We start from the raw sequence: 288358 nt of genomic DNA, 5'->3' as shown, positions 1-288358 counted from the left end.
GGGGCGGTGTGTCGGGATTTCCTGCCGCTCGGCCCTTTGATCTGTTCAGGTTGGTCTGGGAGGGACTTCAGACGCCCAGCATGCGAGGCGCCCGCTCACCGGGGGCCTGGTGGCCGATCGAAACCCTGCTTGGGGAGGAGATCAGAGGAGTGACAGGGACGGTGTCTCCCGGTCTTGCTTGGGGGTTTCCCTCTCCCTCAGCCGGGCATGCGTGGTAGTGTCTTGGGTGTTGCTGGGGCCCCGGCCGGCCATCGGGTTTGTTGGGCCATGGTGGCCGGAAGTCTGTGATACCGGGGATCAGGTGTGGTTGCAGGGTTGCTTACTGGTCGGGAGGGTCCACGCCACAAGGCCGGTCTCACAGTGGATATGTGTGTGGTTGTGGTTGTGTGTGTGGTTGTGTGTGTGGTTGTGTATGTGTGTGTGTGTGGTTGTGTGTGTGGTTATGGTTGTGTGTGTGGTTGTGGTTGTGTGTGTGGTTGTGGTTGTGTGTGTGACAGTAATATTAAAAGCATCTCAAAATAAAGGAACACAAACATTGAGTTTGTGGAAAGAGAATGCACCTTGTAAGTCAAACGGGCGCAGCAAAGCTTTAACACAACAACAAAACAAACAAGATCACTTAGCAATGACTGAGTGCTGAAAATGGATACACACAGCCCATCATCTTAAGAGTTCGATTGCAGCCAATGTGCACTCAAACCTGCCCCCTCCTTGTGAGTTGCACCCGATATTTCATGAGTTGTAACTGCTGCACCCACCATAGCGCTTTGAGATCCAAAGCGCAACATTGGTCTAATCGATTAACCAGTCGCCACCATGCTGTGCTTTTAAAGAGAATGTGCCAAACGTTTCCAGCTTCCTCATCATGTCCTCATGAAAGCGCCAACGAAAGGACTCCCTGAATGGTGCAACAGACATGAAGCAGCCGCTGCGATCAGAAATAAACACTGTGAACGTTGTTCAGTTTCACAGTAACATTTCCTTAATGTTCTTTAAGTCACAAAACAGTAATTCTAAAAGCATCTCAAAATAAAGGAACACAAACATCAAGTTTGTGGAAAGAGAAAGCACATTGTAAGTCAAACGGGCGCAGCAAAGCATTAACACAACAACATGTTCTTTGATGTTCTTTGAACGAGAACATCAAAGGGGTGCCGCAAAAGTGATCGCGGGCGAAAGTGAAAGTGATTGCGGGCGCTTAATGAGCATGATGAGGTTTGCCATATGGTGCCTCTGCTCCTAAGCGCGTGCCCGCGCACATGCACTGTAGCTCTAGGCTGGCCATGGTAGCATTTTTTGAGCCCTCACTAAAAGTCTCACCAGTCTAGCGCATGTGCTGGGTCAGGCGAGACCTAAAAAAGTCCATTTATTGTGCAATTTCAACATTTTTACATGGGTGCATATTAATGTTTTCATTACTGTTAGAAGGGCTAGCCCCAGGGGAGGACAGAAAATGTGCTTGGCCACCCTGCGCCCACCCTTCCGGGAGAAATAGCTGAGCACCGGTCAGAGACCCCCTCAGGACTGGGTCTCACACCTAGGATCGTACACGCTGGTTCAGCACCAGGCAACACAGAGACACCACACCGTAGATTCTGGGATACGTAAGCTTTATCTAGCAATATCAGGATCTTTATGATCCGCAGGAGTATGTACAAGTAGAGCAAGGCCTCACAAAGTCTCGGTTGGGGTAGGGGTAGCGGGACAGTCTTAGGTTCGGGGTCAATGCGGGAGCGTATCCGGCGCACAGCTCTTAATCCTCGAGCCGGGGGATACGAGATGATCTTTGGGGTCCAGCCGTACCGGAATGTCTCTTGAGCGTGTGTCCACTCTGCAGGACTCGAGTCCGGGTGTCGGAGGTCGGACAATCTTCCGGGAGCCGCGAGTCACTCAGCAGGGCTCAGAGTCCTCTAGGGTGCAAGGTGAGCCGCGACCACGTCAGCAGGGCTCGGATGTCGTTAGGCAGAAGTCCGTCTCTGCCAGGTAGAGCCGCGACGCTGTCTGCAGGGCTCACCAAGGTTCCAAGAGTTCCGTAGGATGTTGTGGGGATGTTCTTCAGCCGCGACCACGTCAGCAGGGCTCGTTTGTTCCAGTATTAAACTGCCGAGGGTCCCAGGGCGCCCCTTGTTATAGGTCGACTCCTCTTTGATGTCCGGAGTCCTCACGGGCAGGGGTCTTAACGCCTGGGGGTCGTTTGTTGGGGGTTCCTGCCACGCGGCCCTTTGATCCTTTCAGGCGTGGAGCCAGCCCTCAGGGTGGCCGGAGGGCCGATCGAAACCATCTCTTGGAAGGAGGCCAGGTGTGAATGAAAACTACTCCTCCCTCTCCTGCTCACCAGGAGCTCTCTCTCCCCCCAGCCGGCATGGCGCGACTAGGCCGGGGTTGCGCTTGGGTCGAGGCGGCCATCAGGGGTGCTGGGCCGGGTACTGGAGGCCACGAGGCCGATGGAATGGGAAGGGTGCCTGGTGTCGGGAAGATGGAGGGGAGGACAGGGGTAACCCCGGGTTCTGGGTCGGGGAGCCTACGCTAGTCAGTGTAGTGTGGGGTGTAGGGGGTAGCCTGGTGTCGCTACGGGTCTGAATGGGCCACACCACGAGGCCGGGTCCAACAATTACAATAACATCGAATTTTAATTCTCATCTGGATTTGTGTGGTTCGAATAATATTGTCAATTCTTATATATTTGCTTACTCATTTGAATAATACTCTGCATTAATTTTATAACTGAAAAGGATTTCTTAATGTTAAACTCTCAGCGTGAATGATTACTTTGGATGTAATGTTTTTCTCTCCTCTGCAGGTGCAGGTGTGTAATCTTCTGAATAGAGAAAGGCACATTGTGTGAAGAAGATAGTGAGGTTTGGGAGGAGTACTTTTGGCAAGGATGGGATTCCTTAACTAGCGAAGGGAGAACTACGGTCCATGTGGAATAGGGAGACGGGAGGAATCCAAGGACCTTCTGATGTGTGGACCCAAGAAAAGAAGCCTTGAATGTAGTTGCCAAGTTTTGGTGTTTGAATGTGGAAAATAATAAGACTTGTGACAGGGGATTCTCAAAGGTTCTGTTGTAGGTGTAATTGAGGATCACTCTTTAGCTTTATTCAGAGTCCTTTTAGACTCTGAGAGGTACAAACCTCTTTGCAATATCTCTGTTGTGTGGCTTCATGCTATTCAATATTATTTCCCTTTAGAGAACTTCTACAGAGGTTCTGCTATGCTGACACTGTTGTCTGCTTCCATGACTTAAATAGGGCTTCTTGATCCCTAATTTAGAATAGGGTTCAGTAGATTTTCTTAGACAACCTCATGAATTGACAGGAGTAGCGAAACCTTCAATCTACTCACCAGACTTTGTTTCTCAATCGCTGTATTGCAGCTAAGGAATTCGTCATTTGCTTTCTGTTATTGAGGATAAATTTGGCAGAGGTTTTGGATATCTATTATTGATTCTGTATTTTTATACTATGTTACTGAGACTGATTAGCATCAGCTTAGTTTAAATTTTTTTTAAATCCATGCTTTATCCCATCTTCTAACTCAAAGTTTTACTGCGACCTAATGGGTTACACTGTAATTGTTCAATTGTAGTTGACCCTGACTCCTTTTATTACTCAGGCACCTATGAACTTCCATTGCAGCTGGCATTAGAAACTGACCTAGTTGGTGCCTTTTGTAATTTCCTTTTCACAGCCAGCATTGGCCCATGCTTCAAAAATGTGTCAGTGTTCCACTCCTTACAACAGTGGGCCTCATTTACATGTGCAGCGCGCCAGCGGAACATCACTTTTTATGATGTTCTGGCGGCACACTGAGTTTACCCATGTCTACGAGCCACATAAAGCGACCCTGTGTGCCTTTTTGTGGCCTCGTAAATATGGTGTGGGGCAGCGCAGTGCAAGTCTCTGTGTTGCCTCACACTGCGATGGGAAGGTGTTCCATGGCTGTTACAGTGGGTGTTCCCAACTAACACCCATGGCTTTTGACACATTCCCAGATTTCTAGCATGCTGTAAACCTGGGAATGCGTCAAAAGCCTTCCCCTCCCCAGGGGTGGTGTTAGGGTTGTTTTTATATGGGAAGGTGTCCCTTCACCCACAAAAACAACCTGTTTAAATGCAGAGACACTTGCAGAGTGATGCAAGGGTGCCTCCGTTGGCGCATGACAGCCATTTGTGCTCCAGCGCTGTGAAAGAGGACAGGAATGCTCCGTATCTCTGAGATACAGCACCTTCCTTCCCTTTTCTTTTGATATAGGGCATCGCAGCAGGAAGGCTTGGGACACTGCCCTACGCCAAAATATTGTAAATGAGGACCTGAGTGTGTGCTCTGGAAACTGATGCCTTTTCTTTAGCTTAACCATTGATTAATATATCATATTATAGAGTGGAAATTACACACAATCAAAATATTAGCCATTTCTATAGCCAGTTCAAAAATTACATTGTTTCTAGTGGATTTATTAATGATAGGGTTACCATTGCTCCAAGTCATTAGCACGTATCACATATCCATCAGAGGAGTGAAAAATGCTGAGTCTAGTAATCTAACTTCTGACATCATGTTCTACACAGGTTTCTACAGCCTGCATTTTCAGTGTTGATCTTATGTGCTTCTGGTTACAAAAGCGTAAAACTAGTACACCCAAAAGTCACAATGAGTTATTAAGTTGCGCACAAAAACCTGCTAATGCAACCCAATCAACTCACGAATGTATTCTTTGCAAATTAGATTTGCTCTAGCAGATTTCAAGAAAGGTATCACAAGTGTATTACTTTAAACAAACCTTCCTTCCTTTCAGTTGTTCAACTGAACAGTTTATTTACATACAAGTACACAGAGCCATAGCCTACAAAAGCTGCCCATTCTGACACATGACAATGAACGTTGAATTGATGTAGGTTCTAAATGTATTTATTGTATTACTAAGAATGGCACTTGTGTTTCAGCTTCTGCTAGTGCACTAAAGAAGTCTTGATTCATACCAACTTCTATCATGCCCTGTCTCTGTCTGAACATAGCAAAGAAAGGTGCCAGTGCTGCACTTAGCTTGAACAACAATTTTTTGACCATGAACTGAATAAAACACACATACAGAACAATACTTGTGACAATGAGTAATGTTACTCATTGTCACAAGTATTGTTCTGTATGTGTGATTGATAAGGATGTCTGTGTTGTCGTTTGATTGATTTCAGTATGCTAGTGGATGTGTTGCTATTATATGTTCATATAATGTAAATAGCAATGGTGTATTGTTTTTTACCTTTTGTAAATGTCACAATTGTTATAATGATATCATGCAAATTAATGAGTTAATACAGTATTCAAAATTATTTTGATTAAAATCAACGGAAAAAGTGGTTGAGAGTGAAACTGTTTTATTCAGTTCATGGTCAAAAAATTGTTGTTCAAGCTAAGTGCAGCACTGGCACCTTTCTTTGCTATGTTTATTTAATATGACTCAGCCTTGCTGCTATTGAGTCTAAACCCAAGGTCGCTCCTAGGCTGTCTCTGTCTGAGCACTGAGGAATGCCTAAAGGTTAAACATAAACTTCTACCCCTAGGTTTATCCGCATTCAGAGGCACGCCCTACAGCATGGTATATGCTCCTGCCCCTGCCCTGATTTGTGCGCCAAGGAACTCCTACGGGTTGAATATATGGTCCTAAGGATAGAACACATACACTGTGGAATGTCTTAGGGTTAAACATGTACTTCAGCCCCAAGGATGGACTGAACATTGAAGAATGTCCCTGGGGTGCTTGAATGTGGCACATGCCCTTCTTCTGGCCCAAGTTTATCATGCACAGTGTGGAGTGAGGGATGTCTACCGCACTGCCAGATCTCTCAATGCCCTCACAAGACTGTATAAAGTCCTGTCATTTCAATCCCTCACTCGATTTCTAGAGCACTGCTTGTCACCTGTGAGGGTATCCAGATGCTGGCGGGGTCCAAAGACCTTTGGTTTACGAGATACTGCTTTTCATTGTATTATCAGGTTGAATTAAAATGAGTAGGGGCAGACTGCTTTGAGGAGTGAAGTGAAAGTTAAGGACTAGTCAACATGCAATGCTCATTTTGAGCCAGGGGGTTCCGGTGCTCAGCAGGGGCACTTAGTCATCAACACCAGCAATTTTAATGATTACTAGTTAAGTACACATTAATGTATGGGGTGGTTAGGTGATTTGCATAGAATCACAGGACGTTGGGACGGCGCCGAGACTCAAGCCTGGTTCCCCAGCTCTGAAGTCGGCTGTTCAGGGCCGGTACAACACATCCTCTCTCCACTTTCATGGTTAGTAGTCGGTTCTGTTTTAGGCAGCACGAACAGGAGAAATGGGCTGGTACAAGCTGCCTCCTGACGGGAGTCCCAGCACTTAGGGGCTTATTTACAAGTCCCTTGTGCCACTTCTGCGTCACTTTTCCCATGTTAAAAATGACGCAAAAGTGGCGCAAGGGGCTTGTAAATCTGCCCCTTAGTTTTTACAAATCAACCACTTTAAACATGACGTGATGATGATCTGAGACAAGCCTGACAATATGTTCCTAATTCCACCTCAAGGTCTGCATGTAGTTTCAGAAATCTCTGTGATGAGATTACTAGATGACTCCATGCCATCAGGGCAGTGTGCTTTCAACCTTGGCTTTCATATTGTAGTTTGGTGATTGGGTTCCATTTATGACAATTAAGGCAGCAACTACAATCATGAATTAGATTGTCTATTAACCCCTTCGCTGCGGCGCGAATTCCGCCGCAGCGCTGGGGGGGTTTGCGGGGGTTGACGGCGCCGCTGTGCTCATGACGGAACCACGCCGTCATGAGTCACGGGTGAGCTGTGCTCATGACGGCGTGGTTCCGTCATGACTCCACCCACTGCGCAAATCGCCCGCACAGGCGGGGAATTAGCGCCACGTGGGAGGAGCGGCCGCCAACGGCCGCAGCATGACGGAACCACTCCGTCATGAGCACAGCGCACCCGTGGCTCATGACGGAGTGGTTCCGTCATGAGCGGGGAAGGGGTTAAAAGCCTGGACTGGAGTACTCCACCCTTGATGATGTGGAATCAGCTGGTAATCCTACTCTGAGGGTTGCGAGTGATCTGTGCAGGTGACACCCTGAGTGCACGTGAATAAACTACATCGCAAAATGACAGCATCCCCACGCCGGACCAGCCACCATTCCCCAATTGTGCTACGCAGCCCACCTCCCATTTCCTAACAGTATGTTTATCAAATTACAAAGCTCCAGTGCAAAATGTACTGAAAGTCCCCAAACCCTTCACTTACCATTCATAACCAGTCGACTGGAAATCACACGTCTGATTTTTAGAAACCCTTTACTATTCTGCTACTGCTTAATATTTCTGAGGGGGAATCACTCAGAAAACATAATGTGTAAATCTTCCCTTATTTTTGATATAGGATGCCAAATCACTTTCCATAAGCATGTTTGAACTCTTTGTTTAGCCACTAAATAAATCACATATATATTCTCACCTTAACAGACTTTATCATGTATTTAAAAATGAAGTAAACTGCAAGAACCTCAATCTTCATGGCCCTATTTTCCTTCCTAGTCCTCCATGGTAGCCGGGATAAGGACCGACTTACCTTCCTGAGATTTCAGAGACTGGCTCAGTCTGTAAGTGCGACAGATGCACTATCTGTGGTATGTCCTCTGGCTGGCATCTTGGCTCAGCGGGCATTGGCATGTCACATATCATGCCATTTCAGCTGCTATCGTGGGCACAGACAGAGACATTCATTGGGCATCCAGCTCCAGCCATCTGATCACAGGTAGGTGACTCTTTGCAGCTCACACTCCCACATGGTCCCAGACAGAGCTCCAGCCTAAAGCTGTAGACAGACTTCTTCCTGGGAAACATACAACATAGCAGGAGACCTCTCTCGAAACCGTCAGAGAGTCATAGCTGAGGTGCCAGGCTACTGGCTGCATGCTTCCTGCTTAAAATTTTGACCATTTCTTTTAAGTTCTATTCTGTGGCTGGAATGGAACTGGAAGCCAGGCCTCGATCCAAGCACAAGGATTCCATCGCCCCCATGTGGCAACGTTTTCTTATAGCAGTAAACAAATGAATCTTGCTAAACACCATTAACAGCCATGTGCTGATGCTTTCTGATGTATTTGTTCATCTTTCTTTCAACAAGAAGCTGGCCCTTTCCAAAATGCATTTTGAAGCTTTGGATAATAAACATCTCTGACCAGATCATTTTGAGCTCCTGGTGCTGCTCATGTCACTCAGCCAGGGGTGGGAAGAGCAGTCTCAGGGGAAGCAAAAATCATGGCTGCTACCCCTGGCCACCCATAATTGACATCCATGCTACACCTGGTATGTTTATTGATTAGTTCTTATTAACCTATCCCCATTCAATAAGACACATTTTATTTACCTGGGAAGAATGAAGGCATGGACAACCTGACCCTCAAGGCTAGCCAGGGTTTGCATCTGAAAAAGACTGCAACTGATTTTTTCTTTAGACATTTTGCTTCAGAACAATATACCGAAAACAAGCCTTTCTGGGTTTGTACAACTTTATCACTTGACAGACTTGGATATTAACTTCATTTGATTGTGTTAATTAAAAGGCAACTTAATTTAGGAGAATGAAGGCGGACCTGCTCTGGCACAGCAAGCATCGCCTGTCCTATAAATAGTTCACATCAGTGTATAAAGGTGTCATTTCCTAGACTGTAGTAGTCTTTTTGCGTCCGTTCAGCATCACGGGCAAAAATAACGTACAGTGCAGACAACAACAAAAGAACAATGGATTTAACCCAGATCTCCCAACTGGGACGAATGTTCGATTTGTTCCGCATTCCATCCATCATTTGTGTGTCTTTTACTTTCTCACCCTAAGTGCCCCATGTATGCCTAGACGTAGCTCTCTGTGCCACTGGATTCAAGCTAGCCTGGCTGATGAGGGCCGACGCCCCGAAACCAGTCCCAGGATGCTTGATTCTGGTCTAGGGAGGACCTGGCTTGGCAGTTGGGGCTGGACTGTTCCCATGAGGCACAGGGTCAAGACTGATTTGCATATGGCTGGGTCTGAACTGGTGTGGCGAAGTGAGCAAAAAAATGATGGATTTAACCCAGATCGCTTGACTGACAGTGAATGTCTGATTTGTTCCGCATTCCATCCATCATTTGTGTGTCTTTTACTTTCTCACCCTAAGTGCCTCATGTATGCCTAGACGTAGCTCTCTGTGCCACTGGATTCAAGCTAGCCTGGCTGATGAGGGCCGACGCCCCCGAAACCAGTCCCAGGATGCTTGATTCTGGTCTAGGGAGGACCTGGCTTGGCAGTTCCGGATGGACTGTTCTAATGAGGCACAGGGTCAAGACTGATTTGCATATGGCTGGGTCTGAACTGTTGTGGCGAAGTGAGCAAAAGAATGATGGATTTAACCCAGATCGCTTGACTGACAGTGAATGTCTGATTTGTTCTGCATTCCGCCCATCATCTGTGTGTCTTTTGACAGCTACACTAAGACACTGGCTCCGTGCACGTGCATCCCTTGCTGCCTCCGTATGCCTTGTTAGGGGGGTCCAGGAGTGTAGCCATCGCTTTATAAAAAAAAAACAAAAAAAAAAAAATACCAATCTCTGATATTTTGGTCATGATATTCAGGGCAGGAAGGAATGTATCTCTCGACACCTTCACTGGAATAAAAAAGATGCTTTTTTGCCTTCTTCCAGTTGTTTACTGCAGACTGTCAAGTTTCTGCAGTTAGATGACAGTTAACCCTTACTGAGCTCTTGGCTACATATCAGATTGTTAAATGGGTTCTGAGTGATGTCTTTGCGGTATATTAAAATATTACATGTGAAAATGTAGAGACCAGACGTCCTCTAACAATACCTCACAGTTAAAGAGTGTGCGAGTGGGGTCGGGGTGTGGGTGGGGCGATGACGTCATAATTTTCTCCTTAATGGTAGGAGTCAAGGATTGTTACCATTTTTTTTAATTTTAAGAAAACACGTCCACCCTATAAAAGATGACCCCCTACTTGCAATCGGAAAACTATAATGTTTTTAAGTGAGGTGTTTACGAAAAACGGACCCTAAATACGGATTTCCAAGCAGAGAATTTAAAAGAATGGTTTTCGAACTGCTATTTAGAATTTTGAGTTCCAACTTCTAAGAGCCCAGCCTAGGATTTGTCGTTGTGAGTAACCTACTGATTGTTAATTGAACCGTTTTCTTGCAATAGGCGGAGCGGGCGTTTCAACCGGAGAGGTGTCGCATCTTGAACTGTCAGTCTCGTTTCTTACTAGGAACGTATTGAAACTGCTGTCTTTCTCGTGTTAGCATACACAAATGCTGACTTTCGCTCAGAAATTAGTATGTAACAATATACTGCTGTGACTTTCCTTTCGCTGCATTTGCAGTTCATGCCCTCTAGATGGCAGGCTTATCTCATACAAGTTACTTAAATGTTCCAAAGGATACGATAGGGACACAATAATGCCGGTCTGCATGCCTCACAAGTACTTTTAACAAGCATTGGCATAGCCAATAGATCTCTCCTTTGGGACCTTATAAGTGTTTAGCCATGCAACAGTTAATGTTGTTGCACCAAGGATATTGTGCTGGATAACTAAACACTTACAAGGTCCCAAAGGCGAGACCTATTGGCTATGCCAATGCTTGTTTATTATAATTAGGGAGCAACAAAGGCCCTTTTCATTGGCTCAGGATATTTTCCCTTCTCAACAATTGTTTGGTGAACAGGTTCAACATTTGGCAGATTTTGGCCCCACCACCCCGGGCAGGCCTTCCAGGAACTATTACCTCCATCGCTCAGGGCCAACGGCGTTTGAGTTTTTGCAGGACAACAATTCTACTTATAAAGCAGAGCAGACTTTATGAACATAAAAGAGACACCGAGATAGCATTGTAAGAGAGACTTTAAACAAAGGACCAGTGAAATGATGTGACTCTTTTTGACAGTGGAAATATGGGATTTGCCAGTATTTTAGGGCCTCCAGGCCCATCGAGGCTATCACCTGTCTACTCTTCACAGTTCACACTTTGCTCATGGTCCCCAGCTTTGTTCTTGGTGTACCCGTGATAAACTGCAGGTTTCACACAGCTTAGAGATCTGTTCCCTTTGAGGATTTGCTTAAAGACAAGAGGGCCTTCATTACATCAAATTTACCACTGGTGGTAAATTGTAGATCTACCAAGATTACAGTTTGGTTAACAGTAATGCTCGCCAATATTAGGTATGTGGATTACCACGAGTAGTATGACATTGCTGCTTTAGGTAAACTCCGCTGTTAGAGATGACTTAGGCATTTGGCAGCTTTAATACTACTCAAGATAAAATATACCCAACAAAATGTATGTTGATTAGAATGGTAGCGTGTCATTGAAGCAAATAAACATTCTAAACAAATATTTAAAAATTCTAAAAAAAGATATACAACATGGTAAAATAAAGAAATCAATTGTCCTCCTACACGAACCATGCAGCAGGATGTTGTTTGTTGCACGACAAAGGGTTGGTCAGGAACTTGTGCTTCGTATTCCAAGTCCACGAGGCAAGAATGGTGCTACACTGCTATTAGTGGAGCCACAAGAAGCCACAAGAGGTCATGAAAGATTGCAACAAATGACCTGCACCATGGCCTTTGCTGCAATGGAAGTGGGAGCACCCAAATGGTAAAATGTAATTTGCCTGCAGCTCCCCAATCCATGCAAAAGTCCTGCCAAAATGCATTCACACCCTCAGATGGGCAGGTGCACGTAAACTATTTTACAACACTACTAATTCGACTAGTGAGGTAATGTAATGAGTTTGAGCACTTGCTGCTGGGATTGTCCCCCAGCCTTCAGGGCACAGGGCTGAATACTTTGTATTTAATTCAGACTTTCATGCTTTTAAAAATCAACAAAACGAGCACACTTGACTTCTGAAATAGTAACATCCTCTACTGGAGCATCACGAGTGTGTAGGCAAGTACTAGTCCAACATGTTTATTTTAATATAACCATGGTAATGTACCACACTTTTTTGAGGCACTAATAACAGCAATCTTGAAATCGAAAACGTAGGCCATTGTTTATAATGGAATTCTATATCTTGAGCAAAACCCTTATGTGGTGATTAGATCAGTGCTGTCAGGCTGCACCATATTACTGCACCCTTATCACATTTTTTCTATCACTCTAAATGGGGCTCCTTCTTGCTACCATAAAAAAAATTAGAAAATAAATCATCTTCCAACAAAAATATGCAATGTTTGTGGTAATTAATAGATTAATAGATTTGTTCAAAGTTCATGTAGTTCCATTTTGTGCAATTAAGTGAAATTTCAGAAAAATGTAGCAAAATTATGCAAACTTCGAATCTGGCATTTAACACAAAAAAGCACAAAAAACACGAATGCCGCAAATGACAGCTGCTCACGTTCTATATGTTCGCGTTGGCTCTGTGTTTTCATGATAGGATTTTTAACCAGACAGACTTCAGACTTAACATTACACGATGTGGCATAATATCAGGAGTTTTGCGTTAAACAGGAGAAATTGAACATTATTTTTCTTCTGTCAAACTAAGTCAAACGAAAGTAATGTGAAGGGCTGACTAGAAAATGTAAAGCATCCAACCACATTTAAAAGACAAGCATTGGCCACGCGGGAAAAGGAAAGTGATCGTGATCGCATGAAAAACATAAAAGCAGGGGTGCGCGCGGGGATGCCGGCAAACACGCGAGTGGTGCGTGCGCAGCACCGCCAAAAGTGAAAGCAATCAAGCCCGGGAGTCGTGTGCGCAGCACACGCCAAAAAAAAACCACACAAGTGGTGCACGCAAAAGGAGAGGCCTTTGCACGTTCATGCTCACAAGCACGCAGGCTTTAGGCCACTCTGGTAGCACTTTGAATACCCGCTTACTAAAGGTCTCGCCAGAGCTAGCGCATGCGCTAGTGTTCAGACGAGACCTAAAAAACAGAAAAAAATGATAGGTATATAAGATATAGGCCCTCTTGGTCAGTAGCAGTCCCAGCCCCAGGAAGGCCCATTTGTATGTATCTTTGGGACCTTGACTACCGCCTCCATAAAACATCCTGAATTACCCTGTAACCCCACTGTGTGGAAAACAAATCTCCATTTGTTGTTTGGCATGTGAGGCCATACACTGGATCTGAGATTGAACCCACCAACCAATCTTTGATGCCCAGCGGATGTGAGTTTTGACAGTAAGAGGCAACATTGCGACTGTCTGGCCTAAACCCATTGGGCAGATTTACAAGCCCCTTGCGCCACTTTTGCGGTACTTTTCCCATGTTAAAAGTCACTCAAAGTGGCGCAAGGGGCTTGTAAATCTGCCCCCATATTTGTAAGCCGACTAGCAGCACTTAACCAGTGTCGGTCTGGAAACCACTTCTGAACAACTAGCTGTGAGTAAGTCCCAAATCATTCAGTATCTGTTCAACTCATGGGACCGAATGCTTGGGGATGGCTCAGTGTAAGAGGAGGTTGTCAACATCAGGAGTGTAGCTGAAGGGAGGGTGTTTGGGGTGTTACACCCCCCATTACCCCCAATAAATGTATTTTCTGACAAATTGTTGGGTACCTGTGCTTTCAGTCGGGTATAGTGAAGTATCTTTTGGATTTCACGAAGAATTTATACATGCACACAGACAGAAACGTAAACACACCCTCTCCCTCTCTGTTTTGACATTCCTAAAAATTGTTGGTTGTTTTGGAAATTACTGAGTTTTCAAAACCTTTAGTACTCCCACCAGTCCACATTCCTCTCCATTTTCACTATCCCCTAGGCCACTCTCATTCTCATGCACCCTGCATGTTGTATATTGTATTAACATTATATGCCAGTGGGATTGTTGGAAAATCTAAAGCTCATCCCCCCTCAATCCTACAGACCAAGTTATGATCTTGAACAGCTTAGAGAAACACATTGAGGCTCTGGCGGTGCAGAGTGCAGACCCATATCTACAAGGGCACAAAAAGTCACTTTGTGAGGCTTTTCATGGCCTCTTAGATATGGTGTAAGGCTACATTGCCTTACACTGTGCCAGGGAGGCATTCTATGGGCATTTCGGTGGGTGTTCCCACGCAACACCCATGAGTTTTGATGCACTCCCAGATTTATAAGGATCTGTACACCTGGGAATGCATCAAAACTGTATGCCTCCCCAGGGCAGGTATAATGAGGAGAAATATGTTTACTACTTCTCGTTTTTTAGGTCGAGCCTAGCGCAGCGCGCAAGTGGTGCCCTAGGAGATGACCTTTTGGAATCGGTCTGCACTTTTCAAACACTCGGGCTTGTGACGGCATCCAACTTGCAGGAGCGAGCAGCGGCGCACAGGGGCCATCTGTTTCCAATTAGCGTGGCAGCGCGTCCTTGTTTACATTTGTCTGCTCGTGGTCGCTTTCACTTTCTTGCCGGCTGTCCATGTCTACGTGCTAATAAGCTGTGGACAAGACGCAATTGGAGATGAAGGCTTGAGGAAGGAATCGATCTGCTACACTTGCCTGTACTCCTATGAGAAGCGGCCGCGGCACCGTGCGCAGTACTGGCGCAATATTATAAATATTAAACAAGCTGCATATTGCCTAACCTGCATCAAGAACAGCTGCAGAGCTCACCGTCCGACATTGCAGCCTCCGCATAATCGAAGCAGTGATGCTATCCCCTTTTCTGGAGATTTGATTCTTCTAGATGTGTGATGATGAGTGCATTATCCCCATTCATGAATATAAGGCAATATTAGACTAGTGGTTTAAGCAGAAGTAGCAGATCTCTGCTGCATGTACCCCTTCTTCCTTTTACTATTGTGCATTTCCCAGCACGGCCGATGTTTTGGTTTTTCAGTTCTTCTTTGTGTTCTTTTATGGAGCCTGCACTAGAGTTCACCTGCATTGGCATTGATTGTTGAAGGTTCTGTACAGAAATGACCGCTTTTGACTAACGAAATGAATTGCCCGATGGGGCGTGTTTCGCCATGGTCTTCGCCTTGCCTGCCTACCCTGCGATACACTGACCTTGCAGTCCATGTCTGCTCTCCCGTTGTGTGCCAGGCTTGGGATTTAAACCTGGCTGGAGAAGGATGAGGTTGACTCACTCCGCCGCCTCAGGTTTTGTTTTCCAGCATATGACGTGCTATGCGCCGACATCCTCTTTTCAGGACCTAGTTTTCAATACAAGGTTCGGAATATGACTAAGAACTTGTAGCTGGTGATCCAGGCACTTCAGGTATTGATGCCAAATCGAGAGCTGAGACCACTTGAGTCCACGTTGCACTTTAGAATGCCTGCACGCTACTAGCAACAGTAGTTTGCTTACAAGCGTATTCTACATAAATTCTGTAACTGTAGATACAGTTCTTTGTTGATGTACAAAATAGTCCTTACGCTGAACATCTCTTTTGGTTCAGTATCTGGTCTTTTTTTAAGCCTTTGCTTGTTTTCTCAATATTCACCTTGAGTTCCACCTCATTGTCTTAATTCTTAATCACTGACGCCTATCGAGGAACCATCAGATAACTAATGTACTCAAGCATGCCTCGTTTTAAACTTATTCATGATTGATGATCATTGGATTAGAGTTTCAGATGTAACTTCCCTGCTCCTCGGTTTCTGAAAAAAGCCCAAAGGCTTCTACAGTGATTACAAGGTGACATCTCTCACTATATAGAACTACTAAATAAACATTTCACGCAGGATAAATGTGTTGCACCGACCCACTGGCTCAGTGCTTAATTTGCGCTGGTGGTGTCTGGTGTTCTGCACCAGCTCTTAATTGTCACCACCAGCACTTATGATAGTCGTCCACATGATGGCACTGTTTGTCTAGTTTAGGGATGAGCAGAATTGTTTGTTGATCCAATATACTTTGAAAGTAACTAATACCTGCCACCCAGGCCATTCTTATAGGTCAGGGAGCCTGTAATAGTCTAAATTGTCACTCTTGTAGGAGTGTGATGGTTAGGAGTTGTGTTGGTACTGACATTGGCAGCGCTGGCAGGGGCAATAGGTGGTGCAAGCTTCAGTGGTCTTCAGGCGAGGGCCCTGACACATATTTTTTATCTTTAAAAATTAAGCACTGCCTCACCCTCGAAGTCTGTGTATAAAACACGAGGGTCTGAGTCTGGGAAGACTGAACAGATATGAATGCTTGCCGACTTCCTCCACAGCTTTCTTTCACAACCTAAGTATATTTGAGGGGACAAGGATGGACATTGTGGGATGTTCCCCGGGGTCCCAACAGATTAGCTTGGGCTGATAGTCTAAGGAACTGGAGACACATGTGCACAAGGTCCCAAAGGCAAGACCTATTGGCTATGCCAATGCTTGTTTCCTCTTTCTATGTGTGCTGCATTTTTCAGCATACATGGAAAGAGGAAAACGCCTCCATGGATTATTTTGTGCAAGAAGAAGTGCTTTCTTACAGAAAAACAATCTTGCCAATAACGCAGATACCATTGCACCTTGTGCCAAGGGTGCCTGCGTTGGCGCCAGGCACCAACTTGTGCACCGGCTGAAAGAACAGTAATGCACTATATCTTGTAAATATGGTACATTCCTGACATTTTGATTTGACATATGGCAGAGTATCACAAAGACTTGCAGTGCTACCCTAGGCTAAATCATTGTAATTTAGGCCCTCTGTCTTTAACCCCTTTAAGCCCTGAAAACCTGGCAAATGAGTTACAGGTCTTTCTTGCCAGCAATAGAGCACCAAATAGGCACAATACATTTTGACAAGTTTACTCGTGTTGCACAAACCTGCATTGGCTGTGGTGACCTAAAACACGAATGACCATACCAAGGCGGTTCATCAAGGCCTTGGCCACGATCCTGACTTCAACGCTACTAAGAGATATAGACATATATGAGCCAAGGTTTCAGAATTGCACTAATAACAGACTTTCCTACGTCTTCTGGTAGTGAACCTGCCTTGTGCAAAATAAGAAACCTCACAGGTAGGTGTTGGGTTTGGTCCTCTCAAGAAGCTTAAAGAACTATGTCAGGAATCTAGTAGGCCACATGACCATCCCAGATTGCAGCTAGCCATGTGCCTCAGAAAGCGTGTCAACCATCACCCTTAGTCCATCAAATCAGCAGTGGGATGGTGGTGACATGTATGTGATGCCTCTGGAGGAGCATGAACATCCAGACCATACAATGTACAGTGATAAGTTGCAAATACGTGGGTTACTACTGCCAGCTTCCACTACCACTTAGTCTCCCTCAGCCCTTTAACTCCCTTCCTTATATGTCCCCTTTCATCCTCTCCTTGACTTAACACTGTAGAGTTTCCCTGTCTTATTTTCCTGCTCATACATCCACCTCTGGGAGGAAATCCTAATCCTTCTACCCACATATATGAGTAGCTGCAGGTGTTGGATCTTCACATTTCCTGCTTTAAACAGAAGATCCTCAAATGATACCCTCGGATTTGGGCTTCTCGGCTCAGGATGGTTGCTTTGCGGTGGTTAAGCCCATCAAGGTTCTCATGCTCGAGCTGGGACATGCATCCCGGAGCCCTGCTCTGCCACTACTGGCTTGAGGGCTTCCCATAATGGTATTGGTGACTCATCAGAGCCTGTATTCCTCTGGAAGTTATGCCCTGTTTCTTTCCTAGTCTTTGATGCCATTGAAACCCTGCTCCTGGACCCTCAACACCTGCGGTATTTCAAGAGAGACATGAGCAGACAGCCCAAGTGCATATACTCGAGTTCCACTTGCTTGTGAAGGGATTTATAGAGCGCACGGCTACTCAAGAGTGTCCCGGCACTATACGGTCTGTGAAAAGAAGCAGATACAGAAGGTAATTCCTGAGGGAAAAGCCAGGTCTTAAGCTTTTTCTTACAACTGGCTTTAGCCTTTGTTTGAAGCAGGTCAAAATGGAGCTTGTTCCACCATACAGATCCCAGGAAGGAAAAAGAGCGACCTCCCGCAGTGGACAAATGAACCATAGCGACATTGGATGGATGATTACCAAATGAGCGTAAAACTCTCGCTGGGCTACAGAAACCAATCCTAGCCAAAAGATAGTCCAGTCCAGAATGACCTTACACACACCAGGACTAGGGACAAAGAAGTGATAAATGAGGAGAAATGACTTATAAGTCTTAGAGAAGAACAGGAGATGTTCACATTGTATAGTAATGCCCTGATTACTAACAAGTAACCTTTATTCGTCCTCATCCTACTGTTTTTCATCACAGTCCTTACTTATGAGGATGCTTCACTGCAGGAACAAGAAACTCCTGTTTGGTAATAGTAAAAATGTAGGCTCCGCTTCCCCCACTGGGTGCCATAAATGGGTGTTCCAAGTATCCTCCTGAAATATGCATGTTACCACTGAAGGCTGAAGAGAACACGGTGGACCATGGTCTAGGGCGCGTAGGATTACGGATTGATGAAGATTACCAGTATGTAAAGCTATAATTGTATTTTGCACCTAAACAATGGCAGTTTACACAAATAATAAGAAGATTGTCCTATTTTAGGTAAATTCCTGATTGTAGTTTTCAGAATATTCAGTATGTATGATTGATGTACCATAGATTAATATGTGTATTGCGGCAATGACATCCATTTATGTGGGATGGAGGTTTTAAGGAAGATGTTGTATCTCAATAGTAATGTCTATCAATGTATTGTTTGTATTGCCTTATTGGCAAGATATCAAACTATTAAATAAACAAACAAACAATTAAAAGTATGTAATCAGGGCAGTACCTCCACATGGCTCTTCCTCATCCTAATTCTTACTTATGAGGCATACCAATGCATGACCCAGACCCACAGCAATTTCAAAGAGACCCCAACCCTGACACACCAAAGAAAAGCCATGGGAAAAGAAGGCACCCAGTAGGGCAGGGGGCCCTATACAAGGCGCCGTGCACAAGTAGACCCAAATGTCAGTAGAGCTGGGCCTGTAAACACAGCACATCTACATGCGGAAACCCCAATTCAGAAGGACAGTTATCAAAAGTGAGCAAGAACCATAACCACCACAAAGGAGGACACTAGCTAGAAACCACCCTACAGCTGCATACAAGTGAGGAGGAAGACCAGGCGGTACCCAAAGGGCAAACAAATTCAGACTGCCGAATGCAGGTGAGAAGCAATGCTACCTTAATGCATGGGCACGCTGGGCAGTTGCCCTGGGGTCCCGTGAGCATAGGCTCCCCATGCAGACCAGAATTTAACACTAATTTTCCATTAAACATTTTTATTTCTGTGAGTGGTTGTGTAGGCAGGGCCCAGTGCACTGCTTTGCCCAGGGTCCTATAATGCTGTTAAGAGCCCTGGCCAGAAGTATACTGACACCCCTTGGCAGCCATCCATCAGAGGCTTTATGGGGGGGGGGGCCCAGAGCAGGGGAAGAGGCATCGGGAATGTAGAGGAGTAGAGGCTTATGGAAGGAAGACTGACAGGTCAGCAGGAGAAGTGTCACTTGTACAGAAGAGCCCCTACACAGACAGGAAGAGGAAAGACACAACGAAAGGCAGCGATGAAAAAATAGAGGAGAAAGGCAGCCTGAAGAAGGCCACATCCAGCATGACAGGGTCCATGTACCAGCACAAGGCCCTTTAATGAATGCCACGGAGAGCAAGACCGCACAGCCCTATGATGAACACTCCCAACAGTGTGGAAACAGGAACTGCCACAGATCGAATGAATGAATTTGTGTACACCGCAAAACTACAACCTTAGCAGTAGAGTGGCATAGCAGAATGAAGTCTGCACAGCAGAGGGGAAGCCAAAGGAGACAGACGGGTTGCAGCCATTTCTGGCAGCGCAACAGAAAAGCACGTGATTAAAGGTAAGCCAAAGCTCAAGAACAAATTAATACAAATGTTATGTTCCCAAAAAATAGAATGCTCTTCCATCCAAGCATGTTATCTTAACGTTCATCACATAAAAAGATCAGAGGAGGCAGAGCGCAGAGTTCTGATGGAGCATAATAAATATTAAAACAATTTGACACTAGAGGGCGCTCGTACCAAAAAAAGGCTTGGTAGAACAAACATAGGCATTTTAAGATTGATTGTTTGGTTACCGGGAGCTAGTGCAAAGACCTAAAACATGAGTAGGCTGAACATTGCTTAATTTGTGCCGGTCCACATTGCAGACGGAGCCATGCTAGTGTCTGTGGCGCTTTCTGTAATGTGAAAGTGCCACGAAGTTGCAAAAATTCAAGCTTTACGGAGTTTTCAACCAGCAACTCCCCTGTGCAAATGCAGATTTTGTTTTTTGTTTTTTTTTCGATCGGAAATATATTTGTTCCATGTAGACAAACCCGTTCCCGACACCCCACCAAATCTAGGAGTGATTCGTTCCCCTTTTCAGTTGTATCACACGTTGGCTGGAGTAAGTTTCCGACCTTTTCCATGATGAAAAGAGGACACATGGGCATGTATGTGGGCATTCACAAACTTTCAAGGACAACTACTCCTTAGAATGCCCATTTCCCACTGCTTGAGGGCAATTTATGGCTGCAGAGAACTTTGCACTCGTGACAGAGACCATCACACACATAAATGGGCTTAAATGCTAGTTGTTCCTTGGTGAATTCCTAGCAGACGTAAGTTAAGCTAATTTGATTGTAAACATAAATTGACAACTGAATTTACCTTTGTGAACAGTTTCCACTGTGTCTATCAGGCCATGCAAACTCATGGGCTTAGCACTGCCTACTGTTCTTAAGTGGGCTCATGTGCTGGGGATCACAGGATACAGAGGTGAGTGACTCACACGGCAGAGTTCCAGGCAATGTTTATTCTGGCTGCAGGGAGCCGATCACCCTTGCGGGTTGTTGTAATTTATAAATTATGGTGTGTACCCACTCGCTCTCTGTCTGTTTTTACCCCCCCCCCCCCCCTTTATCCTTCCTATTGTTAAGCTCTGCGTTCTATGGAACATTTTTAACACAGGTCTTTGTTTCGGGTGAGTCACTTGTCCCAATCAGTGTCGTAGCTAGACTAGACCTTTTGCCGCCCATAATAAATAAATCTGTATTTGTAAAGCGCGAACCAATCACCCTTACGGGTCTCAAGGCGCTGGGGGCCGTCGTGGAAATTAAGTGAGCTATTGCCCAGAGTCACATGCTGATGAGCTGAGCTGCCACCGGAGCCGGGGATCGAACCGTGAACCCTGTGCTCCAAAGTCAGCTGCCCTGGCCGCTGCACCACACCTCTCCAGGTAGTCCCTGCATTTGTGGTGCTGTGACGGCTGCAGGTAAGATTGAAGAGCGGGGGGAGAAGGGAGAGACAGACTACGAGCAGGGTAAAAGTGTCCTCGCCCCCAAGACTTGTGCCACCCGGGGTGGACCTCCCACCTTGCTACGCAACTGGTCCCGCTGATGACTTCCGGCTTGTCCATTCCAAGAGCTGCTCTTCTATGCAGCTTGCAGTCTCAGCTGAACCTCAGCTAAACCTTGGATCATTGTCCTCAGTTGACTGTAGCTTCCATTGGTTCTGGGCTCTGTAGGCCCATCAGGCCTAATGGTGGTCTCACGGTGGAGATAGAGTCTCAGGCAGTGCTTAATTTGAGCAGGTGGTTTCCAGTGATGACACCTGCTCTTAATTGTCAACACCAGCTCTTATGACAGTCTGCCACACGGTGGCGCTGTTTGTTGAATTTAGAGATGAGCATAACCATGGTTGGTAATAAATTCTATGTATATTTGAAATGACTAATATCGGCCACCTAAACCATTGTTATAGCTTTGGAGGCTGAAATAGTCTGAACTGTCAAACATTTAGGAATTTGATGGTTAGTAGCTGTTTTGCTACTGTCATAGGTAGCAATTTCAAAGTCAATGGCTTGTAAGAGCTGCAATGGTCTCCTGGCAAGGACCCTGGCACTTTCTTTTTAAAAAAAAATACGCACTGGTCCCAGGGCTGGCAAGTCTTCTCTCAGCTGGGCAGGAAAGAGTTCTGGTGAAGGCTAAACAGCATAAACGCCGGGTTTGCAGGGCCTGCAGTTATCTGTATTGAAAGCAATTACAAGAAGCTAAGGCTCCAATTTATGTTGAATATGTACTCTCCAGCCAACCAGAGCATAAAGACATTTTCCATACTTTCGCTAGACGGGTCTGCACCAGATGCAGAGCCGGCTTTAGTGCTGGTGGTGCCTAGTGCGACAATCATTTTTGGTGCCCCACACCCCATGACCGCCTCCTTGGATTCCCTCACTACCACCGGGTAAAGTGCCCCTCATCTCTCCAATCATAGGTTATTGCGGGGAACAACCTTTACAACGCAACTTTTACAACGCACTACCATTACAACGAAACTGTTACAACGCGAGTGCATTGACATCGCAGGACATTACAACGCAAGTCTTTACATCGACATGCACTAGATGGCGTGCTAACATTAAAAATAGTGTAGTTTACTATCCCAACACCTTCCCTAATGTTACGTGGACTGGAGTTTGAATAGTAAATTACACTTTTTTAATGTTAGCACGCCATCTAGTGCAAGTTGATGTAAAGGCTTGCGTTGTAATGTCCTGCGTTGTCAATGCACTCGCGTTGTAAAACTTTCGTTGTAACAGCATACGTTGTAACAGCATGCGCTGTAACGTCATACATCCGTTATTGCTAAACACCCAGCCTTAGAGGTCAGCGCCCCTCCTCAAGTCAGCACCCAGTGCGGCCCCACCGGTCGTACTGCCCTACAGCAGGCCCTGACCAGAGGTATAAAGGAACAATTTGGAACAAGAAAAGGATCTATGTTAAGCATCTCACCCCAGACATCTTCAAAGTAGGGAGTTGGAGTCTTTATTGACTGTAGATTCCAGTTAAGCTTCAGCCAGGTGGACAGTCCAATCGGGAATCGAGACTCAGACCCCAGAACCAGCAGCGTGGCAGGCATACTAGGAAACCGCCATCATGTGAGGCTATTACTGTGTCATTCAAAGGGCACCACTGGGGCTGATTATATTCCTCTGGTGCAGTTCACATGTTTCACAGAAGATTTTCACAGCAAATGCATTTGCGCAGGCGCATTCTCCAGCAAAAGGTAGGTTTTGTCCGATTTTGTTTCTCCTGAGGAAAGTACATTTTGCAGAATTTTCACATGCTTTCTTTTATTCGCTCAACTTTGAGTAATTCGTATCGTTGGTGTTCTTTTGCGGTGGATGGAAGAGAAGTTGCTCCATTTGTTGCACACTTAGGTATAATTTACAAAACTCATACATGTAAAACTTGTAACACAAATAATACGGTCCACAATCTGGGGTGTGGAGGGCCTCAGTTTTGGGAAAAAATCAGGGGCATATTTACAAAGAAGTGATGGAGCGCGGCGTTAGCCTTCTTGGCTCGACACCACACTCCACCACTTCTTAAACGCAGGGCTGCACCGTATTTACAACAATACAATGTAGACCTGCATTTCCCCCTGCGCTGGTGCTAAATTTAGCTGCCTAGCCCCAACGCAGTCACCATTTTACCATAGTGCAAGGGTACCTGCATTGTGGGGAATGATGGTTTATGTGCAGGAAGGTGACCCTTCCTGCACATAAACAATCTTAAATGGCGATTTGTAACTTCTATGTGTGGTGATTTGTGCAGCACACATAGAAGTTACAACTCGTCATTTTTAAAATGATTGTTTATGTGGAAATTTAGCGTGCAAACTGAACATTATCTGCGCCATCTTGCCTCTCCCCAGCGCCACGCATAGCGAATGCACGGCCGCCATTTTAGGCACCCCACTCTCTGCTAGCTCATTGTGAATCACCAGCACGTTCCCCTTGGCGCTGCGAGCATCCCCCGCGCGCTGGCCACCCCCGCTCTCTCATACAGGCCATAAACCCTCTCCTTCTGCGCGACCCTGCTACGGAACCACATCCGACCGACATCCCATACATGGTCATGCCTCTCCTTTGATAACCCCCTTCCTCTGCGCCCCATTGTCTGAACTGGTCCCAGGCCATCACCTAGCCCTGCGGATGCAGTTTATTGCCCCTACTGTAAGGGAAACACCCCACATCAAAGGGATTACAGTAGATCAAAGCCCCTACTCCCTGAGACCCGACCGGTCACACACACCCCCCAGGAATTGGCGGAATACCCTGCTGCGCAATAGCCATCTCCTACTGTGGGTGGGGTGGGAACTTCTACTGTATCTATGTGTGGGATCGGATCTGAACCGGGGCTTCAGGGGATATTCCCCCATACATCAAGGGAATCTCAAGAATGTACTATGTGTAATAAAGCAATAAACCTGTGTATAAGAGACCAGGTCTCAGAGATGCAGTTAGAGCACCTCGTGACGATACCTTGCTGTCTGATCTGATGTGTTCTGCTCCGACGGAATAAAACTTTGTTTCCTGCCTTCCAGTCTCCGGCGCCTGCCTCTTTCATTGGTAAATTATCGAGTGGTATGAGAGGCGATTACCGCCGGGCAAATACTTGAAAGGTTATCGACTGAAACTGCCGCTACCATTTAACAATTGGCGTCCCAAACGTGGGGCCCATCAGCGACACGTGGATCCAGTGGGAGAGGTCCCGACGACAGAGTGAACGACTGCAACGATCGGGAGAGCTCCTGCCCAATAGACCCTCGTCTGGCAGCCGATCATCTGAACTTCACTGGTTCCGAGCAGACCTCTCTCGAGTGATCTACGGTCCTGACTGGGAACCATCAGGAGTGCCGCGGCAAATACGGAGAGTAGAGGACGATCGGGCGCTGGAGGCGGAAGACGAGAAACTGTCCACGCGGTCCGGGTAAGGTCGTGATACACGACAAAATGCGAAATAATTGATTGATTGTTTAAAGCTTTGGAAATACTAGTATTGCTCATTGATTGTGCTCATTGATTGTTCTCTTTGAGATATTCGCTGTCTACAAACGGGGAGGAGTAGAAATACTCTCTCTCTCTCTCCCTTTGCAGATAGTGAAGGGTAGGTAACGCAGACTTTTGTCCCCGTTGAAACCCGTCGTGCCTATCTTTATCTCCCCATTGATTGATTGTCCGAACATTGATTGTTTTGGAGAATAGTGCTTTTTGAGATATTCTCTGTTTGCAAATAACGTAGAATAGGAATATTCTGTCTAGTCTTTGCAAATAGTGAAGGGTAGGTAATGCTGACTTTTGTCCCCGTTGAAGCCCGTCATGCCTATCTTTATCTCCCATTGATTGATTGATTGATTGTCTGAACACTAGTTGTTCGATATTGGTTCTTTGGAGGTATTCTCTGCTTACAAATAACGAGGAATAGAGATATTCTGTCTAGTCTTTGCAAGCAGTGAAAAGATAGGTAGTGCTGACTTTTGTTCCCGTTGAAACCCGTCATGCCTATATTCTCCCTACTGATTGGTAGTTGGTTCTGCCCGGACCGCTTATTAGAGGTGAACCATCCGGCTCCACTGGAGGGCACCCCTAATAAGGACATGTTCACTAAATATGGACTAGTCGCCGTAGCTTATACCAAGCTATGGCATAAATATACAAAGAAGGACCCCGAGAGTCAGTGGCCACTGATGGGATCCTTCGACGACCATAAGATAGAAGCGCTAGAAGTAGCTCTGCGTAGCAATAAGATGACGCCTACTATGCTTGACAGTATCGGCATGTGGCGCAAAGAAGCAACGCAACGGAAAAAGAGGGAAGAAGTAAAAGCAGAAAAGGAATTACGAAAGGCAGCTCACCTTGCCGCTAGAAGGTTAGAAGAAGACATAAAGGAGAGAAGGGAAACTAAACTAAGACAGGAGCCCGAAACCTCAGGCCAGTATGCTGTTAGGACCCCTTCTTTGCTCTACCCTGAGTTGTCCTCCAAGCAGCGAACGAATGATGAATTACTGTTAGGTCCCCCGATCATTTACATGCCCCCTCCATATGCACCCTCCCAGTCAGTAGTGCAACACCCACAACCCCCGAACACGAGCGAAAGCAGTACAGGGGCCTCGGTCCTCACGGCCTCCGCGCCGGCCGAGCCTCCTGTGCTGAACACAACGTCGGCTATAACGTTAGACGACCCAGAGATGAGAAAGAAAGAGTCCACCAGAATGAATCGGCTAGCGAAGGATGAACGAACAGGAATCGACAAGATAGTAAAGGCACTGGTAGGATCCTTTTTGACCTTACAAAAACTAAAGTAACGCTAGGAGTTAGCCCTTTGTGGGACATATGAAACCAAGGGAAGGAGTCAAGCTCACGGTCGAGACAACCACGAGGTAGCCCGACTCCATTACTCTCGCTACCCAAACATGTCTGCCCTACTGCCCACCCCGCCCAATAAGCATGACAAAATCCCGCACAAACGGAAGCCTGCTGACACCCACCATCAACGTCACCAAACTAGGGCTAGATCGCACATAATTGGGCTATGTTATTTTTCCGATTGCACAGTAACCTCCTTGTGCTCGTCATCAGATTGCAAATATGTACAAACACTCCAACGACGTAGTATAGTTATAACATTTTAATAACTTATAAGATATAACAAACACACCAACAGGGTAAACAGGTTAAAACACGTTTTAAAACAACTATTTACATGACAGTCTGCTGCAACCTCCATCCCAAAGCCTTAACGTCCACGTGACACCGTCCTCGCCTCTCCTTCCTCGAAATTGCAACATTGGCCTGTTTTGGGCGGTTCTTTTAGTCGGCTTCGGGCTATAAAAGCCATGCAAAAATCCATTGACCTCAGTGGCGGACGAATGTGCGAATAGGCCGGAGGCTATACGAAGCGCCGAAGTTCTGGCAACCCCAAGGCGGAGCCCGCCACGCTGTGCGGGCCTTTCCGTTTTCTCTTCTTCTTTCTTTAATGAGGGCTGATGCCCTGGCGGGGGGAGGCGACGCAGACGGGCCTCCCCAACCTCCCCAGGTGGAGGCTCACCAGCAGATGAGGACGCCCCAACCGTCTTTTTCATCGGTCTGCTGGATCGCACCCTGCCACGTCGTGTGGATCCTCCCATTCTTTTCTTCTTCCTTCAATAACGGAGGGGTGCCCTGGCCGGGGGAAGCGACGCGGACGGGCCTCCCCACCTCCCCAGGTGGAGGCTCGCCAGCAGATGAGGGCACCCCAACCGTCTTTGACTCGCCGGCCAGCTAAGCTGCACCCAACAGTCTTTGACTCACCGGCCAGCTGAGCTGCACCCTGCCGCTGCACGCGACCACCGGACAACAGCCCAAGCACGGGTTCACCAGGATCGCCACTAGCTCCCGACGCGGGGAGTGGGCCCCCGCAGCAAGGTAATCGGGGACCCACCCCGGTGGTGATACCATCCAAACTGCTGTCGTCACTGCTACTGGAATCACCCCGGTGGCAGTACCATCCGAACTGCCGCTGTTACTGCTGCTGGCTCCTCTCCGGTGACTGTACCGAAGAGCTGCTGCTACTGCTGCCCTTGAACTCCGGCGGTCGACTCCTCCGGATCCAGGCCTAAAGCCCACCGTGAGACAATTCTGGACTCGAAAGCTTGTCTGCTTGGGCATGGGCCCCACCCTTGACAAGATGCTCCCCTCAGCCTTGCAGAATCGGCTGGAGTCATTTGACACTCGACTCCCGCGGACTTCCGGTAAGGACAAACCACCGCCATTGCTCTTTGCCCCGGACGGCAGTCACCTTGCCTCCGCTTGGTGCAGTGAGAAAGACTGGTTCGAAGCGTCGGCGGAAGAACCCGCCTCCTGCCCCGCCCCAAGAACGAACCATGGCATTTCTACGGGGTCGCAGTGACGCCATGCTGACGCAAAATTGACGCTAACGAAAGTTCTCGAACTACTGAAAGGGATTCTGGTCCAACAGCTAATTCATGGAAAGACTTAGACTGTACTCTGGCCTGACCTCGCCCCAAGATGGCGCCGATGTAGGAGAGGCCTACACACCCTTGTGGCGTCCCAGTCACGTGACATTTGTGTTAAACAGATATATATATATATATATATGCGATGCTTCCACACATGATGGTCGGGGAGGGGCGGCAAGGGAACGGATTTTATGCCGTAGTAGCGTTGCTTATGACACTCGACGCCTCCCCACCACGTGGCTGGCCTGAACGGTTGTAGGCCCGTATCTTGTATGCTGACATTGTTTTAAATAAAGGGTCTCTTGAAAGAATTACGGAATCAGTGCCATGACTAATCACATAGGTTGAAAGAGATTACTTCATTTGAATAAATGATTGTTACCCCCAAACAATAGAAAACAGATAATGCAGTCCCCATTTGCCTGAATCTTTTTGATTAACGGAATTTGTACCCATCACACCTATCTTTTTCCAAGAGTTGTTAAACCATGGTCAACCATAGCTCAGGGTATATGCCGAACGCAAGGTATGGTATCTTGCACCCTAATACACGACCGATTGAGAAATGCATATATGACATGGAACCCGAATTTAGGAAATGAAATAAATTAGAGCATCTTTGTCTCGGACAAAGAGAATAATAGGTCTGTGGTATCACCCATTCCTGCGACTAGCCTGGTACGTGGTAAGTAGAACTTTTTCGTGTCTGCGCGCGCTGGGGTACTTTGAATACTGCACGTCCCCTCCCCTCTTTTTCCCCTCTATAGGTCACAACGAAGCTCCGACTGAAGAATGAAGTGGACATGGACTGCACCGAGTTCAATATCAGGGAAAATTTAGACAAACGTTGTGAGATAGTGCGTGAAGTGCAGACCACCATTGAGAACATAAGAAACTGTATGCCATGATTGTGCGTGTGTGCTATGATTACACGGTATAAATGTGTGTGCATCTCATGCTTAGGTCACTTGGAGAGAGCGTCACTGTATGATTGAAATGCTCACCATCGATCAAAGGGAGGAGAATACAGGGTCCGACACCCCCTAGGATAAACTACAAAATACTGAAAGTACGCAGCATGCATAGGAAAGGAGGACAGGAAAGGAGAGGTCCCGATGCTCAACGTAGCCCTGAGCCTCCATCTTAAGTTTCTGCACTTGATGCATGTACTGTCACACCCTATCCGGCATTTGTGTGTACGTGATCACCGAATTTATGTCTTTTCCCCGCTTGTGTTTTCTTACATGGAACAGACCCATGCTACTCCATGTTGTGTGTGCACCAAGTGGCCTATTTTCTTACCCATTTCTCTCTCGTTTTGTGTCGTATGTATGCCAAATAGCCTACTTGATGCACACCTCTCTCTCTCTCTCTCTCTCTCTCTCTCTCTCTCTCTCTCTCTCTCTCTCTCTCTCTCTCCCACTCCCTCCCTCACTAAAAAGCCTTCTTACCCTCTTTTCTGTTTGAATAAATTAACGACACATACCTCCTCGGTAAGTGTATAATTGGCCTGGAGCACGGTGGTGTTCGAACAAATTGACTGAAACAAAACGACCGTACTCTGCCACGTTACTACCTCTCCTTTCTACAAATATTGAGCTTAATTGGCTGAGAAAAGAAAGGACAGGTAAGACGACTGATGTCTCCCAATTTGGCCCTCATCACGGGGACTATATGTCAGTGGTTTCCGTTTTTCAGAGCTTTAACAACCCCATCTCCACCGCCCAGAATTACCCCCGCCCAATTACCCCGAAATAGAACGTCTAAAGCACCCCGTCCTCCGAAGATAACCCCAGCCCTATACTAGCCGCCTCACTAATAATACATCGCCTAAACTGTTAAAGGGTTACCTATTGTCGCCAGCAAAAATAATGCTTAGCTTATGTTCCTCCCCGAAATGGATACTCGTGAACCCGTGACAGTAGCACCTCGCACTATCTTTTCATAAACTTAGCAGTCCCCGAAATGAATATATATTAACAAAACTTGTGTTGAGACGAACGAGCCTCTGCCGGAGAAGCCGGTTTCGAATTTTTAATAGACTAGAAGGTTGACAGATGTCAGGCTTCCTGCAACCAGTATCGGGCGCAGGAATCGGCACCTAGGGGGCCAGACGATGGACAGGGACACCCACAGAAACTTGCACCACAGCAATGATTAATAGATTAGTAACGCACACACTAACATCAGAGTTAAAAGACACCAATCATGCAGCAACCGATAAAAACATGTCCGCAACTACTCGGTGGTTGGGAGAGAGGATGAAGTATGTAAATGTCTTCCCTGCCAACTCTCTAAGACTTTTGTTTCTTGTACCCATTTAAAGATAACGTGCTGCCATCGAAAGGGAGGGGTCGGACGTGATGCACAGCCTGGCTGCAGACCTTGGAACATCTATGACATCGACCAAGGGGGAGGCTACGAAGCAAAAAGGGCGTGGGACGAGACACCATTTTCAGGATGATAAGCGCGAGGGGCTACCTCGAGGCCCCCTGCCCACCGACCAGCGTGCCTGAAGTCTCAACCCGTCGGGCTCGATTGATGGGCCCAGTGCTGGAAGATTCTGCTCCCCTTGGTCCACATTTTTGATCTGATCCCACTCCACCCCCTCTTCCCTCGGCGTCCCGAAGCACGTCACACCCTTCTCTCTCTTACCATCTTTTATATGGATTATGAATCTGACCTACCCACAGAAGAACAAAAGGCAGGTACCCTGTCTCAAAGTACCTATGGTGAACTGTGTTAAGGAACAGGGCTGTGATCGGAGAACAATGAAAGATCACACCCTGCAACGTGAGAAATTGGATTTGAGCTGGACCTTAGCTCCACCGCCGGTGCTCAACAGTGCCAACGAAAGAAGAACAACAATGAGAGCTTACCAGTGATAGCTCTTTATAAAAAGGACACTGGAAAGAAGAACCCATGTCAAAGTCGAAAATCCTCTCCCAACCACCTTTTTATACTAACTATCTTCTTATCAAGTTTTTATGGTGTTGCATCAATCACTTCCGACTGTACACTGAGAAGTTAAGGAAATGTAACTTTGTATAGTAACATCCATACAACACCAGCCATGTACACGACTACACTGTAACTCTGTATGTACTACCTCCTCGCCTACTTTATCACCTGTAAATAACTATAAGCAAATGTGTCAGATTACTCCTGCATGCCCTAAAAACTCTGTACCTTTAAGGAATGTACGAAAGACATTAACGATATTATAGCTGAAGGTTAACGAAGAATAAATGACGGCCAGGCAAGCTGGCGAGATATGTTAAAAGGGAGGACTGTGGAAATTTAGCGTGCAAACTGAACATTATCTGCGCCATCTTGCCTCTCCCCAGCGCCACGCATAGCGAATGCACGGCCGCCATTTTAGGCACCCCACTCTCTCCCCGCTCATTGTCAATCGCCAGCACGTTCCCCTTGGCGCTGCGAGCATCCCCCGCGCGCTGGCCACCCCCGCTCTCTCATACAGGCCATAAACCCTCTCCTTCTGCGCGACCCTGCTACGGAACCACATCCGACCGACATCCCATACATGGTCATGCCTCTCCTTTGATAACCCCCTTCCTCTGCGCCCCATTGTCTGAACTGGTCCCAGGCCATCACCTAGCCCTGCGGATGCAGTTTATTGCCCCTACTGTAAGGGAAACACCCCACATCAAAGGGATTACAGTAGATCAAAGCCCCTACTCCCTGAGACCCGACCGGTCACACACACCCCCCAGGAATTGGCGGAATACCCTGCTGCGCAATAGCCATCTCCTACTGTGGGTGGGGTGGGAACTTCTACTGTATCTATGTGTGGGATCGGATCTGAACCGGGGCTTCAGGGGATATTCCCCCATACATCAAGGGAATCTCAAGAATGTACTATGTGTAATAAAGCAATAAACCTGTGTATAAGAGACCAGGTCTCAGAGATGCAGTTAGAGCACCTCGTGACGATACCTTGCTGTCTGATCTGATGTGTTCTGCTCCGACGGAATAAAACTTTGTTTCCTGCCTTCCAGTCTCCGGCGCCTGCCTCTTTCATTGGTAAATTATCGAGTGGTATGAGAGGCGATTACCGCCGGGCAAATACTTGAAAGGTTATCGACTGAAACTGCTGCTACCATTTAACAGTTTATGTGCAGGAAGGAATACCTTACTGCACATAAACAATCATGCATGGCATTTTGCTGTTTTTATGTGTGCTGCACAAAGCAGCACACATAAAAACGGCAAAAACGAGGAGAACTAAAGGATTTCTCCTCATTGCTCCCTGTTAGGACGAGGTTTTCCCTGGTTTTAATTTTGGCGGCTCCCCATATTTATGCCACTCTTATAAATATAGGGCAGCATCAAAATCAATGGGTGTTGCTGCGGAACGCCCACCACAACACCAATTGCCTACCCCTTTCATGCTAAGTATAGCGTGAAAGGGTGCATAATTTACAAGAAGGCTTTAAGCCACGTTAAGTGGCTTAACACTGCTTTCTAAATAAGGCAAAGCCTGCATCGCCACCACAACATCAAAAAAGTGACGCTCCGGTGGCGATAGGGGTTTGTAAATATGCCCTGCAGTTTTGGACAGAAATCTTGTAGTCTACACTCCCAACAGTGCAGGGAGAATGCCTTTGCATCTAGAGTGCAAATGGCCGCCACCGAATCTGGCCTTCCATATGAGCTGCTGTTACTGGGAGCCTTGTTCGAGTAGGGGTGGAAGCACTTTGAGGGGGTCTCCCTCTTCAACCAGCTGCATCTATTACTGTGCGGAAGAGCAACTGAAATGCCAAGCAACCTGTGGCTACAGGATGTGAGACCCTGGGATAAAATGCACACAAAAATAGAGCCCGCAAAGGGTTTACCCTACAATTGACGCCACAATGATGGGACACTTGTAGCTACAGTATACACTGTGCAATTTGCAAAAATAAAATAGTAAATAAACAAAGAGGTGATTTGGACCAAAGCTTTTCCTAGGAGCCCTCCGCCAGCTTTGCCGAATGCCGGGGTTGCTCAGTTTCAAGGCAGCCTGTCGCGATTCCACCTCATGCCTCCCGCTTCCTCTGCCCTACACTTTCTCTTTTTTTATCTCACTGTTGCAGTTTGTTTTTCGTCCCTGCTTTCTGCCTTTGTCAGAGTGTTTCTATCTTTTTCCATTTTCTGTTTTTCCCTTAATTATCAATATCTGGTCAAAATGTCCCGCCTCCCAATAAATGAATGCCAGTACCCATCACCTGCAGTGGCCATCACAAATTAAGTGCTGGAGGACTCTGAAAGAAGAAAAGTGCTGTACCACTGTTTTGGGTGAAATCCAGTTGCCAGATGAGAGCAGCACGCTCTGAAAGGATTGGCAACTCTGTTTTTCTATGTTGCAGGAAAGGCAGACATCAGAACAGCACCATATTTTGTAAGAGACGGTGCTGCATCTTCCTCCCCCCCCCCCCCCCCCCATGTTGGTGCACTTTCGGCTGCCTTGCGCCATGCGTCCACCTTTTCCCCACAGTGCAGGGGTGTCACTGTGATGTCTAGCATAGGTTTTGTACTGGAAGATTTTTACATAGTTTACATTTCCAAGTTTGTATGTGTATTGCACAGGACAGCACATGCAAAGTTGGAACAGTTTGTGTGAGGAAATGGGGTGTATTATGCGGTGAGGTTGCATGACCTCACAGTGTAATACACTTACCAACCCCTTTGGGACGCATATGTTTTGTTTGTCAAACCTTTAGCTCAACCTATGGTAGCTGTGGCTCTGAGCAGAAAGACTTACACAAAGGAACAAGTGTCAAGCATTTAAACAGCACCAAAGCAATTGAAAAAGGAATCGACAAGACACCAAGAAAATCAGAAGCTAATTTATAAAAATATACTGTATTTATATGTATTTTTAGACGCCACAATGGAAAAAGATCCACTGGAGGGTTTCTGGAGATATATAATTTATAAGGTATAGTAAATCAAAGTATTTCACATAGCTGCAAACAAGCACTGGCAAATTCAACAGATTTGACACTTTGAAGCGCTGGCAATAAATACTTGGGCTAATTGTAATGCGTTCACTTAAAGCCACTTTAGGTGACCAATTCCAGTAAGTAGCAAGTCAGATTGGCAAGCAAGGTCCTTAATAACAGGTATCTCAAAGGGAAGAGCAATCCTCAGTCAGTTCCAAGCACTTTTATTCACTGCAGTGGTTTCATATGGAAGTGGTCATGATGCAAGGGATAAAGGATGCTCAAGATACTCAAGAATGCTGTGGATGCAATGTTATTGACAGGGATCTTCCTGCAGCTACTCCTCGGTCTACGAAAGAGGTGTGGCGGTTCTGGTCACAAGGTCGACATCCCTCAGAGTCTTCTCGATGCTGGTAGAAGTCCAGTCACCACTGGGCTACCAGTCACTGGATATCGTGGTCACAGCTAAATCCTCCCCTGGGCGATAGCTCTGCTTCTGGTTGACAAGCTGCACTCTGTTGACTCTCCTGGGTTCAGTGAACTTGGGTCCTGGTCTCTGGGGCTGCTCGGAAGAGTTTGGTAGCTTTCTGATGATTCTGGGCCACCAACTTGCTCCAGTTCTATGATCAGGAGGTAGACAACTGACCCTTGGAGTGTCTTGGCTCTGAACATGACTTCTCCACTAACAGGACACAGCAGGCGCAATACCTCTCCTTTGCTAGCCACTAGGTTCAGCAGGTATGGTCCACGCCGGTACAGCCTTTCTATGCCAGTACCATGGTGCAGCAGGGTAGCCCTTCTTCTGTCCTTCTAGTCCGGATGAGATCTGAGTTCATGTAGTGAGGGTTGGCCTATTTATGTCCAGGAATTGCCTCAGGGTAGACATCTTCAATAGCCAATGAGAAACTAGGTTCCCTCCCTCCTCATGACCACTTCCCAGGGAGAGTAGCAATTGGCTATCCTAATATGCACCATTTTGCCAACTCACAACATGGCGGAACCCTTCTCTTGGCTTCCGGGGCTACCTAGCCCAACCCAGAGATGTAGCTATCAAGGGGGGGAGGGCTATACACCCCTGGAAAACCGTTCTCAGCTATTTCCCCTTAACTGTCTCTAGTGCTAGCCTGTCTCCCAACCCAACAGAGCTGCGCCTCTTCAAAGTGTTTCCCATTTGCCCTTCAAAGGCAGCTTCAGTTTTGAAGGCCGCCTTTTGGGCCAACACCCATGTGGCTTCCTGCACGAGGGAAGCAATACCTCTCTCCCAATCAGGCCACTATTGTGTCCTGTCCTGGGAGTCATTAGCGCATCTCCCTAGGGGGGCAGAAAGCTGTTTGCTGGATATAACCCCCATATACAAAAGTAAATGGGCACTGGAAATTTTGGACAACTTATAAAGTTGCACTTTGCCCACAAGTGACATTAAATTTGATTTAACCACTAAATCAGATTTAGTGCAGATTCTTTTGATCTCTTAAAGTACCATCATTAGTATCCCCATTCAGACGTTAGCAGGGCTGAGATGTCAGCCTGGAACCCTGTACTTGCTAATGGTGCTGCTAGCCTTTCCACATTAAAAATGACAATTTAGGCTTTTTACTGCTGGAACATGTAAAAGTACACGTTCCACTCTAATATGCAGCACACTGTCGCCTTAGGACTAGATAGGCCTAGCTTAGGGGTCACATATATATATTAAAAAAGGAGTTCTGGGCCTTGAGGTTTACTATAAATGGCAAAGTTGGGTAAGCAGTTGTAAACTACCCTTCCAGTTTGCAGTGAGAGACTGGGAGCCATGTTTTACCTTGTCATACTTGTAGTGGCACAACTAGTGCTGCAGTCCACAAGAGTCACATCAACCTGCATGCCATAGGTATCCCTGGTACCATATTCTAGGGACTTACAAGGAAAGCTGGGCTATCCCAGTTGGGGACAAGACAATTAAATATGCCTCACTTTAATGGCCAGAACACATGTGCTGAGTCCTGTTTAGAAGGAATTAGGGCATTTCAGAGCAATTACACCAGTACCTAGTAGTCAAAAGGTGGGCAAAAAGTGGGGGTGAACCTGCAAAAAGCCTATTTCCTTTTTTAATTTTTTTAAAAAAAAATTTATTTAAGCATTGCCGGAATATAGAGATAATAAGACATTAAGTAATACAAGACAGTAAGTTCAAAAATGCATTAATACAATAAAAAGTAATAACAAGTATAAAGCTTACAAAAAAAAACTAAAAATCAAAAGCCAAGTTGAGCGATAATCTTAGAAAATGTACAGACAGTTCAAATCATCTGAAGATTATCCCAGTTAGCATTGAGCCATAAAATAGCTTATTATTATTATCCAATTATAATCGATTTACATTATTAGTCCAGGCGGCGATAGGTGACCAGATCTTATGACCGCGGATTCTTGACTGTCTGCCCCTTGTGGAGTATATAGCTTTTTCCTGATTATAAATTCCCAGAAACCTGGAGAGCCACATCTGGAAGGTCAGGGGATCCATGTCCTTCCATTTGGCTGCTAGCAAAATTCTATAAACTGCAGTCCCTATAAAAAGACATAATTCCTCCTCCAATTTTAGCCCCAGCGTCCCGTCGTAGCCAAGAATCTGCAATGTAGGTGATTCAGCTATCCTATGCCCAAATACTTCTTCCCAAAACCTTGAAAGCTCATTTTTAAGTGGAGTTAACTTATTAGTCATAGAACATATGAGTCAAGGTAGCCGGTCCTAGTCCACATCTGGGACAAGAGTCATCTATCCTTTTCCCCCATGAAAACAGCTTAGCAGGGGTAAAGTATAAGTTAAAAATAGTTTTATATACTTGGGCTTTCAAATTTGGGGATAGAAGTACCTTCGATGTTAAAGAAAGACTCATGACAATGTCGACATTGGGGTTGATGAGCTTCAATGCCCATGATGATTCGATTTGTTCTAGATCATCAGGAGTTCTATCAAGTAGCATGTTATATAACATAGCAATTTTTATCGATTTTTTTCGCTATAACATCTAGGAGTGGAATCCTTTCCAATGTATTCTTAGGGGTCTTTAATCTAAGAATGTTTTGGATCTGAATAAATTTAAAATAATGGCTGGTAGGAATTCCAAAAGCATTCTGTAGCATCGGAAACTGGAAATCTAATGTTCCCCCAGAAAAATCACCAATTGTTCTTTTCCCCAAGCTTTCCCATTTTTTGGCCATATCATCGTTAACCTGCATCGAGAACAGTGACGAGTGCCACAAGCGAGTGTATTTGTTAAACTTCGGGATTTTCATAAGCCTCGAAACCTTCTTCCATATTCTCCATGCAGTGATAATCACCTTAAATTTAACCTTTTTATAATAACTTGGTTCTATTTGTTTCAGCAGAAGTCCTTGAGCTTTTTTTCCAATAGAGAGTTCAAAAATGGTGGGTATTTCTATATCTGAACTAGTTCAATTTACAGCCTCCAAATTAAGCAAAGGGGCAATTTGATGAAGAAGGGCCGCCAGTAGTACAATGTGATATTAGGAATTGTGATGCCACCCCTATTATGTGGTAGAGCTAGATACTTCAAAGATCTCCGAATTTTCCCATAATGCCAAATAAAGTTTGAAAAGAGTGATTCTATTGTTTTCAAAATATTATCCTCTACCGCCAGTGGTATAGCCCGAAATAAGTACAGTACTTTCAGGAGCACATTCATTTTAAAGAAATTGCCCCTACCAATAATAGATAGATGTAAGCTATTAACCCTCCTTAGGTCTTTCCCAATGTTTTTAATCAGGGGTTCATAGTTATATTTAATGATATCCTCTGTTTTGTTAGACAAGTGAACCCCCAAATGAGTAGCTTTGTCTGTTTTCCTGGGAACAATATATTCAATGCCATTAGTACATAAGATAACAGTTTTTGCTTTATTAAGTGAATAGCCTGAATACTGGCCAAACTGTTCGGTGATTATATCTATTTCCAAAATTGCATCTGCTGGATTTGGTGTTACTATTGCCACATCATCGGCATAAGCGAGAACTTTGGTCTCATAAGGCCCAGTAACATTTGGCTTAATTTTCGGGCTCTGTAGCAATTGAATAATCAAGGGGTTAATGTAAAGGGCAAATAAAATCGGAGAGCAAGGACATCCCTATCTTGTGCCCCTGGATATATTAATAATATGCGATTCTCTACCTATTAGTTGCAATCGAGCTTTCGGATGTACATACATAGTTCTGATTGATTTAATGAGCTGGGATCCCAAATTATTTATCTCAAGTATCCCCCATAAAAACTCCCAGGATACCCGATCAAAAGCTTTCTCGGCGTCAAGGAGGATCATAGACATCTGGTCACCCGTCTCGGACATGATGTCAAAAAGCGAGATAAATCTGCGAGTATGGTCTGTAGTGCCCTTGCCCGGGATAAAACCATGTTGCCAAGGGGAGACCAGATGCTCGATGACCCTCCCGAGCCGATTAGCCAAGATCTTCGCATATAATTTAGAATCTGAATTGATCAGGGAGATTGGTCGGTATGAGGATGGATTCTCAATAGGTTTGCCTTTTTTAGGAAATATAATAATATCAGGCTCCCTCCAGGATTATGGGGGAATTCCGCTTGATTGTACTCCGTTAAACAGATCCAATAGAAAAGGTACTATAACATTTCCTAAAATGTTATACATTTCTATGGGGATTTTATCAGGACCTGCAGCTTTACCTGAGGCCAAGTCAAAAAAAACGAATTGGACTTCAATAATATTAAATTCCCTTTCTAGTTCATCTCTAGTTGGGTCATCTAATCCGTTTTCCAGTTTAAGGTTTGTAGCCAATTTTTTAACTGCATCCCGGACTTCCGCAATGTTTTCCGGGGTATCTTCTTGATATAGCTTTTGATAGTAGCGTTGGAATCCCTCAATGATATCGCCCGGAGTGGTATATTCATGCCCATCCATTTTGATAGAGGATATTACATTATAGGAAATCTTTTGACGGGTGCGTAGGGCCAATAGCTTACCTATCCTTTCTCCATTTTCATAAGAGCTATTCAGATGCGACTGAAAAATTTCAGCAGATCTCTGAGTTAACCAGCTATTTAAATCTGTTTTTAAAACCAATATACGATGAAGAATATGGACCCCATCATCACCCTGCATTATTGATGAAACATATTCCTCCTCAGTTCTAGCCAAATCACGTAACAGTTGTTGATTTTTGCATTCCTGTTGTTTTTTTGCTCTAGCTGTGTAACTAATAGTTTCTCCTCTAAGAGTGGCCTTAAAACAGTCCCAGACAACCCCTCTAGCAGCACTGTATCGATTCATATCAAAATATCTCTGTGCCCATTCCCTAATAAATTTTATATAATCTTCGTTAACAAGGAGCTTTCTGTCAAATGTCCACTTAGTACGGTGTCTGACAAAGCTAGTTAAATCTATAGCTAAACTTAAGGGGTTATGGTCTGAAATTATTTTGGGCAATTTCATAATTTTCGCTTGGGGTACCAGGTCTCCTGTTGTAAAGAAATAGTCAATCCTAACATATTTTTTATGTGGCTATGAAAAATATGTATATCCAGGGTCGGACTGATTTGTTAGATCCCAAAGATCCGACAAGCCATGACTATTCTTAAGTTGGGTTAAGGCGCGGTATACTCTAGGTTTTCGACCTACATATCTAGCCTGGTTTTGTCTCCCAGGTTCGGGATATAGAGAGATATTTAGGTCTCCACAAAAAATTATGGATTTTGGCCAGGAGGCAATCTCGATTTCGAGAGTCTCAAATATATGCGGGTCATCTTGATTTGATCCATAAATCGAGCAAATAGTAATACCTGATATAAGTTCTATAATAGCCCACCTCCCCAATGTATCCGCTACCTTCCTTTTTGCAAGACCCAACGATATTTTAGCTAGGATAGCTACCCCCCGAGTACTAGAAGTTTGACTTGTACAAGCTAGAATATTATACCCCCAAACTTTCAGTAGTTCTCTTTTTTCCCAGGGTATATGTGTCTCCTGTTTGCAGAGTATATCCATAGAATTTACTTAATGATCTCAGCAAAGCGGACCCTTTTAGTCCTATCATTCAGGCCCGCTACATTCCAGGAATAAATTGTTATCTTCCCCATTAAAGTCTCCTAGATAGCTCTAGACACCTCTTTATCAATAACCAGAAGCCCTTGTCAATCTTCCACATGTATCTTAATTCTTTTATTGCTTGTGTTTTAATTATCATTATTAACTGTTGCACTGTATCAATAATATTCATGGCAATGCTCTTTTTACTTTTTTTTATGTGCCACCCCTCCCCTCTTCCCACCATCTCCCCCTTCCCCTTCCCTCCCATCCCAAAAACCCACCCTTCACCCTTTCTGAGGCATACAGACTCCAGCTAGAGTCTGTTGATGATGAACGTGCTACGAATGACCGTTTGCTATTCGAGTGCTGAGCTCTAAATTTCGACAAGATGCTCTTCTTTTTTCTTTTTCCCTTTTTCTTCTTTCCTTCCTTTCGTTCCCTTCTTTAACATATATATGTTTTTTTGTTTCCCCTTTTCCTTCCCCTCTCTCTGTTTCTCCTCCCCTCCCCCCCTCCTTCTGTCCTTCCTCTCCTCTTTTCTTTTCTTTTCCTCTCCCCTCGGAAAAAGCAACAAAAAAAAAGGCTAGAGTCTGGACATATAGTTCCCTTTAAGCCATTGAAAGAGGACACATTAGATACCGTAATAGCAAAGTTTAAGAGGGGGTAATTCCAATCTAGCCAGATAACCCATCTAGATACTCTTTAGCTTTTATCTCTGAGAGAAAACATTTGGTTTGTCCCCCCAGATCACTTTAAGCCGAGCAGGGTTATTGAGAAAGGCCTGGGCTTTCTTATCCTGGAATGCCTTGATTAATTGGCGTAATCTCCACCGTCTCTCGACGGTGGAGTGGCAAAAATCTAGTCATACAAAATCAGAAATCTCATTCCTAGTTCTCTTCGATTCCGGTCTAGCCTTTTCAAAGACCGCCTGGCGGAGTCGAAAATTACCAAAATACACCAGGATAGCGCGAGGGAAACCCCCTACTTTTGCCGGATGTTTTACATTAAAGGGAACGCGGTGAGCGCGTTGGATTTCTAAGGCCCAGTTCCACCCAGTTAATTCTGGCATAGAGTCTCAGAAAAGTTCCACCACATAGGAGCGTATATCTTCTCCCTCCGCCCCTTCGGGAACCCCAAGTACTCGTAGATTGTTTCTTCTCTGGCGGTTCTCAAATTCCTCTAGCTTCCATTTGACATCCGCCAGCTGTGCCTCATGAGAGTCTACTCGTATTTGATTTGATGCCAATTCTGACTCAGTAGAAACAATTCTAGATTCTATATCAGTGAGCCGATCCCCAAATGCACTGCATGTTTTAGTTAGTTTACGAACCACACCTTGCACCTTACGCATGGCAGCTTGGGCCAGCTTGGGCCTTACGTCCATCTTGACATGTCTCTTCGCGGTGCATTGAAATGGCTTGAAGTATGGTATCTAAGGTTGGGGGAGTTGAGGTTAGCTGTTCCGGGTGTTCCGGGTTTTCTGTTTGTATTGAGTTTAGTGTTTTCCGATGATCGGTAAATTGGGTTGTAGGGGTATAATCGCAGGCCAAGTCTTTTGCTCCATGTCTCTTTTTTTTCTGAGTGGTTTTTGTTTTGGAGCTAGGGTCATCTTCCTGATCACTATAACTCTCATCTGCAGTAGATAAAATATCTTCAGACCATTCACCCCTATCTGAGAAAGAAAAGAAGTCATTAGGATCTTTCTCTTGTTCATAAATCTCATTTGCTCTAGCTTGTGAGGCCTGTTGTATTTGGGAGATCTGCGATGGCGGCGAAATGGATGTAATGTTAGCCCTTGCTGCTCTGCCAGTCAAGCCCGGGGGTCCCAACTGAGTTATAATCATCATCCCGAGGGGCAGTTTCTATTTGTAAAGTGCCCATCGAGTTAAGCAAGGTCTCATTAACATCAGCCTCCGCATCAGTCCCTGTAACAGCTCCAACCAAAGGGGAGATTAAACTATGCCTACCTTCAGTCGCCGTCACCATTGATCCGATTGTTACACCCTGCTCTAACGCTGGCGGCACTGGTAGCAGGTTATGGGCATCTTCGATTCCTTCCTCAACCCCCTCCTTATTCCATGCCGCTGGGGCGACCAATGTTTCTAGAACAGTTCCCGCGGAGCCGAGATCAGCATGCTCGGTCTCCTTATTGGAGTCGAAGCCAGTCGTCGTAGTTTTGGCAGCCCTCTCAGTCTCCGAGGGTCCGATACCCTGGAACTGCTCTCGCGGCTGCCCCCCCAGCAGCAAGTCAGCAACTGTGGGACCGGCCGGATGTTTTCCCTGAGCAGTTCCGCATCTAGTCTGGGAAAGCGGTTGAGCAGAAGAGCCGGGCGCCTCCATTGCAGCGTCTCCAGGCCCAGAACCAGCCGATTCGGGGTCCCCGCGCAGCGCCAATCTCGCTGCTCTCGCCTTAGCAGCAGCAGCGGTCACCTTCGGAGCCATCGGAGCCAATACAGGGAGTACACCAGGTCCACCGCAGCCAGCGCCAGCCTCCGACGGTAAACACTGTTGATTCCGCTTTGCTTCCACCGCAAGGTAAGCACTCCCCAGATACCTTAAAATGGCAAGCCCAATTACAGTCCCTAAGGTATATAATTGTTTCCTGATAGGCTTTATCTCCTCGCCACAAGACTCCGGGAGCATTTCTTTAAGGATTTAAGTATCTTTAGCTCAGCATAATTGACATATCTTCTTTTCTAAGGAGCTCTGGTCATTCTTGTACGCACTGCAGTTTCACACGACCGCCATCTTGCCTCCACCGCTTGTTGAATAACAGTTTGGTGAAAAGAAACAATTTGTAAAACTTTATGCCTGCATCAAGGAATCATACATTTTTGGCTAAACCTATCTACCTTATTTAGTAGATAGGGCTTAGCATTAAAAACCCTGGGTGGTTGCATAGGAATACCCAGGTAACACCCTTGGTATCACCCACTTGGCACAAAGAAGAGCATTGTGGCACATATCATGACTTTCATTACTTTAGTGCTACTTTTCAGAGCAATGCAAGTTTTGTGACAGAGTAAATCCCACTTCAAACTTTATGCTGCTTTGTGTCACCTTCGTGATGCAAACCTGCCACAATGTTTTAGAAAATTTGAGTCTTGGTGTTTTTGACCTCATCTAGGAAAGTAATGCTGGCTGTTTATATCGAGATATAGGCTCTTGTTGTTTAAGAAAATCCCTGCTTTCCTGTAACATGACTAGCATCATGTTATAAGAAAGCAGTGGCTTTACATCCTTAAATCTAAAGTCAGCCATCCCAGGATTTTGAAAAGTATCCTGTTCATCTCCCTTTATTAAAGAAATTGATATTGTTCAAACAACTATTCATAGGTGTATCCTAGAAGGATCAAAATCGCATAGATAATCAGATAACTATTTTAGTTGTACCATCATATGACTCCCTTCTTATTCCAGCTTTTAGGAGGGAACTTGTAGGAACCTGGGAGTATTAGTTGTGGGAGGTGAGAAACCTCCTCAAATATTAATCACAATCCTTGTCAAGGTGAACCATAAAAGTCACTAAATATCCTATGCCTAACCCTCCGGTATCCCAGCACAAAGTAGTCATGTCTAATTTAGAGGCAATGTGTAAAGTATTTATGCAGCACTCAAACAGCAAGAAAGTGAAAACACAAAACAAGAAAAATCCCAGATCAATTTAGAAAACTTGACAATATTTTAATAAATAAAATAACTCCTTAGCATCAACAATCTAAATAGTACAACTAGATTTATGAATTTGAAAAGTGTTGAGTTCAAAATAGTATATAAAAGTATAAAGTGCAAGATGCAGTCAAATGATTGCACTTCACCGGGACAAAGTCAAAAGTTAAGGCCGACCATGATGGAGTGGGGGTTGTATACAGGGACCAGGTTCATCCTAGTGAAATCTATTACCTTTGGACTTAGTTTCTGGAATTGAAGTAAAATTTACTTAGCTGGGTAAGGCAGCATGTTGTGGCCGAAGAAGGCTCCATGTTGTCAGATAGATTCTAGATGAGGTTACTGTGAAGTTTTTGGTGGGAAAGTTCGAGCAGGAGAAATTTGAATTCAGTGCTCAGAGAACGTCTCCCATTAGCCAGATACTTTTTGCGCATTTACCCAGTCAAGATTTCTACCTTTAGACTTACTCACTTTTTTGGAGCTTGGATTCTTCCAGCAGGTCAAGGATGTAGCTGAAGAAGGTTCCATGAGGCAGAGCATGTTCTCCGCGAATCCTGCCAATTCAGATTTGCTGTTTTAGAGAAGAACGCAACGGGAGCAACTTAAATTGTCCAGTGGTGATGCACCTTCAGCAGATTAGTCCCGGTACCCTGTTAGTTTTAAAAGTAAACAGTTGGGAAAATGTTTTTAAGTCCCAGGTTACACAAAGCATTAGAAGGAGCTCATTTTGACATGAGCCAAGGGTCTAGGACCTTGTAGACAGCACTTGGGGTCCAGGGCAGGTCCAGTTTGAACTACTCAACCGGGCAATTGCATGAAAGATCTCTGGAAGCTTGTTGTACCTATGCAGTTCAAACAGGACGTCAGTCAATATGTCCGTTGGAGGCACATCTAGGTTCCTGGGATCAAGGCTAGGCCTGGGTGAAGTTTGCAGATTTCTACTTCGCATAACTCCGCGAAGAGCCAAAAAACTCAGCCGCGCTCCGCGGAGTTCTGCTGAGCAGGTCTAGCACCCATTTTTTTCTCATGGGCACTCGCCAACTTAATGTTGGCGAGCCGCTCGAGAGAAGAAACTCAGCTCCGCATCACTTCTCTGAGTTTTATGGAACTCCACACAGAGTGGGCAAAACTCTGTGAACTCCACTAGCGGAGCAGAATTCTTCAACCATCCCTATTCAAGGCAAGCTGGTCCAGTTTTCCTTCAGGATTCAGACAGCAGGGTAGTCTTTCTTCTGATCTTTACAGGTCCTGGAGTGTTCCTAGAGGGGTACTGGGAATGACACTTTCTGTGGGTAGGGAAAAAAACTCCTGCCCATCCCTAATCAATGGAGTAAAAATGTCCATGGTGTGACACGTCCCTCTTTTGAAGCTCTTTTTGAGTTTTTTACTATAAGCTGTCCCACAGTGTCCTTCTCAACCTAAATCGAACATTACAGACCTACCTGTGCTTACCCAGAGGTATGGCCTTCATAATGGGAAACCCTTAATTGTGGTCACTTGAAACCAGTTCTTGGGCAGCTCCACTCTCCCACTGGGTTTGGATCCAAGCTGGCTAGGAAAACAAAAAGAGGCAGACCTAGGTATGAGATGCTTCTGTCAGCTACAGGGTAGGCAACCTCTGAAGCCCAGGAAGGGGCTGGGCACAGTCCTCCAGGCCATCCTGCTCAAGGAAGAAAAGCACCTCTTCACACACAAACTTTTTGTCCAAAATCTGGGAGCAATCCACATCTCACCACAGTGGAACCATTCACCACTCATCTCTCACTGATGCATTTGGCTTAGGCAGGAACATTAAAGCTTTCTAAAAGTGTCATTTTCAAAATAGCAATCTAAAATACAACTTCAGTTTATATTACTGTTAAAGTAAGATCTTCAATCCTTTTTACTAGCTGCTCTCTAACCAAAATTAAGCATTATAAATTGTTCCGAAATTAAGCATTCTAAGGTGATATAATGTACTCCAATGTTTCCCTACGGGAGAGACAGCCTTGCTACAGTGAAAAATTACTCTGGAGGTTTTTCAATGCCAAGGCATGTAAAACTTTAAATATACATGTCCTACTTTTCAATACCATGCACCGTACCAAAAAAATAGACGTTGTTCCTCAAGCCTTTCACAATCAATGCTATCAGTTCGCCATTGGAAGAGTTGTTATCGTGGCGGGAAAGATGGTGACAGGCTGTTGATTGTTTCTCTGTTGCCTGGCCTCTGAGAACACCCCCGCTCAGCCTGCGAGTCAGCTGCATACCTTAACGGGATGAGGCTTTCTTGTCAACATGCAGAGTCCCCACCGGACCCCACATGTTTATACTGTCCTCAAATTGTGATGTGTGATGCTGTTCCTGGTGGTAGCAGTGCGTACTGGTGAGCTATTGGTTCAATCCCGGGTTGCTGGTGGTCCTTTCCGTGCTAAAAGTCATCTGATGCCATCTGCATGGGTTGGCGGCTAGCGAGGAGGTCACACTGCAGGCGTTTGGGCTAATGGAGTCAGGGGTCAGATTCCTGCAATAGCAGATTGCCTGTTGAGTCCTCAGAAACAACGCAGCCCATGGAGCCCAAGCCAAAGAAGCCCAAGGAGCCCAAGTTGCCAGTGATGGATATGGAGCCTGAAGAGCCCAAAAAGCTAAAAGAGCCCTCGGTATTAAAACTGTCTGCATCACTTGAGTTTCAGAGCCAGTCAGTGCTCGGAATCCCAGTCGCCATAGTGAAGGATTTGGTGAAAGACTGCTGCTGGTGACGAACAGGATGGGGCAGAGAGCATAGGCAGGTCAAGCAGGTCAGTTGAAAGTGTCATGACTGGTAATGTTGTGAGAGCAGGGGATGTTGACAGTGCAGGGAGCATTAAAGTGGGGACTTTGTAGGACTGCAGCCATGCATCTCATATGCACCATAAAATAGCTGGGGGTCTAGAGGGCGGCATTCCTTTGCGTGACTGAGCTCCATCTTGTTCACCGGTCCTCAGATCCTCTGCGTCCGAACCACCTGATAGGGGGGCCTTATCGATACATTTAATGCACCTATAGGTGGGTTTAGACGGGCAGAGGCCTCCCAAGTTCCGAAAGTGAAACATTGTACCTCTAGGGGGACCTTGGCATTCCAGAAGGTCAGGAGGGGGATGATGCCAGAGGGTATATAGTTCATACTTTCAGATAGGCGCTCCCACAATAAACTATTGGGACACTGACAGCCAAGTGGAACAGGCACACTGTTTCCCTTTCTGAAAGCCAAACAATGGGTGTGCTACACCATATCCCAGAGCTATTCTGATTTATGTGGGCAACTATTTTTTCCGGGAAATGATTTATCAACTCGCCCATTCCCAGATCCTTGTTAAGCCCTGTGAAGTGAAGTTCTTTGTCTGTTCTGATTTGCGCCATGAGACGGTGGGATGTAGGTGGAAGCTCGGAGAATTTAAACCAGCTTTCATCAGGTTGGGAGCCTCTGCCTCTCTTTAGGAACCTGCCATATTGAATGAAACTCTCGTATCAGGAGCAAGTTCATTTTTCTCTGGATCCATTAAAAGCTCAGGACCTTTGAATGGACCTTGGAGACTGACAAGGACGAATTAATTGTTGAGCCTCAGTATCAGGCGTTGGATGTCTTTTGACTCTTTTGCATTAGTTGCTCTTCTGCTGCTTTTTCTTTTTCTTGTCTTATAGGGATGGCTCTAGTTATTCAGGGTTTCTTCTTCCCTCATTTCTCTTTCTCTTGGTTGGGGGCTCTTCTTTTTTTCTGTCTCTTTTATAATCTGTTTCTCTTTTTCTGTTTGAAGGAGGGGCGGGAGCTTCGTGGGTCAGGGCGAAGGGTGGTGGATCAGTATTCTGCTATTTATTAGCATGTTGGGTGGGTGGGTGGTGAAGTATGGGGGGTCGGATCGGAATTATGATAGGTTTGGATTTCAGGGAAGGTCTGAGGGGGGATGAAGGGGTGAGGTGGCAAAGTGGAGATGGAGCTTGGAGTTTGGGTTTCGTTGTTTTTGTTATATTGAGAACTGGACTTACCAGGGAATTGCAAATGGTTCAAAATGTGAAGGCTCAAAATTTTCGGCGTAGGCTGCTAGGTATGTTGTCATTCGCAGAGATCTAACTTTTTCCAATGATTGTGAATGGTGGTCGAGGTTGCCAGGGTATTCATATCCTCAGCTGGAATATAAATGGCTTGAGAGCAGCTGCCAAACTCCAATGTGTTAAGGAAGAGCTTGGCCTCCTTAAGCCTCAGTGGGTTTGGTAACAGAGACCCATTTGCACTTACGGGAGGTTGAGAAGGTAAAGGATTTAGGTTTTAAGATGTTGGCGGCTGCTGGGTGGAAGCGGCCCACAAAGGGGGCCATATTACTCGCTAATAATGGGGAGTGGTCAGCCACTAAGAACATGGTTGATAAGAGGGCCTGCTGGCTGATCGCTCAGGAAAGGAAAGCTACCTTCCAGCGTACAATTTTCGGCCTGTATGCTTCCAATATGGATGATCCCTCTATCTTTTTATTTTTGTTTCTGGAGCTGAGTCAGTGAGAAGAGCAAATTATACTATGTGGGGACTTCAATTTAGCCATGAACCTTGCTTAGATTCGACCTCTAGGAGTTAGGTGGTGATTCGATGGATATAGCGTTTGCAGTTCGCCCTTTGGCAGATCATGGAATGGCATTCCCTTCAGGACATGTGGTGGGTGTGCCACGGTCTTGAGTCTGGCTTTACTTATCTTCGACCCCACATGATATGTTTTTGTGAATTGATCTGATCTTGGCAAGGCGTAGTATTATCTAGAACCTTAGGATCAAGAGACACCCGCAAATTCTTTTGAATCACAGTGCTCTCTTGGTGCTCATTAGTCATAATAACGATATGGAGTGGGCCGCCCCCACATGGTGGGTTTTAGATTGCAAATTGTTTAGGGATATGGTTTATTTTAAGGTCATCGACTCCCCTTTAACATATTTCTTTGTCTTCAATAAGGAGACAGCTTCACCCATTATTGTCTGGGATGCAATGAAGGCTATGATTAGAGGACAGACACTCCGTTTCTCGATTGAGAGAGATCTTAAGGTGAGAGAGAGTTGGAACTTCAACTACATACTGCGCTCCTAAAATTTTAAAGAGAGTGTTCTTATTGCAGGACAGGCTGCTCATTATACTATGCTGACCATATTTTTGAGCAACTAACCATGATACAGATATTGATTCAGCAGCAGATCCGGGATAAGGCTTATCAAAAATGGGGGGACAGCCTAGCATCTTGTTTCAAGAACAGTGAAGAAATGGGGCGCATTCTTGCCTTTCAGCTTCGTGAAGACAGTCTAAGAATGTTATATCTAGTATTCGGACATCTGCGGGTCATGTGGTCTCTAGCACTGATGTTTTCCTGGTCAATTTTCAAATGTACTACTCAACTTTATATGAGGAAGATGCACACATTCCCTTGGCAGGGATAATGGAGTATGTTGGGGAACTTACCAACTTTGACTGACACTCAGCGGACTGTTTTGGCAGCTCCTATAACAATTGCGGAAATCAGGAAAGCCCTATCCCATTCAACTTCAGGCAAAGCGCGAGGCCCTGACTCTATTCTGATTGATTTCTACAAGACCTTCTCGGATTTAGTGGTGCCACATTTTGCTGAGTTAGTTAGCTCTTCTGCTTTTTCTGTGTCAGTGCCAGGATCCTGGGGGGAGGCACATATTGTGATGTTTCTTAAAAAAAGAGAAAGATGCCCCCAACTGTGGCTTGTATCGACCTATCTCATTGATGAAATCTGACACTAAGCTATATGCAAGAATTCTGCCTAGTCGGCTATTGTTCACTTCTTTCCTGGTAGACTATATTCATTATGGGTTTATTTCCGGTCAGGACACCTAGGCACATATTAATGTTGTTATTGCCCCTTTGGAGGTAGAAGAACTCCACGAACCTGCAGCGCTGAACTTGCTGGATGCAGAAAAAGCCTTTGACTGGTCTTCTGCAATTGTTTACTGCCTGTTCTAGATCAAATGGGCCTGGGAAAAAGGTTTGTTTCAGCTAGTCGATCTCTGTACTCCTCACTTACAGCCTGAATTGTTTTGACAGGACGGGTGTCAGACAAGGTCAATATTCAAAGCGGCACCAGACAGGAATGCCCTTTGTCTCCTCTGTTATTCTCTCTATATTTCAAACCTTATATTCAAAAGCTTAATGCCGCCGAGTGTATTCCTTCACTACGGCTTAACAAGTTTTGTGCCAAGGTCTTAGCCTATATGGACAATATTGCCATTCTGACCTCCTCCGTTTTCAAGGCCCTTCCAAAGATCAAAAACATTTCCAAGGAGTTTGAGATGGTTTCTGGATATAAACTTAATACCGATAAAACCCAGATCATTAAAAGCCTTAAACCAAAATCCCCAGACTCTCATATGTAAAAGCAGTCACTTATTTAGTGGTTCAGATAACTTCTGCTACCAGTGAAACTCTGAAACTTTGTGTCAGGAATCCTCAGGAGTCTTTAGGAAATCAAATCATCTGCACAGGGATTATTGGCAGATGTAATTTAATTAAAATGGTTATTTTACCATGTTTTTTATATCGGTTTTGTGCAATTCCGTTACTTTTTTCAGAAAGCTTTTTTTAAAAAGGTGGAAGCTAGCAGGCAACATCTGCACCATCCTCTGGATATGGGTGGTATCGATTTATTGTCTCTTTGGCTCTATCTCATTTCTTCTTTCTCGTCGCTCATATCAACCCTATTGCGTTTACGGCATTGGTAGCTGGCAGGGCTTTGTCCAGATTATTCATGTTCTCAGTCTGCTCATATGTCTTCACTAGGGATTATTGATATCATATATTTTAAACATGCTAGGTTTCAGACACTTGCTGTCTTCAATAAAGTTTGGTCACATATTTGTCTCCTGATTTAACCGCATTACGGCCTTAGGCGCCAACCCTAATCTTCAATTTTTCATTACTAAAGGCTATGTTCAGTTTTGGCGATCTTTCGTCACTGAACGGCTTGAGGAACTTCAGAGGATTAGTGTGGTGCCAAACAGGCCTTCTTTCATAACATACAGGTCCAGGAGTTTCTCTGTAATTTACCAGGTCAGCAGATCTCGATGGATCAAGATTCTTCTTAGTGCACTCTCCGGAGTGGGTTTAAGCGAGGGGGTATCAGCATCTTTTATAAGATTCTGATGAATAATCGGCCACAGATTCACTATTTTGGTCAAATGGCTGATAAATGGTCAAATAAACTGACTTTCCATGTTTCTCTAGTAGACATTAGGTATTCTAATTCTTTGGCTTTACAATCTCTTAACGTTTCTTGTTTGAGAATCCATTCATTCAAAATCTTATATGATTTGCATTATAGGCCCTACCGATTGTTTGAAATGGGATGTCAGCCAAATTCCAATTGTTTTAGATGCCATGGCCTGGACAGAGACACTCAGCATGTCTTTTCCATCTACCCCTCACTGTTCCCTTTCTGGTCTAGGGTTTTCATTAAGTTAAATAACCGGATGAATGTAGATGTTCAATGGGATCCTAAGCTGATTTTTTGGGGGCAGGCATTCTCCTAATATTCTGGTTAATCTCAGCAGTATTAACTTTTTTGCAATCGTGGTCGCCAGGCTGGGTACTGCCAGATGTTTGGCTTCAAAAGGAACCACCTGCTTGGTGGCAAGATTTCATTTTTAAATATGGTTTGGAGCTCACCATTATCAAGACACTGCCTAATAGGAAAAAATGTGGGAGATTTGGCTTCCGGTCAGGGGAAGGCTGGCCTTCCGGACACCTGCATAGCTCCATGAGATTGTATAATATATATTTTTTAGATCTCTGCAGTGTGTTTATTCTCTTAGAGGTAAATCTTGTATCGATTTGTGATTGATTCCACTGCATGGAATACACTGTGGGTGATTTATTTCTGCTATTTATCATTTCGATTTTTTTTATGTATTTTGAATGCAGACTTGTAAAGCTTTGTTTATGTGTCTATTATACTTATACTTTGATACTTCCCAATGATAAAAAGAAACACAATTCACCATTGAAATATTTTCATTGTGTTCTATCCCAATCTCTAGAGTTATTCCCTTCCTTTCCAAACATTCCTCACAATCCTCTCTGGCTACCACTTTTTCTCCATCCCATTATCAGGCATTCTTTCATTATATCACAGATACACTTACTATAAGACCCTTTTCCAGAACAGACAAATAATTGCATATTTTCTCTATACCACATTATTTTACACTTTTGCTATTTTGAAGCACTTTAAATAACGGGCACTAGTAAAACCCAAATTACCAACCTCAGATGGAAGCAAGGCTAGGCGGGCTTCGCAAGGATTCAGACTTGTGACTTACAAATCACAGCAGATGTCTTTAGTGAGCAATGGCTCACTGAGCCATCTTGCTGGCACTACTGTTTGCCTACATAGAGAACTGCTTGACCTAGCCTATTTGTGAAACTACTTGACGGTACCGCCAACTAAGTATTTGGAAATACCAATATGCCACTGACATGGTACTATTTGCTCTACGAATTATATAACGTAATTATGTATAACAATCTTAGACAATTCTCCGCGCATGTCCTGATGCAGCCATAACGTTTTCTCATGACAATGTATGTGTATAAAATCTTTCCAAATTGTAGACATTAAAACTAATTATAACTAGTACACCTAGGTTTTAAAAAATTACACAGGCACTCAGCAAGATTCTTGGCTTTTAATCCTATACAGTTTAAAAGTTCTGCTTTATGACAAACTGTACACTGTGTGAACAGATCTATGCATCATACATCATCACTTGGCTGAGCAGCAACTGGATTCTGCGATGCAGATATGGAATGGAATACTCTTCTCCTCTCCATCCCGCCTCATGCGAACGCAACAACTAAGCTCTGGAAGCAACCGTGGTGGACTTCCAATGAGTTTGGCAAATTCCAGGTACTATTTCTGTAGAGTTTATAGCCCGCTTCAAAAAATTGTAGGTTCAGTATGCATTGTCCAATTGTAGTCTTGCATAGCGAGTGCAAGGATATTGTGGCACACTAATATATGGAGGGAGAAAATATTGTAAGGTAAGTGCAAACAAGGATATCTACCATAACCATTATAAGTTGGTTACTGAGTACTGGGTACTGAATGATAGAGCTGCAAGACTCTACTATTAAGTAGGACGGATCTGAGTGTTAAAATTGCAAAGCTTTTTTTAATGAGTATCCTTGTCTTCCTCCTAGAAATCTGCAAGAAAGACAACTACTACTCAAGGAGAAGTTCTATGAATTAGACCCTAAAGGACTAAGCGGATTGGGTTGTACAAGATCTGCCAATCGTGGGAGTTAGCTGGGTGGAGACTTACTAAAAAGTGCTGAAAATGTGCAGTTGTATAACATAAAATAAAATGGCAACCGTGCATTACAAATCTGTGTAACTTAGTAAGCATACTATACTTTTAGTGTTCTGTAAACAGGTATAAAAATCATAAAGCAATTAAGTAATGAAATGTAACAGTACACTTTAAGACATACATGGGCATTAGCATTTTTGTAATACATGTAATGGTATTGAGTCAGAGATATAAGTATATCTGTTTTCTCCACTCTGAAAGTCCCAACGTCAACATTTCACATCAATTGCAAGATTTTCTGATACTACCTTTGGAACTTGTGAGCACCCACATTCAATGTGGTTAGATGCACGTGCAGTGGGATCCTAATACATAATCTTGATTTTAGATGTATTGAGATGCATTGCAGGGAGTTACCAATAAATAAACATTTTTCTTTTTTTTTAATGAAACACTTTTTATTCATTTTGGCTCTACTTCATTATCTCCCCAAAAGTGGTGTGGCACTACATGGGTGCAGCTCTCAAGTTACAAAACACACAATCAAGAAGGAGAGAGGTGATGAAGACAGCACTTCAAACTTACAAAAAGCTCCTCTTAAACCTACCATGGACCACCATTGACTCATGTATCCAAGTATGGGGAGGAGTAGAGCCTGTGATGAATCATGTCATATCATGTATGTGAGGGTTTGCTATCATTTTAACTCAACATGCTGAGTAGTTTCTGGCTGGCAGTGGATGTGCAAGGAGCGTATAGGACTATTTAGACAAGAAGCTTATTTAAATATCCTAGGGACATCAGTAGCTATTAGTTTTGATTGACAATTGTAAAGGTGCTCTGAATTGCCACTTTTGATTTCCTGGTCCTATGATGTTTTTTACAATTGTGTCTTACTTATCAGTGCTACTGAATTGTTGAAACACTATTGTTGCTGTATAACTAATTGTGTCACTGTTACAAATGCATTAATTGGTAGTTGTATTTCACAATAGTGTGGTCAAGATTTGTCCTGCACAAATATAGCAGCCATAAAACCCACTACCAAAATGTTGTTAATATAAGTGTAGATTGACTATTAATAATTCTATTGTGACAATATATTAAGGAGTCTGTGTTATTGACAAGAAATATCTGCAGATTGATAATCCAACCGCAATATTTTCTGGTACAACACATCCGTTAATCGTGGTGAGCCTCAGGAAATCAACACCAAGTGGAAAATACATGAGTACCTCATGCAGTTAATGTGCCACTTCCTAAGATGTGGAAATATGGATTTTTATGGTCAGTTATGTCCCCTATCTTGGACCCCAACGGTTTCATGTATAAACCATAAGTACATGTATGTTTCCTCCAGTTCCAGTTATGAAGACGCAAACACATGTGCGTCCACCGTCAACATGTCCTCTTTCAGATCCGCCATGAATGGGCCGGATATTCTATTCCTAAGTATGAAAGGCCACCGGCTTTATATGGTTCACTTATCCCATTTTACAGTTCAGACGAGTAGGCCCTGATTCTGCCATCAAGTTTTTTCTGCCTTCTGCCTCTGAAAGCTCCAGTCTGAGCTCGCATCTGTACCCATGAACTTTGTCCTACTCCCTGCGCGGCTAACGGTGCCTGACTCCAGCCTGTTGCCTGCCAAAAACTGTATTTCACCTTCAAGATTATCTGCTTTGCTCCGCTCCCTATCCAATACATTCCTGTCTAGTAGTTTAAGTAAACATTCTCCCAGCTACCGAGCAAAGGGCCCGGCTTCTCTGTCTTCATGCAAGTAATTAATAGCCCTATTACTATGGAAGATTTCTGCCCTCGCATCTAGTGTAGACACTTAGACGCTTGTACACGCACTAACGGACAGTATAGTCAGTATAGAATAAGATTCTATCCTAAGAGACCTTTCTTTCTGGATAACACAGTTCTTTAAACATAGAATATTAGATATGATTTGGGATTAGGTTGACATAACCCCAGACTTCTGTCTCCACATGTAGAGCTAAATGTCAAGTCCCCTTCATCCCCTAGTTGCACGTCAATCACACGTCATGCTGCTGCGCGCGCATCTCTGCCAAGTATTTCTGCTGACATTGCGAAATTCTTTCATGGAACCACCCATTTATGACATCATACCTGATGACGTTCTTTAGTTACACCCACTTTAGTTACGCATGTATGTTCTTATCTTTGTTATCAACTGTTACGCCTCCGGCATCTGTTTCACTGTAATGCCTATTGTATAAAAATGATTACTTGTCAATAAAGTAGGGTCCTTCACTTCCTGAACCTTCGTGGTGATGGAATATGGAGTCCTCAATTCGAATTGATTTTGGAATAAAGCCCGTTCCGAACCTCTAATACCACGGATTCTGCCTCTTATTTTACTGAGCTATTATTATAGATTTTCCGCATCAAATTAAGTCCCAGTAATTAAATTATTTACCACATATATGGCGCCCGAACAGGGACACTTTCTCATCTCACGCACCGGAGGTGCGTTGCAGGCCCGGTCTCCTGTCACAGCTGGACGGACAACAACGCGTACCCACAGGATTTCCTGTATCTCCCTCCTGCCGAGCGGGGGTAACTGAGGCTGCGATCAACACCCAGACGAGGCGGTGAGAAGTGCGAAGTATCCCGACCAGAGCCTAGCTGAGAGAGCAAGATCCGAGGTATACAGAGGCCCACCAGTTCCGAAGTTCCGAAGTTCCGAAGTATCGAGTCGAGTCCAGTCCGGTCCGAGTCCAGTTCAGTTCAGTTCCGAGGCCTTCCGTTCCGAGCTACCCGGTGAGTACCATTGTCGGGGAGGCGTTCTGACGTGCACATAGGTTGTGCCGGTCAAGACGGGTTTGGGTACACAAATCCGGTCTGCACTGTTTCAGCAGTGTATCTGTACTGTTTAGCAGTATATCAAGTATGTCTAGTATATGAAGTCAGAATTATCTAGTTAGTATCGAGTATTATGCTTAGTGAACGGCCATCATTGTTGTTCATTAAATGTTAAATGTTAAATGTTTTAAATACGTTCTGCATATTGTGGTGTGAATGACTGTTCATTATTGTGTTTTGTTGTATTAAACGTGTTCAAAATTAGGTATCAGATCAGATCAGTTCTCAAAATGCCGCTCTTTTCGAAATTAAGACAGATCAAAACTAGAAAAGGGGTACTCGAAGAAGCTGTTCCCATTCCTCCTAGGGACACTCCAGGGTACTTTATGTATCATAAACATGGCCTAGACGCCATATTATTTCTTGATTTATGGGTAGACTACACCAAGGAATTACCAGAAAGTCAGAGGTGGCCCGCAGCTGGGACCTGGGATGCAGATTGCATCGTGAAAGTAGAGGAAGAATTATGGAAAAAGAAAGCTAGACAATCACAGAAAGACGCCATTGAATTATGGCGTAAAGAATCGTATAGACGTACAGAAAAAGCACGTAGACAGGAAGAGAAGAGTAAGGAGAATTTAAATAAAGTTCGAGAAAATATATTAATTGAAGAAGGTACTCGAGTAAAATCAGAACAAGTAGACAGACAACGAAATGCCCTTATGAATGGTATGTATCCTCTCCTGGCCGAAGGATTACCTAAGGCTACTCCGGAGATACCAAAAGACTTGCCACCCCCATTGTTTCCGATAAAAGTACATCCCAAAGGGCATCCCAGAACCGCAGAAGATGTTTTTCTTTCCTCTTATTTGGACGACGCAGCTCCCGAGTATGCTAATGCTGCGCCACATAGACCGCCTGCAGAGGGGGTTCAACGCCAAGACCCTCTTCCGTCTGTACCTCCGCAACAGCAAACTCCGACACAAGTTCAGGCAAGCACATCTGCTTCGACATCTGTATCCACACCTATAGTTGCTATATCACGTTCGACGAATCCTTTCACATCCAGCACCCCAGGTGGGGCTACCGGAGGTACATCAAACATTTTTTCCACGCCACCCAGAGTAAATAAACTTTCCTTTCAAGAATTAGCCCACCAACGTACGCCCAAACTAGTAACTCCCAACACGCTCAAGGAACTTCTAATAGATTGTAGATATGACCCTGTGCCCGGAAAAGGGGACGAAATGATGCTAGCATCATTACGTATCCGACGAGCTGCTATATATTTAGGGAAGCTACCAGGAATGACTACACACTTAGAAAATATATATCACTTTGTTCAGTCAGGGCGAGATTCTGAGAGTATTAACAGAGCCATGGAGTACCAAAAAGTGGAAATACAGGGGGAACTGTTACGTTTCCTCATAAATTGTGTGATCAGAAATCAAGACCAACCAGGGGTAAATCCGAAAGAAATGCAAATTCTTACCACATGGAGTCAGAATATATCAGAGGGGAGACATGATAAACGATCATGTATAGTAGCTATGTGCCGAAAGATCCGCAAAGAAATAGAACGAATACACGAAGAAAGATTAGCAGTAGACGAACCTGAACAAACCGAAGACGAGGAAGAATTAGAACTACCCACAGGACAGTTAGAAACCATGGCCTATGTAGGTAGAGGAAGATCTTGCAATAATACTAGATGCTTCACTGATCCGATACGTCCGGTACGTCCAGATAATAGCAGAAATTTCCAAACTCCTATAATAAATATAAGGTCCCCCGAACATTCGTTCCAAGCCGCTGACAACATACTCCGAGAACGAAGGGGTTATCATATACTCGATTCTATGGACGAACAAGAATTAGCCAGGTCAGCCGTTCATTGGGTTGATAGTCCCGGAAAATATAGTGATGATACATTAGCACACACGTTTTTGAACCTCGCCCCAGATGAACAGCGTTTAGCTGGTATCTATATGATTCAACAACTCCTTATATTATATAAAAGCCAACACTCCGACCCTGGTCCCTTACCTGATATATTGACTAAATTACTCACGAATAAATGGAGAGGTTCAGGTACTGAGCTAATTAGAGAAATACTAGAATCCAGAAAGCAGTACATTCTTTTTGTATGTCCCGAACATGTTTCACTGCCCATCAAGGAAAGAACGACGTACTATATGGATAGACAGAATCCCTTACGCGAAGTGCACCCGATAAAAGGTGAGGACAATCAGTTTAAACATGTGTTTGTATACACACCCATATCTAAAATAGAACTATTGGAAATGAAGAAGGTGGTACCCAGTCATGACAAAGACCCAGCGGGTTTCCACCGAGAAATTAAAGACATGTTACTCATGGGAGAATATACCTACCCCGACATTATGACAATATTGAAGGTATTAATGCCTGCGGGCATTTATGAAAAACTCAAGGAAAAGGATTGGGAGGTGGGAGACCAAAAGATAGATTGGACAGCATTAGAAAACGAAGAAAAAGCTCGAGGTCCAGGTGCAGGGCTTGGGGAGAAGACCAAAACACTACCAGGTTTACTAGTACAGGTACTGCCACGTTTATTAACTACGAAAAAGGAAGACTGGGGTGCAATCTCAGCCTGTAAACAAAAACCAGACGAGGACACTAGTGATTTCTACGCCCGATTCGAAAAATGTTTTGGTATAAATAGTGGAATAAAAGCAAGTAGCGAATCGTATCCACATCTGTTTGTGACAAAGTTAGTTGAAAATTCTTTGCCCCAAGTTAAGAATAGAGTATTGAAATTCGAGAGTACCTGGCAAGGTAACACTCCGTCACAAATGTTACAAATGCTACAGTACCATCACAATAGAATTAGAGAGGAACAAGAACATGAACAAAGACGCATGAAAGACACGAAAATGAAAATGCTAGTTTCCCAGACAGTTCCAGCTGACGGTCATAAAAAGGGTATGACACAGTCCAGTGTTTCAACAGGTCCTGTAAAAGGGACATGCAACTATTGTAAACAGCCAGGTCATTATGTACACGATTGTCCAGTTTTAAAACATAATATCGCCATAGGTAATACAAAAGAAAGACCACGGCCACCTAGACAGGATCAGAACCAACAAGGAGCCCCGCAGCATGCACAGTCCATGCCAGCTCCGCAACAGTCTCTGCCGGCTCCACCATCGCAGCCTATTGCTGCCACACAAACAACGACACGACAGATGTACCAGACCGCACAGTATGACTATCCTGATTATCAACGATACTCATGAAACAGCCTAGAGAGGGAAGTTGGCTTACCCCTTATTGAGGTCCCTGTAGATCAAGAAGGACCTTATGTACACAGTGAACTATTAGGCCAAGATAGAAAATTTGTACTTGATACAGGGGCAAGCCGAACAACAATAAAACGTAGTGAAGTTCCAGGGGCACCCCTCTCAGGCTCACAGAATATTTCCCTTGGCTTTTCAGGAAAACCTATCGTTAACGAAGTATCACAGCCTCTTCCCCTTACGATTGGTCCTTTGACACGAACTACAGATTTATTGCTTACTAAATCATGCCCAGAAAACTTGTTAGGTATAAAAACTTTGAAAGCTCTAGGAGCTATAATATGTTGTTCTCCGGAAGGAGTAAGATTGTTTTTACGTGATTTCAAAGGGCACTATGTGTCCCGAGACATGGATCACCGACTGCAGACTTTACCCACACATTTATGGGCACAAGGCCCTACAGATGTTGGTTGCATGAACATTACACCATATCGAGTCACACTAAAGGCAGGAGTGGTACTACCACGAATGCGACAATACAAGTTACCACCAGATGCTGTAGTGGCTTTACTGCAAATCATTGACGAACTTATTACCCAAGGAGTGGTTGTGGAAACAGACTCCAATGTATGTAATTCACCGATAATTCCGATTCTTAAACGAACTGATCCAAAGGCCCCGCCAGTATATCGATTGGTCATTGATCTGCGCGAATTAAATAAATGTATTGTACCACAATACCCCGTAGTTCCAGACATTTCTTCATTACTGACAGCTATTGATTCCGAAGCAACATTCTTTACTGTAATTGATCTCAAGAATGCCTTTTTCAGCGTCCCAATAGATCCGGAAAGCCAATACTTGTTCGGATTTAGTTTAAATGGACGAAGCTTTAAATTCACACGCGCACCCCAAGGATTCACAGAAAGCCCCAGCATCTATAGCCAAGCACTGAAACGAGAACTTGACAGTATACACATGCCAGTCAACACTGCCCTGCTTCAATATGTCGATGATCTGCTGATCACCGCTAGAAGCGAACCTGAATGTGAAAAAGCCTCACTGACGGTCTTACATTTTGTGGCCGAAAAGGGGCACAAGGTGTCCCCTTCTAAGCTGCAATTCTGTGTCCAGCGAGTTGTTTACCTTGGTCACTCGCTGTCCAAGGAGGGAAGGCAGCTTACACCAGATCGCATCCAGTTAATTGCTAACATGCCAATACCCAAGACACAAAAGGAGGTGCGGGCTTTTATAGGCCTCACTTCATATTGTAGGCAGTGGATCCCTCAGTATGCATTTCTAGCAAAACCACTCATTCAGTTGACAACACAGGAGGCAGCCACATCGACTGTCCTCCCTTGGACACAGGAACATACACAAGCTTTTGAAAGCCTAAAGAAAGCTTTATGTCAAGCACCCGTTTTAGCAACACCATGTTACTATAAACATTTTACACTCTTTGTTACAGAACGCGAAGGTACTGCTTTATCAGTACTCACACAGGAACAAGCAGGATCACACAAACCGTGTGCTTATTTTTCTAGTACATTAGATCCCGTAGCTCAGGCTCTCCCTGCGTGCCTGAAATCAGTGGCAGCAACAGCTTTAGCAATCAGACAAAGCGATGCCATAGTGTTAGGACACCAATTGACAGTACAAGTACCACATGCAGTAGAGGTTCTCTTGAACCGCACACAGACACAACACTTGACTATAGCACGACTCACTGGTTACGAATTAACATTGTTTCAGCCACATATAGAAATCAGACGTTGTAGTACATTGAATCCTGCCACACTGTTACCAGTAAACGGAACAGACCCACTTGCACATGATTGTATTGAAGTTATCACTATCACGACGAAACCTAGACAAGACTTGACAGACGTCCCATTGTCAGATCCAGACCTGACGTTGTATGTAGATGGGTCATGTATGAGAACAAGTACAGGAGAGTTAGTGGCCGCGTATGCAGTCACAACAGATACTGAAGTTATTGAAACAAATCGCATAAATACCTTGTCCGCTCAAGTAGCAGAGCTCGTCGCTCTGACACAAGCCTGTATTCAAGCTACGAATAAAAAAGTCAACATATATACTGATTCACGTTATGCATTCGGAGTTGTACATGACTTCGGCGTGCTGTGGCGAGAGAGAGGTTATTTAACTTCTCACGGTACCCACATTCAGCACGGACCCCTTATTCATGCCTTACTAGATGCAATACATCTACCCACTGCAATATCAATTATGAAATGTAAAGCTCATACGAAAGTTACTGATATCATTTCCCAAGGCAATGATTTAGCTGACAGAACAGCTAAACAGACTGCTCAAACCCACACGTCTGACATGACAAAGACAATAGTTCCGACACCAACACATTGCATGACGGTTAAGGATCCCGCTCTTGACGTAATTGACATACAGACACATGCTACACCAGATGAAATAAAGAAATGGACTGAATTAGGAGGGACCCAAACGGATCAAGGATGGATGACGAAGGAAAAATCTGTGTGGTTCCTTCCTGATTCAATGGTCCAAGTTATCATTAACACTGTACATAGTCCAGCGCACCTAGGAGAAAAATCTATGCTAGACAGCATTCAACACATTTGGTTCAACAAACATTTACGAGCAGCAGCTAAACAAAAAGTCCGTACCTGTATGATCTGTTGTCAGTTTAACCCAGGTAAAAGCATTCCCGTAGAACAGGGTGGATTTCAGCCTCCTGATCACTCTTTTGAAGTCCTCCAGATGGATTATATCCAGATGGAACGATGTCGAGGATTCAAATATGTTCTCGTAGTTGTCTGTGCTCTTTCCCGTTGGACAGAGGCATACCCGGTTTCAGATTACACTGCCCCGACTACTGCCAAACAGTTGGTTCGAGAATTCTTCCCACGATACGGTTTACCACGTGTTGTCTACTCAGATAACGGCCAGCCGTTCTCCTCCGAACTAATGAAACACGTTTCACTTTTGTTAGGCTATCAGTGGAGATTTCACTGTGTCCGACACCCCGAGGCAGCAGGTCTCGTGGAACGACATAATCAAACTCTGAAAATTAGATTGTTCAAAATATGTAGAGAGAAAGGTGTCGACTGGGTAGTAGCCTTACCAGTTGCACTCTTTTACATGAGAATGGTAGCGCACTCTCGAACAGGGCTATCCCCTTATGAGGTGGTCTTTGGTAGACCACCAAATATGTGGGGGACGCCTATACCACGAAAAATAACTGATGTTGACTGTAACATGCTGACAGATTACTTGGCTTCCTTGATGTCTGCACTACAATCTTGTCGTTCACAGGTAGCTGCAGCCTTTCCCGACAACACCGAGGTGAAACCCCATGACGTAATTCCAGGGGATTTGGTGTTAGTGAGGAATTTTGACCGGAAGTCCCAGCTGGATCCTAGGTGGAGATCGCCTCAACTCGTACTGTTAACAACGAGGACAGCCGTGAAGATCGAAGGTCGAAAAGGCTGGATACATTCAAGTCATATCAAGAAATTTCATGGACTACCGTCCGATGTAAATGACACACCTTGCGTGTCTTCACCGATTGACTCAAAGCTTCCTTTGGTTGAACTGAATGACAAAGAACAATACAGACTAAAATTAAGGTCTACCAAGTCAGACAATTTGATTGTTTAAGTCCTCTCCAAGGTGAATCGGTCGAATTTGTCCCTGACATGAATCCCCTAGACCTGAATAGAGAAAGACACCGAAGGAAGCGAATGAAACAACATGCGTACTATAAATCACTGCGTAGTCATTGCACAGTGACGTTATTAATTTTGTTTTTCTTATGTCTTTTAATAATAGCTGCAAGTATATTGTTGCACATATATTATCCTATTTCTAAACATGTTCATAATGTTACTGCTGAACATTCTTTTAGTGAACTTCCCCCGCATGAGTTGTCATATAGATTTGCGCTGCGCAACAACACTTTTATTAGTATGTTACATCATTCCCATCAGGTTAGCAATGCTACAAATTGTTGGATATGTGGCCGACTCCCTCCCTATCAGAACTATAAAGGAATTCTGCCTCTCTTCCCATACCCGTTCACACACAATGGCTCCTGTGGAGCATGGTTTAGTCTAATTAATTCCCAAGATTCGAATTCCGCAGTTTATCAAGACAACTGGGTATGGGGAAACCTGCACTTAGTTTTACTTAAAGTCTGCTACCCTGACAAGAAGGGACTTCCCAAAAGAACAGGAACTGATCTAGAAAATGAAGTATATGGATTAGGTAATTTCACGCTTAATCTCATGATCCTGAATGTCGAATCCGAAGCTGCACCAATTTTGCCCGCTATGTCAGTATTTCCAGTTAAAGGTGAATTATGTATAAGAAAGAATGGCTCTATACACATGGGCCACAGTAAATGCACCACTGTAATAGAATTCAGTGATCAAGGCAAGTCTACATTTAGAGCTTCTCGCCATTCCTACTTTGTATGTGGTCAGACTGCATATATACGTTTGCCTCTAGATTGGGATGGTACCTGCTACATTGGATTCCTTTTGCCACCTGTTTTCCTAGCTCCTCCTGATTATCATAGAAATACTCATTTAGTACACAATAGAGAACGGAGAGATCTCCCAATAGTCGATTACACTGAGACAGCATGGGAAAAATACACAGATTTCAATAAAGGTCTCTTTCCCTATATAGGTACAGTTACCAATAGTAAGCTGATACGTAGATTAACCAGAACCCTTGAAGCAGTAGTGAACGAAACTATTTCCGCCTTAGGCAATTTAACAGAAGAGCAGTCTGCTATGCGGATTGTTGTGCTTCAAAATCGTCTTGTCCTTGACGTCATCCTGGCCGATAGGGGCGGAGCTTGTAGGGTCATCGGATCAAGCTGTTGCATTTTCATACCAGAAAATTCGCCATCTGTATATAAAGCCATAACTCGCCTTCATAAGATTGTAAGCCAGATACACCAGAATCCAGGCACCTGGACTTGGTCCAGTTGGTTTTGGAGTGTATTATCTACCTTTGGATGGAGGGTCCTATCCTTCCTAGGTATTGGCTTTCTCATACTATTCAGTTGCTGTTTATGCCTACAATGTGGACCAGCGATTTGTGGTCTGTGTGCCACCTCGTGTATCCCACATCCAAGTTTTCATTCAAGATTCCGGAAAAAGAAAGAAGAACAAATGATGCTATATGAACAGATCAACGGATTGATGAAGATTGATATCTCTTAAGGGCAAGTAGGGGACAAGGAGGGAATGTGGAAATATGGATTTTTATGGTCAGTTATGTCCCCTATCTTGGACCCCAACGGTTTCATGTATAAACCATAAGTACATGTATGTTTCCTCCAGTTCCAGTTATGAAGACGCAAACACATGTGCGTCCACCGTCAACATGTCCTCTTTCAGATCCGCCATGAATGGGCCGGATATTCTATTCCTAAGTATGAAAGGCCACCGGCTTTATATGGTTCACTTATCCCATTTTACAGTTCAGACGAGTAGGCCCTGATTCTGCCATCAAGTTTTTTCTGCCTTCTGCCTCTGAAAGCTCCAGTCTGAGCTCGCATCTGTACCCATGAACTTTGTCCTACTCCCTGCGCGGCTAACGGTGCCTGACTCCAGCCTGTTGCCTGCCAAAAACTGTATTTCACCTTCAAGATTATCTGCTTTGCTCCGCTCCCTATCCAATACATTCCTGTCTAGTAGTTTAAGTAAACATTCTCCCAGCTACCGAGCAAAGGGCCCGGCTTCTCTGTCTTCATGCAAGTAATTAATAGCCCTATTACTATGGAAGATTTCTGCCCTCGCATCTAGTGTAGACACTTAGACGCTTGTACACGCACTAACGGACAGTATAGTCAGTATAGAATAAGATTCTATCCTAAGAGACCTTTCTTTCTGGATAACACAGTTCTTTAAACATAGAATATTAGATATGATTTGGGATTAGGTTGACATAACCCCAGACTTCTGTCTCCACATGTAGAGCTAAATGTCAAGTCCCCTTCATCCCCTAGTTGCACGTCAATCACACGTCATGCTGCTGCGCGCGCATCTCTGCCAAGTATTTCTGCTGACATTGCGAAATTCTTTCATGGAACCACCCATTTATGACATCATACCTGATGACGTTCTTTAGTTACACCCACTTTAGTTACGCATGTATGTTCTTATCTTTGTTATCAACTGTTACGCCTCCGGCATCTGTTTCACTGTAATGCCTATTGTATAAAAATGATTACTTGTCAATAAAGTAGGGTCCTTCACTTCCTGAACCTTCGTGGTGATGGAATATGGAGTCCTCAATTCGAATTGATTTTGGAATAAAGCCCGTTCCGAACCTCTAATACCACGGATTCTGCCTCTTATTTTACTGAGCTATTATTATAGATTTTCCGCATCAAATTAAGTCCCGGTAATTAAATTATTTACCACAAAGAGGTCATACAAGGACATGAGTCTCAGCTAGTTTAGTTTGACAAGTCACCCTTACAAATAGTACTACAGTGTCAGCACCAAACAAGTAAATGAGTCCATAACAAAATGTGAATGTGATGATGCTGTAATCTAAACTTCTGGATGTGAAGGTGGGTTACCTTTGCATAAGTAACTTATTCCCATAAGCCATCATTAGGTCTTACCAAACTGTACTGGGATGAAGAGGCCTCTCTCTGCAGAAGGCCACATGTACTGTACCTCCCTTCCATCATTTGAAGGAATCACCAGAAGAAACTTTCCATTTTGCATATGCATTTGGATTCTGGCCACAACAAGCAATCCAAAACTTGTTATTGGTGTCTTACTAGGAAATTAAAATGATTTGGAAATATGAAGTCATCTGCAAAACATAAACATGGACTTTTCTGAAGTACCACACTGTACATGCATCGAACCACATTCAGTGCGAGTGCCCACAAGTTCCAGAGGCAGTGTAAGAAAATCCTGCACTTGGTGTGAAAAGTTGATGGAGGGACTTTGTGACATGAGAAACTAGATTTACTTATATCTGTGCCTTAATACCATTACATGTGTTGCAAAAATTCTAATGGCCAAGCGTGCCTTAATATGTACTGTTACATTTTATTACTGAATTGCTATATCATTTTTTAGCTGTTTACAGAACACTAAAAGCATATTATGCTTGCTAAGTTACATGCATTTCTCATGCACTGCAGCCATTTTATATTGGGTTGTACCATTACACATTTTTCTGTAGTAAGCATAGCCTTGTTCTGAGAATTAGCACCATGAAGCAGGAATATTAGAAAATAGTGTATTCAGCATCTGCCTGAGCCTTCATTAAAAGTTCTTCAAGGCTTTCCCACATGCTTTCTTGTAAGAAGTTTTTGGTATATGCTCATTAGCATGTACAGTTAGGTGCATTGGTAGTCATGTGTTCCCACTTCCAGACACTTGTTGTACTGAGATAAAACTGTAAACAAATGACATGCTAATGTATGGATTTTAACATTATGTGCTCCAAATGGTTTAGGGTGGGAAGTCTGGTCTCTTTAAATGGCAGTTGACTTGCATTTGTTTGTTTCCATTTTGGCTATTTTAGCCTTAGAGTCCTCTGTACCAGGCTCTACCAGCCATTAAAGGCCCGCTCCAGCGTTAAAGGCCCGAGCTGAAGGCATTTAACAAGGGAGCGGGCCTTTAATAGTTGGTAGAGCCCGCTACAGAGGGTTCTAAGGCTATTAGAACATTCCATTCCTAGAGGGCAGAATGTTCTTATTTGTAAAACAAGGGCCTCATCGAGGCCGAGGTGGCTGAAATCCCCTCAGCCTCCTTGATGCCTATATTCACAGCAACAGCTGTGAACAAACATTGGAAGTTGATGATCCGGGCTTACCCAACCAATAGAAGCCCAGAGCACTCCATTGTCTTCAATGCAGTAGCGGTCCGTAGAGGGAGTTCCGTGGGGCGGTGAGACGGGGCGGGGGAGGGGCAGGGTGGGGAAATATAAACACCGGAATATGGATGAATATGCATTAATCATGTTAGACTTTATGTGCTATCCTGAGGGTTGTGTTTTTCTTTTACAGTGACATACAGTGAATGTACCATGCAGTGAATGAAACAACATTTCTCTGAAGGTCAGCCCAGCTTTTTATTTGTTCTAAGGTAAAAAAGAGAAATGGCTCAAAGGGAAACAAGGTGTTAGAACTTTTTCTAAAAATTCTTCAACGTCTGAATTATGAGCAGAAGGAGCAGTAAATATTGGTACTGTTAGCAACTTACAGGGGACAAGATGGATTTGCAAGATATCAAACCCTTTATTTTTCATCTGCAAAATGATATCTTTTGATCACAGACTGTTGTCTTATCAGAACATCATATGTTCAAATCAACCACACACACTGCTCCCTGTGAATTAGGGAACTGTGCTTGTTGCACAGAAGGATGTATGGACAATCAACTGCAAGACCTTCACATGGAACTGCTGGTCTGGACATCAAGACTTTGTACCTATATGTCAATACTCATGCTCCGAATTTATGAAATGTGTTTCAGCTTTCAGCCCACCGTGCACTGCTTCGGGGGAGGAGCCTTCTTCTCGATGGCTCAGTCCATTAGCAGTCAGAGAACAAAAGATACAAAACTGGACCAAACTTTAGACAGTTGATTCTTGACTGAGAAAGCTTGGTGACAACACTGATTGCCACACAAAAATAAATATGTGTTTGAGCACCAAATTCCATTTGACAAAAAATATATATATTTCAGATGACCGAGAATGTGTTTGTGCAATTTACTACTGTGTTGGGCTATTCTACTTTAGTCAATTTAGGTCGTAAATCAACTTTACTAACGCAGTGCAGGAAAATGCTTTTGTCAAGTGGTCACATCGCATTATGTTACATAGCATTATAGCCAACTGCCTGTGGCTATGGTAGTGTTGATTCCTTTTTTCCTAAGTTACGGGCCCACGCAAAAACTTATAACAAGCGAGGGTATTTAACGACTAGGAGGCTTATTTATAAGCCTCTTGTGCCGCTGGTGCGTCACTTTTTGTGACGCTCCGGTGGCGCAGGAGCCTGCTCCATATTTACCAGGCAGCACTAAACCACTTTTTTTGGCTTAATGCTGCCTTGTAAATATAGTTCCCTTTAACACATTTTCTGCATTAAAGGGGCGTGCAATGGATGTTGCCGGGGGTGTTCCCAGCAACATACATGACTATTTGACACTGTCCTAGATTTACGAGAAATTGTAACTCTGAGGCAGCGCCTAAAATGTACACCTCCCAGGGGAGGCATAAGGGAGGAATAATGAAGAGAAATATCTTTATTTTCCCTAGTTTTCCCTTTTTCTATGTGCACTGCAACCTGCAGCACACATAGAAAGGGGAAAAAGCCCCTTTTGATTGTCTTAGGGCAGAAAAGTTTCCCTTCCAGCACAAAAATAATCATCCCAGCAACACAGGCACCCTTGCACCATGGTGCAAAGGTGCCTGCTTTGGTGCACTGCAGCTCATTGCGCACCAGTGCAGGTAAAAAAGACAGGAATGTGCCAGATCAGATAGATACGGCGCATTCCTGTCCTTTTCTTTTGCCATAGGGAAACACAGCAGGAAGGCCTGCAGTGCTGCCCTATGCCAAAACTCATAAATGAGGCCCTAGATTTTGCCCACGGCAGAGGGGCATGGCCAGCTCCTTTGCTTTGTTCAAGACCCGCTGACTGACAGTTCTTGCTCTATATGTCTAACATGGTTATAGATGAACGTGACCTACCATATTTGTCATCACTTAAGTAACTCCCATTACATTTGTGAATACTTTGTCCTTTTAAACGTACTATATAAGGTTTCTTAAACAGATTTCTCCAGTATGTTATGCATTCTGGCACACTTGCCTTGGATCAGGACAACTCTATACAAAAATCCAATAAATAATAAATACAGATATATAAAAAGAATGCTTTTACAACATTCCACCAATTGATGGCAGAATGTTCACAATGAAACAAGGAGGAACAGAAATAACAACATTGGAATGTTGACCCAGGAGGCCTCTGTCACGCCAGTCTTTAATGGTGCTCTCAACATTCCAGTGTTCTAATTTAGTGTAAGCCATCTGATGTGATTGAGCTTCAAGTGATGGTCTATGGCAGTGCATGTTCTGTAGATCAAAGAATGTACTTAATATTTTCAGCGAACGACTTCCAGTTGTGTTGGTCAATAGATTGGAGTGAATGTCCTGGAGAAAATTCACCTTTTTGTAGCATTTAGTGTTGTTTTTCTCCATCTACAGTTCCAGAATGAGGGTCATAATGTCTTGGGGGTGAATATTGCTCACCTCATTCCCCATCCCTTTTCTTCCAACCACAAAAGTCACATTTTGGCTTCGAGCATCTCCAGGAACAGTTTGTGCATGGGTACCCTCCCCTCAATCCGGATTTGGCAAAATCCACGGACAGCCTCTTCGGCGGTCTGGCGCAGAAGCGGAAGTGTCATAAGGAGCCTGCCTCCTCGGTGGGCATCCTCCAGGTGATGTTCCTGCTCGTAGTCCAGGAGGGCCTCGTGAAGATGGTCCTGCAGGCTGAGCACTGCTTCCATATTTTCGATCGACGTTGAATCTACATGGAATAGGAGAAAGATGGTGACAAGTCATTGTGTTGGTCTAACGTTGTCCCTGTGGCTGCATTATGCATTTCTGAGCATCAAATACATACGTTTCTATGTGCTTCCCATCTACCTCATAGTGACTCAGGGCCAAACAGCTGCCACTGCAAGCCAAGGGAAAGTGAAATGGTTCTGCAACCCTTGGGAATGAGGGGCCAGATGTACAACACTTTTTAGCATGCACAAATGGGTCTTAGACCCATTTGTTCAGGCTAAAAAGCATGGGCCCAGGTACAAACAGTATTTTGCGACTCGCAAATAAATTACGACTCGCAAAGTACTGTTTTTCAACTCGCTATTAGGAAGGGGGCTTTACCTGACTTCCCCAGCACAACCAGCAGTTCATGGCTTACAGCCAGTGGTGGCTCCTACGTAATGGCGGAGAAGCATCGCCCCATTCTTCAGAGTCAGTCACCGAAAAATAAAATGGTAGTAAACAATATAATTTTATTTTTTCTGGTGAAAGCGCTGCATAGCATGCAGGAGTACCCGCACGTGGAACACATGTGTACACTATCCTGCCAAGGACTTCAGTTACCAAGTCCATTGCCCCTCGAAGGGGCGGCCGTGGCTGAAGCGCTACATAGAACAGGAATGTCCTGCATGTGGGACACATTCGGAGACTATCGTGCACAGGACTTCAGTTACCAAGGACCTCTGTCCCTGGGAGAGGGCGGGTCAGTGGTGTAAGCCTAACATAGCGTGCAGGAGTTTCCCGCACAGGGGACACATTTGGACAATATACTTCCCAGGACTACCGTTACCAAGATCCCTTGCCCCTGAGAGAGGGTGGGCCACAGGGAAAGCTCTACATAGCGCACAGAAGTTTCCTGCATGCGCAACTCATTTGGACACTATCTTGGCCAGGACTTCAGTTACTAAGATTCCCTGTCCCTGGGAGAAGGTGGGGTCGCAGGGGAAGCTTAATATTGCACACCGGAGTTCCCAACATGTAGGACATATTTGGATCCTATCTTGCCCAAGACTTCAGTTACCAAGATTCCTGCCCCTGAAAGAATGTTGGGCCGCGGGTGAAGCGCTACATAGCGCACAGTAGTTCCCAGCACACGGGACACAATTGGAAACTATCTTCTCCAGGACTTTAGTTACCAAGATCCCCTGTCCCGGGGAAAAGGTGGGGCTGTGGGGGAAGTGCTGCATAGCGTGCAGAAGTTCCTCGCATGCGGGGTGCATGCGGGACATGAAGACCAGGCCAAGAGCGGGCCCGTCTTAGCCCATATGTGTCAGGAAGATGCAGTGCAGGGCCACCTCCCTGATAAGTATTTTCTAATGTTGTGCTTCTACATGCCGTATAGTAAGTATACCTCTCTGAATAGTAATGATAATCATTCTCTATTTTCTTGCAGTTGACTGGTAAATTGATCTGAAGATAATGGAAAAGAGGAAGAAGGCCTGGGAGAACCCACAGGGGTGGCCAAATGAAAGCAAAATGGGTTGTCATGCTTCCGAGAATTACACCCCATAAAGGAAATAGTCAATCTTATAGAGGAAGTACAATCTATCTTAAGCAAAGGGAAAACAACTGATCTTCTTTTCTCAGGCCAAAAAGTTGCTGATATCGTTAAGAAGTGACACAAGTCAGCAACCTTACATAAAGTACCTCTTTCACCCCCTAGTGAATAAGGTCGGCAAGAAAGGCACAAAGTTCCACAGAATGTAACAAATGGAAGGAGGAGGCCCAGTATACCACTACAGCACCTGTGGAGAAACACAGTCTTGCGGGTACTAACAATAGAGAAGGAATCAATTGTAATATTATCCCTAATGTTGCCTGTACGATTCGGTTTAGCCCTCTCGTCTCATCTGAAACTGTCAGTGGTCCATTTAATAGGATGGACCTAGAAGGCCCAGCGGTGCATGATAAGGGCATGGCTTGTAACTGTATCTTTGACATTATAACACTCCAAGAAACCAATGCTCAATTGAAAGGAGTAATAGGTCAATTATGCAACCAGGTTACTTTATTGTCGACGAAAATGTATTGTTTAGGGTTATTCCAACTAGAGAAGGGGAGAGGGACCCAAGGGCAGAGACTGCTCTAACTTGACCTCTAGAAGTGGGGGGAGAGCACTACACCCTGTATAATCAATGCAGGCAAATGCCATATTTATCTACCCAACTTCCAACAACGAGCCATAGTTTTCTGGACAGAGCTCACCAGCAAAAGGAAACAATTACTTAACTCCCTCCTGCAACCTGCAAAATATAACTAGAAGACCAGAGAATCCCAGTGGTGGAGACATCAATTCAATTCTTCAATACTTTTGTTTCCGATGCATCAAAATAACGGGGGAGGAGGGCTCCAAGAAGGGCAAGAGGCCAAAGCGACATGTTCAAACTACCCCATTACACCCATCTGAGACACCGACCACAGTCATTATGTAAGACAGGGTTGCCACTTGGAGTATATGCAACCCAAAAAGTCACAGGAAGAGAATTGTACATGATTAATCTTCCCAAGCTTTTAGAGGGAACCAGGGAAACAAATGACCCCCTAAATAATAAAGTAATACATTGGATAAGGTACCACCGACATTGTTAGTCATTGGTCAGATCTGATCTTCTTGACGTGAACCTATGTTCAATGAATGACCGGTATGACGACATAAAGATTGTTTTTTGCCCAAGGAGGAATTTGTCAATGGATTAGTGAATTTAGACCAGCGGACTTCATCCCTTAAGGGCTCCCAAATTCAATTCGAACCTAAATCCCCAATAAAATATGTACGTCAAGAGAAAGGAAAGATCCTCATGACATCCATAAAAAAGTAAAATCCCATAAAACTGAGTTCCAATCAGCTGGAGATTGCAAGGAGTCTGACTGACAAGAGGCAGGCCACCTATTTTTGACATCAAACAGGGCTACCACCTTTGTCATGATCAGTTCCTCTACCACCTCTATGGAGAACTTAGAAATGCAAACAGGTGCTAATGGCGGTAGACAAGGGATGAAGATAAGGTCCTCCCCTCCTAACCCACTGCTTATGGATGGTACCCTAGCGATCAAGGTGCTATCTTGGAATATTGCAGGCTTAAAATTCAAAACGAATGATCTGGATTGGGGAGAATTATTAGATAAATATGATATCTGTGTGTTTCAAGAAACCTGGGCTTGCAGCCAGTACATAGATTAGGCCATGGAAATTACACCATTGAAGCAACTGCATCACCGGCTGGACGCCCATCAAGTGGACTAGCAATATAGATAAAGACCTAGCTAGCCTACGGCAGAATCATAAATATATTGACCTGTTGGGGCTAGACATTAATTTGACAGATGGCATATTTGCAATTAGATTAATAAACATATATATATATAGCACGTTTGTGGCCCAAACTGTGAGTCACTGACCTTGTTGGCTAATGATGAGCTTCCAGAAGAATTTGACAGTGACAACCCTCTCATCTTGGCCTGGCGATTTTAAAGTGACCTTTGGACCCACAGAAGTAATACAAAGTCCTATAAAGGCGGAAGATGTGGAAAGGAGCATTCCTAGTCTGACAATTCCTCCCCTAAAAAAAGGTCAAAGGTAGCTTTGCAGGTTGTATCCTTAACAATGTTACATTGCTTATGCGAGTGCAATGCTCGCAAGCTGTACGACCCGGGGGATAACTATACTTTCAAGAGGGCATCTACTAGCAGTAGGATTGATTACATCCTACACGATCTTAGTCTATGGCCCAATTTACAAGGCATGAATCTTATGGAATGACAGGACAGTGATCATAATGCTTCATTGTTAGAACTGAGAAATCTTCCCCTACAGAACAGTAGTCATAATACATGGTCAAACGACATCCCAATCTTTTACTCTAAAAACAAGAGGCTGGTGAAATGGCGTGTCATTCATTCAGATGAGAATACACTGGCCCATATATAAGGCAGTTACCTCTGCACTAGGCTCATGCAATAAAAAGGCTTGCGACAATCATCTACTCATGTCTACTTTTACTGAATTAAAAAAACTGATCAGTGTTCACTTTTATAAAGATATGAAGGTTAATGCGGTCAAAGTCCGAGATACTCTATGGTAAAACACTCATTGCAGAAAGGATAACCAGAAACTGATGCTCGCATTAGAAAGTTGTAATACAGCCAACATTGCAGAAGGGAGGAAACACTAAGGGAGGAAACAAGCCGGGTCTGGTGGCTCAGTGGACTAATGTGTCTGCTGCAGGGGCCTGTGTTCGACCTCATGGTCACAGGTTCAAATCCCGGCAGGTCCACTCAGCCTTTCATCCATCTGAGGTCGATAAAATGAGTACCATTGAGTTGGGTAACAATAAACATCTGTTATTCAGCGCCAAGATACCCGTAGTGGTGAACGTGTGCTTTACAAATACACGTGTTATATTTACTACAAAAACGTGGAGACGAGGGCCAAGGAGGGATGGGAGGAATAGCTTTGGAGTAACTTGGCCAAAGCTGCCTCATTGAAAGATGGTAGGATTTATCTGGACTTATTGGTTAACGGCACAAAATCTCTTTGAAAAAGATGAATATTTTTAAATTCATCCTCAGAGGTACAACACTTCAGTCAACTGTACTCAAACCAGAGCAAAGAAGTCTGCTTTGCTGGTGCTGAAGATTAATCAGTTGCAACCCAGGATAGGGAAGATGCTCCCCCAATTATATTTACATTGGAAGAGACATTAACGGCTCTATACAGTACCAAGAAAGGAAAAGCACCCGGCTTTGATAAGATACCTGGTGACCTTTATTGTTCTGAATCAATTGTTTGGGGGTAAGTATTAATGTTGATATCCACTTCTATATCCAGAGGGGCCAAGATACCAGAAGTCTGGAGGGGTGATAACATTATTACAATTTTCAAAAAAATTACAAAGACAACTCAGCTAATTACAGGCCTATTAGCCTAATTGACAATGCACACAAAATATTTAGTAGGCAGATTCTGGAAAAGATCCAAATTTGGATGGAGGAGAACTACATTTTGTCATAGGTTTCAGGCCACAAACAAGCACCAGAGACCAAGTGTTCCATTGTATTCTAATTCTTTAGAAAACTGTTGTACTGAATAAGGGGCACGTACATGTAGCACTTGTTGACCTATGAGCAGCATTTGCACTGATTCCATGAGAGAAATTTTGGGCTGCATTAAAAAGTAAGGGGGTGCCAGTAAATTTATTACATATAATAATATATCTATACAGTAATAATTATGTCCACGTAAAGATGGCTTGGAAAGGAAGAAATAGCTGAGCATATATATATATATATATATATATATATATATATATTAATAGATGCATCCCACAGGAAGGCGTCCTAGCTCTGACCCTATTTACACTATATATCAATGGGCTCATTGACGCACTATATGATTGCAATGGTGACCCCCTCGAAACTGACAAACCAAACAATTCCTGCCCTACTGTTCGCAGATGACACGTTATTAATTTAAAAAGCTCCAATGGATCTGCAGAACCTTATGAACCAGTTTTCAATCTTGTTGAGTACGGCTCAGAAATGAATGCCTTCAAAGCCAAATTTAGGGCTTTTTGTCCTCATAGATCATTTAGAGGGAAAAGGAAGCTAGACACCTCCCTCCTAGAGCAGGTCAAGGATTTCGAATATTTGGGAGTAAGAATTGCCAGCTCACTATCTTGGGGTTCACAAATAGTGAAAAGCAAATTGACTCTACAACATGCTGGGTCAACCATTGGCAAGAAATTAAATCAATCTAACTTCCAACCTCTTAAACCTGCGCCAGAAATTTACTGTGCGAGAGGGCTTGGTGCGACTCTGCATGGAGCAGAACTTTGGGTGTGGAACAACCTAGGGAATTAGAGAAAACGGAGATTAGATTTATGCGAGCTGCACTTAGGTTGCCACACAGTACTCCACTTCTCCCTCTGCGTTTTGGTTTGGGATTTTAAAATGCATCACATGTAGCAGCCCTTAAACCACTGATTTACTGGATAAGGGTATGGACAAGCAAATCCCCGATTCCCCTACGACAGTGGTCAAAAACCAGAACAAGTCTGGTTCATTAACTTGGTACAGAGATATCAAGTAATGGATGTATTAGCTAGGGCTACATCCAGCTTAGGACAATCCCTAGGGGACCAACAAGGAAATGTCAGCCCAACTGAAGTCAAGATACTACATGTACATTGATGAGAGTTGGCAGACCAAGTCGGACATTGACTCCCAAATTGATTTCTATTTTTCAAATGTAACACGGTTCTCGAGCTCTTTTAGATCAAACTAAACCACCTCAAGCGAGATTCATCTTTTTGAAATTCAGATATGGTACTTTGCCCCTGAAAAATCTCAAAAGTAGATGGCGAGTGTTTCTTCCATCTGTCCTGTCTGTAACGCAAGCACCAAAAGGGATGAGCACATCCTGTTTTTTTGTCCTACTTGCCATAAACTGAGAAAGACTTGGATCATTCCAGTATGTCGTATTCTGCCTATAAACCATTTAGTGGACGCAATTCGGATGTTAAGATCAGAAACTACAGAATGCGTTCTGTGTCCAGATATTCATTGTTTACGTGGCGCAGTGGATGCAAAATATTACAAATATGATTTCCTTCCTGTTGCTGCCTTCCTCTTAACTCCTTCCGTGCTCATGACGGAACCACGCCGTCATGAGCCACGGTTACCGTGTGCTCATGACGGAGTGGTTCCGTCATGCTGCGGCCGTTGGCGGCCGCGCCGCCCACGCGGCGCTAATTCCCCGCCTGTGCGGGCGATTAGCGCTGTGGGCGGAGTCATGACGGAACCACTCCGTCATGAGCACAGCCCAACCGTGGCTCATGACGGCGTGGCTCCGTCATGAGCACCGGGCCGCCGCGCTGCCCCCCCGCACCCCCCAGCGCTGCGGCGGAATTTCCGCCGCAGTGAAGGGGTTAAACTGCACTAGAGAGCCAGAGAGTGCATTTAAACCCCTCCCACCAGCGAACGACACTACATTTCTCAGCAGCCTTGAAGGCGGGCCAGCTGATCTTTGGTTTTTCATGCCTCCTAAAGCCAAATAAAGCTCTCCTGCAGCTTCTGCATCGCTGGAAGCTGATTCTTCCCTTCCCTCCAGGAGGTGCTTTCCCCTCCTGTTGCTGCCTTCCTACTACACCATACCAGAGAGTGCATCGGACCCCCTCCCACCACCGGACCAGACTACATTACATTTTCCAGTAGCCCCAGAGGCGGAGCCAGCTGGTCTTTGGATTTTTGCACCTCCTAGTCGTAAATAAAGCTCCCGTGCAGCTTCTGCATTGTGGGGCATGCCCGAGCATAGCCCAGTCTAAGGGCAGGTCAGCCTGCGGGGCTGGCCCACCCCTCTTTCGCCTGACCCCCAACTGAAGGTACTATGCCCGCAGTCCCTGCACCTGCTCTGCATGGTGTCCCTGCCCCTGTGCTGCCTGCTGTCCTTGCCCCTGCACTGCCTGCTGTCCCTGCTCCTTCGGTGTCCATCCCAGGTCCTTGCCTGGCACCCAGGATCACTAAGACACCTACCAGGACCACAAATGGAGGCCGACACATGGCCACACAGTGGACACGTGCAACAGTTGTGCCATCAATGCACCACTGGTGGACAGCACCCAGTGCCAGGTCCCCCTGGCCCTCCCGCCACCCAATGGCACACCACCAAGGAACTCCTGACCTGGACACTGAAACAATAGCTGCGTCTCTTCCTCCCCACGATCCACCACAGGACCCTTCATTTGCCAACACTGCACCTTCTCCTGCAACACAACCTACAAAAGATCCCGCACCACTCCTTCCCATTAGACCAACGACAACCCGCAACTGCTCCAATTGCATGCTGGTCAATGACCACTAACTCTGCAAACATGCCATGGAAATCTGGGACACCATCACCACCATCTCAACAAATGTTGCCTTCATCACTGCTATGTGGCGCAACCCCTCCTAGAACCCTGACATCACCACCACCACTCCCGAAAGCTACAAGATGAATCACAAGACCATGTAAACAAACAAGGCGGAGGCATCAACATCATCTTCAAGGAAGCCATCAGATACACCATCACCAACGATGACCCCACACCTCTCATGGAACACCACAGTAAGAGGCACCCTTGCCTACAGACCCCCGGGACCCCAAGCAACATTCTACGATGCCATCTCCAACCTCATCGCCAATTCTGGATTACTAAATAGGCAAAGTAGGCACCATCCTATCGGCCCCACTCCTTTTAGGGGACCTGTGACAATGGATCAAAATTGGTTAAATTAAAAAAGTATGAGGAGTTAATTTGCGAGGGGGGGCAAAATTTCCTCCTAGCAATTGGCTCTCACCACTACATCCTACTCGGCGATCTTAACTTCCATATAGATGACCCCAACAATGCTATCTCCATCGCCCTCCTGGAGAACCTAAAAAACATCGGCCCCACTCAACTGGTCACTGAACCTACGCACAAAGCTGGATAGACACTCAACCCCATTTTCACCTCCAGTGGCAGAATCAAATTCAGCCACACCACATAACTCACCTGAATTGACTACAGCACTGTACACTTCACAAAACAATCTTCAAAAGGAAGGTGCACCATGAAAGAAGTTTAACTTTGCATGATTAAGTCCATCATCTTCTTTTATTATTCCTTAGTATTGTACAAAAATTTTTTTTTAAATTCAGCCAACGCGTTTCGTTCCTTGATACATGGGAACTTCATCAGGGCTTGAGGTGTAATGTGTTGTGTTCCCAATAGTTGGAAATATTAGTAGATTTACCACCCTTGGTCAACCATCACATTAAGGCGTTTAAGTTGATCCCGTCTGCAGATGGTATTCAGGGACCATGTCTTGCCCCAAACCGAGACCAGAGTTTAATCAGCAGCACTAATAAATTGTGATCTGTGTTGTACACTTCACTATCACAGACACCCAGCACCTGATCACCAGGCATCATATCTCCTCCCTCCGCAGCTGGAGCAAGGTCACCCAAACTCAGTGGTCACAGGCAGTCACCACCTCTCAACCCAAGGCCTCAACAGGGCGTCCAGGAATGTGCTGCTTGGATCACCAACAGCCTAGATAGAGTCGCCCAACTAAAACCTACAAAATCCACAAGACCTCTAGACAGGCCAGCTGGTACACTACAGAACTCAGGACCACCAAGAGCGACTGCTACCAATTGGAGAAACAATGGTGCACCACCAAGAACCCCACTGACAGAACAGCTCACAAAACAGTCCTGAGCAACTATCACCGGCACATCAAAGGAGCAAAGAAAGCAGACATCACCATACACATCAACTCCGTGGCTAACCACACAAAGGAATTCTTCCAAATAGTCAAATAATTCTCCAACCCAACAGCCATAGAGATCAGCATCTATCCCTCCCAAGAACTCTGCGACACCATCTCAGACTACTTCTACAGCAAGATCACCAACATGTACGACAATTTCAACCTCCAACCCACCACCCTTAACCCCAGTGACCTCAATCAATCAGCTAACATCAGCTAAACCATTACCATCTGGTCTCTGCTCACCCCCCTTACCACCTCAGCCATAATGTCTTCAATCCACTCTTGAGTGCCCACCCACCTCTGCTCCCACCATCTCTACAACCTCGCAGCGAACCCTATTAGCACACAACTCACCAGCATCCTCAAAACCTCCCTCTCCACAGGAACAATCCTGGACAAACAGAAACATGCAGATGTTAGACCCCTCCTAACGGAAGCTTCTGACGACCCCAGAGATCTCAAAAATTATTATCCGATCTTTCTGCTCCCCTAACCAGCCAAAGAACTTAAGAAAGCCAGCAACCAGCAGCCTATTGAATTCCTGAAACAAAACCACCTATGGCACACCTCACAATCAGGATTCTGTGCCAAGCACAGCACTGAGACCACGCTGATTGCTGCCAGAGACGATTTCAGAACACTCCTCGACCGATGAAAACCATGGCCCTGATCCTCCTCGACCTCTCCACGGTATTCAACACCGTCATCAAAATACTCTATAACATAGGCATACAGCAAGACGCCCTAAAGTGGACTGCCTCCTTCTTTACAGGATGCACACAGAGCAGTCAACTGCCGCCCCTCACCTCTGCACCCAAAGACATCCAGAGAGATGCCATCAGGGGACGCACTGACGGGTCGCAATCTTTTAGGTGATGCACTTTATTGCGCCTCCTGACAGATTCTTTGCACCCGCGTTTATAATATGGAACGGGTTCACAATCAAAGAAATTCCCTCATTAGCATGGGGCCACACCACAAGCACATGAGGGAATGCACTCCGATGATAACGCTGGCAGTATATCTGTATTGCAGAAGGGGCTGCACAAGAGTCTGTTGCACTATCGGGGAGATTTGTATAATATGGCCCTTGGAAAGTAATTTGAGAGGACTATAGGATGATTTAGAGGGCTAAAAGTATTTGACTTGGTACTGGGAGGTTTCATGATGAAAGGATTTGAGAAAATCAGATGAATTAGCGAGAGGGAATTTTAGTTGGAATGGATGTTGCCAAGGGTTTGTAAATAAAGTTCTTTGCTCTTAAAATTTACTTTTTCACTTGACATCACTGGTCTGTGGTTATTTGGTGCCATTCCACCAGAAGGGAATTGTATCCCTCACTGCACTACCATAAACAAAACTATTCTGGAAGAGCAGGACTTAGGTCAGAGACAGACTCTTCCACAGATGCCATGAGTGATGTTCAGACTCTTCCTCAGTCAGACTGGCCTTAAAATGCAGGTACTAATTTACACTTGATTCTCCCGCATGTCACACATTTATTTCAGAAATGGATATGAGCTGTGTGATTTCCTTATGTCTTTCTTTGTCAACCTCTGCAGTCTGGTTGAACACCTGTCTTTTCTTTGTCCCTTCTTCTACCTCACCCTACACACCAGGAATAGCAGTGTTTAATTTGAGGCGTCGGTAGCAGGTGGGGCCCACTGGCCCTCGTTTTTTAGACTGGCACATATTTTTACTCTGCAGACTTTCAGAAAGACAGAAAAACAGTGACAAAGGGAGAAAGCAGAGATAATAAAAGAATCTGCAAAGTGTGAAAAAGTGACTTAGAATGTATGGTGGTGGGTGGAGGAGGGATGAGATGGAATCAAAACTAGACTCCCTCGGTATTCAGCAGACCTGATATTCACAGCGCCCGTTGCAGCTTTTGAGCAAAATGTTATGTTCTGCACATATTGCTTTACAAATTAAGCGCCAGCAAAGAGGAATTGTGCTCCCTTTACATCACAAAGCTTCTTTCTGATTAAGAGAAAAGACTGTGAGGAGTGAAACCTGCCATATCCCTTAAAGCAACACAGGTTGAATCCAACATATTTACTGGCAGAGTCTGTAGCAACCAGGCAGGCTTCTTCAAATAAAAGGACAGTGGAAACCAGGACTAAGGAAAACATCCCCTAAATCTGACAGGATACCATTTTGTCACCCCATTTGAAATTGTCCGATTTCCCGTTTGACCCATTCAAGCCTAAAGTTAAAGGAGATTGCGTAGCCCCACCACTCGTCAGCAGCGGCGGCAGGGTCCTAAGAAAAAGAAAATGTGAGTCCTTGTCCCAATTTTTTTTTTCCTTTTTGCAACATAACACTGCAGAAAGCTATATGATAGTAATATGTGAGACAAGAAGAGAAGCGACACGCCAGACCACATCAGGTGATTTTTTGATGGGACACGTGCAGGTGGCATCAACTTATAGTCTGAATTTGCGTGAACTGACACATATTCCCTGGGCCCTTTGTGATAGAAGGATGTCTGAAACTCATCAAATGTAGCATTTCCTCAGTGCACCAACTCTTTGAAAAAAAGCAGTTGGCTGAGAGGAGGTCCGCAAGAGCAAAAATTGCTCAGCAGTTCTCCAAAACTGTGCAGATTTTGTGACAAAGCTCAACATCTCAAAAGGGATTGTAGGGATTTTGAAATTCTTTGAGCCGCTGAGTAACAAGAGCATCTTTGGCCGGCTGTGGTGGAAGAGCGTCTTCGACAAGTGTAGAATATAGATTTCGTCTCTCGTTTTCAACAGTGCTCCTCTCGTCTTTATAGGTTTCTATTACTACATCGCTGAGAAGTTATGTTTCGAAGAGCCATAAACCTACCCGAGAGACCGGTCCAAATGCTGCATTAAGGTTTCTAGATGACTCCATGTTCTCGGGCACCCATGGTTTATTTCTGGGCTTGCATTTAACAGTCCAGTGTGTTCTGGACTTGTAGTCCTGCTTTACTTCAACTGAACCAAATGGACCATAGTTCTAGCTTATAATAGATTGGCGAGTGGAGGGCTGGACTGCACTGGTGTCATCTGGTAAAGTTATGCTAAAGTTTGTCAACTTAATAACATCAAGAAGTTACAGTGGAGGCATTATCCACTGGTACCAAAAACATGCTGGCCAGTTTATGCGAGAGGGAGGAATAGTTTCAAAGTCGCAACAATATATTACAATTTTACATCACTGCCAAATGCTGTCATCACTAACAGGACCATGTGACAGGAAAACAAAAAGAAACAGACAAGGTCCACATTAATGGTCTATCTTGGGAAATCTTGATCTTGAGCCACAGAGAAGTTTTTGGCTTGTAAAAGCAAGCGGTCGTTTCCCACAGACACCCATATATTTGCTATACATTCTTCTGCCCTACCGATAAGAGAATGGACAACAACCATCCTTATTATATATGTATCTCCATGTCCAATAAAGATGTGGTTATATGCAGTATTTAGATGAATAAACATGCTAATGCCTCCCTATGTCACGAGCATTCATGGCGGTGTGTGCCCTGAGACCCCCTACAGAGATATCCTAGAAACCCATAATAGCATATTCTAAATTTCCCAGGCAGACCTTTGCCTCCAGCCAAGCTGCTGCTAAGAAAAAGACTTTAGTGAGCTTAGAACTTAAAGGTGATTGTACAAGTTCAACTTTCCCTGGAATGACCTCTCTCCGCCCTGCCATGTGCTGAAGAGTAATTAAAGATGCTATCTCATTAGAAAGAAGCCTATCTATCCATCAACAAGATTGATCACCTTATAATGAAAAAATCAATCTTTTAATTGCGGCTGTCGCTCCCACTTTCTGTCTTATCGCCGGAAAAATGATCCTGGCGCTTAAGCAGATGCACAATTGCAAAACAGCTGTGACACAAAGTTATTTCCTAAAACAATCAGGAAAAAGAATCAATTATTGTTTTGTCAAAGAAACAGAAGGAGACTTAGAAGCAACTAAAGGAATGGAACAACTCGATCCGGGCCACAGGGAAAAGGCTTGTTGCGTGTGACTTACAAGTCAATATGTCTGACGCGTGCAGCGGTGAAGCCATGAAAAGGATGTGTGGTCTCAAGAGACCAATCTGTTAACGAACCACAAGGGCATACCTGTGAGTTCACTGGACCATACAGCAATAAAGGAAGCCGATTGCCAGTGGCGGCTCCTCCGCTATGGCGGAGGAGCATCGCCCCACTGCTTTCAAGCAGTGCGAGAAGCAAAAACATAAAATGATAATAACTTTCCGTTATTATCATTTTAAGTTTTTGCTGCTTTGCACGCGGGGCTGTTCTGCTCTCGGAACAGGGCAGTGGAGGTGTAATTTGCCCACTCCTAAGTGCGCAAAGACTGCTTGGTCAAAACAGTCATGCGCACTTTCCCCATTCTCCATGCAGGCTGCATTACAGCCTGCATAGAGAACATGCCCGCCCCTCCAGCCCCTGGCTGAGTGCCATGTCACGACATTGCAGCATTGTGATTGGCTTAGGGGAGGGAGCCTGGCTGCCTGCTTCCTTTTCCTGAAGTCAGAGGCAGGTGAGCAGGAGCAGAGATGCGGGACCCCGCGGCAAGGTAAGTTATTCTTTTATTTTGTTCACTCCCTCCCTCCTGCAATCGTGACCCCCGCGTCAGCTCCCCACCCACAAGCCATGCCAGCTGCCACCGCAGATTACTGCTCAAAGGTGGTGGTGGGTTGAAATGGAAAACGGACATTAGCACTTCAAGGATGTTAAGAATAGATCGGGAAAGCTCAGTCATTAATGTGGCGCTCCTTGTTTTTAAAGGACCAGACTGCATTATTGTCCATTTGAACAACTCTCTATTTATACTATAGCCTCAAAGCTGGTTATGGTGGCGTGCGCCATGGAAAGCTTTCCAGATGTCTGGTCTTCAATCGTCAGACGGACGAGTAGCAAAAAAGTAAAGGAGTCAGTCATCACTATCCCGGGATGTCTACATATGCCTTCATCCTATAAAAGAATAACAGATGAAAAACTAGCACGGGTGAGGAAACCACCAGACAATGGTTCCGTATGTTCTTCAAATGTTGACAAGAAAGATAAAAGAAGGATTTGCAGAGGACATCACATGATCCAGGTGTGTTTCTTGTCCTTGCCATGATGTCTTAGCAGGCGAATCCTAGTTTCGGGATTCCTTCGATGCACTCTTAAAACATTTACCGAAGTCACTTGGCCGAGAATTGTAATGTGTAACCTGTAATACGCTTGAAACTCCACATTGCTGTGGTGTTGTCGAAGATGTATATGAAAAAAAGGTAATAAAAAGATTTAAAGAAACATTAACTAGCTTGCGTGCTTCAAGAAGCCACTGAACCTTGGATGTTCAGAGATGTCTTCACAACCAACCTTTAAATGTATTACATTTTCTCTAAAACTGCCTTTTTCATCATTGTGTGAAGTTGGATGCAACTGACCACCACTATGCAATGGGTTTGTATGACTGGACAAGCTAGGGAGCTTGACCTACACCATTGACTGTTCTGGTGACTTTCCCATTTCTCCCTTGGCCTGAGGTGAACACGTCCTTCTGGACTGTATGGTGGTACTAAGGTCACATTCAAGACCAGCTTTCTATAGTACAGAGCTTCTTCCAAATGTAATTCTGCAGACCCAAGAAATGTCCTGCTAACTTGGCAAGTTATCACGTCATACATGCTTGTACACTGGTAAAATCTTGTTATGGGTTCGACGTCTGCACTGGCCACCAAGCCACTATAGAATCAAGTTGGGTGTATTTTTATTAGGCCAGTGCCAAATGCTTATTATGCATGCATCATTTTGCATAATTCACACAATTTATTGTTATGGAAATTACACAAAATGTTGAAAATTAGGAATCTGACACATTTTTGCTGCACGGGAATGGTTTGAGAAAGAAATGTCTAGTAGGAGATACATTTCAATAGAAAATGTCAAGTTCAAGAAGAAAACGTGTAGCGAGAAACATTTTTTTACTAGATCCAGTGCCCATGCTGGTATCTCAAGAGACTTTTGAATGCAAAGTATGCCTTTCAATCTTCACACGATATACCCCAGAGCATAGTTTGCTTAATTCTGAAATATCTGAAATTTCGCATAATTTCAGGGGAATAATGCATTTTCGCCCACACCTAATTTTGATTCTCAGAACATTTTCCCGATTCTGTCCACACATACTTTCTTCATTCTCTGATTCATATGCCTCAGACTATAAGTTCTCTATAGGTGTGCGGAAGAAAAGACATTCTCGGTGGTTTTCTTAATTCCTGGGCACACCAACACTGGAATTGAATCTTCAATGTTCTCCGAAGGCCCATATTGCTTCAGATGTCAGAAGGGCCATCATAGCCACCCCAACATGGATGTCAGAATAGCTCACATACCCACGTCATTATAAACCTTTAGGTAACTCAATTGAAATGATAACCTTGCTTTAATGAGTCTCTTATATTTGACCTGATCCCATTTTAGAATTTTGTAACTGATAAAGTTGGGATTACAGTCTAAATGTAAACGTTTGATTGACATGATGAATTGATGCTGTTTTATCAAGAAACAAGTGTTGGCTAGGCCAAGCCAGGTCATCCCTGAAACGGAACACAAGCAAACCAGACGTGGTTCCCATGCACACTGTGTCATTGGAACCAAGCTGTAGCTGACTGATGAGGCCATAACTAGGGCAAAACCTCTCCTGGGTTACTTGTGTTCTGGCTAAAGGAGAACCTGGCTTGGCAGTTCATGCTGGACTGTTTGGACTGGAGCAGGATCAAGACTGATTTGCATACAGGTGGGTCTAAACTGGTATGACATGGTGTGCAAAATAACAGTGGATTGGGATGTAGCCAGAATAATTACCAGTGACTGAACTTAATTCAAGCATTCCATCCATCACTTTTTTGTGTACTTTAGTGTGTTGCCCTAAGTGAGATGGGTATGCCCAGATGTGGGTCCCGTGCACACTGTGTAATAGAAACCAGCTGCACCTGGCTGATGAGCTAATAACTACGGGTAAACCGGTCCTGGGTAGCTTGGGTTCCAGTTCGGGGAGAACCTGGCCTGAGAGTTCAAGGTGGATTGAGATGTGACCCTAGTAATTACCAGTGTCTGAGATTAATTCAAGCCTTCCATCCATCACTTTTTTGTATATTCCTCTCTATGGCACTCCACTCTGTGCCACTAACATCAACGCTATACACCCCTATGCCACTCCAGGCAACTCCACTGTATGCTATTACACTGTACGCCACTACAGTCAACCCCACTACACTCTACCCCTATCCACTCTACAACACTCCACTCTATGGTATGCCACTCTACACTCCTCCCCTCTACATCACTCCACTGTAAGCCACTCCATTGTATGATAATCCACACTTTGCCACTCCACTATAAGACACTCCAATCTATTCTACTCCAGTCTTCGCTATTCCACTGTATGCCACTATACTCTTCCCCCTTCCACTCTATGCCACTCCACGCTACTCTATTCCACTCTATGCCACTCCACCCCATGTCACACCACTCTATCCCACTCCAATATATGCTATGCCACTGTACAGCACTTCACAATACACCACTACACAGTACCACACTCCACTCTACACCACTCCATGCCACTCTTCTGTACACTGTTTCACTCAATGTCATGCCATTGTACACCACTCCACTCCACTCTAGCACACTCCCCTCTACATCACTGCGCTCTACACCACTCCACTGTTCGTTGTTCCACTGTACGCCACTCCATTATACACCGTTTCTGTCTACGCCACTTCAATGTATGCCAGTCCACTTTGTGCCACTCCACTCCACTCTTTTATTCCACTGTATGCAACTCCACTGTATGCACTGCCACTCTATGCTATTCCATTCTAGGCTACTCCACTCTGTCACTCCAGTCTACCCTACTCCACTGTATGCTATTTCACTGTACGCCACTGTACTCTAACCACTCTGCTCTATGCTATCCACTCTGCACTATTCCATTTTATCCCATGTCACTTTACGCCACTCCGGTCGACGCTGCTCCACTGCATGCCACTCACTGTGTGTCACTCCACTGTATGCTATTTCACTATACGCTACTCTACTGGCTGCAACTCCACTCTATGCCACTCCACTCAATGCCACCCCAGTGTACGCCACTGCACTCTATGCTACTCCACTCTATGCTATTTGTGTGTATCTAATGTACTCTATTCCACTGTATGTCACTCAACTCTATGCCACTCCCCTGTACACCACTCCACTGTATGCCATTCCACTGTACGTCACTCCACTCTACATGACTCCACTTTACACAACTGCATTGTACGCTACACCACTCTACACCCCTCTATTCTAAGTCACTCCAGTCAACACCACTCCACTCTACACCATTTCACTGTACACCACTCCACTGTAATCTGTTCCACTGTATGGTACTCCACTCTACTCCAATCTACTGTATGCTACTCCACTCTATGCCGCTCCATTCTACGCTATTTCAGTGTACACCACTCTACTGTATCCAACTCTACTCAACTCCACTGTACTATGCTCTAAAACACTGTACTCCACTCATCGAAAGTGTACGCCCTTCCACTGTAGCAAACTGTACTCCACTCTATAGCACTCCCCTGCACAACAATGTACCCCTGTCAATGTGAGTTTAGAGCACTCTACTGTAGTATATGCCACTGTACTGCACTGTTCTCCACTCTACAACACTTCCCCCCGTTGTGCTGCACACTGCAACACTCCACTCTATGCTGTTCCACCCTGTGACAGTCTACTCTACTGTATAAGACTCCACTTTACTATGCTCTATGCCACTACATGACACTCAACTACTCCATGCCCCTATACTCTATTATGCAACACACTACCCCACTCTATGACTGTTTGACATTCAGAGTATGCGACTCTACGACACTCTACTCTAGAACACACTACACAACTCCTTCTATGCCGCTACATCCCACTTTACTCCATTGTACTCTATGAGACACTACTCCACTGTATGCCACTATTCCACTGTACGTCTCTCCACGCTACTCCAATCAGTAACACTGAACGCACCTCCACTGCACAACACAATACTCCACTCTATAGCACTCTACTGCACAATAGTGTACTCTAGTCCATGCAAGTATATGGAATTCTAGTTTACTGAATGCTACTGTACGACACTCTACTCCACTGTACAACATTCTATGCAACTCCCTCTATGGCACTGCAACCCACTTTAGGGAACTAGGTTCTATGACACACTACTCCACTCTACGCTACTCCACTCTACCACCTGTACCAAATTGTAGTCTACTCCACACCACTCCACTGTTGAACACTCTAATCCACTCTGTGGCACTCCGTTCTACTTTACTACTTCACTCTATGACATGCCAGACCACTCCACACTATCACACTTTACTCCACTGTATGCTATTCCAGACTACTCTACTCTTCTCCACGCTACTCTACTCTACAACATAGCTTTCCACTATATGACACTTTACTCCACTCTATCCGCCGCAACTCAGATTCACTCTACTCCAGTATATGATACTTAGCCCCATTCTACACCACTGTTCCACTCTACACCTCTCCACTGTATGACACTCCTGCACTCCACGTAACTCAACTCTCAAAAACTATACTACACTCTATGCCACTCTGTTTGACTCTCTCTACGCTACCCCTGTACACTCCACTATATAACTCTCTACTCCACTCTATATCGCAACACTCCAAAGTAGAACACTCTATGGCACTCTAAGACACTCCATTGTATGACACTCTCCTCCACTGTACTGTATGACACTCCACATATCCAAATTGCATTCAATGCCACTGAACTATGTTATCTAAAACAGATTATTTTTGTTTTTTAAATTGAAATTCAAATAAAAAACACAAGGTAACAGCTTAATTATAGTTAGGAAAAATGCATGTATTCTTTCTATACAAACCATATTTAAACTACACAAACATTAGAAATTCTAAAGTTATAGTTGTACCTTACATTTATAATCATACACTACCTCTAAATTACTTTAATTGTATTTATTATTTCTAAACAAAACAAACTTAAACTACACAAACATTACCACCTGTAATGTTACAGTACCTTACATTTTTATGCACAGCCTTCACATTATTACTATCACTCCTTCATACACACTGTTTTCAGCTTGCTAAACATAGAATAATATTCAATATTATTGAATTTTTTGTCAAACGCCCATCAGCTGCCATTTGCGGCCTGGCCACTCTGTTTAAAAAAAAAAAAAAAAAAGTAACAATATTGAAAATAATATTTTATTTTAAGAATTATATGGTTGGGGAACCATAGGGAAGCAAGTGGGGGAGTGGGTGGCAGCAAGAAATAACAAAAATAAAATCCAGAGTGTGGAAAGTAATTGACAGGGAGATGGTGGCCAGAGGATGGAGCAACAATGAGCACATTGAGGTTGGGATGGGTATTTGAGGGAAGATGCAGATCACGGGGACAGAGAAAGAAAACACATGCATCTCAAACGAAAAATGCAGATCCTGAATGAGAGCAGTAGTAGGATACAAGCCATCAAATCAAAAGGATGATAAAGAAGGAAAGCAATTGAATAAGTTCCAAGTAAATGAGAGTGACAAGAAAGCCACCCAATGGGAAGCAATGCACTGCCTCTAAGCTCATTGTAAGTGTTTGGCAGGGTCTACAAGAGGTCTTTAACAAATAGAGAGGTAAAACCTGTCTGTCGGGGAGACCTAAAAATGATAGTGAGCGAAAAACTACATGAGAGGGAACCTAACACAGCCGCTTCGTAGGGTTCTGTGGAAGCTGTAAAAAAGGGCCACCGGGAGCTGTAAGAGGTGCAAATATAGAAACTATTAAGTCAACAGTGGAGTGCAACACTAGAAGAGGATCACATTTTCATTGGTTTTGCTTCCTCTTTTCTGGTACAAAAAGTCAGAGGACTTTTGTTTTTCGATATCTAAAGTGCTGTACTTGGAGTAGACCAGAGCTCTAGGGCCTGGATTAGGTACCAGATCTTGCCATTCAGGTGGAAGAGACTGCAGTGTATCAAGAGGCCTACGGCGAGCCACTGGGTCAACATTTGCCTTTTTGATAGAGTGAATGGCAGAGGCACATAATTTTACTTCCAGCAAGTGAAGGATCACTTGAGTCCATGTGGCCAAGATACAACCACTGGTTTCAGTTGTATAAAAAGGGCGTGATTATGAGTTTCACACTAGTGGCAGGTGCAAACCCCACACATGTATTTGCTATTACTGAGCAGTAACACCCCACCAGTGCAATGCAAATAGGAGTTAACCCCCTGAGAATGGGGAACAACGGTGCGGGCACAGAATGACTGTGCAATATTCCACAAAGTATTCATTTTCCAAAGGCTTAACATACATATTTAGCATCTGCTCTGAGCAGTTGGCAAATGTGTGTGGGGACTTCTGTGTGAGTTGGGGTGAAAGGGGTTTATGGAAGGTAACATGGGGTGGAGCGTGGGATATTCTCTGGATTCTGCTGCAGCCAAAGTCTTTTGCAAATTTACTGCCCGAATTACCTGCCGGCAAAATCAGGTCCAGTTTTCCTGTATCCGGGAAAACCGAATGTGGGAACACCAAGCTACGTGTGAGTATGCACGACATATCACACCCAGGGTCAGCGCACTGCCTAACTTGTAATCACGCCCAGGTTGCTCAATCGGGGTGGTTGACGCAGCAAATATTTTTTTATTTGTAAAATAAGCATAATTTTCCAGAAAGTTATGCAAATTAAATAAAAGCGAGAGAGAGGTGATTTTTCTTTAACTAGCTTTCTGAGGGTGAAATTATGTAAAACAACGTAATCGGAAGGAAAAAAAAAAACATTGCAAAATATGTAAAACACATCACTCACCAATCAAAATAAACTCCAAATGTTACTCTCGTAAACATAATTCACTGGGGCCTTGAGATTTTTCAGCTTGGTCGCCATTAGAAAAGCCTAGTGGCCTTACAGTAAGTGCCTGGTAGACCGTCCATTGCCAGTCTGATTCTTCACAATGAACAAGGCTGCTCCCTACCACTCTCTGGCAGCAGGCCAACCAAAAACAAACCCTGGTCTACTATTGATCAGTTTGCCCGGCTCTCTTCGCGGCCTGTCAATATGACAAAGCCATTCAAGTGCGGGGTCAGTGACAGCTGTCAATAGCCGTTGAGACTCATTTAGCTTCCAAAAGCTTCCCTCGCTGCTTTCTTTCTCTTGCATAGAAAATAGAAAGAGGGGGAGAAAATATAAGAGGGCAGGTTACGATGCCCTTCAAGAGGTCAAACTCTTTCCTGGTTGGGTTGGGGATTTACCTAACCTGATAGGACGAGGAATATGTTGCACAGTCGCTTAGCTCCTGCTGCTGGTTCAGCCACATTACTTTATCGATCTGGAGATTCAGATCTTTGCCTTTAAAGCCAAGAATCCCAAATTTGCGAGCATGGCCAAAAAAGAGTTCATAGACCATAACCGGTCATATATAATTTCTTCATCACAGGTTGCGTCTTGTTAGTTTGTGCATTCTCTGTCAATTTGAATGCTTTTCAGCTTGTGCTTCATTTTTATAAAGAGAGGGTAGCAAATTCCACTTTTTGTGTGAAAGTTTAGGGAGTGGTTTGCTCAACTTTCTTGAACCTTGGCGACTCATTGTATCCACTATACAGGGGATTAACGAACAATTTTCTCCTATTTGTGAAGATCTTGTTGGTCAGTTTATGTTTTTGGAGCTTGGCCAATCCATTTTGCATACACTTTTTTATCTTTGTAATCAAGTTTTGAGAAATCATTTCACCTTGTTATGCTCAGAACTGGTAATATAGTTACATGTTTTCCATTTTTCAGAAAATTTGGATAAATCATTTTTTTCATCTTCCCAAGAATAGGGGTAATATTTTTTTCCAAATTACCTGGAATTGATGGGCTAATTTTCTTCTCCTAGTGGAGATTTCTAGTGCTTTTCTACATTCAAGGTTATTGTCTTCATTTCATTGAAGGATTGTGGCCACTGTCTCTATTTTTTGTATGATTTGGTTGGTCAGGTTTTCTAATGTTGATATTTGCTCCATAACAGTAAGGGGCATATTTACAAAAATACGTTGGAGCGCAGGGCTATGCCAAATTTGGCAACGCGTGCTCCGACATTTTCTAATCGCAGGGATGCGCAGTATTCACAAGATTACAGAACACCCCTGTGTTTCCCCTATCGCAAAAAAAACTGCCTAGAGCCAATGCAGACACCCTGCTGCCATGTTGCAAGGGTGCCTGTGCTGCAGAGGGGATTGTTTATGTGCAGTAAGGGACACCTTCCTGCACATAAACAAGCATTCATGGTGATTTGTGCTTCCTATGATTGCAGCACACACAGGAAGAGAAAAAAAGAGAAAAAAACGAGGAAAAATTAATAATTTCTCCTCGTACCACCATGCTAAGACCAGGTATTACCTGGAGTTCGTTTTTGGCGCTGCCTCAACCTTGTAAATCTGAGGCAGCGACAAAATGCAAAGGGTGTTGTAGTGGAACGCCCACAGCAACACCCAATGCATGCCCCTTTGCCGCAGAGGACTGCAGTGGAAAGGGGCATATTTACAAGGTGGATTAAGCCACGTTAAGTGGCTTTGCACTACGTTTTAAATATGGGAAATGACGCAAGGCCACTGGAGCGTCAAAAAAAGTGACGCTCAGGTGGCGATAGGTGCTTGTACATATGCCCCTGAGATTTCTTAGTTGGACATTTTGGAAGGTCATTTTTTTCAGGTTGCTGCCTCTCAAACACACACAGCACTGACAGAGCATGGTCAGGCAAGCTTCCTCAACACATCAGACCAGGTGAGATAAAAAACGAGCAGTGAGGTGCATGCAGAGAGAGGGTGAGGCAGAGAGAAAGTTGAGATACAGAGAGGTGGTTGAGAGGTAGAGATGTGTGGGTAGGCACAGACAATGGTGGAAAGAAATCTGAGCCTGCGGCAGGCACAGTGAAATGGGGAAGAGGGAGGTGTTTTGGATGAGAGAAGAGGTAGTCAGACTTGAAATAGACAGGGTGAAGAGATAGGTAGATAGGCAAAGAGAGAGGATGAGGTTGAAGCAGTGCGATGAAGTAAGGAGGAAGACAAGAGACAGAAAAATGTTTTTAGTTTAGTTGCCACCAAATGCCTGAGAGCATGAGGCTTAAGGCTAGGCAGGCTGGCATGTACACTAACCCTCTGTGAAGTGTATGCTCAGTTGTCAAAAGTATTTGTTTTTGTATGCAAATCATTATTACTGAAGTAGTTCTGACTGTTCCGGTGCCTTTTCCAGGACACATCACAGGAATGGTGTAAACATGTGCAGTACAGGGAAATCAGGACAAGGGCGGAGAAATCACCAAGGGTCCTATTACATATAGGGTGCATCTTCCCTGTTTGCACTACGGTGCACCTTAAAAGAGATGCACCTAGCACAAACAGGGAAAGTGCACCCTGTTATATTGAATGCAAAAACAACAGTTGATGGACAGAATGCAGAACAATGTCATACATTCACCCCAGTACAGCGATCGGGGCCTAAATCCATCGTTTTTTTGCTCACCATGCCTTTCCAGTTAGAACCCAGCCATATGCAAATTAGTCTTGACCCTGTGCCTCATGGCAACAGTCCAGCCGAACTCCCAAGCCAGGTCCTCCCTGGACTGGAAACAAGCACCCTAGGACCAGTTTTGAGGTCTCACCCCTCTTCCGCCAGGATAGCTTGATTCCAGTGGCATGGAGAGCACGGGACCCACGTCTGGGCAAACCCTTCCCACTCGGGTGACAAATGCAAAAACAACAGTTGATGGACAGAATGCAGAACAATGTCATACATTCACCCCAGTACAGCGATCGGGGCCTAAATCCATCGTTTGCTGTGTTGCGGACAGTCACTGTCTGTATTGGCTCCCCAGCATTAATGTATTAACTTCTTTTGCTAGAAGGACACTTTGTGAGAGAGGTTAGTGCTTTAGTTCTTTCAGCCGGTGGAGGATCAATGAAGCTGTTTCCACTCGCAAAGTTCTTCTGACAAAAGTTGCAGTTCCTGCCATCCTAACATGCCAATCCCTAAAATAAGCCACTATGCCATGTTTTCACCAAGATGCAGTGTAAAGAGAGGCTGAGCTGCAGCAGCGTCTCATCCTCAATGGCGGTGGTGCGACGCCCCACTGCTTGGCGCACAGCCAGCAAATGTAAAATAAAACAATGTTCTTGCATCGTTTTATTTTGCATTTGCTTGCTCTTAGCCAGCGCTGTAGGGAGGGGCGGGGCGGGGCATAGGCCTGGGAGTGGGGAGGAGGAGTGCTACATGCACTCCACTCCCTAAGTGCTCATGTCTGTTTGGCCGGCCATCTCAGGCCGACTAAAACACATATGCAAAATTAGGTTTTCTCCAGCCCAGATGCATTGAGCAGTCGGGCTGGAGAAACCCACGAGGGCTCCCTGGTCTGAGCAGGGCATCTTTTGAGCCTGCTCAGGCCAATCCCTGCGCTTCTCTGCAGCAGGGGGATTGGATGGAAGTCTGTCCAGGGGCTGCTGTGACCCAAGAAGAGGAGAAGTAGCGAACACGACGCTGGAGGCGGCCAGTGGCTAAATGTATCTTTAAAAAAAAATCTATTATCTCTAACCCTAACTCCTGCGCGAAACCCTCTTACCCTCCTACGTTCCCCCTTCCGCCCCATCACCCTTTATTTGTGGCACCCACCACTGATGTGCTGCAGGAAGTATTTTTGCCCTGGTGTAGGCCAGCTTGCCCAATCATCCCTCATCATCCCTAACTGGTACAGTTGGGATGCCCATCATTATAGCGGCACTAAGCAAAGGTGAACCATGTATCCACCCCAGAGGCAAGCGAATGGAATAGTCTAGTTAGTAGACTTCAGCCCCATAGTTTCCTATCAGGCTGGTAAAAACCACATTTCTCAGGGGCATTCTTGCCACAACCAGAAAATACCAATATGCGTTCTAATGGTATTTCTCGTTGCTGGAACATTGATGTAGTATATGAGCACACCTTATGATGAATGTCTTTGTGTAGAGAAGATAAAAAGTTTTGATAAAATACAAGTAGTCCAGACTTGACATGTTTCTTTTGTATATGGAAACCAGAAACATTGTTGAAACATGTAATTAAGGCACTGCTACACAGTCCAATTTTTTCCCTTTTTTTGCATGGATTTTCATTTTGAGGCAGTGCTTTCTACTGTTATTTGAGTAGAATCATCATGCTTTGGTCAAGTGTCAGGATTAGATGCCAATTGTCTGCGTTCTAGGTTAAGCAACTTAGTCGCAACTTAGATGCTGGTTTGGAGTTTAATGGGTAGGGTGTTTTGCTGCAACTCCAACGGAGTGCCTTCTTTGCCAAACTGAAGGTTCTTCCACCTCAGTTACAGACGGGAAAGCCCTTAAGTATGTCAGCAACAGAAACTACTCCATCTCCGTTGCTCACATACTCCGTTAGTTTTGCCATTAGACCACCACGTCCATAATAGAGTGAGCGCTCGATTGGCCAGTATTCACTCTCTGTCACCGTTGGGTAAAACTTGGCAGTAAGGGGAAATGAAAACTGTAAAGTTACCCACATACCAATGGAGAAAACCCCCATGGTGTGGGGGCCATTAGATTTTGTATTTTCAAAAACAATACCGCCTGCCAAACTTTTAATATGTAGACAGGAACCGCTGTGATGGTGGCTCCTGTGAATGTTAAAAGATGTCCACTGGGCCAGCAGACATCTCTAAATTCGGAGTACGCTTTCTCTGTTAGGGTGATAGAGTATTTTACTCAGCCGCCCCGACAAGATAAAAAACTTACTTTGAAGTCTAAATCAGGCAATTAGACATTTGACCACACTTCCATACTTAATTCCTGCTTTTGTATTGCCTTTGTGAATATTTTTTAGCATTCTCAGATCCCATAGGCCTTGTTCATGCTCAATAACATTTTCTCATATTATGAAAATAAATGCTTTACCCTCTAATTTACAGTAATTAAAACAATTCTACTACACTGCCACCTTAAGAGTACAGTAACCTTGAACCCACAGCAGGCATTCTTACCAGAGTTTGCCAGGGCCATGGCTTTGAGGACGACAAACTCCTCTTTGTCTAGCTTCATCTTGCGGTACTTTCTGAGGAGCTGCTGGAGGACTGTGTAGAGGTGCAACAACCCTGTGCTGCGGCACTGCTCGCGGCTCAGCAGGAAGTTCTCGGCGATCGCCAGGTCTTCGTTCAAGGCCAATGACCGAAAAACGAGGCTAAGAATGAGAACTTCCATCCAGGCGCTCTGCAGCAGGGACATTTGATCAGCCAAGGAGAGGATGGAGAAACCTGCAGGAGAAAATAAGATGATTCTCAGGTGAAAATTAGTTACATTGACCAACACAGTTAGGATCTGGACTGAAAACACCAGTCGAGGGCAAGATGTTCAATCAAGGTACAAAACTAAATAAGCTGATTGATTTGACTCTAGCAAGCTAATAACATTTGAAATTAAAAAATAATATATCATTTCTGAGCGTTCAGGTGGGATCACTGACAGACTATTGAGGGCAAAAATATCTTGTGGACAGAATATTGTGTCAAAAATATCAAGGATCAAAATATGGAAGATGTAAGTGCCAATAGATAAGAATAGATAACTAATCTTACATCCACATCTATGTACCTTGAAATATATATAATAAAAAATAAGGCCATTTCTAAAGCACCTGGCTGCACTAAAAATAGTGTATCCCCACGCTAGAATACTGCAATATCTCAAGAGACAGAAGTAGGGGAGAACGAAACAAGGGTCAGAGGGAGAAGAGAGAATTAGATGACTGGAAACAGATGAGTTTTAAGTTTGGCCTGGAATCTAGTTTCTGAAGGTTCCATTCGAAGATCGAGTGGTAGTTCATTCCAGTGTTTAGGGGCCAGGTATCTGAAAGAACGGCTTACATCTTCGAAGTACATATATGTGGAATTAAGTATAGTGAAACTTTGCTTACCATAGAAACTTACCATCACGACATTTTTGTCCTCGATATTCTTGACATGATGATATTTTGTTCACTCAATATTTTGGACTCAAAGTTTTGTCCAAACACTGTCAGGTGTACTTAAAACAGGCAGAGGAAGTGTGCTTACAGGTTGTGAGGCTGTGTGGTTTGAGGGCAGGACTCTAAGCCCCCGGATTCCCTGCCAAATGGGAGCAAAGATACAGGTCCCCTTGACTGCAGCATGAGACATGCACATGCACTTGCCTGTGCAAAGACCAGACCAAGAGTAGGCTTCTCTTCACCCGTCAATACCTGAAAGAGGCCAGGTTGGGCCAACCCTTTTGCTCTCTGGATCAATACCTTTAGTGGTGAGTGCCAACCTGTTATCACTACCCGGGATAATGCTTAGAATATTAAAGTTTAGAAGCAGTATCTTCTCGTCAGACCTCCCCGTCACAGTCCTGGTTCACGTATTTAAGGACTGTGATGGGGAGGTCTAAGTCTCAGAGTAATGAATATTACCGGTAAGTAACTGGCCATTACCTCCTCGTCAGACCTCCCCGTCACAGTTCTTACATACGTGAACCAGGATTGTGACGTAGAGGTCTCGGACTCGAATTAATTAACATTACTGGTAACTAATCAGCCATTTTCCCTTATCAATACATATGGTGACTTTTGGGTTTGAAAGTGCCTGACCTATATGTAACTTATAATATATCAATAACATTTTTATCAGCCGAGCCGTGAGGGCGGCCATGGGAAAAAGAAAGCTACTTGAGGACAAGAACAAAGTTAAAGTCAACACGCCCTATAGCACCACGCTAGATTATTTCCTGGCCAGAGCTGTCGGAGTCATCTCTAGAGAGATTGACCTTGCAGAAAGACGTCTGTCTCTGGACCATGGGGAAAACCTGAGCACACCCGGACCCCCTCTGGGTTGCCTGGATCCTTAGCCATATGTTATGATCTGCGAATCTCCGGCCACACGTAGTTCACAACTTGAAGAAACCATGGCTCGAGTCCAAATGCCACCTAGAGGTGATCTTAATGATTTACCTGTACTCCACATTAGTGAGGGTAGGCCCACTGCAAAAAGGAAGTGACAGACAAAGCACGCTTGCAGTTCTAAGAACAGGCACAGAATCATTTTTAGTTTTAATGCACATCAAAGGAAAATATGATTCTTACTGGAGCAAAGGGAGGGCAATGCTGGCTTTGAATTACTGTTAACTGAGGACATAGTTCAAACACAAGAATAACAAAATAAAAAACAATAAAGCGTGGACATAAAAAACATTTGTAAAGTAATATATTGGCCCACTAGCCCTGGCACTGAAGTGCACTTCTTTTTTTAGCAGATGTGCCTATGTGACCAAGTAAAATCCCATCGCTCAAAGGTCAAGGATGTAGTATTTTTTGTAGGAACACTGGTTCCTACACTTCATTCTCCAAAACTTTTATTAAGGTATAATTCTGTCAGAGCCTGCAGTGTCGGCATTTCCACGCGGAGCGTACTCGACTGTTTGCCTGTGTCCTGCAGTGTCCAGGTGAAAACTCAGGATTTGCATTGTTCCCATATTATTTGCAATTTTAATAGGGCTTGTAAGTTCAATGACAGGCCCCATAGAGATTAACGTGGCAATTGTAATTAGCCACAGGTTTACCAAGTTAAACTACATCAAATCCACAAATGCTATAGGATGTTGTCCCAGTGACTGGATGAGGTAATCTGTAATGCCATCAATTATATCATTCGAAAGGCCATCAGTGATGTAATTTGACGTCACCAGTGATGTAATATGAGAGATCACAAGCAGTGCATGGCAGAGTATAAGTTATAGTTAGCTCAGTAAACTGTTATTTGTGGGTTTTTATTTTATTTCAAAAACCTAATTATAATGTCACTTTAACCTTTGTTTTTTAAGTGAATCCATCTATCTATCTATCTATCTATCTATCTATCTATCTATCTATCTATCTATCTATCTATCTATCTATCTATCTATCTATCTATCTATCTCTCTCACTCTCCATCTATCTGCAATCACACTTGAAAATGGATTTACTCCTACTCCTATCAGGCATGATTATTAGGCCCTCTTAAGAGGGATTTTATATGGCATTGTCATCTGTAAATTTGGAACATATTTGTAATTCAGTACTGTGTACCTGATTGCTTTGCGGGGAAGCTTACACTCAATATAGTAGGTCTGAGTTGGTTATAATGATGAGCCACTCATAAAAGTTATGAGAGATGCCAAAGTTCTGATCTGTTTTTATAAACATTACAACCAAGGCAATAGGCTTTGTTCATTTATTATAAAACACGTATGTTAAAGTCAATAAGCCTTTAAAAGTGGTTTGCTAGTGGACTGTGTTCAGCCTGCAGACATGCATTTTGTCCCACGAAAACTCACTAATTACATTTGTTAGCAGGGATTTTGGTGTTGAGTGCCCCCTCTAACAAACCTGATGGGATAAAAGATTTGGGGGCCTATTAACAAGGGCTGTATCTCACTTTTTTGGCTTTAAAAGCCAAAGAAGCGGTGATAAAAATATCGCCCTATCAACAGCAGGGTGCTAACATGCAAAATCGCATGTTAGCACCCTTTTTCACTACGCTTCCCTTTGCATCTCTAATGAGATGCAAAGTGGGCGTTCCAGAGCAAAATATTAGGAGACCGTGACTCATGATGGCGTGGTTCCGTCATGAGCACAGCGGCGCCGTCAACCCCCCAAACCCCCCCAGCGCTGCGGCGGAATTCGCGCCGCAGCGAAGGGGTTAAAAAAGATTGTGTGTATGTGGCTAATCTAACTTTGTTGCCCCTCATTTTGGTGTTTTGGTCATGCCTACGGAGCAGTGCCCTATTACTTGTCGCCTTGCACTTGGGGCTAACTCAGTTCATATGTGTGCACTTTTTTTTAAAATTGCTTTCCAACCAGCCCGTGTTTTGGGAATGTTCCCTTTTGTTCCTTTGTATTTTCCGTGGGCACGTTTTTGGCTTAACAAGGCTTTCACTTGTTTTTATTTGCCTCCTGACCAGCCATTTTTGGGGAAATGTTTCCTTTTATTTTCCATGCACATGGTTTGGGGTTAACAAGGCTTTAACTTGTTTATGTTGTTTTCAGGAATGTTAGCTTTTGTTCTGTTTTAACTGTGATATTGTGCACACGGTGTGCTGTGTTTTTTATCGTAAATCTGCAATCAAATTGCTTTCGGACTTAAAAGTGAACTTTCCAGAGTGCTGTTCGAGTTTGTGTGGATTTACCAGCCCTTTAAAATCAAAGCCTCCATTACATGGGGTTTATTATGCACCATGTTTCTATTTCTTATTATGTCACCTTATTGCTAAAGGTTAGTGTTTGTAATTATTGTGCTTATTTTTTCACTCTAACCTGGCCCCTCATCCCCCAGCAAAGCTTTCCTGTATTCACATACTTGCAATTTATGTGCTTTTTTAACATAATATTTTAAATAGCGCAAACTCCACCCTAAGGTATTGGAGTTCTTTACACGAGCACCAGTTGCATTACACACAGCACATACACAAGCAAGGAGAATTGACAATGATTTACCCAGAAACAGAGGATGTTGACCCTTCCGCTGATACTCGAACGATTCTAGCCCTTACGGGACATCCTCTCCCCTTTTGATCAGCATTTAAGAGGCTGGCACTGCTTTGGAATGCGCAATAATTATACGTTCCAAAGCAACTCCAGCCATCTTGTTTTCTAATGCTGCAGCTGAGTTGAACAGTATGGCGCATTGTGTTTGTGCACCAAAAGTATGCTTCCAGGGGATGAGACTCACGGATCCTAAACATCGGTAGCACCATAGTCATGCTTGTGTCTGATGGCTGTACGCGATAAACCAAAAACAGGTACAGGTGTGATTGTGCAGGTTCTGGAACCCTGCGGCTCTATTCATTGTTTTTTGGGCTACCAGCCCCATCCCAAGTGTTGTTTGGCACTATTAGGTGGGGCTATCCATTAGTCACCCCCAACCCAATTGACAAACCCAATTGGACGCCCGTGGGCGAGACCTATTGGCTTTGTCAATGCTTGTTGGGAAATGGGACTTCTTTTTCAGCAAACTATTTCCAGAGTAGGAGAAAGGAGGAGTAAGACGAAAAGGAGGAGTAAGACAAAAATGGTGACAAAGGATGAAAGTAGGGAGAAAAAGAACCCGCAAGAGGGAGATGAAGTAGGAAGTGTGAGGTAAGGAGGGAAGCTCGTTTAAAGAATCCAAATTGGGCAGTCTTTGTTTTCGACAGCGCAGGTGGTCGCCTCCTCAAAACTACTTTGGGGCCCAGGGCTTAATTATTACACAAATTAATTGGGCACCGGAGCCCGGAAGCTTGTTTTGTCGAACCTCGGTGCCATTCTTTAACCGAACCCCCTCTTCCGGCCGTGCCAGCCCCGCCCACCCACGGCTCCCACCGCGGAGTCGAGGAAAGGCAAAAAGAGAAAGCTCAGCGTCTGTCAACTTTTCAATTCACGTCCCTTTACGCCGCAGCATTTGCCAGCCGCGGGCTCGTCTGATTATCTGCTCACGAAGGAAAAGGGCGGTAATTGTTTTATTGAGTGGTCTTTTTTTGGGCCCTAATTGAGAATTATTGGAGATTCCTATCGGGCGGCAGCCGCGCGCTCGTCCTTTGAGGGTCCCGCGGTTGGGGGGTCTCTTCGAGCACACGCAGCGCGAGAATGCTGAAGTGACCCTTGATAACGGTGATTGGGAGATGGTAATCGCCGCGCCTTCTGTTGGGCTGTCAATGGGCGCCAGGCCGGACTGCTAGGAGCAGATACCACCATCAGGGGGCACCCTGATTGGGTTTATACAAAACGCTGCTTTAATTGTAAAGGAGAGGTGCGGTTGGAGGTGTTTGTGAAAGGTCAGGGTGCTGACCGCGATGGACAGGGTATTTCGGACCTCCACTGAGTGACAGGTGATAGGCACAATCCGGAAATGGGCAGAGATGAAATAGAGGGAACGAGAGAGGGAGGCAGCCATAGGAGAGGAGGGGCGAGGGAAAGGCCCTGGGAGACAACAGGAGAAATGACGTGCAAGGATGGAGAAAGGGAGTGAGGGTGGTAACCCGCATTCAACTTAGGTATATTAAAAAGAGCGAGGAGAAAAGTAGAAAATAGAGAAACCGATGGAATTACATAGAGATGGCCAGAGGAGAAGGTGGAGGATAACGCCAAAGAAAGGAGAACATGAATTGCGATGAGAGAATAGAGGAGAACGAGAGATGAAGATGAAAGAGTGAGGAAATCAAGTAGATGACAATGGGGTTGGGGGTATGAGTATGGAGGAGGGTAACATTTTTTTTTCTTAAAGCAATAGGGGAGGGGAGGGGAAAGGATGGGAGATGAGGAGCAGCGGGGAAAGGCGGGAGGAGAGAGGAGGTGTAAAGGAAAGAAAATAAATGCAAAGAAGAAGAGAAAAGAGAAAAGAAAGGGATACAGGCGAGTGGAGGGAGGTACCGCATAGAAATAGTACCAGCGAAAACGTATGGGGTCAAGTTCAATAAAGTTCATGAGGCATTCTCCTCCCTAAACCAGTATGATTCTAAATCATTCCGTCCTCACTCATGCCTAAGTCGTGCACGTGCACTCATCTATAAACCATGTGTGGCCCACTCTTGCTAAATCATGAGTTTCACTCCTGTAAAAGGTTGTGCTGCATTAAACAATTTATGTAGTGTTCGCTCCTGTAAAAAACAGAATCAAGCAGGGTCCACTCCTGTCCAATTAATGTGGGACCACACATGCAAGGTTCATGTGGGAGCCTGTGAAAATTAAGATGGTTGAACTATGCGGAGCGACTTCACTCCAATAGGCACCTCCATATACCCCTGCAGATTCTTAGGCCCAGATGTACAAAGGTGTCTCGCAATGCAGCAGGGCACCCAAAGTTGCTGAGCTGTGCAGTATGAGAGAGAGAGAGAGCAGGAAAGCACTGAGGGGCATATTATCAAGCACGGCGTTAAAATTATCGCCGCTTTAGCGGCAGAAAACTGCCGCTAAAGCGGCAATAATGGGCTTGATAATATGCGCTATAGAATTCCAATAGAAGCCCAGGTTAGATGTGCAGGACATCTAACCTCGGCTTCTATTGGAATTCTATAACGCATATTAGCAAGTCCATTATCGCCGTTTTAGCGGCAGTTTCCTGCCGCTAAAGCGGCGATAATGAGCTTGATAATATGCCGCAGAGAATTCCAATAGAAGCCCAGGTTAGATGTGCAGGACATCTAACCTCGGCTTCTATTGGAATTCTATAACGCATATTAGCAGGCCCATTATCGCCGTTTTAGCGGCAGTTTCCTGCCGCTAAAGCGGCGATAATGAGCTTGATAATATGCCGCAGAGAATTCCAATAGAAGCCCAGGTTAGATGTGCAGGACATCTAACCTGGGCTTCTATTGGAATTCTATAACGCATATTAGCAGGCCCATTATCGCCGTTTTAGCGGCATTTTCCTGCCGCTAAAGCGGCGATAATGAGCTTGATAATATGCCGCAGAGAATTCCAATAGAAGCCCAGGTTGACACCAGAACATGAGCTTCTATTGGAATTCTCAAGGGCGTATTATCAAGCCCATTATCGCCGTGACCCTTTATCTCCTAAAGTATGGCACTATCCTGCTCTCTCCCCAGCTGTGGAGCACAATTCGGCTACCTATCACCACACAAGCACCTTTGCATCATAGTGCAAAGGTGTCTGTATCATGTCTAACATGGGTTTTGTACTAGAAGGTTTCTCTCCTAGTACAAAATACTGTGCTTAGACTAACTTTAAAACTTTTCTCACTTCGGATGTGTGCTGTACAGTGCAGCAAACAAGCAAAGTGGGAAGTTAGAGAAATAAATATATTTCTCCTTTTTAACACCTACTTCAAAGTGGTGCTATTTTTTGGTACATAACCATGTCTACTATTGTTAAAAGACAGGGTGTTCCATCAAAAACCATGGATGGTTGCATGGGAACGCCCATGTACCACCCAAGGAACGCCCCCTTGACACACAGTAATGCAATTTTTCATTACTTTGAGGGACCTTTCCAACAAAAAAAACAAGTTGTGCAACTGAAAGTGAATATTTCTTTTTAAGTTTGCGCAAGTTTACATCATTTTTGAGACACAAACCCAGCTCAAAATGTTTGCAAATCTGGGCCTAACTAAGGTCCAAAATAACAAGGGAAGCAAGAATGGTGAATACCCATTCCAGGAAGTACCCATCGTGCGTAGTGGCATTTCAGTTGCTCTGCAAGATTGCCTGTGAGACATAGGCAGGACCGCTGGAATCATGCGACTCTGCGACTGTGGCATTTTTCAAATAATTATGGATGTACTGCATTTGCCACATAATCCGTAATCTGCTGCATAGTTTGCAGATTTCAACAACAATATGTTGTTTACAGCTCAAAGTCAGGAAAAAAGCAGAAACACATTTTGCAGCACAGTAGAAGACCCTTCGCAAAGGTTGACTGGCCATCTTTCCGTAGCTTATTGCTGTAGTTGGGTGGTACTAATAAGGTGAAAATATCTCAAGGCAGTGTTAATGTGAGTACCAAAATGACAATACTGAAATAATACTATCACAAAATTTGCCACATTACGCCACATGATTTGCCTTTTCTTTGTGCATAATTTAGTCAACTCTGCTGCAGAATTTGGTCATCACCAACCACGTAATTTAGTGGCACTGGGCATAGGGAACATTATGTGGGAATTTGTTTTTCATACCCGATTCCCTTTTGTTATTCACCGTTCGAGGGCATTTTTTTTTTACCCAAACATTTCTCCTGCTTTGCACAAATGAAATTGTCGAGTGTAAAACTTGTAAACTGCGGCATTCCAGCAGCACCTGCGAAAATGAAAAGCTGCTGAAAAAAAAGGGAACTTTTCTTGCTTCAGTAGGTCGACACCTTCTCTCAGCGCAGTACTTGGACAGTTTCCTGCTGGGGTTGGCCCCTGTGAGTTTTAGGACACACGCCCGAGGGGCCCTATAAACACGTCTTCAATTCCTGTCAGCACTTGGACCGTTCTCCACGCAGTCCAAAAACAACTCCCGCACGGACTTAATTGCAATTGTTATTGTTAATTCTATTTATACTTTGCACAACGTTAGCACCTTGACAGATCCCGGTAATACCTAAATCGCTGTACGCACTTGTCCAGCTCCGACCATGAAACCTTATGCAGAGCGCCATGCAGGGACAAACTCCCTGTCAGCACCTGGACAGCTCCGTGTGAGTTAATGGACAGCTCCTTGCGGATACGTAATGAACGCCACCACGAGGCCACTGCAACATGTTTATTGTGCTTGGGAAATTTGCATATTGCAAAATACCGCAAATTTCACGGGTGCAAAACTTCAAATCTTTTTGGTTTTAACTGTGGGGGATAGGTTCGAGCAGGAATTGCCATGTGGGAGACATTTCCACTCAAATTGGTCAATCTGGTCTGTTTCAAAAACCTTTCAACACGAGCTATGCACTTACCCGCAATGTTCATGTGCTATGCAATGCATCGGGGAATATGTGAAATTTCACACCAACAGTGGTCAACAGTCCCAGAACTGGGACAGACCCACAGAGTTACCAAAAGGGCCAGAACTGGGAAAGATACAGAGTGACCGACAGTGTCAGAACTGGGACAGCCACAGCCCCACAGAGTGACCAACAGTGCCAGAACTGAGACAGCCACAGTCCCACAGAGTGACCAACAGTGCCAGAACTGGGACAGTCACAAACAGTGACCAACAGTGCCAGAATTTGGACATTCCCACAGAGTAACCAGCAGTATCAGAACTGGGACAGACCCGCGGTTCAGTGACTAAATATTGAGGGACATAATATAGAATGCCCAAAATATCGACGCCAAAATATAGAAGGACAGAATATCGACTCCCTATCTACAAACAGGTAAGTACTAAAATATCGATTCCAAAATATAGAATGTTAAAATATAGTTAGCTAAAATATCGAATTTTTAAAATGTATTAAAAATAATATAAAAGTAATTAAATATCAAAAACAATTAAATAAAACATACATAATATAATATAAAAAAGCTTAAAATGTAAACATAATAAAAGTAATGTAAAAAAAGTAGAGCTTTTGTTGGATAGTGAGAGCGTAAAAATTACTATTCCCACTCCAGTGAGTGCAACAGTAGGGAAAGCGTTGGATAGCGTAGGGGTAAAAATTACTATTCCCACTCCAAAGAGTGCAACAGTAGGGAAAGCGTTGGATAGCGTAGGGGTAAAAATTACTATTCCCACTCCAGTGAGTGCAACAGTAGGGAAAGTTTTGGATAGCGGTAGGGTAAAAATTACTATTCCCACTCCAGTGAGTGCAACAGTAGGGAAAGCGTTGGATAGCGTAGGGGTAAAAATTACTATTCCCACTCCAAAGAGTGCAACAGTAGGGAAAACATTGGATAGCGTAGGGATACAAATTACTATTCCCACTCCAAAGAGTGCAACAGTAGGGAAAGCGTTGGATAGCGGCAGGATAAAATTTACTATTCCCACTTCAGAGAGTGCAACAGTAGGGAAAGCGTTGGATAGCGGAAAGGGAGAAATTACTATTCCCACTCCAGGGAGTGCAACAGTAGGGAAAGCGTTGGATAGCGTAGGGGTACAAATTACTATTCCCACTCCAGTGAATGCAACAGTAGAGAAAACGCTGGATAGTGTAGGGGTAAAAATTACTATTCCCACTCCAAAGAGTGTAACAGTAGGGAAATCGTTGGATAGCAGGAGGGTAAAAATTACTATTCCCACTCCAGTGAGTGCAACAGTAGGGAAAGAGTTGGATAGCGGAGGGTAAAAAATACTATTCCCACTCCTGAGAGTGCAAAAGTAGGGAAAGTAATGATTTAAATTTAAAATAAGATTACATTAATTATCAATACCAATAAAAAGTTAATCAAAAATAATTACCAATTAATAACAATTAATTACCATTGAAAAATATTAATTATCAATTAATAAAAATGTATTACCAATTAATACACATTAATTACCAATTAATAATTATCAATTATCAATACACATAAATAAAATAAAAAATATTTATTTTATTACAATTAATTTACTTCCCACCCAATTCCCTTATAAACCCACAACCCACTCCCAATAATAAAAAATACAATTAACATTATTATCAATCAATCAATTAATAAAAATAATTTTGCAATTAATAAAAATTAATTAGCAATACATACAAATTATTTACCCATTAATACAAATTAATTACAAATTAATAATTAATTATCAATTAATTATCAATACACATAAATAAAAAAATAATTATTTACTTTATTACAATTAAATTACTTCCCACCCAATTCCCCCACAAACCCACAACCCGCTCCTAATAATAACAAATACAATTAACATAATTATCAATTAATCAATTAATATAAATTAATTACCAATTAATAAAAATTAATTAACAATTAATAATTAATTATCAATCAATTAATTACCAAAACATATAAATATAATTAATATTTAATTAACCATAATTAAATTACTTCCCACCCTATTCCCCTATAAACCCACAACCCGCTACGGAATTAAATTACGCAAAAATTAAATTACATAACATTAATTAGTTTAAATAAATTAAACATACATTACAAAAATAATACATCATTTTAACACATATACTACCATACACAACACTAAAAAAAATCGATATTATGGTAATCTATATTTTAAAATTCGATATTATGGAATTCTATATTTTTAAATTCTATATTATGGAAATCGATATTTTGTACCTCAATTTCGATATTCTGACCTATCTATATTTTAATAATTCGATATTCTGTCCACTCTATATTTTAACTTCGATATTCTGGGCAGTCGATATTTTGGAATCGATATTTAGGGTGTTCACCTTCCAGAATATCAACTAGGTTTACTTTCTTAAATCTAGCCATAACTACATGGCTAGCTTCAGTCTCGAGTGTAGTCACGGCTGGTGCACGTAAGAGCAGTGGGGCAATGGGGTGGTCGGGCGGGGAGTCATAAGACGATGGAATAGGGAAAATACAATTTAAAAAAAGAAAGTCACTTACCTTTCGCTCGCTGCTTTGCCGACTCAGCGATGCGGTGAGTATACAAAGTAAGTGCTTTTATTTATTTTATTTTCCTATTCCGTGTTCTGTCGACTCCCCCCCACTCCGCCCCATCACCCTACCACTGTCACCTACACCGGTCACGCCTGCTCGAGTGGCATAATAGGTAAAAACTATGGAATGTCATGTGGTCTCCAGTAATTACCACTGACTGAGAATAATTCAGCTATTCCACCCATCACTTTTTGCTTTTCCCCAAACTCAATTCCCCATCATTGTAGCACTGAGCAATATTCTATTTTAGTTCATTGGGGGAGCAAGTGCTCAGTAGTGGATTTAGGTTATATTTAGATTTTGGTGAAGTTGTCAACAGTCAATATTTTCAGTCCTATGACTTTGCACTATATATTTTAAAATGCTACTGTCAAGATTCACACTTGCTGACTTCCTGGCATCAGTGGGCAAAAGCTACAAACAAAACAGCTTAGATCCAGTAGATTCTGCTTGAAATGAGATTTTGATGACGGGCTCAGAAGGTAAACTGCTCACTGGAATCAACAAGCAAGGGCGGCTCCTCCATAATGGCGGCGGAGCGTTGCTCTACAGTCAGTCAGCGGAAACTAAAATGATAATGTAACAATATTACATTTTTTTTTGCTGACTAACTGAGCCAGGGAGTCTTGGGTGGGGCATGGCAGGAAGGAGGGGGTAGTGTGCACTGTGTAAAGTGTGTATGTCGGTTTGGCCGGCCGTCTTAGACTGACCAATCAGACATGAACATTTGGGTTTCTCCTACCCAGCTGGAGAAAAGTCACAGGCACTAAGTCACTGTCTGAGCAGCAAATTAAGCCATTCAATCAATCAATCAATCAATCAATCAGGGAAACTGTAAGCGTGCTACTCACCCATGGGGGTCTCAAGTCGCTGGGGAGGGGGGTCCGCTGGGTTGCTTAGCCGAAGAGCCAGGTCTTAAGCGTCTTCCTGAAGGTGTTCAGAGAGGGGGCGTGTCTGAGGTCTGCTGGTAGCTCATTCCATGTCTTGGCTGCGATGTGGGAGAAGGATCTCCCACCTGCTCTGGCTCTGTGGATGCGCGGGGGTTCGGCCAGTGCGAGAGTTGAGGCTTCTTTTGGGAACGGGGAAGTTGACTCTGTCGTGGAGGTATTCAGGTCCGTTGTTGTGTAGGCATTTGTAGGCGTGGGTGAGGATTTTGAAAGTGATTCTTTTCTCCACAGGAAGCCAGTGGAGTCTTCGTAGATGTTGGCTGATGTGTTCTTGTCAGGGGATGACAAGGATGAGTCTGGCTGCGGTGTTCTGTGTGGTCTGGAGTTTGCGAAGTAGGGACTTATTGATGCCGACGTAGAGTGCGTTTCCATAGTCCAGTCTGCTGGTGATGAGTGTGTGGGTGACTGTCTTTCTTGACTCGTGGGGGGTCCATTTGAAGGTCTTGCAGAGTATGCAGAGGGTGTTGAAGCATCTGGATGTGACTGTGTTGACCTGACGGTTCATGGTGAGTGAGGTGTCGAGGATGATACCCAGGTTCTTGGCGTGGTCTGCGGGGGTGGATGGGCTCCCGAGGGCGGTTGGCCACGAGGTTTTGTCCCATGCTGAAGGGGTGGTTCCAAGGACAAGGACTTCTGTCTTCTCGGCGTTGAGTTTCAGGCAGCTGTTGGTCATCCAGTCAGCGACTTCTTGCATTCCTTTCTGGAAATTGAGTTTAGCGGCGTTGGAGTCTCGGTGAGGGAGAGGATGAACTGGGTGTCGTCGGTGTAGGATACTATGCTGAGGCCATGTTTTCTTACGATGGTTGCAAGGGGGGCATTGTAGATATTGAAGAGGGTAGGGCTCAGTGATGATCCTTGTGAGACTCCGCAGGTGGTTTCCGTGGGGTCGGAGAGGAAGGGAGGTAGCCTGATTCTCTGGCTTCTTCCGGTGAGGAACGATTGGATCCAGTCCAGGGCTGTTCCTTGTATGCCGGAGTTGTGTATTCTGGTGATTAGTGTGCGGTGAGAGACGGTGTTAAACGCCGCTGATAGGTCGAGTAGGATGAGGGCTGCTGAGTGTCCTTGATCCAGGAGGGTGCGGATCTCATCTGTGGCGGCGAGTAGGGCGGTCTACGTGCTGTGGTTGCTTCGCAATCCGGATTGGGACGGGTCGAGGACAGAGTTCAGTTCGATGAACCGTGTCAGTTCTCTGTTAACCAGTTTTTTTCTGAGACTTTGGCTGCAAAGGGAAGGAGCGAGATGGGCCGGTAGTTTTTGAGGTCGGTGGAGTCCGCTGTTGGCTTTTTGAGTAAGGGCCTGATTTCTGCATGTTTCCAGACGTCCGGGAAGGTGCCTGTTTCAAAGGTGGTGTTGATGGTGCGTTTCAGTTCGGGTGCGATGGTCGGCCACTGCTCTGTGGTAGATGTGAGGAGGGCAGGGGTCGGTGGGAGCCCCCGAGTGGATGCCTTTCATGGCTGAGGCAGTGTCTTTGGTCGTGAGGGGTGTCCAGCTGGAGATGGTTGGTTGGCTGTTGTTCGTGGGGGGGAGGCTGTGGAGTCTGGAGTATGGTCCGTGAAATTGTCATAGAGGTTTTTGATCTTGAGGTGGAAGAAAGTTCCACGCTTGCTGCAGAGGTCTTGGGAGGGGGTGATGTCTGTGGCTTCGCTGCGTGGGTTGGTGAAATCCTGGATGACGCTGAAGAGTTCCTTGGAATTGGTGGAGTTGGCGAGGATTTTGTTGTGACCAATCCTGGCTGTGCTCTCATGCCATGAGAGGAGCGTCTGGATTGGATGGGGAGCCTGTGCTGGTATCCCATGGACTGCTGGAACACCATTAGCAGTGAAGGGGAATAATGACAGGAGCACAAAACATGAATGGTTTAAGAAGAATTTTGACCACTTTTACATATCCTGATACCCTAATGTAGTGTAACGACTGGCCTAATGTAGGGGGTGTGCCTGGGGGTTTAGTGGGGGTGTCTGAGGAGAGGCAACGATGACAAGAGAACGCAGCACAGTCCTCACTGTTGGTTTTGTGAAAGAACCATAGGGTCATATCTGACATGGATGTTGGCTACCTTATGGCTTATTGTTTTAATAAAGTGCAAAAACGTCCTGTGTCATTTACCTTTCACCCCAATTGCGTTCAACATGGTGTCCGCTCACTAGCAGCCTTGGTGTTGCATACCTGTCAACTGAGCCACATTTGGCAAGTGATGATGGATTAAACCCAGATCAGTTGACTGGGGGTGAGTGCTTGCATTGTTCAACACTCCGTCCATCACCCCCTTTGGTTTTGCTACATTTGGCGAGTGTCACCCTCTTTTTAGTTCGATTCACCCACCTGACAAATAAAATGCCTTCACAGACTTTAATGGAATCACCAGCTTTTCAAAGCTATATCACTCTCCAAAAAGTGTTAATTCTCCATCCAACTGCAAGGGAACGCTCTCCTAAATGCAGGACTTCACTAACATTGTTGAGTTTAGAGGTTTGCAGATACGTTGACAGCATTGGACTGGCTTGGCAGACAGTCGGGCACTGCAGAAGGGACTGTTTAAAAAAGGCAGTGTGCAGACTGTTTTTAGTCCTGTCATGGCCCATAGGACCCAATAAAAAACAATCCACAATCTGAGCCTTTCAAAGAGGCCATCTGCCAGTGTCAGACGTCCCAACAAGCCAGTCCTACATGGTGTGTTTGCATTTGTTATACCATGTCACAATACCTGGGATGTGCTTGGCCCAGCCAATGATGAGCAGCAGCTCGCGGTTGATGAGCTCACAAGCAGTGGTCAGCGTCCGTACATCGCTCTCTGGTATACCAGGATCTGGAGTTGCGTAGATCTTCCCAGGTTCCACCAGAAGCAGATGGGAGACTACTTTGTTGACTGGGAAGAAAGCACAAATCAAAGTTTAGTACATGCTTCTAGAAATGTTTTATGTCCCCTGCACTTTCACTAGATCACTCTTTCCCTCCCTCTACTCACCTCTATCTATGATGTGAGACGTGCTCCAGTTGGCGTATCTCCAGTGGTGGCTGGTAATATAAAAATTTGGGGGGGGCGCCCAACTTACCTGCCCGGTGCAGAACTCCTAGCGATGGTGGTGTGACATGAGGTCCAAAAGAAGCAGTAAAGGGAAGGACTTCCCTTCCTGCCCAGTGGAACGTGACTCCTGACCAATCCTGGAGGTGCTATCAGAATGACAGCAGCTCCAAGATTGGTGAGAGCAGGCTAACCCAGGGCTCATTTTGAGGCTGGGGGCCTGTGCCAGCAATCCCCCAGCTGTTTCACAGCACAGGGATTGCTGGGTGTATGTCGGGCGGGCCGTAGGTAGCAAGCAGGCCAACCTGACATTCGCACTACAGGGGCAGTTGTAATCTTGCAATATCAGGATTCAGTCCACCTGTCAACCTCACACTACCACTGTACACAGCGCAAGCTGGTGGTAAAATAAAATGGCATTATTATGCCATTTTATTTATTAGTGTTTGCCTGCTGCGCTCGTAGCAGGTGGGGTGGCACTCCTCTGCCATTTAGGAGGAGCTGCCCCAGCTCATTTAGAAGCTACCTACTAAAGGTTCTTTCTCTGTCCCTGATGAAGGGGGCTGTCTCTAAAATCTGCTAAATTATGGGAGTTTTCACTCCCTCTTCTCCTGATGCAGAAGGGTTTCTTCGCAATGCAGGCACCCCTGCCTCTCTCTGTCTAAAAAGCATTTCTGCCCCCCTCACTTCAGCTCTGGCGGTCTCTTAAATATTCTCATCAAAGTAGATTCACCGGTAGTGGCATTCCCTTGTTGAAAAGTCTCTCACTGAACTCATACTGATACAGTGGAAATAAAACTGCTTTCAGACTGACACCGCTGAAAACTTGTAAACCCAGAGATGGGGCAATGAAGGAGGTTTTCGAGGAAGGGTAGGACGGTAAGGGGGCGAGGACACAATCTCTACCGACATAGTGGCCTATTCCCAAATCGCATTTTGTAGTATGTTTAGTAGCACTATAATATCCCCACTAACATTCTACTAGATGCTATTCAGATACCTACATGCTTTGTCTACGCCTCCACCTCCCCTATCTTTTATGTGTGGAGATCTTTGCACATATAGGTAAACATTTTTGTAGTAAATGTGGGAGTGGTTAACCCATGACTAAATGGGAAACATTTTTAGAGGGGTGAGAATTGGGTTGAGGGAGGGATAGAGATGGGTTAAGAAATGAACGTCAATTCACCAAAATGCCTGGGGTAGTGGAGGTGACATCACACACCATGTAACCTTTCCTTTCACTCACACATGCATGCTTACACATACACACCTGCTTTCACTTTCACTCTCACCCACAAGCTCACTCAACATACATTTAAAATAATTATTTGCTTACCTCAGCTGTCAGGGAGGGTTATATTGTAGCATATTGTACATCATTTTAAATTACACTAATGGTGAATAATAGAATATAATTCACTATTAGTGTAATAACCATAATTAGAAAACAAGGAAGTGGAGCTGCTCTTGAGTTCCCTGCACTGATTTGCCCCCTCTGAGGTCAGAGGTTGCAAAGGAAGTGCCAGGGGTCGCAAAGAGAAAGCCAGGGGTCTCAGCTGCAACCCCTGGAGAACCCTAAATGACGTCCATGGGTTTAGAAATGGACAAACAACAACCCATATTATTTAACATAAAAGTGATTAAAAAAACAACTTTAATAAGTTTTATTTTCCCTATACTTTACCATAGAGAGATCTCCACTCCGATTGCGGAGGTCTACACTGAGTGTGCACAATGTAAAATACATTTGTAGAGACACCTACTAGAAGTAACTTTACTGTGATATTTGACGTTTTTATTGAGTCTACCACCTATTTGCTTAGGGTGTGGACATGTAAGTCTACACTTTTGCGTAACTTTACACTTGTAAATGGTAAATACCAAGAATAGTAAAATTACTGAAAAATGTGGGAGTTACTTTACACATTCAGATTTACTCACATATAAATTCACCTTTTTGAATGTCCGCCTTTGTCTTTTAACCTGTTGGTCCCTCCACATTATTGCCCCTTCACTCCTTCCTTTCACTGTTATGGCATCTCTCTCTCTCTCTCTCTCTCTCTCTCATTACCAGGGTCCCAGTAGGGTCTCAATAGGATCCACCCTTCCCCGGAATACTCACATTGCAGAGGATAAAATTGTACAAAACGTGATTCACCAGTATCTCAAATGAGGATTACATGTGCGTCCATACCTCACGTAGAAAGGTCCCACAAGGAACCGACCTGAGACTGCTTAGAGCAGAAAAAGGTTTCTCTGGTGTCATTTTGCTTTTCCAATATGACATTTCTTGTGCATTTCAGTGTACTACAGGCAGCCCTTATGCAAAATGAAATTACGTGAAATTCACAGCAGCAAATTTCACTGGTGCCATTAAAATGTTTGTGTAATCTACGGGAAAGAGTTGAGCAAGTTTGTACTCGAGTTCAGGCGCGCAACGCCCATTGGGCGCAAAGGGTTGTGTGCGGCAGCCCGGGCTGAGACAGCTTCCCGGGCACACACACATCCGCACCCGAGAACTTCACAGGTCTTCAAAAGACCATTTGCCTGTTCATGAGGCGTTGTTTTTTCAACCAATCTTAGAGCCCCTTCATCTCCACTGCCTATTGCTGGAAGAATTCGCCCCCCTCTCCCGAAGTTTTTTCTTAGCCCCCCTCCGAAATTTGGCTCTAGTTGCGCCTCTGCTCGAGTTCATGAATGGTTTGTTTTTAAGTATTTGTCACATGTCTGCCAAGGGTGTATCTTCCATTGGTGCAGCAGGTGCAGTGGCACTGGGGCCCTGAGCCATGATGGTCCCATTAAAGCCTGGCATTTTCTGTATTTTACTACCCAATAGCAGTCAAGGGGGTCATTTTACTTGTTCGGACCAGGGCCCAAGACATCCTTGCTCCACTACTGATGTCTAAATACTGAAACGCATCCAAGTCAAGGCCCTTAATGGAAGACCCAGGATAACGCCATTTTGAATTAAAGGTTAAACACATATTAATGCATGTGATGTCACCTGTCCTCCATTACAGCTTCGCTTACTTGGCTTTTTTACTGGCAGGCTGTGGTGGGAGCCCAGGAAGGAGCAAGTGCTTGAGTTGTCCAAATCCAATGGCCTCCGGTACTTCTGTCGACCTCCACGGACGCGGTCCAGTCGTACACCTGAAGATAACAGAAACCAGGATTTACCACCTACCAATCACCTGTCAAAAATCTACCTCTGATGCTGATGTACTGCTACCTGTTTGAATACTACTATCCTTGAAGTGAACTTTTTTGTATAATAATCTGGGGATGCAACACTGTAAAACATATATGTGCAAATGTAACAAGACCAGCAAGTTTATTTTTGGTAAATAAAAAGAGTTAAAAAAAAATATAAAAAAATTAAATCAACCTCTAGGAGAGTACTTCATTTGGGGAGAGGAGTTGGCCTAACGGCTAGGACGGTTGACCTCGAATCTGGGGAACAGGGTTTGAGTCTCCGCAATGACGCTGAACATCCTGTGATTCTTGGCAAATCACCTAATCTCCCCGTGCCTAAAAACAAAAGAGTGTGTCCTTGTGAGAAGTTGGCCTGGCATATGCTGGTCACTAGTTATAGTGGCCACCTTGCACCAGTCCAATTCGACTCTTATGGTAGATAGGTTTAAGACAACCTTTTAAAGAAAGCTATCCTAGTGGTAGCTGTGGAGAGCAGCCTTCAGGCTAAATCTCAGAGGAATGTAAAGCAGCTTGTTTTACCTTATAATCTCTTGACTTACCAAATGAAAGGACCCCACACAGGTATATATATCAAATATATATGTATTTATTTCTAGACACATTCTACTAATCTCTTTATGAGATTAGAAGTCAGAAACATATGCAAATATCAACGTTTCACAATAAGTTAAGCACAAATATGGCTGGGGCCCTAGTGGCGTACCAGACCATATACTAAAAAAGAGGTTTAGGAATGTCGACTTGCAAGGGGACAAGGCCTAGGGCCTGTAGAATCACTGGGGCCTCATTAATCCACCCAAGGCAGGTAAGTAAAGGACCCACGGCAGACGCGTGCAGTGTGAGTACACAGCCGCGGGTTCCCTATTGATTTCAATGGAGGAAGTCGCAGTTGGAATTTTAAAGTTTTAGGGGACTTCTAGAGAGTCTACAAGCAAGCCACTTACAAGGTAAGTAGTTCGAGGGCCAACACCCACAGGAGCACCGGAGTGCATGAGTTACCTCACCCAGGGAAGCCGGGTGCATAGGTGTCTTTTGGTGTCGGGTCGCATTGTCGTTTTCAATGGAAGCCGAAGAAGTTTTGCTGCTTGTGAAGACAGGAGAAGTGTCCGGTGGAATCCAAGGCTGGATTCAAGATGAAGAAGACCTGAAAGCAAAAGGGACAGTGTTCACAGTCACTTACCAGTGACCCGGGGCCAGGAAGATGGATGCCCACGGAAGTCGGGTGATTTCAGGTGATCAAGGGTGTTTTGACTCTTCAGCCACGAGGTCCAGGAGGCATCATCGATGACTAGGAGCTGGACTCGGAGTGTCCCACGAAGTCTGCAGCTTACTGAGGTATCGGCACCCGGATTGGAGCCAACAAGCCTTGGCAACAGCAAGTCTTGTGGAATGTGAAGAAAGTCAGCGGTGCAGGCCAGCAAGGTCTGAGGGACTCACCCAGCGAGGGTAAGTCAGGGTAAGGCAGGAGCAACCAGGGTAGCCCTTTGGTTCAATGAGAAAGTCTTCAGGGGACCCACAAGCCAAATGGCAAGGGATCGCAAAGACGCCTCTTGAGGATTTGCTTAACAGGAGCCCACGGTCACTCGGGACAAGGTTGGCCTCTGATTTTCAAAGGAAATCCTGCTGGAGGCTTGGACCACACGTGGTCCAATGCAGACGTTCGTAGAATGTCGTGAAGGGGTTGCACTCCACAATAGTGCATGGTACCCGAGTATTGCTGTTCCTCATCACTCGTGGGGTCCACTTGCATCAGCTCTGCTGGGGACTCACAATGGCTGTCGAGAAGTCAGGAAATCCACTTTTGGGGCTGCAGGGACTTCGGACTACAGTGGGAGCAGGAAAGTTTGCGACTGTTGATTCAAGTTTTTGGTGCCTGCCAAGCAGGGGAGTCACTCCTTGACTCCAAGGGAGATTCTTCAGTCTTCCAAAGGTAGTGGAACGTCGAAGGTCCAGGATTCTTTTTGTAGAGCATTGTCCAGGGATATCTAGTTTGCAATGGCAAGGGTTCCCTATCTTATACTAAAGGAAAGGGAGGGACTAGCTCTATGACCACTCCTCTGGGAGGGTCAGGGGAGTGGGTGGTTACACCCACTTCCCTTTGTCCAGTTTCTCGCCAGAGCAGGGGCAGGTAGCCCCTGAACCAGTTTGAGCTGGCATATGCACAGAGGAGCCTACTGCTCCCCCAGTGCAGGACTTCAAAGCACTCTAGAAGTGCACCCACCCAGCCCCAATACACTACATCCTGTCTGGAAGGTGTTGACACCTCCCTGTGACAGGATGCCTATTGTTGGGCCTCCTCCACTGCGAGTTTCAGTCAGCAGCAGGAGGGCAGCCCAGTGTCTGTGCTGGTGGCATCCATTTTGTGATGCCAGGGCTCTTTCAGGATTCTACTGTGTTTCCTCAGTAGGTACATGTCTAACCCTCTAGAAGGGTGGGATCATACTCCCACACCAGCTACTGGTGTGGGGGTATGATTCCAAGGCGTTTGACACCAAACACGACATGTTTTGATGCAGCCATCCCAAAGTTAGCATTTACCGCTAGGTTATAATGCACTTAAGAGTATATGGTTTAACCACATCCACAAACAGCCACAGAGAATAGACTCTGCCAGCTGCAGAGGGGCCCTGCTCATGCAGAGGCACCCCCTCACATTGTAAACCAAGCACCCTGCCCTCAGGATTGATAGGGCCTGCCTTAGGGGTGACTGATAGGTTTATATGTGTGTGTAAGGTGAGATATAGGGAACCTATAGGGAAGTGCTAACACTACCTCACCCAGGCTGCAGTAGCAGGCCTGTTGGTGTCAGATTTAGTCTGCTTCCCAGGGGTGGCATAATACATGCTTAAGCCCCTGGTAGGCCTGTGAAGTACATATGCCCTTGGTACCATATACTAGGGGCTCATAAGGTACCACAGTATCCAATCATTAGTGCATCTAATATGCACACCAGTCATTTAAGGGAGTAAGCAGATAGGCTGGGGTCCTGGATAGCAGGATCCCAGACAGACTAGTCAAAAACCATTCAAACACCAGGAAAAAAGTGGGGGCAACCATGCAGTCAGATTCCACCTTCCTACAGTCCTCATGTAATGCAACTGGTGCTATGTAAAGCGCCCTGAGACCCGATTTGGGTCAAGTTCGCGCTATATAAAACTCTGTAAAATAAAAAAATTAATACAACATTTGAAAAAGTATAGTGCAGGGGGCCAAAGTGTTTCTGAGCAACCCACCGTAGATACTGCCAAATGCCAGTGTTACCATATACCGAGGGTGCCTCCATTGCGATTTCAAGGACTAGGAACTGCAACCAGCCCTGGCAGGTTGCTGCTCGAACAGCCCTGGGAGTGAGGGGGTAGGGGGATAGCAAGAAGCACTGGTACCACTTTTCTTATAGGGGGCGATATTGCAAAACCGGCCCCTTTAAAAAAAGCGTCCCTGCTGCCACAAAACCGCCCCCCTCCCCTTCGGCCTACCGGGAAAAGACCAGTGTCCGCTATGGCCAATCCGGCCCTGCTCATGCCTCTTTCTTCCACCGTAGATGTACTGTCTTTTTATCTCACTCTTACTGCTTTTTTCCATCACTGCTTTCTCTTTCGGTCTCTTTTTCAACACCTTTCCCTTCTTATTTCTGCCTTTATCTTGCTGCGATGATGAAAAATACATCTCGCTCACCAAAAATAAGTGCTGGAGCCCACCACCTGCAACCACCGGCCCCGGCACAAATTAAGCACTGTAAATCTGTGGAAATACCATGAAGAGAAGGTTGGTCCCTCCGTATAGATGCCAGTCCAGGCAGAGTGAATCGCGCCAGAAATATCCTCCCACCCCCTGGTTGGCACTGACTTGTCAGGGATACTTCACAATCCTTCCCCATCCTTCTTCTCATGACTTGAACTGAATTCAAGAAACTTGCATTTTCGTCTCTCAAGCTGCCCTGGTTGTGGGAAGATTGTGCTACAGGCCGACCCCTGAGCTCTTTTCTTCAGTTTAATGAACTAATGTAATTAAGCAAATACACCCAAGGGGGCTCCACTGCGCAGCGTTAAGAGCTCGTGTGGAAAGTCCCTTTTCTCGTCTGAGAATTTTTTTTGCATTTGCATTTTAATTTGAAGCGGGTACTTAATTAGGGATACAGAGAGACCACTCTGTGCAATGATAAGATCATTTCGGTGGTATAAATTGCGAGTGACTACTAAACTGGCTGAACAACAGTTTTAAAATGATTAACTCATTCAGCAAATATCTGCTAGTGATTGAACTAGAGGAAATACACAGCAGGGCTTGTGTAAAGCACTCTAAAACCTTCGTGTCGAGATAGCGCTATATAAAACTGCAAAAAAACAAAAAAGAGGGTTGTTTGCAACCACCTGGTATCTAAGGGCAAGATGCACGAACACTAGTAAGAGTGATTATCGAATAGCGATTTTTTTTATAAATCTCTATTTGGTAATTGCTGTTACTAATGTATAAAGGGGTTATCTAGCTCTGATTTCCAAAATAGCGATTCCTAGTGGGTCGCAAATAGACCTACCTCATGAATATTAATGAGGTAGGTCGCAATTCGTGACTCACTAGGATTCGCTGGCATCGCAGGTATGGTGGCCTGCTGGGGTCAGCAGATCACCATGTCTGTGATTGCTTTTAAATGAAGCAATATTCTTTTTTTTTAAGTGCAGTACGTTTTCCATAATGAAAATGGGATGTGGCTAAAAATAAATATGAAATGTTTAATTTTTATTTTTTAAGAGTAGGCAGTGGTCGTGGGACCACTGCCTAGTCTTAAAAATATTTTTTTAACCAATCTCAATGGGAAGTGATCGCCTCGGGCCCCTTTCCATTTGTGAATGGGTTAACACCCACTTTCAGTTGGTGGTAAAGTCCGAATGTTTTCTGACCTCATTTCGGTCGCAAAACATTGGTAGATACCATTCATATGCCTTATTTGGAAGAGTTGCCCTGAACATCCCTCTTCCAAATAGGGATTGTATTAGTGTTCGCAACCCCAAACTGCTATTCGGTTACAAGTTGCAGAATCGCAATTTAGAGTTTGTACATCACAAAAAAAATGTTTGCGGTCGCAAAGAATTGGGCCGTTAGCGACAGCAAAAAGGCTATGTTCATCTAGCTCTCAGTGCTTTAGAACTTGACGCTTCCTTCTGCAGGTATCAGAGCAGGAAATGCTACACACTGTTAAAATCTATCCAGTCCTATCATAGGAGGGAGGGAATAAAGTTTGTTATGTGTTGTGTTTGCAATCTGGATTCATGATTGCAACATGATACTCCCTGTTGATCATTCTGTTATTTTTATTGAATTGTTTTGATGTTTTTTTTTTAGGCTGTATTTTTTCTTTATTTATTGCTAGCATTTATTGATGAATTAATTTTTGTTAATTTGCTTTCATAAAACGCTCCTTCAACATTGGGTCCTCTGAGTTGTCTAAATAAATAAATACAAAATAAACTAGCTCATGTGACCTTGAGAAGGGTACCTGTGTTCAGGGCCAGACTGGGAACTGAAAGCAGCCCTGGCAAATCATGTCAGACCAGCCCCCGCACGGTGCGTAGTGAGTGAGCTCAGCGAGTGAGCATGACCACTGGTAGCGGGGGTTTGGGGAGGGGGTCCTCCCCCCAAGAAAACTTTGGAAAAAGAGACAAATTATGCATTTTACAACACATTTTTCATCACATATTTAATTGCATTACCTTTCAAAGCACAGTAAATAGTAAATGATGACCTTAAAGAGCATCAGGTTACCCAGTCATATGTACCCATAGACATTCTTACAGAGAGCTCCAAAAATAGACACAAGAGTAGTGAATCAGAGAACACAAAGTATAAGTCATACCACTGATAGCAGTCCTGCGGCGCTGTGCAGCCACTTTTAAAAATTAAATGGAAAAAAAAAATACAAGCTCAGGAACCGTTCTCAGTTTCTTCAGTGATGGAGCATTTATCTTTATCCTGGTCTGCTATGCTTCATCAATGTGATATATATATATCTGTATGTGCATGCACACAGGCTAATACAGACTCATCAGCATGGCTCCTGTAACAGTCTAACCTGTTTATTTGAACAAGCACCATGAAGGGTGAAGAGGGCAGAAGGATATTAATGCAGGGGTGAAGCCTGGACTGGAGATGGCACTGAGGTTCAAAGAGTGTGCCAGGCGCGCGTGGATATGGCGGAGGACACCCCCCTACTGAGGTCCAAAATGAGATTAAGCACCAAGGTAGTAGGGCCAATGTGGTGCCTTACCTGGGTAACATAGGAGCGTGCAGGAGTGTTTACTCACATGAAGTGGTAGTTACCTAACATAAGTACAAAGCGGATGTGTAGTGAGACTGCTGTGCCTATATCTAGCTGTGTTGGAGATGGACGCTGTAGTGTCGCCCACTGTGGTTCAAGTGCTGTGTCGTGGACAGCTGCCAAAAGAGGACTGCCCTTGCTTGTAAAGAGAGTGGAAAGTGCAAGTGGCGCTTTTTTGTATGTCAGGAAGGATAGATCGGTGAGGTAATGTGCAGATCACAAGTTAGATTCCTAGCTAGGCTGACTCAGTCTTTAATCTTCCTAACCTGTTAGTGCTGTGAAAAGGCTGGGGGGGGTGATTTAAGAAACAAATTAGAAAGGTGATAGGTGGTCTCAGACATGACTTGCCTCACAAGCTCAGTTGTGGGGACAACTTCTTATGTTCCATCGTTAGAATTTGAGCCAAAGCAAGAAAAAGGGGGAAGGAGGAAAGAAGCATAAAGAGGAAGCTAGGAAACATTGGCAGAGGGAGAAAACTGTGATGGAAAAGAACCTTTGAGAGTTAGCTAAAGAGACAGGAAGTGTAGGTGGCAAAAGAAAGATTCATTAGGTGAAATCAAGACTAAGTTGCCCGTGGTATTTAGCAACCATGGCATTGAACAGCGGGAAACTCAAAGTTTTTTGAGCCCTGCATTTATTACAAATTATGTGACTGTTGGCTCATTTATCAAAATATAACAGTGCAGTATCAAATCCCAGTCCATTGCACAGTATATAACATAGATTCATGGCTAGGCAGCAGATGACTCCACAATCGTAATGACACTAGTCGTAAAATTTGTTGTGACTCAGGCCCTGTGTGCTTAGTGTGAGACAGCATAAAATATTTGTAAACTCCTTGCTTTTATTTTCACATTACAGGCAAGTTTTAATGAAATGCTTTCATCACTGTCAGGAATAAAGTTAAAAGTCGTTTTAACCAAAACCAACACTCCCCAATGCTGACAAAAATCAATTGTAGTGGTGACACCTCCAAGGTGCTAAAATGGAGGTTAAATACCCTGTTGAGTTGTTGTCCTGGAGAGATGTGAAGCCCGCCCCTCCTGGTACTGTGTCGGTAGTGAGGTGTGCATGCCCATTTGATGAATAATGTTGAGCTTAAAATGTTAAATGAATGGCTGTTCCATTAGCAGCAGAACTAAATCTCTGGGGATCATCGCAGACAGATATCTGCCCCTTCAAGAGCACATTAACTACACATCAAAACTTGCTCTATATCAACTCAGACTGCTGAAAAGATACAAACCTGTCATTCCTCCACCAGACTTCAAAAATGCAATCAAGGCTATGGTCTTATCTAGACTTGACTATGGCAATGCTCCCTTGACCGTTGCCGCAAAATCACACCTAACACCAAATCCTAAATTTGGCAGCTAGGCTAGTATCCGGAGCAAAGTGATTCATACACATTACACCTGTTCTCATCACTCTCAAGTGGCTCGCAATAGAAGCAAGGTGCTTCCCTCTAGGTAGACTGTACTACTCAAAGCCATGCACTTCGGCACCTCAAAATACCTGGCCACAAAACTCACTGTCAAGAGGCAACCACATCCTACTCAGTGGTGATTGGCTACTCCTGGAAGCTCATAGAATGAAGAAACAAAAAACCTCCTTCTCGGGTAGTACACCTAAAATTGGGATCTAATTACCACCAGCTGTCTTGGAGAGGAAAGTTAAATCTCTTCTCACTAAGTAATTCCTGACAAACGAATCGATCGCCCTCATCTTCCATCGGACTGAATGTGGTATGGAATTCTCCGTTCTTGTGTTTGGTAAAATTGTCCTGTGTAACCTCACTAGTGATTCCTAGCTTGTCCTTGCACTGGCAGAATATGCCATGTATATCTAGTTATAATGATGTGTACCCTTGTTGCTCTGTAAACACACAGCCTTGTCCTTCAGCTTTGTAGTTATCGTCTTGAACTGATATTTATGTGAAATGTGTACTGTACAAATGCTCTCCTACCCCGGGTCTTCTTCGCGCTTTATAACACCTCTAAATACACAAATAAATATACGATTGAGACTTTTTGTCAGCAAAAGTTTTAAAAATGTGCATTTCTTTAAACAAGTTTTTACTTGAAATTATTTGTTTGACTGCCAGTCACCTTTCCATGAGAAATCAAGTGAAAGGCGTGAGAATGGTAAATTAAAAAATATAGGACCGATCTTAGCATCCTACTTCACAACATACATTTTGTCACTCGATGGCAAATTGCACTGTCCTGGAGTGCCTGCAACTCAAAACTAGGGGTATCTCGAAAATGATGGCATGAAACGACCTACTTTCTGCCCGATGTGTGCTAAGTGCACTTTGGCTCATTGTTGCGCACCTTTCTAAAATGTTGTTATGTAATATAAAGGTACACGAACCGGTGTGTTACACTTACTTAAACGTCTGGAAGCCTCAGGCCTACACAGACTAATGCTGTGCTGTCTGCTGCTTGTTTCTCCGGTGAGTGTGACTCCCTAACTGACTGAGAGGGCGGGGGCGCGTTGCGTACTATGCTGCAGGCGTGCGAACTTGGAGAGGGGGCGCAGATCATTGGTCCGACACGCACATCATGCCCTAAACTCTCTCTGTCATTGGCGAGGACCCATATCCAAAAGCTTAAGCCAACGCTTGGCCCTGTTAACAGAATCAAGTCCAGTCATGTACAGGATATGAGCCCTTTCCGCTATTGCTCATGCATTGCCCAGAATTCAGAGAGCTAGTCATAAGCCAACCTGAGTAGTCTGGTTTTACGAGCTTCCCGAGTGCAGATAGTTGTGTTCTGCTTTCAAGCTTAAGTTAATTCTGTTCCATATTTTAGGACCTTGGACTCATATAGATATATGCCTTCATTTTTAAGTTTCTTAAAGCTTTTTTGTGTCATATGATGTGATGAGGCTGGCTCGAGGGTCCTGAGAAGACTATAGTTGGGGGTCTAGTGTTTGCAGGTACTCCTGACTTTTTTGCCAGCCTGCTAGGTCTACTGTGTACAGAGCTTTGACTTGATTCACTCTTCCACCAGTAATCAACAAAGTGATTTCAATGCGGGCGCTCCATAAATACGCTTTAAAGGATTTAGATATTGCCTGCCAGCATGGTCCTGCTGTTGTTAAAGATATTCAATCACTTTTAGAGTGGTTTTGTGTTTACTATATTAGCATAGTTTAACCTTGTCATTACCACAGATCTCAGAAACTCCACCCTGTTGGTGCATTGGGGTAAAAAGAGTATTTTAAAGAGCAGGGATTTATAAGGTTTTGGGAAGGAGATGTAGCCTAGTGGTTAGGGCAGCTGACCATGGAACATAGGGAGCTAGGTTCGTACCCTCAACATCCTGTGATTCTGGGCAAATCACTTAATCTCCCTGCACCTAAAAAACATTTTAAAAGGTGCAGCGTAGTTAGTTTCTATTGTAAGGTGGTCTAATGCCCTATTTTTTCAAAGTAATAAAAATTGCGAAAAAATCTAGGTGCATTTTCTAACTATTTGCCACAGAGCTTAAAAAGGACATTTCAACATGAAACACGACTTCCAGGTTTTAAGACTTCGTCGCTTTAGTTGGGAGGCTTCCAAGGTTCTAAGGCTATTTGAAGAACGTGTTCCACAAAATATGCAGATCCATTTTTCCCCTTTCAGGCAAGGTAAACTTTCTTGCATCTAATTAAAAAAAAATTTAGGGAAGTTTGAGATTTTAATTTTGGTCAAACTCAACCTGTTGGATGTGAAACTGGGTGTCATCAGGAGAATTTTGACAGTGTGCTGCACATTGTCCAAGAACCCGAGCTAGCGGGCGAATGTACAAAGTTGATTAATATTGGCAACAGTGCCGACCCTTGTGGTACTCCAAGGGACATTGTCCCTATAGATGAAGTATTGATCCTATCCTCTCCAAATTTTCAGGCTGTGGTTACTGAGTATCTAGAGAATCCAGTTAGGGGCTTTCGTAGAGATTCCCGCTCAGTCCTGGTTCATTCGCAGTAGTACTGAGTGAGCGACTGTTTCATATGCGTGAGGCAAATCTAGAAGAATCATAACTGATTGCCGATCTTCATTCAATACATTAAGGATTTCCTCTTTAATAGGAACCGGGTTGGTCTCAGTGCCTCTTGAGACTCTGCGTCCTGATTAATTTACATTTAGAAGTTGCTTTTGTTCCATGTAGCTGTGGAGTTGATCTATGAATTATTTTTGCAAAATATTGCTGTGGAAAGGTAAGTTGGAGATTGACCAAAAGTTAACCAAAATGACCCTTTCTGCCGCTGTTTTCTATTTAGATAAAGTGCATTAATAGCATGAATTAGTGATTTAGGGACTGACCCACTGCTAAATTTGAGCTGGTTGTTGCAGGTGGGGCCCACCAGAACTCATTTTTGGAGACTCACACGTATTTTTCCTCAAAAAACCTTGATCCAGAGGAAGAGAGTGAAAAACATAAAATGCGGAAAAAAAGGAGGAACAGAAAGTTGGAAAAACAGTGACAAAGTGAGAAAGCAAGGATAAAAAAGAACCTGCTAGAGTGAAATCAAGACGCAGGGAGTGGCTTGTGGTGGAGGTGGAAATGTTGAGTGGCGGTGGAAGAGGCATGAAGACTACACTGCCTTGGTATTGGCACCCCAACCTACGATAGTACCAACAGTCGGTTTCTGAACAAACGTTTGGGCTCCTGCGCTTAGCAGATTAGGCATTGGACTGAATCACCTAAAAGCAATGTATTAATCACACAAGTAAGGTCTGAGGTGACATGATACATTGTTTCCTGAAGGAAGCAGTGTATGGTTCAATGCAATCTTCACTGCATCCTTCTGTTCCAGAAGTTAGACTTATGTCAGCAACATTAGTAGAGACAGTAGGGCAATAGATGGGAAGAGGATGGACCGGTATTAATCATAATTAGGGCTCCCGGTTTTATGGTATTTTTTTTTTTAACATTTCCGTCTGTATTTATCCATATTTATTTTTGGGCCCTTTTATCTGTATTTATCCATATTTATTTTGTGTTTTGCGTATAAATGAAGTTGAAAAACTGTAAATTTCCATATTTATTTAACTGATAGACGTGCACTCATACTTTGATGTTGGTCGTGTTGTAGCTATTTGAGCTCTCAAATATTACATAACAATATCTCCACTGGTAAATACTAGCATTATGCCATAAATGTATGTTGACATATGCCGTTATTTAAAGAAATTTCCTCCTGTTTTTTAATTTCCCATGCTGTCCATATGCTCAGCTGCTGACCTATAATTCATCAAAGACACTTAAAAGGAGCACCATTTTCTGTATTTATCCGCATTTAAAAATAAATGCAGACAGAAAACACATTGTTTTCTGTCTGTATTTATCTGTAAAAATCTGTAAAAACGGAAAACAGGGAGCCCTAATCATAATATCTTCTTGGATGTTGGATATTTTGTTTTTGCAGAATGGCATGAGGTCATGGCAGTGTTGCAGCATTGGCAATGAGGGCATTGTTTAGGACGTCCAGGTGTATCATTTCGCAGAAGGTAGAGACGTTCTCTCTGGCCTTGCTGGGAGCCTCCTCAATGCACTGCATGAACTACACGATGGCTAGATACACGAACAACGACATCAGATCAAAACATTTTTAACTATAGAAGGTGGGGGCAAATTTAAAGATGCCCAGAAGCCATTAGGTTTGTACATTAAAAGGAATGGACCCTCTCCCATATTCTGAAATGAGAACCCCAAAGTGTCAGAAAAAGACAGTCATTTTATTAAAGTAAAGCCTCCTCTAATCACTCGATATGAACTCATTTCAATGACTCACAAGTCAAGTGCTTTCCCCATATTTCAGGATGGTGACTTCTTGACATCACTCATTATGCCTATCTTTTTCACTTTTTCTCCATCATTCATAAGGTTTGGTAGCGCAGTCAAACCCCACCATCACGTCATCATGACGGCCTAACAACACCCATAATGGCAACTCTTTTTACAATCCTCACGGTGAAGGCCTTCTGACATTAAGATTCCGGTTTTTATTTTAACCTCTTCTGTGCCCATGACGAGATAGTCTCGTCATGGAGCATGGTTGCGCTGTGCCCATGACGAGACTATCTCGTCATGAACCCCGCCCGCTAATGTAACGGCCGGCACAGGAGGGGGAAAGGGCGGGGCACTGAAGGGGTTAAATCACTCAACGTGACAGCCTATTGACATCACACACTATAAAAACTTCTTTACATCACTCAAGATGACAACTTGTTTACATAACTTAAAACACTGTATCTTCAGAGTACCCAAGGTGACTGACTCTTAGAGTCACTCAAGATGACATCCTCTTTTTATCACTCAAATTATCAGGTTCTTCTGGGCACACTTGATAACTGCTTCTTAACATCACTTAAGTTGACAGCTTCTTTTGATCACTCAAGATGATGCCAGTTTAAGCTTTCTAAAGATTGTCGGTTTTTCATGTCACTCCGGGTGACAGTTTCCGTCTATCACTCAAGGTGACAGCATCTTAACATATCTCAAGATTGCTGCATCTTTACGTCATCCAGGTGGAAACTTTCTTGCATCATTCAAGATGAAGGATTCTTTATATCACTCAACACAATGGCATTTTAACATCTCTCATGATGGTAGCTTCATGCATCACTCGTGGTAAAACCTTCTTCACATCACAAAAATGACAGCTTGCTCAGATCTCTTAAGAACACAGTATCTTCGCAACATTGAACATGATGGACTCAAGCAGGGATCTTTGAAATGACAGCTTCTTCCCAACACTCAGAATGATAGTGTCTTAACATCACTCAAGATGAAAATTCCCTAACATCCCTTGAGGTGGCTGCCAACTGATTCCACGCAAGATGGCAGACTCCTAATGTCCTTGGTATCAGCGTCTACTTCACATAACTTATGATGATGGTCTCTTCATGTTACCTGAGATACCTACTTCCTCGCATCACCTAAGAGACCAGTCCTGTCACCTCACTTGACATGGCGGCCTCTTCACCTCACTCAACATTATAATCTTTTCCCACAATTCAGAATAATTGTCTCTTCACATTACCCAAGATGTTATTCTCCTGCATTACAAATGTCACTCAGAATCACTATCGTTTACTGGCTATGTGTGACAAGTGGCTCTTCCCATTTTTAGCGATGGCTTCCTCTCTCTGTCACTCAAGGATTATATCCTGACAGCATTTATCACAATATTTTATGCCCGATAACCGGGTGGTTGAGGGATCTGAGCCAATAGCAATAAAGTAATTCTGGTTCAGGAATTAAGTACATCCTTTCAAAAATATGAGAACATTGCCTTAATTACCGTTACCTTCTTTCAACATCCCAACTTTGAGGCACTTGCGGAAACGGCAAGCTTGGCATGACTTCCTCCTTCTCTTGGTAATCTCACAGTCGTTCACCACCGGGCAAGTGTACTCGATGCTGCCTGCAGACAAGATAAATAGACAAGGGGGTAACTATGCTATAGAACCAAAATCAAATGCATAAGGTTTAGTGCAATGGACAGAACCGACAATAGGGCTTACCATATTAATATTTTAGGTACTTCTGGAGTGAGGGGATGCAGATCTGTATTGGTATAGCTCACTTTTCTTGGGTGAGGTAAGATGTTTGTTGTTTTGCAACTCTGGTTTTAGGTTGACCAGACATGCTATTGTGACTTTTGATAGATTATGAAGGGGCCTAAAAGATGATGGGAGAGTGCCAGAGGATAAAGGTGAAATGTATGTGGACTAAAGAGAGTTAAGGGTTGAAGATATGGAGAGCCACGGAGGAAAGATTATAGGGGAGGAAAGGGCAGCAGTAGAACGAAGTAATGAGGAGAACTGTTGGCCATTATGAAGAGGGTACAAAGATTCAATACACAAGCCTGGAGAACTGTTGGCCAATATGAAGAGGGTACAAAGATACAATACACAAGCCTAAATCGGTGATAAAAGGGTTTACATCCCCTTGTGCAGGAGTTTAGAACATAGTTTTTTTTTTTTCTTTTTTTTTCAAAACCTTTATTGATCCTGAAACAGTAATACACAGCTCCACGCCTACATCCTGAATTAACAGGCCGGCAGCGACAACATGCAGTGCAAGAATCAAGAAGCACAGTTTGAAAAGCAACAACTACAGTACACAGCATGTCGCCTACAACCCAGTCGGGCCGGCCGCGTAGTAGTGAAGGTTGAGCTGTTGAAGAATGCAGTAGTAAGTAGGGATACCCGCAAGCGGAATTCAAGCGTGAAATACCTGAGGTTTCATTCAACTTTAATAACAAACCCAAAACAAGTGCATTGTGAACTGTTCCCTCCCAGAAGCTGCCCTCCATACGCAGTATGAGGTGTTCAAAGGTAGTGAAGCGTGGTGCTGTGAGGGCATTGCCGTCCATCATGGAATGCAGTCGATAAGCAGCATCGCGACGCTCTACGCCCCACAGACCTATCTAATGCTCTGGGAGGAAGTGGTAATGACCCAAGTGAGAAACGCGTCATGAATCATCTGCCTGTAGTGCCGTGTATGTGATGCCATCCCGGGGTGGACTACGCTGTGTTCCAGTCCCAGGGGGGGGCGGAAGGTCCGCCACTCCACTAACCTGTGTCAGCGGACGCTCCACGGGACATATGTTGCCCTGACATTCGTACTAGGGACGCAAGCCCTTGTGCATGGGAAGCAAGAGGTGTGAGGAAGGGGAGGGGATCAGGCAACGTCAGTTGTCAGTGGAGGGGGCGCTGGAGCTAGCGTGGAAGGCCGGCCGCACATCACCCCGTCACTTGGCGCGTCAGCAGAGGATGCGTCTGGAACCTGTGAACGAAGGAGGTACGCAGCCAGGGGGCCCCAGAGGTCCCTAGGGCGCGACTTGTGCGGTAAAAGGTCTGCATAACTATGCTGCTGCTCCTGCCAAGTTGTCATCGTGTCCAGCCAGGTTTTGAATTTGGGCGCTCGCCCCCGTCCCCACCGGCACGCGACGTGTCGCTTAGCCAGCAGTAATCCCAAAGCGAAAAATTTCCGGTGTGTTTTGACAGCGGGGTCGGAGTGACCCAGCAGCGCTATCTGAGGACAGGGCTCAATGTTTACCCCGATCATGTCAGAAATGGCAGCAAACACCGCTACCCAATAGGCGGCCACGGCCTGGCACGCCCATGCTAAGTGCATGAAGCCTGCTCCTGGCCTTCTGCACCGTAGGCAGCGATCATTGTCACGGAGTCCGAGACGGTGCAGTTTGGCGGGGGTAAAGTAGAGGCGATGTAGAAATTTAAAGTGAACTAGCCTAAGGCGAGCATTGCCTGTCACCGCATTGGTATGAGAGCAACTTTCTTCCCACTGATCATCCGACAGTGGCTCCCCCAGATCTGTGTCCCAGCTGGCGCGTGCACGAAGATGGGGGGGGAGACGGAGCCACCTGCGCGTGTCTATACAACATGGAGACCACGTGTGACGGCGTTCCCTTCTGCAACAGAGCATGTAGCGGCGCCACGGTGTCCGGTTCCCCCGGAAAGTCAGGCGTGACAGCCCTGATATTTTGCCGAAGCCGAACGTATATGAAGGTATCCATAACCGAGGGAGAGTTGTCCCCAAAAAAGTGCGTCGCCGTACGAAAACTCCCCTGGTGGTATAAATCCCCCCAAGTGTGAATCGCGAGTTTTGTGAGCAGCCCACGGCCAATCTCCTCACGAGTGACGCTCAATCTGGGATCATTCGCCAGAGCCATGCGGGGTGAGTATAGGAATTTCACGTCCATATATCCTGCCAATCGTTTCCAGGCATTGACCGTGCAGTCGACCGTGGTGGGGTCTCTACGCTCTGTGCGTGCTGTCGTGTATAAACACCCGGAGGGTTGCTCTGGCCTCATATACCCGTCCTCTACTGCCAGGTGCGCCATAAAGGGAGGGGGGTGGAACCAGTAGGCCGCGAAGTGGCCCTGTGCACAGTCATAATATCGCCGAAAGTTGGGGACATCAAACCCCCCTTGGTGATAAGGCAACATGAGGGTCCGCAGGCTAAGTCTGGCCTGCTTCCCACCCCAGATAAGTCTCGACAACTGGGAGTCGAGAGTACGAAAGAAACATGCGCCAGGGCTATACGGTATGTTGGTGAAGAGGTACAACAGTTTGGGAAGAATCACCATCTTTATCAGCGAGATCCGACCTGTATTTGACAGCGGGAGGCGTATCCACCGAGTAATGTTGTCCGTGAGTTTGTCAATGACAGTCCCGTAGTTGCCTCTAATCAGGGCCTCCCGATTTCTAGCCACCTGAATGCCCAGGTATTTTATCTCGGCCGATTCCCACACCAGGGGGTAATCTAGAGGAAACTGCGTGGTGCTCTCAGTCAAGGGGAACAGAGCCGACTTTGCCCAGTTGATTTGTATCCCCGAGATGGCTCCGAATTTGGTGACTTCACGCAGCAGAGGGTTCAGGTGTTCCCGCGGCTTATGCACATATAGAGTCATGTCGTCTGCATATAGGGCAATGAGTAGTTGGCGCTCTGGATAAATGAGAGCTCGGTGTTTGTGATGTTGCCGAAGCTTGGCCGCTAGGGGCTCTATGGCGATTGCGAACAGAACCGGGGAGAGAGGGCACCCCTGTCGGGTACCCCTATGGATCGCGAAGGGGGGGGAGCGGGCGCCGTTGAGCAGGACCGTAGCTCGAGGTTGGCAGTACAACAGCCGTATCCAATCTAGGAAATTGAATGGCATGCCCATCCGCTCCAACAAGGCAAGAAGGTAATCCCACTCTAAGGAGTCGAACGCCTTGGTGGCGTCAAGAAAAACCGCAGCAGCCTCACTCGTAGGGTCAATATCCTGCATCACAGCCTGTAGCGTGCGCAGGTTGTGGGAAGTCGCACGGTTGGGAACGAACCCGGCCTGGTCCGGGAGGACGAGGCGCTCCATCAGGAGGTTAAGACGCGTTGCTAGGACCTTCGCCAAAATCTTAACGTCCGTGTTTAATAGCGAAAGGGGCCTGTACGAGTCGCAGTGTTCCGGTGACTTACCAGGTTTCAACAGTGACGTTATGAGTGCCTCCCGCATCGTGGCCGGCAGGGCGCCCCCCTCCAGCGCAGAGTAGTACACCTGCTTTAGAATGGGGGCCAGCACATGCTTGAAGGCCTTGTAAAAGTCAACCGGCAGCCCGTCCGATCCCGGCGCCTTGCCCGACTTCATGGCCATTATGGCGTCTGTTATTTCATCTAGTTCTAGTTCGTGATGAAGGAACTTCTGCTGGGAGGGGCCCAGCCACGCAAGCGCAGTGTCGTCAAGGTACTCATGCAGTACGAGCGGAGTTTAGAACATAGATGAGTGGGACGAAGGTGAGGCAGAAAAGGCTCCTTGGTTGCTCACAAATAAGAAGAGAGAAATTGGGGCAGAAGAGAAAACAAAGAAGACTGCACATGGGGAAAAATAATACAAAGTGTAGGATAAAGCTTGGCCGGCTTGGTTTCACATTTATTGTCCAAAAGAAGTGAATATCAAAAGAGGTTTAGCCACTATTGAGGCTCAACTGGAGAGCTTTCAAGTGTCAAGTGATATGGCCATGTGGGGCAGACAATGGAGACAGAGCGGAAGTTAAAGGCAAAAGACTGAACGATTGTGGGGTAAGAAGAAGAAAGTGGGAGAGTTGAAAAGAGAGGCATAAGAAAAAAGAAGAAGCCAGAAACATGGACATTACAAAGTTAATGGGGCGCACCTGAAAATAAAGATATTCTAGATGACACATGGAGATATAAGGTGCAAGCGGAGACTAAAAGCAAAAAAACTTGAACTAGCGATAGACTAAATTAGGTGTCTGGAATATAAGCGTATGGTATTGGTAACAGGGGAAGAACCCCAAAGGGAAGGTGAAAAGTTATTTTCAGTGATGTACATGCAAAAGGAAAAGAACAAGCCAGTTTTGGGAGGATAGCAGGTCTAAGCTAAGATGGACAATTTAAGGCCACAACAGAAGTGGATCATTGCACATGGTTAATGGCATATTGCTGCCATATAGTCTCTTTTCACGTCGCTCCATTCAATTGGGGCTGAGGTGAACAGGCTGAGGACAGTTAGTTATATGAAGCGTTTGCTGAGCTTTTAATAATGGGGCACGTGTGCTGGAGGTGTGCGGGTACGAACACCAGACGGCAAAATGCAGATGAGACCATCAGGATGGAGCTGTTTTAGCCAGCTGTGGCAAAGTGGAAGATATAAACAAGGCAATAGCAGGAAGTCGGAAAGGGGTGGTGTGAACATACCAAGAGACCAATTAGATCATAGACAATGAGGGAAACAGCTGGACCACTGCCTCGAGATGGGCCAAGGATTCGGCATGGGCTTTCAGTTGCAACACAAGGGATCAAAGTAGAGGTGCTGGGCAGGAAATGTGAAGTAAGACAAAGACAGGACAGAGGTGCTGAGGAGATATTTTGAATAAGAAGCCATTGTCGTAAGATTAGCAGACCCACTAGAACATTAGATGCTATTGACATTGGGAAAGTCCCAAAGAAGGAAGAAGTGGAGTATGATTTGATTAATCATTTGTCAAACCCCAGAAAATTATTTTATTTTAGACAATACTAAATGTATGCGAAATTGGCAGAATTTGCTTTGGCTTAATTACGTGAAATTTCAGAACAATTACATAACGTTATGCATAATCATGCAAGATGCGAAACTAGAATTTGGAACTGTATTTTAGTACAAAATGCATCCTGCATCTTGCGTGCCTGCATCGCCAACTTGGCGATTCAGCGCGCTCATGGTAATTGTTTTATTTATTTATTTACTTACTTTACTCCGTTCCGCCGTATTTAGGAGTCCACTACCCCCCCACTCTGTCCCTCCCCCACCTCACTGCCCCGCATCACTTCCCCTGCGAGCCACCACTGCCACCGGAGGCTGTGCTGTCGGAAACCTGTCAGTTCCCCCAGAACCTGAGTTGAGCAAGGGAACCATGAATTTAGTGGACAGGGCATCCGCTGCATTTCCGCAGATGCCCTAACGCCACCAACTGTAAACATGGTTGGACTGGCCTATAGAGAAATGAGGTATACAGGGAGGCTGAGCTGATAAATCAGAGTTTGGGCTGGGTTTGGTCTGTTTTTGGGCCTATTTTAAGGTCTGGTGGGCTGGTGGTTACTGCTGATTTCCCTGATATTAGGACAAACATTGCTTGCGGCAAGCAAAAATGCATGCCAGTCTCTCGTACCATGCAAAACACCTCTACAGTGTGTCTTTGCAAGTTCAAACTTGGCCCGATGTACACATGTGGGCCATTTTTTTATCTATCTGATTTGCTAATGGGGTCCACTTTTAATTTGGCCAGACCCATTTTCTGTCCCAGTCTAACACCGACGGTGAATGATCCACACATGCCAACAGACCCTGTTCATGCGAGAGACTCCCGATTCCCCCCTCCTCCCCAAATAATTTTATTGAGCATTTTCCAAAACAAAAGTATCAGGGGAGGAAACAGACAATACAAAATTCGCATATTGAAAAGCCGAGGGCTGGTATAGATGAGCTGGAATGGTAAACTGGTGCAGATAATTAATAATCATATCATATATCAAAACCAATGCTGGTCGCATCAAATAAGGACAGTATTTAATATAGCAATATATAAGATTACATATAATGGAAAAATGAGATAATAAAGTAAAGTAAAAGAAGTACCAGTAGGTAGTTAAATGATATAATATTCAAAGAGAAGTACAGCTCATTTAGTGTACAAGGTACCATGGTTACATCTATATTACAGCATGCATATCATTGCAGATCAGTTAGTGAGTATACCTGAGGGCTGGTGTCAGTTAGTAGGGAGGTGCTCATAACTTGCCTGTTTAGGGCAATTACAGAATTGAGTCGGTGGGCATACAGGGTTCACAAGTTTGAGGTTCAAGGTGGTTTGGTGGTGGCAAAGTAGATGTCAAGAGATTGTCAGACCGAGGTGTTACGCACTTTCCATGGAGAGTTGAGGAGGGAAGCAATTGCTGCATGTAATTTAGTGCTCGCTAATTAGACTCGCGATTTTTTAAGCCAAAAATTGCTTTTTGCTTTATTTCAGCCTTCTCCCGTCTAAAATTAGTTCTGCTTAATTTGAAGTCAATTGGAAAATATATTCCAACAATTCGCTTTTTCCCCCCCAAATCTTCCACTTTGCTTTTTAAATTGTTGGCATGTTTTATGATCCTTTGTATCTTGTTAAACAGCTGGGCTAGGTGGTTTAGTTTCTTACAGGCTTTTCAGACGACGGGGAAGTTTTACAGTTCCTGCCAATGAGGAGCGTAGGCGGCCGGGGAGGCCTGTTGCGCGCGCAGCCTGCACATAGATTTCTTTTGCTTGGCCTGTTATTTCATACCAGGCAGCTTTTCTCAGCGTCGGCGGGCGCTCTTCTCCTGTCCTTCGTGGCACTGTACTGCTTACTTAATTAAAAAATAAAATAAAAGGAGGCGGGAGACGCGGCTGTGTGCGTGTTGGCAATTAGTGCCCTGGCGTCCCCCGGGGGGCCCTGTGATGATGAGCTGTCCCAGCAGCACTCAGTGCATGTAAACCCTAATGAATATTGACTCCTCTCTGCGGCTGATGGATTCCTCTCTTCCGGAGACTCGACAGCGGATTAGCGCCGGCGGACACGCGCAGGCCGCCGGGCGGGCCACTAATGAAAAGTTAGTGCAGCCGCTTTATCGATACGTCTATTGCTGGGAGTGGGACGTTATCGAGGCGCTACAGCGCTTCTGCTTGGGGCCTGCACCTTAACGGCTTATGCGGCCGCTGCCAGGAAGACCAAAGACGTACGCCCCCCTGCGGAAAGTGGGTGGACTATTTTCTGTTTAACGCTCGTAAGGGCCGGGGTAAAGTCGATCCCTAACGTGAGTGACATTAATGTGTGCATCAGTAACACTTGTTAATGCAGCACTGAGGTATGTTGTTATCAGTAGCAGTATACCATTACTAGTACTAACAAAAAGAATATAAACGCTGAATAATGAAGCCGGACTCCCGTCTTTCATCATCCAAGGTCAATACAACGAGATGTGTGACAGCAAATTTGGGTCAGTGGTGCCAAGTGACCCACTGGGGTGAATATACACCTGTAATATTAATATTGATCATGTTATTATTGGTAATTTTATTATTAAAATACAAGGAGAGTGTAGCCTTATAAAGTCTTGCCACCGATTTTCTTATTACAAGCGAGTCTGATATCAGAACTCAATTGTAAAAATAAAATGACATCACACATCACCTGCAATATTATATTATAGCAAGTAGGTACATCATAATGCCCCTGAAGCACTGATGTTACACAGCTCAGCGCTACATTGCTTCCCAGGCATATATGCGCTATGCAAGTCTGCTACATACATACACATTTACAGCTCCTCGAATTCTCTTATTAAGTGAATTAAGGTTGTTGAGCTTTCTTGTTGTTTCTTTTTAGGCGCTACTACAAATGCTGTAGTGAGTGCACAGTGAAAAGAGAACGTTGGCAAGACTGGCACATCTGGGGACAGAGCTGGCCAGTCATTTTCTCTCAAGACCGCCCAAGCTTTGCAACCGCAATACACCCTTCCAGTTCTTTTTCATCTACACTACCAGGATGTGAACACTTTATTGTATGATTACCTAAAATCATTTACAAATACAATGCATGTTACTTTCATAATTAAAACAATTGATTAGTAAAAAAGCATCTAAAATAAGGTTGTTATTTAAAAGAAGAAACATCTAATAACATATACATCTGTCGATCAGTCAGTGCCCTAATATTAGTTCATCTTAGCTGTTTGGGCTTCGTGCAAGATCACTAATGGCCATAAATGTAAATGTAAATTGATACTTGTATAGCGCACTACTCACCCGCAAGGGTCTCAAGGCACTTGTACGAATACCGCTGTGGAACCCATCCTGGCTTTCCCTGTGAGGCGTCCACTCCTGGGCACCCCCAAGGTGGAGGCCAGGCATCCTTAGCATTGTGGGGGCCGTTGTGGAAATTAAGCAAGCTATTGCCCAGAGTTGCAGAGTGGGACTCCATGATTGGAATAGGCACCGAAGTGAGAATTATCAGGTCTGTGTAATTTTGAGCCCAAGACCCGGCGAGGCGGGGAATTTAACCCTGATCCCGGGCTAGACCTCTGCATCAGGGTCTGCCGCTCCAACCATTGAGCCACACTTCTCCATAACGTGCAGTGATATTATTGCTCAGTGAAAATAGCAGTGATCTTAACCATTGGTCTTAGTACAAGACAGTCGGCATGTAGATTGATTATTAGGCTGTTATTTTTTGTTCATTGAGTTTGACATAAAGTCTTTCCAGCAACGGAAAAGAACTTCCCGGCACGTGCAAGCTCCATTGGTACTGTCGTAGTATATATGTACGTTAATTCCTTCTTGCATGTTCTTACTTTATTTTGGTTGAACATTGTCCTTAAGTAGTTACGCCTCGGGCTATTCAAAAAGTGGTGATTTTAGCTGCCATGCTAGTTTAGATCTTTTTTTGTGGCAAATGCTGAGACTTCCTGTTTCTCCATCCAGTGACTGTACTACAAAAATACTTTTACTTTTCCACAATTTTATTTAAATATGGCTAATGTTGTTCTCTTTCATGATACACTAATTATTATAATGTGAACCTCATGTTTATCCTACTACAAATAACACACATACACATTAAATGTTTGTATAGTTCATTTGTGTTCTTTTCTATTTTATGTAATCATTGTTTAAGAATTTTTATATTATAAAGAATAAATGACCCACAAATGTGCACACTGAGGACATGGTAATTCACTTTAGAGGTATATTACAATACAAAGAGACACAACCTGGGGTCTAGTGATTCGGAATGGTCATGGTGTTGGTGACTTGCAGTAGACTTTTTATTTTCAGGGCCACTGAAATTATACGATAGATATGCACCAAATTATGAGGCACGGCTAACTAAATTATGTGGTAAGAAAAGCCAAACTATGCTGCATAATGTGGCGCATTTTTTGATAATATTAATTCATTAGTTGATCATTTTACACATGGTACCACCGGCTGGGGAAAGATTTCACATTAATCTCAGTTTAAAAACTAACTATAGAAATAAGCAAATGAAAGATGGCCAGTTAGGCTTTGTGAAGGGCCTTCTACTATGTGTGAACACGTGTTGCTGTGTTTTTAGTACCTTTTGATGAATTGTATTCTCTTAAAATCTGCAGACTATGCAGCAGATGATGAATTATGTTGCAAATCCACAATAATGTGAAAAAACTGCATCAACATAATCACATAATTTCAGTGGCCCTGTTTATGTACATTTGGTAGTGCTTAATACTATACAAATACCTCTAGAAAAACCTGTACCATGTTACCTTATTGCAGGCTAACTTGACATTACCAGTATCTGTAATAATAAAATGTCACTTCTATTCTAATGTAACAATTAATTATAGGTGAGTTGTGGCATTTCAATGCCCCCCTTCCAGAATGCACAAATAGGGAGAAATCAACTCCCAAAAAAGGTTGGCAACTGCAAATTAAATGTAAAATGTGTATGTAGTACTTTTGCTGCTTCTAAGTAGTGCAAATAAAAGGTGTATTGTTACCAGATTAAATCTTACTATTTTTACCAATTTTGGATAGATGAAAGGATGAATTGGTCTTGCCAGTGTCCTGTAAATGAAGGCCTGTGCCAGCGGCAATCTTGCAACTCACTAAGCCATCCTGTGGCATTAAAGAAAAGGCTAGATTTCCAGTTGTCTTTCTTCTGAACTTTCTGACCCTAAAAGTTCCTATTATATAGGCAATGGTGTAAGGTACCAGAACATTGTGGCCTAAATATCATCTGACAAAACTATTGCATTCAAAATATATGTTACATAAAAAGTCCCATTGAAATTAATAATAGAACAACTGCATCCAGTGAAGCAATATTTTTGTAAATTATAATTAGGCCATGATTTTTGTGTCAGACGATGTGGTGGCAGGAATAGCCTCTCCATGGTATACAAGCATGTCCCCCAGCCCTGAGTGTCTGACTGTCTGTGTGTCTGGTATCCAGCCTTCTTTAGTCCTGCCATCCCTTTAATCCATTGTGTGAGAAAATGGATGTTCCGCCTTAACCCCTTGAGTGCCCCGCCCTTTCCCCGCCCTGTGCCGGCCCTTTCATTAGCGGGCGGGGTTCATGACGAGATAGTCTCGTCATGGGCACAGCGCAACCGCGACCCATGACGAGACCATCTCGTCATGGGCACTCAAGAGGTTAATATCAATTCCAGAATAATGTGCTACCAAGATATCGTTGGTTAAATATTGAAGACTAAAATATCCACAAGGTAAGTATATACAAGAAAGTATAGGTTTACTTGACATAACTCCACATAGATGCACCTGGATGATATATAGAGTCCTTCAGAGTTGAGGACTGATTATTGCTTGTTGATCTGTGGATATTTGGACCTGTTCAATCTAGCTGAGGCAGAGTTCTTCAGAAATCCCCTACTCTTTGGCGCTGAGCAAGCTGTGGTCCATTAAAAACATGAATTAAATAAAAGTATTCTTTGCCTGGATGTGAGTTCACCATTATACCATGGACAGCAGAAGTGACTTTGCACATCTTTTGAGCCCCTTCTCGATGACTACAAATGGCGACCCCTTGGCATTCCTGCAACCCCTCAGTACTCGTCTATTTGTTGCTAAGCTTCTCAGAGAAGGGTAATGAATGTATATTACAGAAAGTGAAATAAAGGGGCATAGAGCCTTCTGTCATTTCTGTTTCTGCCTTCATGACCTCTGCAACCTGGGGTAACAAGGTAATAACCGCTGAATTAGACCCAGATCAACTCTCTCAGTGACTGAAGAACAGAGAAATCCCCTAGTGATTGTCCCTTTTTCTTTAACTTCTATATGCAAATAGCTATTGTAAGAAGATACATCCAAATATATAGTCTGATGTTTGACATCAGCAAAAACACTTTTTATCCACCAAGCACTAGTCTCACTACTCTCAAAATACTGCGCTCAGTTTTGAACACTCGATGTAACAAGCATTGAAAATGCATATATGTTTAGCTTTTGCATAGAGTATGCAAATAGAGGGACACAACATACAAGCTCACGTACACATATATGTCATGCACTCATGAAAACAGAAAACACATCTGCAGACAACCATTTTCACAAAGTCCAACGGACGTTGGGTGCCGAAGGACACAAACAATGAAACGTGCAGGCAACAATATAGACAGATCAACAATCATACATAACTGTGGTCCGCAGGGGGCTTAGGATAAAGTGCATCAGAGAAGCACACGATGACATTCAGCTAGGGAAAAACGTGATATGCACCTATAGGGACAGGGTAATGTTTATCAGGAGAACACAGTCACATGCACCAGTGTAACACGTGTCATGTAGGCCTGGGCGGTGAGCTCCGCTCTGTTCGCGGTGTTTGCAGAGTTTTCTACACTCCGCGATCCATGGAGCTCGTGGAGTGCAGAAAACTCTGCTTCGCATAGAGCAGCGGAATTTTTTCCCCGTGTGCACTCACCCATGTTAAATTGGCCACTGCGAGCTGCCGCTAGGGTAGAATTTCTACCCGAGCGACAGGAAGATCAGCGCAAATGACAGTTCGCTCCGCACTCCGCTGCTTGTGGAACGCCACAGAGTTTATTTGTCACTTCTCCGCACAGGCCTAGTGTCATGCACCTCAAGCGTACACAAGGAGAAACACTGGGTGATATGGATCATGGGAAGAGTAGTACTGTGACTGATGGGAGCACTAGGTAATGGGAAAGCAAGAAACCGCAGAGTGTTGTGCCTGAGGACAAAACTAGATGAGATGCATCAGGCGCGCACTGGGTACTGTACAATTTAGGGAGAGAGTGATTTGTGTAAAAAGAGAGCATTGACTAATGTAGAGCAAAGGGGAGGTAGCACTGCATAATTGGGTCAAAGGATGGTGTAAGAAAAATTGGAAACCTTTGTATGTGCCCCATTTGATGTGTAACACTTGTTCTGTTGGTTGCCAGAAGCATTTGCATGCTGGGATTTTTAACCTTGCACTTCTGATGATGAACCAAGATCCTAGAATGTAACTTTGTATTGCCTAAAAAGCCAGACAGACAGGACCACATAAAATGGGCCACTTGGAAGCCATGGAATGGACAAATGGACAATTGCAAGCAAGCATTTTTTTATGATGTTGACATTTTACCTGTTTTTGGTATGGTATATTTTTAGTAGCTTCCCTTTTTCTGTGGACCACATTTTGGACAAATGTGAGCTTTAAGTAAGAATTCTGCTTATTTTCTTTTTCATGTCTCTTATCAATCTTTTTTCATAGTCGGTGTTTACTTTCAGTGCAGACATAAAGTATCACGCGCAATAAACCTTTGCAACGGGTTGAGCCAAACGCAAGAAACTCGAGGAATTTTCTGCGACATAGCAGCGTCCTTCCTAGAATGAATGTTTTATGTCAAGATGGATTCCATCGTCTTAATGCCCCTAGAAAGCAAACATGGTACACGGCAAAGTAACTAAACTCTAATCCTTAAACATGGCACTTGCAGTCCTCTCTCGCTTAACAACTTGTAAAGTCAGGAATTCCATATAGTACTTTTTTATTCTTATTAAAAGAATTTACGAAATTGATGCTTCACGCATCATTCATTTCAGACACATCTAAAAAGTTACGAACTGTAAAAGCTCAAAGACAGTATGCCAAATTAATTGAAAGAGATGGGAAGTCTGAGTTATAATGAAAAGTTTAAACCATTGTGATCATTTTCTTAGAGAAATGGACAATGAGTGTGGTTCATATTAGTTTGTAAGCATATGAATAAGTCATGGAAGGATATATTCGGATATAGCAGAAAACATATTCAGGCATAGAACAATAGAGCTGAACGGAAATAGATGTAATAACTTGTAATAACTTTATGCAAAAGTCCTTTTACAATGCTAGTGGTTATGCTATGGAATAAGATCCTCCTAAGAGCCAATATATACAAAATCTATGCCTGTTTAAGGACAGGTTTATGACTTTTTAAATGTATGCAAACATAGGCACTATATTGAACATACAAGCACCATCACCTGATAACTGACAAGACAGTGCACAGGAAGTGGAACTCAATGCACTGCAAGCATTGTAAGTAAAATTAATAGTGCACTAACAACATAGGGTTGGGGCTTTTAAGACTCACCAAGGAGTTCAGTTCCCTATGCCTGAAAGAAGGGTATGCTAGTGAGAAGGGATGGTCGTGGTTTTTATTTTCTAGAAGTTAGAGGTACATAGCTCTGTGTAATATGTGAAATGCTGCATAACCATTTAGCTGACTCTGTCTTCCTTGTGTTCAAAACCTTATTAAAATGTAAAGAAACAATAACTTGTTACATTTAAAATGTACATTGTAACAATGCCCCCAAAAAGCAAATTAAAAATAGGTTATTTAGAAGTAATTTACTCTGCTATGCTATGAGTGTCATGAGATCCAACTCAAAATAATAGTGTCATACTAAATTAATTTGCAGATATGTTCCTTAAAAAAGACATAATGACAGTACACAAATAAGAGAGTCCATAAACACAGCACAATCTCAAGGAGGCATGAAGTCTTTCTTATCTTAAAGCACAAGTTCTCTATTAATAATCTGTAGATTAGATCTAGACAAATAAGTTAATGGTGAGTACAATAAGTCTTGTACAATAGCTAGATTTACAAATGATATATTAACTCTGTCCAGTCTTTAACTAACACAGTCAATACCACCATGTTTTGTATAATAAATCCCTTGCATTCTTCCAGTTACATGGATGAGTTGAAAAGCACTGGCTAATAATAAATAAATCTAATGTCCTTTCTTACACAAGTTCGATCAATTATTTGCAAGACTACCTACAACTACAATTGAGAAAGAAAGGAAGAGCAGTGTTAATTTTGGACCAGATCTAAACCCATAAACACACAAGAGCAAGAAAAAAACATAAGACCAAAGGCTTGTGTTTGTTCAGAACAGGACCAACACACTATTGTTCAAACACTTCCTGTCGCATTAATTCAGGAGTCAAAAATATTTTTTTTATAAATAAAATTGGTTTGTATAGTTTGAACATCTCTGGAAGTAGATAGATTTTTTTTCAACAGATCTCATACCAATCTTGAAAATAAATATTAATATATCAATTATTTCTTAAGCAACTATGTTTCTGAATTCAGATTCTCTATAGATGGCATTATTTACTATTTATACATTTCAGAAGCCCTCAGCAAACTGGCTCTGTCTTCACTTTCAATCTTTCCTTTTACACTAAAATAGTCCTAAATCAGATTTTCGATAAAAAAATATAATCTGACATAAATATTGTGTTCTAAATATTATTTACAAGAATATCATCCCATTGGGTGTAGATTTTCTATAATTCACTCCAACGGGTGATATTTTTGTAAGACGATAATTAGGTAAACAATATTCTGGGTTCATACACCCTTAAACACTCTGCCTTCTCCTGTCTCAGGGTCCTTTCACACAGTCTTATTCTTATTGAGTCTTTCATTCATCCTCTATTTATACCTGCAAAACATTTAAAAAGCATATCTTTAAAAAGACTGAATCTTTCAATAGATGGCCTTTTGAGGTACTATTGTTATTGTCAGACTATAAAAGTACTGTCTAAGTGCTTTATTACAAGTCTGGCAGTCCACGAACCGCCAGACTCGCTATGGTGCAGTGGTGGCAGTCTTCCCCCATTACAATGAGGGCGGTCGGGCCGCCCTGGACCACCTCACCCACTAGGGATCAGTGATCCCTGGCGTTGACGCAGCACTATAGAGGCCGCAGTATGCTTGGCGGGGCCACTGCGGCCCGCCAAGCATATGGCGAGTTTCCTCACCACCAAACCTTTCATGGCGGTGGGACTGCTATGAAAAGTGTATCGGTGAGAAAACAAATGGGGCCCCCTGTTGCCTCACACCATGTGGATGCACACAGGGGTGGCACATATTACATGCCCACCAGTACCTGCACAAACAACAATTGATGGACAGAATGCAGAACAATGTCATACATTCACCCCAGTACAGAGATCTGGGCCTAAATCCATCGTTTTTTTGCTCACCATGCCGTTCCAGTTTGAACCCAGCCATATGCAAATCAGTCTTGACCCTGTGCCTCATGCAAACAGTCCAGCCCGAACTGCCAAGCCAGGTCCTCCCTGGACTGGAAACAAGCATCCTAGGACCGGTTTCGGGGTTTCACCCCTCTTCAGCCAGGATAGCTTGATTCCAGTGGCATGGAGAGCAAGGGACCCACGTCTGGGCATACCCTTCCCACTCGGGGAGACAAATGCAAAAACAACAATTGATGGACAGAATGCAGAACAATGTCATACATTCACCCCAGTACAGAGATCTGGGCCTAAATCCATCGTTTTTTTGCTCACCATGCTGTTCCAGTTTGAACCCAGCCATATGCAAATCAGTCTTGACCCTGTGCCTCATGGGAACAGTCCAGCCCGAACTGCCAAGCCAGGTCCTCCCTGGACTGGAAACAAGCATCCTAGGACCGGTTTCGGGGTTTCACCCCTCTTCAGCTAGGATGTCTTGATTCCAGTGGCATGGAGAGCACGGGACCCACGTCTGGGCATACCCTTCCCACCAGTACCTGCACGGCATGGACTACAGTAGTCCATGCCGTGCAGGTACTGCCTTTGATGTTCCCATTGTGGTGCCTATTTCAAAGGCACGGCCCTGGGAACACCAAAGAATCGCCCGCCAGACAGCAGAAAACTCCTAATCTGGCATGCAGTTTGCTCATGGGTTTGGCAATGCGGGTGGAGGCAATCCCGCTCCCTCACTGCCAAACTCATAATGAGGCCTTTAGACTATTAAAAAAATAATCAACATTCTAGGTTTTATTTACTAATATGTTTATTTATTTCTAATCAAGAAATACATTTTAAACACATTAAAGTAGTGGCAACACCTCATATAATTTCCTTATATATTTTCATCAAATACAATACCATCAAGTTTGACACCACTTGAGTCCTTTCGCAGTCATTTTGATGCTTACTTATTATTGTCCTTAACATCGCGTGTAACTCACTGATTTGTCGACCTACTTTCTTGCCTCCCTCCCTTTAGGCCCTGTCCATCCCAACCAAATAAGTGCAGTCAATGCATCGATCCCCCTCTTCCAGCCCTCAGGTGCAGGTATTGGGCTATGTTTGTTCCCACAAATCTACATTCTAGTTCAATTGGAAATAAATTCTATTAAAGTAGCATTCACGTCTTCATGAAACAATAGAATGGTTGGATGACACTGATAATCAGTGGCTGCCAAACCTTATGCTAATGACATTAGATGTGATATCGCTGGTAGTAACACAAATATTCCCTTGTGAGTTGGGGTAAAACACATTGCACTCTGAAATGCTAAATGTACCTTGCTGATGTGGTATGACACATATACCTACACCACAAAAGAGACCTATCTGTTCTGCCCATTATCTTGTCTGCTACAGCGATTTTGATCCTGCGTGTACTCTATCTGTGTGTTTACTCTTCCACAAGAGATTGTGTAACTAAAAATTAATATACATCATTGTCATTACATTGTTGAATGAAACACTTTATTAGGACATGTGCAAATATAAAACTTCGCCCATCTAATCACATGAAGTTGGGTATCATACTGCAGAGATTTGCAAAGTTTTCCAATTTCAACCTACGCGAAGATTGGACAGAATGCCCCCCCCCCTTTGGGGGGGGGAGCCCGGGTCCCCTTTCGACCTGGCGACGTGCTGGCCAAGGTCGGTTATGGTCAGTGGCGGCTTCCTGTCGCCTTACCTCGCGAGAGGCGGTGTGGAACAACAGGAAGTACGCCATGGGTCCTATGTCACCCGTCCTATTTCCTGCTGTATGAAGTCCTTTGGTGCATGCGGATGCATGGAATGGGTTTCCCCGTTGTCCCTAAGGGCTGTCAGCTCAGAGTGACAGCGAGGAAACACAATAGCTGCTGCCTGGTGATCTCCATACTTTACCGGATGCCAGAAGATCCACTATTCGACTTTGGATGACCAAAAAGGTGAAGAACATGGTTCCTGAGGAAAGGATGAGATAAACTGGTGTGTGGCAAGTTCATTGCCCTGAGCGGCAAGGGAACTGTCCCAAAGATGAGCATGGCCTTTACTCTTTGCTGATGTTTTAAAAAATGTCTCCAACTTTGCAAACCTGGTGAAACTTCAATAAAAAATATGCAAAGATGCGAAGCACACAACTTTGCAAATTCACACTCTCCTAGTCTGTATACACCCACAATAACCATACTCTTCTCTTAAAATCTACATTTACCAGTCCCAATCTAACCCAAGCTAAAAGGACAACATATTTGTGCTCAACAACACACAAATGTGTTCGCTGCAAATATAAGGCCAGAACTATTGGATTTGGCAATGGCTGTATCTACAGTCCCATTGAACTAGAACAGATTCATTGTTCTGTATACTATTAAGCAGTGCTTAGGCAGAGGGCCAGCTGTGGAGAGGCTAGGCTTAGAAGAGAGCACGGGCCACATCACATCAAGCGAGCTCAGGGTGCGCTAAGTTAAAGTACAGTGAGGCATGTTTACAAGAGCAGTGCACCACCGGAGTGTCACTTTTTACAACGTACTGCTGGCGCAATTCCCTGCTCCATCGTAAAAAAGCGACGGTAAGCCACTTTTTGTGGCATTACGCCGCATTGTAACTATCATACCCTTTCACGCAGATTTCTGCGTCAAAGGGGCGTACTATGGGTGTTGCTGTGAGCATTTCTCCGCAACACCCATTGCTTTTCGACGCTGCCCCACATTTACAAGGATCTGTAAATCTGAGGCAGCGCCAAAAACGAATGCCACTGAAAAGCAGGCGTTGGATTGGTGTAAAGAGGAGAAATACTTTTATTTCTCCTTGTGTATTGCTCTTTCTATGTGTGCTGCATTCTGCACCACACATAGAAGGAGCAAATCACCTTTAATTTTTGTTTAATTGCAGGAAGGTGTTCCTTCCTGCACATAAACAATCATCGCTGCAATGCAGGCACCCTCGCACCATGTCTGAGTTGGCGCTTGGCAGCCTTTTTAGAACCGGCACAAGGGAAAACACAGGGGTGCGCCGTGGTCTTGTGAATACAACGCATCCCTGCATTTATTTAACCCCTTCCCCGCTCATGACGGAACCGCTCCGTCATGAGCCACGGTTGCCGTGTGCTCATGACGGAACGGTTCCGTCATGACACGACCGTTGGCGGCCGCTCCGCCCACGCGGCGCTGTTTCCCCGCCTGTGCGGGGGGACAACGCAACTGGGCGGAGTCATGACGGAACCGTTCCGTCATGAGCACAGCTCAACTGTGGCTCATGACGGAGCGGCTCCGTCATGAGCACCGGGCCACCGTGCTGCCCCCCCGCACCTCCCAGCGCCGCGGCGGAATTCCCGCCGCGGCGAAGGGGTTAAATGATGCAGCACAGCTAAATTGCTTGCAGTGCTTTGTAAATATGCCCCAGTGTCTGACATAGGTTTGGGCTGGCATGTGCCTTAAGTAAAGTCCTGTGACTGTCCTATTATACCACCTTAGGCAGTGGTAAGTGATCGCTTGTCACAGGAACTTTCAAGGTGTGTGCTGCTTTTGGCTCGAAAGTAGCAGCATTTTTTGGCATATTTAAAGTCAACAACAAAACAAAACAGCACTTACACAGCAACTCAATTAAAACATAACAGGGCACATCACAACCAATCAGTCAAACAGAACGCCAAGTAACATCAACCATACAAGACAATAAAATCATATTGCAATAAAGCAGCAAAAATATGCAGCAGCACAAAAAAACACAATAGAACATATCACCAGCACAATGCCACACAAAAAGTATGCAAAGGCACTCTTGTCACACACTGCCTCTTCCAGAATTCTACTTTCATGATATGGTGATGAATGGTGTTTGGAGCATGCACTGTCTTAATTTACCACCAAGGACATGATTTAAAATGTTTTGAGATACAGCCCCTCCAGTTTCAGACCGAGGGCCCTGCAGCGGCGCAGTCTGCGTCTCCTAACCCCATCACCAGGCTGAATATTCACACACCAATCAATGGCAGGGTTTCTTCTTGGTCGCCAAAACACCATTTACAAAATGGGTCCTTTTTTGTTTTTTTCTGTTTCTAAATCAATTAGGGGTCGAGCAGCAGTCCGATTCCCGGATCAATGGAAGCCCGCGATGCACTGATCAGACCATATTGATTACCATGACAATCGCCTCGTTTTCTTTCATTTTGCATTTTGCCTCCAGAAGTCTAATTAAAGCCAGAGATGCAGAAGTCGCCTTTCAGATGTAAACTGGGCCAAGCGCCTGCGGCCCAGCGTCCAACGGGGTGAGCTGAGTGCTTTTAGGGAAACCAGCCTTTACTCACTGGGAGCTATGGCGTCGCAGTGGTGGGGGAAGTTTACAAAATATAGGCCAGCTCAGCGCTGCTATGGAGCATGCTTATACAACTACAATCATAAAAGCTCGTTGGTACCATTCACTTGTATATGTGTTGCCTATGCACTAGCTGACATGTTCACTATCATTTTGCCCTGGGTTTGTGTCACAAAAGTGAGACAAGCTGACTCAAAATGATTATTCTGAATTTACTTTCCAGTGTAAAGGGTATTTTGTGCTGGAAAGTTGCCTGAAAGTATTGCAAAGCTGAGTTTTGCTTTACTGTGCATCAAGGGGGTGTTTCATGGTTGGAACATGAGCGTTCCCCTGCAACCACCCAAGGTTTTTGGCGCAAAACTCTATCTACTAATGATAGTAGACAAGGTTTTGCCCTACAAAATACCAACTCTTTTAGGCAGGTGTAAAAAGGATAAATGCTTTTATTTATCCAAATGAATCCAACTTTGTAAGTATTGGGCAATGCACACACATCCAAAGTAGGAAAAGTTTTAAAGTTTATCTAGGAATAGTATTTTCTACTGGAAGAAAAAAACCTATGCTAGATATGAGGCAGACACATTTTGACACTGGTGCAAATGTGTGTGCGTGGATCTAGGAAGCCTAATTATTTTCCAACGCTCCGAGGAGTGTAGGACAGTGCCTTATCCTAGTAAATATTGGGCTTTCCTGCTTTCTTTCTCTCTCACACCCAACACAACAACTTTGGGTGTTACACGGCGCTGCGTGACAACTTTGCAAATCTGGGCCAAGGTGTCCTGTATATGCACAAGATGACCCTTCCTGTTAGGAGAATGCCCTGTCCAGCGGCGGCCGGCACAGGTAAATGGGGTAGGGCAGTGGGGCGGGGGTGGGGCGAGGTGGGAGGGGGCAGTCAACAGATTTATTTATTTAGAAAGTTTTGTATAGCGTGAACATGACCCTCGAGGGTATCACAGCACTTTACATGGAGATAACCCGATTAGCACTTGGTCTGATTAACATGCAAACATATGCGTGAGAGACAAACAAATCAACGATTAAGAATAGGCTAACTGTGGTTGGAGTAGAATAAAGCCAGTACTAGGCAGGATGGTCTACATAAGTGTTTTTTATCTGAATCTATTCAATGTCATTGATATGTTGACTTAGGGTAAGAACTTAGTAGATATGATGTGGCTTCTCTTTTGAAGTCGTAGGTGGAGAAATTAGGCGAAGGTCCAACGGTAAAGAGTTCCAAATCTTGGGAGCGATAGCCGAGAATGCTCTAGCCCCAGTTTTCTTTTTGTGGTTTCGTTGGGGTTTCAGCAACAAGCTGAGGGAACTTCGTGAGGGTCTGCTGCCCCCTGATTTATTTAGCTTTTGGGCCAGGTAACTGGGGGGGTGTTGAAGTATAACGCTTTGTGCGTCATGCAAGCAATTTTCAATTGGATTCTTGCTTCTTATGGTAGCCAATTTAAGGTTTTTAGGGCTGGTGAGATGTGTGTATTACTTTTAGTTCCGAGGACAAGTCTTGCTGCTACATTGAGAGAGTCTCTTAGTGGTGCTAGTTTGTATTTAGGTAGGCCACATAGTGTGGCACTACTGTAATCCAATCTGGGTAATACTAGGGCGTGGACCGCTAGTTTTAGATCTTCATGAGGCAGGTATGGTTTCAGTTTCCGCAGAATGTTCAATTGGTAGTTTGCTCCTTTGGTGGCGGCACTAATGTGACCCTGCATATTTAGGTGTTTGTCTATAATGTAATACCTAAGGATCTGGCAGAGTCTATGATGTGGGGCGAGCATTTGAGGGCTGTAAGATGATTCAGCCCCAGATCAATCTTGATGTTCTTATTTGGTGGAGAGATGAGAAGAAATTCCGTTTTATCAGCGTTGAGTTTGAGGTGGTTAACCGTGAGCCAGAGGTGTGTATTTTGTGGGACGGAATTGAGGGATATAATGTCATCTGGAGATGCAATTTTGAGATGTAGCTGGGTGTCATCTGCATACATATGGTAGTGGATGTTAGCTGATTTTAGGAGGTTTACTAGTGGTTCCAGGAATAAGTTAAAGAGAATGGGGGAGAGAGCGGATCCTTGAGGAACACCTAGAGTTATCGCTTGTGACTTAGATAGAGATTTATTTATTTTGACTCTTAAGGATCTGTTTTGGAGGAAAGAAGCGAACCATTGTAATACGGCCCCTGATAAGCCCATTCTTTGTTCCAGTAGTTTTATTAGGGTGTCGTGTTTGACGGTGTCAAAGCCTGCAGATAAATCAAGCAATATTGGAAGTCATGATTCGTTCTTGTCCAGCATTTTTAGTATGTCATCTACAATATGAGTAAGGGCTGATTCTGTGCTGTGATCCTGACGGAAGCCTGATTGGAATTGATCGAGTAGTTGAAACCTTTCTATGTGATTGCAGAGTTGTTTCTGTACACATTTTTCTAAGAGCTATGCCAGTGTAGGGATGTTGGAGATGGGCCGGAAGTTGTTAGGGTCAGAGCAGTCTGCCATAGTTTTTTTTTAGAATGGGTGTTACTTGACCGATTTTTAGGCAGTCTGGTATAGTGCCTTGGTGTAGAGAGGCATTTACAATCTTTGACCATAGTGGGGGGAACAGGTTTTGATCTTTTGAATATGCTGGGAGGTAGAGGGTCTGTGAAGTGGTTAGATGGGTTTGAAGGCGAGAGAATATTGTAGATTTCCTGTTCTCTGATTGCGGAGAAGGCGTTCCAAGTGGCATTATTTTTGGAGGTGAGCCAGGATGGTTTCATCCCTTCCGTATATTGGGAGTTGTGAGATTGGTTGACTGGGAGGGCCGGTAGTAGTACCTTCGCTAGTTGAAGTTCGCTTTCTATCTTTGTTGTTTTATCCTTGAAGAAGGTGGCTAGTTCTTCACAAGTTGGTAGGGTTCTGGGTCCGGAGTCTACAGGGTTTGATGTGTTACATGATTGCTGTTTGTCTCGCAATAACCCGGAAACAACACGACTTTGACTTGATACGTAAGCTTGGACTTATCATGGTCCGAATGTGACTTCTGCAGTCTATTTTTGACAATAAGACTCTTCTTACAATTACTTGATTTGGGATTTACTGGATACTCGACTATATCACATATTCAGAACTGATAAGAATCACTATGACTTATATTTTTTAAACGTGGATGTGTGAAGAAATCCCTTTAGAAGTAGTACTGTTTCGTATTGGAGCCTTGAGAAAGCCCATTGCATTATCATAGCCTTTAAGGCCCTTCATCTTGTGGGTCCTGAATCGATTAAACAACTCTTTCAACAATACATCCCCTCTAGGACCTTAAGACCCTCCTCCCAGGCCAATCTGGTTGTACCTAATTTCAGGAGAGCTACCTGGGGAGGCAAGAGCTTTGCAGTAGCCACTGCCAAGTTCTGAAATTCAATACCTCTGGCGCTAAAGACCACAAAAAATTGCTTACCTTTCGTAAGACCCTTAAAACCTGGCTGTTTAACAACTAGCTCTGTACTATTACCTGTATCATACACTCCAATGTCTGGTGCTCTCTTTGGATTGGTCTACTTCCTGGAAGTTAGCGCCTAGACACCTACGGGTGGTAGTGCGCTTTAGAAATACTTATTTCATTTAATTTCATTGGAGTTGATTCTCTACAAGTATATATTTGTTTACCTTTTCCACACAATATGGAATTGCCATGAAGAAGAAGACCAGTTGCTGTCAGCAAGGTATATATTTTCTAAAGTTATTTGTATCCAAAAATAAGGGTATACAAGGAATACTTTTAATTAAAGTTACAGTTTTATTGCGCAGCCCAGTGGCAAATATCTTCTAAACCTCCACAAAGTTTGCACATTTTTTCTACACTCAACGAATAGTGATGTCCAATTTAGGGTCCAGGACCTACCTGAGTTTTCTCTTCCATCAATATAATTCAGTGAATTTATGTACCCTGTGTCAGACGTAATACTAATAAATCATCATTTCTTAACTGCATAAAATATTTACTCCTAGCTGTACTCCTTTATAGATGAAGACTCAGCCTCCCTGAATCAGGTTTCTGTTTGTTGTTCTCCAGTCCAACATTGTAGGACACAAAATTGGGTCCCCCTGCTCAAAAGTAAATAGGTATGTAGTATGGGAGGAATTGTAAGGATTTGCATCATGAGTTAAATTTGTGAATGTTCTGCCCTAATAATGTAATCTCTCTGATTGAAACTGGGGCATTCAATGTGCAATTTTCTGAAATTATGTCGATGTGTTATGTAATGAATATGACCTGAGATATATTTGTCAAACCAAACATTTTGTCTCAAGTCACTATTTGATTCTTGCTTTGTCGCTAATGCGGGTCACCTAGTCTGTCCAATGCAGAAATCCATGGTTGACCCTCTGGTCATAGGTTCAAATGCCTACAGAACCTCTCATCCTTCTGAGGTTGATAAAATGAGCACCATAGAGTTGGGCAACAATATCTGTTATTTAACACCTCGAGGAGGCATGCAGTAAACGTGCCCATTTCAAGTACACATTCTTTTTTGATTTTAGAATGTTTTAGAATGTTTTGTCACACTCACATTTGGGATAACCCTTTAAGAGTATAGTAATTGGTGTTGTATTCAACTTAATGTACTTAGTGCGGACTTAGAAAAAAGAAGCAAGACATCACTTTACAATGTACACTAATTGTAGCCAGACATAAGGTACCATGTATAGAAGCACAATGGACTTGTTGAAACCACAGAAAAGAAATTAGGATGTGGCATAAACATGTAATGGTTTTTTTTTTTACTTTACAGAATAATGAGCAGTCATTTTTCATATTTAAGGTGTACATATATACACACTTTACAGTACAGTCTGCGGCACATATAGATAAAATGTCCAGGATCACACAACGTTTAGTCAAGGAGATTAGATTTTAGATTTAAACGAGGCAGCCAATTGAAGGGCTGCTGGTGAATGACGTCACAAAATCGCTCGAAACCAAACAGGGTGCAATAGTTGGTGATTGTTAGTCATGATGGCCTGGGTTAAGAGAAATATGTTTTTTCTCTACTCTGGTGGCCTATCTAAGAGACCATTAACAGTTACCATACCAAGGATCACATTGAACAAAGGAAATTAGTGCTCTTGTAGTGTCTAAATATGAGAGTACTAGTGAGGCCCCCTAGACCTAGCCTTCTGTTATTTGTAAATTGTTTACTGTTTAATGTAGCGCGGATTTGGCTCAACGGTGTCAAAGCACTTCACATTAGCACGAGATTGCATTACAATTTTAGGCCTTATTAATGACTCCTTGGGACACTTTTGTACTGCCGTTGCGTCACTGTTTGCGACGCATTGGCGGTGTAAAAAACGCACCATGTTGCACCCTATTTACAAAGTGACGCATCTAAGCAGATGCGTCACTTTGTAAAGCCCTGCGCTGCATTATACCTGTCAGGTATAATGCATGCAGGGTGGGCGTTCCCCCGCAAAAAGCCACGTAGAAGTGGTGCAGTGAAATCTATCAGATTTCACTGTGCCACTTCTAGGATGCCATTGCGTCAAAATCTTATGCCTGCCTCACAGCAGGCGTGAGAATGACGCAGGCACATTTAACATGGGACTTGCCCATGTGTTATGACCCATTGCTGGAGTTGTGGCACGTTTGCGACACATTTCAGCAATGCATCATTACTAAGCCTACAGATACGTCAGAAATACTGATGTATCTGTAACTCCTTGCAACATGGAGCACGGTACATTAAATACGGCGCATCCATCGTGTCGCAAGGAGGGCGTAGTGAAAACTGTCATATCGCTTTTTTTACTCAGCGATGCAACAGTTTTCATGAATTAGGCCCTTTGTGTTTTTTAGGCACCCGTAGAGTAAGTGATTTGCTCAGAACCACATGAAGTTAAGCCAAGGTTGGGACTCGAACCCGGTTGCCCAGTCAAAGTCAGCAGTTCTGGCCACGCGGCCGCATCTATTTTTAAGCATTGTTTGCAGTGTGGAGTTAGGTACTCCTGTCAAACCTGTGGGCTAAAGATTCGAGGATTAAATGACCTGGAAACTTAGTCTCATCTTCTGGAGCTGTGAGTGGACTCTCCCGCCCCCAGAATGAGGGAGGCCAGGAGTGGATGCAAACTGACTGCATCTCTCAGCGAGGCGTGAATTAATTACAGACGCGTCAACGTTTCAGCGCTTCTAAGCTGGCCTCTCTGTGCCCATGAAGCTTTCAGTCTTTCTTAATCCAATAAAAGCGCGTGTTACCCTTAATACTAACCTGCTAGCATAATCTCTGTGTAAAGACACCCTTACACAATGGGATTACAGCCCGCCCCGGCTTTCCATTCCTCGTCCTGTCAACCACCCTTCTTCCTGTCTCTGTGGAACCAAAGAAGTGAGACGTGCACGTCACAACGCTGCTAAATGTTTTACAGAAAATGAGTGGGTTTTCTTAGTAATTTTAATTGCATTTAGATATATATAATTTTCTTCCTCCACACTACACTTCCTGTCTCTTTATCTCACTCTTACAGGTTCTTTTTCATGCCTGCTTTCTCCCCTTATCCTTTCCTATCTTCCTCTTCTTCCTTTCTCTGTGTTCTCCTTTCTCCTGGCGAAAGTCTGATGATGAGAAAGAATTCCCTGTCCTCACCACCTGCAACCACTGGCACAAATTAAGTACTGCATTAGCAGGAAGGTGAGATGTTTCTGTGCACTGCACATTCAATCAGAACCAACAGAATGTACCTGGAAAATCCAGTTTTCATTTGCATTTGAGTTTGCATTGTTCAAACCTGCATTTTACACTAAGCCTCAGAAATTCTGCTTGTTGCGCTGAAACCCCCCCACTCCCCCCCCCCTTCCCAACGGGTTTCATCATGATCATTCTCATCATTCCTTTAAAATCTCAGTCAGTTTGGAACTGCTCTGCCTAATCTAAATGTCTTCAGTACTCACCTCCAAAAAGGTCTCCTCAACATGTCCTATCCTGATCGATTCCCATAATTCTCCTAGAAAGTTTATAGCGGAGGAAATTTTGCCATATGATTTTCTTCTACGAAGAATCCTCCAACTGATGAGCATTTTCCATTATCACTTAACTAAATCAGGTGTGATGGACAACTCCTCTATCACTGTCTGCCCAGCCTACCACAGTATTGAACCCAAAATTGAACCTCCTTAGACCTTGAAAGTAAGGGACTGAGGACGTCAGGAACACTTTGAAGAACGTGCGGGCTCTCAGGAAGCATGTATACTATGCGGGTGTTTACAGTGCGGCTCCTACAGTGGGGTGCAGTCTTAGGGCCTGATTTAGAGTTTGGCGGACGGGCTGCTACATCACAACGAGACAGGTTTCCCGTCTTTAGTGTTACTAGTGCTGTAGCCTACCAGAATGCGCTTGAACCGTGACGGACAAGACATTCACCACATTGTGACAGAGTAACCTGTCCTCCAAACTCTAAATCAGGCCCGTATCGTGGTGCCCCGTATTTCGGTTGTCAGATTGTCACCATATTAGATGCTCAGTGACTGCTATTGTGCAAGACCCTCCGCACTGTCATACCGCACACATGTGCAAGTCCACAACTCGACCGCAATACTGTTCCCGATGATCTGCTGTTTCTTTATTTCTTATACGTATTTAAAACACAGTCTCAAATTCACTAAGCCAGTTACGTCTGTACACCTATATTTACGGCTGAAAATAGCTCCATATGTGCCTGCCATTTAGAAAAAGAGACATAGCAGTGACAATGGTCTTACTGCCACATGCTAGCATTGTTTACAACTACACTGTAGTAAATGCCACACAAACTGGGGCGGTGTGGGCAGATCAAGGCACTACCCTTGCTAAGTGACTGGAAATCAATGAGCTGGGCATACAATTAAAGCAAAAAAGAATTTCAGCTACTAAACCTGTTCTTGTGAAAGACTGACAGACTCAACACATTTAGCTGAAAAAATCATCTAGATTAAGTTTATTGTGAACAAGAACGGATATTGTCTCCTCAGCTCAATTTACTGAGGCAACAGGGCTTGGCTGCCATCATAGACCATCACCAACATCTTGGAAGAGTTTAACAACGTCATTTGGAGCCCATTTAGTTATTGCTGGCTCCCAAACAGGGCCTAGGCCAGGACACTGACCGCACGTGATCCCTAATCAGCCAGGTGAGGGATCAGCGTCCAGTCACCATAGCTGTAAATGTGATTGTCAGAAGACCAGACAATTAGAGCCCGTATACTGAGATGGAGGTTAAAACTAGTTAAAAACATAGCCGACCCCTGCGGAACTCCTTAGTCAGATGAGAGAAATGAGATTGAGGCAACAGCTCAGACCAGCCGCGGTCCGTGCAGGTAACAGCGGTGGGGTGGTGAGGCCGTGTAAGGGGGTATTCGGAGGGATTATGCAGAGGGAACATTAAATAAATAATCAATTTTCCCTCTGCATCGTCCCTCGGAATCCCCCCTGACACGGCCCCACCGCCCACCGCTGTTACCTGCAGGGACCGCGGCTGCCTCAGACACAGTCAATGTCAGTTTCCAAAAAACATTAACTAGTCCAGCACGAGCCCCTTGACTACCATTTCGTACAGATGATATAGTAACATATTATTTTTGATATGAGCAAAGTCACTGACCAGTGTAAATGCTTCAAGACTTTTACTAAGCAAACATCCCAGTAATCCACTGAACCTATCCAGCACTGCCAGAATTGCTGACTCAGTCCGAATGGTATAAATCTGGCACTGCGTTTATTCAAATAACTGGAGCTATGTAAATTTGAAATAGAAGAAAAGTGTAGAACGCCAGGAGGACTACCCCAATTGGTATAACACCATTTCAGAATGAGGACCGCTCTTCTTATCAAAAGTTTTATGATATCCAACACACAAAGAAACAAGCATTGGCATAGCCAATAGGTCTCGCCTTTGGGACCTTATAAGTGTTTAGCCATGCAACAGTTGCATAACTAAACACTTATAAGGTCCCAAAAGCGAGACCTATTGGCCGAGAATGTGATCGCGATCGCGATCAAACATCAAAGCGGCCGCTAAAGTGAAAGTAATCGCGGTAAAGCGCGACGCGCGCACGCCCGCGCACATGTACTGTAGCTCTAGGCTGGCCTGGTAGCACTTTTTGGAGGCCTCTCAATAAGTCTCGCCAGAACAGCGCATGCGCTGGGTCAGGCGAGACCTAAAAAAGAGACACGTGGCAACCAACCAGCACAAAAATTGGTACGAAGAAAAGAGGGTAGGAGTGATAGATTGCAGAGCTGGAAGACATATTAGGGTGTAGGTAGGACTTAAGTTACTGGGATAAACACATGTACACATTGTAGGTTACAGCCCGATGAAGAGGTACCAGGGAATATGCAGGAGTAGGGTATTCTGGGTATCAGTGGGGTACATGTAATGAGGAATGGGCAGGAGTCGAAGCACTAGAATATAGGCATGGCCAAAGGGACCGAGGTGTAGTTTAAAGGCAAAGACAAGAACACAGGGAAAAAAGATCGCTGAGGGAGCAGGGAAGAGCGAGTGATTTGGATATGGACAACATTCAATAGACGCATTTCACGGCACTAGAATACCATATATTTGGGGGGAAATGAGGATACAGGCTAGTGGAGAAAAATTCTCCTAAACAATATTTCCCTAAGCACATTATTCATAAAAATCACACAAAACGCAAATGGGCGTTTTCTTTCAAGAGCAAACAGAGCTGCTGGCAAATTACCTTTCCCAGTTATTTTTCAGTAACTGCAAATTGAGGGAATAGCCAAAGGAATATGTTCCATTCGGCTCAAGACCTGGCTTCTTCGGAGGTACCACCAATGTAGTCAGAACCCCTTGTAATCCCGAAGGAGCCCTCGGTTGTCCATAAATGAGTTGAAGCATCTGCTTTCACAAACCTTCTAGACACCTTCACTAGTCCGGACTCCTACTTTGCACAAGTCCCACACGTATGGAAAACCAGATCTGCCAATCGAGCCTTCTCCTTCATCGCTACTAAAGCATGGCACGACCTGCTGCTACACATAAGAGACTCCTCCTTATTTCCTGAATTCCGCAAGAGGCTGAAAACATGACTTTTTGATTAGTCCCACTAGGCCTTAGATGTAGCTATACTCACACCTGCTAAGCACAAGGAGACCCTCCTGGATGACAGTGCACTCTACAAATCTGCATCCCATAACAAGCATGGTTCAACAGTACTTTAGGTTGGCACGGATCAAAATGCTATTTGCATCCCTAAGATGGCCCCAGTTATGAGTGTCCTTCTAAGCGCGCTTAGTATTAGTCAGAAATTCAGTGGTAATACTGGGATGTATCCCAGTAAGACTGCTTAACTCTTCATTCTTCACAGAGATATCAAACTGCTACAAGAGAAATTGTGTGAAATTACTTTTGATTCCAGTAGTGAATCCCCAAATTAGCAGGCCTAAAGAATAATGGTCGAAAAGATGCCTCTAACAATATTTCTGCTCTATCTACCGAGCCGTTTCAAAATTAGGGTCATACAGATCACGGGGATTAACTGTTGCACAGTTTGGGTGTATGTAGAAAGATTAGCTCCGCAGCATTTCTACAATTTTCATTGTTTTTAATTATTTTACATTGCATCGACGTCCCTCCATTTGGAAATTTGCCATTGGTTGAGGTCCTTCATCTGCCAAACTCTAAAATACCCCTTTAATCAAGGGAACAAGGTGGAGTTTGGGATTGTGGTGTGCAAAATTATAATCTCAATGGAAAATATATGATATACAATTGGCACAGTACATAAGTTTACAATCTACCTGTCTTTGCCACATTCGTAAAAGTTACATTGGAACAATTTTTTTGTTGCAAAAAATATCTTTTTTCTGTCAGATTTTATTATGCTAAACACTTTTTGTAAGCCCATCTCTCCTCGAATTTTGTCTTTTTTTCTCAAAACTCCTCTCTGCCTGAGTTTTCTCATTTGTAAAATTTTTGAAGAATACAAAGTTGTTTAAAAAATGGCATCATGAATGAGTACACTTAGCAGTCTAGTCTAGATAGTGATTAAAGTCTACAAAATCATGTTACATGTGCAATAAGTGGATTTCCGTGTGTTTAAGACAATTGTTCTTGTTAGAGAACAGTGGGATCACTTCATTAGAAAATGCTGCATGGGAAATCGGTGACTGTGCTACATGTTATTCTCCAGTTAAATCGAAATATTTTGTAATAGCTTAATTGAGATTTGGGTGGAATACAGTTGCTAAAATTGTGATATTATCATGACCATTCCAAAATGTGTGTGTTTGTGTGTGGTTTATTTTGCAGTGAGTGCATTTATACACTCTTTGCCATGTTTTTACTGTGCATACAGGGCACAAGTCGGGGGTATACGCAGGTACACCATGTCCACCCACTATTTTCACAGGGTGGACGCTGCCCTCTCTGCCAAGAAGTTGGGCCCCATAGAAATATTGTGAACGTGTACCGGTGTAAGACACCAGGACACGTTCAGCAGCGCCTGTACGTTGTCTGCTTTCAATTCCCAGCAGCAACGTGCAGGCAGCGAGGGATTTTTTTTGTTTTACCTCCAACTGGGCTGAAGTTAAGGGGCCATCAGGCCTCTTTTTCTTTGAATATGCTGACTAGAGCTGGCCTGGCCTGGAACCTCACACTTAAAAATAAATGCAATGGAGGGGAAACAAAGGCACACAGCTTGTTATCTCTTCGCAGGTACTTAAGAGAGGCATGCTTTTGCCTTTGGTCAATTCTTATATATAAGAGATGCATGCACTGTAAGAATGTCAGGTGTGTTGGTCTGTCCCAGTATTTAAACAAATAGCAATTTCAGTAGCACAGTTTTATTTCTTTTATAGCAACACACAGCCCAAGGGCGTCAAAGCTGATTATTTAACATACACGTTATACATTGAAAATAAATCAAGTACATGTGTAAATCCATGTACAAGATGAGTTACATGAGACAGGGCTACAAGGTGTAGGAGTCACATGTCCTTCATAGCTCACTGTGCTAATATTACAAGGATTAAACCTTATGAAATGCAGGAAACATAAAGATGTCTGTGTAAAAAGCAGTAACCTTTTTTACTATCTACATAAAATAAAAATCTGTCATCTGCATGTTAAGTGATGTGCTTTATAGGAGACACATTAAGCTTATACTACTTTGATTCAAATTTGGTACATCACAAAACAAAGATCTCTCCAACAAATGTGTTAAACTCCAGAGTTATCTCACCTTTATTACTATTCCCTGAGATTTACTGGGCACCTTTACAGCAGATGCCTTAACCCAATCAAATATTTGAAAATGTAGACTTCGCAACCAATTCAGCATAACGGATCTACTGCCATGCTTCTTTCTCTTTGTTCCCAATTTCTTTGTGGCAGGGCTTACATTTTTTTTTTATTAGTTAAGGCCTAGATTTTGCATCGGGATTGCGCCACTTTTTAGGCACAACCCCGACGCCAAATCTCATTTGTTAAATCTCATTAAATGTACTCATGATATATCTGATAATCATATGTGTGAGGTCTTAATATCTGATGTCACTTCTTGTTGTGATGTCACTTCCAGTAAGGGCACTGTGGCATCGTAGAATGTTCCTCACGTTGCCAGGAGAAAAGGAATGTTTATGATTGATGGGTTTGGAATGATGTGAGGGAGAGAAGCAGTTGAAGCCAGCCTTGGATGCTTACAGGAGCTCCTGGTGGATGGGATCTTTTACTTGCAATAAACCTGAAGAACCTACAAATATCTCTGGCTCAAAGTACTTTATTACACTTGGCGACGCTGGATGGTTCCACTTTCAAGATTTGTTTTCATTTATGCAAGATCCCAACACTACTTCGTTACAAAAGGATCAATTACAAAGGAGATGAACTTTTTGATCGAACTGCTCTACAGGTATGGCACAATTTTTAAAAAAAAACTTCACTCGACGTTTTGAAATCGACTCTATTAGCTTTGCAGCGCTATGTCAAGGTAACAATTTGAAAAGAGATTAATTTTGGATTATCTGGCTGTTTGGGCTCTTTTGAAAGGAACTGTTTACTTCATAGACTCGGCGTTTGTGTTGGTGAATCTCTACTCTGCGAGCAAGTGCGCTTCTATGTGTCTGCAACAGCTGATTGGAAGGGTTTTGTAACTCAAACAAAAATAAAGCTCTACCTTTTCATATATAGGTGGATCAAATAAATCTCACTGGTATGTCACCCATATTTGGTTGTCAGCAGCCACATCATTTGGGAGAGAGCACACAAACAAATTGAATTTGAGGTTTAAGATAATGTTTTTATCTTTATTGTTTTAGTACAATAGTTCAATTAATGAATCTACAAATAACTCATGTGCTAGGGATAAACGAAACAGCAAATTCTTTTTGGAAGTGATATATACAAAAAATCAAGGTGGGCCCCCATAGGGGAATTGAAAGAGTATATATACAATTAAATAGCAATCATTTTATCCAACAATCCATACATTCATACACAGTCAGTCAAAAACATAAAGCATACATTTACTCTTCATTAAAATGTTAGTGAATATACGGAGGAGCAACCTCCTCACAGTATTGAGGTGTCTAGAGTGTTAGACACCACTAGATCATATAGAGGGATACGCCAGATCGAACAAAAGGACACGCCGACGCGCGTTTCGGTGCAATCACCCACTCATCAGGGTGCCACCTTCTTCAGTGCATTTTCTCTAATCACAGGGGGCCTGCAAATAGGTGAAATTAGAAAAAATGAAAGATAAAAAAAGAAAAAATATATAACAATAAAAGATCATATTAGGAACTAACACAATTGATAATCAAAAATATACATTACATATAGCAATGCTGAAATGAATCACATCTCTAAATGATAAAGATTAATTCACAGGTCACCAATAGACCGTAATGGTGTGGCATGCAGACGCTCAAGTTGGGTTTCAAACAATATAACTGGATGCTGAACATCTAAACCAATTATTGGTAAACATCGTGATGTGTGAACCTAAAAGCAACTGCACATAGTGGATCATCTCTCATGGGATAGGTAGCCCATGAAGGAACCAAAGACAGAAATCTAAGAAACTAAACGCAAATCGTGCGGAGGAACATAAAGAGAGCAACAGCCCATACTAGAAAAAGACATGATGATTTGATATAAAAAATGAGTTTAAAGTCTCACCCAATTTGAAATTCAGCAGAACCTCGTAAAGGGTAAAGCATCTATCGCGAGGAAGGTGATAGGTAGATCCACTTAAAATAAGTGTCCTAAATAGAAAAACAATTTAACAAAGCACTGAATTAGGAGTTGTTTAACCTAAGTTATGCTGAATCTCTAAACAAAATAACAGGATCAATAAAAGTCCCGCTTGCCTTTCACAATGTGCGGCGGAGTCTATAGTCAGTGAATCTTCAGGACTGATGAAAGTGCCCCAATATCTGTGGGTGGAGACGGTTAACTCCGTTGATAGCTTGAAAGCTGAGAGCAAAAACAGAATGGTACAGATAACAATTCTACGGTTGCGTAGAAATTGCACTTCAATTCAGGATTACCTTCACCACTCAGAAGCCATGAAACTCAAATTTACTCAAAGGGGATATCCCAAAAAAGTAGTGCGCGATGCCTTCAAAAGAGCTCGCTACTACAATCGGGACACTCTGTTTATCCCCAAGGAGAAAAAACAAACTGAACAACTGATTTGTATTACCAAACACTCGCCATTCAACAACAGAATCCGACACATCGTGAATTCCCAGTGGCACTTACTAAATCTTGACGCTGATACACCCAGGATTCCGAAACCACTATTTGTCTTCAGACGCAACAAAAACTTGAGGATCCTGTTAGTGAAGGCCAAATACACTAGCCTTAAGACCCCGCTTGTACAGAAATCCATTATGGGAAACAAACCCGTCCGTGGCCACCACAAATGTGGAACATGCCATGCATGTGCGAACGCCATTGTCAGTGAAAGAATCAACCTTCGTCACCGTTCGGTTGAATTAGGCGAAATGACCAACTGCCGCACTTCGAATTGTATTTATGTCATCCTGTGTCCGTGCGAATTACCCTATGTCGGGGAAACTGGTAGGGAATGCAGGATACGTATTGGAGAGCATAAATCCAACATCAGACGGAACAATCTCTCAGCCCCACTCGTTCCTCATTGGAAAGAGGCTAACCACAATGAAAGTGATTTACGCTACACCATCCTGGAAAAAATACAAAGCCACAAGGGCGTCAACATCACCAATATCCGTAAAAAACGTGAGGTATTTTGGATTTTCCTCCTTGATTCTCAGAAAAACGGCCTGAATGAATCCCTACCATGGGAAAACGCCATCTTATAATTCCATTCAACTGTTCTTTTGGCGACGTCACATTTTGCTGACCTGGCATTTACCACCCCCATTGACCCCCATTATGTTGATTCGTCCGGGTATTCTCATATGGGACACACACCCTTCATATCTTCAGTCAGAGCTTTTTGATTGGATTTCTTTCAATTATGGCTATCGCTTTAATGACTGTTAATTTTTGTGACCGATTATCTCCCTCTGGTCAGTTTTTACCATCTCACCCTTTGATCCATGTTTCTGAATGACGTTTTCATATTTGTGCACACAGAGCTAGACTCTCTGTTTATTTGTTTACACGCTGTTTTATTCCGTATCTAATTTCATTCTCTGAACTCTGTTAAATGTCTGCGTAGAAATAGATCTACCGGCTACATTCCCGGGACCTTGCTTCTCTCTCCCCCCATGACTGATGTTGATATCTAGCCTATCAGGTATCGTTCAGGTCACTTTCTTTCATCTTCTTGACCTAGTTAGAGCTCCAATCGACGTCGTTATTCTTACATCTTCATTACACGCCCATTCACGTCACAGCCCTGTTGTCTCCTCATTGGTTTACGGGCGTATTTAAAGATCTGGCGTTTGACTCGCTGTTCACACGGCTACCTGTCACGGTAACCACTCACCCGGAACCTCGTTTCTTCTGCCCCACGTCGGCTTGAGACATCAGGAATCTAACCTAAAGGTAAACAAACAGACGTGTAGATTTTTTCCTTGTCCCCCTTTGTCCTTGACACTGTGTATTGTAGTTTAATCAATTACTTGACTTTTACGTAAAAACCCAGTACGCCCTCACAGCTTATCTTTTCCATAATAAGTTTTTCTGATTATATTCCTTTCTTCCCACTCTTTAGTTTAACCTCACCGCTCCGACAATTATCCTTACCTCCATTTGAGCGGCTGCTCCCGGGATTTATTGCCCATTCAACTCGTTGTGATACGACAATGTATTCAGTTGCTTCTTGAATACCGTACTACTAATTACAAGGTACGACTGAACTGTCCGACAATCCATTTGAAACCATTGGCAATTAGCGAGTCTTCTCAGTGTTAATACTAACATTTTACCTCACTCGTACCATTATCGGCTGTGTAAGGGATGTTCTTAGTTACTTACTCCCAGCCCTTATTTTCATCTTTATCATTCTGTTTTTGCACTCAGCTTTCAAGCTATCAACGGAGTTAACCGTCTCCACCCACAGACATTGGGGCATTTTCATCAGTCCTGAAGATTCATTGTACTGTGCATTCAGTTGCTTCTTGAATACCGTGCTACTAATCACTAGGTACGACTGAATTGTCCGACAATTCATTTGAAATCGTCAGCAATCAGCGAGTCTTCTCAGTTTTAAATGCTAACATTCTACTTCACCCGTACCATGATCGGCTGTGGAATGGATGTTTCTTAGTTACTCATTCCCAGCCCTCATTGTTATCTGTACCATTCTGTTTTTGTTCTCAGCTTTCAAGCTATCAACGGAGTTAACCGTCTCCACCCACAGATATTGGGGCACTTTCATCAGTCCTGAAGATTCACTGACTATAGACTCCGCCGCACATTGTGAAAGGCAAGCGGGACTTTTATTGATCCTGTTATTTTGTTTATAGATTCAGCATAACTTAGTTTAAACAACTCCTAGTTGGGTGCGTTGTTAAATTGTTTTTCTATTTAGGACACTTATTTTAAGTGGATCTACCTATCACCTTCCTCGCGATAGATGCTTTACCCTTTACGAGGTTCTGCTGAATTTCAAATTGGGTGAGACTTTAAACTCATTTTTTACATCAAATCATCATGTCTTTTTCTAGTATGGGCTGTTGCTCTCTTTATGTTCCTCCGCACGATTTGCGTTTAGTTTCTTAGATTTCTGTCTTTGGTTCCTTCATGGGCTACCCATCCCATGAGAGATGACCCACTATGTGCAGTTGCTTTTAGGTTCACACATCACGATGTTTACCAATAATTGGTTTAGATGTTCAGCATCCAGTTATATTGTTTGAAACCCAACTTGAGCGTCTGCATGCCACACCATTGCGGTCTATTGGTGACCTGTGAATTAATCTTTATCATTTAGAGATGTGATTAATTTCAGCATTGCTATATGTAATGTATATTTTTGATTATCAATTGTGTTAGTTCCTAATATGATCTTTTATTGTTATATATTTTTTCTTTTTTTATCTTTCATTTTTTCTAATTTCACCTATTTGCAGGCCCCCTGTGATTAGAGAAAACGCCCTGAAGAAGGTGGCACCCTGATGAGTGGGTGATTGCACCGAAACGCGCGTCGGCGTGTCCTTTTGTTCCATCTGGCGTATCCCTCTATATGATCTAGTGGTGTCTAACACTCTAGACACCTCAATACTGTGAGGAGGTTGCTCCTCCGTATATTCACTAACATTTTAATGAAGAGTAAATGTATGCTTTATGTTTTTGACTGACTGTGTATGAATGTATGGATTGTTGGATAAAATGATTGCTATTTAATTGTATATATACTCTTTCAATTCCCCTATGGGGGCCCACCTTGATTTTTTGTATATATCACTTCCAAAAAAAATTTGCTGTTTCGTTTATCCCTTACAACAAACAAATGATGGACGGAATGCTGACAATGCATACATTCTCCCCCAGTCAAGAGATCTGGGTTAAATCCATCGTTCTTTTGCCCACTACACCACCCCAGTTCAGACATGGCCATATGCAAATCAGTCTTGACCCTGTGCCTCATGGGAACAGTCCAGCCCGAACTGCCAAGCCATGTCTTCCCTGGACCGGAATCAAGCATCCTAGGACCGGTTTCTGGCTATCAGCCGTCATCAGCCAGGATAGCTTGACTCCAGTGGCGTAGTGAGCACGGGTCCCACGTCTGGGAATACCCATCCCACTTAGGGCGAAAAGCGTTACAACAAACAAATGATGGACGGAATGCTGACAATGCATACATTCTCCCCCAGTCAAGAGATCTGGGTTAAATCCATCGTTCTTTTGCCCACTACACCACCCCAGTTCAGACATGGCCATATGCAAATCAGTCTTGACCCTGTGCCTCATGGGAACAGTCCAGCCCGAACTGCCAAGCCATGTCTTCCCTGGACCGGAATCAAGCATCCTAGGACCGGTTACTGGCTATCAGCCGTCATCAGCCAGGATAGCTTGACTCCAGTGGCGTAGTGAGCACGGGTCCCACGTCTGGGAATACCCATCCCACTTAGGGCGAAAAGCGTTACAACAAACAAATGATGGACGGAATGCTGACAATGCATACATTCTCCCCCAGTCAAGAGATCTGGGTTAAATCCATCGTTCTTTTGCCCACTACACCACCCCAGTTCAGACATGGCCATATGCAAATCAGTCTTGACCCTGTGCCTCATGGGAACAGTCCAGCCCGAACTGCCAAGCCATGTCTTCCCTGGACCGGAATCAAGCATCCTAGGACCGGTTTCTGGCTATCAGCCGTCATCAGCCAGGATAGCTTGACTCCAGTGGCGTAGTGAGCACGGGTCCCACGTCTGGGAATACCCATCCCACTTAGGGCGAAAAGCGTTACAACAAACAAATGATGGACGGAATGCTGACAATGCATACATTCTCCCCCAGTCAAGAGATCTGGGTTAAATCCATCGTTCTTTTGCCCACTACACCACCCCAGTTCAGACATGGCCATATGCAAATCAGTCTTGACCCTGTGCCTCATGGGAACAGTCCAGCCCGAACTGCCAAGCCATGTCTTCCCTGGACCGGAATCAAGCATCCTAGGACCGGTTTCTGGCTATCAGCCGTCATCAGCCAGGATAGCTTGACTCCAGTGGCGTAGTGAGCACGGGTCCCACGTCTGGGAATACCCATCCCACTTAGGGCGAAAAGCGTTACAACAAACAAATGATGGACGGAATGCTGACAATGCATACATTCTCCCCCAGTCAAGAGATCTGGGTTAAATCCATCGTTCTTTTGCCCACTACACCACCCCAGTTCAGACATGGCCATATGCAAATCAGTCTTGACCCTGTGCCTCATGGGAACAGTCCAGCCCGAACTGCCAAGCCATGTCTTCCCTGGACCGGAATCAAGCATCCTAGGACCGGTTTCTGGCTATCAGCCGTCATCAGCCAGGATAGCTTGACTCCAGTGGCGTAGTGAGCACGGGTCCCACGTCTGGGAATACCCATCCCACTTAGGGCGAAAAGCGTTACAACAAACAAATGATGGACGGAATGCTGACAATGCATACATTCTCCCCCAGTCAAGAGATCTGGGTTAAATCCATCGTTCTTTTGCCCACTACACCACCCCAGTTCAGACATGGCCATATGCAAATCAGTCTTGACCCTGTGCCTCATGGGAACAGTCCAGCCCGAACTGCCAAGCCATGTCTTCCCTGGACCGGAATCAAGCATCCTAGGACCGGTTTCTGGCTATCAGCCGTCATCAGCCAGGATAGCTTGACTCCAGTGGCGTAGTGAGCACGGGTCCCACGTCTGGGAATACCCATCCCACTTAGGGCGAAAAGCGTTACAACAAACAAATGATGGACGGAATGCTGACAATGCATACATTCTCCCCCAGTCAAGAGATCTGGGTTAAATCCATCGTTCTTTTGCCCACTACACCACCCCAGTTCAGACATGGCCATATGCAAATCAGTCTTGACCCTGTGCCTCATGGGAACAGTCCAGCCCGAACTGCCAAGCCATGTCTTCCCTGGACCGGAATCAAGCATCCTAGGACCGGTTTCTGGCTATCAGCCGTCATCAGCCAGGATAGCTTGACTCCAGTGGCGTAGTGAGCACGGGTCCCACGTCTGGGAATACCCATCCCACTTAGGGCGAAAAGCGTTACAACAAACAAATGATGGACGGAATGCTGACAATGCATACATTCTCCCCCAGTCAAGAGATCTGGGTTAAATCCATCGTTCTTTTGCCCACTACACCACCCCAGTTCAGACATGGCCATATGCAAATCAGTCTTGACCCTGTGCCTCATGGGAACAGTCCAGCCCGAACTGCCAAGCCATGTCTTCCCTGGACCGGAATCAAGCATCCTAGGACCGGTTTCTGGCTATCAGCCGTCATCAGCCAGGATAGCTTGACTCCAGTGGCGTAGTGAGCACGGGTCCCACGTCTGGGAATACCCATCCCACTTAGGGCGAAAAGCGTTACAACAAACAAATGATGGACGGAATGCTGACAATGCATACATTCTCCCCCAGTCAAGAGATCTGGGTTAAATCCATCGTTCTTTTGCCCACTACACCACCCCAGTTCAGACATGGCCATATGCAAATCAGTCTTGACCCTGTGCCTCATGGGAACAGTCCAGCCCGAACTGCCAAGCCATGTCTTCCCTGGACCGGAATCAAGCATCCTAGGACCGGTTTCTGGCTATCAGCCGTCATCAGCCAGGATAGCTTGACTCCAGTGGCGTAGTGAGCACGGGTCCCACGTCTGGGAATACCCATCCCACTTAGGGCGAAAAGCGTTACAACAAACAAATGATGGACGGAATGCTGACAATGCATACATTCTCCCCCAGTCAAGAGATCTGGGTTAAATCCATCGTTCTTTTGCCCACTACACCACCCCAGTTCAGACATGGCCATATGCAAATCAGTCTTGACCCTGTGCCTCATGGGAACAGTCCAGCCCGAACTGCCAAGCCATGTCTTCCCTGGACCGGAATCAAGCATCCTAGGACCGGTTTCTGGCTATCAGCCGTCATCAGCCAGGATAGCTTGACTCCAGTGGCGTAGTGAGCACGGGTCCCACGTCTGGGAATACCCATCCCACTTAGGGCGAAAAGCGTTACAACAAACAAATGATGGACGGAATGCTGACAATGCATACATTCTCCCCCAGTCAAGAGATCTGGGTTAAATCCATCGTTCTTTTGCCCACTACACCACCCCAGTTCAGACATGGCCATATGCAAATCAGTCTTGACCCTGTGCCTCATGGGAACAGTCCAGCCCGAACTGCCAAGCCATGTCTTCCCTGGACCGGAATCAAGCATCCTAGGACCGGTTTCTGGCTATCAGCCGTCATCAGCCAGGATAGCTTGACTCCAGTGGCGTAGTGAGCACGGGTCCCACGTCTGGGAATACCCATCCCACTTAGGGCGAAAAGCGTTACAACAAACAAATGATGGACGGAATGCTGACAATGCATACATTCTCCCCCAGTCAAGAGATCTGGGTTAAATCCATCGTTCTTTTGCCCAGACGTGGGACCCGTGCTCACTACGCCACTGGAGTCAAGCTATCCTGGCTGATGACGGCTGATAGCCAGAAACCGGTCCTAGGATGCTTGATTCCGGTCCAGGGAAGACATGGCTTGGCAGTTCGGGCTGGACTGTTCCCATGAGGCACAGGGTCAAGACTGATTTGCACATGGCCATGTCTAAACTGGGGTGGCGTAGTGGGCAAAAGAACGATGGATTTAACCCAGATCTCTTGACTGGGGGAGAATGTCTGCATTGTCAGCATTCCGTCCATCATTTGTTTGTTGTAACGCTTTTCGCCCTAAGTGGGATGGGTATTCCCAGACGTGGGACCCGTGCTCACTACGCCACTGGAGTCAAGCTATCCTGGCTGATGACGGCTGATAGCCAGAAACCGGTCCTAGGATGCTTGATTCCGGTCCAGGGAAGACATGGCTTGGCAGTTCGGGCTGGACTGTTCCCATGAGGCACAGGGTCAAGACTGATTTGCACATGGCCATGTCTAAACTGGGGTGGCGTAGTGGGCAAAAGAACGATGGATTTAACCCAGATCTCTTGACTGGGGGAGAATGTCTGCATTGTCAGCATTCCGTCCATCATTTGTTTGTTGTAACGCTTTTCGCCCTAAGTGGGATGGGTATTCCCAGACGTGGGACCCGTGCTCACTACGCCACTGGAGTCAAGCTATCCTGGCTGATGACGGCTGATAGCCAGAAACCGGTCCTAGGATGCTTGATTCCGGTCCAGGGAAGACATGGCTTGGCAGTTCGGGCTGGACTGTTCCCATGAGGCACAGGGTCAAGACTGATTTGCACATGGCCATGTCTAAACTGGGGTGGCGTAGTGGGCAAAAGAACGATGGATTTAACCCAGATCTCTTGACTGGGGGAGAATGTCTGCATTGTCAGCATTCCGTCCATCATTTGTTTGTTGTAACGCTTTTCGCCCTAAGTGGGATGGGTATTCCCAGACGTGGGACCCGTGCTCACTACGCCACTGGAGTCAAGCTATCCTGGCTGATGACGGCTGATAGCCAGAAACCGGTCCTAGGATGCTTGATTCCGGTCCAGGGAAGACATGGCTTGGCAGTTCGGGCTGGACTGTTCCCATGAGGCACAGGGTCAAGACTGATTTGCACATGGCCATGTCTAAACTGGGGTGGCGTAGTGGGCAAAAGAACGATGGATTTAACCCAGATCTCTTGACTGGGGGAGAATGTCTGCATTGTCAGCATTCCGTCCATCATTTGTTTGTTGTAACGCTTTTCGCCCTAAGTGGGATGGGTATTCCCAGACGTGGGACCCGTGCTCACTACGCCACTGGAGTCAAGCTATCCTGGCTGATGACGGCTGATAGCCAGAAACCGGTCCTAGGATGCTTGATTCCGGTCCAGGGAAGACATGGCTTGGCAGTTCGGGCTGGACTGTTCCCATGAGGCACAGGGTCAAGACTGATTTGCACATGGCCATGTCTAAACTGGGGTGGCGTAGTGGGCAAAAGAACGATGGATTTAACCCAGATCTCTTGACTGGGGGAGAATGTCTGCATTGTCAGCATTCCGTCCATCATTTGTTTGTTGTAACGCTTTTCGCCCTAAGTGGGATGGGTATTCCCAGACGTGGGACCCGTGCTCACTACGCCACTGGAGTCAAGCTATCCTGGCTGATGACGGCTGATAGCCAGAAACCGGTCCTAGGATGCTTGATTCCGGTCCAGGGAAGACATGGCTTGGCAGTTCGGGCTGGACTGTTCCCATGAGGCACAGGGTCAAGACTGATTTGCACATGGCCATGTCTAAACTGGGGTGGCGTAGTGGGCAAAAGAACGATGGATTTAACCCAGATCTCTTGACTGGGGGAGAATGTCTGCATTGTCAGCATTCCGTCCATCATTTGTTTGTTGTAACGCTTTTCGCCCTAAGTGGGATGGGTATTCCCAGACGTGGGACCCGTGCTCACTACGCCACTGGAGTCAAGCTATCCTGGCTGATGACGGCTGATAGCCAGAAACCGGTCCTAGGATGCTTGATTCCGGTCCAGGGAAGACATGGCTTGGCAGTTCGGGCTGGACTGTTCCCATGAGGCACAGGGTCAAGACTGATTTGCACATGGCCATGTCTAAACTGGGGTGGCGTAGTGGGCAAAAGAACGATGGATTTAACCCAGATCTCTTGACTGGGGGAGAATGTCTGCATTGTCAGCATTCCGTCCATCATTTGTTTGTTGTAACGCTTTTCGCCCTAAGTGGGATGGGTATTCCCAGACGTGGGACCCGTGCTCACTACGCCACTGGAGTCAAGCTATCCTGGCTGATGACGGCTGATAGCCAGAAACCGGTCCTAGGATGCTTGATTCCGGTCCAGGGAAGACATGGCTTGGCAGTTCGGGCTGGACTGTTCCCATGAGGCACAGGGTCAAGACTGATTTGCACATGGCCATGTCTAAACTGGGGTGGCGTAGTGGGCAAAAGAACGATGGATTTAACCCAGATCTCTTGACTGGGGGAGAATGTCTGCATTGTCAGCATTCCGTCCATCATTTGTTTGTTGTAACGCTTTTCGCCCTAAGTGGGATGGGTATTCCCAGACGTGGGACCCGTGCTCACTACGCCACTGGAGTCAAGCTATCCTGGCTGATGACGGCTGATAGCCAGAAACCGGTCCTAGGATGCTTGATTCCGGTCCAGGGAAGACATGGCTTGGCAGTTCGGGCTGGACTGTTCCCATGAGGCACAGGGTCAAGACTGATTTGCACATGGCCATGTCTAAACTGGGGTGGCGTAGTGGGCAAAAGAACGATGGATTTAACCCAGATCTCTTGACTGGGGGAGAATGTCTGCATTGTCAGCATTCCGTCCATCATTTGTTTGTTGTAACGCTTTTCGCCCTAAGTGGGATGGGTATTCCCAGACGTGGGACCCGTGCTCACTACGCCACTGGAGTCAAGCTATCCTGGCTGATGACGGCTGATAGCCAGAAACCGGTCCTAGGATGCTTGATTCCGGTCCAGGGAAGACATGGCTTGGCAGTTCGGGCTGGACTGTTCCCATGAGGCACAGGGTCAAGACTGATTTGCACATGGCCATGTCTAAACTGGGGTGGCGTAGTGGGCAAAAGAACGATGGATTTAACCCAGATCTCTTGACTGGGGGAGAATGTCTGCATTGTCAGCATTCCGTCCATCATTTGTTTGTTGTAACGCTTTTCGCCCTAAGTGGGATGGGTATTCCCAGACGTGGGACCCGTGCTCACTACGCCACTGGAGTCAAGCTATCCTGGCTGATGACGGCTGATAGCCAGAAACCGGTCCTAGGATGCTTGATTCCGGTCCAGGGAAGACATGGCTTGGCAGTTCGGGCTGGACTGTTCCCATGAGGCACAGGGTCAAGACTGATTTGCACATGGCCATGTCTAAACTGGGGTGGCGTAGTGGGCAAAAGAACGATGGATTTAACCCAGATCTCTTGACTGGGGGAGAATGTCTGCATTGTCAGCATTCCGTCCATCATTTGTTTGTTGTAACGCTTTTCGCCCTAAGTGGGATGGGTATTCCCAGACGTGGGACCCGTGCTCACTACGCCACTGGAGTCAAGCTATCCTGGCTGATGACGGCTGATAGCCAGAAACCGGTCCTAGGATGCTTGATTCCGGTCCAGGGAAGACATGGCTTGGCAGTTCGGGCTGGACTGTTCCCATGAGGCACAGGGTCAAGACTGATTTGCACATGGCCATGTCTAAACTGGGGTGGCGTAGTGGGCAAAAGAACGATGGATTTAACCCAGATCTCTTGACTGGGGGAGAATGTCTGCATTGTCAGCATTCCGTCCATCATTTGTTTGTTGTAACGCTTTTCGCCCTAAGTGGGATGGGTATTCCCAGACGTGGGACCCGTGCTCACTACGCCACTGGAGTCAAGCTATCCTGGCTGATGACGGCTGATAGCCAGAAACCGGTCCTAGGATGCTTGATTCCGGTCCAGGGAAGACATGGCTTGGCAGTTCGGGCTGGACTGTTCCCATGAGGCACAGGGTCAAGACTGATTTGCACATGGCCATGTCTAAACTGGGGTGGCGTAGTGGGCAAAAGAACGATGGATTTAACCCAGATCTCTTGACTGGGGGAGAATGTCTGCATTGTCAGCATTCCGTCCATCATTTGTTTGTTGTAACGCTTTTCGCCCTAAGTGGGATGGGTATTCCCAGACGTGGGACCCGTGCTCACTACGCCACTGGAGTCAAGCTATCCTGGCTGATGACGGCTGATAGCCAGAAACCGGTCCTAGGATGCTTGATTCCGGTCCAGGGAAGACATGGCTTGGCAGTTCGGGCTGGACTGTTCCCATGAGGCACAGGGTCAAGACTGATTTGCACATGGCCATGTCTAAACTGGGGTGGCGTAGTGGGCAAAAGAACGATGGATTTAACCCAGATCTCTTGACTGGGGGAGAATGTCTGCATTGTCAGCATTCCGTCCATCATTTGTTTGTTGTAACGCTTTTCGCCCTAAGTGGGATGGGTATTCCCAGACGTGGGACCCGTGCTCACTACGCCACTGGAGTCAAGCTATCCTGGCTGATGACGGCTGATAGCCAGAAACCGGTCCTAGGATGCTTGATTCCGGTCCAGGGAAGACATGGCTTGGCAGTTCGGGCTGGACTGTTCCCATGAGGCACAGGGTCAAGACTGATTTGCACATGGCCATGTCTAAACTGGGGTGGCGTAGTGGGCAAAAGAACGATGGATTTAACCCAGATCTCTTGACTGGGGGAGAATGTCTGCATTGTCAGCATTCCGTCCATCATTTGTTTGTTGTAACGCTTTTCGCCCTAAGTGGGATGGGTATTCCCAGACGTGGGACCCGTGCTCACTACGCCACTGGAGTCAAGCTATCCTGGCTGATGACGGCTGATAGCCAGAAACCGGTCCTAGGATGCTTGATTCCGGTCCAGGGAAGACATGGCTTGGCAGTTCGGGCTGGACTGTTCCCATGAGGCACAGGGTCAAGACTGATTTGCACATGGCCATGTCTAAACTGGGGTGGCGTAGTGGGCAAAAGAACGATGGATTTAACCCAGATCTCTTGACTGGGGGAGAATGTCTGCATTGTCAGCATTCCGTCCATCATTTGTTTGTTGTAACGCGTTTCGTTTATCCCTAGCACATGAGTTATTTGTAGATTCATTAATTGAACTATTGTACTAAAACAATAAAGATAAAAAACATTATCTTCAACCTCAAATTCAATTTGTTTGTGTGCTCTCTCCCAAATGATGTGGCTGCTGACAACCAAATATGGGTGACATACCAGTGAGATTTATTTGATCCACCTATATATGAAAAGGTAGAGCTTTATTTTTGTTTGAGTTCTTGACTTTTTTCCCCTACTGCTCTCCCTATATTCCAAATTGGGGTACCCCTGTTCTGAGTGGAAGGGTTTTGTAGCCCGAGTGGAGCAACTTGGCGAATCTCTACTCTGCGAGCAAGTGCGCTTCTATGTGTCTGCAACAGCTGATTGGAAGCGCTGTGAGTGGAGAATAGTTGCAAAGTAAGTGGAGAAGAACACGAGTCTAAGTCAAACAAAGTGTAAAGGCATATGTGAATTAACGGCAACAATCTGGCACATCAGGAAAGGGGAAGAAGAGAATGAAACCACATGGCATTTTTTAAGTCGGCGCCTCTCACCGTTTTCGAACGCTGCCGGTGATCTGCCATTCTGCCATTCAGTTCTCGTGTGTAGGCGAGAATAGACGCACAAGCGCGTTGCGTCACCAGCTCACTTCGTCACTACGCTGGTCGTCAAGGAAACCAGCGCGTGGCGTCACCAGCACTCTACACGCACCGCGCTGGTTGTCAAAGAAACCACAGTAAACAAGGGACGTGCTGTTGGACGCGTCACGTCTTACATGTTTTTTTACATGTGTTTGGCGTTGCTGGGGAACAACAATACATATCGGAAATTTGTCTTCGGCGGATTTATGGGCAGAAAGGTACATGTAACTGGCATAAGCAAATAATAAAAAGTGTATCTTTTTAGTGATACACACGTTTTACTACAAAATGGGACACAATAACAATACTTGTACACATGTTGAATACTAAACAATTTTTTTACAAAAAGGGAAAGGAGGCGAACTATTTCTTTTGATTTCAGCCTCGTAGTAACTGTCTGGGTTTTGTTTTAAAAAAAAAAAAAAAAGAGGGGTAATTGTTAATTCTCATTTTCTCACATTTCCATTATATATAATTTCTTTAATAAGGTACAATTTTATTTGGGAAAAGTGGTCAAGTTAACAGCATTACAATGCAAAACGTTATTGCGCCTCCTTTCTTTCTGTCAGTACCGGGGGATCCTCCCATTAAGTGGCAAAAATGGCGCAAAGTTTTTGAAAGATACGCAAGAGTGTGTGGTGCGTCTCTAAGTGCAGAAAGGAAGACTGCTTTGTTATTGCATTGCCTGGGTTCAGAAGGCCAAGAAGTCTCCGACCATCTTCCTGAACTGGTGGATCGTAACCTCAATGAGTACGAAGTCTGCATTGCTATGTTAGATAAACATTTTTTACCCAAAGTTAGTACCATTTTGGAGAGATACCACTTTGGCAGAAGATCACAATTGGAGGATGAGAGTGTTGAGAACTACATCACCTCTCTCAGGAAATTGGCTTCCTCATGTAAATTCGCTGCAACTCTCGACGAAAGAATAAGGGATCAGTTCATGTTGGGTTGCAGCATTGAACGCGTCAGAGAGGAATTGTGGCAAAAAGATGAACCGAATTTGGAAGAAGTTATTGTAATTGCAAAGAGGATAGAACACTCTTTGAAAAGCGTAGATGTCATAAAGAAAAATGGAGAAAGTAAAGAAAAAAACTCTGTTCATGCTGTCAAGACTATACCCAAGAGGAACTGGTGATCATAAATAAACCCAGAAAAACAAAGCTGTAAAAGAAGCTCCCAGGAGATTTAATGTATCTAATGTAAAATGTTTTTGTTGTGGGAAAAATGGTCACTTTGCAAATGACAGGAAATGTCCAGGGTGGAAGGTCACATGTAGCAAATGTAAAAAAAAAGGGTCATTTCTCTGCTATGTGTAAAGGGAAAAATTACAAGGGGAAAGTAAGTGAAATATATTATGATGTAGATGATGATTATCAAGGCCAAGATGAAGTTGATTGTGGGCAAATTCAAGTACAGGTAGTACAAAATGGAGAGGGAAAAAATTGTCCCATTGATGAAATCCTAGTTGAAGGAAAGCCTACTAGAGTTCTTTTTGATTCGGGTGCAAAAATAACCATTATTTCCAGAGAGTTTTACAAAAAACATATTATGGGAAAGGTAAAGGTTGTTCGTCCTGACATAAAACCTGTGGCCTATGGGGGTGAACCAATTAAACTTGTTGGGTACTTCTGGGGTTTAATTGACTACAAAGAAAGATTAGCCAGTGCAAAAATATATATATCACAAAAGGGAGATAGCATTCTCAGTTGGTTCCACCAGAAGGATTTGGGGCTCATGTTAGACCCAAATTCGTCGCCCCCCATTATTTTAAAAGAAAGTTTTGTGTCTAAGTCGGTATCTGTGGCTCAAGACTCTACTAACAAGGAGTTTTCAGATATTTTGAGGAACAGATTTCCAAATGTATTTTCAAGTAAATTGGGTTGCCTCAAAGGGTACTTTCATCATATTAGAATGATTGACAATGCTAAACCCATTTGCTGTAAAGTTAGAAATGTACCTGTTGCAGTTAGAGATCTGGTCAAAGTAGAATTGGAGCGACTCAAGGATGAAGGAGTAATTGATGACGTTGAGGCCACTCAGTGGGTTGCTCCGGTTGTCGCAGCCAAGAAAGGTGATGGGTCCCTTCGTTTGTGTGTGGACCTTCGCGAATTAAATAGGAGTGTAGTCATTGACCGATACCCTCTACCAAAGATAAACGACATGTTGATGTTCTTGAAAGGTGCAAAAGTATTCAGTACCATTGATTTACGGTCAGCATACCACCAGATTAGATTAGATGATGATTCTAAAGATCTAACGGCGTTTGTCACTCCTTTTGGCACGTTCAGGTTTGCTAGACTTCCTTTTGGGCTGGTATCAGCAGCCTCAGTTTTCCAAAGGGCACTGGAGAAGGTTTTAAAGGGTTTAACAGGTGTAAAGATTTACCAAGATGATATATTGATTTTTGGAGGTGACACAAAAGAACACGATGACAGGTTATACAGGGTGTTGGACAGATTGCAAGACTTTAACCTTACAGTTAAGATTGAAAAGTGTAAGTTCAGGAAAAGCTCAATTGCATATTTTGGGTACACCATCTCTCAAGGAGGGGTGTTACCAAAGGAAAGTTTGATTAATGCAATACAGAATCTAGCTGCACCTACGAATAGAGAAGAACTTATGAGTTTTTTGGGTATGGCCGAGTACTATAATAAGTTTATTAAGGGTTTTGCTTCATGTTGTGTGCACATGAGAGCTTTATTATGCAAAGGTTGCGAATTTTTGTGGTATGCTGAATGTGAGCAAGAATTTTGTAACCTTAAAGAAAAGTTGAAATCCGCTCCCAAACTGTGCAGTTTTGACCCCAAGAAAAAGCCCATTTTGATCACAGATGCAAGTTTGAAGGGACTAGGAGCAGTTCTAATTCAAAAGGATCAGTCCCAAGAGCAAGTCATTCTTTTCTTATCCAGGAGTTTGCGAGATGCTGAGTTTCGCTACTCTGTAATAGAGAGAGAAGCTTTGGCGGTATATTGGGCAATAAACAAGTTAAAAAATGTCTTATGGGGTGCTACTTTTGAAGTCAGGTCTGATCATAAACCTTTGGTGGAAATTTTCAAGAACAAAGGGATCGATGCTGTTTCAGGTAGAATCACAAGATGGGTGGTCGGGCTTCAAGATTACAATTTTGATGTAAAGTATCTACCTGGGGTGGAAAACAAGGTAGCTGATGCTTTGTCCAGACTGGTTGGAAAAGCTGACGACAACTTGGACGATGAGTGTGAACGAGACGACGAAATGGTTTGTCTGGTGGAAGATTCCACTATTGATAAGGACAGATGGAAAAAGAAGCTCTTCAAGACCAAGTATTAGTAAAGGTTTTAGAAGCCATTAACAGTGGGTGGGAAAAAAAACATAGAGATGATGTAGAATTGGAGAAATTTGGGCATGTTAGAGACCAGTTGTCGGAAGTGATGGTCTACTTTTCAGGGGTTTGAGGCTCATTCCCCCAAGTAACATTAGAGTAGATCTCATATCACTTGCACACGTTACAGATCAGGGTATTTCTAAGACAAAAGAGAGACTTCGTCTCAAGGCCAGGGATGGATATTCAGGTTGAAAGGAAAATAAGAGAATGTGTGGAATGTGCCCTGAGTGAGAGGGTAGCAAAACCCAAGACACAACCCATGGTGATAAGGGAAAGACCTGATGCCCCTTGGAAAGAAGTGGGTTTAGACATTTTGGGCCCCATACAGTCATCGGGTACTGACTGGTATGTTTTTGTGTTAATTGATTTTTACTCAAGGTGGCCTGAAATAGGAATTTCAAGAGGGGTTGAAACCAAACATGTGATAGGCTTCTTAAAGAAAATTTTCTCTAGGGAAGGAATACCTTCTAATATTTTAACTGATAATGGGGTGCAATTTGTATCCAGAGAAATGCAAACGTTTTTTGGAAAGCATGGTATCAAGCACAAAAAATCGTCATTGTATCACCCAGAAACCAATGGCATGGTTGAGAGGTTCAACCGTGTACTAAAAGAAACTATTAACATGGCAAGGTCAAGTGGTCTGGATTGGCGTAATCTAATTTGGGATAAGGTTGAGGCTTACAGGGTATCGCCGCACTCTGTCACGAATAGGACGTCTTTTGAACTATTCAGGGCCAGATGTCCCAATACTCTGGTAGCTCCCCCGTGGGTAAATAATATGCAACCTGGGTTAATCACTAAAAATGATAAGTCTAATTGGAGGGTGAAAGAATCAGGAAAAATTGTATCTAGGAAAGAGAATTTTGATGTGAGGAAATCTGTGAAGAGGACAGCTGTGAAAGTGGGGGATTGGGTTCTCATAAAGAACCCAGTCAAAAAGAGATCTGGAGAACGATTTTTGAAACCCATTACAGTAATAAAAGTGTTCAGTAATGCTATAAAAACTGCTGACCACCGCATTTGGAATTTGAACAGGGTGGTGGTGGTAAGGAAAGATATGTTGTTTAGGGAAAAGTTGTCCGATTGTGATGATGCAAGCAGAGCTCCCCGAGGCATTCGCAAATCATCCAGGGTTTCCAAGCCTCCCATGTTTCTAAAAGATTTTGTTAAATAGGTTTTGAACATTGTTATGTTGTATATAGGTTTGCACTACTGGTGTAATTCATACATTTTTCTTTGTAAAGGAAGGGGATGTGTGGCATCGTAGAATGCCAGGGGAAAAGGAATGTTTATGATTGATGGGTTTGGAATGATGTGAGGGAGAGAAGCAGTTGAAGCCAGCCTTGGATGCTTACAGGAGCTCCTGGTGGATGGGATCTTTTACTTGCAATAAAACTGAAGAACCTACAAATATCTCTGGCTCAAAGTACTTTATTACAGGCACTTGCTGTGATGTCACATGCAATGTCACGCGTCTTGACATCATGCACTGTGATGGCACACATCATGATTTCCCTTGCATACTGCCTAACCTGGTTAGTCCCCCCGCTCCTTTTTTTATGTATGCATAGATACACAATTACGTCAATCATGCTATTCCTGCCACAGTCTTTACCTCCTCTAAATGAGCGTCAAAGTGATGAGATGTCCATTTGGAGAACACAAACATATGGAGTGCTGCAGCTGTTTTTATGAATTAAATATCGAAAGTGTCGTAGCACTGCCGTAGTTTAAATCGTAACCAGACTTGCAAGTCAGCATTCAATTATAAATTGCATGCTAAAATATATAGGCCAGGCTGAGTCAAATACAGCAAATTTTTTTAACTATTGGTGCTGCAGGCTTTAATTAGCAGTCATTCACAAAATAGTGCAGCCAGGGAGCGTTGATGTAATGCAGGCATGGATTTGTGCAGTTGTGTCGGTTTTGTTTCCGCCATTGACAGTGTTTCTAGGAAGTGTCTCTCTGTGTGGTACTGTTGCTTTAAGCGTCAGGCTCCGCAGGGATAGTTAGTTATGAAGACTAATCAATAGGCATTTAATCATGTAGCTGTAACCCCTGGCCCTGCTGTCATGCGCCTGTCCGACTGCATTGTTCCCCGAGATGTACCAGGAGCCCAGACCTCAGAGCTGGATAAGCATGGGGGAGCTGATGTGAGGAAACTAACAAATATTAGAAGTGTTGCAGTGCCAGAAACCTCCCTGGCCCAAAATGGCACCCCTTCCTGGTCCAGTTGAGCAATTCTGTTGTCACTTTTGAGCACAGTAAATGACACGTTTCGGCAAAGAGATTAGGGCCCTTGCGTTGCCATTGTGTCATGCAAGATGGTGCAAGACAATGAAAGGGCTTCTCTGAGATTTACTAAGACACGCAATACCACCTTGCTCAGCTCCACATGGCTTATTAAATCAATTCACTGCCTTGTGTTACTCTGCCCCAGGAAGGCATCCCATGCGTGGAGTAGGAGTGTTCCCACACATCCATCCATCAATTTTGGTGCTTCCCCAGATTTACTAAGACTTTTAAACCTGGGAATAAGTCAACATGACAAGCCTTCCCAGGTGAGGCATCATAAGAAGAGATATGTTTATTTTTCCTCGTTTTTTACCTCTTTCTATGTGTGATGCATTCTGCAGCACACATAGGAAAGGGAAAAAAGCCTAAGAGGATTGTGTTGGTGTAGGAAGGTGCCCCTTCCTTTGTAAAAACGATCCTGGCTGTAAAGCAGGCCCCCTTGCGCCATGGTAAAAGGGTTCCTGTATTGGAGCTAGTCTGAACTCACTGCACTGTAGTGTCTTGTCTTGTATAGAGTGCGGGACCCCTCTGGCCCCTAACGGACTCCGTAGTCTAGTGATGTAAGTGATTAGGTTTGGTAAATAAAAAATCATGACACAGTACATGCCAGTTAAGGGTTACACTCTAGAGAATACAGACGTGTAATATTGAGCTCCTTGTGTGGCATGATTCTTTTACATGCTACTGCACCGGGGAGGGTGCTACAACTTATGACGAGAGAAGGGATACATAAACCCTGTAAATGGCAGAGTCAAGAGTGCTCTCCTAGAGAGTTTGCCGAGGTCCAACAAACTGCATGTGCGGGCCACGTGTTCCTCAGTCAAAGTGATAATCGACGGTTGGCTTATGTGGAGTCAGAGGGCAACTCCAGCCAGTGCAAGACTTTCGAAGAAAGTGAAGGCCCTACAAAAAAAATTATGTATTATCGGTCAAAAAATTGCTAATATGACTGAGCTATCAGGTACGATGTCACAACCTAACACAGAGCCCTCATTCATACAGTACGATAATGCTAAAGGCAGTGATAACCAGATACAGAATGCGCTACAAACAGCGACAGCAAAGAACAAAATATCTCTGTGATCAGAAGTTAATAAGGGCAAAAGAGCGCAACATGGTTATAGCTGGTGGTAGAGGAGAGGTGGCCGACAAAGCCTGAAATCTGGCTGTATCTGAAGTCATCGCCTCCATAAGAGGAAATGTGCCAAAATAATTTTCATTTTGTTTTGTGAAGCTTACACTTTTCAGCATTCAAAGTAAAACTTGCATCAGCAAGTAGTCAGCAGACTTGAGTAAGGGCTCTATCATGTTCTTTCCATGTGGCCCCAAACACTAGCATTGAAAGCATGTGTGAGAGGCTGCATAATGCGATGAACGACATCCAGGTCCGCACATTGCCTATATGATTACCTAGTTGAATGGTGCCAAAGTCTTTTTGCACCTTGATCTGAACAAAGGGTATAATCAGCTCGAATTAGAAGAAAACTGCAGGTACCTTACTGTCTTTTCAACACATGTTCGTTTGTTCAGATACAAAAGATTGAGTTTAGGGGTGTCTTCAGCTGCCGAACGTTTTCAAGATGTCATTTATTGCATTATATAGTCTGTCACGCATGCTTTTAATTCTAATGATGATATAGAAGTCTTTGTTGCCACACAGAAGGAACATGATCGAGCCTTTACTCAAGTGTGCCGTCTACTTGCAGATGCTGAAAAGTGTGAGTTTCACAAAACAAGATAAAACATTATTTGGGCTCATTTTCTCCGATGGAGGGATGACTCCAGAGCCAGCCAAAGTTCATATTTTGTCATCCACTTCTCCGCCACAAGAAGTAACCATGTTACATACTTTTCTTTGGATGGCCAGTTACTGCTCCAGGTACATCCGTGACTTTGCAACAGTGAGTGCCCCATTGAGAGACGTGATGAAACGGAATGTTTCATTTCAATGGTCACAGGAGTGTGTTCTACGTTTCAAGACAATCAAACATGTAATTGAAACTGCTACTGAAATGGCTTACTTTGATCCTAAATTGCATACAGAGATTGTTGTGGATGCCAGCCTAGTAGGTTTGAGTGCGATTCTTGCTCAACATAGCGGGCATGTAGATAAGCGATGGCGCATTGGAACGTATGCTAGCCAGAGCTTGTCACAGACTGAACAAGCTTATTCTCAGCTTGGAAAAGAAAGCATTGCTGTTGTGTGGGCTTGTGAGCACTTTCAAATGTTTCTATATGGAAAACATTTTATGTTTGTTACTGATTACCAAGCACTTAATATTTTTGGCAATCCAAAGGCCAAGATGTTCCTTTGCACTGAGAGGTGTGGTTAAGATTTCAAGAGTATGACTACACTTTTCTGCACCGGCCAGATAAACGATCAAAACCCTGCCAACTAGTTTACTCGGGTACCCCTACAGTATCAGGGTACCCCTTCTAAAGTGACTGAGGTTTAGGTTAATTTCAATGCAAGATCCAGTACCCCTGCAGCATATCTGTGGAGCAAATAAGTGCTGCTACCTATGCAGATAGAAATATGCTCATACTCAAAGACATTATTATGCATCAATCCTGGAGTACGCATGCTCGACCTCTTGAGACCGACACTGAATATCAGAAATTCAAGAATGTGTTTGATGAACTGTCAGTTACACAAGAAAGGACTATCTTACTTGGGTCAAGAATTGTCATTCCTGAATGTCTCAGATGATAAGTCATTGAAGTGGCGCATGAGGGACATCCTGGAATGGTCACCACTAAGCGAGCAATAGGAGACGGTGTTTGGTTTCCTTATCTGGGTGAGCAAGTTGAAAGGGAGCTCCAGACTTGTCATTTATGTAACTTTCTATCTTCAAAAGCAACCTAGCTTCCTTTGAATATGTTGGATGTTCTAAAACATGTCTGGGAGAAACGTGTAGTTGACTTCTTTGAATGCCTTGACAATGGCACTTATCTCATTGTGACTGTAGTTGAGTACTACTGTTTTTGTCTGGTGGAAGACTGTTAGAAATGGGGTCTCTAGTTGGCAGTGGTGTGCACCATGTCCAATTAGGAATCCACATTCTAGTCAGAGTAAGTTTAGTGCACACGAAGTTCATGTGTGCTCACCCTCGGGTAGCTTGGCCCAGAGCTCTCAAGCTAAACTAAAGAGGCAATGTGTAAAGTACTTGTGCATACACAGACACACAGTAACTCAGTGAAAACACCACAAAAGAACTCCACACCAGTTTAGAAAAGTAACCAATATTTATCTGAGTAAAACAAGACCCAAACAATAAAAATCCAGCATACATAATTCAAAACATGAATCCTTCAATAATAAATGCAGTTATAGCGCTTAGAAAACAATAACTCCAAATGGGACTATGTGGTTGTGCTTGACCGAGAAAAATCCACAAGTTGAGTCCAACCATGATGGAGCACAGGCTGGTTACAGGAGTCGCATAGACTCCAGTTCTGTGCCTTGGATGTGTCACAAAGTAAAAGACAGTATGATGCGCAGAGCAGGTGAGGCATCATGAAAGCAGGTGATGCGTCGGTTACCTACTGCTATGCAGGTCATTGGTGCTTGGGGACGATGCGTTGCGCAAAAGAGGCCAGGCGTCGCTTTAGCAAAGTTTTGTTGAGCTGCTCACGCCTGCAGACGATGTGGGGCACAGGGGAAGTGATGTGTCTGTTGCAGGTGCGAGACCTTGGGTCCTGAAGCCAACGTAGTGTTGATGATGCGTTGAGGTCACAGCGCAGTGCATCAAATCCACGGAGTAGATGTCGAACCACCGGGCTGCAGGTGCTGTGTCGGAGTCAGAGCTGTGCGTCACAGACTTCGGTAAAGTGGTGCTCGAGATTCCATCAGCAGTGGTACTTCGGAGGCACTGCAGCACAGTCAGAGCACGCATTGTATGTCACGGTTGCTGCATTGTGCACTCAGCTAGTGGGGACCACGGCTTCGGTGCAGGCATAGGCGATGCATCGATTTCGCATTGATGCGCCAATTCCATAGTGACGCTTTGAGTTAATGCATCAATTTCTTGGTTGCAGCACCAGAATCACCTCCAAGGGTCCAGGACTGGGTTTGGCACCACTTGGCAGTTCAGGACTCACAGCAGAGACGCCCAGGTGCTGGTAGGAAGATGCAGGTGAGGTATTTGATGGCCCCGAGACTTGCAAGGGGAGGCAAGCTCAACTTAAGCCCTTGGAGAAACTTTAGAAAGCAGGATGCAGAGAGCAAAGTCTAGCCCTCTCACTCCCAGAAAAGAAGCAGCAGACAGTAGGCCAACACAGCAAAGCAATCAGCAAAGTGCCAGTCCCTCCTGGCAGTCCAAAAGCTCTTCTTACTGCCAGAATGTCCTCACTCCAGACGTGTTTCTACTGTTATGGTGTCAGAGGTCCAGTACTTATGCCCATTTTGGCATTTGAAGTAGGGAGACTTCAAAGAAGGGTCTTTGTAGTGCACAAGACCCTGCCCTTCCTGGCCCTGACTCCAGACACACTACAGCAGGGGTATGCAGTTCTTTGTGTGGGGACAGGCACAGCCCTACTCAGGTGCAAATGTCAACTTCTCCCACCACTCTAGCTCAGGAAGACCCATCAGCTTGATGATGGGCCATCTGGATATGCCAGCCACACCTCCGCTCCCTTTATGAGTGACAGTCGAGTGAATTTACAAAGCCAAACTGTCATCCAACCCAGACGTGTAATCTAGCAACAGGCAGAGGCACCAAATGGTTAAAGTAAGAAAATGGCAAGTTTCTAAAACTGGCATTTTCAGACCTGCAATTTAAAAACCAGTTTCACTAAAAATGTGTTTTTAAATTGTGAGTCCACACACAATCTATCAGCTCCCAATTGAAAGATACTCGTGTAAAATGCTACAGGGCAGCTTCAATGCTAACCTATGGGAGAGATAATCCTTCCTGTAGTGTAAAGTGCATTTAGTGAGTTTTCACTACCAGGACATGTAAAAATTAAAAGTACAAGTACCACTTTTAAATGCACAGCACCTGGCCCCTGGGGCTACCTAGGGCCTGCCTTAGGGGTGCCTTACATGAAGTGAAAGGGAAGGTTTGGACCCATCAAGTAGGTGCACTTGCCAAGTCGAGATGGCAGTCAAAAACAGGGTCCCAGGCTCTGCAGTGAAAGGCCGGATTCATATTTGGAGGGCTACTCATGTGGGTGATGCAATCATTGCTGCAGACCCACTGGTAGCATTAGGTCAACAAGCCCTGGGCACATGTAGTGCACTGTACGAGGGACTTACTAGTAAATCAAATATGCTAATCATGAAGAAACCAAATGGCATTACATTTTAGACAGAGAGCACATGCACTTTAGCACTGGTCAGCAGTGTGCTCAGAGTCCAAACACCAGCAAAAACGTAGTCCAGCACACAGTCAAAAACAAGAACCCAAAAGCAAAAAGATGGGGGAGACCACGCCAAAAGATGCCAGGTCTGACACATGTCCCCTCCAGCAGAAAGTGGTTAGAACTACCCAACCTCTTAAGAGTTCTCATCATTAAGGCAGAATAAGCTGAAAAGACCATCAGTGTTGGCGTAATGAGGAAAAATATGTTTAATAATCAATATTATTTTCCTCTTTCTACATGTGATGCACTCTGCAGCACACATAGAAAGCGGAAAAAACCTAAGAGGATTGTGTTTGTGCAGGAAGGTGTCCCTTCCTCTGTAAAAACGATCTTGGCTGTAACACAGGTACCCTTGCACCATAGCACGATGGTGCCTGTGTTGGCGCTAGGCTGTACTCAGTGCTCTGTAGTGTCTTACGTATTATAGAGCGCGGGACCCCTCTGGTCCCTAATGGACTCCTTAGTCTAGTGTCATAATTGATTGGGTGTGGTTGATAAAAATTCATAACGCAGTACGTGTCAGTTAACGGTTACACTCTAGAGAATAAAGAGGTGTAATACTGAGCTCCGTGTGTGGCGTGCTTCATTGACATGCTACCCGGTTGGGGAGGACGCTACATATTAAACCAGCGCAGGGAGAAAGCAGGAATGCTCCACACCTTAGTAGATACGGCACATCCCTACCTTCTCTCTGCCGTGTAACACACCGCAGCACATTGTCTTGCTGCATTGCATTTTGTGACTTGTTAGTATTGGCCTCTTGCATGCATTAATAGCACATTAAAATGAGACACTCGAGAGGGAGCCAGCAGGAGCAGTCAGAGAGGGCTATAGTGGGCAAATATTCCTACATGCAGTTCAATGCAAGCACTGGAGTAGGGCGGAGGAAACACCCACACAGCTAATAGCATTTGGTGAGAGAAGAAAACTCCATTAGGCTGAACCAAGATGTGAAAAGCAAAGTCTCAAGCCAGTCGCTGAAAGAGGCTCGTTAAAGAAAGCCAAAGACTAAAGCTTTCTGTACGGATAAGTTTTTATCTAGGATTTTTTATACAAACAATGATCAGGTTGCAAGACATATACATTCTCATGTAGCACATATTGGCATATTGATTGATGAATACAATGTGCAATGTTATTTACTGAATGGTCATACGGGGGCATCGCTGGGAGGCCAACCATCCACACCCTGTCTGTTCATAATCTTCTCTCTGGGATCCAACCACTCCAGTGACCCCTAGAGTTTCTATGTGGATCTAGGCTTCAGGGCCATATCTACACAGTGTCTGAAGCCTGACGCAGAGGGTATCCATAGGTCCAGAGTCAGGTCCATAGAATTCTAACCATCATCCCCATACTTTCTGAAATGTATTGAGACAACCTCTATTCGTATACACCACTCTCTTGGCTCCCACATATACATCCATTCCCAGTGGCCATTTTTCATTAGCCGTCAATACCAGAAACCCTCCTAATTGTTCAATATCCCTTTTTACCGCCACCAAGCCCAGTGGAAAAAACAGTAATTCTGCCTGTGGAAGGTCTATATCTCCTGGGACACCCAGCAGTGAAAATTGGGGATTATACAGAATTGTGCTTTCTAGGACATTGCTCAGCATTTTCAGGATCATAAACCAATAAGTATGAATCCTGGGGTAACCTAATAATGTGTGAAAGAAGTAGCCTTTGATATTGTTACATCTCAGGCACACAGGGGTTTGGGCTTTAACAATTTTTAATAACTTAGCCCTACAGTGTAACGTACTATGGAGGATTATATATTGAAATCAGTGGAACTGTGCTCTGATAGCCGCTACACGAGGATGCATCAGAGCGCTGTCCCAGTCCACATCTTCAAGGGCCCCTACATGCCCTTCCCCCCACTGCTGTAGAGTTTTCAGTTTGTCAGAATATTGTTTATTATTATTTTATATGCGGAGGAGACTGCCACCCCACACAACGGGTCCTGTAATACATGACACTCGAGCAAATTTGGTAGAGCTTCTAATTCAATAGCCTCTGCGTGCATGGCATGCTTCAGTTGGTTATATTTAGCATTTATTGTGCTGTGTGTTTGAAAGCCCATATTCTTGTACAGCCCCTCAATCTCTATACGCATTGTTAGCAATAGGTCTGATTGACAGCCGTCAAAACCACACGTAAAAAAGTATATCAGGGATTTTGTATAGGTTTGCAGTTGGGAAGGAGTACTATCTGGGAGATAGACTCTAGTAACCAGTATTTGAATCTCAGCTTCGGGCCGCACCTTAATACTACTATAGAGCAGGGGAACTCTGCAGTGAAGGCTTACATTTCTGCTCCTTTGGATAAGTTGACTTGTTTTACAACTATATCCAGGATAGGCCTGGGCATTGAACTCTGCTCCATTCACAGAGATTGTGGAGTTTTCCGCACTCTGCGGAGCATGCAGAGTTCCGAAATAATCGGCACCACGAAGTGGAGTGGAGTTTTTTTCTTCGCTCACTCTCATCAACGTTAAGTTGGCGAGCGCAAGCAAGGAAGATCCAATGCTCGACCACCTTCCAGTGAGATTTCTCAACGCGGGCGGTTGCAAATGAACGCGACTGCTCGCATTGAGAAATCATCCGTTTGTGTGAAGGAATCTGCCGCTCAAGTAGAAAATCTACTCAAGCAGCAGAAAGAAGCAGCACCCTCTTATGCTGCTCATGGTGCCATTGGCGCTGATTTTCCAGTCAGTGTGGAACAAACACCTGGCACTAAACATTAGCACAAACCTAATGCCCTCCACCACTTGCAGAACCCAGCGTAGGTGGCTACGTTTTTGGAACACTTCGCAAAGTTCCGTGTAGAGGAACTCTTCCATGGCCTGATCCAGGACAACCACTAAACTGCTAGCACCCTGTTTTAGCTCCCTTCTTTTGACTCTTAAGAAGAAGTGTAAAGTGTTAGAATGGGCGTGGCAAAAAATGATGACCCTATTTATAAAAGGAAATACAAGGAAGGAATTACACTTTATAGCAAAGTCTTCAGGATTTCTCATTCTACGCTCTATGCTTTAAATCTTGAGGCATCCAGCTAGCCCAGTGAAATTTTTACAGTTGTTACATTGATGTTAGTCCCTACCTCCGAAACCACTGTGATCACTACTACCACCAATAAATGCAATGAACTGGCACACTTCTCCAAAGAAATTGGTGACATCTATTCCGCTTTCCCGCTGATGCTCGGTATATAACAGCTCCAGGCATCTCTGATCCTCCTAATCGATTGGGTCCTTGCCTGTCGCCCTTTAGTTCTGTTCAGCTGGAGGATAATTAGGTTTTGGCCGACACGGTTAATTCAGACTCCCCTTTAGACCCCTCTCCACTCCATTTTATTTATAATAAGGGTGCGTCTTTCATCTATGCATCTCTGACCATTCTCCTTAATCATTCAATCTCAATGGCAGAGGTCCCCCTTACATGGAAACATGCAGATTTTAGAAAAAACATATCAATTGACAACTCTCTGCTTACCTTGAATCTCACAATCGGCTCCACTCTTCTGCGTTGGGTCTCCACCCTCATCATAGTAAGGAGTCTGCTTTGCCAGCAGTTTCCGAAGAACTTAGAATGAACCTTTGATCAAGGCAACTTGGCAGCAATCATCTTGCTCAATTTGAGCTCTGCATGTGACACAGTGTCTCATAATTTGTTATTATGGAGACTCATGGGCTGTGAGATTAACAACAAGGCCCTGGAGTGACATGACCCCTTTTTTAACCCCTTGTGTGCCACGCCCTTTCCCCGCCCTGTGCCGGCCGTTACATTAGCGGGCGGGGTTTATGATGAGCTGGACTCGTCATGGGCACAGCGCAACCGCGGCCCATGACGAGTCCAGCTCGTCATGGGCACACAAGGGGTTAAGGGGATATGTTTTCAAGTTTATGAAAATCCATTCTGCTCTTCCACTTTGACAGTTCCTTGTGGGTTGTCTCTGTGTTTTTCCTTTAGTCCAACCCTTTTCAATATTTACGTATCCCCCCAGCTGCCATTGTGGAATCATTTGGCTTTACCTTGATCACTTACGCGGATGAAACCCAACTCGTAATTTCGCTGTTGCCATAGAAGGGAAATACCTCGGAGCAGTTATGGAACTGCCTATCTGATGTGGCCAGCTGGATAGAACTTTGCTGCCTAAATCCTTACAGCGGAAAGACAGAAGTGATGGTATTAGGGAACCAGCCCCTTCTCTGGACCCCCTACTTGGAGACTGGATATTTTAGGCTCTTTTCCTGCCCTAAAGCTGGTGGTAACAAATCTGGCCAGTTTAGATGGTGACAAATTAACCGTACAACTCCAGATTAAAAGCTGTCTTCCTGCTATCATGGTCCCCTCAGGAGCTTCAAAAATGTATTATGGGCCCTCCAGTCTCCCACCAAAAAGCCTTGGTCCAAGCTACTATTTCATCCTGTCTAGACTGACAAAGTTGGTCGTAGCAATCTCTCTGACTTTAAGAAAATGTCTGAAAATAATACAGAATGCAGCAGCATGCCTGCTTCTGCATACCCCAAACATCAGGCGGTCTCTTCTCACCTGTCATACTTTCACATGTTTCCAGTACAATAGACAATCAAATTTAAGGCCCCCTGCTTAACTTTTCGAGCCTTCGCTAACACTGGTGCCATTTTACTTGAACACCTGATTCAGACCTATATTCCAACTAGTGCTCTGAAGCCCTCCAACCAAAGACTGGCCCTTTTACCCAGGATGGGAAATGCAGGCAGGACGGAAGCCCTTTTCAGTCCTTGGCATCCAAACCCAGGAATTCTCTTCTACATTGGATGGTCACTGGCTTAATGAAGTGGGCTTTACAAAACAATAACGGCTTGGCCCTTTTAATGACTTTCTGCAGAATTTCTGTCTTGTAGATTGTTTGTTGGCACTGGTTAACCTTTCGTTGAGAAGCCATACGATGCATAAATTGTAAACAGAAACTGAAATATATAGGGGCTTTCAGCCAGTTCTTCATCCACTGGTCTGTTATTATGTCATTCACATTTTTCTACAGAATACAGTATGGGACAGTGGGTGAGCAAACTTCAGCCATTGGCTAAGTTCATTCTGTGTGACAGTGTTCTGCCCTTTCACAAGAAGATCTTCTAATCACAAAGTCGTTCCTTCCTTCAGTGCCAGGGACTACTATGTCAATATGTGGTATTTGAGACTAAAAAATATTTTGGTTTTAGCCATTCCTTTTTTGATTGATAAGGACCCAACAAAAGCATCTTGCAAAAACTGGGACAAAACAAAGCACTCTGTGACAAAGTCAAAAGGCAGGCTGCCACTGCCGGACCTACGGGCTTTGCGAGTGCTTGTTTTCTTTAGCGACAAGGACGTGATGGGATGTGAAGTCACCAGGGTCTTATCAGGAGATGACAGAAATCTTGTACCAGCAAGAGCATTAGAGGGGATGTATGGGCACACATTATGCCTGAAGAGAACAATGTAAGCGCTTCAACTGGAAAGGACTGTTGATTGTTTAATTCATTTGTTTCCACTCGCTTCACTGATGTGACTGGTCCTCGGCTCAGCAAAAAACAATAACTTCAGGTTGAACCCTTTGGGGCAATCCCACTACTTTACAATGCCTAATTCTCTCTACTGCCCTCTCCTGGAGAATTCCAAAATCCATCTCTTGCGTAGTGCAGTGGTGGGCATAATCCCACCCTGCGGGCATGCCTAACCCTCTATACCACCTGGTGGTGCTACAATGCTGCCCGTCAAGACCGGCTACCTTTTGACATTTTGCTGGGGCACAGCCCAGACAGTAGCTGAGAAAATTCATGTTTCTAGCCAGATTTAAATGGGCATCAATGCACACCCATCTGCCACTAACACGCCCTCTTATAGAAGCTTTAAGGAGAATGTTCATTTAGCCCATACAAAATAAATATACCCTCTTGCTAATTTTATTGTTCCACTGCCTTTTTTACCCATTTACCCATCCCCAATGTTTCCGTTGACCTTTCCCCTCCCCTGATACTGTTTCATCCATCCCCACGTCACCCATTGGCTCCCCTTCTTGCTTCTACAGCCGCTCTGAGACTTCAGATTGGTTGCCTCTACTTGGCGGTTTACAGACATTGCTGTCATTGATTTCTGCTGAATATAACACTGATTTAAGAGGAGGTCTAGGGGGTTAATTGCTTAACTTGCTGAAGGCCACTCTAACTTTCCACTGAAAGCTGGGAACTTATAGAGGAATCAAACCACCACCGCCCTATGCATCAGAGGAATCCGGGCCTTACCTTGAATGGTTCGCTTGAAAAAAGCCTTGCATGCTTCGCAGGAGGCGACCCCATAATGATAGCCGGATGCTGTATCTCCACACACGAGGCACAGCCGCTTGGGCAGTGAGCTGAGCATGCACTGCATGGCTGACTCCTCCTCCATCGATGTGGGGCTGTCCGCGAACTGCTTGTCTCCTGAGTCGGAGAAGCCCAGGAGGGTAGTTGGCGAGTCCAGGCCCTGGGATTGGCCTCCGATGGACAGGCCATAGCTGCTGCTTGTGTCCGACATCCCACTTGGGCTGAAATAGCCGCTCGTCTCCATCTGCAGAGGCGGACTCGAGGGCTCTGTCTTGACCTGTAGGTTGATGGTGTGATTGTCTGCAGTCATTCCACAGAGAAACCTACAACAAACAGTACAATAGGCATTGTTAAATTAATTGAATGGTTTAAGCTCTGCCACCTGTGAGTGCTTCTGTATTCTGTCTAGCAGCCATGTTAGAATCAGGCTAATCCATGTACTTTGGGGGACGAATGATAATAGTAGTGAGTTACATTTCAACATTGAACCAGCCTGTCCTGTAGTCAGATCGCTCAGGGGCTCATGATTATTGCCAGTATTAAAGTGACAGAAAAGGAGATGCATAGAATCATAATTATTTTATTTTTTGCATATTTACCCACCACCCCTTCACATTATGAGGTGTCAACAGGGTTTACAGTAAGAAAGACGAATTATAAAATGTGGCCCGTAGTGGGGTACAAAGTGAAAAACACAGTGGATAGAAGGACACTTGGGAGTGATTTCCACAGCTCTGGTGCCCTAAATGACAACAAATTGCTTTTACGATTACTATAATTCGACTTTTTCTTGTTAATGCTATATGCAAATATTCAAAGTACTTTAAGTCAGTATTCCATATTGTTGGATTTGGCCCTTTTTGGCTAAAGTTCCCTAAACTTTTTGCCTTCCCCCTAGTCCTTTTTTCTGACATGGTGTTGCCAACTTAGATGCTTTGGGCACTTTGCCACTGCTGATCAGAGCCAAAGTGCAAAGTGTAATGGTAATTGGTTGTCCATAATTGGTATATTTGTTTTACTAGTAAAGTCCCTAGTAAAGTGCACTATGTGTGCCAGGGCTGGTAATACAAATGCTACTAGTGGGCCTGCAGCACTAATTGTGCCATCCACACCAGTAGCCTTAAAGAGAGATCTCAGGCCTGCCACTGCAGTGCCTGCGCGCAGTTTGTTTAACTGCCTTGCTGTCCTGAAAGAGCACCCACTTGCCAGACCTTACCCTTCCCTTTTTATGGACATCAGACACCCCTATGGTAGGCCCAAGGTACCCCCCTGGGCATGGTGCAGTTACATGTACTAAGGTGTGTACCATGTCCTGAGAGTGAAATATTCTCCATTTCGTTTTCCACTGTTGCAAGGCCATCTTGCCCATAGGACAGAATGGGGGAGGCTGTATAATATGTTTCCAGTCTATCTTCCCATAGGCTTAAGATGGAGAGGTGAAGTTTAGTGTGCCTGAACTCACAATTTAATAACGCATCTTTTTTTTAAGGTGGTTTTTGCATTGAGTGTTTAGAAACCACACTTTTGGAAGTGACTGTTTTTTTGTGTTCTAACACGTCTGTGTGTCTCTGCCTGGTTGTGGATTGACTGTCTGGATTTGAAAGTGATAGGATCTGGGAAATGTCCTGACCCAGGGGAGGAGGTGAGACAGCAACAGGCTGACCTGCATCTGCAGTGTAGGGGGAGGAGTAGCCCCTGGAGGTGAAGAGGCCTGGACTGCTGTCATAAAACAATGGCTCCATCTCCTGCTGATTGATTGAGGACCCGGACCCCCACTATGAAAGGAAGAAGGTGTCACTGGCAGGGAGGCACCCAGAACTGGTTGGACAGAGATCAGTGGCCCCTGAACACAAAGACTTCAAAAACATTTAGGGGTATAACTGTGAGAGCTGAAACCCCTGGACTTTGGACTGATCAAGACTGAAAAGGATTGAAACTACTTTGTGGTCAAGAGGAACCTCTGCCGAGGAAGAAACAACTGAAGAGACTGAAGGAAAGGAATGACCTTTGCTGTGTGTTCTGGGGCTGGCCTGCAGTTTGCTGATTTAACCAAGGACAGGCTAAGGGACTTTGCTGTGTGCTGTGTCCCCCTGCTTGAAAGGACTTTGCTGTGTGCTGTGTCCTGAAATAGCTTGTCCACAAGGGCCCGAGGAGAGCTGGCTCCCTGTTGTGAAAACTCAGGAGAATAAAAGTTTCCAAGTATGTCTCAGCAACGCAGTGTGCATGTGCTTTTTGCAGCCTGAGACCTTCGTAAGAACAGCCCTGTGATCGTGTGCACCTTGAGTCCAAGTGAGTCTCAGCGATGCTGTGTGCATGTGCTTTGTGCAGCCTGAGACCTTTGTGAAGATTGACCTGTGATCGTGTGCACCCTGAGTCCAAGTGAGTCTCAGCGATGCTGTGTGCATGTGCTTTGTGCAGCCTGAGACCTTCGTGAGGATTGCCCTGTGATTGTGTGCACCCGGAGTCCAAGTGAGTCTCAGCGATGCTGTGTGCGTGTGCTTCGTAAAGCCTGAGACCTTTGTGAGGATTGCCCTGTGATCGTGTGCTCCCGGAGCTCAAGTGAGTCTCAGCGACGCTGTGTGCATGTGCTTCGTGCAGCCTGAGACCTTAGTGAGGATTGCCCTGTGACTGTGTGTCCCGGAGCAGTCTTGTTCTCTGCTTCGATCGACAGCGTGACCAGAAGTGCTGCAATCGTCATTGCCATCGGCCCGGACCGGCATCCCCAGAGAAGCTGTGCTGCCTGCCCGAGCCTGCTTTTGCCAGGGATAGAACTCAAACCATCCCCATCGGGGAGGGGGGGGGCCCGAGTTCCACTGCCCAAGGTCAACGAAGTTGCACCGGAGGCCCAAGTCGCGAGGAGAGAAGAGTGAGATCGCACCCTCCAGGTAATGCTCAGCGAGCATGCGTGTGTCGCCGCCTGGGGCAGGGTGCGGGCTACGAGAGAAACGCTTTCGGCCTTTCCCATCTTTGCAGCGTGAGCCTCCGCTCAAGTCCGTATCGCGGCCCGTCCGTGCCAAGGAGTGGCAGTACCAGGGCCGGAGTGTGGAACCGCACTTTGTTTTCCATCATAACAGTGTTTGGGAGCATGTTTTGGCAGTAGCTGACCGTGAGTCAGTAAGACTGGCATAGAGACCGTCCAGAGCACCGCGATCAGTGCCGAAGTGCCTTATTTTTGCATTACGAACTGCCTGGTTGTTGCATTATGAAGTGCCTTATTATTTGCATTACGAACTGCATAGCATTGCATTAGGACTGCATTAGGTCATCGAGAATGTCTCATTAATACTGCAAGAACCTACCAGTGCTTGCTGGCCTAATAACTGGCAAGGTGAAATATTACAAATATGCATATGTTGTACTTTTATCATGTACTCTCATCTTATATCTTTTTTTTATATAAACATATAATTGTTTATATGAAACTCGTGTGGAGTCCATTTGTGGTGTTATCACGGTGTTACTGAGAGCGTGGTTGCAAATACTTTACACATATGCCTTGAAGATAAGCCTGGCTGCTCATGCCAAGCTACCGAGGGGGTGAGCAGGGGCTATCTGAAAAGGTGTCCTTCCTTTCCCTGACTTAGAAGCAAGGGTCCCTATTTGGCCTAAGGTACCTACCTCAGCCAACTAGAAGCCCCCTGTTCTAACACAGATACTCATTTTTATTTTTTAGTGGAACTGCCTTAAATTTAAAGTGTAATTTTGCTTTCCTCATTAGAATAAGTTTTTACCTTTCATGTTATTACTTATAAACTTTACATTTTGTCTTTTGCTATTTTCATTCATAACGGCTTGTTTCATTGTAAATTTTATTAACAACATTTGCTACCAGATCATTTTATTTGTAATCATAAGTTTACAATCCAAAAACTAAGAAAAAAAGAATACATTGCTCCCTAAGGAATGCAGAACCTTTGAAGAAGTCAGACATAAGCCACTTTGGGTTCTTATGTGGTAGCTACTACCCCTTGGCACACCAGTCAAGAATGCAATTATAAAGACCAAGCGATATGCATAGCATTGTAGGTCAACACAGACATTTTGAATCTGACCCGGAAGATCACAGACAGCAGGCACAGAGTATGCCTTATGGGAATCTTATCCTCCAATCATGAAAATGATCATTGCCGTTAAGCAAGAGGGCTCTGCACTGGTTGGTGCCTCCTGCTCAGAAGATCCCCATAGTTTTCCCACAATCCAATTCTGTCCACACATGACATGGATCAAAACTCCATGATGAAACATTTAGAAAAAATGTGAATTTCCTGAAAACCACTCACAGAAAAAGGTCCCTTGGTGAACGATTTTGTCCTGTCTCCATGAATTTGGTGGAATTGTGTGGTGTTCACCTAATTTTCAAACTCCCTACCCTCACATGAACCAACACCCCACCACGAAGTACCAAAGATCGACAAAAGTTTGGGAATGCGAATGTGGAGAACTGAGGAAGCAAAGCAGTTCATCGGGCAATTCCTCCAGGATTACCAGGTGGTATAAATGGAAGAGCAGCTGACGTGCTGATCAGTGGTTTCCATTTTAACCACTTGTATAGGTACTAATCTGAGCTACACTTACTTCTGGGGCTCATACCCGGTGTTGCTGTTGCCCTGTTGAGCAGTGGTTAATTTGTAAAAAAAATTAATAAGTGCCGGGGCTCTCGTCAGGAGGCAGCTTGCACCTGACCATTTTTCCTGTTAGCGCTGCCAAAAACAGAAACAACTTCTAACCATGAAAGTGGGGAGAGGGTGTGGCGTAATGGCCAGAGCTACTGGAAAACCAGGTTTGAGTCGCGGCGTTGGCTGCGATTCTGAGCAAATCACTTAATCTACTTGTGCCTACCATAAATAAATGTATCCTTAACTGGTGATCAAAAAAAGTGCCGGTGTTGATCATTAAGTGCAGGTGCTGAGCACCGGAAACCACCGGCTCAAATTAAGCACTGCTGTTGAGTGACACTAATTTGCCATTTGAAGGATTAAATTCTACCAGGATCTGAGTCTCTGACCTTCACAGCTCTATAGAGCAGGGACACTAACCCACTGACCTATCTTATCAGTGAGTAAGAGTCCCAGGCTCCCAGCACTGGAAATACGTGCTCCTTGACTTGATACTGTCGTGGAGGAATTAGGTTAGGTGTTGCCACTTGCCAGAGCACACCACTTCCGTAGATGCCCTTGTATACAGGAGGTAGAAATACGTAATCAGCTGTAAACAACACCTTGTGCATTACAGTGCCCAGGCCATACTATTTAATTAATCACCATATAAAGTGGCCACTGAGTGGTGCCTCCACCTGTCAATCTTACGCTCCTGTTATGCTTTGTACCGCCTACTGTTTGATGCTGCATTGTGTGTTCGCAAAAGAAAGTGGCTAATCGATACATTTGGACATCCGTTCATCCGTTCATTCACTTCCAGACCTTTCCATCCCTTGTACTCTGATACAAAGAAGAGTGGTCTGGAGGGAGGGAGGGGGGGGGGGGGTCAAATGTCACCGGATGGGCTCCTTGAATGAGATGTCCGGGTTAGATTCTGTCCCCCTGCTCGTTCCCTTGGGTTTTCAGAAGGGGAAAGGAGGCACCACATCCGAATAGTTTCCCGATTTCAACCATCACCCGGTGTTCAGGCCACCGCAGTGCCCCCTGGGAGCGCCTGCCCGCGCGGGAAGACTGATTGCGTGTTAAAAACAAAATCAATACCACACTAGAACAAAAGAGCTTTGTAAGCCTGACAAGCGACTGGGGGACAAAGTGACTAGATAAGAGTTGAAGCGCACAATAGATAGTCACCTGTCTTTTAAGTTAAGATTCGCAACATCACGTATTTTTTCGAGAAAGTTTACAAAAAAAATACACAAAATTATGCAAATGGCTCAGAATGTACTTTGTTGGTACCTCACATGGAATTTTCTCATGAGAGTGCACATCACGTAAAAAAAGGCTTGAGACTGGGCATCAAATGTATTTCGGTGAAACCATTTCTGCTCATATCAATTTACCGCGAGGAAAAATTACAAGAAATTGCGTAGTCCAAAATTGTGTAATGTTGCAAATTTCATGTCACTCAAAATTCACTAATCTTGCAAATTCTGAGACCCTAATTAAAATTTCACACGGCCTTCCTCAAATGCGGGCGGCGATGGGTTTTATTTCATACGCTCTGTTTTGGGTGAGATGTTTGCTTGCAGGGGTGGATTGACTAAGAGGTAAATTGGGAAATTTCTGAGCATAGGATGCCAGTGACTGCCTTAGGATGGTCGGCCAGTGGCAGGCTAGTAAAAAGATGAATGTTGGTCGCAGTGTTGAAATTACACTTGCCCACTTGTTTTAGCTACAGTAAAGGGCTGACTTCTTCAATTGAAAAAGCTTAAAATGTGTGCCCTCTCCTCTTTAAAGCCAAGAAAATCTGCATAACTGGCTACAAAATCAGAGCATAGCTGTATCCCCCTTCACCCTCCAGGCAGCCAAGGCCCGTGCAGGTAAGAGCAGGGGGGCCGGCCCCAACCCAGCGCACTTACCCGCACAGACCGCGGCTGCCGCCAGTTGTGTCTCCTGACCAAACTTCTCAACTAGTAATACAAAATTCTTGTTCTAGTCAACCTCAGAAATACTCCTCTTTCTCTGAGGGGGCGAGGGCTTGCATTGGCTTTCTATTCAGAATTAGATCTTCGAAGTGACTGAGCTAGTCACCTCCATGCAAGGTTCACAATGGTTTAATTATTACAAAGATGAGAAAGTATTAGGTAACAGAATGTCAGTATCCCCTTATGCTTAGAAATAAGTCTGGAAGATCACTAGCAAGCTTTGAGATGTACGATAACAGTTTCTCAAGATCTCAGTAATCAAATTGCCTATCACTTGGAAATCCTTCAATTGAAATCCCAAAAAACAAATAAGGAATTTGCCCTCTCGGTCTCAGAAACCTCTGAAAGTGGTCTTTGTGGATCACTTTTTTCTTAATTTTCACTAAACCTGGTACTAAGCTTTTACAAAATGGCACTACCTAAGAATTACCCCTATACAGCCGCAGCCCATTCAGGTAAGAGCGGAGGTGCGGTGGGGCTGGATGGTGGGGTATTTCACCAACGATGACGAGGGAAAATTAATTATTTATTTACTTTACCCTCGTGGTCGTCTGTCGAACCCCCCCCCCCACCCCCACCCCCCAACCCGGCCCCACTGCTCTTACTTGCACGAGCTGCGGCTGCCCCTATATAAAGGTCACAATATAATTTTGAAATCCATCTTTCTTCTCACAGAAGACTCGTGACCAAACACTAGTTATTATTAATTCTGGATCAAGGGATCCATTCATTAGCATGTAAAGGAAGTGGTTTTAACACCTTTACTGAAGAAACCTCATAAAGACCCAGCCAGCCTTTCAAACCTAGGGCCAAGTGCCAATCTGCCCCAATTGTCTAAATGACTCAAACATTTAGTAAGAAGGAAGTTACAAGGTTTCAGTTAGCTAAATTCCATTCTCAATGACCATCATGCATGGTTTCGGCCAGCTGTCGGCACTGAATTTGAGGTCGCTACTATCCAGGACTATCTCTACAAATGACTTGACAGTAGAAACAGTTTAGCTTGTCATATTGGTGACGCAATAGGAGAATGTGTGCTAGGCTTCGTCCTTCACAGGAGATCCCAAACCGTGAAATTGGCAATTTTTACTTCCAGCAGCAAACCAGTAGAATGTGATATCCCTCAAGGGGCAACCTTTTCAACCGTAATATTTAATATAAACATGCTGCTCTGATAAGTGCAAAAACAACTCACTTTCCTTTTAGAATGCAATTCTGAAATATCCAAAATGTGATTCACAGTTTTATTCCAATTTCTGTTTTGATATAGTTGCTTAGTCGCAACTATCAAATATTTAAAAAAGGCTTGTTTTGTGGTGAGACTTAGTCAATGCCTTTTTGATTATTTCTTATAAACATTAGGACACTTTGTACCCTTAGACAATGTTGGCCCTTAAAACTTGCTCACCTCTGTCTGTGGTTCAAGATGTACAAGGCATGAGTGGCTGACATTTACCTAAAACAAATAAACCTAGCTAAAGGGTTAGAATCCATGCACAATTCAAAATGGAAGCCTGGGAACAACAACAACTTCAAGGTTTAGGGATGGATTTCGACAACGGGATTTCAGACTCAGAATTTGATAACTTTGTTAACTTTGATTGCATAGAATGATGTGCTTGGATTTTGGTATGCTGAAGCACTTAGGGTATACCTGGGGTATCAATGGCAGTTCTCCCTTCCCTGGTCACAGCCATTTTGGGACAGTGTCACTGGCACTGAATGTATCAGGGTGTGTTTATCTATAGTATGCTTTCACATGTCTAACTAAATTACAAATCCCAATTCCATTGGAAATAACCCAGTATTGGCAGTGAGCATGGCTTAGAAAATTTGCTTATACATCTAATTGGTACAATTCAGTCACTGCACGGAACTAAAAATATGCATGGCTTTGCCTATTTTCAAACACTAGCGTGGAAAAGTTGTTTTTCTATTGCAGAAATATTGAATTGAATTTGTAATTTCTAGATATTCCACCCAAAAATATTATATGCACTTGAGCAGTTTTATGGCCTTCCAACATCCACAGTCAAAACGCCAAAGATGTAGCCAATTTGGACTGGAATTTTAACTTTCACTTAGAAAGTGATTTATTTCAGCACAACCATGTCAGTGCTAACTAACTTACAAGGAATGTGTCAAGATTAAAAACGGAACATTTTTCACGACACCGGAGGGAATCACCATAAAGTCCTACTATCAGTTGAAGAATTGATAAAAAAAATTCCAAAACTCTCAGAGAAATCTAAATAAGAACAGCCAGTCCTGAGGACAGAGATATGAAAGGAACAAATAGAAACAAAAAGATAAGCTAAATTCAAATTACTCGTATTGAATTTTATGAATGAAAGAAAACAATATTTCTTTTTAAGAAAATAGACAGAATTTGAGATGACAGAACAATACTGTAAGTGAGAAAATTATACAAACCCCAAAAAACTCCAGACCCCAGTTCCGATTGTGTCTGTGAGTTCCAATCCCAGGGCAAATCCCTGTTTGTGCAAGGTTTAGAGTTGTACAGTAAACACTGTACAACCAGCAATGTTTCCCCGGTGAATTTTGGGCGAGTCAAACCTACCAACATTTTTCCTGAGAAGAGATGTGGTAAATTTCAAATGTAGTTCCGCGTTTTCAAAATTAATTTGAGAATTTGTAGGTGTTCAATGCACCTGATAGGTGCTGTCTATTTTGGAAAACATTTTACATGAAGAAGGAATACTTAAAAATGTTGACACTCTTACTGGAGTTATCCCCACGTCCTCCGATATGGGACTGACTGACTGAAATATTAGAGCAAAAACCCACGACCTGATTCACAAAGGTATTTGCACACCTAGGTTGAACTTATATATCGCTCTCTGTAGTTGGCACTCAAACAACATAGATATATCATCATTTTGACAAAGGAAGTGTATGAGGAGAAGATGAAGACATAGCAGGGACGGTGGCGACCATGGTACAGTCCGTTTTGCAAGCATTAAAACTGTACCCTTCCTATGTGTGCTATTCAATAAGAGCATACAGAAACGAGTGAATGAGTTTGTATAACAACTGAAGCTAATACAGACTCTAAGACACTCTTTATTGATAGGTTTTAAAAAAAAACATTTACAATTTGAAACATGACTAAATTGAACGATAAAATTTACAGTGATAAATGTTAAGAACGGTGGATTTAAAATAACTTAAAATTAGGGGGACCATTATGAGCTAATAATGTTCTGATGAAAGACATTGCTCTGGATTTCTTGTAGTCTCTGATTTAATTGATGAGTCTATTAACTCAGCCGCCATGCTGTGATGAGGAGGATTTGGGTGTGATTGTGGATTCCAATAGTTTTGACGCTTTGTGGACGAATTTCGTAAGCCCAATGTTTAGCTTGGTTTTGTCAGGGTTAAGAACGGCCATTATTGCTTGGCGGCAAGATCGAACTCCCATCGTAATACATTGGCCTCGCAGCAGTGCCCGTCTGGTCGTGAACAGTGCAGGGCATGCACAGACAATGTGTTCCATTGTTTATGAATGATAGCCACACAACCTGAATTCAGTGCTACTACCTGGCCGGCGCCATTCGGGAAGGTTCTTCAGAAAGGGCCAGTCACCCATCCTCAAGGCTAAAAACTTATGTTTCTAATAAAGTGCATATGTGCTTGAGAAGTAGAGCGGCTGAACACCCACTTTAAAATGAGCAATTACAGCCCAAGCGTGTCTCCTCTTTGACAGTGTTGCCCTGTCCGAGTGAAAGGACCACAATCTAACGTTTTTTTAACGTCGGTCTTTAACACCGGGTGAGAGGGGTTTGTTTCCCAGAAGTCTTTTACACCTAGTAGCTGTAAACTGTGATCCAGGAGTTGCCGATGCTTATGGCTGGTCTGATTTTTCTGTATTTCCTGCCATAGTCGGGCCTCCAAGGAACCCACCCGGGCACGGCGTAGTCTGTGACATAGTTTAATAAATGCGCCTGCCTCCACTCCATGATGATCTTGAAGTCCCAGTTCGAGTCTTAATTGGGCTGGCGAGGCAGATTTTGACAACCGAAAGGCTCTTTTAAATTTTGTTGTTGTTAACTTGTTTATTAATGTACTGGTTGTGCCCTTAGTGATCTCGTGTCCATACGTCAGGGAGTTGATTACTTTAGCCTTCATTACTTTCAGCATGGGGGTTAGGCTCGGACCTAGAAGCTGTTTTGCTAATATTGCAGCGGCCACTTCTAACGACAGGGCTTTAGTTTTCAATGCTTCTTTATGCTTGATAAAGGTACCTCTTGTGTCAAGAAATATGTCCAAGTATTTATAACTGGGGGTTGATTCTAGCTTTGTTTTGTTGAAGTACCACCTTTCTATTGACCTTTTTTGCTTCCCAAAAGATATAGTTTTGGTTTTTAACAGGTTAAGCTCTAGATGGTTTCTTATCGTGTAAGGTAGCAGTTCATTCAGTAGACTCTGGAGACCCACTTTTGTGTGGCTTAACAACACCAAGTCATCGGCGTAAAGCAAATTGGTGATGCGGGTCCCGCCTTGTCGAGGAGGGTGGCAGTTTACACTGTCGAGTACTGGAGAGAGGTCAGATATGAACAAATTAAAAAGGAGTGGGGCCAATACACAGCCTTGTTTGACGCCTGTTTCGGTTCGGATCTTCCTGGAAACATGGGAGCCTTCACCCAGCTTGATTCTTATCCATGTTTCCGTGTGGAGTTGGATTATTGCTTGAGGAAGAGGCTGGGGTATGCCCCACGATTTTAGTTTCTGCCATAACAGACCCCTGGGCACACGGTCAAAGGCCGCTTTGAAGTCTACAAAGCAACAGTGCAGCTGGATTTGTTGGACTGTCACTTTCTCCATCAGGACTGTTAGCGTTAACAGATTGGTTGTAGCACCGGTATTAGCCACAATGCCCGTCTGATTAAAAGGAAGGCACACAGTTGTTTCGGCCCAGGCCTGTAGCTCCTCCAATAGAATATTTGCATAGTACTTTGACTCCACTTCGAGAAGTGCAACCATTCGATAATTTTTTTGCTTGTTTCTCTTCCCACTTTTGTAGATTGGGTGAATAATTGCACCTCGCCAGGACTCTGGGACCATGTTGTTTAGACTGCAATAGAGAAACAAGGGGGTCAGGTATTGGAAATCGGATTTGAACATGGCTAATACAGATTCTTCTATGTGCTTGTGTGAGTTCAAATGATTTGACTAGGACACGATGTGCCTCGTGGAGCAAAAAGTAGGTGCTGCATTACAGAAGTGACTCAAAACTCAGTGTATAGATTATACAAGGGGCCACAGATGCTAGCTCAGTGCCGTCTGTACTAGTCATTATGTGGGAACACATATGGACCGTATTATAGAAAGTGTGCTGGGGGTGCAATGGGCGTATGCAGGGCTTAAGTATAACAGAAGGGTCCGTAGACACTTTTGCCGCCCCTTCTGTAATACTGATAGTGCTGGTGCACATGTAGCACCAGAGCTATCGCTAGATGGCATTCCCTCAGTTGCATGGAAGCGTGGCCCCATGCACATGAGGAAATCACCATGCCTCTGTGCCTGAGCCGTATTATCTACATGGGCGCAGAGGCAAACATGCCCTAATGAGGCACACTGAAAGTGCACCACAAAAGGTGGTGCATTGTCAGAAAGCCCCCTTAGGCCAGCCCTCTCAAAGGGTTAAAGGTCTCCGATGTAGCCCCCAGACATCCACCTACAGGTGTGTGTAGTCACTCACTGCACCCGCCTGCAAGAGGAGCTCTAATCCAGCCCTGCCAAGTACCACACATCAGGGGTTAGACTAAAGCATTTTATTGCTGGTGTCTGCATCAACACTTTTTAATGCATTAGTCAAGCATTATAGTGCCCCTGGGACTTTCCGAGTGCGAGGAGTGCTCAAGGATGCTGCATTTAACAAGAGCAGCCAGCATGCTAAAATGGGGTTGCTGTTGCCCAGAGCTTCTGGTAGTTGCTTTATATTTTTTCTCAGGAATGGAAGGGGTGAGCGCTGGCCTCTTTGTGGTTATTGCTAAGTTAAAGTTGGGCAGGGCTTCTTGCGATCAATAAAGCCCAGCCTCTGAACGTCTCTGGATGGACCATGTGGTTTATCTAAGGGAAGCATGATGGGTGTGAGCATTCAACAGCCAATCATGATTACCAAGACGGCAGTGTCTCTCGATGGGCCCAGGCAGACTAAAGTGGCAGGCTACATCTTTGTTTAACTTCTTTGCCATGCCCGCCACCAAAGCAGACAAGTGGCACCTCTCAATGCCACCCTCACGTTGTTCTGTGCTGTAGAGGACAGGAGGCCATGATGGTCGGATTTTGTTTTTCCTGCATTTCAAGCCCTGACGGTCCCTTCAGCAGCCTCCCTATGCCAGACATAATTTCGTCTGGCTGCTGGATGATTAAGACTGTGTCCTACCATGCCCATAAGTGCATCGCCTAGAACCAGAGAGGGACTGGAACCATGGTGTTGAGCGGATTCATCTCTCTTCTGCAGATTGTGCCCTGTCATCAGTGATGCTGCATCAGTGAGCAGCAAGTCATTCACTATTGTAGATGACAGGCTGTGTGGTGGGTAGTTTATTACGTGGGAAGGTAATAAAGTAATCCATTATCAAATATAGGCTAGAAACTTTCCAAATGTGGCGACGTACATGGTAAGTTGTTTATGGTATGTGTTCTCTAAAGAAGTGCTTAGTGGCTGGAAGTCACGGGCATGGCGCAGGCCCCTGCAGCACAAGGGGGCCCGAACACTTTAGGTGGCCCTAAATCCTTCCCATTGAGCCTAGAACCATTGAATATCAGTGAGATATAGGAGACTCGTGGCCATCGCATTCTGCAGGGGAACCCCAACTTTTGTATTACCCCACTGCTGGAAGTATATTACTTTCTGTTTTCTTTTTTTTAAAAAGGCCACATGCAGTTTTCATGACGTTATCGTACAGTACTTTACTCAATGAGACAACATACTACTCATCTTTAAAATGTTCATTACAGGTACCCCTAACTGAATATCAATAGCATAAAGGAACAAAGGCCAGATATATGATGTTGCTTACTATAGACTCAGCATTATTATATCACTTTTTATTGATTGCGTGATCATAACCACTTCTTTCACTCACTGTAAAGTGTCACACGAAGTGTCACACGTGTAGCAATGAAATGTCACACATGGACACTGAAATAATGGAAATATCACACATATGCATACTGAAAATTTGGCAGCTATGCTAATCCTTCTTGAAAGTGTAGTCAGGCTGCCGCCTGCACAGTGAAACACACGGCAGTTTCCATGTTTCACTTGGATGCACTGTCCCCAGGGCAGTGTGAGTCCGCAGCTGCCCTGAGGGCAGTGCAATCTTCATAATAGGGCGCCCTTTTCCTGAGCATCCCGGCGCATGTGTCTAAAGAAGCACCTGGTCAAACAGAGAAAGAGCGTCCTTTTAGCAGTTTGTGTCCCTGTGCAGGGTCGGATTGGGAAGGTGGGCAGTTGGGCATTTAGCGATGGGCTGGTGCCTCAGGGTCATCTGTGGGCCGTTTTTTCAGGGCATCTGCATACCTGCCCACAAAAACGTACTGTCTTCCCTGGTCCCCGACAGACCACTGTAAAGTGTTGCCAGTATCATAGGCACTCCGATGCCATGCTGCCAAGCTTAGGCTGAGGGCCAGGTGTTGCTTTAGCCCGTAGGACATTCTCACCTCGGCCCCCTGCCTCGTGTGGCGGCCCGACACAGAAGCAGTGTCATTCCCCCGCCTGGCCATCACTTTCAGGCCATGGCAGGGGCGTGGGGAGGGTGGGACGATGCAGGGGCCTTGCAGGGGGCCGGCATTCTCACCTAAGCACCCCTGGATTAGCAACATCAGCTGTGTGCATTTCTTGACTCCACCAGGTCATACCCTAAGGCTATAATGGGATGGGAAGGGGGTTAGTAATAGTAGTGGCCTCGTCAAGGGCCAGGTGTTGTCACCTTGGTCCTAGTGTCTTTTAGGCCTTGGTGGAGGGGTAGGGGGTGTTTGTATAGGCCTCGCTGTGAGGTCACCTTTCCTAGAAGACAAAAAAACAGAGAATGTAGCATTATGGTCTCAAAGCTGCTGACGTTGGAACTGAGGAAGTACGTTTGAGCTCTGGCGTCAACTTGACTACCAGTGATTCTGTGCAAATCACTTAATCTCCCTACCTAGGCTAAAAATTAATTTGAGTTTGTGCAGTGTAGCTGATGCTTATGGTAAATGTTTTCAATGCCTTTGAACCGAGTTCAAGCTATATAAGGCTAATAAAAACAAAAAAACATTACCTCCATTTGGGAACGTGGGCCACTTTTTGGGGGAGTGCCCAGGCCTAATTGTAATCCCAATCCGACCTAGCGTCTGTGCCCATGCAATAAGAAGGTGGGGGGGGGGGCATATTTGCATGAGAGCATCAATTCATGCAAAAGAAGGAACGTTTGATTGTGCGCCCTTTTGTGGAAGGGATGCGGGCGTTCAGAGATTCCCCTGGAAGGAATCATCAGGGTTTGGAGCCCCACCTGCAGAGAAAGAGTGGCAGCAGCCAGCAGGCAGCAGGTAACAGGTTGATTCCAGTGCGCCGTATGAGGATTCACTTTCTTCAGAGCGCGTGCTCGGTGCACTGGAGGCAGCGCGCGCTCTTCAGTAATTGGGCGCGTGGCGGTTGGCTGTGCTGAAGCACCCGAGGAGTGCGCAGACCTTCCCTGAAAGGACCACGCGCCTGATATACTTTCGAGCACCTGCAGTTAACCAACAGGAAAGTAGATAACATTTCTCAGTCCTGTGGAAAACATCTGCGACTGCAGCGTACGTTTCCGAGCTGCGTGGTAGCTGTAATTCTGAAGCTCTATTATATTTAACGGGTTGGGGGTTTGTTATCATTTAAAGACTACCTAGTACTATGTTCATTTTATAATATTTTAGTACTGCATTATTGACAGACAAAAACATAATAAAAATATAGGTCAAAAGTCAAGAACCTGTGGAAGGAAATCAAGAAGTTATTCTACTTAACCATTGATTTGGAACCGTGAGCGAGGGAGCGAGTGACCGAGTTAACAGCTTAAAACGCAGTTCACCGATTTTATTTAGTTGCTAATAAGTTTGTAGTTGAATTCTGACTCTTGGCTTATTGTTTTACAGAAAGGGAAGTCGTAATAAAAAAAAAGGTTTGCCCTATTGCTTGTTCTTTAGAAGGACCTCCCGTCCAACCTTATGAAGAAAACAAAAACAAATATTATACCTCAAAACACGTATTCACGGTGGCAAGACTTCTAGTTCGGTTCAAGAAGGCAGGAACCATGCCACACATTCAAGAGACTGATACGAGCTAAATGTACATACAATTACTCTTAATGGGAATTTTTACACAGTCGGTGGTTATCCTAAAATCTGGCCCAGTTCCAGTCTTAATAAACAAACGTTAGACATTTACCACAGCATTTTTGTTGAAGGCGCACAGAACGAACCAAATTACAAAACGAGCACGTTGAGAAATGTCGGAAGTTGTTAGCGCCGACGTCAGACCGTCCTTCACCACCCCCTACAATTAGGGATATGTGGAGGGCCTGCTCAGGGCCACTGGAATCATGCGGTTGTGCGGCGATTTTTTCATAAATACAGATTTTCCGCACTTGACACATAATCCATCATATGCCACATGATCTGCAAAATGTTGGCAAAAAAAATGTGTTTCTAGCTCAAACGGTTCAAGAGTTACTAAGAATGCAGCAACACATGTTGCTGAGCAGTGAACGGACCTTTGCAAAGCTGGACTTGTCACCTTTTTGCTGCTTATTGCGATGTTTGGGTATTAAAATGATACTAATGAGGTGCGATAGTGTTACCAAGTTTAAACATGATAAAAGAATGAAGTAATGCTGTTACAAAATGCGCCGCATTATGCCACATAATCTGCTTTTTCTTGCAGCACAATTTCCTTAACCCTCCCACATAAATTGGCCCTTTCCTGCCGCATAATTCCAGTGGCTTTGGGCATGCTCAGGACCGGACTGGGAACCCAAAGCAGCCCTGGCAAATGTTGTCAGACCAGCTCCCGCACGGTGCATAGTTGGTGCAGCGAGCATGTCTGACTACTACAAGGAGGGCTTGACTGGGTTTTCCCCCAAGAGAATTTGGGTAGAAATTTTATATTCTACAGCACGTTTTTCATTATATATTCAATTGTATTAGCTTCAAAGCATAGTAAATCATGATATTAGAGTGCAGCAATATTATACTCTCACATGTATGTCATTAGTGTTATAGTGCCTGTCATACCAGAGTAGGGTTGTTAGAGCACTCTAAATCACACAAAAATACAGAGACAATGATTCACATGTGTGTAAATCTGCGTATAGAAAATGTTACATAAGATAAAGGGGACTACAAGGTGTAGGAGTCATGCCATGCCATACTGGTAGGCATTTTTTAAGAGGACTTGGTGTGGAGAAGCACAAACCCAGGGCTCGGCACGTAACACAATGATTAGGGTTGGCTTTACTAATAAGAATGTATTTCTACCCACAGAAACCCTTTTTAGTAACATTACGATAATGAAAGACTCGGATAAAAAAGCATAACATTCTAACCTGTACCATGTAGTTTGCATGCATCTCTTTGATGACACTTCAGCTCATTATGCTAGATATTGATGGTAATTTATGAACTGCACAAAAGGGTTTCTGTGACAAAAACAGTAACCAACTAATCTATGTACATAAAGTACTATTCTGTGATCTGAATGGTACAAGTCCTTTGCAGCAGGCATATCAATCATCTTCACTACCTTACATGAGTCAAAACTGCCACTAAACAAACCTCTGATCTGTCTCCAGCAGGTACATTAATCACCAGAGTTATCTTGACATTTTTATTGTTGCCTGAAAACTACTGGATATTCAAGGAACTCTGCTGCAGCTGCTTTCAAAACCGATGCACTGTTACAAAAACGCCCCCCCCCCCCCCATAACATAAACGCTCCCACCACACTTGCAGCCTCACACGGAAACACCCGATGCCCGGTAGGCCAGTCCGGCCTTGGGCATGCTTCACCTAAGACTTTGATATTGATTTGGACAGTTGACTCACTGAGTGCCCAGTTGGAGAGATACACCACAGGTGCCATATATCAGGTCCCTTGCCACATCTCGCGATGGGGGAAGCCATTTTGAGCAAAATCATTAATCTTTATATATTTACCAGAATATATTAGCAGGCGAATTTGTAGAGCACAAGCTCACCCCAAAGACTCTCTTCATACTGTTGATAGCTAAGAGATAAAATGTTCATTCCTACCCAAGTCAATGTAATTGACTTAGAAAGGATGAAAGGCTGAATGGCCCCACCAGCTTTATAAATGTGACAATGGGGGCAAACACAGAACCCTGGAGTGGTTGAATTAGTCTCCTGAGCCACCAGACCTGCATTTAAATAGATAATGATGTTGTGTTATTACAAAACACGCTTCAGATAACTATAATCTCGGTTGCAACACATTCCTTTTTTGGGGGGTGGATTTGGAGAGGTTGAATTCTTTTAGGGGAGTTTGGAGAGGTTGAACAGCAAATTATAATGCCAAATGGAAGGAAATGAGTTTGCCTGTGTTTGGTAGCATTTGAGAAGAGTGAAGAACCCGGTGAGGGGACACCTGCCGTGAACGGGACCTGAGCACCTTGGTGTGTGGGAAAATATCAAACTCACAGGTTAAAAGTACAAATCTGGTGCTTGTAATACTAGTAGGCAGGAGAAAAGAGAGCGTTTTTAAAGACTTGCAGTGGACAAGGGCAGTAGGCATTGAGGCAAAAAGCCTGACACGTAGGGCTCTGTTACGAGTACTCAGTAAATTGCAACATCTGTGCAAACCCCTGGTTGCATGGGTGTCACAGTTATATGTGGGTCTAGGTTTACGGAACAACTCAACATTTTCCTCAGGTAAATATCTGCAGGTCAAATGTGGGAAATGCTAATGTTGATGCAGAGAGCTCCAAAATGAAGATGTTATTCCCCCATGGAAATCGAGAAAACGAATCGGTGCTACTTATTACACAAGTTAAATTCTGAACCCCAGGGTATAGATACTAACATTTAAGAAAAATAGCACCTGTCCCTCCAGTCAGATGGCCATCGAGGCCCCTGAATGGTGAGCATTCCTAAAACAGTCTGCACTTATCAACAAATCACACTGGTCAACACTCTACAACAAAATGGACACACAGGAATAGTTAAACCCGGAAGTGATTCATTTGTAGATGTAATATATGTATTTAATAGGGAATGGTACTAAATCCCGCCACTTCATTTCTTTCACTACTGGATCTGCACAGTAGAAAACAGTGGCTCTCAATCTGATCTGTGGACCGAGGACCCCCAGGGGTCCACAAGGCCTACTCAGGGGGGTCCGTAACTATGTTACCAAATTAAATAATATTATAATTACTACGTTAAAATTAATAACGTTTATAGAAATAAGTACGCAAACTTCAAAATATGAAAACGTTTTCTATATTTGGTTGTAAGTTTAAAATATATAAATATTTGAGCAATTTTTTGGTGCAAACTTGTTTTTTTGTATTTTTGTGTAACACTAAGAAGTTCAAACCATAGAAATTGATTAGGCCGGGACTCCAGTATCCAATAATGGCTCAGTTGGGGTCCCCGGGTTCCAGTAATGAATCAGTAGGGGACCACAGGAGTGAAAAGGTTAAGAACCGTTGGCATAAAGAATATTTGCACCAGTGGACAGTGTACATCACAACTAGTCCACTGCCTAATGAGCGGAGATCCTGGAGGAACGGTGCACATACCAGTTGGAGCCTGTAAGGCAGCTCCAACAAGGTGTTTTGTAAAATGGTTGTATTAAACAACACACAAATTACCCTTGTGCATGTGCGTAATCGGGAATACGTCATTGCGACCGAGATGTGAATTATGCATGGCCTTCCATAGACATACAGATATGTGGCTGGTACTCCTGAGGAATAGTGACTTAGATTTATTTTTCGTCATCATAAGAGTGATACATTACACCTACACCGCGTTAGGAAGATTGTGCGCCTGATTCGTAAATCAGGTTATGAATTCAGGTTTATGAGCATGAATAGCAGGATTTACAGCTGCTAGGAGTTCAGAAATAGTGAAATAGCAGCCCAAAATCCGTTTAGCATTGCAGAATTGTATGCCATAAATGCATACAGGTCCGTAGTAGTAAACCCTACACAAAAAAGTGGGGAGTGGATGGAATAAGGCCTGGTTAGCCTTTTAAGTTCCCAACCCCTTTCCACCCTAGAAACAGTCCAGAGTTCCACCCCATCAAAAAGCTGGAGTAACCCCCTTTCCATGGTGGGGAGGGAAATTAATCACCCCAAGACTGGAGGGTGAAGGGGAAAGGGTTTATCCTAGGGGAAAACTATTTCAACATCCATAAAAAAAGACAAAAAGAAAAATACATACATTAGCACAGTGTTGAACTATAGACTACGAATAACTATGCATTAGAAAGCAAACAGCCTTTAAAAACTTCACTCAACTTACGCAGTAGTAAGCCTGGAAAGCTGCACCTGGTAAGGGCATGCAGGTGTACTACTGCTGAGTTGTGTGACCCAGGGAGAATCGTAACTCGTGAGGAATACTACTAAGTTTACAATTCTTTTTGAGAATCGGATCCTGTTTTCTTAAATATTCTCTCCCTTCCTGAAAAATAATTACTTTTCACATATTTTACACATCTGGATATACACATGCTCTAGATCCTGGTGGTAGCAGCATGCCTCAAAGGCGTCTATGAGTATGAAGGCTAGGACACAGTCCTTTTTATTTATACTATATGTGTTTGAGTATTCTCTGAATATTCCTATTTTTGATGTTTTTAGGTCAAATTACACAGGCATTTTTGAGTACAGAAAGTAGTAATACATGACTACTACTTTGCATACTCGTTTGGCGCAATTTAGTTGTGTGTGTATAGCAATTGCAATCTTAAACATTTAATGACCCAAATTGTACTGCTCCTTCTAAGTAAGCAAAATAATAATTGTATGTTCATGGCCATTCATCTTACACTCCTTTGGGCACACTCATTTTTTCGCGCCCTGTTGGAATTTAGCTGTACCTGAATTATGCCTGTGTTGTGCGCGTTATGCACTCTTGTTACTCACTTACATATGTGCATTTCACTGCTTTTCCTCTATTGTGAATGGTGCATAATTTAAGCTTCTGTATACTACAATTTTTTTTTGCCCTGGGCAAAATTTTATTTATGCTAATGTAATTATGCAAGATTCCTGAAATTGCGCCATTATGCCACTTCTCATAATCATGTGGCGTTCTCGGTAAATACTTACAGCAAATGGTGCACTTTGCTGTAATATGTGGTAAAAATGTAGTAGGCAAAATAATGCAAAGGAACAACAGCTACTTTTAGTGGTGCACTCGTTTAAATGCATCCTTGTACTAAAAATTTACACAAGGATGCATTTCACACTAAAATATTGCATGGCATGGCGGATATACATTTTGTGTTAATATGCATAATTTTGTATGATTGTGCCATCATTTTGCGTTATACGGTAAAAGCAAAGTATGCAAATTTCGCACACCCCTAGATTTTTTACAACTTTTTTCTGAATTACCTCTTTAGTCTTCTGTTTATTTTATCATATATTACTTTTGTGATTTAGCTTTGTGTCTATTCTTACATAAAACAGTTGAATAATGTAATAGTAAACTGTTTGCAATTGCACATATTGTTGAAGATAAGCAATTGCCCTCTTGTGACTAAATGTTTAGCAACTTCTCTCTAAAATGTACTTTTACAGTCGCTCAGAATAATTGAACTAGTCTTAAAAATGTACATCATTGCCTTTTGTAACGCTTTGCTTGATTGTGTAACAAAATGTGAAGCATGTTTCTGTCTTCTTACATGTTGAGGAAGTCTCTGTTTCTCTTTGCCTGTGGTTAGATGTTTGCGTAGCATGAAAATGACTGCCAAGTAGCGTAAAATAGCATCGCATAGGCACATTGTGCAGATGGCGCCGTCAGGTAAAAAGAGTGTGAAATTATGCCACTAACTGATCATTTTTGCATATGTAGATATTGACTTCAATTTTGCTGTACTATTTAGTATGCAAGAAAAGCATAGTACTTCATTTTTTTCTAAGAAGTTGTAAATATCAAAAAAAAGCGTAAATCCATTCCTGAATTTCTTTAACTATCTTGTGAAAAAGTGGAGACTTTCTAAAGGGCTTTGTAATTTGCCCCCTTTTTGCCCCATATGTTGAAATATCCAACCTTTTTATGGTTAAATAATAAATTGCATTTTAAGTTTTGGTACATTTTGATTATTTGTCCCATATTGATCTTACCAATTTTGGAACACTTAGCCTTAACATAAATTTGCAAATACACCTTAAATATCAAACTGGAATTGAACGGCAAAGGGGTGAGCGAATAATGGGTTTAAGAGGGATTTAGGGAAAGCCAATGTGTTTTAGGGGCTCAAATCACCATTTAAGATCTCTTAGTTTGCAATATATCAAGCTCAACCACAATTTGATATGTCTCACTGATTATGTTAAACATTCTTTTTGTCTTGTGTCTGGCAATGAAAAGTGGGAGAAGTGGGTTCCTTTAAATATTTCCGTCAGGGATTTGTCTTTATCTAATTGCATGAAAACACTGTTAACCTATTTCATATTCACTTTCTCCCTCAATTGTGAGAGGCCAGATTAACTAATTTATTCTTAGTTTATTGAATCATTGTAAGCTTCTCTTTTACACTTTTTGGTAAATTCCCATAAGTGTTTCAATACTGGAATAGTGTTTAAGTGTGCAACTCAAGCAGGTGAATGCCAAAAATGTTTGGAGACAAAATATTACGTGTCCAATATATCATGGTAAGTATACCGAGGACAGGATTATAATGAAGGTAATTGTCTATAGCATGCAAAGTTTTACTATGTTTAACTCCCCAGATTAGTTGTACGTCTTGCAAGAGCGCACGCGCAAGACGTACAACGTAGGGGTTATCTAAGAAGAAGGACGGCGAGGACGAGGAAGGAGAGTGGCCATGGCGATGAGGAGGCAGCCACAGCAGGTAAGTGCCTCGTTTATTACTTTATAATTACTTTGGGATGGCGCGGAGCGAAGTTCCACGGAGTTGTTTTCCAACTCTGTGGAACTTTGCGTAGAGGCACTATGCCTGCTCCGCCCACCCTTACTGTTAACATCAGGGTACTACTACACGAGGATGCTGCCAAACTGGAACATGACAGTCCTTCAGCATACGCGTAAGGAGTGCAAGTTTTATAACAAACCATACCTCTAGCTGAACATATAGATACATTCAAGGTCACTGCACATCACCTCTGTGGTAATCTGAGCAACAAAATTGCAAACCCCACTATAGATACAACAATTCTTAGATGGAAAGTCTGCAGAATAAGAACACCAATACCAACATAGGGATTATCACTGTTTTCGCTTGACTTGGCCATCAAGCGTAACCTTGAGTGCAACCCATAGCAGTCTTGGGACTTCCTGCTAGCTTGAGTTCACTTAGATCCCTCATTCCCTGTCCCGTTATAGCAAGAGTTACCAGCCCCAACAGGATAACAAGATCCATTGCATGTAGGTAGTTAGGGACTGTTTTACCAGGGGACTACACAAACATGCAGGGATCACTGCGGAAACATGGATTCCTGTATGGTATTCTCAAAAACTTGTAATAGAAGTATTTTTTCCCTTGCAGTAACCGAGCCTCCCTATGACAGCAACGCCGGTGGTTGGTGGAGGCCAAGTACCGAGCCATTAAAAGTGTCCAACTGTGAGATCCAGAAGAAATGACACTTCCTGATCTAACACTGCATACTAGTCTGTTTAAAATAAATAACAAACTCATGAGTGAAATAAAAATAAAAAAAAGATGTAAAAAGCGGCATTTTAAAAGACTTTAATCCCATCAACGCATTTGGGAAAAACAAAATAAAAAATAGCTCTTACCCTGAAAAGAGATGTCTGCAGCAACTCGAAGAATAACTGAGTGCTTTGAGTAGGTGAACGAGATTTGTTTTAAATTGACAGCTTTCAAATCCCTTTACCTGTGTTCTAACATTTCCCACTTGATCAAACTGTGTGATCTTGGGCTGATAACTTCTTATTCCTGAATTTCCATTGCTACGCTAGCACTGAGAGTACACCGAGAAAGGTTATTAATCACTATCCACAAATTGGACATTTACAAGGTCAAGGTACTTACGGCATGTCGGAGTGCTGGGCGAGGGGCATCTGATACCAGCAGAGCTCCAGGTAGTTCATGGTGGGGGGGTCTGCGGCGGGAAGAAGTCTCCTCTCTTGTCGCTTCCTCACACCCTTCACGTCACAACTGAGCCCGCAGCCTCCTCACATGAGGCGGAATTGACTTTTCCCTCTCTCTCTCTTTTTTATTTTTTCTTTAATTAGCATATAGAGGCCGGGCGGTGCCACGAGGGAAGGGGTGGGCTGTTTGAGAGGTGGGGGGACGGCCTGCGGAGATGAGGGGGGAAGCGAAGTCGACCCCCGCCCCCCTCACATTGATTGAGAGCATTTGATTACATGTTGAACCAAACCATACAGGGACAGTGATAATAATGTCCTGTCCCGGCTCCCATGGGGCCCTCGCCGCCTCCAATGCACAATTCGACCCGCTGTAGATTATTTATTGGATTAGATCCCTCTACGGTGCTCGACGACACATAGGAGTGTATCCTTTTATTCTGAACGAATTAATTGCATTTTCCGTAATATATTCCGCCAGAGACACGTTCATTAGACTAATTGTGACCGTTGAAGAATATTTAAATAATTAGAAAAGTGTCATTGGTTCAGAGGGTCATATTCCTGTAGTCGGAACACGTTCCTACAGGAACGAACTAGAGTAAGTTCGAATGGACAGTTTTATCCGTGGGGACGAGAGTCGTTATTTGGGACCAGGGCTGCGCCTTAAATCATGACAAACGAAACCATGATGTTTCTCGACGACTGTTGTGAAAACGTGTTGCACGGACCACCGCTTTGCTAGGTTGCCACGGGTCCTAATGAACCCCACCCCCGCCCCCTCCCCGCCTTCTTGTATAGTAAAAGGGAGTCATCATTGTGGGGTATTAAGCCCTTCACATCCATGGGCCTCGGTGCCCCTGCACCTGCTGCACTAAAGATGGCCATGTTATATTAACAGAGATTTGTGGGAAATGTGGGGAGGGTCTTCCCTACTGTCCCGAAAATAGTGCTTCAAATGGAAATATAAACGTACACATATTGAACTGCTGGTACTCTTCCATTAAAAGTATTGCACTTCTGCTTAGAAGTTTGGTACTCTCCCATTAAAAATATTACACTTCTGATTAGAAGCGCTGGCACGCTCCCATTAAAAGTACTGCACTACTGCTGGGAACTGCTGGTACTCTTCTATTAAAAATATTGCACATCTATGCTGGTACGCTCCCATTTAAATGCATTGTGGTACTGCTGGGAACTGCAGGTACTCTCCCACTAAAAGTATTCCACATCTGCTTAGAAGTGCTGGTACTCTTCCATTAAAAGTATTGCACTACTGCTAAGAACTGCTGGTGCTCTCCCATTAAAAGTATTGCATTTCTTCTGAGAACTGCTGGTACTCTCCCATTAAAAGTATTGCACTTTTGCTTAGATGTGCTGGCACGCTCCCATTTAAATGTATTGCGGTACTGCTGAGAACTGCAGGTACTCTCCCACTAAAAGTATTGCACATCTGCTTAGAAGTGCTGGTACTCTTCCATTAAAAGTATTGCACTACTGCTAAGAAATGCTGGTGCTCTCCCATAAAAAGTATTGCACTTCTGCTGAGAACTGCTGGTACTCTCCCATTAAAATATTGCACTTCTGCTGATAACTGCTGGTGCTCCCCCATTAAATGCATTGCACTTCTGCTGAAAACTGCTGGTACTCTCCCATTAAAAGTATTGCACTATTGCTAAGAACTGCTGGTACTCTCCCATTAAAATTATTGCACTTCTGCTGAGAATTGCTGGTACTCTCCCATTAAAGGTAATGGAATTCTGCCGAGAAGAGCTGGTACCCTCCCTTTTAAATAGAAGAACTGCAGGTACTCAGTGCCTGTGAGCACCTGCCCATTTAAAGCACTGATCACTGAGTCAGGATCTGTTGCACAAATAACGGCGATGTGACAAATTCACATGATTTTTCTCTGAGTAGGTGCCTCTTACCCATGGCATGATGGTGAATTTTCGTGAGTAAATCACACCTTCTTGTGGAAAAAAGCTTTGTAAGTAGGGCCCTACGATTCCTTCCATAAGAAAAACGAGGTGTCTGAACCACTGCTGAACTTTGTAAAACGAAAAAACCTAGGTGCCAGGGCCTTCACCATAACGCAACTGCAGCTTGCACCACCCATTGGCCCTGCCAGCGCTGCCAATGACAGTACCAACACAACTACTACTAACCATCACACGCCTAAAAGGGTGACAGCACAGACTACTCCAGGCTCCCAGTGCTATAAGAATGGCTTAGGCGCAGTTATAAGCCTTTTTTTTAAATGTATATTGAATTATTAAACTACTGTAAATGAATTAGAGAGCCTCGCCCTTTTGGCACACTGTCACAAGTGCTAGTGTTGACAATTAAGTGACAAGCACCGGAAACCACAGGCTCAAATTAAGCACTGTTCTGATCAAACATGTATCCTTTGCTGCGCTCTGTCTCATATCTTTCAAGGATCTGTGTCTAAGGCCCTCATTTAAAATTTGGTGCTGGCCCCTCCGCTGACCCCCTGGCAGTAGGCCACCCACTTTGGCTTTGGGTAGAGGGATCTCTAACTACAGTGGAGGGGTCTTCCAGCCCTAACGGCTTATGCTAGTGTGGTGGATGCACTTGAGGATTAGATGAAAGCTGAGCAGGCAGCTACACTTTATTTCACCCACTCAACATTAATCTTATTTATTTAAACCATCTTTTTCGAAGTTTTATAATCTCACTGGCAGCACACTTTACGCCGCCGTGACAAGCACAAATGCAGACAGGACATTGCAGGAGTACGGTGGGGTGATAATTACAAACAAAGTCAACAGAACTGAAGCCATGAGCCTAAGCATCCATCTCCACAAAGGTAGACCCTAGCGGGGTGTGTAAATATGTGCTGCACACCCAAGAGTAGGGGATGGTGGTGAACATACACAACACGAGGAAAGAACTACAGATCGAATATTGCAATAACCCTGTGCACATGCATTAGCCTACTAGTCTTGGGGGGGGGGCGTAATGGGCGCTGAGAGAGGATAGGAACCTAGGGAACCGGTCAGGCATGTCCACAAAAAGGCCCTACCTCCCAAAACGTGTTATGACACTCCAAGCATAGCTATCGACACTGTTGGGGGTCTCCAGAAAAGTAGAAAGAGGAGTTCCACCCACACAGCCAGTATGGGCCTTCTCCTTAACCTTCTCACCTTCTCCCGCCAATGTTGTAGTCTCCACCTCCCCCCATTTAATGTTAGCAGCCTGCCAATGCCCTGAACTCGGAAGCATCGAGGCTTTTTAGTGCATTGATATCACACGAGTGACCAACTATAACGCCAGGTCAATGAATCTATTAACAGCACCACCCACCCATCGACGCCTATAAAGGCCCAGTAGGCAACTAGCTGCCTCGCCCAGATCCAAACCGGCAGTAACACAAGTCAGGACAGCACAGACCCCTGGCATAGCTCAGGAATGTCCAAAACATGTGCAGCATGTCCGCTATGGGACCGCGGCAGCAAGGGCTATCAGGAAATGCCATTGAATACATTCTGTGTAATTTAGCCAGAGTCAGATAAGCCCTATGCAAGATGTGGTTTTGGATGACTTGAAAGTGGGCATTGCAGAAAACCGTTTGCGGGTATGCCAATACCCTATCCCATTCCTTCAGGGTCCGCCCACACCTAATTTCATGCTCCCAGATGTGCCTGAGAGGGTCAATGGGTCTTGGGGCATGTGCAAGCAACCGCGACCCATGCAGTTGGGAGCGGTGGGGCGGTGGGGCTGGGTTGGGGGGTGATTTGACAGACGACCATGAGGGAAAATTAAATAAATAAATACTTTTCCATCGTCGTGGACTGTCGAAATCCCCCCTCCACCCAGCTCAACCGCCCCACCGCTCTTACCTGCACGGGCCGCAGCAGTGTGCAAGAGCGCCCATGATAGCCAAGAAACCAATCGGCGTCCCACACCTATAGTGTGCAGTCCGTGTATCAGAGGATGTGGACCAGGATTAGTATCAGTAAGGCCCCACATGTGCTCGAGCACAACCGCAAGGCATTTATGCGTCAGAAACTGGCCTGCAGGCAGACCCGTCTGCTCTGCCAACAATTCAAACGGGATGAGCACCCCCTCCTGAAACAAGTCACTGAGAGTTGTCAATGCCTGCGGAATCCCACAGCACACCCCCCCTTGACCAGTCACATCACGAAAAGTCCAAATGGAATGTAAGGGAATCTCAGGTGCATACAATGTAGCATGCAACACCAGCTGCAGCGTCTGGCGATGGCACACATACGGTATGCGCGGGAGGTGATTAGGGGACCTCAATAACTCTGAGCCAGGAAAAAATAACTCCTGTACTCCAGTCTGTGAGCCTGAGCCCACATCTTCCAAATTGTGCCCAGCCAACCAGCAGGTGGGCCACAGGAGCTGGGCAGTCAAATAATGGTGCTCAAACACCAGTGCACCCAGTCCTCCACCCTCTGTAGGGAGTGGCAATTTACGCAAAACTACCCTACACCTCCCCTTATTGCATGTGAGGTCTCCTAGCATTGCATTTAGCACCTGGAACATACTGTGGGGATAAGGAGTAGCAAATTTATGAAGAAATATAGGACTGGCAGCAACATCACCATTTTAGAGAGAGCCACCAGGCCCTGCACTGTGAGTGGGAGTGAGCACCTAAAGGCAATCTGAGGTCACAAGGAAAACATTGCCGATGTAAGGTTGCCTTCTATTAGGTCGAGAGGTGCTTGATAAATGTTAATACCCAAGTAGCGAAAGAAGCATGGCTTCCATCTGACCACATGCATAACAACCATGATGTAATGTGGAGGGCAATCCAGATGTAACGGGAACAGACACAATTTAGCCCAAATGACTCCCAAGCTCGAAGTGTCTCGAAAATCCTCCATGATGTTGGTGACCTCCGCTATACCATCTCGGTCATCTCTTATGTACACTAGAACATCATCAGCATTTAAGGAGACGATGTGGACATCGCCGCCTACCGGAATACCGCAGTCAGTGCTAGATTGCCAAAGACCTGTGATAATTGCTCCATCGCCGTGAAAAAAAGCAAAGGGGAGAGGGGGCAACCCTGATGCTTACCCCTACCAATGGTAAATGTGTCAGATATCCTATAACCTATCTTCACCTGCTCTGACGGCTCATGAAAAGAAACTTGATCATCCCTAAAAGCCAACCCCTGAAACCCACGTGTTGTAAGACCGCAAACATATATCCCCAGTCAAGGGTGTCGTGGATCTACCTGGTATGAATCCGTTCTAATCAGAGTGGACCAGGCTCAGCATAATTGTCCAAAAGCCATGCTGTCAGCACATTACTAAAAATCTTATAGTAAGTACCCATCACCAACAGCAGTCTAAAGGAAGAAATCTCCAAGTGGTCCCACCCTAGCTTGGGGAGGGACACCAGAAGGACCTTCCTCATGGATGGGGGCAAATTCCCTGCTGCAAGGGCAGCAGTGTATAATTGTACCAATTTAGGGGCCAGTAAGGCTTCATAGGTCTTATGGAATTCAATTGCTAATCAAGACCTCTGGTTTTACAGGTAGAGGAGTCACCATATTGCGCTCCTAATTTACTACTCGGTTACAGGGCCACTCATGGCCTTCCTTTGCCCACAGGAACCGATGGCAGCGGTACATCAGACAAGTAGCCTGGGATCCTGATCCATTGAGAATGGGCCATAGGGTCATAAAGGGTCTGGTAGTGGACACAGAATGCATGGTGGATTACTTTCTTGGTTGGTGGCAATTGTGTCTGGGAAAATACAGATGGTGGTCACCCGTACAGTGCCCAATGCACTCCATAGCAACCAAGCCAGCAGACGTCCCAGCTTTTCCTCCTCTGAATGGAGCCTGGTTTTTTAGGTCAAGCCTAGCGCAGTGCACATGCGCTGCACTAGGAGATGACCTCTTGGAATCACTCCAGCTTTTCAGCAAACTCGTGCGTGTGGCTTTTTTTTGTTGCACACATTGCATTGGTCATTGCGTGTGGCTTTAAAAAATGAAAGCACGCAATTGGCCAAAGGCGGGTGCATGTCCAACCTTTCCCAGTATATGTTTCCTCCCACGGCCTACAGCTGTCGGGAGTGAGCAGCGGCACGCAGGGTGCCATCTGTCCTGGGTCATATTACAAAGGTCACTTTTGCTTTCGCGGCCGTGCGGGCGCGCTTGTTTATTTATTTATTTTCAAACACGGTACACGGGCATGTTTAATAATATGGTTTTATTTCTGCGTCCGTCAGTGTAATAAATTTGCAGTCTTGGTCCAGTTTTCGATGTTAAAACATGCTAGGCCACCCGTCTCTAGCCTGCAGCCAGTCCCTGGGCCTCTGTTTTGTATTTGAAGCACTGCGGCCTCTGTTTGCTCTCTGCATGGGGTGAGGCTTGAAGGATCTGGGAAGCTTACACGTGAAGGGGTTCAAGACCCGACATGCTGTGCCAGCTCGTTGGCCTGGTTCAGCAGAGACCCTCTGCAGTAAATGCGCCCAGACACGTCCAAACGTGACATAGGCTGCGCAGTGCTGCCATGTCGATTCACTAATGCAAAATGTGCAGTAAAAGTGCACGTTAGTGCACTAGAAAAATGCACCATGTTTCTTCAAGGATGGCGTCCCGCGTTAAATGTATAGCCACCCTTTCCTTCCATATTTAGTAAAACAACTTGGTATATTTGTGCGTACACACGAATACATTTCATAATAGTTATATAAAACATATGCTTCTAAAGCTTACTTGTAATTAATGCTAAATAAACGTTTTCTTGCATAATAAGGTACATTGTCCTCTTTCTATCGAGTAACAGGTAGGGATGTGTATTTAGACGTCTATAAATATTATTCGCATAGAAAAATGCTAGTATACAATCGCCCATGTATACATTTACACACGCTAATGGTCATATTTACAGTGGTTATGCATACGTACACGCTTATGCAAAAGGCTTTTTTCCTTTTATACATATAATTTGTGCATGGGCTGTTTGTGCATGGGCTGTATTCATTATATGAATATAATTTTAAACATGTTACACATATCCACAGCTCGTACAATTAGGGTACTTTTTTCACGTGAAAACATGTACGGCAATGTGCTTCGTTTTCATTTGTAGATAGCCTCGTTTGGAACGCTTTTAAAATGTTTTCTTGGATTTTTTCTCTTCTCATTTATATTTTCAACTGAAAATCTGTCTTCACTTTTTAGATTATATATCAATAATGTGTTAGTGCTCACAGCAATTTCTTGAATATTTTAGGGTGTTTGGGGGAGGGGGCAAGTGTTTTGGAAGGGAGAAAGGCGTGTACCTTGATTTCTTGTCTGTCCTTTGTTCTGTTTTCATCAACGAAGGGGAGTTTGAGGCGTTTTATGTAGAAACACATTCTTCGCTGCTCACTGAGATGGAGCCCCGTTCACAAAGATAGCACTTACAGTAACAGGGCATGTTTTATTTGACCTGCACCCCTTAACGATTCCCTCCCCATTCTGCCCAAATTGTCCGTAGGTTCATTTGAATCACACCCGCAGTTCTTGAAATAATGCACACACTACACACCAGCCGTGGTCGGTAGATGGAGTAACTGCAGGGCGGTGACGTGGGGAGTGGGAGGGGCAGGGTGGGGGGTAGGAAACTATGGATTACGGAGGTTTACAGGTAAGTTAAGATATAAATGAATAAAAAGAATTTCGTTGCGTGCATTGCATAGCATTTGGGAATGCAGTGCACGCAACGAAATTCGTTTTATTAATTTATATGTTAACTTACCTGTAAACCTCCGTAATCCATAGTTTACTACCCCCCACCCTGCCCCTCCCCCTCCCCACGTCACCGCCCTGCAGTTACTCCTACTACCGACTGCGGCTGCTACCCACAGTGGCATGTTTGTGGTAATGCATCATGTTGGAAACACAGTGGCATGTTGATGGCAGTCTGCATCTTTCCTGACGCATGATGCAATGTGTAAAGCCTGCGTTCCTCAGCATATCATCTCACCACATGCAGTTTTTGACCATTTCCGCTCTGTGAAGCTGATTGCCCAGTCTGAGACGCTATTCTCCTTGTAGAATGCCGGCCGTCCTGTCGGTGCTAGTATGTATACTTTAGAAGACAAACAATTCAGTCTGTCACTGTATACATTCCTTGGAGAAAACCTTCCCAGTCTATGACAATATCTAGCCCTTTAAATACCCACTGTCCAGTATGTGACAATATGTAGACCCTAGAATGCCACCTATCCCATCTGCTGCCCTATGCAATCCTTAGAATGGCACCTACCCAGTGTGTGACAGGGTCATCCCTTAAAATACTCCCTACCCTGACTGTGACAGTATGCATTTTTTCACATTGCTTAACATACTGCCTATCTAGGCTGACTTTATGCATTTCTTAAGTTTTAAAGTTTAACACAGTTTCACAATTACTTAATATCATAGCAAACGTTACAAAAAATTAAAGCACAACATACTAAAAACTAGCATTTGCAATGCAAAAGGTCTCGCAATTGTGAGATTTTGAGCTATTGGCATTGTAAATTGCAATGCCTTTTTTATGTGTTAAAAAAACCTGCAATTATATTCATTTACAATAACAATAGGTCAAAGTTTCTGAAATGCGAGACCTATTGCATTGCAAATGCTTGGTTTTTAAAAGCGGTTGTTCACTAGCTCTCCAATGAAGTTATATAGGACATAACGGAGAGTGACTCCCATGTTAAGGCCATGTCACTTGTCTAAACATGCCCAAACACACATTTGATTCCCATGAAAACAGCAGTTGTTGCTAAAATGATATGGCAAAAAAACATACTTTATTGGGTAAAAAAAAAAATCATACAGGTTACATCAAGGAAAGATGATCAGTTATTATATTTGAAATTTAAAACAAACTCAAATGCAAAAATAGGACTCAACTTATATAAGCATCTCTAAAACCACCTAGCTGAAAACACCCCCATCATGCTGCAGTATAAACCTCCATGAGAAACTTTGATACATTAGTTGGTAAATTACTGAATAAAGCATTGCGGTTAGCCCTTGTTCCTGGAAGGCAACAACAAGTAACTTCACACCAGGAATGGCTGTATCACACCAGTCTTTTTTAAGGTGAAGTCTCCCATCTTTCATGCAACAAAATGCACAGTGTAGGGGAAGTGACATTGCTTGCCCTTTGGCCTCAATGACATCACTTAGTTGAACCCTTATCTCTCTCTTTTCCTGTTACTAATCATGTTACAGCCTCCTTGACCTCTAATAGCAGGGGCTGCTAAATCTGCCAGGAGCAAACAAGCATTGGCAAATCATAATGCTACCTGGGAAGAAAAGCACGGGGCAGAGGCAAAGTCGCAGGCGAGGGCATATCCTGGGCAAAGGGCAAGAGTTACAGACATAAGCAGGAACTTTGGAAGAGGTGAGCAGTGACCCACCCTTTCAGTGACCATTTATATTCACAGTGTTCCTTTTCACCATCTACCTCAAAATAACCGCTCGCTCGTTGCATTGCCCCTCGATTGACTAGTGACCCATCTTTCTATAGGCATGTCTTGAGGCAGTGTACCACCCCTCGTTTCCCTCATTGTTAGGTATCCACACCTCATCCCCAGTAGCTCTCTGTTGCATGAGCCATTGGATATTCAAAGATCACGCTGGAAAATATATACATGTTGTATAGACTGGCTTCTGGTGCTCACTGTATCTGCCATCACACAAGCCTTCTCAGTGTTTGTTATCACAATGCCACCCAGGAAAAAGAAGCATGCGGCAAAGGCAAGCATGTATTCCAGAATCAGACTGCATGACCCAGTGTGTAGCAATTGTATAGCTATTCAATCCTTGGCGACACAGCACCCTAGATAATGTGCTGAATGGCTAAACACTTATAAGGTCCCAAAGGCGAGACCTATTGGCTATACCAATGCTTGTTTATGCCTTGTAATCCAGGGCACCTCAGCGACTCTAGTAGTTGAGCATGACAATTACTCGCATCAGTTAGTGCTACGCTAGTGGTCTCATCCCCAATCACTGCCCGCTCAAGACCCATCAAGTAGGTTTCTTCCTGGAGGAGGTCCTAGCTGAGCGAGCCTGAGCACCTATGCAATGCCCCTACAGTTTTCAATGCATCCAACTCCACCAACCGTGTCGAAGCCATGCCACTGTTCTCTGTTATATTGTTAGCGAGCGTGCCACAAACTGAGTCGCTGAACACAGTGTCTTCCAGCGCCGTGGGTTGCAAGCCCCATGTAGACACCAGCAGGATGGGGTCCCCCATGCAACCTGTCAGAGCTGCGGGTTGTGATCTGATACGGTCTTCCCCAAGTATTCTGCCGATGTGATCATGATCTGCATGGCGGGGAGGCATAGGAAATGGTCAAGCTGCACATGGAGATCATGCAGCGAAGAATAAAATGAATATTCCCTGGCATCCGGATTCAGGACTAACCAGCAGTCCACTAGGGACCAGTGGGCAAGCCACTGTGACAGGTGGGCCACAGCACACACAGTGGATGACTTGGGAAAAGGAGGGTAGTATTGATCAACTGCAGGGTCCAGAATATTATTGAAATTGCCCCCAAGCAACCAGGACAAATGGGACCAACAGTTCAGCAATGAGGAGGTGCGTGCAAGGAAGTCCGCCTGAGCACCTTTTGGCAGATACAGACTCCCCAACAACACCTCAACCCCATCCAATCATCCCCACCTCAAACACATAGTGCTCCTCTGGGTGCACTTCAACCACTGTGTCTTGGAAGGACACCGCTAGGTGTATCCATATCAACGCTTCTCTAGCACAGAACGAATAGGCCTTTCAGAAAAACCTTCCCCTCCAGCGTTTTTGAATTCGAATATCCTCCCCCCTCTCCAGGTGAGTCTCCTGCACGGCCACATGTGCCCTACGTCACTTTAGGTATTGATAGAGGGGACCGGCTTTAGGGCGGTGCGACTGGTGTGACCGCACCGGGCGCTGACTTGAGGTGGGGGCATCGTGTTTGCAAGTTAATAATAGTTTTAAAAGCACCTTCTGCCAGCGTTCTGGCCTCCAGCAGTTTTCAGCCGTCAATAAAAATGTCAAGATAACTCCGTGATTAATTTTGTTTCTACAGAAAGATCGGAGGTTTGTCTAGTGCAGGGGTACTCACAAACTTTCTCTCAGGGGCCAAATTTACAGTGTGGTTTATGGCCGAGGGCCGCATTGGTGGGGGCGGGGTCAGTGGCAGAGGGGGCGGGGCTAGAGCAAAAAAACACTGTGTCCATGAGGTTTAACACAGGCCCCTGCAGTGGACGCCTTCGTTCACTGAGCCACCAAACCTGGCATACGCACATCTCTCGCTCTCTCTCTCTCTCTCTCTCTCTCTCTCTCTCTCTCTCTCTCTCTCTCTGTGTCTGTGTCTGTCTCTCCCTCTCCCTGCCTGTCTCCCTCTCTCCCTCCGTCTCCCTCCCTCCGTCCCCCTCTATCCCTCCATTTCTCTTCCTCCCTCCATCTCCTTCTCCCTCCCTCCCTCTTCCTCCCTCTGTCTCCCTCCCTTTCCCTCCCTCTCCCTCCCTTCGTCTCCCCATCGCCCTCCCTCTCCCTCCCTCCCTCCCTCCCTCTCCCTCCCTCCTTCTCCCTCCCCCTTCCTCCGTCTCCCTCTCTCCCTCCCTCCGTCTCCCTCTCCCTGACTCCCTCTCCCTCTCCCTGACTCCCTCTCCCTCCCTCCCTCCGTCCCCCTCTCTCCCTCCATCCCTCTCCATCTCTCCCTCCCTATGTCTCCCCCTGTCTCCCTCTCTTTCTCCCACCCTCCCTGTCTCCCCGCCTCCCTCCCTCTCCCTCCATCCGTCTCCCTGTCTCCCTCAATCCGTCTCCCCCTCCCTCCATCTTACTTCCACCGTCTCCCTCCCTCCCTCCCTCCGTCTCCCCCTCCGTCTCCCTCCCTCCCTCTGTCTCCCCTCTCCCTCCGTCTCCCTCCCTCCATCTCTCTCTCCGTCTCCCTCCCTCCCTCCGTCTCCCTCCCTCTCCCCTCCCTCTGTCTCCCTCCCTCTCCCTCCCCCTCTCTCCGTCTGTCTCCCTCTCTCCATCTGCCTGTCTCCGTGCCTGTTCCTGTCTCTGCCTCTACCTGCCTCTGCCTGCCTCCTGCCTTTATCTGTCAGTCTGTCCCTGTCTATCTATATCTCTCTCTGTCTCTGGGCCTCGGGCTGTGTCTACACGTCCCCGACACCAGCCCATAAACAGCCCCCCCACTCCCCCCTCTCCCTGTGTAATGTAAAAGCCAGCTCTCAGACCCTGCTGCCCTCCGTCACCACACCTGGCTCTCACTCCCTGCTGCCCCCGTCACCCTCTGCCATCTCACCCGGCTCTCACTCCTCGCTGGCTCACTCCCTGCTGCCCCCCCCTTCACCTCACTGGGCACTCTCACCCTGCTGTCCTCTGTCACCTCACCCTGCATGTGTGGCAGTCCGGGCTGGGACAGCTTCCCGGGCTCACCGGAGAACTTCACGGGTCTTTAAAAGACCATTTACTTGCTAATGAGGCTTTGTTGTATTTCACCTCTTCTTAGCGCCCCTGCAACCATCAAAGCCTCGTTAACAAGCAAAAGGTCTTTTAAAGACCTGTGAAGTGCTCTGGTGCGGGGAAGCTCTCTCATCCCGGGCAGCCAAACACGACAGGGGCCTGTCTCCACTCTATCCTGGAATCTCCTGGCCCCCATAGAACAGTCTCGCTCGGAGTCCGGCGGTGTTTGCTGACACACTTTGGAAAAAAATAGAAAACCAAGGTACGATGTCTGCATGGTCCGCGGGCCGCCAAGGAAGGCTTGCCGGGCCGCTGGCGGCCCGCGGGCCGTACTATGGGCACCCCTGGTCTAGTGGAAGCTTTGAGGGTAGCGCAGATGGTTAATGTGCCTACTGCAAAGAACCTGTGCCAGCAGATCGCAAAAGAACCTGTACTAGCAGATCACAATATAACCTGTAACAGCAGATCACAAAAGAACCTGTACCAGCAAATCCCAAAAGAACCTGTAACAGCAGATCACAAAAGAACCTGTACCAGCAGATCACAAAGTGCATATAATTTAAGTAGATCAGTGGGTGAATGCTTTTGTCTGAGAGATCCTTTTATTACTTGCAGTTAACATCCTAGCATAGAACAGTGAGCCATTAACTGTCATCAAAGAGCTGCATGCAACCTGCAAGGTATAGATGAGAGCGTTATGATTTTTCCCCTGTCTTTCATTATTCTAATGTTGGAAAAAGGATTAATTTGGATATAATTTAATTCTGATAATTAAAAAGAACCCCCAACTATGTTGTTATGTTTTAATTTCTGAGTCTGTGCTTCTCCAGACCAAGCGCTATTAAACCATACTGTCTACCAGTGTGGATGACATGTGACTCCTACACCTTATAGTCCTCTGTCTTATGTAACATTTCCTATACACTGATTTGCACACCTATGATTGATTGTCTCTGTGTTTTGTACGTGTGATGTAAAGTGGTCTGACACCCTACACTGGTATAAGTGGTGCTATACAACTAATTTAATGTATCTGAGTGATGGAGTGGTTATGGAGACTTGAGGGGCACTGTTAAAGGGTGGTAGTAGGAAATGCATGGCAGAAGTGGTCACTGGGGGGGCGCCAACAACCATTGTCGCACTGGGCGCCACCAGGGCTAAAGCCGGCCCTGTTGATAGACCGAGTGGCATCTGGCCACCGTTCCCAGTCCTCAAACATTCATGGTAAGAAACAGCAGTTTAGCCATACAGTAAATAAGCAGAGAGGGAAGCTGCCTGCTCCTCCCCAACAGGAATCCCCACGTGTGCTGTAAAAGAAAGTACGATGAGGGGCTGAATGATCATAAGACAACAGAATCCCCAACTCCAATCCCAGGGTGGCAGGGCAGCTTCTGCCTGCCCAAACAGTAAACGTAATGCTGCAAGTTTGTGGGCCCTCTAACGCAGCAATGCAATTGTTGCAGGGTATGCTGGGGGAGTAAACATTATGAAATATTCTCCCTATGTCAATGCTTGGTGTGGTTGTGTGTGTGGTTGTGTGTGTGGTTGTGTGTGTGTGTGTGTGTATGTGGTTGTGTGTGTGGTGTGTGTGGGTGTGTGTGTGTGGTTGTGGGTGTGGGTGGTTGTGGATGTGTGGTTGTGTGTGGTTGTGTGTGTGGTTGTGTGATTGTTTGTGTGTGGTTGTGTGTGTAGTTGTGTGTGTGGTTGTGTGTGGATATGTGTGTCGTTGTGGTTGTGGTTCTGTCTGTGCTTGTGTGTGTGGTTGTGCATGTGGTTGTGTGTGTGGTTGTGTGTGTGGTTGTGTGTGGGTGCAGTTGTGGGTGCGGGTGGTTGTGGATGTGTGGTTGGGTGTGGTTGTGTGTGGGTGCGGTTGTGGGTGCGGGTGGTTGTGGATGTGTGGTTGTGTGTGTGGTTGTGTGTGTGTGTTGTTGTGTGTGTGTGTGGTTGTGTATGGTATGGTGTGTGTGTGTGTGGTTGTGTGTGTGTGTGGTGGTTGTGTGTGTGTGTGGTTGTGTGTGTGGGGGGTAGGTGGGCGTGTGTGTGTGGGTGTGTGTGTGTGTGGGTGTGGTTGTGTGTGTGTGGTTGTGTGTGTGTGTGGTTGTGTGTGTGGTTGTGTGTGTGTGGTTGTGTGTGGTTGTGTGTGTGGTTGTGTGTGTGGTTGTGTGTGTGGTTGTGTGTATGGTTGTGGTTGTGTGTGTGGTTGTGTGTGTGGTTGTGTGTGGTTGTGGTTGTGTGTGTGTTATGTTATGTTATGTTAGCTAGTCTTCTAACGCGCACAGCTACTCTGAGGAGTGTCCCGGCGCGAGCATAGGGAAACTAAAGGCATAACCAGAAACTCAAATAAAAAGATGGGTTTTTAACAATTTTTTGAAAGAGCTTGGATCTTCCATACTGCGAAGTGCTAGCGGTAGAGCATTCAAGCCCGGGCCGCAAGAACGGCCAGGGAGGCACCACCTAGTCGGTGCCGGTGGAAACAAGGAACCTTTGCCAACCTGAGTGCCGAAAAGTGCAGTAGCCTCCCTGGAACGTAAAAAGAGAACCGTTTCTGCAGAGAAAGAGGCCCCAGGCTGTGAAGAGCACGGTGGGCAATAGTGAGAGATTTAAACATCACCCGCGCCCTCATAGGAAGTCAATGGAGAGAGCGAAGATAACCTCGCACACTATTCCTTAAGGGAATCTCTCCCATAAGGCAGGCCGCCGCATTCTGTACCACTTGGAGTTTATTAAGGGAATAGGCTGGGATCCCCACATACAGCACATTGGCATAATCCAAGCGGGAGAGAATGAGCGCACATACCACTGATTCTTTCACCGCCTGAGGAAGGAGTGGAAGAAATCTGCTGTGTGTGGTTGTGTGTGTGTGGTTGTGTGGTTGTGTGTGTGGTTGTGTGTGTGTGTGTGTGTGTGTGTATGTGGTTGTGTGTGTTGTGTGTGTGTGGGTGTGTGTGTGTGTGGTTGTGGGTGTGGGTGGTTGTGGATGTGTGGTTGTGTGTGGTTGTGTGTGTGGTTGTGTGATTGTTTGTGTGTGGTTGTGTGTGTAGTTGTGTGTGTGGTTGTGGTTGTGTGTGGATATGTGTGTCGTTGTGGTTGTGGTTCTGTCTGTGCTTGTGTGTGTGGTTGTGCATGTGGTTGTGTGTGTGGTTGTGTGTGTGGTTGTGTGTGGGTGCAGTTGTGGGTGCGGGTGGTTGTGGATGTGTGGTTGGGTGTGGTTGTGTGTGGGTGTGGTTGTGGGTGCGGGTGGTTGTGGATGTGTGGTTGTGTGTGTGGTTGTGTGTGGTTGTGTGGTTGTGTGTGTGTGTGGTTGTGTATGGTATGGTGTGTGTGTGTGTGGTTGTGTGTGTGTGTGGTGGTTGTGTGTGTGGTTGTGTGTGTGGGGGGTAGGTGGGCGTGTGTGTGTGTGTGGGTGTGTGTGTGTGTGGGTGTGGTTGTGTGTGTGTGGTTGTGTGTGTGTGTGGTTGTGTGTGTGGTTGTGTGTGTGTGGTTGTGTGTGGTTGTGTGTGTGGTTGTGTGTGTGGTTGTGTGTGTGGTTGTGTGTATGGTTGTGGTTGTGTGTGTGGTTGTGTGTGTGGTTGTGTGTGGTTGTGTGTGTGTTATGTTATGTTATGTTAGCTAGTCTTCTAACGCGCACAGCTACTCTGAGGAGTGTCCCGGCGCGAGCATAGGGAAACTAAAGGCATAACCAGAAACTCAAACAAAAAGATGGGTTTTTAACAATTTTTTGAAAGATCTTGGATCTTCCATACTGCGAAGTGCTAGCGGTAGAGCATTCAAGCCCGGGCCGCAAGAACGGCCAGGGAGGCACCACCTAGTCGGTGCCGGTGGAAACAAGGAACCTTTGCCAACCTGAGTGCCGAAAAGTGCAGTAGCCTCCCTGGAACGTAAAAAGAGAACCGTTTCTGCAGAGAAAGAGGCCCCAGGCTGTGAAGAGCACGGTGGGCAATAGTGAGAGATTTAAACATCACCCGCGCCCTCATAGGAAGTCAATGGAGAGAGCGAAGATAACCTTGCACACTATTCCTTAAGGGAATCTCTCCCATAAGGCAGGCCGCCGCATTCTGTACCACTTGGAGTTTATTAAGGGAATAGGCTGGGATCCCCACACACAGCACATTGGCATAATCCAAGCGGGAGAGAATGAGCGCACATACCACTGATTCTTTTGCCGCCTGAGGAAGGAGTGGAAGAAATCTGCTGTGTGTGGTTGTGTGGTTGTGTGTGTGTGGTTGTGTGGTTGTGTGTGTGCAGTTGGGTGTGGTTGTGTGTGGTTGTGTGTGTGGTTGTGTGGGTGTGGTTGTGTGTGCAGTTGTGGGTGTGGTTGTGTGGTTGTGTGTGTGGTTGTGTGTGTGGTTATAGTTGTGGGGTGTTGTGTGTGGTTGTGTGTGTGGTTTTGTGTTTGTGGTTGTGGGTGTGGTTGTGTGTGTGTAGGTTACGTGGTTGTGTGTGGTTGTGTGTGTGGTTGTATGTGTGGTTGTGTGTGGTTGTGTGTGTGCGGTTGTGTGAAGAAGTAGCAGGTTTCATCGAACAATACTTTCAGATTGGTAGAAAACAAGAGTGAGTACTTGAATTAATTCTTTAATTGAGTGGGTACGAAGGTTTATCAGAATCTTCCTTGGCTTCGCTTTTTCAGGGCTTCTCCTAAAGGGGTCCCAATGAATCCTCTGGATATTTGTCTCTAGATATATCTCTGTTACTTCTAGGATATATTCCTTAAGAAGGTTGGCTACTGAGCTTTTTATGTTTCTGCACTCTGTGCCTTCCGGAACATTCAGGAGCCTTAGGTTGTTCCTTCTTGATTTATTTTCCAACACTTCTAGTTTGTCTCTAAGTTCTTTTTCTCCTGCTTTTAATGCTAGGATCTCCTTTAAGTTACACTTCACATCCTACTGCAGGGCCCCTAAGGTGTTTTCCATGGTAAGAAGCCTTTCTGTAATGTCAATCTGCTTTTCCTCTAAACCCTCACAGGTCTCTTGGATTTTAGCCTGGCTTTGCTCCGATATAGCAAACTTCCCTTTAATGTCATTTGGTAGGGACAACAGGATCTGACTAATGTCCATATTAGGAGACTGTGCTGGAGTGCTTGCCTTCTCTGTGCCTGCGACTGCCCCTGTGCTTCCACCTATGCTTTCACTGTTACTGGGGCTGTTCTCTAATTCTATCTCGGGTGTGTTTTTTAGGGCTGTGCTCCGGTAAGCTACTGTAATGTTCGTCATTCGTGAGTGCAGAGTAGCAATTACATAACATATCATGCGTATTTGTAAGAGCGCACTTTCACCACTACGGGTATCTTGGCGCTGAATAACAGATGTTTGTTGTTACCCAACTCAATGGTACTCATTTTATCGACCTCAGATCGATAAAAGGCTGCATGGACCCGCTTACAAGTAAGGAGGTCCTGAGACTTACATATCGTTGATGTCTCCATCTTCAAGGGGGATTAGTTAGTACCAGTTATCTGCATGTTACTGAGGTTGCTACCCTGACATTCCGTACTCTTAATTTTGAAGTACGACCTCAATGAGGGGGTTATTTTAACTCCGCCTCCCAGAATAGTAGTAGAATATTGTGACAGGTCTATACCCCTTTAAGATGTCTTTTTAGAAACTGATTGTGAAGGGAGTTGAGTGGGTAGATTTTTCTGGCTGGCCTCGATGGGGGAAACAGTTGTTTCAACGAGTTTTTGTGGTTTGTGATTATTCCTGCCCCCCTATATGTGAAGGACTTGCCCCTCCCAAAAATCCCCAAAATCTATATTTCTTAAGGTGTATCTATTTTTACCTGGTTTCCCAGTTGAGGGGAGGTCAGCTGGTATCCCGTCAGGAGAGGCGGTAGTTTTTTGTTTGCCAGCTGGTTTTGCACAGGCTGCAGGGTCAGAGCCTTGTCTAAAGTAGAGGGCTTCGGTTTCCTACAGGCTCTGAGTTTTGGTCCTCTTTTGGGGGTCATAGGTGATAAGGGGAATTCCCTTCTCCCCATGCCACTTTCTGCATTGTTTAACACGGCAGGCCGCGCTGTCTAGAAAGTGCTGACTCTGCCTCCAGAGACCAGGAAGCCGACGCGAGCTGCTGCTCGACGATCAGGTCGCAGCTCAGGGGCGGCGAGCAGGCACTGGGAACCCATGTCTGCTGCTGCCACTCACTCCCCTCCCCCGCAATATGCAGAGGGAGACACTAGCAGGACACTAGGAATCAAAAACGGAGGTCAGACCAGGGGGCTAAACCCCTCTCGTCATGTTTTTAGGAGTAAATCCAGGTCGGAGCCATCAGGGTAAGTGAGAGCGCCGAGGCAGCGGTACAAGCGCTCAAGACCGGCGTCCTAGCTAGTCGCCTTGTTTCCCCTTACGAGTGCTCAATGCCGGCGTCCTAGCTAGCCCCCATGTTCCCCCTTACAGCAGCTCTCAGGGCCAAGCAGTTTAAAAAGCAGGACTGGTCTTTCACAATAAGATCAGACATCTCCAAAGCAACACAAACACGCCAGTGGGAACTAGGAAAATACATTCAGGATTTGAAGGCTCTAGGCGCAACTGCACGATTGAAATTTCCAGCAACACTGAGAGTAATGTGGAACAATAAAATGTATAACTTGCGAGAGATATCTGAGGTCGAAAATCTTATTTCTCAGATTAAGATCCACAAAGATAAATAAGGTTTCACAACAAGAGGTCGGAGACACAAAGCTAAGGGGGTATGATGGAATACCCATTATGGAGAAAGGGAGGGTTCCCCATGGTGGGAGGGGAGGGTGAGATGCACAGGAATTCACATTTTTGTAGTTTATTTCAGCACTGGGTAGGGAGCATTGGGGGAAAAAAATATGGTCCTCATTAATACAAAGGAAAAGAACATTAACAGGAGAGGGTGCGCACATTGCATTAATAGGGGGAGGGGGAAAGAACATGGTTCATAACTTAAGGGCACTCTCTTGGAATGTGAACGGGCTAAGGGTCCATTCAAGACGAAAGAAGATTCTAGAATTTCTTAAACTCTTTGACAATGATGTAATAATATTGCAGGAGACTCACCTACGAAGTGAAGAGTGGAAGGGAGTCCTAGAGAGGAATAAAGGGATTACCCACCTTGCATGTACTAATCAGTCATGCAATGTGAATGGGGTGGCGGTTATATATAAAAGCTCAGTGCAAGCCAGGGTGGAGGGTTTCACTGCAGACACAGGGGGTAGATGGATAATAAGTTACTCAAAAATATACAACATTGGATACGCATTTGTGGGTTATTACAGGCCCAATACGGACGACCTGTCTTCACTCAGAGATCTATATGAACATCTTCTGGGCACAAAATACTATATTATTATAGGAGGAGATTTTAATACATTGTTAGACCCAGTGTTAGATAAGTCTACATCTAGACCAGCAATAAACTCACCTAAAATTGTGGATAATACACACCAATGGATAAAGAATTTAGGTTTTGTAGATATCTGGAGACTAAAAGCAGGACGAAAAAGAGGGTATACTTTTCAGAATAAAAAGTTGTCACATTCTTTGAGAATCAACTTTTTCCTCACTGATCTAAAATTGAATTAGAGCATTTGTAGTGTAATCCATCAACCAACACATCTATCAGACCATGCCGAAGTAACATTAGAGATCTCTTTAGGGTACCTTCCATCACAGAACAGATGGACGTTAGACATAACTCTTTTAGATGACCCAGAAATAGTGAAAGCTTTAAAAGCAGACACTGTTCTCTTTTTTAAACAAAATGAAGGCTCATCCCCCTCACATATTATATGGGATGCTTATAAAGCGTATATTTGTGGGAAACTAATCAGTTCTGCAGCATATTAAAGAAGGGAAGAGAAAGCTTAGGGAACATGAAACTAATATCAAAGAAATACAGGAAGAGTTAGCAAATAGCACACATCAGCAAGATACCATAATTGACGCACTACAAAATAAATTGAGAGAGGCAAAGGAATCTTTATTAGAATATTTTGAAGAGAACGTGCAAAAGAGATGGGAAGCTAGCAAGTTGACACATTATGATTATAGTGAAGGGTGCGGGAAGATGTTAGCTTGGAAGGTGAGACATGGATACGTCAGGAATGAAATTAAGGAAGTGGTGAGTAAGATGAGACACTAGGCGAGGCTTTCTTGGGGTTTTTTCAAAATGTATATACTGATGACATTATAGCCACACAAGCAGAAATTAGAGAATGGGTACAACAAGATAAACTCCCCTGCCTGGATATAGATCAGCAGGTATCTCTCAATCAGGAGATCACCATTCCAGAGATAGACAACGCTATTAAAAGGTTAAAAAATGGGAAAGCTCCAGGTCCTGAAAGCTTACCTAACGAAGTGTATAAACGTTGTAGACTTACTAAATGATATAGATAAGCACCATCCCTCCTGCACACATTGAATGAGACAGTGATAACCCTGATACTTAAACCCAAGAAAGACCCTAAAAAATGTGAATCCTACAGACCAATCTCCTTGCTCAACGCAGATTACAACATTTACACACAGTTTCTTGCTAAAAGATTGGACATGGTGTTGGGAGAAATTATACATGCAAACCAGAAGGGCTTTATGAAGGGAAGATAGCTCACAGACTTAACTCAGGATTTGGTGTGTGCAATAGGTGCGACAACTGTAATGGGTGTACCCCTATCTATAATAATGATAGATGCCACCAAGGCATTTGATAAAGTTAGTTGGCCCTATCTATATGAAGTGAAGGAACAGAATGTTTTGGGAGGTAATTTTTTATTAGCAATCAAAAGTATATATTCTGCCCCCACAGCAAAAATACTGATTAATGGTTTATTGACCTCAAGTTTTTGTATAAATAGAGGTACACGCCAAGGCTGCCCACTTACGCCTTTCTTATTTAAGCTATATATAGAACCCTTAGCGAGGAAAATGAGAGCGGACCAAAGAATTCCCCCATTCTGTTATCTGGGTTGGTATAAAAAGAAGCTTTATATGCGGACGATCTAATCGTTTATACAAGCAACCTTGAAGTGTCACTGCCGGCAATTATGGAGGTAGCAGAAGACTGTGGAGAAATCTCTGGGTATTCAGTCAATGCAGATAAAACAGAAACTATGACATAGAATGGACCAATCCTCAACCACTTGGACCATCTAGATAAAATTGAGATTAGGACATCTAGGTATCCGAGTTACGAAGGATTTGGAAAAAATTGAATTTATCAACTTCCACAGACTTATGACTGAGACTAAAAAACTCTTGCAAAGCTGGGCTTCCCTCCTGATATCCATTTTAGGAAGGACCAACTTAGTCAAAAGGGTAATTCTGCCAAAATGTATTTTCATCTTTAATGCCATTCATCTACACTTTACACAAGCTTGGTTAAAAAAACCGACATGGTCAAATTAGTAGCTTCATATGGAGCAGCAAGAGCGCACGGATCGCATGGAAAAAACGTAGAAAAAAAAGCTGGAGGGCGGAATAGCACTCCCTGACTTCCAGCTTTACTACTGGGCCTTCTTTTTGAAAAATGCTAGATGCCTTCTGATGGATGTCCGGGATATGCCAATGCGATATAGAGCCATAGTAAGAGATCTAGCAGAGGAAGACTATTATTTTCTATTTAAATTCGACCATCCCAAATTCTTAAAAAAAATGTAATTTAAAGTTCTAACTGCAGCATGCAAAGTATAGATTCAAGGCAAGAGAATCCTAGAAATCCCATACTATGGCGGTATGGCACCAATTTGGAGATCCCCAAGGGACACCACTATGTTTGAAGGACACTCTGGAAAACCCAATATTAAATGCAGGAATATTAAGGTGGGGCCAGCTTGCTGAGCAAGGTCTCTTGGCAACATGGGTTTCTTTATGCCAAAATACAAACTATAACCTATCTAGATTTAAGAACTATCAGTTGGCAAGTTGGTCACGTACAGAGGCAAAGTTAGGGTCGAAATCAGAAATAGAAAAACAACAACAAAATAATCGGAGTTATAGAAAGGAAGTCTCAAAGTGGTATTGGGCCCTGGAGCAGAGGGAAGGTGTGCACCTGTCACTGCCGGAGGAGATCTGGAAGCTGGACATGCCAAGCTGTGACATCATACATTTATGGCAAGTATCCGTTACTACACTTTGGTCATCAGTTAAGTCTGCTCCACTCAGGAGGAACCAGTAATTTACACTATATAGGGTATACTGGTCCCCCAAGAAACTGGCGAAGATGGGTGGAAATAAGAAGAGATGCTGCCTGAAGTGTGAATTGGAGAACGCAGACAATGTACATCTTTTTTAGCATGTCCGCCCATCCAGCTCTTCTGGCAAGATGTGGGTAAGGTATTAAACTAAATTTTGAGGGGCAATATTGAGGTAAGCCTTTCTCTAATTATTTTTGGGGTTCCAAATGAAGAAAAATCATCTTTGGAAGGAACTAGAGCTCAATTTCTTTTTATATTTATAGCCATTGCATGAAGAGAGATTTGCACAAAATGGGTCTCCGAATCATCACCTACCTGTGCGGGTTGGCTTAGTTTCTCCAGACACGTTGCCAGAATTGATTTCCAATCTGGCTCACTTAAGAGAGAAAAAATGTGGGCTTCCTTCTGTAAGGTGTACCAATAACTTGTGCACTTGCATTATTTTAAGGGGACTGGGATCAGAAAAGAATCTGGCTACAATGCAACCAAGTCCAAGGAGTTTAAGGTTCAACTGGTTGACGAGGGTAGTGGTGGCTACTTCTAGTTCCCTCCTCGACTATAAGTTGAAGAAGAATGGAGACCTGAATCTTGGAGGCCACAAGGCGCCCAGTTTTATTAGACAACCCTTCTAGATCACTGCTTTGTCTCAGATGAGGAATAAAATTAAAATTAAAAAGTGAGTGAGTACTTGGACCCCTCCTTCCTCAACTTGCATTTCACGCCTGTAAAGGAGGCTCAGTGACTCTGGAACGACATTGTATAATCAAGAAGAAGGAAGATCTGTGCATTGTCGAACCTGATATGGTACAGCATCCGGGCAGTAAGCAGCAATCTGTCCCGGTCCCTAAAGTTCTGTAACCTGATGATCATAGGTCATGGGAGAGTGCCAGCCAGGGGCCACACAGCAGGGATTTGGTGCACCCGCTTATCTGTAAAGTGGAGTGACAGCCCATCAGGCGCGATGGCAGTGTTCAACCAAGTTTCAAAGAAGGCAGTGGGATTCCCAGCCTCCGCTGCTTCTGGAAAACCAATGACACAGACATTGTTGTGCCTAGAGCGGCCTTCCAGGTCATCCAATTTTCCTTCAAAATGTTTGACCCTGCTGGTAAGATCACCGGACTGTTTGGTGAGTGAGTGAGTCTGCGGCTGGATCTCTGAGATGGCTGATTAAGCACCTTTCACCCTGTCTGATAACTTCTTCTGGTCCTCTCTAAGGAGTTCCTGATCTAGGCCACAGCATTGACCCTACCCCCAAGGTCCAGCCGGGTCACCGTGATGGCATTGGGAGTGGTGTCCAACTTCAGGGTCACAGGGTCTGCATCTGATGGGGACTGATCTTCTGCGGCGTGGGCCCTTCAACCTGGCCGCCAGCAGCAGGAGCACCCTGGGGAGTCTTCCCCAATTTCTGCTGCATCATTATGTCCTCTTGATGGCAGCCACTCACAATCTGTCCTCAGGAGGTAATGATGTCCGTTAAGGATGGTTAGACACACTATAGACCTGCCGTCCCCCCACGCCACACTCCAGGCCCAGCGGTACCAAGAAGGCATGAGAAGCCAAACTCCTCACCCCCAAACAATCTCCCTCAAGCGGGCCTTCCTTTCAGTCCCATCACCAAATGACAACCCCCGAGGTGCTGGGGAGGCCCGTGCAGCCACCCTTTCTCCAAAGCGTAGTCCCCACTGGCCTCCACCCGAAGGTCCTCTTGTCACAGGGGTGGGCCACACAGGTGAGTGGCACCACTAGCTGCCAGGCAAAGACTTTAAATCACCTGGTCCAGGCCCTGTCTGGGACGCTGATATGACAGAGCAATAGGGGCTCCCGTGACCCACATTCATCAATCCCTGGCACTCCAGGAGAGTGGAAAAGCCCCCACATAGGCACGACACACCCTGGGGGAATGCGACCTGGCCCACATCGCTGGCCGCTCCACGAGTGCCATCAGTTCCTTGGAACAAATACCACTCTGACTCCCTCCGCACCTTCAGGCAACGTCACTGATTCTTGCACTCACCAGCCACCAAGGGGCCGTCCAATCCCTTCCGTGCACATTGGCACTGGCCACACATCTTCACAGCCCACGTGCCACAATACCGCGGTGCAGCGCGGCTACTCTTAGTAGGCAGGGGAGCCTCCCAGCCCAACCCCACTGCAGTCCCAGTCCAGGCCCCCTCTATGTCATCACCAACTCGGGGCTTTTGCGGGGGGCCCCAGGATGCTGACTGATTTATGGGCCCTGTGCTCCAGAGCCTCGCTAGATCGCATACTCCATCTTTTTTGGAACCTGACTATGCCCCCTCGACATTAATCTTATATTTAACAAACTACCAAAGCAGGAGTTTATTTGTGAAAAAGAAAGTAACAATGATCATGTAGTACAGGGAGCTGTCTGTCTGCACATGGGGCAATTTGAGTTTTCCCTTTCCGAGTCTACATTCCTCGCATGACAAAATAGGCTGGGAAAACAAGTGATAATTACCCAGCCCAATATAGGGTGGGGAAACCATCACTGTTAGTTGAATGGTTTCTGAAAGCCAGATATTTGACACAATTGGAAACCCTTTTGGTGGCCCAACTCTAAATGAGGCTGCGGAATTTTGAGTTTGGGGGGCAGAAGGACCATAAATATATGCTCCCGCTGTGACAAACTTTAAATGAGGACCTAAGAGCAATAAAGTTCAATTATAGTGTAATGGAGCTCTTCCACACAAGCAATGTTGGCAGTTCTTTAAGATTTGTTGTGGAACACTAACAGCACTACCGAGGACCTGCTCTATTTGCTGACTCAACTGACGAGTATGGAAGTTTAATGTAGGAGCCGTACTAACATTCTAAGTAGAAAGAGATGGAAGGGGCAGCCTGGAACTGATAAAACTTGCAATATAGCCTTATAGCCCATAGTAGCGGGCTATGCCGGCCATTAAAGGCTCACTCCAGAGTTTCGGCTTGGGCATATAACAAGGGAGCGGGAATTTAAGGCCAGTATAGCCCAGCTACCAAGAGCTAAAAGGCTATTAGAACATTCCGACACTGGAGGACAGAATGGTCTAACAAATAAAACAAAGACCCCACGGAGCCCAGGGGTACTTAATGTGAGGCTTTTGTTTACAGCAACAGCTTGGAAATAACACGTTGTAATGTTGCAGCTTTGGGCTTCTACCTCCATTGGAATCCCAGAGCACTCCATTGTTTTCAATGGAGCTCCCAAAAGTCCCATGTTCTAAAAGGCTTTAAAACCCCTTTGAAGAATAAAAACCGTATTTATAAACATTGCATCTGTACTGTATGAAGGATTAGACAAACTGTTACCATACCTTCACGCAACCACTTTTCTACCAGAATATTACACTTTTGATAGCGACATGCCAAAGTATTGTGACCAAGTATCGACTATTATAATATTGTGAAAGTATAAATCAAACAGTACAAGACTCACCAAGACAACCATAATGCTCTATGTAAAGCCCCAAAGAGGACAAAGTTGGCAATTCATTCCTTTCTGACAGCAAAATAGAGCACACTATGGCACAATTGATTAAGCAGAACCGGCAAAGCCAATAACATGACTGAATTGTACAACAACATAATTACGCAGCAGAAATGGTCTATTTGTGCTGTCAACTGGTCGATTGAGCAGTCTAAACAGTAGATTTGGCTTGCATAACTGACATACATCAGCAGCCTAATATTACTGGCAGGATCCTGAACTATTTAAACAACACTTTGATCTGAACAACACTTTCTGATCAACTAGCATTAGAAGCAACATTATAGCATGCCAGGTTTCATGTAGATCAATCTAGGGGGCTAGAGTAGAGGAAAGAAGTTGGGGTGAGAGAAGGAAAGCAAAGAGTGGTTCAAAAATGAGTATCTTCCATTTTAATTGCAATAGAAAACTTGGCTCTCTGGCACAGTAAAAACTGCTGAAAAGAAGTACACCAAAACCAGGCATGCAACTACAATTTCACTCAGAAATGTGACTTCGCTAAGTTTGGTGTAAAACAGTTCAGTAGGTTTGGGAAAGTTGCGTCACAAAATGGTGTCACATGGGCTTTGAAAGGTTCATTTGCGAAATATCTGGACTTTTAATTTGTGGATCCTTCAAAGAATTCTTTGAATACATTTTATTGGAAAAATTAAAAAAAATCCAACAGAAAGAGGGATTATTTCTCTTCCTTGTTCAATGCAGGATTTCTAGATCCTAGGAGGATTCAACAATCTGAGCGAGTGATTGGCCGGTGGCAACTGAAAGTTTTTGTTGTGATGACTGTTACTGGAAGTTAGGCACCAAATTCCTTGAATATTGGCTGGGGAAGCATGACCCCATAGAGGACACAAAAAAAGAATACCCCTGTCTTTCTCACGGATTTGCAGATCCAAAATTTAAGTCTGCGGATTTGCAAACCTTTTGAAAAATCCAATATTCTTTCCTTTTTGCAAATCCTGAAGCAATTAACGCAGCAAAAAAAATCATAACGCAACCATGCATTGGAAAGACCACCCACTCTAATAGTGGTGGAGCCCGAGGCAAAAGGCCATGCTCAGCGGGTTTTGGGTTAGTCAACCACGAATGGCTTAGCAGGCTAAAGTCAAAGACAAAGCTTTGCGCCCAGAGTCACACTGAGATAGGAAATAGGCCTTGGCACCAAAGTAAAAGTGGTCACCATTAGCGAATCAGAAAACTGAAAAAGTGGCCTACATTTGTAAGGACACGCTGTGTAGGTGTTATGCGAGGTATGGGATTCTGCATGCATTTTGGCTTGCTTTGGACAACCAACATTAAAAACTGTCCAACCAGACCGTAAAACAGGCCCACAAACAGTCAACAAAACGGCCCAAACAGTGACCAGTCAGACCAGCCCTTCTGGCACTGCCTGATTGCTCTATTGGCCAATCTGACCTTGTTTGTGACCAACCTCTGTGCAGCGTGAGTTGGCTACCCATGGAGATTTGAGTTTGGGACCAAGCCTTACTTGGAGTTAATCGCTGTTGGAGGGTTAGACTGAGGGCCTAGCAGTAAGTCAAGTCCTGTGGCCAACTCCACTGCACTAAGGTGACATAAGCTAGTGGCCATGCACAGTAAGGGGTGGCTACCCACAAACGATTGCGCACAATATGTAATCGAATGGACTTGCTTTAAAAAAAGATGGATGTGCTGTCATAAAGATATCCCAAATATTTACTGGAAAAAAAAAGTTGTTAAAAGGAAGTTATATTTTCGTCTCCTGATAAAAGCATAACCAATGCTTAAACCTCAGGAATTCCATTAAAAACACATTTAAAGTGCACTTATAGTTATACAATAAAATAAAAACGACTGAAATAGGCCAGTTATGGTTAGTTACAAAAACCATAACTAGTGCCACGCACCATGAAAACTATGACTCTTCTACCAAGTGCACTGCTTACCATCTCGAAATATTTATACCAATAAATAACAGAAATATACAGTCTCACTTCATTACATTAACACTTCCCCAAACAGAGAATTGATAATGTATCAATAGACATTATCCCTAATCCCAATGCCAAGATGATATGCCATGTCACAGGGGTGCTATCAGTATCATTGGGTTGCTGTTAAACACACACATCATGTGTGAGGCAGTGATTGGTGCATTTGGTGGGTGTTTTCATGGTGGGGGTGCAAGTTTTGGATTGTGTAACTAACCAGAACTGGTTAATGTGCTAGGTTGTAGGTACAGAGGAACAGGGAAAGATTGGTGTGGAATGTTATCTTAAGTCCCTCGCAAATGAGGACAAACATGTGTGCGCATTGAACTTTCTTTATTCTATTTTCGGGAGAGCCATCTCACTACTCGTGCCGCGGTCATGGAATCGCCGTCCACCGCGTCACTTGACTCCCGGCGTACATTGCGGGAGTCACGTGACGACGTAGGACTAGACCGCGACACGAGAAATCTTCCCCCTTAACAACAATAACAATATGGAGCAATGGATGACAAAGGAACAACATTGGGGGGAGAGAGAGAGAGAGAGAGAGGAATATAGAGAGAGAACTCACAAGTGGAAGTCACTGAAACGTTTGGGAGACTTCACAGCACGACCCATGCGGGTGTGCGTGACGGGTGCACGGATCCCTTGCTCTCCACCTCCGTTGGATCCAGCTGTCCTCATGCTCTCTTCCTGGACGCAACCTCGGTTGGTTGATGTCTCATGTGAGGTACCGGCATTGTCTGTGTCCTGGCAGGATGGACGTGGAGTTTGCCGCTTGGGACTCTGCTCTTCGTCACTTTCTGGGGTGCAGGTTTCACTTCCGTTGGAATTCTCGATGTTCTCCCTCACAGGGTCTGTGGTCGGTGCTTCTTCTACCATGGCCCTGATACTTTCATTGAGATCGCTATCATAGGTGTCATTGCTTCCCGTGCCCCACTGAAGGATTTTGTTGCACTTGGTCATTCTGGATTGTGACCACACCTTGCCGTCGCTCAGCAAAGCCGACCGTGTGTATACATCTACGACTTGTAGGGGTTTACTGAATTTGCTGTCTCCCTTTTGGCCTGGGTGGCCCCGTTTTACTCTGACCCAGTCACCTTCCGCCAGCGAGACCTCTCTTACGTTGTGTTATTTGGCTTTGTATATGCGTTGGGCTTTCTCGATGTTGCCCTGGACAATGGCCGGGGACCACTTGCTTTGGAGCTGAATGCTCATCCAGGCCGTATTTTCTCTGGTGAAAGGTTTTCTGCCTCTCAAGATTTTGAATGGACTGTAGCCTGTGAGGGTGGGAGTGATGCGATAGGCCCACACCGTGCTCTTTACCTTGGTCTCCCAGTTCTTTCCGGCATTGATAGCTGCTTGGATCGAGCCCATGATCACCCGGTTGAAGTGTTCCACCTGGCTGTTGCCCGCTGGGTGGTAGACGGGGGTGTGTCTGGTCTAGATACCATTGTGTTTGGTGAAAGCTGTCCATTTGGCCGAAGTGAACTGGGGTCCATTGTTACTGGTGATGGTTTTGGGAATGCCTTCCCTCAGGAAGATGTTGGTGAGGAAGGCTATGACAGTATCCGAGTCCACCTATTTGCATATGTTGACTTCAGGCCACTTCGAGTAGCGGTCCACTAGGACGATGAGATGTTTAGGCGTGCCCCATGAATCTAGGATAGGGCCTACGATGTCTATGGACAAGTCTTCCCAAGGATTGTTGGGAGTGTTGAATTCACCCATGGAGAGTCTCAAAGTGATGAGTGTCTTATCAGCTCTGGCACAATGTTCACTTGCTCGCATGAATCTCTCCACTTGGTTGTCCATGACTGGCCACCAGTATTGCAGTTTCATTCTTCTTTTCACCTTGACGATGCCCAGGTGGCCTTCATGGATGATGTGGAGTATGCGGTCGATCAACGTTGCTGGGGGCACCACTCTGTCACCTCACAGCAGAAACACTGAGTCATCAGTGATTTAGAGTTCATTTCTGACTTCCCAGTATTTCCTGAAGTTGCTCTTCGTGTGCTTCTTCTCTGGCCAACCGTGCGTGACATAGAGTTTAACTTGTGAAAGTTTTGTGTCTTCATCATAGGCTTCTGCCCATTCCTGGGCACTGATAGTGTGTTTGTGATCTGTCATGAATGCCACGCTGTACTCGTCCTAGTCTGACTTTGTTACTGCCCCTTCCATGGCCGCAGCCCTGTTGAGGAAGTCTGCCACTTTGTTCTGTGGACCTGGGGTGTATTCCATGTCGCACACAAAGTCTAAGAGACGCAACCTCATTTTCGCGATGCGTGGGGTGGCTGTTACTTTGCAACTGGAAGTGAGGACTTTGATGAGGGGTTTGTGGTCTGTGCGGAGAGTGAATCTCGACCCCCCCCAGATACTGCTGAAACTTTTCCATCGCCCAGGTGGTTGCTAGCATCTCCTTTTCAATCATGCTCTACCTCTCTCCACAGGGGGTGAGGGAGAGGGAGGAAAACCCAACTGTGGTCTCCATACCATCTTCCACTCTCAGGGTGTGGACCGCTCCCAACCCTTTGTCACTGGCGTCTGTTGTCAGGATGCTGGGCAAGGTGCCATCAAAGACGTGTAAAGGAATCGCCTCACACATTTCGCTTTTGATGGTGGAAAATTCAGCTTCCGACTCCGCGGGCCAGGAAAAGGCGTTTTTGTCTTTCAGCAGTTGGTGCAAGTTGTGCGTTTTTGTTGCGAAGTTCCTGACAAACTTGCTGTAGAAGTCCACCAGGCCAAGGAATGAGTGAACAGCTTCTTTGCTTTGTGGAGATGGTACAGACATGATGGCTTCCACGTTAGTCGCCTTTGGGGAAATGCCTGCGTTGCTGATTTCGTGTCCCAGGTAAGTCCCTTTGCGTAACCCGAACCTGCATTTCTCGAGTTCTGCTGTGAGACCATTGGCCGCCAGAGTGCGCGGTACGGTGTGCAGGATGCGGTCATGTTCAGCCTTGGTCTTCCCCATGACGAGGATGTCACCCTGGAAGTAGAGAACCCCGCGGACGTCTTTGAATAGTGCGTGCATACGTTTTTGGAAGACACACGCAGCGGATGCGAGACCAAAGGGCAATCGTCGGAACCTGTAACAGCCGTACGGTGTAATGAAAGAGGTGAGCTTCCTGCACGACGGGTGTAGTGACACTTGGTGTAATGCGGCTTTCAGGTCGATGGTGGAAAACAATTTGACGCCTTAGATCTGTGCTAGTAGTTCATTTATTTTGGGCAATGGGAACTTGTCCACAGTGATGTTTTTATTGAGTTCTCGGAGATCAATGCACAAACAAATTTGTCCGTTCTGTTTGCGCGCCACCACTAAAGGTGCAAGCCATTCGGCGCACTCTATTGGTTCGATTATGTCACTGTCCTCCAGCCATTTAAGTTCCAGCTGTACAGCCTCTCTGCAGTTGAACGGGTTGTTCCTGACCTTGTGGAAGACTGGCACTGCACCTTCTTTGAGCATGATCTTGTGTGTGAATTTGGACATTTTTCAGATGTTGCCATTGAAAACTGTGGGAAACTCCTCCTTCAACCAGGCTGGCGTGGATAGGTTGTCCGTTAGAAGTACTTGGGTGTCGCTGCCTGGGTTAAGTTGACTGCCCAACGCTCCCTAGTCAGCCCACCCCAGGACGGATGGGCCTTTCTGTGCGACGTACAACTTGGCTGTCGTGTGTCTGCCTTTGAACTCAAATGAGAGGTGCCAGAACCCCACCATTGGGATCTTCTCTCCTGTGTACGTGACCGGGTGAACGTCGGTGGGGTGAAGGTGATCCCCTACCACAGGAGCAAAGTCCTCGTCCCTTATCTGTTTTTGGATGATCGTGTATGGGGAGCCGGAGTCCGCTAACATGTTGGTTTGGATGCCCCGATCATTAGTAAGCAAGAAGGTTTCCTTTTGATCGTACCGCCGACGCCCAGGTTGTGGTCTTCAATGCACAGGATGCATCCTGGTCAGATTGGTCTGCTCCGTCTTGGTCATCAGAGTCTTGTTGCACGTACTTGACAGTGGTACTTCTGGGCTTACGTCTGCAGACTTTTCCGAAATGCCCTGTGATTCTGCATAAGGAGCACTTGACATGGAACGCCAGGCACTTCCGATCGTTCGCCATGTGAGATTGGCTGCCGCATCTGTAGCCGGTTCCTTGCTTATCTACCGAAGTGCGGTTGGGTCCCTTGGAGTTGAGCATGGGTTGCCTGTTGGGTGCCAAGCCGGAGGTGGGTGTGCGTTTTGCGTTCAGACTCTCTTGTCTGTCACGTTGCACACTGTTGGCTGTTGAACGGTTTCCTTCTTGGCGGCAAATTCGCACCATTTGGACAACTCGGCCCTCTTGACTATGGCAATGATCTCGGGGAGGGACGCTTCACCATTGACCCAAAGCTTTTCTTGGACGCTGGAATGGGTGGTGTGCATTATGATTTGGTCTCTGATAAAATCATCGTGCAGGATGCCAAACTAGCAGTTGATGGACAGTTTCTTAAGGGCTGTTACGTAGTCCTCCACCGTTTTGGACTTGGTCTGCTTGCGTTGGAAAAAATTGTTCCGGTTGATGGCTGTGCAAATTACCGGCTGGTAATGGCTGTCCAGATCGTCAAAAGCATGTTGAAAGACATTGTCGTCGGCGGAAGCTCTCGGTTTCTTCACCATGTTTTCATACACGCGCAGGCCTTCTGTTCCTAAATTATGCAGGAGGATTTTCTTTCTGCGCTTACTGGAGAACTCTTCCTCCCCTTCATCTTCCAGGGCGGAGAGGTAGTTTAGGAAATAACCTTTCCAGTCGGCCCATTTCATGGCTGGTTCCTCTGGTTTGGGGAGAAAAGGAACCGGGTTCGTTAATGAGAAGGTCTGTGCGCACATGGCGTGAACAGCGTGGAAGGCGGAACGCCTTGCTTAGTGGTGCAGTTGCAGCATGGCTCTGTGTAGGGCGCTGACGCTGGTGTCCTTGCAGCCGGGCACGTATGTCTGCAGGCAGAGGACGCTGGCTGCAGAGGACGCACAGCTGCTTGCGGCGTGGCGCTGTGTAGGGCGCTGATGCTGGTGTCCTTGTAGCCGGGCAGTTATGTCTGCGGGCAGAGGACACTGGCTGCAAGGTACTCACAGCTGCTGCTGGTCCGTGGCAGGTGATGTAGGAGGGGTTGCGGGCGCACAGTGCCTGGCGTCGCGTCGTCAGTGGAGCAGTGCTGAGGATGAGGGAAGAATTCCTGGCGTAGCCCACAAGTGAGGGGCACGGTGTGGATCACACTGACTCCCGGGCCTACTGGTTGCAGCTGCTGCTGGGAAACGTGGGAAGAGCAGGAACCGCATGCCGATTAGCGTGCCGATGCACTGGGAAGGTGAGGCTGGGTGCCTGCCTCTTCCCTGCAAGCTGGCCGGGTGGTTCAGCCACCATGTCTGTACAGGCTCTCCCGAGCACTGATTGGCAGGGAAAGGAATAGCGGGTGTTTTCTGCCTCGTCACCACTGTGGAATGTTATCTTAAGTCCCTCGCAAATGAGGACAAACACGTGTGCGCGTTGAACTTTCTTTATTCTACTTTCGGGAGAGCCGTCTCACTACTCGCACCGTGGTCGTGGAATCGCCGTCCGCCACGTCACATCACTCCCGGCGTACATTGCGGGAGTCACGTGACGACGGAGGACTAGACCGAGACACGGCAGTTGGTACAAAGAAAAATGGTTGTAGGTAGTTACAGCAAGTAAAACCCATTAAAGTTAAGCATTTATTTTGAGATTAATAGAAAAGGAAGGAAAAAGTAGAGCTAATGACACATAGGGTCCCATCACAAGTATTGACATAGCTCCTCATATCGACCTGATTGAAATGTAAAGGTCCACGGGCGATCTCCGGATCCATTAAGTTTGCCATGAGGACTACAGCTGCTACAAGCCACCAAGATCTCTGAGGGGAAATAATGTATTAGCTGTAGAATCGTACCCAGCATTACTGGTTTTGACTGTAATTCCTTGTTTCTCAATGGAATGACAAGGTCTCCCTTGTAATCCTCCATAACTCTGCCCCTCACAGTTACCAGTTCACCCACGATATATCTGTAACTCAGCTGCACCCCGTGCAGGTAAGAGTGGTGGGCCGGGTTGGGGGGGGATTTGACAGACTACCACAAGGGGAAATTAAATAAATAATACATTTGTCGTTGTGTGTCGAAATCCCCTCCCACCCGACACCACCACCCCACTGCACTTACCTGCACAGGCCGCAGCAGCTGTAACTGCGGTCTGGCACGTAACTATAAGTAGAGCAACAGGTGCTGTGGCACCAGGACCCAGAGGTCTAAGGGGCCCACTCAACCCAGATTATTAAGGTATTTTACAACCAAACCAATGTGGAAGGGGACCTATTTTCCTTGTTTGCAATAGGGCCCATGGCCACTTGCCTCTCCACTGCTGGGACCTATAAATGAGGGACCCTCATAATGAGGCTTTTAAGAGAAATCTGAATCTAGGAACAAGACCTCGGCATGGTTGGCAAGATTGAAAGAGGAGACTCCTGCAAATCCAGGAAGACTTCAGCTACATATTTTATATCACTTGAAACATTTAAAGATTGGGCAACCATCAATGATAATAATAAATCATTGGATACTGGTTACAGGCCGAACAAACCTTTCAGTGACACGTATTGAAGGGTTTTTGTCCATCATCGGGAAATCAAGGGTCTCCTAGCCACCATTGGTACAGGAGCCCCCAGAGGTACAAAGATCAATGTTTATGGAAACTGGCCCCTCCCTTAAAATTGCTGATTGGGTTCACTAAAGGGCATGGTTGAGGAGCTTTTGCAGAAAAATGTTTCTTGCAAATAACCGGGGCCATCCAATAACCACCTAACTTTTTGAAAATTGGTTAACAAATCCACATGTGATCACTTGAGCAATGAGCACTTTTATTCTTTTGTTAAAAAAATAAAAATAAATATGGCATTCAGAACCATAAACTTTAAACAAAATTTCTCTGAATGGATATCGGTGTGCAGTAGGGGCGAGTCCCCTCAGCTAAGGCGGAGGAGAGTTGCCCCGCAGCTTTAAGGGCAGTGCAGAGGAAAAATAAAATGATAATAATGAAACTTTATTATAAATTTCTTTTTCCGTTCCTAGGTGCAGGGAAGGGCAGGACTGGCCAGAGCAGGGGCCAGGGGAGGAGTGGTGAGCACACTCGAAGTGCACTTGAATGTTTGCCGGCCGTCTTGGACAAGCCAAACATTCATGCGCACTTTGCATGTTCCCCACCAGGCTGCATTACACAGCCTGGTGGGGAACATGCACAGGCTCCCTGTCTGAGCACCGAACCACGGCGTTCGGACCAATCACAATGTTGCAATGCTGCGCTGTGACTGGCGTAGGGGAGCTTATAAGGGAACCATCACAACACTACATTGTAGCATTGTCATTGGCTTATGGAGTCTGCAGCCCCGGAGCTTCCTGCGATGAGGAGAGGCGGTGGCTGGCGACGCGTCCAACAGGTAAGTTTTCTTGCTTATTTTATTTTCTACCCCCACCACCTCCCCTGCCCCTCCACCACTGTTACCTACCAGCCACCACTGGTGTGCAGTTAAGTGTACTACGATCATAAGAAATACCCAGAAGGAACCTATAGAGCTTATTGAAAACCATACAGTGGGCTCCTGTCCCTCATACCTCTTCATCCATCACAGCTCTATGCATCCCATAACATGATAACCATACCAAGGTGGTCCTCAACATGACATGGAAACACTTCCCACATGGGATCAAAGCAAAGACAACACAATTCCAATCACACACCGTGCCGTGTACCATGCTACTAATGTAGGCAATCACTTCAGCGCCTCACTCAGGGGTAGTAAGCATTATATAAATGGTGCAATACAACACAACATATCCTCTGGAATTTTCAAATTGACTGTTTTCATCTGTATTGACTTTGTTTTTGATGTTTCTGCACACATTTATTTCCTATATTGATTGAATTGTGAATTTATTTTGTGTAGAATCACTGTAGCATCCCAGGCTTGGTGCAGTGCTTAATTTGAGCCGGCACAAACACGTAATTAGTTTTGGGTGCTGGGCACGGCACTTAATTGTGAACACCGCACTTAGTACAGTCTGCCACATGGTGGCACTGCTCATCTAATTAGAGATGAGCAGAACATTTATAAATACAACAAACATAAAAAATTACTAATACCTGCCTCCCCAATAATTCCTTTAGATTTTCGGACCTGAAATCATTTGAACTGTCGCACTTGCAGACAAGAACGATAGTTAGTATTTGTTTTGGGGGGTGCAAGCTGCAGTGGCCTTCTGGTCGGGGCCCTGGCACTTATTATTTTACAAATTAAGCACTGGTTTGGTGGTACAGTGAGCCACACTTTTAGGCAACTTCTTAAGAAATGATTTGCCTCAATCTATTAGCTTAATGCAGGTTGATTGTCTCCACCTGATTCTGCTGTACTCACTCGATACATTGGCTACTGTTGCTGCTTGCTATACTTTGATGAATATATGAACTTATAAAGGCGCTATGATGTTATCAAAAGATGACATCAAGCGCTTTACAAAAGATATAAATTTATAAACAGCAGCCTGTCCTGAGCAAACAATCCCGCTTTAGAGGGTCCTTCTCCCAGCACACGTTTCACAAGTACTAATAAAGCGTCTGGAGATGGAAAACTGTAGTTTGTGGCGCTTTATAAAAGCCCTAAGTAAATACATTGAAATGAAAGTTCTCAAGTACATGCAACCATAATCCGTATAAAGAAGCATGCGATACAACACAGTCACTTACAGCATAGTGATCTCTTGTGGTAAGTCCGACTGCAGCATCGCGGATTCCCCAGGGACCAGGGGTCAACGGCAGGAGTGGTTGGCGAGATCCCTGCCTGCCTGTGATGCGGCTGGAGGCAGACTGTCCCTCCACCTGGCTCCCAGGGCAGCCTCAGCAGGGGCCGAGCTGACTGTGCAGCAGCCTAGGACTCAAGCTGCGCTAAATCCCCATGTGCTTGGAATGAGGGATCAGTGCTTGTCAGGCACAGCCAATCAGCAGCTGATGCGAAGCACGGGGAGAGCCCAGGCCGTGCCAAGGGTCTCTCATAGCATTCTATCAGCTGCTGAAATCTGACATGGCGGAAAGGGTACACCTTTACCGAGGAAATTGACACTTGGGGAGAGGATGGGCCTTAGGGCCAGAGCTGCCGATATAAGAGTTGGGGAACCAGGTTCGATCTTGGGAGTCGGCTCAGCTTCCTGTGATTCTGGGCAAATCTACTTAATCTCCCTGTGCCTACCAAAAATGATTGTGTCCTTGTGTTATGTAACTGGTGCTCATGTAAAGCGCTCAGATACCTTCGGGTTGAGTTAGCGCTTTAATCTGCACAATTTTTTTATTTTTTTTGTAAAGTGCACGTTCACCCAGAGGGATATCTTGATGTTTGTTGTTAGCCAACAGTACTCATTTTATGGACCTCAGAAAGATGAAAGGCTGGGTGGACCCACCAAGATCTGAACCTGTGCCCATATAAACACAGGCCCCTACAGTGGACACATTAGACCATTAAGCCACCAGACCCAGCTAAACGGGTCATTTAGGAAGAGATCATGACTGCTGCATCCACCACTAGCCCAAAGCACAGGAAGCATGCTGTTGCAAACAAGTACCTTTCTCGTATTTTCCTTAGTGCAACCTCACTAGACAAATGTATGGGCAAAGTATTTGCATAGCACAAAACTAGTCAAAAGGCAGCGGAGTGCTGTTCGGGGTCAATATAAGCAAACCGTCACACATGATTGCAGAGGTAGCTTGGTTCCATATGGCATACGGCCGAGTACAGGTAAGTTACGAAAAAAATTAATAAAACGAATTTCGTTGCGCGCGCTGCATCGCCAAATGCGATGCAGCGCGCGCAACGATATTCGTTTTATAAATTTTTTTTGTAACTTACCTGAAATCTTCCGTTTGCTGCATTTTGCAACCCCCCACCCTGCCCCTCCTCTGTGCCACGTCACCGCCCCGGTAAAACGCCCTACACGGGCCATCACTGCTTGGTTCTGGGATAGAGGGACACGGTTACCGCATTTTGATGTAGTGTTCTTTAACCCGTTCCATGCGTTGGATGTCCCCCGGCCGTCCGACGTCACAGTCACAGTGGGCGTGTGCGGAGGACGGCCGGGGCCCGTCCGAACCACGCCCACTCATTATTTTGCCCGCACCGCGGCGGAATTTGCGCCGAGGTAAAAGGGTTAAAGAGGTGTGTCATCAAATCTTTCTTAAACTAAAGCAGGTTTGGGTGGTCTTGATGAAATCGGAACATTGTCCAGATGCTGGGTTCATTGATAGAAAAGGCCCACATCCTCATTTATATTTTTTACACACCTTATTCTGCACACGGATAGGGTCCAGGTGTGGGTGTGCCGAGAGCCGCCAAAGATGGTACGCTTGTCTGCTGGATGAGCACTAGCAGGAGGGTTTGACGTGATACAATGCAGCTCTTTTTGAAGGTGTTATGAGCTGACAAGGGGTGCCTCTAAAGTTCTATCAGATGCGGGTGATTTGATCATATTTCTTCTGGCCCTGGATGAGAGGGGCAGTAGCATGGAAGACCAGAGGTGGAGTTTGGGAAGTCATGGAGCAGAGTGTTATCACCATCCAGATTTGAGAGTACAAGGGCTTAAACAGCAGTTGTGAATAAACAGTTTTATTATCTTTAAAATTGAGATAGCTGGTACCAATCCGTTTGTTTATTTTTGGGTGAGGATTCCTTGGGGGTGAGGTTGGTGTCCAGGGCAAATCCAAGTGTCTTGGCATTTTATGGGAGTTGAGGTTTGAAGCTGTAAAGGTTCAAGTTAAAAAGCTTGGTTTACATTATTTGTTGCTTGTTGTTTTTGGCAAAAAACAGGAACTTTGTCTTGGCTGGGATCAGCTTCAGGTAGGAATTGGATATCTGGTTCTGGATGATGTGCATGCAGTTTTTGAGCTGTTGAATGTCTGGAGCGGTGGAGACTTTCAAGGAAGGTCTTGTATTATTGGCATATATTCAAATTTTGATGGTGGTATCTGTGAGCAGAGGGCCAAGGGGCTCCATGTACAGGTTGAAGATGACAGTGGACAGTCTGATCCCTGGGGGACTCCACAGATGCTAGACTTCTTTTGAGACCCGGAGTTGTCCATGTGAACAAACTGGTGTGGGGTGGAAAGGTAGAAGGAGAACCAGTGAAGGGCATTGCCAGTGAATCCTGTTAAAAACTCCAGGTTAGGGATGAGGGAAGATTGTCAACTGTGTCAAAGACAGTTGAGAGGCCCAGCAAGATCAGGAGGCAGAGGTCATCTTCATCTGTGGTCAGAGGGTTTTTGTCTACGATGTGTAAGGCTGAGCTCTCCTTGCTGTAGTTGAGCAGGAGATGGTTAACTTTGATGTGATCTTGGAGATGATCTTTCTGATGCAGGGGAGTTGAGTGATGAGGTGGTAGTTGGGAACATCATCGGGTTAGTGAAGGTTTCTATAGATGTAGAAGCATCTGGCCTGCCTTGAGAGTTTCTGGAAAGATGCCTTGAGTGAGGGAGGTTGACAATCGGGAGTAGGGTTGAGAGAGATTCCCCAGAGAGAGCAGGGCTGACCCAAAGGGGCCCTTTCCCTTTCCTTTTACGAATGTGTTACCATACCAAATTCATGAGTGAGTAACTTTTCAATGTCCGGCAACCTGATAACGGATAGAAAACATTGATACATATAAATATTAATCACTATTTCGAAGGGACGCACTAAACACACCCCTTCCAAAATGTCAATTTGTTATGCCTTTTAAGCCCATTTTGCGATTTGCCCTAAAAATGGACTTGATAGATTTAAAAAAGCCATTTTTCAGTCACAAACGCTGTGATTTCATGAATCGCATTCGCAGCTGTGCACCCACAAAATGGGTTTGTTCAACAGGCCTTTAAGTTGTTTTTTGTGTAAGAGCCAAGATAGAATCCTGGTGCCATCACAATTGACAAGAAAATACACAGATTAAGGGGCTGATTACGATGCTGGCAGTCTGACATCAGCCTGATGCCATACTGCTGCCACCACCAGGATCCTGGATCCTGGTGGTGCAGCAGATGGATGAGCACCAGGGAATGGCGGCAGTGCAAAGTCAGGCACTGTCGTTGGTATTATAATGTCCATTTCGGACAATCCTTCATGGCGGGAGCCCCACCATGAAAAGGTTGTCTGAAAGCGGACAAAGGGATCCCAAACAGGGCCCGACTGTCAGAGCCCATGGTAGAGTGTGCCTTGGGGCACATGTAGTGCATCCTTTCATGGCACTTACCTCCTTGCGCCGTGTGCCATGCATGACATGGTGCATGGCACATGGTGCATGGACATGCAGGAGGTTCGACACAGCAGAAGCATGTGCCGTGGCCCTTTTCCAGGGCCGCACCATGCCCCCACTGTGGTACTGTCAACTTCGGACTGCCTAGCCGGTGATCCGATCGTAATACGGCAGTCGGTCTCCCTCGTACACTTCGAGCGGTCTCCTGACCGCCGCAGTGGCTATCAGCGGTTCGACCAACGGCATCCTAATCAGATCCTAAGTCTGGAGCTTTAAAAGTAGGCCCCCATGCATAATAGTTAATAGACTTGCTAATCTCGTGTGGATCTCATTTATTTAGCTACCTTTAGCTTGCGTAATTTTCTGTTTTTCTTACATCTGTGCTGACCATGTACCTTTTTATCCCATAAAAGTTGGTTTGAGATGATATGATTTTCACAACTGTGAAACCAGATGTGTGCTCTATCAACTTTGTAAGAATTATGCATGCTATGCGAGAAAGCACTGCATGGCTTTGACTTCCCCTATTGACAAGTACTATGAGAAAGTAACCTCAGAACTAAACTTCCTTTCTCACTACTGGTTATCCAGGGACAGGTCCATAAACTAGGAATTGAAAGCGAGGAATTTACTCCAGTAGGATTAATTCACACTTGGAGAAATGTCTGTTTTTATGGAATTCTCAAAAAATTACCACCAGGCAGAAAATTATGCTTATGTATACGTGAACATTTGTGCTTTTTACGTTTTTTGTTTCTCAATGGGGAAAACATTTTTCCCCTACACCTTCATCAAATTTCATAGGGTTCATTCACCTCTCCCATCCTAGAAATACCCTTACTTTTGCCCTTGACTAGAGTACATTTTTAAGCATTAACATGGGGCAAACTGCCTGAAAATACTATATGAATACTTACAATTTTACTAGTTTGTGAGTGTTCACCTACATGTTTAGGTATGACTTCCTCAGAGTACCCACAAACCCACCTCTAGCCCTAAATTAGGAAATTCTGAAGTCCCATCGTGTTCTTGAAGATCTGTGTATTTTCAAATCCAATTTGCAAGAATTAAATGACACCAATCCTGATTCTGTGAACCAAGATTATTAATGTGACATCACGCATTAATTTATTTGCACCCCTATATTGAACTTGGATATTTAAATAGTTTTATGACATGCACTACTAGTCAGTGACACTGATGCACAAAGATTGATCCAAACATCTTATCAAATGAGCGAAGGGGAGAACCAGGTGTGGCTGATTGAGCCATCAACCTAAATATTTATTTTTAATTGTAATTACTTTTCCCAGAGCATTTTAAGATGTTTCTGTTCTTTGTTACAGCTACCACATAATTCCTTATCACAAGGACACTGCTTTTTCAGCCCTGTGTGGTCCATTTACTAGTCACTGTTTTCAGGTGTGATTGTCCAATTGGCTCAATCGAATTGAGACAAGAGAAGAATCTCCAAATATACACAATTGTAAAATGAAAGCCTGGGACTGGAATGAGGTGTTCTCTTGACATGAGTTCACAAGGTAAGTTGTTGTACATTGATGGGAGCTGCTGAGAGCTGGCTCAAATGAGATGTAGTTGGTACCCCCTCAAGGCCTGTAGGGTTGGGCTTGAACCAGTCACTTGCCAATCATCCTACTGATAGGTCCACCTTTTATAAAGTTCAACATTCAGCGAAATAGCAGGGGCCATATATTGTATGTGCACACCTGTTTATTAAACACTGCACTGCTCGTAGAATATTCACTTAACCAGGAAATTCTCAGAGTTAGTGCATGAGTTGCAGACAGCAGAGCACAGCTCATAAACAGGAAGCAGTGGTTGCCCTGCCTGTTTCTCAGCTCTACTGTATGCAGCTCATGCAGTTACTCTGAGGATTTCCGAGTTAAATGTATACACTTTAGAAAGCGCGCCTTAAAAACAGGCACATCGCACAGTGAACAGATACCTGGGTTGGGAATGGAAACTTACAAGAATGACCAGGCTCTGGGACTGCGGCCTACTTTGGAAGGTGACAGTTATGAAATGTTGGCTAATGAAAACTACTAGGTCTGGAGAGACTGGGTGGTGTATGGATAAAACAGGCATGCATTAAATTCTAAACACTACAACAAGAATATGAAATGGGGAGGGGTGAATGGTTAATATATTTGCAGTTAGGACATGCCCTTCGAGAGGCTTTAGAAGAGGCATCCCCCTTGGAGGACCGTCTCCTAACAGACCGTTTGACCACCAAAGCGATATCACTAATGTACAAGAAAATAGTGAGCATCTCACCAGACCTTCTGGGACCACAGAGGACAGCTTTGGAGGGCGACCTGGGTCATCTAGACGATGAAGATTGGATGGAGGCAATCCAGAGCCCAAGGGAGGTAGTGATACGATCCAGGTTCCAATTAATCCAACTGAAGACTCTGCACCGGACCTACAATGCCATAACAGTACTACACCGATTGGACCGTGCCGAAACGGCTGTACCAGAGGGGGTGAAGGCAAGAAGGAACCCATTTGCCAACTGCTATGGGAATGCCTGTTCATGCAAGAATATTGGCACAAGATTGGGAGGGTAATGGCCACAGTAGTGGGACTGGAGGTCTCGGTTGAGCCCAGGTGACTCCTGTTACAAATCTCAGGAGAAGAGGTCTGGCCTAGATATACGAAACTATATTTAGCATTGGCAGCAGTGGTGGCAAAACGAAATATCGCTAAATCTTTGGGTGTGGCCGCCCCCCCCAAGGGTAGCGGAATAGAAAACCGACTTGGACTGGTGCAGACAAGCGGAGCAAACAATATATTTGAGTAGAGGCTGCACACAGAAATGGTGGAAAATCTGGAGAAGTTGGTAGACCTACAGGGGCCTTTAAGAAGGGAAGCGCGAACATGAGCTGAGTAGATTAAATCCAAGATGTAATCAAGCCTACGGTAATGTTGTGTAACCAGATAACCCGATTTATGCACCCATAGGCAGGCCTACAAGACTACAGAGAGGAAAAGAGTGTTTGAAATGGGAATGTTACTGCATTGATGATATGCGATAATTGTTCCAACTAGATACTAGGGCCTGAGCATCCGCGCCTAACTACTTGTTAAATGTAATGTATACTGAGCACGGGTTAATAAAAAGTGTTGTAAAAAAACACAGGCATTCAGCTCTGCTCTGCACCAGCACACACATTCGTGGTATGGCTCCACAGATCTAGCTTTTCTGGCCTAGTACTGGGTGACCTCATTGCTTTGCTTCTCTGGAGAGACTGCTGCAGATAAAGTGCTGGTCCAGTGTAGCATGCAGGACGAGGTCAATGGGGCGTGCCAATAGTGGCAGGAGATTATCTGTGGGATTAAAGTTGCATATCCAGGCATGGCCCGGATTCATTTTTGCTTAGGTAGTCTCCACAGGTCGCAACTGGCTGTTTCATGGCTACCAAAAGGATTTTGGGATTTCCTGAGAGGTTTTTATTCCCTGGATATTTCTACAGGAATAAAAAGATTTAGGGCCTCATTTACAAAACAATGATGTAGTGCAGTACCGCAAGCCATTTTGCTGCACTGAGCTGCATCATTTTAAAAGCACTGGGGTGCATTAGGTTGACAACAATACGATGCATCCATGTGCTTTCCTCTGCGCTGGCGTGTACCTGGCTGCCATGCGCCAGCACAAGCATCCTGCCGTCATGTTGCAAGGGTTCCTGCATTGTGAGGATGATTTATTTTGTACAGAAAGGGACACCTTCCTGCATAAAAACAATAATTGATGGCATTTTCGCACCACTCATAGAAAGAGGAAAAAACTAGGAGAAATAAAAGTATTTCTCTTCGTTGCGCCACTCTTATGCCTTCCCTGAGGAGGCGTAGGTTTCTGAAACATTTCTAGCTTTACAAAACTTTGTAAATCTGAGAATGTGTGAGGTTCCATGGACGTTGCATGGGAACACCCACAGCAAAACCCATGGAACGCCCCTAACGCACACATTAATGAGTGAAAGGGGCCCATATTTACAATAGGGCTGGACTGGGATCGCAAACCAGCCCTGGCAATTAGGTCCGAAACCAGGGGGGGCGTACTGGCAGGAACACTGCGGCTGCATGTGCTTTTCTTACTGGGGGCCGATTTTGTAACACTGCTTCAAAACCAGCCCCCAGTTTCAAAAACTGCCCCCACCAATCCAAAACTGGCCCCCGCCCTTCCAGCCCACCAGGGAAATGCCCAGTGCCCACTACGGCCAGTCTGGCCCTGTTTACAATGCTATGAAAAGTCACCAAGGGTGACTTTAGTTGGCCTTGTAAATATGGGCAGGCACACGCCAATGGTGCATCAAAAAGTGATGCACCGGTGACACAATGGCCTTGTAAATGAGGCCCATACTTTGTTACTTTTAATGGAAATATTCAGAAATACTTTCCAAAGGAAGGATTTCCATCAAATGATCATTTACTTGGATTGTATACTTTTTATAAGCATATTCCGATTTATTTAGCAAAGGCAATAAGCATAGGGCGTCATGCAGAGTCTATCCGCCCAACAGGTCAGGAGAAGCTTTAGTTTACAATCCCCTTGCAGAGGATCGTCTCCAAAATTTGGAGAGCCCCAATTTCTTCCTTTCAGGGACCTACTTGCATTCAGTGGAACCTCCGCTGTGGTGTCGATCCGAACCATTTTTGATGCACCTGTTCTGCAGTTTTTTATTCCAATAATAGTTCTGTTGCTATTGAAAAAATGAATTTCACTGGCTCTGATGCACTCAGACTTTTCTCTAAGTGGGTGAGATACCATTAGTTGTTTCCTGTTCGGGACCACCAGGCTTACCATCACATTCCCAAACAGGAAAAATGTATGTTGAAAGGACTGCCCCAAATAGTGTTTTCATTCTGACGTACATTGGCCAATGGCCTTGCGGCTGTTGGCTGGTCGGTTAAAGGTTTCTGATGGCAGAGCCAGCTGAGGCCCCATGAACAGAAACCTGGCACTTTTCCCACTGTATTGAGCCCCCTAACCCGTGGACCGTTAGCTCAGGAGGAGGTAATGGTCCATGGGTTAGGGAGCGCAATGCCTTCTTTGAAATTTTTGCGCCCCCAAATAATTGTGCTCCCAGGGCAACCACCCCTGTGACCCCCCCCACGCTACACCACTGGGTGAACCACAGACTTGGCACACAAGACCACCACCACTTTTTTTGGCAGAGGCCCCTCACCCACCAAATTTTAAATGACAACTTAATTTCCCCTTAGGCCACTCAGAACGTGCTATATGACAACCCACAAATCAGGAGAGTAAAAAAGTACTTTTAAGGCTTTTCGAAAATTGTGATAATTTGTAGATATCCTGACAACCATTGGAAGGATAGGAGCTCCAAGGTATCAATCCTAGATTTAGTTTGTTTAGTCTCCTCTTCCTTTGCATCAAGTTTAGGAGTAGTTATTTAGTCTTTCTCCAATGAGCATAGAGGGTGTCAGTTATGTTAAGCTAAACTCTCATGTAAAGCATAATATACACCTATATGGCCTCGAGGCGTGTATGAAGCCTTCAATAGAGACCTAATCCTTAACCAACATTCTAAGTCTATTAAGGGAACAAGTAAGTTTTTACCATTTTCCTGATGGCTAGCCAACTAAGGGGTCCATTAGGATGGCGGTCCGAAAACCATCCAGACTGCCATGGCAGCAGAAATTAACTGCCCGCTGGTACCGCGGCAAAACCGGCGGTACGATTAGGATCAACCGTGGCAAAATTCCGATTGCGGCGGGACGATGCCACGAAAGACTGCTGGTAGCGGGCGGACCCGGTGAAAATCCGTCCGCGGCGGCCGGATTCACGGAGGGAACACACAAAACCGCCGCCAGGCCAGCGGAGGTGCCACCGCCCACCATCATAATGAGCCCCTTTAAGTTTTATGGCTATTCGAAGGTATGCATTCTGAAGTTTAGGGCCAAAAACGATCTACCCGTCTATTATTCTTTACCAAACACCACACAAAGATTTCATCCCTTTGAACAACAGCCAGCTCCAACATTTTTTATTGGCCTTTCCCTTGTCATTAACAAGGAGGGCCACTAGGATTATGCGGCAGTACAGGATTATGCAGCATGTTAGGCAATTAAAATCTCATTTATGTAGAATGTGTATTAATGCAATAAAGTTCAGAAATTGGGGCGAAGTCACACCCCAGTGCCGAACGCACAGCTTATTTCTAATTGCATAACACAGATGCCACAAATTAGTCCAATTTCACGAATTTTTATTCCAATATCATCCAAAACTTTTCATTTTTCATTGCTTTTCCTCTTGTCACATGAGGGGCGGCTTACGTTTTCACTATGTCCTAAATGCAACGGAAATGCCAATCCAGGCCTTATTCTGAAGCACGGAGTGTACATAAGTGTTCCTCATTAGTTGATCTTTATCACCCAATGCATTTCAGGCCTTTCCTGGCCCTTCGTCAGGGGTACTCTACAAATTCATAACATTATAATTAAACTGTGTATTTAAACCACTTAAACATGTTTATTACTGCACCTAAAATATAAAGAATTCATGCTTTAAAAACAGTTCACCCCATAATCAATATCTTCCCGCTAAAAACGTAGCCAAGTACTGTTGCAGGGTTTCTGCTTATGCACAGAACTATGCACAGGAAACCAGGACCTCAGTGAATTGTGGTGTACCAAAAACTCACCTCAGAACCCAGAACCCCTTATCCGACCAGCATCAGTGTCCCATTCGTTATCCGAGTTTTATCTCGGCGGTCCCAATGTATAGACAACCCAGAACAAGCGACTTAGTGTATTCTCAGGAATGGTGGGAATCAGAAATACCTGTTCGTAATTATTCTCATATCAGTCCACAACAGAATAAACAGAGACACGGTAAAGTTTAAAGAGTTTATTTTATAAACCTCGTGTCCTAAGATTCAGTACTTTGGCTAACATAAGCAGACAAATGATTAAAATCAAAACCATCAGCATAGTTACAATACCATAGAGAATGAAAGGAGTAATCATAATAAAATGGCAGTGGATGACAGCCACCTTCCTTTCGCTAGTAAACTAATATTATTATTATTACTAATAAAAGGTCTCTAGGCTTGAAGGGGGAACCCGATACCGTAAAGATCAGCTTAGTGGAATCACATCACAGGATCAGCTAGACTCTGCTCCTGGGAAAGCTCTTCTTCCGAATGTGTCTAAAGCATGCAGCCTGCAATATTAAAAGCACTCGACTTTCAGGTATTTGCAGCTGCGTGCGTGTTATGGCTAAATAGTGGACCGATCAACCTGAACCCAACAACATGCACCGTCTAGCGACCCAGAATGTTTCTTTACACAATGTTCAGGCCAAGGTCGCTGCTCACTGTTAGCGATGTGAACAACAGACAGTTCTCATGTGAAGCAGAGGCGAGCAAGCATTTCTTAATTAATAACATGTAACTACAGTGGCTTGTGCAAAAGCAGCAAAAAGTGGCAAGATGGCTTTCTAACATCTAACGCGGTTGTGCTAACTTAGCATTGTACGTATATAAATAGCAGTCTTCACTACACACCCCCTTGATCAGACCACTAACCAGTAGGGGCGCAAATTCAAGAACGCAGAGTTTAAGTTCGATAGAACGGAACTAAGGGCACAAATTGTGAATCCATATAAGGTAAGTGAATAGTTCGAAGGAAAAAAAAAGGGAGAAAAAAAAACCATTTAAAGGGGAAAAAAAATATCATCGATGGATGTTCAACGAAAAGAAAAAAAACAAAAAGGCATTCCATAGGAATTTTGGATGACCTCCAAGTTAATCCATCAAGGTATAAGCACAATAAGTTGCAACAGCTTCCAAGAGGAAATCATTGGAACGTTCTGCAAAATTATCTGCCATCCAATTCAGCAAGGGGAAGGAACACACATGTTCCTCGACAACCGGAGCCTCTAGTACCATCAGAGGACAACTGGCGTGTTCTTCAAGATAACTTCTCGCCAAGAATTCAGCTGCAACAGTTCCGATGTCCCAATTCCCTAGAACTCCATGTGCTGCTCCACAGGCCATAATCCTGACACCAGAACAGTCCAACTCATGAGCCACTAAGGTGCTCATTAGCCGATCATAATCCGGGGCAGGAGACACCGAGTTCGACAAGCACAAATCCAGAGCCCATTGGAACGGACACTCTAGGCAATGAAAGACAGCCTGCACGCAAGTAAAGTAGGGAAACCGGAAGGACAATCCATAGGCTATGCTTAGAGTTGCCAGTGGTAAAGTTCCATAGTATTCAAGCATCTGGTTACGAAGATGGAGCAGCCGGGACATGCTGTTGTGTGACGCAAGTTGTGCATCCATAGCGTAGTGCGCAGATCAACAAAAGCACCCCAGCTACGAGGGCGAGAATCAAAGGGAGACCTCCAAAGACGCTGGAAAAAATAGAATGGAAAAATGCCGGGATCACACCAAAAATAGTTTGAGAGGAGGTCACGAGGCCGGAGCCCACAATTTTGAAAAAATGTGCCAGGCCACTTGTTGATGAGGCATTAAAGATAGTCTGAATCAGAGCCCCAAAATGAAGTGGGAGATTAGTATTCAAAAGCGCTTGCACCTCTGTGCGCATGTTTGCTACGTGAAGGACAAATGTTTCCCGGGATGAAGTCAACGCGACTTCTTTTTGAGACAATAGAGCCCTTATTCTGCTCATCTTGTTGAACTCTGGTTTCAAGGTTGGAATGGAAGGCCAGATGGATACATCGAGCCGTCCATGCGGGGGTGGCAAAAGGACGTTATTACAGCAGACTACTCTCTGTGATACAGTCACTATGTAGGGAATTCCCACTAACATCCCACAGCAAGCTTCATTATTTAATAACTACCGTTAGCAAGCAGCTTAAAAGACGGTGTTATAACTGGCACTGGGATCCCTTTCAGGACGCAAGCTAAATTAAGAGCATGCACATTACATGCACCATGCAATTGAATGTGCCTACACACCACAGAGTGATCTGGAGTGGAAGTGCACTCTTCACCTTTTAAGTAAACCTCTTTTCCGTCCCTCACGCATCTGGACGTAAATGGGAGTGACCAAATTTCGTGCAGGAAGGCAGTACCCAGTTTTTCATATCTGCCAAGAGCATAATGTTTCATGCACGAACAGAACTTAAACAGGGGGAATGGTAATGTGATCAACCCGTGGATAAGCCACACAGCGGAGTTTAATTCGGCAACAGAGAAAGGTAAAGGTTCTAATTTTTCAATGTGCAGCATCTTTCATGGACATGAACTGTTGTTTCGCAGTTAAATTAAAAGGAAGGAACAAAGATGAAGTATTCATGTAATCCCAAGGGACTTTCCCAGCCTTTAACGTTTGCAATGTCCATGCAAACTGCATAATGGAACGCAATTGATTTTGACCATGATATAAAACAGACAAATCATCCTGCACAATGTCAACCACAGATGAAACAATATTATCTAATGTATAAATTCTGGAAGACAGGGTGTTAATGCTATTATCTATTACAGCCAATACTTTCTCCATATTGGCTTGATCAATAGCTCGTAATCTGGATGCAGCTTCAATCTGTGATAGCTTCCAAACTTCGTTGTAAACAGCATATACCCATCTTTTGGACCTGCCAACCGCAGTACCCTTAACAAAATCATTCAAATCTATATTGTCGTTCAATTGTGATAAATGAAGTTTAACAGATGCTAAGGTGGAATGTTGCAGCCAAGATTGGCATAACTTCCCTACTGACTAGGTAGTAACAGTGTGAGAAGATTCAAAACGGGGGTCTACACGAACTTGTGTATACCCCGGTGCCAAATCCAGAAACTGATGTTGACAGGAATCTGAGCTCGTTTGCCATATTAACCACCCTTCCGGATTCAATTCGGAAATATTGAAGGATGTGTTGGAAATGTATGACTGCAACGTAGCAAGGGACAGATCCGTATGATTATCCCAATTAGGATAAGCACCCAGACCCGGAGTGGAGGGAGAATTTAATTTTTTAGAAGTAGCCAATCCAAAACAGGTGGTCTGAAAAATTGACGAATTCAAAAATAACATGTGGTTCGGGATGAGGCAGGCACGATGCAAAGCTTCTGTTCCCTGTACCTGCCACTGTTTAGAACCCCAAACCGATTTAAGATCGATAGTAGCTTTCCACAGATCATAGCCTCCGATTACCAACTCGTCCATAAAGGACTTGGAATACAACAATTTGGTGTGTGTCAGTCTCACTTTAGAAGCAGACTCAGCCGCAACCATAAAATAAAAGGAGGCCGGATTCGACACACTGAAATCAGAAAAATATGTGAATTTGTCCACTAACGTGGTGGAGCTGCCAAGCCTAGGGGCTAGACAGTGTTCCCATTGCGTATCATTTACAACATTTCTAAACGTATTTGCTTTGTGTAGAAAATGCGTGCCAGAATGTTGATAGCAGAATTGCTCATCATAATTTGCAGTATCTAAATACAAATCCTCAGCATCAAATGCAGCATAATATTTCAAATCAGAAAACAGTGCTTCTATTGCTTGAACATCCCAATCATCCGAGTGGATGTTTTGCTTAACTACATCACCCATAGAAACACGAAATACATTTGGCACATTGATTACTTCAGTGGGACCATGAATTTGAAATTTAACAGCATCCCAAGCGATCCCATCCAGTACAGGCCAGCAAGTAATGTTCACAAAAGTCTGGTCCCTTTTCATAATATGTGATGAGGAGTGGGGGGCCAAAGTTCCATCAATTAGTCTAATTGTAGATCTTTCTTTCAGGTAGTGTCCATTTATAAGTCTCAAAAACACTACCACAAAGCCAATGGACATAAACAAAAAATACATATGAGCACCAGCCAAATATAAGTCCAACGGGGAACTAAAAAATGTCTTTTAAACCAGGCAACAAAAATCGAAACTTTTGATGGGGCAATGGAAGTCATTGAATTAGTGTCAAAGGAGTAGCGCGACTGGGTAACTGTGGTGGATTGTAAAACAGGCAACGGGACATCCGCAGGATAAGCATACTCAATATCTTCAGGTAGACCACCAGCTGTCGGTGGCAATAAAGGACCAGTAAATGTATGGATCTCGACGGCAACATCAGGCAAAGTGGTAGAAGCTGGGGCCACAACAGAATTTCTCAGCATCGCAGGGCAAGAAACCGCTGGAGTCATACTAAGAAGAATCGGCCACTCGCTGTAGCTTGACATTGTCAATAGAGATGTACCTGTTATCCTTGTGACCAGGAAGTGGAGGTAAAATGACTGTACGTGTACCCTGTACTCCAAGCACCGGAACTGGTGCACGATAAGAGGGGCTGAACTCCTTCTTGTTCTCCACCTTCTCACAGACCAGATCACCAACTCGAGGTAGCCAGCCGACTACCGGAATCTGAAGTGCAGCATCAGATGTGGAGGGCACGTGTTCCTTTGCTAGATTGTCTCTGGCTTCTTGTAGATTCTGCAATACAGCACAGTGATCATCTACGTCAAAGGGTGCGGCCGACGCCGCCATGTCTAGACCATCAAGGTCCGGGACAAACATTCGTATGCCAAAGAACCTCATGTATGGGGTCCGCCCACACAGAGACCTTCTAGGGAGATTATTAAGTCACGTTGTACGTCATAAAAGTGGGCTAGCCAGTTCCGGCCAGTACCTAAAACCCTAGCTGTCAAAGATTGCTTTAAGTCACGGTTCATTCGCTCCACCACACTATTACCCTCAGGTCGGTATGAAGACGAAAATTTGACTTGGACCCCCAAATTTCTCATGGCATCTTTGTACGCCTTAGAGGTGAACGCAGGGCCCTGATCAGAATGAAAGGTACCACATGCAAAACTTCCAACAAAGACACGCAAATCCTTGATGACAGTACGGGCATCAGCACTCCTTTGTGGCCATACCCACGGAAAACGTGTGCAACCAAGATGTATTTGTACGCAGTATCAGAGGTGAATGGACCGCAATGATCTAAATAAACACACACCAGTGGTTTATTAGATATGTACAACTGAGTCTGTGGTGGGCGCGCCGCAGTTGAAGGTTTTATCTTCTGGCAAATGTCACAATTAAGAACATTAGCGCGAGCTTGTTTATATAAACCGCACCACCAGTAACGTTGTTGTAACAGAGATGCAGTAGCTGATACGCCGGCATGAGCAGACGACATGCCCTCGTGAGCCGTTAATATCAAAGATGGTCTGGAGTCCGCGTTGGGAATCAATCTGTCACCAACGTCGTTAATCCTCCCGAACGGGACGTTATCAGGACTTAAGCGATAATGGTAACGAGAAGGGAAACCTCTCGGATATTTTGTTCCCTTCTCTGTAGCAGCAATAGCTGCCAAGATGTCATCATCGATCTTACTTTGTGATCTTGTAACTGCTGCTACTAAGTATGTCGCCACTGCTGTTTTTGCTGCCTCATCAGCTAGGCTGTTGCCGACAGCATGGACACCAACTCGTTGGTGACCAAGAGTGTGAATAACATTCACGAGAGGCAGATGTTCTTTAAGTTCTGCCCCTCGAACCCAAAGTGTTTTATGCTTAATTGTGCTACCTTTGGAGTCACGGTAATCATTTTGAGACCAAAAATGTAGATTGTCGATATAAGACTGAACACAATAGAATGAGTCACTCACTATAAGTGTAGTGACTTGAGGATCAGCAAACTCCAGTGCAAGCACCAGAGCACGAAGCTCCGCCAACTGTGCGGTACAATCACCCAATGACTGCGTATGCACGACATCAGATTGGAATTCACAATTCACGAAAGTACCGACCACAATTGCGCAGGCCGCTGAATAGGCATGCTTCGATCCAGTAGCCGGTTGCGCAGAACCGTGAGTGTAAATGACACAATGGTAATCCTCGAGCGGGCGCAAAGACAGAGGAGGTGGGTGAACGAATTCATACTATAAGAACTCCTGAGTCTGCAGAGCTGCGTCAAAGATATATGTGACGTTGGGGCGATGTCAAGGAAGTGGCCCATTGTATCCCCCGTGGATGCAAAGCCTTAGAATTCGGTACACTTGCTTTCGTCACCGCCTCAAGGGCAGGATATGGTGTGACCACCAACATGTGTTTTCCTTGCAATAGCGCTCGTTCTTTCAGAATCGCCATCTGCACTGCCTTCAAAACTTTCTCGACAGTGGAGAATCACAGTTCAGCCGAAGTGTACAGGTGTGATTTGTAGGCAATGGGGACGGTGTCGCCCTCATTGAACGTTAAGTATGTGAAACCCACTGCGCCTGGCACAATTCTTATGACCAGGTTAGTGTGGTATCACGCGTCAGTAAGTATTTTGAAGCAAGAAGGTCAGCTTGCAAAGATTGCAATATAGCTGAATGCTCCGGCAGCCAGCATGATTTGGAAAAAGTAGGTTGTACCAAGGCATAAAGCAACTTGATAGGCTGGGCATAATCAGGAATGTACGTTCGACCAAAATTCAGAAAGCACAGTAAAGATTGTAGTTTCTTCAGTGTCGTAGGAGCACGTAGGCATGCACATTTCTCTAGGAAGTGCGGAGCCAATCCTCAACCTTCATTGTTGAGTTCGTATCCCAAAAACAACATTGTATATTCTGCAATGTGAGACTTCGCAAAGTTGAATTTGTATCCGAAGTCCACAAACAAAACAATAATGCGATCAACGCGACACAGATGCGGCCACAACTCGTCATCTGTGAGATAAATATCATCCACATACGAGTATGCATCAGGGTCAATGCTCTCTAACAGAGAGTCTACACGAGCGGCAAAGACACCAGGGCTGTTCTTATAGCCCATCGGTAATCTTTTGAAATGTTTTTGTTTGCCGCCCGAGGTAAATGCTGTCCATTCACTACTAAGAGAGGACAGGTTATGGCTATAAAAGCCGTTGGAAATGTCAAGTGTGGTTTTAAACAGTTTTCTCACAAGACTATCGACGAGAGCTGAACTGTGGGTATTCTGTACTGCGCATGTCCGGCAATGAGAGTTTAAATGCCGGTAATCCAAAACCAGGCGGAACGACCCATCAGGCTCCGTCACAGTGAATAAAGGATTATTCATTGGTGACACACATGTTTCAATTACACCTTGATATTCCAACTGTTCAAGGATAGCCGCGACGTGAGGTCTTGCTTCGCGATGCATGGGATATTGGGGTTGTGGCTGGGGCGTGGACCGCAACGGAATCTCATGACTGGGGGACAATTTATCCCAGCCTACCTGATTATGATACAAAGCCGGTGCTAGCACCAGAGCCCACTCCTCGGCGAACTTTTTAGCTTGGTCCTTTGGCACTGTGTGCGCAAAGGACGGGAGGATCATCTCCTCCCCTCTAGGAGCATCTAAAATGAAAGCCGGGGGCCAATCTGCCTCTGCCAATAGAATATCATACGAAGAGATCACATTATCCCAAAAAATCCCTTGAATCGTGCGTTGTATGTCACCTTCAATTAAAAGGACTATATTATACAGTCTGTCAGGGGGAGCCACTCTAGTGTCAGCAGTTTCTACAGTTATGAACGTATCAGTTGCTTTCGCCACCAGATATGGACGCAGTGCTTGTCGCACTACTGTAACTTCCGCCGCGCTGTCGAGCAGCGTTAGTGCCCATGTCAGGTTCTGAAGCTGCGTCCGTGGCATACCTCTCTGTTAGCGCAGCAACTTTCTTCTTCTGAAACGGGGGTTGTTGACGTGCAGACTCGTCCTGCTTGCCTTTGCCGTCAGTCTGACGGAGTTGCTCACGACTTTGGGCACCCCGTCCTTTCCCGCGGTCTCCGCCACCGGATTGTGAAGCCAATGTTTCCTGTGAAGAACGAGGAGAACGTTGTTCAGAAACCTGAAACCTATCAGGTGACTTAATACTAGATCGATCGCGCAGATCATATGTGCGTTCACTAGATGACTGTACGGGTGAGGCAGGACGGGACCCCTGTTTCTGTTGCTGCTTCCCCTGTTTCTTTGCTCGCCAATTTTGTTTAGGAAAATTAGGGTGTTCGTCTTTACTAGACAAGCTCACCTTAGTTTGCTGTACTATATCAGGAATTATCACAGTTGGTTTAACGCCTAAGGCACTACGGCCTATGGTCCTATAGGCTTCCGCAATTATTTCAGCGAACTCCTTAGGCCTGTCGAGTTCGTCCACACGGTCCAGCTTATTAGCTACTTGGAACTGCATGGCATCGCCTTTGAGGTTGCCCATTACCATGGAAGCAACCACATCGAACACCCCGACAAGCCTCATTCCCAATTCAAAAGCAGCCTCCGCCCCGCGATTCTCTTGAACATATTTAATGACGGAGAGTAGTACAGACATAGACGGAGTGCCGAAGCACTTCGAGTAGGTCGCGGCAAAGACCTTGCCCCAGTTTGCGCAATCGGCCATATCTGGGACCAAGTCTTTCGGCAAACTAATGGTGAGAATCCTGTGTTTCTCCACAGGAGAGGTATGCAGAAAAACCGCCTCCAGTTGGTCAAATTTCTCAGCAAGCCAATAAGGCAAATCATCCTTATTTTGGGGGTGCTTGCCCATCACCGAATTAACCATAACAGAACTAATAACCACCGCGTGGTGGTTCGTTGGTTGTCCCGCAACAGCAGGCGCCCCCACCTGCACGTTGCGTGACACGTACTGCACTAAAGCCCTATGAACTGTAATCAGGGCTGTGTGTAGTACCCGCAACTCAGCCACCGCCACCGTGAGATAGCGGGGATGAGGCGTAAATCCGGCTAGCACCGGCCATGTTGGCCCTGCAATAGACAACGGGCCCATTCTAGCCGGTGCAACCGCATGGGGAAGGGCGCCATTAAACCAAATGGTATGCTGCCAGGCAGAAATAGGAATTTCTTGTGTCCTATACGGTGTATAGACTGCAGGAAGCTGCGCGGGAGTAAAGGAATGAAACCTATCATCATCTACATCCACCACCGGAAAAGACACCCAAGAGTAAAACAACTCAGCGCTCACCACAAAAATAACATCCATCCCATCATCCGGCACCCCATATGTCGTCAAATGACGGCGCAGAGGTGCACGACTATGTGCGGCAATATCAACCACCATAAGGACACACCAAAGAGTATCAACGATATCAACAGTAGCACTGGGGTTCAGAAAAAACCTTTTTAATAATCAAGCTTGAAAGAACCTATTAGTCGAGACACAGGTAGGTTAAACCCGTCACTCACGTTAACCGGAAACAAGAGTGAGGGTGTTGTGGACTAATATAAGCACTAGTAAAGCGTTTCAAATCAATCGACCAAACGTTAGGTGCGCCATGTTGCAGGGATTCTGCTTATGCACAGAACTATGCACAGGAAACCAGGACCTCAGTGAATTGTGGTGTACCAAAAACTCACCTCAGAACCCAGAACCCCTTATCCGACCAGCATCAGTGTCCCATTCGTTATCCGAGTTTTATCTCGGCGGTCCCAATGTATAGACAACCCAGAACAAGCGACTTAGTGTATTCTCAGGAATGGTGGGAATCAGAAATACCTGTTCGTAATTATTCTCATACCAGTCCATAACAGAATAAACCCGAGACACAGTAAAGTTTAAAGAGTTTATTTCATAAACCTCGTGCCCTAAGATGCAGTACTTTGGCTAACATAAGCAGACAAATGATTAACATCAAAACCATCAGCATAGTTACAATACCATAGAGAATGAAAGGAGTAATCATAATAAAATGACAGTGGCTGACAGCCACCTTCCTTTCGCTAGTAAACTAATATTATTATTATTACTAAGAAAAGGTCTCTAGGCTTGAATGGGGAACCCCATACCGTAAATATCAGCTTAGTGGAATCACATCACAGGATCAGCTAGACTCTGCTCCTGGGAAAGCTCTTCTTCTGAATGTGTCTAAAGCATGCAGCCTGCAATATTAAAAGCACTCGACTTTCAGGTATTTGCAGCTGCGTGCGTGTTATGGCTAAATAGTGGACCGATCAACCTGAACCCAACAACATGCACCGTCTAGTGACCCAGACTGTTTCGTTACACAATGTTCAGACCAAGGTCGCTGCTCACTGTTAGCGATGTGAACAACAGACAGTTCTCATGTGAAGCAGAGGCGAGCAACCATTTCTTAATTAATAACATGTAACTACAGTGGCGTGTGCAAAAGCAGCAAATAGTGGCAAGATGGCTTTCTAACATCTAACGCGGTTGTGCTAACTTAGCATTGTACGTATATAAATAGCAGTCTTCACTACAGTACTACTACTAAGTTGACACCCAAAACCACCTCTAAATGCAATACAGACCACAAATTATCATCTGAAGATGTTAATAAAAGTATCAGAAGTATCAGAAATGGAAACAAAGGGACTTATTTACAAGAAACTGACGCATCTGTACTGATGTGTCAGTTTCCTTGCACCTTCATTCACAATACGGCGCACCATGGCGCAAGGATTGACAGATGCATCAGAAATTCTGGCGCATTTGTCTGCGCAAAATGCATGCATTGCTGCTCGTGTTGCAAGGACAATGCAACTCCAGCAATACATGGGGAGGCCTATTCCTAATAAACTGCGTCACTCCTTACGTCTGCTTCAAGCAGGCGTAGGGTTTTGATGCAGTGGCGTCATAGAATTGGTGAAGTGAAATCTTGTAGCTTTCACTGCGTCACTTCTATTAGGCTGTCCCACGTGGGAACGCCCACCCTGTATACATTATACCTGACGCAGGTATATAATGTGACGCAGGGCTTTACAAGGTGACACATCTCCCTAGATGTGTCACGATGTAAATGGGCCACAACATGGCACATTGTTTACGTGGCCGCTGCGTCACAACAAGTGACACAACGGCAGTGCAAAAGTGTCGTAAGGGGCTTACCAGTTGCTTTGGCTGCCATTCTAAGGAAGACTGCAAATGATGGTGATAATCTGATGTGTCAATATAGAGCTGAGACCTGGGGGTGTCTCCAAAGATGGAAACACTTTTATACTAGACAGCAAGGTAACATATACTAGTCTGAGGCAAGTGACTGGTAGGAATTTGTAAAAGGCATCTAGAAGAATACTGTACAAGAGCCAAGAATTTAAATGGAGATAGTTTTCGGAATATAGACCCCATACCGAACAGAAGAGATGCACTGTAAAACCTCCTCTAAATATTATCCAGCCAGTGGTTACCTCTACTTTCAGGGATAAAGTACCACTTTGGTGACCGGTTTTCATGAGATTTGCAGTAGACAATCGTTGATGACTTTATGGTGGGCAAGGTTGAAAGAGTCTTTTAAAATAGCCTGCACATTTCCTTAGAGGGAATTGGGGGCAATGAAAGATGCCCCAAAGAAAACACCAGTGGCAGGACAGGAATTTAAGATTGCTGAAAACATAATTCCCACATTGTGACCCTTGTGAACAGCCTTGGCGAGAACCCATAATGTCTGGAGAGGCAGAAAGGGCAAACCAAGCAAGTGGCATACACAGAGTATTTCTGACTTTTGGCCGAGTCAGCTGTAAGTCATCAAATATTGAGCTTGCTTCGGGAATTTACAAACTCTTGATTTTCTAAGGATACGTACTCAAGTCTAAGGTAGATGGTGATGATGATAATTATTATTATTATTATGACTAGTCAAAAACCACCTTTTGCAGTCCGAAGATCACTAAAAGTATGGATACAGCCACCATAGCAGCTGCTAGGATCGGCGTCTGCTATGATCGGCGTCTGCTAGGATTGGAGTCTGCTATGATAGGAGTTTGTCAATTGATAGGCTTCTTTAAAGAGCCAAATCTGCAATACTTTTCTGAAACTCAGAAGAGTCTCATTGACCCGAACGAAATCGGACAGGGAATTCAATGGTCAGTTATCCTTTAGATGGGATTGTAGCACTTCCAAAGCGGGCCTTGCAATATTTTGGCATGATCTGCCTATTCTTCTATCTCAATCTCAGCTCCTTAGTTCGATATCTTCTACATACCGTCATTGCTTTCTGAGCCACTGAAAGGTGCATAATTACAGCCTTGAGCCATGTAGGGATTTTGGGAATGGAGAAACATTGCGGAGTTTCAGTCCAACGGACGGGGTACTCCACTGATTTTGCAGCAGAGCATCATGTCCACTAAACTCATCAGAGATTGGCTGTCAGCTCATCGTCCACAGGGGTGGAGGAGGTAATAAACTGTCCCACCCTGTTAGACTACTGCTCATCTAGACAGCTCCCCTAAAGGCACTGAGCATTTGCTGAGCAGCTGCCATGTTTAGTGTGGATGTTCAGCAAACATTTTAGTGTAACAAAAACAAACTGTCAAAGTGGTGGTTTATTTTTGTAAAACAAGAACGGTTCACTGACAGAAAGTCAACCTCAAAAATATAGATGTAAAAATAGTGAGGTAAAAATATAGAATGCAAAAATGTCGACTCCCTTTACTTAAACAGGTAAGTACATAAATATCAAAAAATAAATATTGATGTCAAAAATATTGTTGTATAAATTATCGCTTTTCATATATCTAAAATAAAATAATAAATTTGAAATATATTAAATAATACAATTAATTAAAAAAACTAATTAGATTTAATATCCATTTTAACAAATATAACAAATAAACTTAATTTAAAAAAGTTAAACACACATACATAATAATTGATATATATATATATTTACTTTATAACAATTATTAAACTATTAATTTTATCATTTTAAAATTATATAAAAATTTACAAATGTGTATATTTTTATATATATATATATTTGGAAAATTTCGCAAAGATTCGTCAACCAGCGCCAGACTTATTGGGAATAGAATGTTGCGGATTTCCTATGGAAAATAGGTCCTAACTATAACTACCCACTGGCGACCGCCAGCAGGTAATATATATATATATATTCACTGAAAAAACCATAGGTTTCACACACGTTATAGTTAGCTGGACATTTCTCTCGTAAAAAACCATTGAAATTCCCCCGTTATAGTTAGTTCAGCTAACTATAACTCACGCACCCGCAATCCACTGCTGATGACGTCACATATTACATCACTCATGACATGGTCAGTGACATCACTCATGACATCACTGATGACATCTCAAATGACATCACTGATGACATCACTCACGAAGTCATTAATGTGATAAATTACCACATCTTCTCACACCCTTATAAAACCTTTGATATACCAACTCAAAATTACAGATTTCCATTCTCATATTCATAAATAATGCAATACCAATAACTGCATACAAACATATTAACTTTTAGGTCTTCATACACCTCCACACACTCTCCTGTAAAGTCACTCATAGTTACAGTCACTCCATAAAAAAGTATCATATGAATTTATACACACACCTATATAGACACTCACACACTACCAATCATCCATAGAGGTACTCTCACACCTAGTCATTCATACGAATAATCACACTGCCATTTACTCACCTATGCAGTTATACACAGTCAAGTTCCCTTGCTCACAAAAATAGTATCACATTTTTATGCTCTATTAGAATCATTGACAAAAGCACACACTCATCCATACAGTCACTGTCACATTCACACATTCTCACATCTAGCCACTTATATACTCTTACACACATATATACTGCCTTTCACATATGTAGTTAGTCACAAATGTACCACTGAGATATACATTCAATCCATAACACAGCCATACATACACTCACTCAACCATACAGTCCATCACAGATGCACTTTTAAAAACATCCACTCATAGAATCACCCACTCACTCATCTATGCACAGAGTCACACACACCTTACCCACACAAACACTCAGGAACTCATACAGATACTGAGACAAGCAATCAATAACTCATAGAGACAATTATATAGCTATTCACAAAACCATGCCGCCACTTATAAACCAACACACAGACACATACAAACATTTATACAGTTTAGTCACTAGTCTGAAGTAAGATGCAGTTAAACGACTCACTTATCGAGTCAGTTACGCAACCCAGAAAATCATCCCTTTACACATTTGTACACCAACTCATTCTTTAACAGGCCTTTCCCTATATATATAAAAGATATTGAAAATTTTAAGAAAATCACATATTCACTGGATGATGTCATCAGTGATGTCATCAGTGATGTCATCAGTGATGTCATTTGAGATGTCAACAGTGATGTCATGAGTGATGTTACTGACCATGTCATGAGTGATGTAATATGTGACGTCATCAGCAGTGGATTGCGGGTGCGCGAGTTATAGTTAGCTGAACTAACTATAACGGGGGAATTTCAATGGTTTTTTATGAGAGAAATGTCCAGCTAACTATAACGTGTGTGAAACCTATGGTTTTTTCAGTGAATTTGCAAGGTTTTTTAAATGCTAATTCCTAACTATAACGTGTGTGAAACCTATGGTTTTTTCAGTGAATTTGCAAGGTTTTTTAATTGCTAATTCCTAACTATAACGTGTGTGAAACCTATGTTTTTTTCAGTGAATTTGCAAGGTTTTTTAAATGCTAATTCCTAAATATAATGTGTGTGAAACCTATGGTTTTTTCTGTGAATTTCCATGGTTTTTTAAATTCTAATTCCTAACTATAATGTGTGTGAAACCTACGGTTTTTTCATTGAATTTGCTTGGTTTTTTACATCATTTTTTTTCTTTTTATTTTTTTCCTTTAAACACTATGCTACCTATGTATATATTCATGGAATTATTGCATTCTTAAATATAGTATGATTCACTTTTTTTAAATAAATGGTTAGATATAGTTGTATAACATAGTTAATATCTTCAACAAACCTTTTTTTTTTTAGTTTTAAAAAAAAAAAAATTTACCATGCGTGTACGGTAAGCTTACCGTAAGCGCACGCTTAGCTTTATGTACGGTGAGCGTACGTAATATTTATACTCCGTGTGCGCATGCTTACGCAATTTGCGGACGCGTCCATACTTCCTATGCGATGCGTAAGCGCATGCTTTATACGCGCACGCGCGCGCGCACGTTACGCGGAAGTGTACGAGTGTGCCTGTAATGCGCATGCGCGCGTGCGTGTGTCTTTCGTACGCGCATGCGTACTTTTACCATACGCGCTCGGTAAGCTTCACGTGCGCGTACGGTTGGTATGTGATCAAGAAACAACACTTTTGATTAGTTTAAACTACTTTCAGTTCCAGAATCTTCCTTCACCACACCCATTCCCCTCATTACTGCTTGTGATTTCTTAGGAGAAGGAGCTGGATTGTCTTTGGGATACAATGGCAGAGCAGCAGTCCTCTTCTGAGAGTGAGCAGGGCAGCAGCATCATCAGACAGAGAAGGAGGAAACAGAAGAGTTCTTTTATTTGGGAGTATTTTACATTTCCTGAGGGGCAGAAAAAGGTAAATGCTCCTTTAGTTACCTGCTCACTTTGTGAGCGTGTGTTATCTAGAGGTAATCCAAGGAAGAAGTATTCCTTTGGTAATCACACTATGTTGAGACACCTTAGGGATGTTCATCCAAGGACTTTTGCTCGACATACTGAAGCAAACCCTTCAGTAAGTCACCGAGCACATCCGCAGAAGCTCAGCCGAGTACATCTTCGGCAGCTCAGCCGAGCACTTCCTCTGCGGTGAGAGCATCACCCTCTTCTGCTCCTGTGGAAAGGAACCCTCGATTTCAGAGGGTACAAATGAGGTGCACCAGATGTTATGGTCTAATTGTTCATGGGGAGACCAGTATTTCCCTAATAAACAATAAGATAGACCAGCACATCTGTGGTCCTTGTTAATATTCCCATTCTTTCTTTCCTCTGTCCCTGTATTAACACAACGGCTCTTTTAAGAGCCAACCTTACCCCACAACTTTTTTTAAAAAAAAGTAATTAATTTTTGTAATTTTTTTTTTTACCGTGCACATTTTTTTTTTTTTTAAACAAACATTTTTTTTTTTCACCCTACATGGTCCTTGAGGGTGTACAATGGAAATGAGAAAAGCAGAGAGAGGAGAAGTGAAAAAAAGGGAGCATGAAACTAAATGTGTGATAAATACAGAAATTTCACACTTACCTGACCAACAAAATAACTTATTTATTAATAAATGGTTTATTTAAATTGCTAGAAAAAAGGTTTATTTTTTCCTAAATTTTCTTTCTCAATCTGAAAAAAAAGAAAAAAGTATTAATATTTAATAATACATTTTAGAATACAAAAGAAGAATCACAATTCTAATATTTATATCAAAACTCACCACATACATCCCCTCTCAAACTCATATCTCACCTTTAAAATTAGTTAGTTGAGAAAGAAATGTGGCACTCAAACAGCAGATTATCAGAGTCAGAATCTCAGAGCTCTACACCTCTCTCCTCTCACCAGAACCAGTAAATGGCAATGTTTCCCTCTCTTTTTTCACACATATACATGTTAATTACAAATCTCAGTGCTTCCCACATTTTTTCAAATGAAATCACACATTTCTATTGGTTGAAAACTTCAACCCTTTTCCAAATGAACCCTTCCCCCAACTTGACTTCTGCCTGCTACCATAGCAACAGCTCATGGAAAACTGGTGTGAGCAGAGAGGTCAGAAGTTCAGCACACAATGTTTCTATTCCAAAGAGCAAGAGTGCTTCACCTGTCAAACCTAACAGCAAATCCAAATTAATCTTCTGTGGGAACACAATTTTTTGAACCAATACAAAACATGCTTCTAAAAATGTACACATACAGCCTAGTTTTAACTGTAAAATGGTTTGAATCAGCCAATGAGTTCTTTTTATTTTAAAAAAATATGTATGCCTCCATTTTACAACTGTCTTTCATTTCATATTGCCATTCTACTGAAAGACACCTCCTGAGTGCATCCAGATCTCCTTGAAAGATGTTCACAGTGTGGATTGTAGGTCACAGCTATGTCTTCTGGAGTGAAAAGTATGCAGAAAAAAGAGGTATGGTGAGAGACCTTGCTTTGCCAAATGTAGACATTAAATGGATTGGTCAGAGAGGGTTAAAGTGGCACCAATTAATGCCTTTGGTGAAAACCTTTCTACATCTCCCACAGCCTAACCTTATTATTGTGCACTGTGGTGGAAATGACCTAGGCACTTTAACTGGGGTAGGTCTGGAAATGCTTGTTAAGGACACCTTTGTGCAATTAATGTCGCTTTTTCATTAATCTGCCTTTGTTTATTCTAATATATGCCAAAGGCAAAAGTGGAACTGGTCCAACCAATTTCGTCCACAGATTGACAAAGCAAGAAAGCAAGTCAACAAATCTATTTCTGCTTTCCTCAGAGACTATGGTATGGGTTCTATATACCACAACAACTTGCGTTACAACATGCAAGGCATTTATAGAGGAGACGGTGTACATTTCACTGATGAAGGCAACAGAGTCTTCCTCTTGAACTTTAGACTCTGCAACGGTACTTACTTGTAGGTACCACAAAAAAAACACTTCATAAACACAACGGCTCTTTTTAGAGCCCCCTAATATCTAAACACTTCAATTTGATTTTTACTTCAATTTTTTTTATTGTTTTTTTTCTGCCGTGCGCGTACGGTAAGCTTACCATACGCGCACTTCGCGATTTAAAAAAAAAAAAATTAAATGTATTTTTCACACTTTTGGGACCTTCTTGGACCCCCTGACATACGCTAGGGGGTCTGCAACTCTCTTCGTTGCCCCCTTTTCACATTCTCCACCTTTGTTTATCAGTGTGAGACACACAAAATGGCATCCGACACTTCCTGATTTCGACCGATTCGAATGTTTACAGTCATGTAACCACCAATCAGAATTAAGCTCGCGCACGGCAGCGTGCGCGTACGGTAAGCTTACCGTATGCGCTCGGAGCGCGCTTATAGATATATATTGATTTAAATGCTATTTTCTCAGGAAATACTGACCAGATTTACACCAGACCTGCAAAAGGCACATCCCTGACCTGAGGACTACCTCTCTGCCAAATTTCAAGTAATTCTGCTCAGCCGTTCGGGCTGTAGCTTGGACTAAAGGTCCTATGGAAAAATGCATGGGGAAAACACGTTTTGGGACCCCCCTTTTTTCTTGGCCCCCGCTTGACGAATCCCCCCGAGACTTTCAGGGTAGGAGCTGAGCAGAGCGCCCCACCTATTTTGAAAATTTCGTGAGGATTCGTCAATCGGCACCAAAGTTATTCAAAATAGAATGTTGCGGATTTCCTATGGAATCACGGTCCTAACTATAACTATCTACTGGCGACCGCCAGTAGATAATATATATATATATATATATATATATTATCTACTGGCGGGCGCCAGTAGATAGTTATAGTTACAACCTAGTTTCCATATGAAATCTCAAAACTCTATTTTGAATAACTTTGGCGCCGGTTGACGAATCCTCGCGAAATTTTCAAAACAAATGGGGCGCTCCGTTCAGCTCCTACCCTGAAAGTCTCGGGGTGATTCGTCAAGCGGGGGCAGGGAAAAAGGGGGGGTTCCAAAACGCATATTACCCATGCATTTTTCCATAGGACCTTTAGTCGCAGCTACAGCCCGAACGGCTGAACAGAATTACGTGAAATTTGGCAGAGAGGTAGCCATAAGGTCAAGGAAGTGCCTTTTGCAGGTCTGGTGTAAATCTGTTCAGTATTTCCTGAGAAAAGCATTTCAAAGCATATCAATATCTATACGCGCGCACCGTACGCGCACTGTGCGCGCACCCTGCCGTGCGCGAGCGCAAATCTGCTTGGTTGTTAGATGTCGGTAAACATTCGAATCGGTCGAAACCAGGAAGTGTCGGCCGCCATTTTGTCTCTCGCAGTCTGAGGGGGTGAAAAACAAAGGTGGAGAACGTGAAAAAGGGGGCAGAGTGGACAGTTCCTGACCCCCTAGCCTTGGTCAGGGGGTCACAGAAGACCCCCAAGGGAGAAAAAAACAATGTTTTTTTTTTTTTTAAATCGCGAGGTGCGCGCACCTGGCGCGCACGGCATGCACTGCGACCCATGGGTGCTCGGTGCGCGAAGTGCACCGTGCGCGCACCTCCCGATTTAAAAAAAAATAATAATAATTGTTTTTGAAAAACATGAGAAAAAAAAAAAAATACATAACTTAGCATTTAAAAAACCGTACAAATTCACTGAAAAAACCATAGGTTTCACACACGTTATAGTTACGAATTAGCATTTAAAAAACCTTGCAAATTCACTTAAAAAACCATAGGTTTCACACATGTTATAACTGACGTCATCAGCAGAGGATTGCGGTCGCGTGAGTTATAGTTGCCTGCACTAACTATAACGGGGGAATTTCATTGGTTTTTTACGAGTGAAATGTCCAGCTAACATGTGTGAAACCTATGGTTTTTTAAGTGAATATATATATATATATTTTGTTTTTCACAATGTTTCCCCAGACATAGACGCACTCGTCACCAGGTACTTCAATTATTGTGGCACAAACCGGTAATACTTTGTTTCCTCTTGCCTAACGCGTTTCGGACTGCCAAAGTCCTTGATCACAGGCTGGAAATGCAGAAACACACTCACATGTTAGACTCTACTTATTCATTCTTCAATTATCTTTATTGTCTTCTGGTGGACTTTTTCAGGTAAAACAAAGCATTCTGGTAGTTTCTTAATGTCATTATTAACCCTTCAGTGGGTATATACAAATAACATAAAATCTAATAAAAACAATTCTATTATAAATTAAAACATTAAACTATTTCAAAATCTTTAAACTTACATTTCCCACAACTACAGTTAGTGCAACAGTAGGGAAAGTGTTGGATAGCGGAGGGGTAAAAATGACCATTCACACTCCAATGAGTGCATCAGTAGGGTAAGTGTTGGGTGGCGGAAGGGTAAAAATTACTACTCCCACTCCAGTGAGTGCAACAGTAGGGAAAGTGTTGGCTAGTGGAGGGTTGATATTTACTTTTCCCACTCCATTGAGTGCAACAATAGGGAAAGTGTTGGATAGAGGAGGGGTAAAAATTACTATTCCCACTCCAATAAGTGTAACAGTAGGGAATGTGTTGAATAGCGGAGGGGTAAAAAATGCTATTCCCACTCCAGTGAGTGCAACAGTAGCAAAAGTGCTGGATAGTGGTGGGATGAAATTTACTATTCCCACTCCAATCAGTGCAACTGTAGGGAAAGTGTTGTATTGCGGAGAGGTAACAATTCATATTCCCCTCCAGTCAGTTCAAAATTAAAAACAAACAAAATATCAATAACAACAACAAAATATTTAAAAAACAAAATAAATAAAAAACTATATAAATATGTTAAAAATACAAATATATTTAATATTACAAATTAAAAAAACATATTATGATGTTAAATACATATGACAAATACCTACAAATATTATATAAAATAAACAAAAAAAAATATTTTCAAACAAATAAATGTTTTGAATTAGAAAGTATTTAGAAAAAAACCATTCATTATTACATAAATGTAGTTTTTTATTTCCTACCCTATAACACCACACAATTCACAACCCACATCTAAATTAAAAAAAAATACTTTCATAATTAACATAATCAATTACCAATTAAAGAAATATTAATTCAAAAACAAATTAAAACTCATAAAAATGTCATTACCTTCCCACGCTTAACCCCTATAATCCCCACAACCCACAGCTAAAATTAACTGTAACCAAATTAATTACACAATTAAAACTTATTTTCAATTAAAACACTAATAGTATTTAACAACTAATTATAAAGTAAGTAAAATTAATTTACACCCCACCCTTTACCCCTATAAAAGTAAAACCCACACACAAAAATAAACAATTACCCCAATGTAATATTAATTAATTAATATTACTGATCAACTAATTATTAATTAATGAAACATAAATTGCTTCCCACCCTTTACCCCTATACCCAACAACCCGCACCTAGAAAAATTACACAATTACCATAATTAATTATCAATTAATTAATAAATATTAATTAACCACCAATTTAAAATTAAGTAATGATAAATTACTTCCCACAATTAACACTATAACATCTCATTAAATAAATATTAATAAATACAAAATCCTTAATTTATTATAATTAAATTACTTCCCACCCTATTACCCTATAAACTCACTACTGAACTCAAAAATGCTAAATTTAATTAAAATAAAATTGATACTAAACATGTAACACATATATTAGAAAACATAAAAAATTCTGATACAAAAAAATACATCACATACATTTAAAATATATACTAAAATACATGAAACTTATTTAAAAATCGATATTTTAAACAACTATATTTTTGCAAACGATATTAATGACTTTTATAGTGTTTAAAAACAATACTTCTTACCTGAAAATCGATATTCTTGACAACGATATTCGTGCAGCCAATATTTCTGTGTCACAATATTTACAACTCAATATTTGTAGAAGTTGACATTTCTAACTCGATATTTTGTCTGAATACCACAAGAACATAATGACTCTGAAACCCTGGGTGCTTTCTACCAAGGTGTGGGTGTCATTTACATTTTTCTGCTTTGGACTGCCTGGCTTTTCTTGCCAGTCCCAATACCTCAGAACTTCCAAAGTAAGCAGTGAAAATAGACAGAGATACTTACATTGATGGCCACAGGCCCATTGGGCAGTCTGTGTAAGGTTTCCACTGGCAGAAGCAACAGGGACACCACCTGTGGAAACAGGGCAGTCTGCCTGACTCTAAGTAGAATAGGTGGGCAGTCAGTTTGGCAGAGAGTTACATTTGTGTCACACAATCACCTTTCCAAAGTCATTATTCTTAAGCCCTTCTAAGTAACCCTGGGCGCAACACTACGCTTCGCCCACGTAGTGTACGTAGCACTGCCTGCTTCGCAGTTTTCGAAGTAGGCGAAGCAGGCAGCGCCCACCACCCGCCTCCCGCCCGCCGTACTTTTAAAAGGTAAAATAAATTTGTAATAAATTTGTAATAAAGCAAATTAGGCACTTACCTGACGCGCGGCGTCTCCCGGGGCTCCCTCTTCCTGTTTTTCAATTTTCCTGACAAATGCGCATGCGCGGACGCCCGCGCATGCGCATTTCTCGCAAGAAATGCGCATGCGCGGGCGTCCGCGCATGCGCATTTGTCAGGAAAATTGAAAAACAGGAAGAGGGAGCCCCGGGAGACGCCGCGCGTCAGGTAAGTGCCTTTAATTTGCTTTATTACAAATTCATTTTATCTTTTAAAAGTAGGGTGGGTGGGTGGCGGGTGGCGCGTAGTGGGGCTACGCGAAGCGCGTAGTGTGCGTAGATTTGGGCACACTACGTGCTGCTTCACGTAGCCCCACTACGCCCACTACGCCCACCCTTACGTCTAAGTCTACTCCCCCAGTATGCCTCATCTCAATTTTTGCTCTCCCATACTTCAAAAAGATCGCTGCAATTATGCTTGTATTGTTCACTGTTATCAGAGTTTAACTTGCACCATTTACCACTGCTCTATCTGTACTCCTCCCCCTTTGCCCCTTTATACAGATTGCTACAAGGATACTTTATTGCTTACTATTGTCAATGTTTATTTTGCTAGGATAATTAAAATCAATTGTCAAATATATGCATTAAAAATGTCGATAATAACAAACTCTAAATGAGGGATTTAATTTATAGGTCCTGCCCTATATTCTTGGCTAATCGTCACCCTAAAAGGATATACCTGGGTTTAGTTCCTAAGCACAAACATTTCCAAACCACTACACATAGAGGCTATCTTTAAATTCACACTTAGGGCCTGATTCCAATGCGGTTAGGAAATCATTCTGACCGAATCGGTTTGAGAATGGTTAACGACCAACTCAGATCAGGAGAGTCCGACCAACCGAGTATGATGCATCCGGTTGCTTCCAAATACGATTTGGTTGGACTCCCATTGACTTCAATGGGAGCCTATGTTCCGACCTAATGCATAGGCTCCCATTGAAGAAAAGGGTGGCTGGGGAAAATCGGGCACCCTGTGGCGGGCACCCCATGGTGCCTACCACACTGTGCATGGCTGGTAAGGAGGGACCCATGGGTACCCCCATGGGCCCGATTGGGAAGGCTCCAGGTGCAGGGGGAACTGCTACGGGCCCCCAAATTCTGATTCCGACTTTCGATTCGAGTCGGACGGCACGATTCGGAAAGGCTGTCTGAATCCAGCATCGGAACTGGTCATTCGGAAACACAGCCCGTAGAGACGTACGATTCTGTTCCGTCCAGCTCGGACATTCCAAACGCCATTGTGTTCAGACTGAGATATTCTTAATGCCCAACTCACATCGTACTTGGTGGGTCGGAAACCTTTCCGATTCGGGGCCCGATTCCGATGTCGTTCAGAAGGCCTCCGAATCGGATTTGGCTTTCCTGGATCTGATTCCTAGCCCTTGTTTACAACCAAATCGTACACAGGTCTGAACGACCAAATACGATGCGAAGATCGCGTACGCACCAACCGAATCGTTTCCGGGACCTAAACCTGTCCATATGTAGCCGAATCGTGCCGCGCTACAGAGCAGAATTCTGACCGAGCGAGCACAATTCGGACCGCTGCTTTGCCTCAGTCTCAGCAAGACGAAACGGCTGTTGGAAGCATACTTTGGGGGGCCGTAGCAGGACCCCCTTCACCCCGGTCCCTCCAAATCTGTAGGGGGTGTCCATGGGTCCCCCTAGTCCAGGCATGCACATTGTGGCAGGCACCATAGGGGGCCCGCCACAAG

At 44.5% G+C, this 288358-nt stretch overlaps 1 protein-coding gene across 3 annotated transcripts; it reads right to left on the bottom strand.

Annotated features, from left to right (window-relative positions):
• Positions 1–68474: 68474 nt before the first annotated feature.
• Positions 68475–254347, bottom strand: LOC146798149 (estrogen-related receptor gamma-like). Of its 3 annotated transcripts, none has more exons than XM_085627939.1 (7): positions 254227–254347; positions 193433–193815; positions 128707–128829; positions 114918–115037; positions 111567–111728; positions 95841–96110; positions 68475–69449 (listed from the first exon to the last, which is right to left on the bottom strand). In XM_085627939.1, exons 1-7 carry the CDS (start codon positions 254262–254264, stop codon positions 69205–69207), a joined length of 1341 nt encoding a protein of 446 aa, XP_085484065.1. In that variant the 5' UTR covers positions 254265–254347; the 3' UTR covers positions 68475–69204. The 3 variants fall into 3 exon arrangements, with proteins under 3 accessions (XP_085484065.1, XP_085484062.1, XP_085484063.1); XM_085627936.1 differs by lacking the exon at positions 254227–254347 and adding an exon at positions 217327–217438; XM_085627937.1 differs by lacking the exon at positions 254227–254347 and adding an exon at positions 217327–217438 and having other exon boundaries at positions 128713–128829.
• Positions 254348–288358: the final 34011 nt, after the last annotated feature.

Source organism: Triturus cristatus, chromosome 9 (assembly GCF_964204655.1).
Source record: "Triturus cristatus chromosome 9, aTriCri1.1, whole genome shotgun sequence".
In the NCBI taxonomy this organism is placed as follows: domain Eukaryota; kingdom Metazoa; phylum Chordata; class Amphibia; order Caudata; family Salamandridae; genus Triturus; species Triturus cristatus.
Note: the sequence above shows the minus strand (reverse complement) of the source record. Positions and strands in the feature narration are given on the sequence as shown.

Excerpts from the sequence above, each read along its gene's own strand:
- LOC146798149 (XM_085627936.1), bottom strand. The coding sequence starts at position 217,385 with ATGAACTACCTGGAGCTCTGCTGGTATCAGATGCCCCTCGCCCAGCAC. Across the intron at positions 96,111-111,566 it reads CTGGGCCAAGCACATCCCAG|GTTTCTCCATCCTCTCCTTG; the intron begins GTATTGTGACAT and ends TTTCTCCTGCAG. Across the intron at positions 69,450-95,840 it reads CATGGCCCTGGCAAACTCTG|ATTCAACGTCGATCGAAAAT; the intron begins GTAAGAATGCCT and ends TATTCCATGTAG.